This window comes from Bos mutus, chromosome 28 (genome assembly GCF_027580195.1).
Source record: "Bos mutus isolate GX-2022 chromosome 28, NWIPB_WYAK_1.1, whole genome shotgun sequence".
Classification (NCBI taxonomy): Eukaryota; Metazoa; Chordata; class Mammalia; order Artiodactyla; family Bovidae; genus Bos; species Bos mutus.
The window spans coordinates 36483974-36754861 of NC_091644.1; the positions used below are offsets into that span (position 1 = coordinate 36483974).

A 270888-nucleotide genomic window follows, 5' to 3' on the forward strand; every position below is an offset into this window, starting at 1 on the left:
ACTTCGTCCAGTCTGGATCCGCCAAACATTGACTCTAACTTGGACTTCAGTCCCTGCGGCTTCTCCACCAATTTTGTGTGTTGCCGTTTTCTTAGTTTTATCAGGACTTCCCTGAGAAAAATGTCAGCGGTACAGAGCCCAGTTGTAGGTGTTCACAAATAACCAGCTTTCCTGTCCAGGGCCCATACTGACTGCCAGTTTGACCTACTGGCTGTAAAAAAACGTCAGCGACAAGTACAAAGTTACGTAAGCTACCTTGAACACCTGGTCCACTTTGTTTTCTGATAGGGATCATGAAGTTATTATCTTCCTACTTGTCTCTGCTTGACTTTTATCCACGTTTCCTTTGAAAGGCAGGTTTTGCTGTCCCTGCCCTGGACCTTCTCCCCTCGGTATCCTTGGGCTTTATTATTTTTTATTTAAATTGAGGAATTCATTACACACTTCATACCATCGAACTCACATTCTGATTCCCTATTACATTTCTCTCCTCCTATTCATTTTCCAAGTTTGCTTCACTCTTCAGGATTCAACTTCAGTAGCTGAATTTAACCTTTAAGATACACTACCTGGAATTTGTACTTAGCCTTGTTCGATCTATTCAACACGGATTTAAATGAGAAGAGGAAAATGTCCTGTATATTCCCCAATGCCTAATGTAATAATGCTTTGCATGAAGTTGACACTCTAAATGTTAGGTTAAAATGACAGGTTATTGATAAAGTGAGGAGCAATTGAATGTCTTCACAACTTTGCCTGGGTTGATTACCTTTCTCCACAAAGTTGAAATAAATATACATCAATGCTCTATTTCTTTGGTAAATGGAATTTAGGTATAAATGGGACTGTGTAAATGGGCTTCCCCAGTGGCTTTGGCCATCTGTCGCAAAGAGCTGGCTCACTGGAAAAGACCCTAATGCTGGGAAAGATTGAGGGCAGGAGGAGAAGGGGACCACAGAGGATGAGATGGTTGGATGGCATCAATCACTCAATGGACATGAGTTTGAGCAAACTCCTGGAGATGGTGAAGGACAGGGAAGCCTGGCTGCTGTCGTCCATGGGGTCTCAAAGAGTCGGACACGACTGAGCGACTAAATAACAGTGGCTTAGCAGCAGTGAAAAAACATCTGCCCACAGTGCAGGAGACTCGGGTTTGATCCCTGGGTGGGGAAGATCTAGGAGGGCATGGCAACCCACTGCAGTATTCTTGCCTGAAAAATCCCGTGGACAGAGGAGCCTAGTAGGCTCTGGGGTCTCCAAGAGTCCAACATGACTGAAGCATGACACAGGACTGTGAAAGGGCCAGAAATCCTGGGTTGGTGCAGTAATGTTGTACTAAAAGGTGTGCAAATCCAAAAAATTTATTCTTAAAAAAACTTTGGTCCCTGTTTTGTTCAGTGAGCTCAGTATGTTTTTTATATCTTTAAAAATCAACAAATATATACTCAGTGCCCACCATGACAAGGCACAGTGGTGAGGAACACAAGTAGACAAAGAGCTTTGTAGTATTTGCCTTCAGGGCCCTTCTAAACGCAGAGAAGAGATATAATATATGGAAGTCCCACCTCTTTTCCTTGGATTATTACAATAGCTTCTTCATTGATTTCCCTGCTTTTGCCCTTCCCCCCTGCAGTCTGTTCTCAACACAACAGCCAGAGAGATCATGACAACACACGATCCAAACAATGTTACTCCTCTCTCAAACCTTCCACTGCTGCTGCTGCTGCTGCTGCTGCTAAGTCACTTCAGTTGTGTCCGACTCTGTGTGACCCCATAGACGGCAGCCTACCAGGCTCCCCCGTCTACTTTTTGCTTATTCTTTGAGTGCAAGTCCGTTACACTTCATGTTGTGGCCCCACCCCTGTGCGCTCTGACTTTTCACTTCCTACCATGCTCCTCCTCCCTTTTTCTGTCCTGACCACACTGGCCTTTGTGGTGTTGCAATGGCACCCCACTCCAGTACTCTTGCCTGGAAAATCCTATGGACGGAGGAGCCTGGTAGGCTGCGATCCATGGGGTCGCTAGGAGTCGGACATGACTGAGCAACTTCACTTTCACTTTTCACTTTCATGCATTGGAAAAGGCCATGGCAACCCACTCCAGTGTTCTTGCCTGGAGAATCCCAGGGACGGGGGAGCCTGGTGGGCTGCCGTCTATGGGGTCACACAGAGTCGGACACGACTGAAGTGACTTAGCAGCAGCAGCACCACACCTGTGTGCTAAAAGTCTACTCAGTGTCAATTCTCAGTGAGGCCCTTCCTGACCACTGTATTTAAAATTGTATACACCCTCCCAAAACACACACACACAATCCCCTATCACTCTTTCTTGCTTTATTACTCTCTAGCATTTACCATATTCTATCTAATATGCTGTATTATTTACTTTTTTATTTTACTTCATCCACCAGACTACAAGCTCCATGAGGACAGGAGCAGTTTTGACTTCTCTTGTTTATGGCAAGTAGTAATTTTTTTTTTTCTTTTAGACCTCATTGTGCAGCATGGGGACATTAGTTTCCCAACCAGGGATCGAACCACATGCCCCCTGCATTGGGAGCACGTAGTCTAACCCCTGAGCCACCGGTCTTTACCCTGACTGTTCTTGTTTCAGTGGCTCTGCATTCCAGTGGGGGACACAGGGAGTGAGGCATTTTGGGGAAGATTAAGATGATGTAATTGGGAGCATTTGGGTGACTACTTTAGTTGCCTGCCTGGGAAAGTCTCTCCAAAAAGGTGACGTTTAAGCTACTGGTAAATCAAAGAAAGGAGATAGCTAAACAAAACGAAATGACAACTTATGGACTGGGAGAAAGTATTTGCAAGCTTGTGGCTGACAAGGGCTTAAAGTCCAAGATATATTAACAGCTCATGCAGCTCAATACTAAAAAAAACAGCCCAATAGTAAATTGGCAGAAGACCTTAATAGACATTTCTCTAAAGAAGATACACAGATAGCTGACAGGCACGTGGAAAGATGCTCAGTGTTCCTAATTATTAGAGAAATGCAAATAAAATCAAATGCAATCAAAATAAATGCAAATCAAATCAAGATATAATATGCTATCATCTCTCACTGGTCAGAATGGCCATCATCAAAAAGTCTACAAATAATAAGTGCTGGAGAGGGTGTGGATAAAAGGGAACCCTCATACACCGTTGGTGGGAATGTGAGTTGGTGCAGTCACTGTGGAAAACAGAATGGAGAGTCCTTTAAAAACTAAAAATAGACTTGCCATGTGACCCACCAATCCCACCCCTGGGCTTATATCCACAAAAGACAAAAACTAATTTGAAAAGAAACATGCACCCCAATGTTCACAGCAGCAGTATTTACAATAGCCAACACGTGGGAGCGACCTAAGTGTCTACTGACACATGATGAGTGGATAAAGAAGGTGTAGTGTATATATACACATACACACACATGTACAACAGAACATTAACTCAGCCGTAAAAAAGAATGAAATAATGCCGTTTGCAGCATTGCATGGACCTAGAGATTATTGTACTAAGGGACTAATGTCAGAGGAAAACAAATATCTATGATATCCCTTCTCTGTGAAATCTAAAAAAAAAAATGATACAAATGGTCTGATTTACAAAACAGAAATAGACTCAGACACAGAAAACAAAGTTTTGGTTCCCAAAAAGGAAAAGGAGAGGAGGGATAAATTAGGAGTTTCAGGTTAACAGATATACAGCAATGTGTATAAAATGGATAAAGTTTCTACTGTATAGCACAGGAAATTATATTCAATAACCTATGATGGAAAATAATCTCTATATATATTATACACACACACACACATATATATACACAGCACTACTTATTTGTAGACTTTTTGATGATGGCCATTCTGACCAGTGAGAGATGATAGCATATTGTAGTTTTGATTTGCATTTCTCTAATAATTAGGTACGTTGAGCATCTTTCCATGTGCCTGTCAGCCATCTGTATAATCTTCTTTAGAGAAATGTCTGTTTAGGTCGTCTGCCAATTTTTTATTGGGTTTTTCTTTAATATTGAGCTGCATGAGCTGTTTATATATATATATATACACACACACAGACTTCCTTGGTGGCTCAGTGGTAAAGAATTCACTTGCAAGGCAGGAGACAAAGAAGATGTGGGTTCAATCCCTGGGTCAGAGACCCAGGAGATTGGAGAAGGGAATGGCAACCTACTCCAGTATTCTTGCCTGGAGAATCCCATGGACAGAGACGGGCTACACAGGGTTGAAAAGAGTCAGACACAACTGAAGCAACTTAGCACATATATATGTATTATATATATATATATCACTTCGCTGTATACCTGAAACACAACATTGTAAATCAACTATATTTCAAATTTAAAAAAAAAAAGAGTAAAGCAACTATACTCCAATAAAAATTTTAAAAAATAAAAAAGTAAGAAAGATGGGAGGCAGTCACATGAAGATCTTAGGGAAGAGCACTGTTGACTGAAGGAATAGATAATGCAGTCTTTTGGGCTCTTGGGAACACATTGAAGGCTTTCAGGCACAGAGACCACCAGCACGGCTAAGCAGAGTAAATGGGGGAGAAATGATAAGTGATGAAGTCATGGACTTTGATGAGGTGACATGGGAGAGCAGATAGATGGAGAAGTTGACCTGGACAGAGCCCTAGGGAGAAAAAAAGAAGAAAAAACAATAAAAGAGACTTGAGAAGGGGTGGCCGTGGAGACCTGCTGCAAATGTGTCATAGCAGCCAAAGGAAGGAAGTGTTTTAAGAGAGTTAAACAACCAGTTGTGCTGTTAAGAGGTCAAGGAACATAGAAGTGACCAATGAATTTAGCAACATAGAGGTCACTGGTGACTGACTCTGAAGTAGATTGAGGCATGTGAGGTGGTGGAAACAATGACTATAAATATCTTAAGAAGTTTTGCTGTGAAGAGGAACAAAAAGTGCTAAGGCTAAGGAAGCAGTGAGGTAAAGGGAATATTTTTATTTTCTTATTGTGTTTCTATTTTTGTTTTTTAAGCAGAAGATACTACAGTGGCGCCTTTTATCAAGTAAGCCACAATAAGAAATACATTTACTTTGTGACTTGTTACATGCCTATTTAAAAGCATGTAAACAAAAAGTTCACAGAAGCCTACTCTCATTTTTCATTTTAAAATACTGCTTATAACTCTCTAAAATGTTCACAAGACCAAATGTTACAAATTGTAGACAATTGCCTTGGACTTCCAAAGATGAGGGATCATTTCTGGTTGGATCAATTTTTTTTTCAGTCTATCTTTATTGACGTCTTTCCTTACTCAAGAAGCCACATTCATAAAGTACGAATTTAAAAATAGTGTGATATAAAAATACTAAATACACACAATACTATATATAAAATAAACAAGGACCAAGGACCTACTGTATAGCACAGGGAACTATATTCAATATCCTAATAATGGAAAAGTATTTGAAAAAGAATATATATTGGGTTGACCAGAAAGTTTTTCAGGTTTTACCATGAGATGTTACAGAAAAACCCATATGAACTTTTTGGCTAACCCAATCCTATATATATACATCTCCTATATGTATGTGTGTATATATCTATATGTATATATCACATACAGCACTGAATGGCTGAGTGCCAGAGATGCCTTTAAATTGTGGTGCTGAAGAAGACTCTTGAGAGCCCCTTGGACTGGAAGGAGATAAAACCATTCAATCCTAAAAAGAAAATCAACCCTGAATATTCATTGGAAGGACTGATGCTGAAGCTGAAGCTCCAATACTTTAGCCACCTGATGCAAAGAGCTGACTCATTAGAAAAGACCCTTATGCTGGGAAAGATCAAAGGCAAAAGGAAAAGCAGGCAGCAGAGGATGAGATCGTTAGATAGCATCACTGACTCAATGGACATGAATTTGAGCAAACTCTGGGAGATAGTGGAGGACAAGGAAGCCTCGCATGCTACAGTCCACGGTATCGCGGAGTTAGACACGACTTAGTGACTGAGCAACAATATATGGCACTGAATCACTTTGATATAAACCTGAAACTAATGTTAACATTGTAAATCAACTATACTTAAAGAATTAAAATATGAAGTAATGTATGTTGCCCCAATTTAAAAAAAATCACATGATTTTAGACTTATGAATTTAAACTGTATATACCATTCACAGGATTAATTGACTAAACAAACACCTGTCATATTTTGTCAATGATGTGAACTATGTTGTTTCAAGCCAGGAAACATTTCTGGTAGTGATTTTGCTTATTATTGTGCTGCTGTGTTATCTTTGTTATTATAATAATTTTTTGAAATGTTAACCCTCCAAACATTCATTAAATGGTGGTGCCACTGCTGGGAAAATATGCTCCCATATCAATAATTATGGAATACAAGTTACGTGTGATAAAACATTATAAAGAAATCTAAATAATTACTTTTTTTTTCCACCATGAATTTAGGAGCCAGAACTCTAGAACCTTTAGCAATAATAATGATAAATAAAAGCAGTATTAAAAAGTTGCCACAATACGTATAGATTTATGAACTCTGAGAACACATACCCTGGTTTCCATTTATTCTTGTGAGAAAATTAGTCTTGAATTTTGCAGGCTTTAAATTATGCAGTCTTTAGGAATGCATTCTTCACACTATCATAGCACTCATATTTCTTATATGAGTGTCTTATATGAGTGTCTCCTTTCCAAGGAAATTTTTATGGTTGGTGTCATCTACTTCTTCTGACTCTCCCCACCCCCATTCTACATGGACTCATGTCCTCTTTGAATCCTCTAGCTTGAACTAATGTCTCCCACACCCCAATACTGGTACCACGCATAGAACTCAAAGTCTTTTCTCACCCCCTAGACCCCCTGTGTTGATTGATTAGGCTTACCTCTTATGTTCTACAGGATCATGTCCCAAATCTAGTCTTTTCAGGTCTGAGAAACAAGCTTCTAGAACTATGGCTTTGTCATAAGATAAAAGAACCTTGGAGACAGGAGAGCTCTTCAGAGGAGTGTGGATTAATTTATCCCAGTGGCTCCAAGAATGAGATGCTGTCCCATATTCAAAATAGTTTTCTTGAATGCCTTGGCAGGCTATGGTATGTTAACTAGAACATGTTATACTGTTATTTGATATAAGAATATATCTGAAATTATTTAAAAGTCAAAACAAAATAGAACCCTTTAAAAATTTACGTATACACACACACATTTATATAAATTTAACAAAATGCTACACACTAGAGATACAGTGGAATATAGCTTTCCCAGGGACTTCCCTGGGAAAAAAAATATAGCTTTCCCAGGGACTTCCCTGGAGGTCCAATGGCCCAGTGGCTAAGACTCTGCATTTCCAATGCCAGGGGCAAGGTTCAATCCCAAGTTGGGGAAATAAGGAAATAAGATCCTACATGTTGCACAGTGTGGCCAAAAAAAAAAAAAAAAAATATATATATATATATATATGTATGTATGGATGTATGTTTGTGTGTGTGTGTGTGTGTGCGCACGCGTGTGTCCTCAGTCGCTCAGTCTTTGCGACCCCATGAACCGTAGCCTGCCAGGCTCCTCTGTCCATGGAATTTTCCAAGCAAGAATACTGGAGTGGGTTGCATTTCCTTCTCCAGGGTGTCTCCTACATTGGCAGATGGATTCTTTACCACTGCGCAACCTGGGAAGATGAAATGAAGTGAAAGTCACTCAGTTGTGTCCAACTCTTTGCAACTCCATGGACTATACAGTCCATGGCAGTCTTCAGGCCAGAATACTGGAATGGGTAGCCTTTTCCTTCTCCAGAGGATCTTCCCAACCCAGGGATCAAACCCAGGTCTCCCACACTGCAGGCAGATTCTTTACCATCTGAGCCACAAGGAAAGCCCAATCTTTCCTTAAATCTAGTGGGAGTTAGACATTCAGTAATCACATATATGAATTTTTTAAAAGTGCAAAAGAGTGATATTAGTAACTGTTAATCTTCATTGTGATCTTTGTTCCTTCATAGTTGCTGCAATACATAAAATCGTTAAAAGGCCTCCCTCAGTCTCCCTCTCTCAATAGTTAACCAACCCCTCCTGCACACAGCTAATCTCCTTCCAGCTTATATTTACACAGCTCATTATAAAATAAAGTGACAAGCAAAAGCTCAAGGGAAGAATTTTTGTGACAGGTTGGAGCAAGTAAGAAATCCAGGTGGTTTTTCCAAATAGAAAAATGTTATTGAGTCCAAATACTTACAAAATAAAAAAAAATTCGTTTGAAAATTTCAAAACATACACATAAGAGGGAGTGGGATGAATTCACACCCACTCACAGTCTAGGTCCAGCATGGACATATCTTATCAGCGAGTCCTATCTTGTTTCATCTGCTCCTAACCCACTCTCTCCCCACCCCCAGATCACTTTGAAGCGAATCTCAGACTCCATTAATCTGAAAAAACTTCAAAACTCCTTGTTAGACTTTCATGTTAATCAGATCAGGTTCAGTTTCTTGCCCAGATGACTTCATAGTGGAATGTATTTCCAATTACAAGTCAGCAGAAGAAGCTTCAAGTCTGGTTGTTCTTCTCTTCTTTTTAAATATTTATTTATTTAGTTGACTGCACCAGGTCTTAGCTGTGGCACCAGGATCTCTGATCTTAGTTGCTGCAGGCAGGATCTTTAGCTATGGCATGCTAACTCTTGGTTGTGGCTTTCAGGATCTAGTTCCCTGACCAGGGATTGAACCCAGGCCCCTGCACTGGGAACACGGAGTCTCAGCCACTGAACCACTGGGGAAGTCCCCTGGTTGCTTTCCTATTAGCAATAACCACACCTCAGGGAAACCTCCGGAGAAGGCAATGGCAACCCACTCCAGTACTCTTGCTTGGAAAACCCCAGGGACAGAGGAGCCTGGTAGGCTGCAGTCCATGGGGCCACTGAGTCAGACATGACTGAGCGACTTCACTTTCATGCATTGGAGAAGGAAATGGCAACCCACTCCAGTGTGCTTGCCTGGAGAATCCCAGGGATGGTAGAGCCTTGTAGGCTGGCGTCTACAGGGTAACACAGAGTTGGACATGACTGAAGCGACTTAGCAGCAGCAGCAGCAGCAGCAGCAAGGAAACCTCATTGGCTGTGCAACACTGGTGGTTTTTCTATGTATGATATCGAGACTGGTCAGTGGTTTGAGATGTTCTCAGCCTGATCCATTGATCTAGTACAGAGTTCCCATCAGTTATTTTTCTCCCCACCACTGCCTGGATCCGTTATTTCATGAAAAACTGAAAAGTGATATATCAGTGATAACATTCCTCCTGCATTTATAAGCTGGATTTCATCTATAAGGAAATATTGTTTCCTATTTGGTAACCCCAAGCTGAAGTTTATGCCAGAAAGGCAGGTCATTTGCTTGATTCCTTCCCTTTACTTAGTTTTCTTAATAAGTTGGTTTCCTAGCCTCCACAAAAGGTAACCAATGAGTTAGTTTTCTAAAATATCATTATGAATAGTAATATATTTGATATGTTTCTATTTTTCCTGATACATAAGGTATCCCATCTTTAACCAACCCTTGGAGTTGGCTTCTGACTTCTTTTTACTCAACATAGTGATCTTAGCTTCCTTGCTCTCTGGTATGACAAGATGTCCCAAGCTACCATTTTCATTTCCTGCCAAACTTAGATTTAGCAGTTTCTCCAAGGAAACTTGTAGTGGGAAATGGCATATAGGGACTACAGTTTTGATGAGGGATACTCATGGCATCTGGGTTGGTTTCTAGACTGCCTAGTGAATAGAGCTAGAAGAAGAGTTTTATTTTTTAAATATCTGAGTTTATACTGATTTCTTTCACTTTAGTATTACAATGTTTTCACTGAGCTTTTTTTATATTTATACCTCACTTTTCTTGTAAAAAAGTTTCTAACAAAATCAGTATAATTACTTATTTGCTTTATCTTATATAAAGTTTCAGGGTAAAAGGATAAATATTATCATAACCATATGATTACAAAACCAAACCAAAGTTTATTTGCAATCTTTTTCTATCCTTAGGCTATATCTCATAAGATACGGATAGATATATATATACACACACACACACACACACATATTAATAATTACATTTCTGTGTTTTAAAGTAATTTGATAATACTACCCAAAGTGATCTATAAGTTCACTGCAAGCACTATCAAAATCCCAACAATGTTTTTGCAGAACAAAAAAAAATCCAAAAATTTATATGGAATCTCAAGGGACCCTGAAAAACCAAAACAGTCTTGAAGAACAAAAAGTTGAAGTTCTCACACTTCCTGATTTCAGAAAGTAAGTGAGTAGGCAAAATAGTGTGCTGCTGGCATAAAGACAGACACCTAGACCAACGTAACAGAACAGAGAACCTTGCAATGAACCCTCGTGTGTGTGGTCAAATGATCTTTAGCAAGGGTGCCAAGACCACTCAGTGGGGGAACAACAGTCCCTTCAATGAATGATACTGGGAAAACTGCATATCCACATGCCAAAGAATGAATTTGGATGCTTATCTTACACTCTCTATAAAAATTAACTCAAAATGGATTAAAGAACTAAACACAAAAGCTGAAACCATAAAATTCCTTGAAGAAAACTTCATAACATTGGATTTTAGCAATGATTTCTTAAATATAACACCAAAAGCACAGATAATAAATTTAAAAATACACAAATAGGACATCAAACCTAAAGATTCTGTGTATAAAGGACTCAACCTACAGGATGTAAAGGCAACCCGTGGAATGGCAGAAGGTGTTTGTAAACTACATCTGACAAGGGGTTAATATCCAGAATATATAAAGAACTCCTACAACTCAACAGCAAAAAGACAAATAATCCAGTTCAAAAATGTGCATAGGACTTTAAAAGACATTTCTCCAAAGATAATATACAAATGACCAACAAACATAAGAAAAGGTGCTCAACATCATTAGCAGTTAGATAAATGCACATCAAAACCACAGTGAGATACCACCTCACACTCATTAGGATGGCTATAACAAAATAATAATAATAATGTGTTGGCAAGGATATGGAAAATCAGAATTCTTTTGCACTGTTGGGAGTACCAAGTTGTGCAACCCCTACGGAAACCAGGATGGAAGTTCCTAAAAAAATTAAAAATAGAATTACCATATGATCCAGCAATCCCACTTCTGGGTATATATCCAGAAGAACTAAGAACAGGCTCTTAAAGAGATATTTGCATACCCATGTTCATAGCAGCATGATTTGCAATAGCCCAGAGGTGGAAGCAACCCAAATGCCCACTGACAGATGAAGGGTAAACCAAACGTCACATATTCATATGATACAGTATTACTCAGCCTTAAAAAAGGAAGGAAACTTGGTCACATGCTACAACACAGATGAGCCTTGAGGACATTATGCAAAGTGAAATAACCCAGTCACAAGAAGACAAATACTGTGTGATTCTGTTTATAGGAGGCATTTAAAGTCGTCAAATTCATAGATAGTAAAATGGTAGTTGCCATTGGCTGGGGGAAGAGGAAATGGGAAGTTGTTTAATGGGTAGAGAGTTTCAATTTTGAAAGATGAAAAAGTTCTGGAGATTGGTTGTGCAACAGTGTGAATGTACTTAACACCACTGAACTGTACACTTAGAATGGTTCAGTTCAGTTCAGATCAGTTCAGTCGCTCAGTCGTGTGCACGCAGCACGCCAGGCCTCCCTGTCCATCACCAACTCCCAGAGTCTGCTCAGACTCACGTCCATCGAGTCAGTGATGCCATCCAGCCATCTCATCCTCTGTCGTCCCCTTCTCCTCCTGCCCCCAATCCCTCCCAGCATCAGAGTCTTTTCCAATGAGTCAACTCTTCGCATGAGGTGGCCAAAGTACTGGAGTTTCAGCTTTAGCATCATTCCTTCCAAAGAAATCCCAGGGCTGATCTCCTTCAGAATGGACTGGTTGGATCTCCTTGCAGTCCAGGGGACTCTTAAGAATCTTCTCCAACACCACAGTTCAAAAGCATCAATTGCTAAATTTTATGTTATGTGTTAAACACAATTTTTTTTTAAGTAATTGAAATAATGTATCTCTGTGAGTAAGCCACCACCGTAATATACTATTTACACTCATTTGTTTCATTGTGCTTTCAATTCTTGGGGCTTGCTTTGTATTTATTTAACTTTGGTTTAATTCTGGTTTATAATTTTGTGATGTATTTACATGAATTCAAAGCCAAATTTACAAGATACATTCAAGGAATTCTAACTTCTCCCCCTGTGCTCTCCATCCTAGTTCCTCCCTCTTTCTACAGGTAACATTTGTGGATGGTTACCTCTACCTATTCATATTCTCATCTTGGACAAAAAGTAGCATGCCATGAATAGTTGTGTACTTTCCTCTTTTTACTTCACATATAGCTTGAAGATCACTCCACAGTAGTACACAAAGACACTCCTCATTTCATTTCTATAGCTCCACATTACTCCATTGTGTCAACATTCCATAGTTTACTTAACCTGTGGATACCTGGGTTGTTTCTCATCTGTCATAAGTAATGCTTCAGTGATAACTTTGGGTACGTGTCTTTGAATATAGCCACACTATCTCTTTGGGATTGATTCCTAGAAGTGGCACATTTAATATTATCAAGATGTCAGTTCTTCCCTAATTGATTGATAGACTCAATGTAATCGAAATCGAATATAATCCAAGTATTTGATGGATATCAACAAACTAATTATAAAGTTTATACGGAGAGGTACAAGACCTAGAACAGCCCACACACTATTGAAAGAACGAAACAGAAGCACTGACACTCCCTAGCCTCAAGACTTGCTGTAGAGGTACAGTAATCAAGAATCCCATAGTATTCTCGAAAGAATAAACAAACAGATCAACAGAACCGAGAGCCCAGAAGCAAAGCCACATAAAAAGAAGCAACTGGTCTTTGACAAAGGAGCAAAGGGAATAAAATGGAGTAAAGATATCCTTTTCAGCATGTGGTTCCGGATCAGACATCTACATTCAAAAAAATGAATCTAGATACAGACCTTACATCCTTCACAAAAATTAGCTCCAAATGGGTCTTACACCTAACAGTTAAATAGAAAACTATAAAACTCCTAGAAGGTAATACAGGAGAAAACCTAGATGACCTTGGGTACAGTGATGACTTTTTCGATACAACACCAAAGACAGGGTTCATGAAATAATTAACTGATAATCTGAACTTCGGTAAAATTAAAGACTTCTGCTAGCAAAAGACAGTATCAAGAGAATGAGAGGAGAAGCCCCAGATTGGGACAGCATGCTGGCAAAGAACACCTCTATTAAAGGACTTACACAGAATATATCAAGAACTCTTAAAGCTAAACAAAAACAACAAAAGACACCCAACTTAAAAATGGATCAAAGACCTTAACAAACACCAAAATACTTTTACCGTGTGTTCCAGCAATTGCACTCCCTGGTATTTGCTCAAATAAGCACAAAACTTTCTGTCTACACAAAAAACTGCACATAGATGTTTACATAGCATATAACGTAACTATAACTGCCAAAACTTGGAAGCAACCAAGATCTCCTTCAGTAAGGTGAGTGATAAACTGTGTTATAATCAAATAATTAGTGCTAAAAACATGAGCTACCATCTGCGTTCCCACTGACCTCTCCCTCGACTTGCTCCTTTAGACCTAAAGATTCCTACATCTGTTAGTTCCTCCTTGGGTTCCTTTCACTCCTGTGACTAGTTCCTTTATTAAATTGTCCTGATGGAACTTACCATTTGTTCCCCCATAAAAATACTGACTGAATTCGAAATTCTAGCTATCAAAGATAAACTTTGGCTTCCTAACATAACAGATGCCTGTTTTCTTGCCTGTCTTCATTCCTGGATTTGTCGGTCCCTTGAGGGTCGGGGTCTATTGTATTCTCAGAACTCAGTTGAGGGCTTGCCCATAGTAAATGCTCGGTAAATGTTTGCTGACTGACTTACTGTGATTTCCCCTATTAGTTTCTATTTAAAACTAGAAACAGAAATCATCTAAAAGAGTTATAAGCAGCTCTTCCAAATCTGTCACTCCAGAAGAATAATCCTTTTTTGATCTGGCTTTTTTTCAGAGACATACACATAGAGAAAGAACCAATTCTTGCCATTTATTTCTCTTTGTTTCCCTTTTCCGGTCAGTTCTCCCATGTTGCTACTTTATTGAGTCCACAGCAAACATGATGATTTTCTGTATCCTGGACAAATCCAACTGCTACTGCCCTGATTGCTTGGCTGTCTTGGTGTTTTGGTGTGTGTCTTCCTGGGAGAGAGGCTGAGGGGCCTGCAGGTGAAGAGGTGGGATAGATGGTGATATTTGGAACAGGGTTCTTCGCTCCACAGCCCTGTGAGAAGCAGGATCTTCAGCTCTGCAGAGGACAGCAGGGGTCCAGAGCGCTTTCAGCATCCTGGCTGTCAGGGAGACAGAAGGCACCCTGCTTGGTTGGACGCACAGAGCAATCTTCACTGGCTTCAAGTCCAGCCTCCTCCTCACTTTCCCCTCCGCCTTTGCCTGGCTTCCCTCAGCTGCTCAGAGCTGCTGTTTTTGCTTCACTCTCCCCTGTGGGGACAGCTTTATTCTTTAGGTTTGTTTTTTTTTCCTATTGGGATACAATTCACATAACATAAACTTCACCATGTGAAAAAGCACTCTAAAGCCCACAATTCAGAGGCTTTGTAGTAGGTTCACAACTCTGTGAAAGATTGATTGCCATCTAATTCCAGAAGATTTTTGCTTTAATCTTTGAAGCAGAAAATGAATGGAAGGGGATGAACCTCATTAAAATAAAAGTGTCCTGTGTCCCAGAGGCATTCACGGTTTGGTATGTAAAACCCCTCATTTGGGGTATTTTCTATTTATAACATTTTTCCTCCTCAAGAACCATGATACTGTTTAAAATATTTTTTTAAGCTTTCACTTTATTTAAAGTATTACTTTCTTAGTTCCATTTCATTTCTTCAGCATATTTCAAATCACTCCAGGCCAGTTAGTGCTAATGATAATAGTGAACCACAAACAAGGCCCCATCTGTGGTTTGCAGCCCAGCGGGCTTGACACCAGTTATCAGGTTATTACGGTGATGAGTGCTGTGGGGTAAATATAACAGGAAGACAACCAAGTCTGGGAGGCAGGGGCACTTTCCTGGTAATAGCGGTGTTAGAGGCAAGACATGGGGCCTGAAGAGGCTGGGCTAGGGAAGGGCGGCGGGACCAGGTCTGAGTGTAGCTGCAGTGTGGGGAGCTGAGGACCTCAATCTAGTGCGGCTAAAGCTTCAGGTGCTGTGGGAGAGTGGACACGATGACAAGCCACACACGCAAGTCACGGGGCCTTAGAGGCCATGCTGCAAATTTGGGATTTTATCTTCAGTGGGAGCCCATCAAAGGAGTTAATGTGGGGGTGGCAGGATTCGTCCAGCGGTTGGAGACCACTTGGGAGGCTCTTGCAGGATGAGAAAGGGTGGCTGCCTGGCTTAGGACGGTTGTGAGGATGGAGTAGAGGGAAGAGATTTAGGAGACATTTGGGAGGGGGTCTACCAGCAAGGTAGATGGTCAGATAGGGAACTCTGGTGAAGAGGAAATGTGGACAGGTGAGCCATGGGTTCTCTTCAGGACGGGTTGGATTTGAGGTACCTGGGAAGCAGCTGCATGGAGATGTCAAGCTGATAGTTGGGGCGTCTGGCAGCTCAGTAGACCAGCCTGGGCCAGAGAGAGAAAGTTAGGAGAGGCAGAAGGTGACTGTGAAAACACTCTTCACATGCAGGTATTACAACATCCAAAACACTTCATCAGACTACTTATTCACCCGAGTTTCCTCCTACCTCGGCGATTCTCACTTTGTTCTGCCCGTTTCTGGGTGTGTGTGGCACCCTCTCCAGGAATGTCTCTCGTCATGTACAATGACTCTCCCTCATCTAAAACTCCCGGAGGGTAGGAAGGTGTTGCTTATCTTTGCATCCCTGGGACGTATTGTAGAAAGTCACTAGGTTTCTGACTGATGACTGACCAAGAGAACAAAGGAATCAACGACTGTGTTAGAATCTGCATAAAAGCACCAATTAGAGTTATGGTGGACACCCATTTAATTTTGTAGCACCCATTATGATAGTTTAATCTCTATTTATAAAGGAACATATAAAATCATGCAAGACATCAAAATGAAGGCATCTTCAAAAGTACAGCATGAAGACATATAAAGGATCACAAAAATTCAGTCATATAAAAGCATTGCTGAAGAAGTCCTCCATGGAGCTTTCGAGGGTACGTCTCAAAGGAAAATGGTCATTGGAGGTCACATCAAGCAGAAGAGCTCAGCTCAGCTCGGGGACCATGAGAAGCTATAATCTTTACATTTCCAAAAGGGTTGATAAACTCAATCATTTCATTTCGAGTTGCGCTGTTGACTGCTTTGATCTCTTCAACTGTGGAGTTGATTTCAGGGGTGTCCTTGGCTAAGATGGCCATGGGGACAAAGGGAACAGCCTCCCCTCCTCTGCTCTGGGTCTTCCTCTAGGCAATGGGACCCCACTTGCCCGGCACTTGGTTCAGCATCACGGCCGCAACCCTCCAAACAAATGGGAAGCAAGATTTGCCCTTGTCCATTTATACACAAGTGCACACATTTCAGAAGGTGGAGCTGGAACTCCCAGGCAAGAAATCACAGAATCAGGAGGGAGACTGTTTCTCAGTCACTTCCTCTACACGCAGTTGCAGATGTTTTGGTTACAAGGGTAGAAAACAGTTTCAATGTTCTTAGGTCCAAAGTGTCATTAAATATGAAAGACAATCCTCTATATGTATAAGCAAAAAAAAGGAAGTTAATGTTAGCAGGTCACCAGGATTAAGAAGGCCACAGGCATATAGAAGAAATCTGATTCAAAGACTAAGAACTGGCCCTAAAACAAGCAATACAGAGAGCAGAAACATGACCCCAGAGGAGAGGAAGATTCTAGAACAGGGAGGACAGAAGTGGGAAAATGTTATTAATATAAGGAGGATAGTCTTGCCTCAAAACTAAATGAAATATATTCACTCATCTGAAAGAGAAAGAAAATTTGCTAGATCTTAGTTATTAGGATTGTATTTAAAATACTGTGTTTCTTTTATGTATCACAGAGGAAGACACAGCTAGCACTCTGCCTTGAAGTCTGCTGTAATTGAGGGAGATCAATCCCTTTGCCTTTTTACACAGAAGCCACTATTCTTGTGATGTTCAAGACGAAGCATCATTAAACTGAAAGCAAGAGAGACCACAGACAGCTAACCTTAAAGTTCCACAGAGGAAAAGTCCTACTGAGTGTTTAGGGAGAATTCCCAGAGTGAAGAACTAGGGTTGACTGTTCCACATTTCATCTGAGTGATGGATGTTGTCATGTTGGGGATACCTTCAGGGGACAGGAACCCTTATCTCAATTATGCCAGCCTCATTCCATTAATATTTGTCAGTCTGTAAAATGATTGCACTCTTCCGATTTTTTAGTGGGCTACTTCTAAGGGTTCTAACATACAACCAATAATCAATAGAAGGTTGGTTCTAGGCTGGTCTTGGGGTTAGGTGGTCCCCGGTGGCTCAGAAGGCAAAGAATCTGCCTGCCAGTGCAGGAGACGCAAGAGACAGGGGTTTGATCCCTGGGTCAGGAAGACCCCTGGAGAAGGGAATGGTTACCCACTCTAGTATTCTTGCCATGGAGAATTCCATGGACAGAGGAGCCGGAGCCTGGTGGGCCACAGTCCATGGAATCACAGCTTAGCGACTGACACACACACAGGCTGGTCTTAACCAAGCCTGTAAGAATGCAAATAGATTTCATTCTCCAGCAGAGGGCAGCACCACATAAAAATTACCCTACAGGGTAACAGGCGCAGCATCTTTGTCTATGACCATGCATTTTCTATGTTATTATTTTATGGCCATGTAGCTTGTGGGATCTTAGTTTCCCAACCAGGAGTTGAACCTGGGTCCCCTGCAGTGGGAGCACAGAGTCTGACCACTGGATCGCCAGGGAAGTCCCTCTATATTATTGAATATTTATTATTTAGTGTCACAAAAATGGAGGACTTGTTCATACAAGTCATCTTGAATACTGATGGGCGATCCAGGCAAACAATTTAAGCCCTACTTAAAATCTTATGATTTTAAGATTAAGTCATTTAAATTTAACTTAATTTAAATTAAGTTATTTAATAATTTAAATAACTCTGTGCTTTATTTGTCACTCAGTCGTGTCCGACTCTTTGCGACCCCATGGACGGTAGCCTACCAGGCTCCGCGGTCCACGGGATTTTCCAGGCGAGCTTACTGGAGTGGCTGCCATTTCTTCCTTCCACGTGAGTCTTCCTCTGTGTGCATATGTCCTGGGTGTGTGTGTGATGTCTACTTTGCTTTCCATTCCCTTGCAAGTAGTAATTTTCTATTGCAACCAACTAAAATGCATATTGCCATACATAACACCATGACATTTCAGGTGAGAGTTTTGTTTAAAAGAGTGTACCTTGGAACTTAGCTAAAAAGAATTCATCCTTCTAATAGTGAAAGGACCTCATCAAAAGCAGATTAGTTCATAGTATGGTCAATTCAACATGGATTCCTACAGAACAAAGCTTTTAAGTATTAATGAATACAGTTTAACAATTATTTGATCAATCAGGCATAAAGTAATTCTCTTCCTTTCCACTTTGACCTTTGTAAAGTATCAGCATAGTCAGGCTAATACAGTATTTATCTACTAAAAATAAACTTTAAAGAAAATTATTTGGGATTATTACAGAATTGTGTTATAGTTCTATTTCAGTTGAGATTTACTTTTGCTGTTTCTGTATGTAACACAGATGAAAGTCATCCTTCATTTGGTCAAAGTCTAGAATCTGAATGAACTTTAATTAAAAACAATTTTTGGTTAAATCTCTCTCTGCTAATATCATACTGTTAATAATTACAACTTTTCCTAAGGTAAATGCCAATGAATGTAGATGTCGATGTGTGCAAATAATGATAGAGTGAAATTAAAACAACATACTTATATCAACTCCTATTTTTTTTTAATCCCTTCTACCCTGGCACTTCCGCTATGCAATTATAAAAGACACTTAAGCTTTTATAGCCAGTGATGGACATTATTAGCCATCAGGGCTTTGGAAGTAATGCTGCCAAATGGAGAGATGAGTGGGTGGTGCTCTGTGGTCTCGTGGTTTCTCTGTAATTCCTGAACATAAAGATAAAGGAGCATTCTTAGCTCTGCCCATAGCTGAACCATCTGCACTCTTGTGTCTTAACATTTCTGATCCAACTCAAAGGTAGTTTCAGCTGACATTTATGAACCATAGCCACATTCAGGTATCTATGAGGGTAAGTTCTGTCTAAGCTTGGGGGGAATTCCCTGGTGGTCCAGTGGTTGAGACTTCGCCTTCCAATGCAGGGAGTACGGGTTCAATCCCTGATCAGGGAACTAAGATCCCACACACTGCTTGGCCAAGAAACCAAAATATAAAACAGAACAATATCATAACAAATTCAATAAAAACAAATTTTAAATTCAAAATGCTTTAAAAATGGTCCACATTAAAAAAAAAACCTTGAAAAAATGTCAGCTTTGACATTGAAATCTGCAGTTTGGAAATTTGGAAACATGTCCCACGGGACATTTGTCATGCTGGGACCCCCTCCTTCTATCACGAAGGGGTGTCAGGATCCAAGGAGAGATGACCCTCTGACTTGAGGGTCTGGAACCACAAAACACTAAATAAGCACACCCTTTTGGTTCCATTTCCCTAAATGTCCATAATAAATGTGAAAGGCTCATCTGCACTTTCCCATAGTACATTTTGGGCTAACGTATGAGAACACGTCACACGCAGCCTAACGAAAACACCGTGTGTACATGCTTGTGCACGCTCAGTTGTGTCTGACTCCTTGTCACACTATGGACTGTAGCCCACCAGGCTCCTCTGTCCATGGGATTCTCCAGGCAAGAATACTGGAGAGGGCTGCCATTTCGTACTCCAGGGGATCTTCCCAACACAGGGATAGAACCAGAGTTCTTGCGTCTCCTGCACTGGTAGGCAGATCCTTTACCATCGCTCCACCTGGGATCCCGAACATGGTGCAAAATCAAATGTTCTGTACGGTGCCGAGAACACAGCAGACAATCAACATGTAACAACCGCCCCATTGGACATCAAGTTGCAAAAGAACCCAGTTTTTAAAACTTACCTTTTATCTCTGACTGCTGCTTTGGGTACATCTTTTGATAAACGTGGCATTTATCTGCTAAATCTGGCGAGCTAGATGTGACTAACACTGACTAAATCAGAAGAGATCAGTAGGTCTCTACAGTAATTTTGCAAGTTTAGAGATAACATTTGATGACTACATACCAGCAACCTCTGTAACTGCTGTAAACAGTGGGGAAAAAATGTCAGCGGTTTAGAAAATAACTTTTTGAATTAATCCTAATCTTTCTTGAACTCCTATCAATGTTAGTCATCATTTTTGCTTCTTTTAGTCAGGGATTTATACAGAATCCTCTCAAACTAGATGAAGTACCTTAATTTTCTAAACCTACAGCCAAAACCAAATAGCACTTTTATGAAACTGTCAAGTAAACCAAGGCTCCCATCCTCCACACCTTCCACAGTAAACCATCAAACAAGAATTCTGGATATTCTTTGGATCTAATCTTTCATTTGGTTTTAAATCCTCTAAAATTTGGATTTTAAAGCACAGTTCCCCTTACAATATCGTCATTAAATATTTCTCTTTCTTGGCTAATGTGCTGGGTAATACTGAGGCTCTGTCTTAAGCTGAGATAGTAGGTTTTAGAGGGGGTTGCCTTTCACCCATGGGCTGAATTGTGATGTACAATATCTGAATTGTACAATATTGAGATGGATTTTGCCATACATCAATATGAACTGGCCACAGGCATACATGTGTCCCCTCTATCCTGAACCCCTCCCCCCTCCTCCCTCCCCAGATTTTTATTTCTCAACTGAGCTTTCTCTCTGGGACAAAACACTTGACCCGATAGAAAAGACGTAAATATTAAATTAACTTTTGAAAAGTCAAGGATACTGGAAGGGCCAACTCTTTGTCAATACCTTTCCCGTGGTGGTCCTTATTACCCTGCTAACTCCTGACTTTGTCTTCCCAATAACCAATTGTTTTTATAAACATTTCTTTCGAAAACACTCGAGCAAAGACCCCTTTGACAGCGCCCAGATTATGCAAGTGTTTGAATAAGAAAGACGGCACCTGTGTCCTAGAGTGTATCACAACATAATGCCAGTAACCTGTAAATTCACTTGAGCACTTTATAACAAAAAGAGTAATAGACTAAAGGGTGACTGCTCTCTGTGGGTTTCTTCTAAGCTGTGGGACTGTCATTACTCATCAGGGATCTTGTGGATGACTTTTGGGGGCCATCAACCATCTTAGTTCCAATCTCAATCTTCAGTATTTAAAGGAGGGGAGCTTTTATTTTCATCATGGCATGAATCCATTCTGATTATAGATTTGGCCCTGGTCCCCGTAGGAGCTTACAACGCATTTTCCCCAATTCCAGATTCAAATATTAAATTAAAACAGATGTGCAAAACTAAAGGAAATTCCACCACCAAAAACATACCCAACCCCTCCACAAAACTGCCAGCTCTAGGGAAAACCAGTGTCCATGATTCTGGGCCCTTCTCCTAAACCTGAAAAAGAACAGAGTCAGGACTTTCCCAGAGGTCCAGTGGTTAAGACTCCACGTTCCCAGTGCAGGCTCCATGGGTTCGATCCCTGGTTAGGGAACTAAAATCCTGCGTGCAGCACAATGTGGGGAAAGAGAAAAAAAAGAACAGATTCACATTGCTCCTTAACTTGCGCTTGTTTCAATGTCCGAGAGGCCAATGAGAAGGAGCAGAGGTCTAGAAGTTCCTGCGGTGCTCTCCACGCCCCCGCTTGGGCCACTCCTCGTCCACCCACCTGCGCAGCACCTTCTCCACGTCGGCGCGGTGGTACAGCCGGCAGAGCTCCATCAGCTGGCCCACCGTCCTCTGACTGTTCCGGAGCAAGAACTCCAGGGTGGGGCTCTGCGGTCGCTGCTCCAGGAAGCACAGCTCGTCGTAGGGCATGCCCCACTTGCTTGCAAAATTCCTCCAGTTTTTGACTGTTGGGTGACAGGGATCCAGCTTTATCCTGATCACATCTAGTAAGTCCTGGTCATTGAGCAAGTCGCTGATGATGGGGACTTGGAGCGAACAGGAGGGACAGGAACAGGTCTCCGTGCAGGACGCGTCCTTGCTCACATCTGCAGGGTAAACCACAGGGTGCATATGTCAGCAAGAGGCCCCAGACACGTGCTTATCTCTGGTCCTTTATTCTCCTACTGAATTGCTCATAGCATCAGGGTAAGCACAGCACCTATTTCAGGATACTCACTTCTACATATTCACCAATAACCCCCTGTTCTTTGCGGTCACGAAGAGCTGCTCTGTTGGAAGCGTGGCAAGACTTTATAAAGCCAGTGTTCCTTTCTGAGACTCTCTGTCCCCCAGGCTGCGCATTTGTGAGCCTGCTGGCCAGATGAGGGCTCCAAAGAGCAGAGCTCTCTCCATGGGCAGATAGCCAGTGGAGGGGGGGTGGTCAGCCATCCCAGGAGAAACCAGCCCATTCTCACCTGCTCCTCAACCCTCTCGCCCCTTCCATATTACAAGTCAGCCTTGTCAGCTTTTTAAAGTCAAGCATAGAATGTCAGAGTGTAAAGTATTACACAATTCTTCAAAAGGTCTTTATTAAAAAAAAAAAAAATACATGCAAAACCCAAAACTGGAATATCCACTCCAAACACATATTTGAAAATAAGTGATAACTGATAATGCCAGACTTTTCAGATTTATGGCCACCTTATCATGGCTTTGCCTTTATTTATGTGTGTTTTTTTTGTTTTTTTTTTTTAACACATAGGGCTGCCTTTGAAGTGGAGCCAATACCCTGAGGAGTGTGCAGTGGGCTGGGTGAGTGGGTGGCTTTGAGCTCAGCCTCCCCAAGAAGGGGGCTTCCTTGGTGGCTCAGATGATAAAGAATCTGCCTGCAATCCTGGAGACCCAGGTTCGATCCCTGGGTTGGGAAGATCCCCTGGAGAAGGGAATGGCTACCCACTCTAGTATTCTTGCCTGGAGAATTCCATGGACAGAGGAGCCTGGCAGGCTGCAGTCTATGGGGTCACAAAGGGTCAGACATGACTGAGCGACTAACACTTTTGCTTTCACCAAGAAGAGCTGCCCCAGCACAGAGGAAGGGCCACCTTCCCATCCATCATCTCTGGCCTCCCTGCAGTATCTGCCAGCATGTTAGCAGAGGATGAAGCTAGTAGGTAAGCAGTAAATAGGTTAGAGGGAAGAGGTTAGTAGGCAAGAGACAACTCAGAGTACAGGTGTAAGTGGGTGAAGCAACCCAAGTGAATTAAAACTCTGCAACTGCACCGAATTTCCTAGCCCCTCTCACCGGGGATATTTAACCACCAAAGGCAACACTAAAGATCACTGGCTTGGAAAATTCTGGGAGGTTATGATGCCTTTTTCTACACTGAACTGTGTGGACTGCCCAACTTAGGAAAGTAAAAAATTTGGAGAAAAAAAAAAAAGGAGTCACTCTGGTTATTATAAAATTGAGAACTAGAAAATTTGAGGCAAATACAAAGTAAAAGATAACAAAAGCCATGAAAATTATGCTCATACTCTGACCTACTAATATAACTTCTGAGAATCCAGCCAAAGGAGATCATCTAAAATATGTATGTACTTAAACATTTTTTATTATAGTCTTATTATACATTAAAAAAAACCTTAAAATCAAAGGGGACTAGTGAAATAAATTATTGTTACTATTTGAAAGAATATTATTTAACAAATTATGAAGACTATATAGCAACCTAGAAAATGTGTGTGCTGTCATGTTAAGTGAAAAATGCAGTCAGAATGGCTGTGATCCAAAAGTCTACAAGCAATAAATGCTGGAGAGGGTGTGGAGAAAAGGGAACCCTCTTACACTGTTGGTGGGAATGCAAACTAGTACAGCCACTATGGAGAAGTGTGGAGATTCCTTAAAAAACTGGAAATAGAACTGCCTTATGATCCAGCAATCCCACTGCTGGGCATACACACTGAGGAAACCAGAAGGGAAAGAGACACATGTACCCCAATGTTCATCGCAGCACTGTTTATAATAGCCAGGACATGGAAGCAACCTAGATGTCCATCAGCAGATGAATGGATAAGAAAGCTGTGGTACATATACACAATGGAGTATTACTCAGCCATTAAAAAGAATACATTTGAATCAGTTCTAATGAGATGGATGAAACTGGAGCCTATTATACAGAGTGAAGTAAGCCAGAAAGAAAAACACCAATACAGTATACTAACGCATATATATGGAATTTAGAAAGATGCTAACAATAACCCTGTATGCGAGACAGCAAAAGAGACACTGATGTATAGAACAGTCTTATGGACTCTGTTGCAGAGGGAGAGGGTGGGAAGATTTGGGAGAATGGCATTGAAACATGTATAATATCATGTATGAAATGAGTTGCCAGTCCAGGTTCGATGCACGATACTGGATGCTTGGGGCTGGTGCACTGGGACGACCCAGAGGGATGGTATGGGGAGGGAGGAGGGTTCAGGATGGGGAACACATGTATACCTGTGGCGGATTAATTTTGATATTTGGCAAAACTAATATAATTTGTAAAGTTTAAAAATAAAGTAAAATTAAAAAAAAAAAAGAAAAATACAAGAAGTAAGGAATTTATGTACTCTGATTAAAACTATGGGAAAAGTCTCTGTTAATATTACCATGGAAGGAAATGTACAAAAATAATCATAGCTTCTGTGGTTAATGTAGGATTATGTTTTTATTTTCCAAACTTTCTCAGTGTGCATGTTGGGGTGTGCTCAGGTGTGAGCTGTGTGCAGTCGTGTCCGACTCTTTGTGACCCCATGGACGGTAGCCCACCAGGCTCCTCTGTCCATGGGATTCTCCAGGTAAGAATACTGGAGTGTGTTACCATGCCCTCCTCCAGGGGATCTTCCTGATCCAGGGATCGAACTTGTGTCCTTGCATTGGCAGGCAGAGTCTTTACCACTGCACCACCTGGGATTATGCTTCTATTTTCCAAACTTTCTCTAGTGGTGTTTATATTTCTACGATAATGAAAACCATGTATTACATTAACAAACATATTGTTCAGCACTGAGCCGACATATCAATGCAGCATCCCTCCTCTTTGCCAAGCTTCACTTACCCCTTTGAGGCTACCTCTTCCCACCTTCCCCATGATCTGTTTCATCAAATACCTCCTTTCTTTCCCCTCACCTCCAGACACTATCTCTACTGATTCTCTTTCCTTTATCCACAGATAGGTACATAGCTCCTCTATCATAAAAAATAAGAACCTCAAACTGCCACTCTCTGGTTTATAATTCACTGAAGGCCTTTCTTACTCTTCATTTCCTTACTGTTTTAAAAATACTTGTTATTATTTTTGGGGCTACACTACATGGCATGTGGGATCTTAGTTCCCCAACCAGGATGGAACCCATACAACCTGCAGTAAAAGCTCAGAGTCTTAACCACTGGACTGCTGGGCAAGTCCCAATTTACTATTAAACTTCTAAAAGGAGAAATCAAAACCTGTTGCCTACAATGCCTCACCATGTTATTAACCTTCACCTTCTTTGGCGAGCAGCATCTGACCAGCCCCATTCTTACCAGCCCTGTAGAGACCAGACCCAGTTCCCCATGCCCCACCTGCGGACCAGAGTCCAGTTCTGATGGGGTACATAAATCCAGACAAGCAGATCCCCACCTGGCTTGGAGGATCACCTGGACCCCCTGCTGCTGCTAATGCCCCCATCACATCACTCCCCTTGGGCCTGCCTGCCTCTAGAACTGAGCCCAAGACTCTTGTGCTCCTTTGAACACTGTCTATTGCACTGAAGACTCTTTTCCCAGAACTCAAGCCCCTTATCTCCAGGCACATCCTACCTTGTCCCGGCCACATCCCTTTTCTTGTCTGCCTGAGACACTGTGATCCCAGCCTGTCTCATGCCAAGTCCCTGGGAGTTACAAGGAGGTGCTCTAGTCCTGTTCTTAGCCCAAAGCTTTCCTCTTCTGCACTGCGTCCCTTTGGTCTTCTCCGCTCCCAACAGCCTCTACAAAGATCTCCCACTAGAATGGAAGACCCTTTCTTTTTGCATCTGCAGGATCTAATACAGCCCTTGACACACAGCAAACACTTAACCAATGTGGATTGAGTGAATAAATGAATGGCCAACCCTGCCAGCTCACCTGGGCCCCAGAACTGACTACGAGAAAGCATCTCTCGATGTTCAGATGACATCTCCAACTCAAAGGGCCCAATACAGTACTTATATATTTCTTATATACTGTGCACACAAAGCACTTCAAGTCCCCTAATGGCACCTGCAATTCTTCAGCATCCTTACAGACTTTTTTTCTCTATCCAACCAGTTACCAGGGTCCCAATCTCCCCTGGAAGCTCTCCATACCTCTCTTCCCATCTTATTTCCCATGACTTCCTTGAATATAATCTGGGCTCCAGAGAAGGGGGACTACTCACTTCCTGAATAGACAACCTGTATTTTCTTTGTTTCAAAGTTTAATAAAATGAAAAGGAAAAAATATAAGCCCAGGGTAGAACATTAAATTTATATTCAGTTATGAATTTTGTGTAAACTTGAACATCCAGGGTTTCCCCATAGTTGCATGACTATGAGTAACAATTTGATGCAGACCCTTACATCTAAATTTTTGGCCACCTCTTTAATTATCTCTCCAGTAATGGGACTATTAGGCTGAAAAGTATGACCATTTTAAGGCTATCAGTGCATATACCCTAAATTGCTTTCCAGAAAAATATTGTGCCAATTTACACTCCAAACAGAGAATAGTGATGGTGCATATCTCAGTTGACCTTTGTTAGCAATGGCACCCCACTCCAGTACTTTTGCCTGGAAAATCCCATGGACGGAGGAGCCTGGAAGGCTGCAGTCCATGGGGTCGCTGAGGGTCGGACACGACTGAGCGACTTCACTTTCACTTTTCACTTTCATGCGTTAGAGAAGGAAATGGCAACCCACTCCAGTGTTCTTGCCTGGAGAATCCCAGGGACGGGGGAGTCTGGTGGGCTGACATCTATGGGGTCACACAGAGTCGGACACGACTGAAGCGACTTAGCAGCAGCAGCACCAAGTAACACTTTTAAAAAGATCTTTGTCAATTGCATAGGTGGAAAATAAAGATTTCCTCCATGACTTTTCTGATGTTTTCTCTCTGATCAGTCATCTCTCTTCTTTCTCTCTCCCTCTCACTGAACTCCTCTCATTGAAATTCCCCTCAGCTACTGAACTTATCTATCCTATGAAACCCACCTCAGAAACACCCCTTCATGAAATCCCCCTGCTCTGCCTGCAATGCCATCTCACCCACAGTCTCATCATTGTGTTTGCATCTCCTGACTTTGCCTTGCAGTGAGATATTCCGTATGATCTTTGTTGTTGCACCTTCAGGGCCCTGAGAAAAGATCCATATCTTCCTGCAATGTGTACACATCTTAGAGTTCTAAAATGTTGAATTACATTTCTGTGTAATATAGTGAGAGTTATTCTTCTGCTCCATTAATAATGGTGTGGTGTATATGGAAGTAAGACTTTAGCTCCATGATGGGACAGAAATTTAATTATAAAGAGCTTTCTAACATTGAAGGTGGCTTTTGCAGTACAAGGGGGAAACTGTGCAATTTTCTTTGCCCTTATTTAAAAGTAGAGTCAAAATCCAGGGAACTCAAATCGGGGCTCTGTAAAAACCTAGAGAGGTGGGGTGGGGCTGGGAAGTGGGACAGAGGTGCAAGAGGGAGGGGACATATGTACACCTATGGCTGATTCATGTTGATGTAGGGCAGAAACCAACATTAATACTGTAAAGCAATTATCCTTCAATTAAAAATAAATAAATTAAAAAAATAAAGGTGGGTATACGGAAAAAAAGTAGAGTCAAAATAAAAATCTGTCACGTAGGAAAACAAGCAGTTTACCAAAGGGTATGTGTAATTCAGTTTTTGTAAAAACAAAATAATATAGTCATTTTTATCCACATAAAGCATATATTATACACACATTCATGGGCATAGGAAAAATCTAGAAGTATGCATAAAAACATTAACAATGGATGGTCCTAATTTTCTATAGTTACAATGTTTATTTGGATACTTAAAATATATTTTTTAAATGTCACAAAAAAATAAACGATTTATATCTCTAAGTCCAGAATGAAATGTATTGCTTTCTGAAGGTCTGCCCTGTATTACCTCCGTAAGACTCAGGGTTTTAGCGATGTTTTCTCCTTTAGTGTCAAGAAGAATGAAAATCGTTAAGGTTTCTGTGAAGCTCCTCTAAGCCTTCTAGTGTATGAGAAACTTCTATTTCTTTGAACATCACCACCATCCATTTATCAGTTTGTTTTAAAACATATGATGTGTCAAAAGTCTATTGTTTCCTTTTTTATTTTCAATAACACACACACTAAGCCATTTTCCCAACTGGAATCTATACAAACTGCCAACAGTCATGAATTTAAAGTTGCCTTTTGAATCATAAACTATAATTAGTTCTCTGAGGACTTAAGCAGACAAACTTTTTTTTCCCCTATGAAATATATTTTGTCCTGCCCTCCTGTAAACACCTATCATGTATTCGTGTGCATGCAAGGAAAGGATGGCTGAAGCTTTGGGGTAAGAAAAATCATGAGAAGAGAAACATTTAGAACCAAAGACGTTTTCCTAAGAAATGGGGGGAAAATGGGATTATTATTGGATGCTACTCAGTGGCAAGCTCAGGGTATCTATACAGGAGAAACTCAAAAACTGTTTACTAAATGAATGAATGAGAATTGTTCTTTCTCCTCTGGAGACAAGGTAGGTTTCTTATTACTGTGTGATGCATTTTAGGATGTGAAGAGATAATTACTAGCAAAGGAAAGAGAAATTTACTGGTGTCTGTTGGCTGTTAACAGAAAAATACAAAAAACAGATTGATTCTAGATTTGGGGCAAGGAAAGGAGAGTGTTATTGAGGAGAGAGAAGTCAGTTATGTACAAAAATTCACTTAGATTCTCTAACAAGTAGGGTCCTTGCTTGTCATATTTTGACACTTGACTTGCATATTTTCCACTGATGAAAAACAAGAACAGATTGCACCATTAATTCATAATAACTTCTTAGAGGCCAAAACTCTGGAAGGATTTGCCTTCTATAAGTTTAGTCTGAGTCCTGGCTTGAACTAAGGAAGAATTTATCAGTGGAAGAAGGGCCAAATTTCTCAGTGGTTTTTATCATCACAGTAACTGTCATTTATCAAACGCTTAATATATAACTGGCCCTGCACTGTGCCCTTTTATATCGGGAGTCCCAAATTCTGGGATCTAATGCCTGATGATCTGAGGTGGAGCTGATGGAATAATAATAGAAATAAAGCGCACAATAAATGTAACACACTTGAAACATCCTGATACCATCCCCCACTCCCACCCCCAGATGGTGGAAAAACTCTTTCACAAAACCAGTCCCTGGTGCCAAAAAGGTTGGGGACAGCTGCTTCACATGCATAATCCTGAATCAGCTGCATCAGATGCGGCTCCTCAAACCCTGGTGCCCCAGCTTTCCAGGGCTTGACTGCTAAATGGCATTTAACATCCCTGGACTTCAGAGTCCTCATCTATCAAGTGGAGATGATAATATAATAATTCCTATATCTCATGAATTAAATGAGGTGAATGGTGTGAAAGCATTTTTGTCAAGTCTTATGTAAATGTTATTTAAGGGTGTTAGGTTTTACAACTTTTTTTAAGTAGAATGCAGCGGGGGGGGCGGGGAGAGTGTGTCATTGTGTCATCTGGCCTCTGCTGACACCTCCCAGCTCATTGCCTTTCCAAGTACCCTTCACTGCCCACCCTTGTCCCTAGAACATATACTCAACCCTGCCTCAGGACTTTTGCACCAGCTGGGTCTTCCCTCTGAAGTCCTCCTTTCTCAGATCTCCACATGGCTGGCTCCTTTGCTCCTTAGATCTTGGTGCACCTTCGTAGCTAACACAGCATCCTTTCCTTGCAGGCAAACCCCACTGTACACTCACTTATTTTCCTCAAGGCACCTACCACCACATGTAACTACTTGTGTTTACTGTCTGTCACTCCCAACCAGTATATAAGGTCCAAGAGGAAAGGGACTTAGATGTCTAATGTCTCCACTTAATTCCAGGCACACAGTAGGCACTCACTAATGTCTGCTGAGTAAATCTATTTAATGAAGAACATGACACAGAGAAATAATCAAATCAGAAACTTCTGAGCAGCATATGAAGAGTTATCTAGAAAGTTTCAGACAAACCGAAAGGTTTCTTGTGCTGAGTATATACAAGGCAGAAGAAGGATGACTGGTTGCTATGGAGAAGGAGTACACCATGTACCACAGAGAGAGCCACATGAGCTTTAGAGGCATGCTGACCAACTATCGATACAAGCTGACATTGTGCAGGTATGCAGCTTGGACGAGTTACTCCTGTACTCCTGTACAGCCATGTCCTCCCTCTCTGAACAATTGAGAGGACTGACTTTCATAAAGGTGTGGAGAGGATTAAGTGAGACCATCCCTTAAAGCCTTATCCTAGTGCATGGTAGTTGGAGAAGGCAATGGCACCCCACTCCAGTACTCTTGCCTGGAAAATCCCATGGACAGAGGAGCCTGGTAGGCTGCAGTCCATGGGGTCTCGAAGAGTCAGACAGGACTGAGCAACTTCACTTTGACTTTTCACTTTCATGCATTGGAGAAGGAAATGGCAACCCACTCCAGTGTTCTTGCCTGGAGGATCCCAGGGACGGGGGAGGCTGGTGGGCTGCTGTCTATGGGGTCACACAGAGTTGGACATGATTGAAGCGACTTAGCAGCAGCAGCAGTGCATGGAATGTATGCAACAAAGCATTAGTAGCTGTGGGTAAGGAACCACAACAGCAGTAGTTCTCAGGACTTTCCTGGTGGTTCAGTGGTTAAGATTCTGAGTTTTCAATGCAGGGGGTACGAGTTTGATCTCTGGTTGAAGAACTAAGACCCCATGCATGACAGGCATGAATGAATAAATAAAGCAGTAGTTCTCAAACCTTGGCTAAAAATGGAACTCTCTACCCCCTCCCCACCCCACTCTCCCCTGGGGAGATTACAAAATCCTGATGTCTGGTTCCACCACCAATATCCTTATTTAATTGGTCTGGGGTACAGGCCAGACACGGGAAGTTTTCTAAGCTCTCTTGGAAATTCTCATGTGCAGCAGGGTTGAAAACCATTGCCTTAAACCATATCTACTGAGGAAGTTCTCAATCAGATGGGCCAGCAAAAGTAGGTTTTGGAATGCCAGCTACTTCTCTTTGAAGAATACAGTGTGCGCTTGGTGATTGGGAGTTTGTGGATAATATTTCCGCGCTCACAAACAGAAGAATGGGTTTTCTAGGGTTTTTTTCCCCCCTCCTTCCACTATTCTTCATCTCACACACCTTTTACATCATACCTTAAAGAAGAGTTCAGAGATCAAGCGTGCTCAGTGACAAGGTATGTGCATGTCATTTCAAACACAGTAAGAAACAGCTCACGTCCAAAGACGCAGTGCCTAACTCTCCAGCTGGCGGCTGGCAGACCATGAAATGCTGGTCAATTAACAGTTAATTGTGAATTGGAACAAGATGCAGAGCCCACAAGGGTCATGACTGGCTGAGCCTGGAAAATAGCTCCAGTCAGGGTGCTGGCAGTGCATCACAGATTGATTTAATGTGTCTCCCTGCAGGGGAGGTGCCGTTTTATCTTGTACACCCTGGCTTTTCGGGAGCTATTACTACACGGGTATTTCCCTCCACAGTGCTCAGTGCCACTGTGAGCTCTCAAATCATTTACAATAATGTTCCCCGTGATAACCAGGTCTTCAGTTGGCACGAACAATTAAATAGTAAACATTTTATATTGGCAGCTTCGCAAATAGCAAAACATGTTCTATTCTAAAATAACTAAAATAACTCCTCAGTTGGGATTTCTTTGGAAGGAATGATGCTAAAGCTGAAACTCCAGTACTTTGGCCACCTCATGCGAAGAATTGACTCATTGGAAAAAATAACTCCTAGGTGTCTATAAATTATGAGATTTGGAAAATACCAGCAAGTGTCAAAGTACTGTCAAATACTTCCACAGCTGTGTTTGTTAATGGTGTAAATTCACGCTTTTTTCTGCGTGTGGTTTCTAACATGGCTGGAAATAAATATATTTAAAATGCCAGTTTATGGCTTTGAGAGATCAGTGGGGTGTGTGCATACCACATGACTCATCAGAGGTAGTTATTTGCTCTGAGCTCAAAAATGGTGAAGAATTATTTTTATCTACTAAGAAACTGACCTCAGGGCTTTCGGTGGGTGTTTGATCTCTTAACCAAAGGGAAAAACAATATGATTTCATTTTCCCTCTCTGAAACACCCTTTTAAGAAGACATCAAGTTGGCAGCAGCACTAGGAAATCTAACTGACAAATTGGATGGATCTTGGCAAGTAAATCACACTGGGCCACTCTGTCATCTCACCAAACTGAGGCATAGAAGGTATGTTTAAAAACAAAACAAAACACACATATAAGAAAGGACCGAGGTTAAAGTTTAGCAGAGAGTTTTACGTGAGCTTGCATTCTGAATTACGTGACACCACGTATTACTGAGTCACCGTATAGACCTCAGTTGAAAAAAAAGAAAATCTTTTTGCACATTCACTTCTACAGGGAAATTAGGTTTGGAAGAGGCAAGTGCTGAATTATGCAAGGTGGTCAGAAAGTCAAGTCTTGCAAAGCTGGCAACTGTGAAGAGGTAGGGAGGGAGTCATGGTCCAAGTGATAAACAGCGCCACCAGAGGCAAGAACAAGAGGTTATTATTTGTTTTTTTAGTTTTTAAAATTATTTATTTGTTTTAATTTCTGTAGTTTACAGAATTGACGTATCTTTTTTATATCACCTGCCCCTTGCAGCACGTGGGATCTTCGTTCTCCAATCAAGAATCGAACCTGCGCCCCTTGCGTTAGGAGTGCAGAGTCTTAACCACTAGATTGCTAGGTAAGTCCCTAGAAAAGGTTTCTAACTTTCCAATTTGTGAGGAGTTTTTTGTTTGTCTGGTTTTTATAACTGAGTCATACTCTTTTAATGCCCAAATGTTTTCATTTTGAAAAACTGCATGAAAACACTGTAAAACTTTTATGACTCCTGGGGGCTGGTTTCTGCATTCAATGGTTCCACGAGGGGGCTTTATTTTTCTGGTAGTAGCTGATTCTGAATTGTATTCTTATTCTTCCCTTGATTACAAACTGTCAGCTGTCATTTCTCACTCTGGTTGAATCCCTCCTTTTATCTTAGAGCCCTCCATCCTGCGTACATTGCTTTCTTTTACCAGATATAAACTGGATGGCAGATAACTAAGGTTTTATTTAAGAATTAAATAAAAGCCAGGCTCTGCGTTAAGTAAGGCTAGACCAAGGGCCTGATTATGGGAAAGTAGCAAGCATCTGCAAAAAGTGTTTCAGTGGCTCAAAGACTGACTCGGGGGAAGCGGGTGGACTTTGGCTTTGTTCCAGCCTGAGACTCTGAGCTGGAAGTCTGACCTTCACCCCCTGGGTATGACACTCAAGCATCTGACATGTGTGCTTCACAGGCGATGGGTTTGACCAATAGGGAGACAGCGTGGGGTGGTGCTGGTGGTGGCGGTGGGGTGGGCAGTCAGGCCAGGCCTGGGGCTTGAATCCCACTCAGGATCTATGCGATGGAGTACCAGTCACATGACCAGTGCCAGTCATGTGACCCAGTGCTACTTCTGTTGTATACACCTGGTGAATAACTGAACCCACAGAGTTGTCATTAACACTTTTTTCTAAAGGCATCTCTAAAAAGAGCAGAGTCATTGGAAAAGACCTTGATGCTGGAAAAGATTGAGGGCAAGAGTAGAAGCGGCAACAGAGGATGAGATGGATGGATGGCATTACGGACTCAATGGACAAGAGTTTGAGCAAACTCCGGGAGACGGTGAAGGACAGGGAAACCTGGCTGCTGAAGTCCATGGGGTCGCAAAGAGTCAGACATGAATTAGCGACTGAACAACAAAAGTACTTGAACGAGACCTGGTTCATGGCAAACGCTAAATTTGTGCAAGTGGAACAGTAAGTAAACCTTACTTAGGTGGCTGCTCTCATTCAAAGGGGAAATACGGCAGGACTCACCTGGTGGTCCAGTGGTTAAGACTCCCAACGCTGGGGTCCTGGGTTCGATCAAGGAACTAGATTCCATATGCCACAACAAAGAGTTTGCATGCCACAACTAAGTATCCCCGTGTGCTGCAACTAAGACCCGGTGGGGCCAAATAAATAGATATTTAGGAAAAAAAAAAAAGAGGAAATAATGGGGATTTGCTTTTGCCCCATCTTCCAAGAGCAAAGCCCTGAAGTCAATGTCTCTCATTTGCTTATTTATGGGGGAAAAAAAAACACCCAACCAAACACCTGAACATTCCTCTGGGCAAAGCATCATGCTGGGTGGCAAAGATGTTGACTTCGGCAGGATGGGTTCTGCTCTAGGTAATGTTACCTGCTATCACTGTGAAAAGTTTGTTCTCTCTGAAAATCTTTCATTTCATTTTGACACAGGTAAAGACATTTAGAGACAAACTGTAATTTGATTAATCTAGTAATGACCTGACCTCGTAAGAGTCTTGGAAGGGTTTACAGATATTACTAACCAACTTACTTGATTCATATTCATTTTAGCTGACGTTTCACATTGGTAGGCAAGATGTTAGTCTTTAAAAAGTTTAATTATGGATTTTTTTTAATTAGAAAAGAAATATGTACTTGTCACAGAAAATCTAAAAACTCAGATGATTATAGGAAAAAAAATTTTCACATTCTCACCACTCAGGCTCATCACAGTTCACCTTTTAGGTTATTTTACTACTCATTATATGTATGTGCCTACACCAGATCATTGGTTATATATATGTTTGAATATACAGATGAAAGTTTTGGGGGTAGGTTTTTCTGATACTCATACTAGAAATTTTTTAAATACAGGGGAGTGAAAAGAAAATTAAAACTGCCTCTGCTTGTATGAAAAGATACTTTCCGTTCCTCCACCTCACTCAGCGAGGTGCTTCTAATGTGAGCCTGTGTCCACTGGAGCATTTGTGGAAGAGGATAATTCTTAGCCGAGGCCTTAGCCTCCAGCAGGGGCGGACTGTGGTCCAAGGAAGACAAGTTCCATGGGCTCCTGGTTGGGACCCCAGATGTTGGGCCTGTGCCATGAAAGCTGGTGGGTAGGTGCCACCGGACGTTCTCCTGGCCCAATTTCTCCCTGATTTCTCCCATCACAGTAGGACAGTGGTGAGCAGGATAGTGGCTGAACAGGAACCAGCGTCCCAACTTGGGTCTTTCAGAACTGTACCTCTGCCACCTGGCTTCCTCAGAGCCTGGCACACAGTGGGTCTTTAAGAAGTGAAAATCGGTTGAATGAAAAAACAAACAAAAAAACCCACCTGGAATCTCACCACCCAGAGATAAAACTGCTCCTAACATCATGTATCAAAAGTTGATTATGCATCGCAAGTTCCGATTTTCAGCATGGTTACCTGGGCACAGCTTGGGATTGATGGTAGAATATATCTAAGACTTTTATGAGTATCCCCATCCTTCTTTAAAAAAGAAATGAACAAACCCCTGATGATTTGGATCATTCAATATGTGTTTTAAAAAATATTTTAAAATGTTGGTGAGGTTTTTTTTTCCCCTTTATTTTGGTAGCTTATTTTAATGCTCACTCCATATTTTCCCCATGATTAATTAATGAGAAATCTAAATATTGCCAATTTTTTTTGTTTTTGTTTTTTCATTTTTTTGGCCATGCCACATGGCACATGGGGATCTAAATTCTCTGACCAGGGATCAAACCAGCAACCCTGCACTAAAGTGCGAAGTGCCAATCCCTGGACCACCAAGGAAGGCCCTTAACCCTGCCAGAGTTTCTGTCTTACAATGAAGAAACAAAAAAGGTGGTGGGGGACGAGGCAGTGGAGACGAATTAAATGTTTCTTGTATATTAATGCATATATGTGGAATCTAGAAAAACGGTATAGATGATCTTATTTGCAGAAATAGAGACAGAGACATAGAAAACACATGTGTGGACATCAAGGAGGGGAAGGGGAGAGGTGGGAGGAATTGGGAGATTGGGGTTGATTTACATACATTATTGATACTACATATAAAATAGATAACTAATGAGAACCTACTGTATGCTCAGGGAACTCTACTCAGTGCTCGGGGACAACCTACATATACATATGTATATGTATATACCTATACATGTGTATATATATACATGTATATGATTCACTTTGTTGTGCAGTAGAAACTAATGCAACATTGTAAAGCAACTATACTCTAATAAAAATTAATTTTAAAATGTTTTTTGGTGAAACACATTAGAAGCAGAAAACGGTGGGAACCAGCACGTAGCCTGGCTCCCTAAGGTGCGGAGACAGAAGGGAGGCAGTGGGTGTCTGAGCGGCCCTTCTTACCGTGACTGGGTTTGCCTACCTCCCATCATTTGCTTCCTCCTGGCAAAGTTCTCTACCAACACTGTGGCCCCTGGAACTTGGAGGGAGGGTCGGTTCTGACCCTCATCAGATCCTAAAGCCATCCACTTAAAACCCCTGCTGTGCCTTGCACAAGCAAAGGAGGGTTAACATGAGAAAATACTCCTTGTAGGCTTTTGTGAAATCCTGCAAGATTTCTTTGCAGTTCACCATGGCGTGTGGTTGGAAAGTTTCTCTAGTCGGTAATACAGATTTTGAAAGTTAATGATAAACACCTTCTCAAATGATCTTGAATTTAGCCATGCTAGCTAGCACTGATGCCCAGATACCTTTAAAGTCAATCATTTACCTGAAAGGGGGTCTCCAGTACTGTCTCGAAAGCCATTTTCTTCTCCCTTAAAAAACAAAAATGCAATCTTCATTAAAACCATACCCATATGTGATTAGAGATGTTATCAATTTTCCAATTTAGTTATATTTCCACCAGAGCCTGGGAGGGGGGTATGGATCTTAAGAATGTACTTTACTGAGTAGTAAGTCAGACAGAGAAAGACAAATATCATATGATATTGCTTGTATGTGGTATAAAAAAAAGGTACAAATGAACTTATTTACAAAATAGAGAGTCGGAGACATAGAAAACAAACTTACAGTTACTGGGGGGAAAGAGAGAAGGGACAAATTAGGAGATTGGAATTGACACGTTTACACTACTAAATATAAAATGGATAACTGATAAGGACCTACTGTATAGCACAGGGAACTCTACTCAATACTTGGTAATGATTTATATGGGAAAAGAATTTTAAAAAGAGTGGATATATGTATATGTGTCACTTCACTTTGCTGTACAGTAGAAACTAACATAATGTTGTAAATCAACTATCCTCCAATTAAAATAAAAATGGGTAGTGAATGATGTGTCTCTCCCTAGAATATAAACTCCCAGAGGGCAGGAACCCTTGTCTATTTCTTCTCCGTGCTGGGTCCTCAGCGGTCAGAACAATGCCCAGCACACAGCAGACACTCCACAGATGTTTGTTAAATTACTGTCATTTTTTTAAAGTATAAATGCATACAAGATGCCATTTCTTTTTTGTTTTTAATTTTACACTATGGACTATTGCTCTTATTTTATTCTCTATCTGCTTTTTGTCGGGCTTGTTGTTTGTCAGTCCAAGTTATAATTCTTGCCTGCATCTACTATACTTTTTTTTATTGTTGTTGTTCAGTTGCTAAGTCACAGAAGCAAAGAAAAACTGTTAAAAACAGTGACTAATTCCCTTTAGAAGCAATGTGTTTCTGCCCATCTACTTGAGGTTCTATTTTTACCAAGGCTGTGCTACCTGGAGCGAGTTACCTGATCTCCTCGTAGGGTATGTGTCGGTGTGTGTTTTCAGTGGAGTCAGCAGAGAAGAATGACCCCACTGTATATCTGTTCATGTTATCTCTATGTTATTTTTTAAATTTTTATTTATTTATTTATTTTGGCTGTGCTATGCAGCATGTGGTACCTTAGTTCCCTGATCAGGGATCGAACCTGCATCCCCTGCAGTGGAAGGGCAGAGTCTTAACTACTGAACCCCCAGGGAAAGCCCACATTAACTCTATCTACATACAACTAAATCTCTCTCAGCAGCTAACGGTACCCCTTCCATCCACAGTACTTCAGAAGAAGCACTAAGAGTTGGGTCAAGGCCCCGGGTGTGAGTCCACCTGCGTTCATAACCACGGGGACCTCACTCACCTGGAGTCAGAGCCCTGGCCTCTGATTTCTCATTTGCATGCTGAGGGGGCTGATAGATGACCTTATCCCTAAGAGGCTCTACATTCTCAGGTCTCTGAGAGTTTCACTTAAAGATGTGCTAGCTCCCTAGTGTCAAACATTTTAAACAGTCTTTTCCTCTTAATCCCCTAAGAATCCTTTCTCCTTGCTCTTGAGTTCATAAATTCCCATGTTCCAGGGTTTTCCTGGTGGTCCAGCAGTTAAGACTCCTAGCTTCTACTGCAAGGGTCACGGGTTCAATCTCTGGTCTGGGAACTAAGATCCCGCATGCCACAGGGTGTGGCCACAAACAAATTTTATCCAAAAATAAATGCCCATGTTTCTACAGAATACAGAGAGTGGTCTAATTACAAGCCTAATATTTTTTTTTTTACACAAGAAGCATCCCTATGTCTTACCAACTAGATTTTGTCCCCTAACTCATCTATTTCTTGCTTTATTTGAATCCTACTCTTTCTCACTGTCCTCACTAGAACAAAAAGCAACCTGTTCACCATACCGTACATACAGTTTATAAGAGTTAGGGGCAGTCTTTAAAAGAACAAAAATTCCTCTCTCTGCAACTTTTTACTTCTGCAAGACAAAACCCAGGAGCTCCACAACGTTAAGGCCACTATTCACTGTTCACCGGGTCGTGTGGGGACCTGCCTTTTCCCATCTGTGCAGCTCCAGCAGGACCGGGCAGGCTCGCCCTCCCACTGGCACAGTCACAGTTATGCTCACTGAATTGGAAACTTTCGTGGGGGAAGCAGAAACCGGACCTTCAGGTAGTATCAAGAGACACAAACATTAGCACTGGACAGATTTTTGTGGTACTGCCGAGTCCTGCTAAAGCATGGGCTGTTCTTTAAGTAAAGATGATGTTACGTGGCATAGCTGATTTGATTTCTCATCATCTGGAGAAAATGTTACCAAAATCAGTGTCCGGCTAGCCTCACCCCATTGATGTAGATGAGGGACAAGACTCGGAATTACTTGTGACAGTCGATGGGGACACAATTTAGATTTTTGTTCTTGGTCTTGATTAATATGTTGTGCTACTTTTAAAGATGGTTTCCTAAGAGTGAAGTCAGAAGAGACTTATATTTGGTGGTTTCCAGGGTCTTACTGAAACCTCATTCGGCACCTCTTTTCTGACTAACTAATAGGTACCAGCTCCTGTGGGGGAACCCATCTACAAAGGTAAAGGGACCTGAACCCTGACCGCAAGGCTCAGAGATGCTGGGGAAATAGAGACACACCAGACTAACTAAAACTAAGGCGGAAGATGGTGTGTTCTGATAGGGAGGAAAAGATCAAGTCAGAGGGGAGAGGTTTCTTCAAACCAAAACACATTCGATTCTTCAAATCAGAGATGTCAGAGATAAGCCTTTTTGAGGGCCTGGAGAGGAGGAAAGGGCATTGAGCTAGAGGTCCATGGGAGCCCAAAAGGAAGTGAAAACACACGGGGCTCCTGCAGGGCATTTTGTCTGAAGCAAAGGCTTGAGGGTGTGATGGAGGGAGATGAGATGGGAAAATGGGCTGAGGTCTGAGACCTGGTTTCAGGCAATGGGAGCCACTAAGAGGCTGTCATCAGAACCTGGGCATCCTTGGAGCTGTCAAGGATCAGAGCGGAAACACCTACCCGACTGTAGGAGGTTGGGACACACAGGTGGCCAGGGAGAATGGGGCAGCCAGGCAATCTGATGAGGGGAAGCATGACTGGCTCAAAGGCAAGGATTAGGAAGTCTCCATACCACTGCTTTGGGAGAGGAAGGGATAAAGCTAGAGCCATGGTGAGGATACAGCCAGCATGGGGGCGGGTGAGCGGAAGTGAGACGAAGAGTGAGTCCAGAAGATGACGGATGAGACCACAGAGCTTGGCGGAAACCGAAGACAGTGCTGGTCCTCGGGAGAGGCTGGGTTACGAGACTAAGACACGGACGCTGGGAGAAAAGTCGGGCAGTGGAGGGCATGTGGTCAAGTCTCAACTTCGAGGAACGCCCAGGGCCTACATTTCAGTAGCAAGGGAGGGAATGAGAAAGGAGGGAAGTCGGAGGGGAGGAGAGAAAAGGTCAAGGGCCACATGAAGACGTGGTCTGGCAAGGAGAGGAGCAGGTTCTGAGAGCAGCTCTAGTAGCTTCTGCCAGGCGGGCGGTGAGGATGTGGGGAATCCTCTCCCCCGCCCCTCCTTGCTACTTCGCTTTCTCTTCCCTTTAAGGCCTCAGCTTAGGCATCACCAGCTCTGGGAAGCTGTCCAAGCTCACATTCAGGGTGATGTGCCCTGGGTGCTCGTACAGCCTTCTGGACCTGAATGACACTTGGTGACATGTAAGGTCAGTACCAATAATCCTCAGGGGGAAGCCTGGTGGTGGGAACCTAACCAAAGTGCAGCTCTGGGGACAGGAGTCCAGGGCTGAGGAGCTGTGACTCGGGCACGGAGGCCAGCCCTGCAGCGTCCTGGGGGCGCTGAATCCAGGTCGGAGGGTATGAGTGCGATTGAGCACTTGCTGCTCCATTAAAACTGATCCAGGAACAGAGGACAGAGTTGTGGGTCAGAGCAGCAGTGGGCTTAGCTGTGAGCCACACAGGATGGCAGGGGACATGACACAAAGGCTAATCCTCTCCTTTTCATGTCTGTCCCTTCCCCTCCAAGGGATCCTACCCCTGGGTCTTTTCTGAGCCAACTCCCAAAACCAGTTCCTCCATCCTGCTCCTTCCTCCTTCCGAACTTCTCTATGGCTGACTTTTGCTGAGTACATACTATGTCCCAGGCAGATGACACTTTTTTTTTGGGGGGGGTGGGGGCATGAGGTATGCGGGACTGTAGTTCCCTGACCAGGGATCGAACTCATGCTGTCTGCATTCAGACTGTGGAGTCTTAACCACTGCACCACCAGGGAAGTCATCCCCAGGCCGATAATCTTGATTGGGTTAGCTCATTTCCTCCTCGAGATGCCGAGGAGCTGAGAACCACCACACACAAATGATGAAACACTGCAGATTTCTGTTGGGAGGACTTGTTTTAAATCTGAGTGAAGTTCAAGTGCAATGCATTGGTTTTGTGGAAGATAGTTTCTGGATACCACTGGGTCTGTGTGCCAAAGGGAAATGGTCTAGATAAGAAAAAAGGTAGAAATGACCTAAATGTCCATTGACAGATGACTGGATTAACAAAATGCGGAATATTATTCAGCCTTAAAAAGGAAGGGAATTCTGACATGCTAGAATAAAGATGAACCTTTACTGCATGCTAAGTGAAATAAGCCAGTCACAGGTGGACAATACTATATGGTTCCATTTATATGGGTCACCTAGAGGAGTTAAATTCAAAGAGACAGACAGTAAAATATTGATTACCAGAGAGTGGAGCAAGGGCGAATGGAGAGTTAGTGTTTAACGGGTATAGAGTTTCAGTTTGGCAAGATGAAAAAGCTCCTAAGATGGGTGGTGGTGATGGCTGCACAATAGTGTCATTGTACTTAATGCCTTTGAACCATACACCTAAAACTGGTCAAGATGGTAAACATCGTATGTGTATTTTACCACTTAAAAATTTTAAAATATCTCCTTAGGAAATCTGAAGGTAACCACAAAACTGAACACCAGTGTTGTATAAATTCAAGCCGGCTAAAGAAAACACCCATTTTGCAAACCCTTTCCATTGTGAATATGTGGAAATTACCTTATATTTGGGCAAATGTGTTAACTGCTGCCAAGAATTCTTTGAGTAGAAAGAAAGTTGGCTAGGTGACATCAATTTTGCACTTGGGTGAGTTTATAACCTAGTCATTGGGTCCCATGTCTGCTTAGGGAGCTGCAGGAATCAGGTAATGAACAAGAGTCTGCCCTGGGGACTTACACGTGGTGACTTCACACCAGGCTCCAGGCAGCAGCAACCCCGGGGCCAAGAAGACACTAGGGGGAAGGAGAGATGAACACATGATCCATGTGCCATCCACACATGGAGATGGACAGATGGGCTGAAGATGCTGACAGATTGATGAGGAAGATACAAACCAGCACCCAGGAGCTAGGTGCCAGTTTTCAGGGAAACACGATCTGTTGGACTCTTTCGTCCATCTTTCTTCCTTTCCTTTCTTTCCTTTCCTTCCTTATTTCCTTCCACAGCACTGCACAGCATGTGGAATCTTAGTTCCCAGGCCAAGGATTCAACCCGAGCCCCCTGCACTGGAAGCAAGGAGTCTAAACCACTTGACTGTCTGGGAAATCCCAGTTTGGCCCATCTTTATGTGTCTATGCTTAGCTCACTAATAAAGAGTCCCATCTTTATGACTTGTAAAACTAAGGAGAAGATAACTGAGTGGGAAAGCCCTTAACAGGTTGGTTAATCCAGTTGTAGCCTAAGTCTGATTGGAAACCACCATAAAGACCAAAGTAGTCATTGTCTACCTGTTGGCAGCAACCTACACTACAGGCAAAGAACCTAAGAAATGCCTCCTTTGAATTAACTAACTTCTTTGGGAGAACAACCAATGCTAAAGCTTGATGTCTCTGCTTCATGAAAGTATTTTAGTAAATGGCTTTGAAAATGTGATTTTAAATGCCTGAGTGTGCCAGTGAAATAGGGCTTATATAGCATGGGTTTAGACTGTTCTAAATTTTCTCTCATCACTTGCCACTGCAAGCAAGCGCCTTTTGGTGCTATGAATTCCCAAGACAGACCTGTGTTCTGTGTAACTCTTCTGAATGCATTTACTGATTATTCACCTCTAAACATTAGGACTAGACTATCAGTCTCCTGTTGGGTTTTTCTAAAGCAGTTTATACTCAATTCTTTTTCTGCAAACTAATTACAATTGTAATAACTGTTTAGATTTATTTTTATTTCTTACTGAAGTATAATAAACATACGGAAAGCTGGACATATCTATTTGAAAGTATACAAGCATAGTCTGAAGATATTGCAGGTTTAGTTCTAGGACACCACAATACATTGAATAACTCAATAAGGTGGTTGTTATCGTTTAGTCACTAAGTCCTGCCTGACTCTTGGCAATCCCATGGACTGTAGCCCACCAAGCTCCTCTGTTCATAGGATTTCCCAGGCAAGGTTACTGGAGTGGTTGCCATTTCCTTCTCTAGGGGATCTTCTAGACCCAGGGATCAAACCCACATCTCCTGCACTGGCAGGCGGATTCTTTACAACTAAAAGCCACCAAGGACACTCCCTCAATAAGGTAAGTCACATGAATTTTTTGGTTTCCCAGTGCATATAAAAGTTATGTCTATACCATCCTGTAGTCTATTAAATAGGCATTCTATCTAAAAAACAATCTACATACCTTAATTCAAAAATACTTTATTGCTAGGGAATTCCCTGGTCCAGTGGTTAAGACTCTGCACTTCCAAATGCAGGAGGTGTGGGTTCGACCCCTGGTTGGGGAACAAGATCCCATGTGCCTCATGGTGTGCCAGAATGTAAAAATAAAAATTTTGTAAATACTTTATTGCTAAAACATACTAAACGTTATCGGAGCCTTCAGCAAGTCATATTCTTTTTGCACCAGTGGCATCAAAGATCGCTGCTCCCAGATCATCGTAACACATATAATAAAAATGGAAAAGTTTGAAATATTGCAAGAATTACAGAACATGACACAGAAACATGAAGTGAGTAAATGCAGTAGGGAAAATGGTAGCAACAGACTTCCTGGACACATGGTTGCCCCAATTTGTAAAAAATGCAATCTCTGCAAAGGCAAAGAGGCAATAAAGGCAAAGCACAATAAAACGATGTTCGCCTGTATTTCAGAACCGGCTTTTAGAAATGGGTTTCAGTCGATATGTTCATCAAGCACCTACTCAGTGCTGGAAACAAATCCCTGATGCTGCTGGTTACGATCCAGTAATGGGACCAAGACACACATAAACATCCAAACCACAAGGAAAAAGGTGTGAAAAATGTACATGCAGAGCGAGTGCCAAGGGAACACAAAGGTGGGCAGGAACTCAAGTGAGACCTCCAGGAACAGGGCAAGTTTCGCAAAGGATGAAAGAACTGAATCTGGAAGAAAGGGATTTTGAAATGAATGGTACAGCGCTTCGCTAGGATGAGAGCAAATCTGTGGGTGTGTGCACATTTAATTTAGTTCTTTCTTCTCTTCAAGGAGATCTTTACTGAATGACAAGGAAGACCTGCTACTTGTGGAGTTGAAGTGAAGGTCAGAGACTGCAGCGGCTCTTTCCACGACTTCAAGGCGGGGATACTCAGGTGTAATTTCATACCTCGGCTCTGGTTTCAGAGATAAAGAGGAAGGGGTTTTCCCTTTGTGTGTAAAGCATTAGATGATTACTGTTGAGAAATATCATGAAGTATTTTACAGGAGATTATGGCTTGCATGTGCAAATGCCAGCAGACAATGAAGATATGGATAACACTTCGAGGCAGGGAGGTTCTGCCTGTGTTTCTTTCATTCACAAATCCTGGGTTGGAGGATACAAGCGATGCTGGAGCACAGACCAGTTGAAGGTTTGAGAGGAGGAAGTGCATTTGAGAACTCCTCATTTCAGTCTCTGATTTTCCTCTCCTGCATAATTACATTGCTAGCTGAAGAAAGACCGCTTGGCTTCATATGCAGGGCCAAATATGAAAAGGCTACTGAACCAAAATACCATCTAAATGTGTATATGATATAACCCATCACTTTTCTTTGAAGAAAATTCCAAAAACACGAATAACAAGTGTTCAAAACTATACTATTTTTCAAAACAGCAATAAGTGAAACGAAAATTTTTTGTTCCCTAATCTCTCATCCCAACTCCTTGCCCAGAGACCATTAGTTACAATCTGGAGTGCCTCCTTCCTCATTCCTTATTGATAGCCACACTCAAAACCTACCTAGAGATGTTGTTTAGCCCAAAACCATATTAGTCTACAATTTCATTTATTTAACATTATATTGTGAATATCTTTGAAGGTCAGTAGCCTCTCCTCTTTCCAATGGCTTAATATTACTCTGTGTCAAAGTACCGTCATTCATCAACCACCTCCTTCCTATGTGCATGTACACTACCAGCAACTCTTCTCTGCTTCAAACACACTCTGCAAAGATGTCTCCAGTATCAAGTCCTTAAAGGGGGATCACTGGATCAATGAGTAACAGACGCTGCCAAATAATTTCCTGAAAATTCTATCAGTTTACACTCTCAACTGTGTATGAGGGCAGCCACCACACCAACGGGAAGTTTAAGTGAAATTTAGCACACTTGTGAGATTTAAAGTCATTATAGTTCACAGAGCACTGAATGATAATGAGAATAGAAGCCACTAAGTCAATTAGAGCAGATAAAGTAAAGAACTAGGGACTTCCCTGGTGGTTGAGTGGTTAAGATGCCATGTTCCCAATGCAGGGGGCACAAGTTCCTAAGATCCTACATGCTGTGTAGCTCGGCCAAAAGATAAAAATAAATAAAAAATAAATTAAGAAAAGTAAAAGGCTGTACAATTTTAATGGTTAGGAAACTCTTTATGCTGCTTTCAGGATAATAACTATGAAGCTAGAAAGTAGGCATGTTTGCTCTTTAGCATGTACCTGTCTTATCACAAATATTTTCTTTTTGACTTGGTACCAAAGTATATATAAATCAAAGACACAGACATTCATAGGTTCTATCAAATTAGAGTACTCTGATTTTTCTTTTAAAATGTCATATCTGGAATATTCACTAGAGACAAAAGGACTCAAGGTTCTGAGATGATGACTGCGGTTGAGTGGCATGGATTTGTGGTGGGAGGAATAGTTCACATTTCATCACTTTCCAGGAATCAAAGACAGAGAGAGGAGGTGGTCCTGGTTCAGCCAACCTAGGACTGGGCCAGACAGGTTCCACCCCAAATTAGCAAGAGCATCACCAAAATGCCTGATGAGTTGAGACTGTTGCCAGCCAAGTTGATGGCTAGAAGCAGCAAGGGGGAGGTAAAAAGAAAAAGAGACCAGGCTGGGTCAGAGATGTGGGAGGGATTATCCTCGGGGATAATCCACCACAGATGCAATGGTTCCCATGGATGGCCGAGCACAGTGAGGAGGCAAGCAGGTCACCATCCAGGATAAATAAATTACTGGTTCAAGAAAGTGCAATCTGTTTGGACTGGGAGATGGTGATTGTAAAGCTAAAGGGAGTCCCTCTCATGAGAGTTAAAAACACCAAGTGTAAGGGTCCTCCCGGGCAGTCCAGTGGTCGCAACCCCATGCTTCTACTGCCAAGGGCCCAGGTTCAATCCCTGGTCGGGGAAATAAGACCCTGAAAGCTGAGCAGCACAGCCAAAAATAAAACAAAGGAACTGGAAAAAAAAAAAAGAAAGAAAATCCAGATCAATAATGCAAAATTCACAGTGTTTGAGATCCAATAAAAAAGTTAGTAAACAAACAGGGGCCTTCTCTGGTAGTCCAGTGGTTAGGACTTCCCTTTCAATGCAGGGGGGTGCAGGTTTGATCTCTGGTCCGGGAGTAAGATCTCATATGCCTCCAGGCCAACAAATCAACACATAAAACAAACAACATTGTAATAAATTCAATAAAGACTTTAAAAATGGTCTACATTAAAAAAAATCTTTAAAAGAATTTAAAAATCATACAAAGAAGTAGGAAAATCTGATTAATAACCAGGAGACAATATCAGACAATTAAAAAAAAAAAACCTGAAAAATGCCAAATGTAGGTTCTGGGCAAAGTTCTCTAGTTTTTTCTGGTTCCACATCTCTAAACTTCACATCAGGGTGAAGTAAGGAACTACTGAATATTTTCTAAATGCAGAATGATCTGATTTTCCCCTAAAGAACAAACAAAAGGACTCGCCAATCGATCAAACAGATCTTGTTGGAGCTTGAAAGGATTGCTGCGTATCAAGGAGGGCAGGTAGGGGCCTGCTGGGCTGACTCACAGAAGACACCATCCAGGGCAAGTGCTGGTGGGCCCGTTCCCTGTTATTAAAACACATGTAATTGCTTCAGGTTTGCAGATGGTCTGATGGGCTGCTACCTCTGCCAAGGCAGTGAGGCTGCTGGATGGGATTCTGCCAGCCACCTCTCAGCCTAATTTCAAGAAAAGGGCAACTCCTCCATTTACCAATTTTGTTCCCGAAGTTTTTCACTAGTGGTCTGCCAGACTGACAGCACTGAGAACTGCGGAAAAGCCTAAAATCTCCCCTGGTTTAAGCCAGGAAAGACGCCCAGTCACAACTGATAACACCAACTGCTGCTGCTGAGAAATGCTAGGCGTAGGGGCCCTGATGAGGAAGGCTCCCGGTCCCAACTCTGCCACTCAGCCGCTGGCTCAAGTGCCCTCTGCGAAACAATGTGATTTCTATGCCCCCCCACCCCAAGCTCTAACGATGCCAAGTTGTCAATTTGGGCATCTAAGTCCAAACCCGCTATCTAAATGGTCAGGATTAACAAGGCCAAGCCTTCTCTCTGATTTAGTATCAGGTGGCAAAAAGCTCAGGACATAAGGTACAACACAGACAGGACTCCAGCCTCTGTCACAGTGGAGGGTGTGTGGAAGGCCTGGGAGGAAGCGGGGAGTCCAGAGGGTATTATGAGGGGTCAAGGCTATGGGGTGGGGGGAGAGTCCTGCCTAAGATAACAAAGCATGTGTCCTTAGAAATAAAAGACTTCTGTTTGCTTGGTAAATTAATAAGATACAAAATTAATCATCATCTCTAGGGGTTGCTACTCTAGCATCAATCAATAACTGAGAGTTTTTAGGCTTCAGTGTCTGGGCCATCGTATTATACTCTGTGTAACACTATCAGCGGGCTAGCATGCTTGGAGTTTCTGTGCTTTAAAACTGGGTGGATGTTCCCTGTGCCCCCACCCCCTCCACTGACTCTGAGGAACATAACGAGGAACATTAACTTTGAAAGGCTTGTTTAATTTTGAAGAAATCAGTTAGCTGTTGTTAGGCTTTCCATAGAGAAGACAGCATGTTTTTAAAAATTTGGTGGTATTTACGACTAAAAATAGACTTCGAGCCCTTATAGCTTGCTCAGTGAAAGAACTGGCAGTGTGGTCTATTAGGTCTAACCTAACAGAGATATGTAAATGGAGCCTAAGGAAATATATAGCCTTCAAGATGGGGACTGACACATGGACATCCACCACAGCAGTACTGAGAAGAGTAAAACAACCTCAAAGTACCATAATCAGGAAACTCAAGTAGCTCTATGGCATGGAATGTAACAGGATGGAGGATGGGAAGCACCTCCCACAGAGAGGTGCCTGGTTAATCCCGAAGGACCAGCCTTCAGCTGATAGAAGAGGGAGAGATTTCTTTGAAGGAATCAGTAGAAGAACTGAGAGCTGGGGCTGCTTTTCTTCCTCTATGTGTACGGCTCTCTGTCCCACCCCCAAGCCAAGTGAAGGGGGCCTCAAGATCACCGCTTGTCAGAGGTGCTTGCCAAAAGGAGGAGATGTTCTCTCACTCTTAGCCTGATGCCTGTCGATCGGTAGATGCTCACAGTCCCAACCGCTCTGCCACTGGGACACCTGCCCTGTGTGGGACCTTGCCCAAGGTAAGAGGTGCAGAACATACTCCTGAGACAGAAGGACCTGGGGTGAGCTGTTGGAGGCATGTGTGAACATTCAGCTGGGGATGGTTTGCCCAAATCAGGTAACTGCAGGGTTGAGTTCCCACTTGCTGCAGAAGGGGAGGAGAACCAAGGCCACTTGCCCTCTTTGGGGACCTCAACATTTCAAATCAGGCTTGAGTTGGAAGTGAAGAGAAAAGGTTTGAATTGGATGAGAGATTTAACTACTGTATGGAGTTCACTTCATTTAAATATACTAACCAGAGATTTAAATATACTAACCAGACTATTAGATGCTGCTGCTGCTGCTGCAGGATGCTGCTGCTGCTGCAGGATGCAGACTACTGGATGCTAGGAGACATATTACTATACTCATTTTTCAGAGGTGGAAACTAACAGAGAGGTGAACTAACTGTTAGAGGTTAGAGGTGAACTAACTGTTCAAAGTGATATAGCTCAGTGGCAGAGTTAGGGACCTGGTAGGTCTGTCTAGCTCCAAAGACCATGGTAAGGCTGGTTACAGTTCCAAATATGGATTCTAGAGTCAGACTCAGAGAAGGTAATGGCACCCCACTCCAGTACTCTTGCCTGGAAAATCCCATGGACGGAGGAGCCTGGTGGGCTGCCGTCTATGGGGTCGCACAAAGTCGGACACGACTGAAGCAACTTAGCAGCAGCAGCAGCAGCAGAGTCACCTATGGCTCTACTATGCAATAGCTGTGTGATTTTAAACAAATGATTTAACCTCTCTGTGCCACAGTAAAATGGGCAGAATAACAGTGTATCCCACATAGGGTCATTTTGAAAATGAAAGTTCACACTGCTGTATTTAACATGGATAACCAACAAGCTCCTATGTATAGTGCAGAGAACTCTGCTCAACGTTATGTGGCAGCCTGGACGGGAGGAGCATTTGGGGGAGAATGGATACTCGTATACACATGGCTGAGTCCCTTAGTTGTACATGTGAAACCATCACAATGTTGCTAATCAGCTGTACTCCACAATAAAAAGTTAAAAAAGAGATATTCCCCTCTCCAGCTGTTAGAATTTTTTTTTAATTATTACTATAAAAAAAGAAAAAGAGTTCATGCAGGTGACTGCTTGGAACAACACTTGACCTTAAAAATGTTAATGGTGATGCTTCTTTAAGGCTAAGAATGCTGAAGATGGCGTCACCCACCAGAAGCTAAGGGAGACAGCTGGGACAGATTCTGTCTTTCAGCCTAGAAGGAGCCAATCCTGATGACACGTGGACTTCTGCCTCCAGGCTGACAGGCCACACATTTCTGTTTAAGCCACTCAGTCTGCAGGATTTTGTTACGACAGCCCTAGGAAACTAATACACATGTGATATGTTCATTGCTTCTGAAATGGAAAAAAACAACTTTTGGAACCTCTGTTTTCTGATAGCAGCAAACTGAGAAATGGATCCCAGATACAGCGTCTTCCATCTCTGTCAGGAACATCTGCATAATCTCTCCATCAGAAATACATATATTTAGGTGAAGAATACATCTAAAATAACCTAAACTCTTATTCATAAATACAGCACATCAGCATTTCCAATGTGTGTTTCTTGGATTATTGGGCCTAAGAGTTGGAGAACAGGTTTAAACAGTCAAAGAACCCTCTTCCTCATGCTCTCCACATGCAGTGAGCTGTCCCCTTCAGCTGCGCTGACCAACCACTGTGACCAACCACCAACACTGACCGACTCAAGGATCAGCACCACCCCCCACCCCCTCAGGCTGCCCCAATTCTATCTCAGCTAACCAGCCACACCTGCTAGCAGGAAGGAGCAGTCTGCATCTGTGCCAAATGCAGAGGTGATGCTGAAGACGTGTCTGGGTTGTTTTACCCTGTGGACACACGGTCTACCCCAGCCCTTCTCACCCCAGTTACACAAAGTCCTGGAACACTGAGAAATATCAGAGGTTGGAGCCCACTCCAGACCACTTCAGCAAGATTCTGCAAGATAAGAGCCAGCCATCGATATTCTGTAAAAGTTCTCCAAGTGATTCTGATGTGCAGTCAGGGTCCAGGACCTTTGTCTATGCAGATCACAGGTGGGCACTAATAAGTTTTGGGCTTCCTAGGTGGTGCTAGTGGTAAAGAACCCACCTGCCAATGCAGGAGACACAGGAGATGCAGGTTTGATCCCTGGGTCAGAAAGATCGCCTGGAGGAGGCCATGGAAATCCTCTCCAGTATTCTTGCCTGGAGAATCCCATGCACAGAGGAGCCTGGTGGGCTACAGTCCATAGGGTCACAAAGTGCCAGACGTGACTGAAGCGACAGCATGCACGCTATAGATAGCTTTTAGTGAGAAAAGTAAATTTAAATCTGTTTTTTGTGGGAGCTTTCTTCCAAGTTTTTTGTTTGTTTGTTTGAATTTTTTGGCCTTGCAGCATGTGGGATCTTAGTTTCCCAACAAAGAATCAAACCCATGCCCCCTGCATTGGAAACAGCCCCACTCCCGGCCCCCACCCCCAGTGTGAACCACTTGGCCGCCAGGGAAGTCCCTCTTCTAAGTTTTGAAATCTGTCCTCAAATTTGCTGCCTATAGTGCTGGATCAAATAGCAGCCAATGGACGGTATAAGACCCTGCCCCTTTCCAGAGCCAATGTTTGAAGTACTTTCTATGTGCAAAGTGATGTGTCATGCTCATGTGAAGTCGCTCAGTCATGTCCAACTCTTTGTGACCCTATGGACTGTAGCCTACTAGGTTCCTCTGTCCCTGAGATTTTCCAGGCAAGAGTACTGGAGTGGGTTGCCATTTCCTTCTCCACGGGATCTTCCTGACCCAGGGATCGAACCTGGGTCTCCTGCATTGCCGCCAGACGGTTTACCATCTAAGCCACCAGGGAAGCTCCATGCCATGCTCATAGGTTACCCACAAATGGCCAAGAAGGGTAGGGTGGTGAGAGAATAAACCAAATGAAGGATAAGAGGGTCATTTGAGACTAATCTCATGATAACTGCAACTACAGATTTGTGTTATGTAAATTAAAATTATTCAGACATCAACCTAGTTGTGCAATAGGTGAGCTTAACCCATGGCCAGACACTTTCTCCCTTCCATTCAATGATTTCATTTGGATGGAGGCAGTTGGCACATCAGAATCACCTATGAGGCTTGTAGAAACTAATTCTGGGTTTGGGAAGGTTCTGCTTTTCCTTGTGCTGTTTTGGAAGCTCAGAGCTCCTGCAACACGGCCCAGTTCCCTTCCTTCCCTCACCTGCCTCTCTATTTCATGATGGCTGGCAGGATGGTCTTGCTGCTGCTGCTAAGTCGCTTCAGTTGTGTCCGACTCTGTGACCCCATAGATGGCAGCCCACCAGGCTCCTCTGTCCCTGGGATTCTCCAGGCAAGAACACTGGAGTGGGTTGCCATGTCCTTCTCCAATGCATGAAAGTGAAAAGTGAAAGTGAAGTCGCTCAGTTGTGTTCAACTCTTCTCAACCCCATGGACTGCAGCCTACCAGGCTGCTCTGTCCATGGGATTTTCCGGGCAAGAGTACTGGAATGGGGTGCCATTGCCTTCTCCTGATGGTCTTGCTAATGCCCCCAAAATAACAGGACTGATTTTGTACAGAAGAGAGTCCTGGGAACCCCCAACAGCCTAGATGCCCGTGGGCATGTCCAGCCCGCTCAGCCCCTATGTGGTTTCTGGAGGGAGGAACCTTGCTGGAGAGTCCTCTGTAGATCACACGGATACACCGTGGCCTCTGGGGCTGTGGAGGAGGGCAGGCCATGAATCTGGACTAGCACATGCTCTCCGTCCCTGGGGACTTCACATCTACAGCCTTTCATGCTGCTTCCTGTAACACTTCTCAAAAATTCACCATGTGCTCTGGCACCCTGAACACAACATAGCTTGTTTCTGATTCCCTGTTATAAATGGCAACTCCCACCCAATCTGGACACTCCCCTTCCAGTGATTTTCTTTCCCTATGTGATTTTTTTCTTGGCCACACCATTATCAGTAGAAAGGTTCTGTATTGTATAGATTCATTCACAGTAAATCTTATTTATTTGTTACATACCCATAAAGCATTTATGATGTGCTTGATGGCATCTTTTAAAGATTTTTTTAAAAGTCTTTATTGAATTTGTTACAACATTGTTTCTGTTTTAAGTTTTGGCTTTTTGGCTGCAAGGCAAGTGGGATCTTCGCTCTGGACCAGGGATAGAACGCATACCCCGGGCATTGGAGGTGAAGTCTTAACCACTGGACTGCCAGGGAAGTCCCTTGGGGATATTTTAAGAGCTTAAAAAAATACAAATTCACTTTTTTTCCTAGTTCCCAGAGAAGCTGTTTTCTTAGTTTTCAACAGTGGCCCTACTAGACACTGCTCACCTGCTGGGAATCTCTGAAGCAGATCTATAATCCTTTCCTCCTCTGCAGTCTCAAGTCCTATCAGACACTGAACCCCTGACATCTCCAAAATGTATTATTTTGTTCTTTCTTCCCCCAAGGATTCTTAGAGGTTGAATGATGTCCCTTAAAAGATATAGAGTGGAGTCCGAACTCCAGCACCTCAGAGTGTGATTGTATTTGGAGACAACTCTTCATAGAGGTAATTAAGTCAAACGAGGTCATGAAAGTAAGTGCTAAATCAGTATGACTGGTGTCTTTACCAAATGGGGAAATGTGAAAGGAGAGAGCCACACCCAGGGGGAAGACAGGGAACAGACACTGGCTACAAACCCAGGAGACAGACTTGGCACATCCTCATGGCTCTCAGAAGGAACCAACCCTGCCCACAGCTTGATTTCAGACTTACAGGTTTCACACGGTGAAACATTTCTGCTGTTACTGCCACCCTCTCTGTGGTGCTTCATGACAGCAGCCCCAGCAAGCGAACACGGATGTCTTGGAATTACACTCCCCACTCTTCCCTCCACAACCACACCCAGGCCCTTAGGCAAATGATCTTCCTGGGTGACTGCAATAGCCCCTTGGTGTCTCCTGGCCTCAGTCTTTCTTCCTACCCACCGCTTGGACAAGCCACTTATGAGAATAACGTTTCTAAGAGTCTATTTCCATCCCATCATTTCACAGGAAGACTCTTCCGGGACCTTCCAAGTGCCTGGGAGATCTGGGTCCTCCAGACCTCCTCTGGAGCAGCACCTCCTATGGTAGCAGTTAGAGAAAACATGGACCGTGAGAGACAGGTATGCTGAAGTGGGAGAAACAAGTCTGTCCCTCTTGAACAGGTAAGAAGCTTGCTTACCTATTGAACGAGTTCAATCAGTGTCTTCTCTCTGTTCTTTTCTCTCTATAGTCCTGTGCTGAGATGCTCTGAGAATCTAAGGGAGAGGCTCTTACCTTAAACATTCTGATTCAGCTTTCCATGTGGGAGATTTAAAAACGCTCAATTTCACTGAAAGCTCTAAGTGTGCATCACTGTACATCCCTAGCACTTAACAGTAGTGGTGATACATTCTTGGACTCAAATACTGGATGGATGGGTGGATGGATGGATGGGTGGGTGGGTGGATGGATGGATGGATGGGTGGGTGGATGGATGGATGGATGGGTGGGTGGGTGGATGGATGGGTGGGTGGGTGGGTGGATGGATGGATGGATGGATGGGTGGGTGGATGGATGGATGGATGGGTGGGTGGATGGATGGATGGATGGGTGGGTGGGTGGATGGATGGGTGGGTGGGTGGGTGGGTGGATGGATGGGTGGGTGGATGGATGGATGGATGGATGGATGGGTGGGTGGATGGATGGGTGGGTGGCTGGCTGGGTGGATGGGTGGGTGGGTGGGTGGCTGGCTGGCTGGATGGGTGGGTGGGTGGATGGATGGATGGAAGTGTCATCATCTACCCTCTTGCAATCTATTTCCCATTTATCAAACACTGTCACACCACTACCAAGTTCAAGAAGGCCTATGGCCTCAGTGCTATATGAATGGAACAAACTCTTTAGAACCTGATATCTTTGCTGGATTTCCTTTCTTCCTGCTCCATCCACATGTCATCATTCAAGGCACAACTCAAATTTGACATTGACTAAAAGCAGAGGAACCAGAGATCAAATTGCCAACATCCGTTGGATCATCGAAAAAGCAAGAGAGTTCCAGAAAAACATCTATTTCTGCTTTATTGACTATGCCAAAGCCTTTGACTGTATGGATCACAATAAACTGTGGAAAATTCTGAAAGAGATGGGAATACCAGACCACCTGACCTGCCTCTTGAGAAACCTACATGCAGGTCAGGAAGCAACAGTTAGAACTGGACATGGAACAACAGACTGGTTCCAAATAGGAAAAGGAGTACGTCAAGACTGTATATTGTTACCCTGCTTATTTAACTTCTATGCAGAGTACATCATGAGAAATGCTGGGCTGGAAGAAGCACAAGCTGGAATCAAGATTGCCGGGAGAAATATCAATAACCTCAGATATGCAGATGACACCTCCCTTATGGCAGAAAGTGAAGAGGAACTAAAAAGCCTCTTGATGAAAGTGAAAGAGGAGAGTCAAAAAGTTGGCTTAAAGCTCAACATTCAGAAAACGAAGATCATGGCATCTGGTCCCATCACTTCATGTCAAATAGATGGGGAAACAGTGGAAACAGTGGCTGACTTTATTTTTGGGGGCTCCAAAATCACTGCAGATGGTGACTGCAGCCATGAAATAAAAGATGTTTACTCCTTGGAAGAAAAGTTATGACCAACCTAGACAGCATACTGAAAAGCAGAGACATTGCTTTGCCAACAAAGGTCCGTCTAGTCAAGGCTATGGTTTTTCCTGTGGTCATGTACGGATGTGAGAGTTGGACTGTGAAGAAGGCTGAGCGCCGAAGAATTGATGCTTTTGAACTGTGGTGTTGGAGAAGACTCTTGAGAGTCCCTTGGACTGCAAGGAGATCCAACCAGTCCATTCTAAAGGAGATCAGTCCTGGGTGTTCTTTGGAAGGAATGATGCTGATGCTGAAACTCCAATACTTTGGCCACCTCATGCGAAGAGTTGACTCATTGGAAAAGACTCTGATGCTGGGAGGGATTGGGGGCATGAGGGGACGACAGAGGATGAGATGGCTGGGTGGCATCACCGATTCGATGGATGTGAATTTGAGTGAACTCCGGGAGATGGTGATGGACAGGGAGGCCTGGCGTGCTGCAATTCATGGGGTCGCAAAGAGTCGGACACGACTGAGTGACAGAACTGAACTGAACTGAACTCAACTCAACTACTTGCCTTTACATCTAAAAAAGAATTTTCTATCTTTCTCCCATCTAATCCTTCTTTTCATCTTACCTCTGAAAAAGAGTTGAAGTTCTTACTTTTAAAATACAACTCCTCTCTCTGTGTTTTTGGTATCTTTATTTATCTAACATAGGTGTACATATATCTCATTTGCCAGATTACAAATTCCTTTAGGGAAATCAATGTGCTGTGTCTTCTCCAATAGAAAATGCTAAGGACTTATTGGTAGATAGTTGCTAAGAAAATTAATCCTCTCTGCCTTCCCAGGGAAAACAAATCCCATTAATTATTCCACTTCTCTCTCTTTTCCCTCTTAACATTTAATCTCTACACTCCTGGTGACACCATATCCTTTAAAATCTGTTGTTTCCCATCCTTAGAAAAAGAAACTTTTGCCATATTTTCCAACAGCTTTAAATAAAAGCTTACTACTTTTCCTTGCTACCTTAGTAAATCTGACACTTTATCACCCACTCACTCAAGCCTTTTGTAATTATGTTTTTGTCCCTATAACTGAGTTCCTTCCTAAAAGGTCCTTCCTGAAAGTAAGGACAAATGCAAATGTGTCTTTGTAGGGCCTGCCCTTGACTACAAGATGCTGCTGACACTACTTTCCTTGGCATTGAAGCAACATCCAACCCTGACCTTTTTCTGTCTTTATTCAACGTACATATATTGAGACTTACTATGTGCTAGGCATTGAGGATACACTTATGAGCCAAAAGACATAGGAGTCCCTGGCTTGTGGGGAGAGACAATGAGACCATCAGCAAACATTTGAGCATAAACCAGGAAAGTGTTGCAAAGTACAGATGCCTCTACCAAAGACAGCGTTTTTCTCTGGCCACTCCTCTTTCTGCCTCTCAGCTCCTTTTCTTCCTCTGGACTCCAGATGGAAGTGTTCCTCAAGGCTCCATCCTTGGCACCTCTCTTTGCTTTTCAACAAGGACTCTCTCCTTGACAGTCCCATCCTCCTCTCGGGCTTCAACTGCAACCTCCTGAAGCAGGCATCTTAAACCAATCACTTCCTGCCACACATCTCAACTCTACAGACTTCAATCTCCTTTTTCTGCAGTCCATAAACAGACAACTCTCAATCCTGAAAAGTGTAAGTCGCTCAGTCATTTCCAACTCTTTGCGACCTCATGCACTGTAGCCGGCCAGGCTTCTCTGTAGATGGGATTCTCCAGGCAAGGATACTGGAGTGGGTAGTCATTCCCTTCTCCAAGGGATCCTGATTCTGAGATCAAACCCAGGTCTCCTGCATTGCAGGCAGATTCTTTACCATCTGACCCATCTCCCACTCTCAATCCTAACAACACACAAATCTTATCTTCCCCCTTAATCCTCTACTGAAATTGTTAGTAGCACCCTCTCTGCTCACAGGCCGAGTCTCATCTCTCTCCAGTTCCCGAGGGTCCCAGATTTGGTCACATAACCATCCCTGAAAGCCACCAATACTTCCATCTGCCTCCTTCTGGCATTTAAGGTTCTAGGGTCCTGGATCCAAATGATCTTCCAGCCTCACTGCCTCAATCTGCCAATACTTCAGCACCAGGCAAAGTTAGTTGTCGCTGACTCTCCTCAGAGCATTCCTTCTATGAGGCCTGCTCTCACCCTGCCCCTAGGCACACATCCTCAAGTCTATTTCTGTGATCAGTAAATATCAGAGGTGACAGTATCATGCAGCCATTGATGGACGGTAAGGCCGTGCAGCAAACTGGATGAAATGAGATCCAGTTTTCAAACTGGATGAAATGAGATCCAGTTTTCAAACTGGATGAAAACTTGTGAGATCATATTATACAACAAAAGCAAGATGCAAAATTGTCTGCGAACAGGTTTTTTTAAAAATAATTATCCAGATAAAAATATATAAGGAATACATCAAAATGACAAAAATAATTATATTAGAGTGGTGGAATGTTGGATGAGTTTATTCATTTTTCTAGATTCCAAATTCTATTTAGTTTGGTTTTTAAAATATGTGTATGTTTCAGGACTTCCCTGGAGGTCCAGTGGTTAAGATTCTGTACTTCCCCTGCAAGGGGTGGGGTTTCCATCCCTCATCAGGGGAATAAGATACCACATGCTGTGCAGCACAGCCAAAAAAGAAAAATAAATTAAAAAAAATATTATATGTGTGTGTGTATGTATGTTTCAAAATAATTTTAGATTTACAGAAAATTTGAGAAGATAATATAGAGCATTCCTATATACCTTACGGTGGTTTTCCTTATTAGCAACATCGTATATTAGTATCACACTAATAATACCATATCAATATGGTATGGTATCAATATAATATCAATAATACCCTACCAATATCAATAATTTAATGTGGTTTTTAAAACTTAAAAAAATTACAGTTTGGTAAAACCAAATAACCAGCATAAACAGAGGAAAAAGTAATTTTTTCATAACCTCTAACTCCAACTTAGCATCCTCATAGTTACTATTTTTCTTATTATCTTGGTCTCCTCTTGGCATGGATTCTTAACTAAAAACTGAAACAAATTTTGCTCTGCTATCATTTGCCACACATGTGTGCATGTAGTTAAAATTTTATTATTTGATTTAAAGGTTCTGGGAAATATTTTCTATAAACATAAAGAACCATGAAATTTTTTTTAAACAGCTGAACCACAGCCACATCTAGAATCTAAGCTGTGTACACTGCTGTTCAACGAGTCTAGAAGCTCTGCTTGGGTCTGGTCTCCTCCTTATTCCCCCCATTGCCTCAACCCCCACCCTGAGTATTACACATCTAAGAACACCCAAGCTCAGGACACAGACTTGGTAAGTACCAACTGTAACAAACTGGACAAGTAGGATAATTCTAATTGCTGGGGTATTGATTTCAATTTACTAAAAGAAAAGGATTCTTTATGAAATTTTATGAGATGTCAGTTTTCCATTTTTGATAAACAGGACATCATAATGTCTTCCCTTGACATCATTCAAAAAACCTGGTTAAAATTTAGATCTTACATAGAAATGGATTTTAGTTTATAAATTAGAAAAATCAAAGAAACAGCAAATGATAAATATTCTAAAGAATGTATTTTCAACTTGCTTTTAAAGTCTGAGCTACAGAAAATGAAGTGTTGTGTTGTTGTTGTTTTTTTTTTAACATTTCTCCCCTAGTGAGTTTTCTTTGTTCTAACTGCCAAGTTGGTTTCAAAGATTCTTTCTGGATACCTAGCGGTTAGAACAAGTCCTACAGATTATTCAAAGAAATAACCAACTGAAGTAGTACTTTCTATAGGAAATAAAAAGTGCTACTGTTTTATAGGAATATATGACATCCTGTTTTAAAACAGAACTTAAATAAAAATCTCAAATAAGTCCCCCTATTTGGGGTGGGGGACCTTCCCATGTGGTTCAGTGGGTAGAGAATTTGCCTGCAATCCAGGAGACGCAGGCAGATATGAGTTTGATCCTCAGGTCAGGAAGATCCCCTGAAGGAGTGCATGGCAACCCACTCCAGTATTCTTGCCTGGAAAATCCCATGGAGAGAGGAGCCTGGTGGGCTACAGTCCACAGGGTTGCAAAGAATCAGACACGACTGAAGTGACTGAGCACGCACCCTGCTTTTTCAGTTGAAAAATCTTTTTTCCATCTTTGAAGATAGTCTATACTTGATCAAACCAGAACTATAATACTAAAATTAGAAAATATACTGAATAGTGTCCTAAAACATATTCTGTATCTAATCTTATATGATTTTGGAAAATCCCTAACGCTAAACAAACAACATAACATTCTCGTATCTTGTCGCAAAAAAATGTGAGGAGCAAAACTTTGTTAAACAAATTAAGGATTGTAAGAAAGGAAAAACTTATACTAAGTTTTCAGTGAACCTGCTGCTAAGTCGCTTCAGTCGTGTCCGACTCTGTACGACCCCATAGACGGCAGCCCACCAGGCTCCCCCGTCCCTGGAATTCTCAAGGCAAGAACACTGGAGTGGGTTGCCGTTTAAGTTCACTAAAATAGTTGAAATTCAGTCACTGTCGAAGTCCAGCATCAGGTTATAATTCCAAGGAAAATGCTGAGTATCAGGATTAATAAATAAGAAAATGGTATTTCCAATTGGTGACTAAAGACTGCCAAGTTAAAGTTAGAAGTAGCACCACTGACAATTTTCAAGAGAACTGTGTTTATGGTTAAAATTGCTTATCTTATCAACTACTGTATAAGTCTATGACAAAAGTGACTTGATTATCTAAGAATATCAGTATTATTGATTTATTACTGGCTGATGCTTTAACAGCAAGACTAAAAAAAAAAGTTAATCACTCAGTCGTGTTCGACTCTTTGCAACCCCATGGACCACAGCCTGCCAGGCTCCTCTGTCCATAGGATTCTCCAGGCAAGGCAAGCTTCAAATCAGTCTTGTTAGCAATTAACTTGGTATTACAGACAGAGCAGGACCCAGCCAGTCTGTCTTGAGGCAAGACATCCTTTTTGAGACTTTTAATGTCCTAACTATAGTTATAGTGAGGAATTGTGTAGTTTTGCCAATGAGCTTTGAATGAGTAAACAGAGATAGACTGGAAAGTATCAGAAGCAACTGAAGCACACGGTGACCCAAAGACGCTTCTGGAAGGATGTACAGTAAGTCCCCTACATACAAACCTTCAAGTTGAGAACTTTCAAAGATGTGAATGTGCGTTCACATGTCCAATCACATAAATTAGTTCACGTGTCTGATGTACATGGTCATGTGTGTGCATCTTCTACAAGGGGCTGTGCTTTTGTGTGCTTTACTGTACGGGACTGTATGCAGTCAGGAGTACAGTACCTTTATTTCAAGCGCATGATGTCGGAAGCAAACGTAAAAGCAGCAGTGATACAGCTGGTAGTGCTAAGAAGCGCCAGCTGTTGTACTATATACTGCAGTACTTTTCAAAGTACTATATTGTAAGGTTGCTGCTGCTAAGTCGCTTCAGTCGAGTCCAACTCTGTGCGACCCCATAGACGGCAGCCCACCAGGCTCCCCTGTCCCTGGGATTCTCCAGGAAAGAACACTGGAGTGGGTTGCCATTTCCTTCTCCAATGCATGAAAGTGGAAAGTGAAAGTGAAGTCGCTCAGTCGTGTCCGACTCTTAGCGACCCCATGGACTGCAGCCTGCCAGGCTCCTCTGTCCATGGGGTTTTCCAGGCAAGAGTACTGGAGTGGGGTGCCATTGCCTTCTCCATACTGTAAGGTTAAAAATGTTTTATTTTTCGTGTTTGCTTTGTTATATATTATTTGCATGAAAAGTATTATAAAACTATTACAGTACAGTACTATACAGCCGATTATGTTATTTGGGTACCTAGGCTAACTTTGCTGGACTTATGAACAAATCAGACTTACAAACCGCTCTCAGAACAGATCTCATTCCTATGTAGGGGACTTACTGTCCTTCGCAAGGTGAATAGTAGAAGGTGCCAAGTGATTCTCAACATTTTGGTACATTTTTGTCTGATCTGAAGTTTCAAAAAACAAGCACTCTTCTAAAAGCAGAAAACAACAGCTGTATTTTGTAAAAGGACAATTAAATAATATGTTAAAACTTGGTATCTGAATGAAGTAAAAGTTTTATAAAACATTACAAAAATGTCTTGAAACTACCCAGTTTTGTTGAGGCTTTAAGAAAAAGTTCCCATCCACTGCATACCAACAACAGGCAAAAGAAAGCAACTTTCCTTTCTAACTCAATAACACTGATGGTCTGTTGTTGGCATATGGATAATATTTATTTCAAAGAGTAGAGTAAAGCTACCCAGTTACTAAAAGTCACAGAAGCTATATAGACACACCACATTACTGGGATGCTTGAAGATCATTTCCACACTTATTATCCAAAGATCCTGTTCTTTATTTTTAAAGCTCTAGAAGATAATTACTAAATAAATTCTAGTTGGATTACCATGTGCCTAGGGGTAAAAATATAACTGGCATTATTCTTACCTGGTGCTGCACATCGGAATTTGCTGGGCAGTTCAAAGTAATTGGATCACACTCCTCTTCTATGTATTAAAAAAAAAAAAAAAAGATGCTCAGCTTGATGAAGAAAGCACATGCTCTGTAGTATAAGGCCTAAAATGAAGACTTAATATTACATTCTGTTTACATCTGGTAAAACCAGGAGGACCTTGAGCGGCCCAGTTACAAGTTCCCCTCCTCGCTCTGCTCCTGTGGACAAGACCCCAGCTAAACAATTCTCCTTCTCAAGGGGATCAGGCACAACCCTTGCTTATTCCTGAGCTGTGGGTTTCGGTTCCCTGCCAGACCACTGAGTTATTCAGACAATTACATCCTTCCCCAGGAGCCCTGGGGCACACACCCGTTTACAGGACAGCCTTGTCACCCGCAGCCCCTGGTTGCTCACTCTGTTCCCAAGCGCAGCCCCTGTATGACCCTGCATGGCGTGCAGCATCGTCCTCCCCCAGGCCACGAGGCTCCGTGACTCATAAGCTGCTGTCAGTCTCACCTGCCAGATGTCCTGTGCGTGGCCATCCTCATAACCCCATGGCAGGATCCCTCCCTGGCCAACGTAGTGAACAGGAGGTGATTCAAACTTTCCCCTCTGATCATTTTACATCAGGTTCCACGGTGTTGGCTGTTTGACTGACAGTTTACTAAGCCTTCAGAGATCAGGGAGTGGGATAATACTTATCTTGATAGCTCAGCCTCCTAAAAGTCAAACTGAAACCATTTCAGTTCTAAAGTGGGGATTGCCAGTGAAAGTCAAAGGAACATGATAGACATGTGAAACATCTAATACTTCTCATAATTAATTGTGAGGAAGGAAATTCCATTCTTACGCTGTCTTACGTATGTGGTAACTTCACAGCTCCCCAATTTGTGGTGAAGACAAATACATTAAAAGCTGATCTGGGGGACTTCCCTGGTCGTTCAGTGGTTAAGATTCTGCACTTTCACTACAGGGGGAACAGGTTCCTTCCCTGGTCGGGGAACTAAGATCCCACATGTCATGTGGTATGGCAAAAAAAAAAAAAAAAGCTGAATTTTTCCATTAGATTTTACTCTTTAACCATAGAATTCAGTATCATATTAACCTTGAAAGCTGACAGAAATACAGTATACTATGAAGTTTAGTGGCATGTAAAATTTTAGAGTTATAAAGCCTTACACAGAGAATCACTTAACTCAAGGTTCAAAAGTTAGGACTGAATGACAGATTGATTGATTCATCCATTACTTATTTTCACATTCTGTAACATGCATTGACCTACTACAGACTGAGCTGATAGATTTGTTCATGTAAGGGGCTATATTTATTGCTGCCTACATGATTCTGACTCAAAGGTCATTTTTCCTTAATATTATTATCTGTGAAATTTAAACTAAAAGCACGGTCTTTTACTAAGATTCCATATGGTATATTTTTCTTTTTTAAATTTATTTGGCTGCACTGGTTCTTAGTTGCAGTATGCAGGATCTTTGGTTGCAGCATGAGAGATTTAGTTCCCTGATCAGGCATAGTACTCGGCCCCTGTGCGTTGGGAGGGCAGGGTCTTAGCCACTGGGCCACCAGGGAAATCCCTACACCATATCTTTCTAAGCTGGAGCAATGGAGATCTCACCTAGGCTTGTGTTCCTCATGATACAGTTCCAGTTCTCTTGCATAAGAATCACTTGACTGTCTGTTAACAATACAGATTCCTGGGCTCTACCTCCAGACTTTCTGGTTTGGAACTTCGGGGAGTCCAGAAATCGGACACCTAACAAGCACCCCATAGAATTCAGATGCATCCTACTAAAGTGATTTTTCACAGTGACAGACATTTGATTTCAGTCATATTAATTCTTGCAATGGCCGTGCATGCTGGGCATGCTCAGTTGCTTCAGTCATGTCCAACTCTACGTGACCCTATGCACTGTAGCCTGCCAGGTCCATGGGATTCTCCAGGCAAGAATACTGGAGTGGATTGCTATGCCCTTCTCCAGGAGATCTTCCCAACCCAGTGATCAAACCCAGGTCTCTTATATCTCCTGCATTGGCAGGTGGGTTCTCTACCACTAGCGCCACCTGGGAAGCCCCTCACAACGGCCAGTGTCATCACTGTTACCCGAGCACTTTTGAAAAGGCAGGGCTTTTTATTTCCCAACACAATGTTAACTTGAAATTAAAAGGCAACTTTTCTTACATGGCCTCCCAAACACTCCTGTGGTCATATCCTTCTCACTCCCATCCACCCTCCAGTAAAGAAGTTTCTAGAATGGTCACCTTTGTACTGGGGGAGGGGATTATAATTTGGGGGAGGGGCTTTAACTGTTGGTTTGCTGTAACAGGAGACTGTCAAGAGTCTGGGTCAAGGTTGGGTGGGAGGCAGTGAGCTGGTGGGATGAGTGGGACCAGGTAACATCATATCACGCAGACGAGAGAGGTTTTTAGTTTCATTTTAAAACAAACTTAATAGCAAAATACCATCAATTAATCGGCAAAATGAGAAATCATAAAATACAATACATTGGCTTGCTGGTTTCAGGGCAGACATTTTTATTGGGTTGGCCATAAAGTTCGTTTGGGTTTTTTTTGTTACAGGCTATGGACAAACCCGAACAAACTTACTGGCCAACCCAACACTTCCGAATTATTTTAATGATTTCCTCAGTACTTGTTTATTTTCTCCTAACTTTTCCAAACTGAACTACTACATTTCGTTAACAAAAATTTCCAAATATCACCCATGTAGAAGTTCAAATTACACAAAATTATTAACAATAAAATCAGTCTATTTCTCTTTCACTTTACATTCGCTATATAATTTTTTTTGAACAATGAAACTCAGAGAAAAATGAAGGTGATAAAATTTTGATTAAATCAAATATATTTTTGTGCAATTTCCCCTCACTAGGAATAGCCGCTGAAATATCAGAATTTTTTTTCAAAAGACATTTTTCTTTCAAAATGTGAAGAGCCACATTCCTTCTAGAATTCTCAAGCCAGTAGTTTCTATAAGATATAGGAATTCATGAAATAAACTGAACCCCAATCTTAAATGAGTCCTGAATTTAGTGCCTAAAGAGTCTCATGCTGCTAAGTCACTTCAGTCATGTCCGACTCTGTGCGACCCCATAGACGGCAGCCCACCAGGCTCCCCCGTTCCTGGGATTCTCCAGGCAAGAACACTGGAGTGGGTTGCCATTTCCTTCTCCAATGCATGAAAGTGAAAAGTGAAAGTGAAGTCGCTCAGTCATGTCCTACTTGTAGCGACCCCATGGACTGAAGCCCACCAGGCTCCTCCGTCCATAGGATTTTCCAGGCAAGAGTACTGGAAGTGGGGTGCCATTGCCTTCTCCAAAGACTCTCACAGAGAACCTATAGCAGACACTTGACATAATGAACCGCCTGAAATCTCTAAAATCAGGGGAGGCAGAAGCTACACATTTGTTCCCAAGAAAACAAGTATTATCACATGTTTTACCTCAAAAATATGCTGATCACTGAAATTACACTGGATGCCTACAGTTGACTTACAGTAAAAAGAACAAAATTCAGACCCATTTTTGTTTGGACCATGTTGAGGAACAGTGTTATATTGTCCATAGGGAAACTAGGAATATACTAGAATTAGGATGAAGATTTTGTGAAACATGCTTCTTTTCTTAAGAAAATATATTTTGAGGACTTTTTAATCATACGGAAATGGTTCAAGCTAATTACAAATGACTCCTCTATTAAATATAGTTCAGTTCAGTTGCTCAGTCGTGTCCGACTCTTTGTGACCCAATGAATCTCAGCACGCCAGGCCTCCCTGTCTTTCACCAACTCCCGGAATTCACTCAAACTCATGTGCATCGAGTCCGTGATGCCATCCAGCCATCTCATCCTCTGTCGTCCCCTTCTCCTTCTGCCCCCAATCCCTCCCAGCATCAGAGTCTTTTCCAATGAGTCAACTCTTCGCATGAGGTGGCCAAAGTATTGGAATTTCAGCTTTAGCATCAGTCCTTCCAATGAACACCCAGGACTGATTTCCTTTAGAATGAACTGGTTGGATCTCTTTAAATATAGTAGCCCCCTAGAATTCACTTATGTGTCAGAATCTGAATCTGTACTTAATATAATTCGATTACATTTACTTTTAATCTATAAATTAGCCTCTTCACTAATTTATGTGGGCTTTGTGTTCCTAAAAACAACAAGAACATTACCATAATCATTTAACACTGATATTGGCTCCATTATCTTTAACAAAATACTGCAGACATTAAATTGTTGTATTATCAAATGCAAATGTTGGAGTAAGTTATCAAACTTCCAGACATGGTTCATTACATTTAAGATCATGTATTTCTTGGAGAAAAATTATGTGCTTAATAATGCTCTTCGACCCCATGAATAAAGACAGAGGAAAGGTCTAGAGCATGGTTTTTATAGTCATGTTACTTGTCAACTCACCATTGTTTTAATTGAGGTTTTGTAAAACTTAAATTATTGAAGAAACAGTTATAGTACAGTTACTGTATTATCAGGCTGCTAAGCAACAATCTTTTTCTCTTAAAACAGGAAATCACACTCAAGATGATAAAAACAAAAAAAAAAGATTTCAGATGGATCAAACCATGGCACTGCATTCCCAGAGTCACTGTGGCTCGGTTTGTGCTTAAAACAGTGGTTCCACTCTCACCTCTGCTCTGAGAGCTTTCCACAGTCCTCAACCCTGATTGATCACAGTCCTCTTGCCAGACTTCCCTCCACCCTGTCTGAAGCTCCTGGGTGCCAGGCGCTATTCTTGTGTTTGATTCTCACGAGCACCCTGGGAGGTGGGATCTATCATATCCTAAGCTGTGAAGTCACCTGCTAAGTCCTCTCAGAGCTGGCGAGTTTTACCAGCCCGTTCTCTCCTACACGTCTCATTGGAGGGTACACCACATTCTTGAAGCTTCTTAGGCAGGCTCTCAAAGGGAGGTCTGAGACCCACTCACTCAGGTATGCATTAAAACACAGGTTTTAACCCTAATCTCCCACGTGTCTCACCCTCCCCTACCCCACACCCATGTGTAAAATAGCTAGCTAGTGGGGAAGCTGCAGTATAGCATAGGGAAGACAGCTCAGTGCTTTGTGATGGCCTAGATGGGTGGGATTGGGGTGGTTTGGGAGGGAGGTTCAAGAGGGAGAGGATATATGTATACATATAGCTGATTTGATCCGTTGTACAGCAGAAACTAATCCAACATTGTAAAGCAATTATCTTCCAATTAAAAAAACAACAAACACGTGAAAAACAAAAAAAAACCCCTACAGATTTCTGGGCCTGATCCTAGACCCACCACACGATGATTTTGGAGAAGCAGGGCTCAGAATCTGCCTTTTAAACTAGTTCCCCAGATAATTCTTCACTGCACCCTCCCTGAAGTCCAATGAATACTTACTGCCCAGGACAGTTTCCTATCTATGCTGGTGTCTTGGCCTGAACCTCTCACTTTCTTGCTGAACTAGACAGTCACAGGGTGGGGAACTCAGGATGCTGAGAAGTCATTCAGGGAGAAGAGGAAGGGAAAGGAAACAGGCAGGGAGCCAGCCTCCCCTAGAACAACCAGGAATTGGGCTCAAAGGTGGCCTTCAGGCTCTTTTCCTTACACCACTGCCATTCCTGGCTGAAATTGTGTTGATGTCATTTCAGGAAGCAGGGGGACGAGTCTGGTGAGTAGAGAATGAGAGAAGGGGACTCAGCAGAACCACAGACTTGACCACAGATGGGCCCTGGCAGGGAACTCCCTTCCGACCTGCAATCTGGCAGTCTTGTGATACCCATCACCGCAAGGAGGCTGCGGAAACCCACAGCAGGCTGTGCTGGGAAGTCCTCTCTCTCCAGGAAGCTGGGGAGGCCCTGCCAACTCTGACGCTGGTCAGATCTGCTTGCTCCCCACCCCACCCCTTCACCCTGGGTTGTCAGCAGAACATAAGGTAAGTGCTCCAGTGTGATGGCCACCAGCTCGTTCTCCTTACTGGATACAGCCTTGCAGACTATAGCCTTGGACAGGCTCAGGCGCCTTTCAGATGCGTCTGCACCACACCTGAGATGTTAATCTGTGGATCATGAAAGAAAGCTCTTTTTGCTTTGGGACCTGACAAGCATTCCCTTCCCCTTGTCTGGCAATGGAACCTGTGGTTTGAGTAGAACTGTCTCCATGCCCTCCACACCCACCATCTCACCTCAAGGCTCAGACCTGGTCAGCCCTCCATCCTCCTGGACCACAATCAATATGATCGCCACATGACGAAGCTGCTCCTGTCTCAACTGCCCCTAAAACTGAGCCATGTGTGCCGGGGGAAAGGCCCCCTCTTGTTCCACTGTCGTAAGCAGCACCAGCTGAAGCTGGAGGTGGCAGAGACCATCTTTCCCACCACGTGGGGAAAACTGGCCCGAGAATTGAGTCAACACAGAAGACTGAGCCATGAGAGTCAGAGAGAGGGGTGGGGAGAGAAAGAAGAAGAAGCAGGAGATGAGGAAAAGAAAAAGAGAGAGAGCCTGAGATACCATTTTAAATGTTTGGATTTAACAGACTCAAAGACACTAAACCACCAAATCCTTCCTCTCCCCTTTTTCGTTTTTATTGGTTTGGGGCCGCACCATGCAGCATGCAGAACCTTAGTTCCCCAACCAGGGATCAAACCTGTGTCCCCTGCATTGGAAGTTCAGGGTCTTAACCACCAGGGAAGTCCCTGCTCCGCCACCTTTTTAAACTAATTTGAGTTATATTTCTGTCACTTGCAACCCACAGTCCTGGTTGTCTTCATTTTAAGCATGCTAAAAACACCATAGGAACTTGAGGTATCATTTGATCTAAAATCACTTCTAGATTTTAATTAAAAAATCCATACTACAGATGATCAAATCAGGCACTAAATTATCCATATGTTTCTGTTCCACAATTTTAACAAATGAAAACTTAACTCTGACTAGTGCTTTGTTCAGGAAAGGAGAATAATCACAAGCACAAGTTGTTGCATTCACTGTACATACCTTTAGGGAGTCCTGTGTCTTGAATGGGATACTTGTCTGACTGTAGAAAACCAACAAAAGGGGAAAGTTATTTTTTTTAAACACCATAGTCAATTATAAGATCAAAGTGAAAAGAAAGCTTTGTCTTGGGAAAATCATGATTTTCATTTAAAACCTTGCAAGTTTTTAGCCTTGAATTTATCCATATCCATATCAAGCCTGACCCATGGCTTGTTTTGATTCTCAATTTTATAGAGATGAAATCAAATTTGATGAGATGTCAATGGTAGAACATGAAACAGAACAAGCCTTCAGCTCTGACCACTAAACCACACTTCCTCTCTTGTCTGCAGTGTTATTTTACTTCCTGCAGCTCAAAATTGAGGGACTGTCATATCTTTTCTCACCATTTGTGTGACATGCATTTGGGTCAACAAGCATGTATTCTGGGCAGCTCTCACAGCTGGAGAGCTCTGTCCTGGGTTGACAGGATCGAAAAGGTAAGTGTCCCGTAAGTTGCATGAAGATCAGTCACCTATTATGCACAATTATGCACAGTTCCTCAATGCTTTCGTTGACGGCAGTACTGTCACAGGGAATTCAAAAGAGCAAATGCTCTTGCAATCACGTATGTCTTTGTTGGTACTGATAAATATGCAGGTATCTAAGCTTCTGGAAACTTCTACTTCAGATTACACAATATAGTTGTTTTCTGTAGATTTCTATGAGAGAAGCTTGAATGTACCCAATTTCCCTAGCCTGCCTCTGACCCTGCCTCAGTTCCACCATCATCTCCTCTGGGCCTTTGGGTCCACGGCTCTCCAGCTTAAACAAAGCTGCACCTCCCAACTCTCCTGTAGGTCTCACCACTGTCTTCCTTGGACAGAGGAAGAAGAGAAATGCAGAACCAGGGATTATTTTTTTAATGGAAAAAAACAAACAAACAAACTGAGTTTATTAACATTATTAAGCTTTAAAATTAACATGACTTCCTTAACATAGTCCAATATTCTATGGATGTTCGAGTTTACATGGTTGTCATCTATGTATTTAATTTTGCTTATTGATCAGGAGTTAAAACAAGGCTGACATACAGTCGTCACTCAGTATCCTTGAGGGGCTGATTCTAAGACCTTCCATGAATACCAAACTTTGGATGCCCGAGTGGGATTTTAGTTCCCCGACCAGGGATGGAACCTGTGCCCCTTGTATTGGGATCGTGTAGTCTTAACCATGGAGAAGGCAATGGCACCCCACTCCAGTACTCTTGCCTGGAAAATCCCATGGATGGAGGAGCCTGGAAGGCTGCAGTCTATAGGGTCGCTAAGAGTCGGATACGACTGAGCGACTTCACTTTCACTTTTCACTTTCATGCATTGGAGAAGGAAATGGCAACCCACTCCAGTGTTCTTTCCTGGAGAATCCCAGGGACGGGGGAGCCTGGTGGGCTGCCATCTCTGGGGTTGCACAGAGTCGGACACGACTGAAGTGACTTAGCAGCAGCAGTCTTAACCACTGGACCGCCAGAAAAGTCCTATTCCATTTTATGGAAGGGACTTGGGCATCCAGAGACTCTGTTTTAAATGCCTTTCTTTGGAGTTTCTTTGGAGCAGAAGCCTCCAACGTCTTTCCACAAAAGAAATTAATCTTTATGTTATCAATTCAACCTTTGAAGGGCCTGGGGTTTAAGGTCAGACACACTGGTGGTCCAGCATGTCTATACAACTGAGCCCCAAGAACACTTTGGACACCAAAGGCAGGATAAGCTTCCCTGGCTGTCAGTACTCTGTGTGTATCATCACACACCCTTACTGAGACCTGTAAACACTGTCCACACAGCTGAGAGGGGAACTGAAAGCCACCTGCTTACAACTCTCCTGGGCCCTGACCTATGCTCCTCCTCCTTTGGCTGACTTTAATCTGAATCCTTTTGCTATAATACACCACAATCTTGAGTGGAGAAAAAATAAACATCAGTCAGAAAGAACTTAAAAGACTAAATCCTTCCCCGTACTCTGCCCCCTACAACGTGGAAAACACACCTATACTGTAGTACTTCTCAGACTCTTTTCAAAGTATCTGTCTCAGACTGTGAGTGTTTCAAGAGAACGGACCATCCCAAGGTTTTGACTAAGTTCAGTCTACAAGAACAAACAAGTGTGGGTTCCCCAGACAGACTGACAGTTGAGCGGTCCTAGAGGGTGCTCAGGACTCAGCATGGCCATTGCAGATGGTTGACATAGAGGATCAAGGCCAGGTGGTTGGAAGACTGGTCAGCCTGCAGCAGAGACGAGGCTGGGGGTGGAAAAGGAAGACACAGGTGGATATGAAATAATGGAGCTGGTTTCCATGGAAGACCCTGGAAGTGAGGTGAAGGGACTGAGGTGCCATTCTAGGATCTCAGGAAGCTTGACTCACCAAACACTGCTGCCTGCTTGGTGCCCACCTCTGCATACAAGAACATGGTTGGCACAGCCTTGCAGAAAGCCAGGCAAGCAAATCATCCCCACACAATAGCATAAAAAAATAGAGAAGACAATAGGTGAATGCCCCAGGATAAGGCAGAGAAGGCTTTCCAGGTAAGGAATGCTTAAGTTGAGTAGCAGGGTGCATAGGAGCTCACTACATGAGGAAGCAGGCAAGGGCCAGCATTAGGGGTATCCCAGGATGGCAAGAGGACGTGGGGCATCTGAGGAGCAGCAAATAGCTGCACACGACTGGGATGCTGAGACAAGAGGACCTCATGTGCCATGTCAAGGACTATAAATTTAATCCTGAAAGCAGCAGGAATGTTATGGCTGAAATCTGTGCACACCCCGTATATGTCGAAGTCCTAACCCCTAGTCCCTCAGACTGTGACCTTATTGGAAACAGAGTCAGTGTAGACAGAATTAGTTAAGATGAGGTCACACTGGTGTAGGGTGGGCCCTTCATCTAACAGGACAGACATTCTTGTAAGAAGAGAAGAGACACAGACACACAGGGAGAAGATGGCCACGTGCCACTGAAGGAAGAGAGAGGAGGGGAGCATCTACAAGCCCAGGGACACCACGAACTTCTGACAACCGCCAGAAGCCAGAGACACAAGGCAGGATTCTTCCCTGCAGCTTTCAGAGGGAGCACAGCCCTTGATTTTTAGTCCATTTGCAGGACCTTGTCAGGCAGCCCCAACAAACGAATACAGGGAAGCTGCAGTAAAGGTAATTTGTCCTGGAGTCAAAGAGGAGTGAGGAGAGGCAGCCAGGACTCAAGGTGAGCCATAAGGAGGGGGCCCCCAAGGAAGGCAGACCCTGGTGTCAGGGGATCGAGTGGACAGCAAGACAACCGCAGGTCAGGCACTGTGAAGGGTGGATTAAGTAACCCTTTGGCAGGGGTCCCCAACCTCTGGGATCTGATGCCTGATGATCTGAAGTGGAGCTGATGTAATAATAACAGAAATAAAGTGCACAACAAATATAATGCACTTGAATCATCCCCACACCACCCATCCCCACCTGGTCTGTGGAAAATTTGTCTGCAATGAAACCGATCCCTGGTGCCAAAAAAGTTGGGGACCACTGCTCTATAGAACCCATGGCTTTAGTAACAGGCTACGCCTGAGAGGATCATAAGACCTGGCCACAGGGTCATTGTGTACTCTGCTTTTACAGGAGTTCATAATTGCAGTATCTCAAAGTTTGATTCCCTACGCTGTCCACACTTATTAAACTGGGCTGTAGTTATAATATAAGGCCATGAAGACAAACATTTCAGGTCTCTAAGGCATTAAGGTGCCTTGTGAATCACCCCTTTTTTTTGGCTGTGCTGGGTCTTAGCAGAGGAGTGCAGGATCTAGTTCCCTGATCAAGGCTTGAACCCAGGCCCCGTGCATTGGGAGCACAGAGTCTTAGCCACTGCACCACCAGGGAAGTCTCCACCAAAGACTTAAAGACACTGAACTGAAATATCTTGAGAGCATTTTATGCCATTCTAACTAAATTAATACAAATTCTTCATGACTCAACAGATCGCATCCTCCGGATACTTTGAAAAACAGGAATGTATCTCACACTGCATGCACAGTAACACACGTGATGCTGTCAAAGGCATTTATTTGGTCATAAGTAGGAGGCAATATCGAGTAGGGGAGCAGGGCTTCTTCAGTCTGGCTGACTTTCTACAAATCAGCTAATTGCCATATCCTCATCTCCAGTAGAATAATAAAATCTTTTATCACAGCAGACACACCACAGAGTGGTTACGGGATGGTGGGGCAGGGATCCGAAGCCAGCTGACGGGTTCGAATCCCACCTGGCCTGCTTCCAAGTTTGGCAACTGCCTCACCCCTTGAGTCTCAGTTTTTCATCTACGAAGCAGGCAATGCTTACCTTTCAGGACTGTTTCAGGGGTAAAAGAGGTAATTGACTATGTATGCCCACCTACATATGGGCAGCTCTCCATTACTGTAAGGTGTTCATATTTTTTCTTTCAATCTCAAGCTATATATTTTGATTTCTGAAGAAGGGGGTCATTAAAAATAGTATTAAAATTAGACAAGCAGAGACTTCTCTGGTGGTCCAGTGGTTAAGAACTCGCCTTCCATTGCAGGGGACACAGGTTCCATCCCTGGTGGGGGAACTAAGATTCCACATGCCACATGGTGTGGCCAAAAAAAAAATTATAAATTTAAAATAAATAAAAATACATATTTAAAAAGACAAGTAGATAAAGACCTCACATAATCTAAGAAGAACATTCCTGACATGTGCAAAACAAGAACAGAGTCTAACACCAATAACAAAGCGGGTGGGGGCGGGGATCAAAGTCATCACCATTAATGTAAAATGCGTAACCTACCGTATTAAGGGATGTAGTGCTAGGGTCCGTGTCTTCCACTGGTTCCTTTGCCAAATGATCTGTAAACAAAACACAATGAGAGAATTTTCTATAACTTATAAAGCACAAATGTATCCTTTGATAACTGTCTTCATATAAATGCAAGCTACCCCCCCGTCAGTTTGGAGAGAAACTTACTTTCGATCATTAGTAGAGACAAAATAAGAAAGAATGGGTTCAGTCTGCATCAAGAAAGTGATTAAGACAAACTACATTAAAAAAAAAATTTGGATTTCGCTGGTGGTCCAGTGGTGAAGAGTCCATCTGCCAATGCAGAGAACACAGGTTTGATCGCTGGTCCTGGAAGATCTCACATGCCGCAGGGCACCTAAGCTTGTGAGCCACAACTGCTGAGCCCACGTGCCCTAGAGCCTGCGCTCTAGAACAAGAGAGGCCACTGCAATGAGAAGCCCGGACACTGCAACTAGAGAGTATCCACTGCTTGCCACAATCCACTGTATCCACTGAAAGCCCACCAGCAGCAGTGAAGATCCAGCACAGCCAAAAATAAATAATAGTAAAAAAAACATATTTTGTAACAGTTTACTTACAGATGTCTACAAACACTCAGAGGTACAAATAACTACAAATGATGCACACATGATATTAATTAATGACTCTTTTACACTTTGGATTTTGAGACAGGCTGGGACCTAGGACTCTTTACTGCAGTGCTCACACCTGACAAATATCTCCTTGAGCAACAAATACAAAGAAACTATAAGGGACTGAAAATAACTGTGTGTATGTGTAGTTGGGGCAAATTATGAACAGCATACAATAAGGAACACAAAAAGGGCAGAAACCAACGGCCATTTCTGAGGCACTGGGAACAAGGCAGGGAACTGCATACGATCCCTGCACACAGCACCACCACGGGGATGGGCAGATCACTGAAGCCAGCCCTCTGGTCCATCCCCACCCTCGCCCCACTTAAGGAACTAGCCTGCCCTCTGTAGAGAGCAAGGGCACCTGTTTTCTTGTTTTCACTCCAAGTAAAGAAAGCCTTGCCTGAATTCCTCATCTGGTCTCTTACCAGTTTCTATTGATTAAAAGACAAGGAAGCCTTGCGCTGCAGTCCACGTGGTCCCAGAGACTCCAGACACGACTGAGTGGCTGAATAACAACAACTGATTAGAGTCCAAGGACCCAGGTCAGCAACGATTTGATTATAACTTTGAGAAAGAAAATTAGAGAGAGAAAAGCTCCCCCTTTACTAGACACTTTAGGAAGCATCTGCCTGGAAACTGTCTTGCTCAATAACCATATCTGAGTGGGATACTCAGTATTGGTGCAGTCAGCACACAAGCTGCAAAACCCTAAGCGGCACCCTTAGACCAGTCCAGATTCAACTTTCATTTTTCTCCCAAATCATCATGAAGTACATAATGTGGCCCAGGTCCTAGGTCCTGGGAACGCCTTGGGGCATCCAAACAGGACTGGACAACCTGTAGAGGTTTGCTCCTTCTCCCTAGATGTCTTTCATTGAGAATGTGTCTGTACTTTTCACATTCTTCTCCCTGTGGGTGTTGACAATGCCCAAAGGAAAAGTCATGTGAAGGGAACATCTCTTTACCTGTTTTATGATAGGCTACAGTCAATGAAGAGATTAAAGGAGGTGGCCCAGAGGAGTGGGTGCAGACGGAGAGAGCTTTTGCCAGTGTCCCCCCATGGAGCAGGGGACAGACCCCTGCAACTCCACAAGTAGGGACCGTGCCCTTGTCCCTGGCAAGATCACATCACAGAATGCACAGAGGGGGCTAGCCCCTGGGTCCCAGGGCTTCCAGCCCCAGCAAAGAAATCCCGTGATGTGGGTCTGGCACAGAAACAGAGGGCTCCTAGATCTCAGAGTCTTCTCAGGCTTGGACTCTGATGCACAAAAAATTCAAGGCCCCTCCTTTTCCAAGCGCCATATCATCCTCTTAGAGTCCTGTGTTACACTAAGGAAGGAGCCCAGTTCAGACTGAAATGGAATTTCCTGCCAGCCCAGCAGACAGACTCAGACTTGTGTTTAAATGGATATAAAGACAGTAAGAAGAAACTGTGTTGCTAACTCCGTCTGAGTTTACAGGACTCCTGCTGCCCAAACAACAGACAGTTATAACACAGAGCACATGGTGTGAAGACAGTAGAAATGCAGAAGGACATGGAAACACGTGGGAGGAACACAAGCCTGACCTGGGGTGCCCGGTGGAGAGAGAAGAGCCTGCACAGGAAGTGATTCCAGAGTCTGGAAGGTTGAGTTGAAGCTAGCCAGGAGAAAGAGTCAGGGAGGGGAAAGCATTCTTGTCTAGAGGGCGAAGCATAGGCGAAGGCTTAGAGATGAAACAGAACATGACACATTAGTGCACTTCAACTAGGTCTAGCCAGACACTTGGATTTGCTTTTCCAGTTTTGTTTTTCCATCCTTCTCATGTTCTGGCTCTTGGATAGGGAGTGGGTAGCAGAAGACACACTGAGGAGCCTCAAGTCCCTTCTTCCCTCCTCCAATCACAGCCTAGTCTCAACCATTTCATTTTCCCTAAAGTGTATCTGAATGACAATACCTTTTTTTTTTTTTTTTGGCTGAGTGGCTTGTGGGATCTTAGTTCCCTGATCAGAGATCAAATCTGTGCCCCCTGCAGTGGGAGCACAGAGTCTCAACCACTGGATGGCCAGGGAAGTCCTTGGATGATAATACTTTAAATGATTATCTCCGCCACGAGTGTGGAATTTTAGCAGGTATCCTGTGCAGGTATCCTATGACACGTAGGGTTTCTTTCCTATAGAGACATTAATGTGAGAGGAAGTAAAAGGAAAAAAATAAAGAAGAAAATGGAGGAGACAGCTGGGAAAAGGCAGAAATACCCACAAAGCAGCAGTGAGGATGCAAGTGAAACAGTTAAAGGGAAGGCGCACAGAGCTCTGGGAGAAGGCGTGGGTCTCGCCACCACACCACTGAGACCTAGTAGTCTGAGTAACACGGTGACCCTGCATGACTCGCATAATTGTTCTCAGCCTCAGGCTCTTCCCCTGTAACACGAGGGGGTCCAGGTGGCTGGTTTCCACACCCAGCTGATCAGTGTTACTCTGGTCCAGGTTTGGGAATGATTCCCCTTGAGAATCTGCGCCTCAGAGGGTGATGGGGTGAACAGGAAAATATGGATTGCCAACAACAAGTGTTTGGAAGCCCAAAGGCTCTTGCTTTGGTCTGAAATCTCTGAGAATAAATGAAATTTAAGATGAGAAGGGCAAGGAGAATTTAATTTTTGTCATTGTTGTTTTCGGAAGGACAACAGCAGAGCGAGAGGGCAATCCAGCAAGGCAATGGGTTTCAGTTCAGTTCAGTTCACTCGCTCGGTCATGTCTGACTCTTTGCAACTCTATGAACCGCTGCACGCCAGGCCTCCCTGTCCATCACCAACTCCCAGAGTCCACCCAGACCCATGTCCATTGTGTTGGTGATACCATCCAACCATCTCATCCTCTGTTGTCCCCTTCTCTTGCCCTCAATCTTTCCCAGCATCAGAGTCTTTTCCAATGAGTCAGCTCTTCCCATCAGGTGGCCAAAGTATTGGAGTTTCAGCTTCAATATCAGTCCTTCCAATGAACACCCAGGACTGATCTCCTTTAAGATGGACCGGTTGCATCTCCTTGCTGTCCAACAGACTCTCAAGAGTCTTCTCCAACTCCACAGTTCAAAAGCATCAATTCTTCAGTGCTCACCTTTCTTTACAGGAGTTGGCGATGGACAGGGAGGCCTGGCGTGCTGTGATTCATGGGGTCGCAAAGAGTTGGACACGACTGAGCGACTGAAATGAACTGAACTCTCACATCCATACATGACTACTGGAAAAACCATAGCCTTGACTAGATGGACCTTTGTTGGCAAAGTAATGTCTCTGCTTTTCAATATGCTGTCTAGGTTGGTCATAACTTTGCTTCCAAGGAACAAGCATCTTTTAATTTCATGGCTGCAGTCACCATCTGCAGTGATTTTGGAGCCCCAAAATATAAAGTCAGCCACTGTTTTCACTGTTTCCCCATCTATTTCCCATGAAGTGATGGGACTGGATGCCGTGATCTTAGTTTTCTGAATGTTGAGCTTCAAGCCAACTTTTTCACTCTCCTCTTTCACTTTCATCAAGAGGCTTTTTAGTTCCTCTTCACTTTCTGCCATAAGGGTGGTGTCATCTGCATATCTGAGGTTATTGATATTTCTCCCGGCAATCTTGATTCCAGCTTGTGCTTCCTCCAGCCCAGCATTTCTTAAGATGTACTCTGCATATAAGTTAAATAAGCAGGGTGACAATGTACAGCTTTGACGTACTCCTGTTCCTATTTGGAACCAGTCTGTTGTTCCATGTCCAGTTCTAACTGTTGCTTCTTGACCTGCATACAGATTTCTCAAGAGGCAGGTCAGGTGGTCTGGTATTCTCTTCTCTTTCAGAATTTTCCACAGTTTACTGTGATCCACACAGTCAAAGGCTTTGGCTTAGTCAATAAAGCAGAAATAGATGTTTTTCTGGAACTCTCTTGCTTTTTCGATGATCCAGCAGATGTTGGCTATTTGATCTCTAGTTCCTCTGCCTTTTCTAACATCAGCTTGAACACCTGGAAGTTCACGGTTCACGTATTACTGAAGCTTGGCTTGGAGAATTTTGAGCATTACTTTGCTAGTGTCTGAGATGGGTGCAAATGTGCAGTAGTTTGAGCATTCTTTGGCATTGCCTTTCTTTGGGATTGGAATGAAAACTGACTTTTCCAGTCAGGTGGTGAATGCTGAGTTTTCCAAATTTGCTGGCATATTGAGTGCAGCACTTTCACAGCATCATCTTTCAGGATTTGAAATAGCTCACCTGGAATTCCATCACCTCCACTAGCATTGTTCATAGTGATGCTTCCTAAGGCCCACTTGACTTCACATTCCAGGATGTTTGGCTGTAGGTGAGTGATCACACCATCATGATTTTTTGGATCATGAAGATCTTTTTTGTGTAGTTCTCCTGTGTATTCTTGCCACCTCTTCTTAATATCTTCTGCTTCTGTTAGGTCCATACCATTTCTGTCCTTTATTGAGCCCATCTGTGCAAGAAATGTTCCCTTAATATCTCTAATAGTCTTGAAGAGATCTCTAGTCTTTCATATTCTATTATTTTCCTCTATTTCTTTGCACTGATCACTGAGGAAGGCTTTCTTATCTCTCTTTGCTATTCTTTAGAACTCTGCATTCAAATGGGTATATCTTTCCTTTTCTTCTTTGCTTTTCGCTTCTCTTCTTTTCACAGCTATTTGTAAGGCCTCCCCAGACAGCCATTTTGCTTTTTCGCATTTCTTTTTCTTGGGGATGGTCTTGCTCCTTGTCTCCTGTACAATGTCACGAACCTCCATCCATAGTTCATCAAGAACTCTATCAGATCTAGGCCCTTAAATCTATCTCTCACTTCCACTGTATAATCATAAGGGATTTGATTTAGGTCATACCTGAATGGTCTAGTGGTTTTTCCCACTTTCTTCAATTTAAGTCTGAATTTGGCAATAAAAAGTTCATGATCTGAGCCACAGTCAGCTTCTGGTCTTGTTTTTGCTGACTCTATAGAGCTTCTCCATCTTTGGCTGCAAATAATATAATCAATCTGATTTTGGTGTTGACCATCTGGTGATGTCCATGTGTAGAGTCTTCTCTTGCGTTGTTAGAAGAAAGTGTTTGCTCTGACCAGTGCGTTCTCTTGGCAAAACTCTATTAGCCTTTGCCCTGCTTCATTCCGTACTCCAAGGCCAAATTTGCCTGTTACTCCAGGTGTTTCTTGACTTCCTACTTTTGCATTCCAGTCCCCTATAATGAAAAGGACATCTTTTTCGGGTGTTAGTTCTAAAAGGTCTTGCAGGCGTTCATAGAATCATTCAACTTCAGCTTCTTCAGCATTACTGGTTGGGGCATAGACTTGGATTACTGTGATATTGAATGGTTTGCCTTGGAAACAAACAGAGATCATTCTGTTGTTTTTGAGATTGCACCCAAGTACTGCATTTTGGACTCTTTTGTTCACTGTGATGGCTACTCTATTTCTTCTAAGGGATTCCTGCCCACAGTAGTAGATGTCATCTGAGTTAAAGTCACCCATTCCAGTCCATTTTAGTTCTCTGAATGTCGACATTCACTCTCGCCATCTCCTGTTTGACCACTTCCAATTTGCCTTGAATCATGGACCTAACATTCCAGGTTCCTTTGCAATATTGCTCTTTACAGCATCGGACCTTGCTTCTATCAGCAGTCACATCCACAACGGGTTTAGAACTAGTCTTTGAAGCCCTTTGAGGTCTTTTATTATTATTATTATTTTAATTTATTTATTTGGCTGCATCAGGTCTTAGTTGTGGCACACGGGACCTTTCACTGTGGGGTGGGGGTTCTCCAGTTGCAGTACATGGGCTCAATAGTTACTGCAAGTGGGCTTAAGTGCCTCTTGGCATGTGGGATCTTAGTTCCCCAGCCAGGGATCAAAATTGCACCCCCTACATTGGAAAGCAGATTCTTAACCACTGGACCACCAGGGAAGTTCCATTCTTGTTTCTGTTTTTTATTATTTTCACTCAAATGGTGGTAACTATACCAGCCTCTGACTTGGACCAGGCTGGGTCCAAGTTCTTCCTAAAGTGTTAGTGTCAAATCTGCCCACAGACCCAGAACCCGGCCCGAGGGGGCCCGCTTTGTGCTTGTTCTCCCAGGCCCATGTTGTGTGCCCAAAGATTATCTGGAGGAGGACTGATCCTGGTTATTTGAGACCAGTCTAGCAGTAAGCGTTTGTCCTCAAGTATTTTCTTAGAGCTCTTGGACCCACATGTTGACAATATTATTAAGTATAAAATAAAATAGTTTACTTTGAAGCTTTAAAATGTTTATTTTTACAGGCCCCAGGTAACAGCAGGCTGGGCCCCCAGACACGGTTCTGATATCAGACAAGACAAGAGCACAAAGGAGCTGACACAAAAAGAAGGACCACATGAGCTCCAAGGTGCAAGGCCAGCAGGTCAGTAGGGGCTGGTGGGACCTTTCTACTGCTCCTGGCTGTCACTATACTCTCCCAAAGTTGCCTCCACTCTCCTGGATCGGTGACTCTACATGAGGCAGTGCATGCTAAGTCGCTTCAGTCATGTCCAATTCTTTGCAACCCTTATGGACCATAGCCCATGAGGCTCCTCTGTCAGTGGGATTCTTCAGGCAAGAATACTGCAGTGGGTTGCCATTTCCTCCTCCAGGGGATCTCCCCAACCTAAGGATCGAACCCCATCTCTTACATCTCCTGCAGGCAGGTTCTTTACCACTAGCACCCCACACAAAGCAGAGATCACCGCAAATGCGCTGGTAACTGACCAAAGTGGATTTCACTGCTGGCAGTGAGAAGATGTTTCATTCATATGAGCATCTCCTGGGGAGATCCTCAAAAGGTATGAGTGAAACCCAATGGTGAACTGATGTCACTGGGCAGCTGGAGGGACACCCAGCCTGGCTCCCAGAGCCCCAGGTGAGAGCAAGTGAGGCTGTCACTTACTTCTCTGAGCCTCAAAATCCCAATCTTCACTATTCAGGGGTGAACAGAGAGCCTCCACATGCTCTTCCAGCCTTCTGAGTCCATGAGTGGGGACCTCCCTGGTGGCCCAGGGGTTAAGACTCCACATTCCCAATGTAGGGGGCATGGGTTCGATCTCTAGTTGGGGGACTAGGATCCTGCACGCTAATAAATAAATATTCTACATATATGTATATAATTTTTTTTAAGTCCATGAGTAGTGAGAAGTACAGGCCCCACAGGAAAAGGAGCATCTTCAGGTGACGGTCACAGGAAGCCCAGTTACAATTACAGCTCCCTGTTATACAGTGCCCCCCGGGGCTGCCTGGTTTACACAGAGTCCCAGTTCATTCTCAGAGCCACTCTGAGAAAGGACCATGCCTCTCCTTTATCCATACTCAGTGCCCAAAGTCACAGGGCAAAGGAAAAGCCAGAATTTGGATCTGGGACTTTCTGACTTCAAAATCTGCCTGTTTTCCACTACCTTCAGGGTGCCAGAAGTGGTCCATGCACTGACCACCTGATGACACGCTTTCCTGGGGGGAGGGAGAGGGGGATCTCTGTGCCCAGAATTTCCCTTCTTATAAGGGTACCAGTCACATTCCATGAGAGCCCACTCTAATGACTTCATTTTGACTGCTTCTGTAAAGACTCTATTCCCAAATAAAGTCACATTCTGAGTTATTGGGGGTTTGGATGCCAACAAAATTTGCGGGGTGCAGGGAAGAGTTCAACCTGTAACGATTCACTCTCGGGCCCTCAAATTCATGTCCTTCCCATGTGCAAAATACACTCACCCAACATTCCCCAAAGCGGTCATCATTCCAGCATCAACTCTAAATGCAAAATCCCATCTACCCATCATCCACTCAAAGACCCAGCTCTCATCAGCTTCCAGATGAGAATTCCCAGGAGCCCTGGAGCCTGTGGACTGCAGCTGGCAGCCTCTCCACCAGGAATGATGGAGGAGAGCTGCCCAACACAGAAACACAGACACGGGTGAGTTGCCCAAGAGCAGCCCGGTCATGTCCAGACATCTCCCCTTATGAATAACATTAGATAAGGGCCAAAAGTTCCTCGAGACAGATTTTCAGAGGAAGTTCAAAGATCTCCTCTAAAGATGTTCTTTCAGGGAAACAAAGAGGAAAGCGTGTCACAGCTTACTGGCTTTCTCAATTCTCAGGAGCCAAGACAGTGGGGCCTCTTACACTTCTTAGGGAAGAATTAAAGGCAATTCTTTGAACCTGTGATATCAGAGTTAATTTATTTTTCCTTTGTTATTATTTTCGTACCTAAGCTTTTCTTTTGACCTACAGCTGTTTTCACTCCTGAGTCTAAAGGAGCCCTAGAGCCCTAACCGTATTCGGGATTACAGAAGCTCTCAGGGTAGGAGAGCTGTGTAATCTTCTTCCCCGTCTTAGGCAGCCCTGCTCTGTCATCCTTGGGCCTCAGAGCAGGGGCTGAACAAGCTGAGAAAGAGCCAGGGATCAAGAAGGTGTGCCTCTGGATGGTGGCCAAGCTGAGGGGGTCCAATCGAAGAGGGTGAGGGAAGCGAGAGGAGAGGAAGAGATGAACCAAGGGACGGAAAGGAGACACAGACGAGGGGAAAACACTTGGGTAGAGAGAAGAAAACTTAGAGGCATGGTGAGAAAGGGAAAGAAATGAAGTGGGCATTGGAAAAACCCATAGGAAGGGGAAGGAAAAAAGAAGAAGGAAGGAAAATTGCAGCCTGTCACCACTTTCTGGTGGATGTGGAGGAACCGACTGGCCTAGCTTTGATAACAAGGATGCTCCCACTTTAGCCCTGGTTTAGTGCTACTGGTGTTTGCCAGAAGGACAGGGTGCCACCTCAGACCCATCCAAGCCAGGAAGGCTCAGAGGGGTGCAAGAGAGGTGAGAGGCCACCTACGGGGCTGTGCTGAGCCAGTCTCTAGGGCCAGGGCTCCCAGAGAGCAGCTCCACTGTGCAGTGCAAACAAGATCCAGAGAACGAGCAAAGGTAGAACGTACCCTGGTGTGCTGTGGCCCAGGGCACTTAACTCACTGCAACGAAGCAATGAACTCTTCTACCTCCCCAACTCCCTTGACTTTCAAAGCCTCCTTCTTTCTCTCCTTAATATCTGTATGAACGCAAACCAGATTTTATTCACATTCGGCAGGCAATTCTGACTCATTCCACGTTGGATGGTTCATTAGTGGTAGAGATAGAGACTGACTACACTGTAACCAGCATGACTATTTTCCTTCCAATGTAAATTTTTTTAGTGTAAAGAGTTGTTTTTTAAATTAAGATCATACAGTATAATACTATTCACCTTTGTTATATGCATGTGGATATACAAAGATTTTTATTCTTTTTCAACTTTACAAGGTGACCCAGTTAATATATCTAACTCGATGAATCAGTTTCTAAGATGCCAACATGGGAAGAGCTTTTGCTACCCACAGTTTGAGGCATTGTGCAGTTGCTAAGTTGTGCATGATTCTTTGAAACCCTACAGATTGTATCACGCCAGGCTTCCCTGTCCTTCAACATCTTCCAGAGTTTGCTCAAACTCATGTCCATTGAGTCGGTGATGCCATCTATCCATCTCATCCTCTGTCATCCCCTTATCCTCCTGCCTTCAATCTTTCCCAGCATTGGGGTCTTTTCCAATGAGTCGGCTCTTCGCATGAGGTAGCCCAAGTATTGGAGCTTCAGCTTCAGCATCAATCCTTCCAGTGAATATTCAGGGTTGATTTTCTTTAGAATTGACTGGTTTGATCTCCCTGCAGTCCAAGGGACTCTCAAGAGTCTTCTCCAACACTACAGTTCAAATGCATCAATTCTTCAGCGCTCAGCCTTCTTTACGGTCCAACTCTCACATCCATACATGACTACTGGAAAAACCATAACTTTGACTATAGGGACCTTTGTTGGCAAAGTAACGTCTCTGCTTTTTAATATGCTAAGTTTGTCACTGTTTGAGGCATAGGTAGTTACATTTTATATTTTCCACTCATTTGCCTACAAAGGTCCGTATAGCCAAAGCTATGGTTTTTCCAGTAGTCATGTATGGATGTTAAAAACTGTACAATAAAAAAGGTTGAGCACCAAAGAATTGATCCCCACAAACTGTGGTTCGGGAGAAGACTCCTGAGAGTCCCTTGAACTGCAGGGAGATCAAACCAGTCAATCCTAAAGAAAATCAACCCTGAATATTCACTGGAAGGACTGATGCTGAAGCTGAAGCTCCAATACTTTCACCACTTGATGGAAAGAACCAAATCATTGGAAAAGACCCTGATGCTGGGAAAGATTGAAGGCAGGAGGAGAAGGAGATGACAGAAGATGAGATGGTGAGATGGTAGGATGGCATCACCAACTCAATGCACACGAGTGTGATCAAACTCTGGGAGACGTTGAAGGACAGGGAAGCCTGGTGTGCTGCAGTTCATGGGGTTGCAGAGTCGGACATGACTGAGCGACTGAACAACAATTCATTTACTGAGATGATAAGTGTTTAGCCAAGGCTTACTATGTGCTGTGTATGGGCCCGGGTGTTGGAGATAAACTGTCGAGCCTTCTGTCTAAGAACTCATAGTTTAATGGGGGAGAAAGACAATGGTGAAATTTCACGGCTAGAAATGGTGACAAGCGCTGGAAGGGTGCACCAAGAGTGTGTAACATGGAGCCAGATCTATATCCATTTTGATCTGAAATCTGAATGGTAAGCAGGAGATAACTGGAGTGGGGTGATGAGCGGACAGGAGAAGGAAATGGCAACCCACTCCAGTATTCTTGCCTGGAGAATCCCATGGACGGAGGAGCTTTGTGGGCTACAGTACACCGATCGCAAAGAGTCGGACACGACTGAGCGACTTCACTTTCACTTTCACTTCTATGTGCAAAGGCCAGGAGGCAGGTGGTCCAGGGCTCTCGAGGAAACAGAGGAGGTGGCATGGCTGCAACGCAGAGAGACAGAGCAGGCTCACCAACTGAAGTGAGACCTAGAGGTCCATGTACAGAGTACACTTTAAAGGACTGAGATAGACGGGAAAGTCAGCTCAGGTTTCTAAGTAGAGGAAGGACAGGTCTGAGTTGATATTAAAGCGTCACTCTAGCCACTTTCAGGTGATCAGGTTGATGGAAAGCAAGAGTGGGTGTGGAAACACAAGTTGGGAGGTCAGTGCAGGAAATTAGGTGAGAGAGCATGGTAACTGGGTTTGGGGTAGAGACGGGAAAATTCCATTTAACAAGTTCCACATTATCACCACTTGTGGCTTCACTACAGAAATGAAAGGGGCAAGTGGGTGTGTCCTGGTGGTTATAGAAATGAAATGAGATGTCAGAAAGAAGTCATTTTTTAATCTTTCTTTTTAATGGAAGAACTCTATCTAATTGGTAGAATTCCAGAGTGGGAATGGACATGAAGGTATATTCAGATGCCTGAAGATGTTCTCAAGCATCTCTGCAAGTGACAGAGACATCTCTACTTAGGAGGGCTCCCCATCCTTTGTAGGAAGCCAAAAAGAGTCCACTATAAGTTTAGGTTCTACCTTTTAAAAGAGACAGGCTCATACCAAACGACATCCTTGGCTCTCTCGTCCTACCACGTGTGCTGGGATTTCCAAGCCCCTTTGTTTCCGGTTGTATGCTTCCATCTTGGCTGGGCCACACAGACTAAGTACCATGACTGAAACTCTAGATCCTGCGATGCTATTGCTGCCATCTAAGATCCCACTAGTTGCCCCGGTGGCCTCATCATACTTTTGACTCACTGACGCTTTTATACGTGATGCTGTGTCCCAGCCCCCACCTTCTCCGGTGCCACTGACTGGGGGGGAGTGGGGGGCCCAAGCAGACTTCCTATATATCTCCATTCATCGGGTTCCTATAAAGATATTTTTGAATCTCCCTCACCATCATCATTTAATAAGATCTGAAACCACCATTCATAAAATCTAGCTTAACATCTCTTATACCTAGTCAGGTTTTCAGAAGAGGAGGTGGATGTGGAGGCGAGAGCTGGGGGACAAGGGCAGAATTTCTCCCTTAATTTCCTCTTGTTTTTTCAAACAATGAAAATGAGGGAGGAGAAGGATATCCAAACATTTATTTTCCATTTCTTATGGATAAAATGTTTACCATTCCCCACTTGAAGAAGAATTTAGATCTTCCTTCAAGATCTCCAGGAAGCCCTCCCAGATCTAGCACATCACAATGCCAATTTAGTGATCTTCTGACTCACCTCCAGGTACTGTCTGTCTCCTCCTAACTGCTCAAGCCCCAAGTGAACAATGAAACAGTCAAGCGCCCATGCTGCCCAAGAAATAAAACAGGAAACACGTCTTTAAGCAGTTCCATATACCTGGGTTTCTCTCTAACCTTTCCTGCCTCAAGGAGACTAGAAACAGCCCCAGTGTGCTCTGGGGAATACATCATTCATTCATTTGGGTGTTCAACAAACATTCATTGAGGATTAGCCAAGGTTATGGGAGAGGAAGGTCAGAGAATTCTCGAAGGTGAAGTCTGAGAAAGATTCTAAATTCAAGTGAGATTAACAGCTAGATCCTGACCTCAGGTACAACACAGTGTTTTACGGTTCTTAACTTCAAGTCAGATGGAAGAAAAGGATGGATTCTGGCTTCAGGTACAAACAATGTTTAACGATAAGGACAGAACTAGCGGCAGTTCTAATCCAAGGCCTCTACAGGTGGGATCCCACAGGTGGGAGCCACCTCTTGGTTTTGCGGTTTACGAAATAGCTCCAAGAGCCAAAATTTAGAACCCAAAGCATTTAATAAAAGTGAAACGAGGAGAGAGGAAGAGAAATGAAAAAGCACGTGAGTGGGGAGAAAGAACGAGCTCGGGAGGAAGAAAAGCACCCCCACCCACCCCTTGCGCTCTCCTCTGCCTGAGAGGTTTGAGAGGCTTGTTTCAACCTGGCACCCTGGGTCCAGAACAAAGCGGCTGGAGCCACAGAGTGGGAAGAGGAAAGGGGAGTCTCAGGCATCCGAGGGATTGACGGGGGCTGCGGGGGGCGCAGGAGGCGGGTGCCACCAGCAGCCGCTCCCTCGGGGCCCGGGCGCCTCCGGCGTCTCCTGATCCGACCTGAACGACCCTGGGTGGGGCGCCGCGGTCCAGGGTGGTCCCAGGTCGCCCCTCAGGGCTCGCAGGGAGCTCGGCCCCGACAACCCTGCCGCAGCCGCTGGCACCTCCAGATCTCGCGACCCGCGGTCCCCGCTCCAGGTGAGGGCGCGGCGCGATGTCACCTTACCTGCGCGCAGAGGGTCGTCCGGAGAAGCCATGGGGGCGGGGTGGGGCCGACGGGCGCCCGAGGGGCCTGGGCGGCCTCCGGGACTGGGGAGGAGAGCCGGGTGCTGAGCCAGGGAGCCCTGCAGTCCCGACGCGCGGGGAGCAAATCTCAGTGACTCCGCGCGCCCCTCCTCCTCCAGCGCCTCCTGCGTCTCCTCCTCCCTCTCTCCGCAGCTCTTCCCCGCGCTCACTTCCTGCTTGGCAATTAGCAAAGCCCCTGCCCGCGCGTCCCGATCCCCCCCGCAACCCTCCGGAGGCGCGGGCGGGAACCCGGGTCCCACAGGCCGGGCGTGGGGAGGAGTCCCCGGCTGCCCGGGACTCCCAACGCCCGCCACGGGCTCCCTTCCAGTCCCGCGTCCAGGTCCCCCCGGCAGGTCCCGCCGCGGAGCTCGCGTGTCTGCTGCCCGGCACCGGCGGCGAAGCAATTATTAATTAGCCTTAAAACCTGGCTGCAGTCACAGGTAGCCCTACGGGCTCCTCATCTCGCCCTGAATCGGGACGCAACTTTCCTCCGCGCACAGGCCTGGGCTGAGATGCCTGGCGGCGATCTGATATTTAAACCATTTCCTGATCTTTAGGCAGAGAACGCCGCTGCATGATGGCACACGCTAATAATTTCTGTTTTGATTTTTCTTTGGCATTGGTTATTGCGTGACCTCCAGGTTAAGTGCAACACAAAAGGAGTGGAAAGAAGAAGCCTGATACACGGTCGCACAGCCTCGCTAGAAAAATAGCTTAGCACTCCCTTAGAAATGCCGAATCGGTTCTTTAGTAAACGAAAGTCTAAATACAACTTCTGAACTTAAATGCTATTTCCACCCCCCCCCTCGCCCCCGACCGGCAGCTCTTAAATCTACATTTCAGTATATCCCCCCAGAAGTGAATTTCACGTTTTTGTCTCAAAACTGGCGGTAGCACATGGTATCCCAAAGGCCGAGAGTGGCCTTTGTGTTTGGAAGATTGTGTATGGGTATTTTTGTATTAAAAAATATTTAAAAGCAAAAAAAAAAGGTCTTTTAAAATTTTAATTTTCATTTCATTTTATTCCAGTTACGTGCGCACGACTGGAATCGCTTACTCAGAATATATATGATGGTTATATTTTAACTAAATTTAGCATCAATCATAAATCTTTTATTATACAGTGGTTACAGGTAATTTAAAAGGAATCTCTTAAGGGTTTAAAATAATCTCTGTCTTTCTTCACAGGTAAGAATTGAAAGGTAGAAATTAACTGGAAAGAGATAACTAATAGCTTTTAGTCAATTTATCAGAAAGGAGTAGCATCTAGCTAAAACCCAGCTCTAAAAATGTGGGAAAGCAGAAAGTATCTATCATACATACCCTCTTGGCGACCAGAGGCCTGCTTAGTGCCTCTCCCCATCTGTTTAGTGGTCCTGAGGCCCATGGCACTCTCCAGATCGTTGCCTTATTCTCTAGAATATGCCATGGGAGGAACTAGAGGCTCAGAGAAGAGGGTCACGCTGAATGTGGACCTTCTGATGGAGAGCTTGCTGGGGAATTTGTGGGTGGGAGGATGAACTTCCTTTTGGTCTGCCTTCTGATAGGAAGGGAAATTTTTTTAAAGGGTGTTTTAGCATCCATTCTGAGGTTTGGTTTGTGGTTCTTTACTTCTCATGAAGGTGGAATTATTTCTGAGGTTGGTTGTCAACAACCACATATCAAGTCAGGAACACAACCTCAAGCGTTGCTCTAAAGCTGGTTTGCTTTTCAAAACTCTGAATTCATTGTTTTATTACTCCCAGTCTTATTATATCAAATAGAAGGCGGGTCGCAGAAACACACTTTAAGGTTAATTTTTTAAAAGAAAATGCACTATATGTAATAAAGGTTATTATTCCCTTTCATTCTATTTCCTTGTACCTGATCTTATGAATTGCAACCATAACCCCTCATTACCTTATTTTTCCCATGTGTTTTGTGAACTCTAAAGGCTAATGCAAATGGAACTATTTTTTTTAATTTACAAAAAACTAACTAAAGAATAACTATCATCCACCAGAGTTCCCAAAGTGCTCCCATACAATCTATTTGTTGTCACACTGTCCTGCTTTGGCTTCTACTGATGCCTGCAGAGTGTTTTAAAACATTCTTTAAAATAGACATTTTTTACTTTTCTTAATAGCATCTAAATTAACTCATGAATCTCAGAATCACAATAAATCACGAAGAGTCAGACATGCTGGGTTTGACTCATGGGTCTCTCACCAGGAGTTTGTGTTACTTTAGCAAGTAATCGAAACTCCAAATCTGTAAGAATGTGTAGGCTTGTGAAAGTGAAATGAAATCATGTATATATAAAAATCCCCTCCATGGATCACAGCCTTGTCATGGTGAAAGGGCTTTTGTAACTCAGATCAGATCAGATCAGATCAGTCGCTCAGTCATGTCCTACTCTTTGCGACCCCATGAATCGTAGCATGCCAGCCCTCCCCGTCCATCACCAACTCCCGGAGTTCACTCAGACTCAGTCCATCGAGTCAGTGATGCCATCCAGCCATCTCATCCTCTGTCATCCCCTTCTCCTTCTGCCCCCAATCCCTCCCAGCATCAGAGTCTTTTCCAATGAGTCAACTCTTCACATGAGGTGGCCAAAGTACTGGAGTTTCAGCTTTAGCATCATTCCTTCCAAAGAAATCCCAGGGCTGATCTCCTTCAGAATGGACTGGTTGGATCTCCTTGCAGTCCAAGGGACTCTCAAGAGTCTTCTCCAACACCGCAGTTCAAAAGCATTAATTCTTCGGCGCTCAGCCTTCTTCACAGTCCAACTCTCACATCCATACATGACCACAGGAAAAACCATAGCCTTGACTAGATGAACCTTTGTTGGCAAAGTAATGCCTCTGCTTTTGAATATGCTATCTAGGTTGGTCATAACTTTCCTTCCAAGGAGTAAGCGTCTTTTAATTTCATGGCTTGTAATTATAATTTGTAACTCAGTGAAGTTATAAATCCACCCAAGATGGACTATGAAGAAGGCTGAGTACCAAAGAATTGATGCCTTCAAACTGTGGTGCTGGAGAAGACTCTTGGGAGTCCCTTAGAGTGCAAAGAGATCAAACCAGTCAATTCTAAAGGAAATCAACCTTGGATATTCATTGGAAGGACTGTTGCTGAAGCTCCAATACTTTGGCCACTTGATTCGAAGAGCCAACTCATTGGAAAAGACCCTGAAGGGAAAAGGAGAAGGGGGTGGCAGAGTATAAGATAATTAGACAGCATCACCAACTCAATGGACAGAATTTGAGCAAACTCCAGGAGATGGTGGAGGACAGAGGAGCCTGGCGTGCTGCAGTTCATGGAGTTGCCAAGAGTCAGACACAACTTAGCAACTGAACAAGAATAACAAACAAATATATAAAAATACCTAAAAGTGCCTTGCTTATAGTAGGTACAAATAAACCAGCTACCTTCCCGCCTTCATTCTTTCCTTGGAATTTAACTTTACTGTGAGAAGCTCCTATTCCCTTTGTTACAAGAAATGAACCAATATTTGTTATAGTGTTCACACATAACATGGATCAATGGATTGATTGATAGCTCTGTATGCACCAAAGAAAATGCCAAGCCCTGGGAAACCAAAGTAAGAAAGCTCTGAAATTTTAGGAGTCAGATTTGCAAATACTCATCCACATTAGAACTGAGATGATGAAAGTTTAAAACAGGAAATGACATGTGTATAAAAAAAAGGGACTGAAGACATATGTAAGCCCAAGTGGCTTGGTGGTTACCACCCTCAGACTGACAGTTTGCCATGGAAGCTTTCAGGCAAATTTTGAGACTTTCATTTATAAAGCTTTGAGTGGAGGGAAAACTGCTGGTCTTGTGTCTTTGCACAGACAATGACAGTGATCAGAAATGTTATCTTCAAAAGGGGAAAACAGCAATTCAAAATATAGCTTATTTGATTCATCACTGAAATATGTTGCTTTTTCTCATTTTACATTATTTTGGATGTTATTAAATTTATGCAACCTGAGATAAAAAGTTATACTTCCTTATTTCAAAAGGTATGCATATTGTGAACAAATGAACCCAGTAAACTGGTTAGACCTGCAATGACAGCATGTGGATTTAGGACCATAGGAGACTCCTTACATTCCAGAATGGGACAATCCCTCAGTTGAATTGATTTGATATTTGTATGTGTGGTGGAAGAGGCCCAAATGAGTGTTAGTAAGTTCATTTGAACAGGTATTTGCTGGTGTTTGACTAGAGTATGTTAAGGCAGTGGTAATGGGTCTCTGTTGTTTTTGCTATAAAACTTCTCATAGGAATGTCAGTTTTCTCCTGGAGAACCATCATTCCACAGTCAATCCATGTGATCAGGCAATGGCACCATCAGCCCTGCCTCCTGACTCTAAGGGTTGGCACATGACCCAGGAATAGCCTTTCTAAGCATTGCTGAATGAGCCAACAAGCCTGGAAGATGCATGGGGCCCTCAGTGGGACAGCTGGGAGATGGGTTTTGTTTTTTTTTGGCCACACAGCATGTGGAACCTTAGTTCTCAGACGAGGAATCAAACCCCAGCCCCGTTCACTGGAAGTACAGAGTCTTCACCACTGGACCTCCATGGAATTCTCAAGATGGGTCTTTACATACCCCAAGATCACAGAGCCTGTATGCAGTGGAAGAAATAAGCAGGAGTGAAATGTTTGGGAGGGAGAGAGCCTTGAATGCCAGACAAAAGCACCTGAAACTATTTTTCAGCAACAGGAAGCCAGGAAGCTAGTTTTTGAAAAGTTGCATGTGAAAATTGGTGTTTTTAGAGGATTAGTCTGGCAGCTGTGTGGAGGATAGGATGGGATGAGGAGAGAATGCAGGCCAAGAACCATTTCATCTTTACAATACACTGTAATTTACTACAGAGGTGAATTTACATCCTTGTCCAAATGTGAGTGAAATTTACATTTGAACTTTTAAAATGGCCCTTTATTTTTGATGACCTTTTTAAACATTCATTGTCTCACACCATTTGATTCCCTTGTAGGTTTGCATATATGCATAAAAATGATGTATTCCAAAATGTTAACAGAGGGACTGAAAAACTTAAATAAGGACAATATTATCATTTTTGCTGATGTGAATACTGTTTGACAGGGACACAATGTCCTGCTGCATATGTTAAAGCAGAAATAGTTCTTTTTTATTGGAATACAGTTATGTACAATGTTGTGTTAACTTCTGCTGTACAGCAAAGTGATTCAGTTATACACATATATACTCTTTTTTATATTCTCTTCCATTATGGTTTATCTCAGGATACTAAATATAGTTCCCTGTGCTATACAGTGTAGGTGTGTGTTAGTCCCTCAGTTGTATCTGACTCTTTGCAACCCTATGAACCATAGCCAGGCTCCTCTGTCCATGGAATTCTCCAGGCAAGAACGCTGTAGTCGGTAGCCATTCCCTTCTCCAGGCAATCTTCCCAATCCAGGGATCGAACCCGGGTCTCCTACATTGCAGGCAGCTTCTTTGCTGTCTGAACCATCAGGGAAGCCCGTGCTATTCAGCAGGACTTTGTTTATCCATTCTGTATGTAATAGTTTGTATCTACCAACGCCAAGCTCCTAGTCCATCCCTCCCCTAAACCCTCCCTCTTGGCGACCACAGGTCTGTTCTATTGTCTATGAGTCAGTTTCTGTTTCATAGTTAGATTCATTTGTGTCATATTTTAGATTCTACACATAAGTGATACCATGTGGTATTTACCTTTCTTTTTCTGACTTATTTCACTTAGTATAATAATCTCTGGTGCATCCATGTTGCTGCAAATGGCATTTTCTTCTTTTTATGGCTGAGTAGTTAGTATGCCATTGTATATATGTGCCACCTCTGCTTTATCCATTCCTCTGTCAATGGACATTTAGGTTGTTTCCATATCTTGGCTATTGTGAATAATGCTGCTATTAACATACAGCTGCGTGTATCTTTTTGAATTATGTTGTTGTTGTTCAGTCACTAAGTTGTGTCCAACTCATTTTGACTCTATGGACTGCAGCACACCAGGCTCCCCTGTCCTTCACCATCTCCTTGAGTTTGCTCAAATTCCTGTCTGTCCATTGAGTTAGTAATGCTATCTAACCATCTCATCCTCTGCCACCCTCTTCTTTTGCCTTCAATCTCTCCCAGCCTCAAGGTCTTTTCCAAGGAGTTGGCTCTTCGCATCAGGTGCGTCAAAGTATTGAAGCTTCAGCATTAGTCCTTCCAATGAATATCCAGGGTTGATTTCCTTTAGGATTGAATGATTTGATCTCCTTGCAGTCCCAAGGGACTCTCAAGAGTCTTCTCCAGCACCACAATTCAAAAGCATCAATTCTTTGGAGTTCAACATTCTTTATGGTCCAACTCTCACATCCATACATGACTAATGGAAAAACCATAGGTTTGACTATGTGGACCTTTGTTGGCAAAGTGATGTCTCTGCTTTTTAATACGCTGTCTAGGTTAGTCATAGTTTTCCTTCCAAGGAGAAAGCGTCTTTTAATTTCATGGCTGCAGTCACTGTCAGCAATGATTTTGGAGCCCAAGGAAATAAAGTCTGTCATTGCTTCTACTTTTTCCCCTTTTATTTTCCATGAAGTGACGGGACCAGATGCCATGATCTTCATCTTTTGAATGTTGAGTTTTAAGCCAGCTTTTTCACTCTCCTCTTTTACCTTCATCAAGAGGCTCTTTAGCCCCTCTTAGCTTCCTGCCAATCATAATATCATCTGCGTATCTGAGGTTGTTAATATTTCTCCCAGAAATCTTAATTCCAGCTTGTGCGTCATCCAGCCCAGCATCTCATATGATGTACTCTCCATAGAAGTTAAATAATCAGGGTGAAAATATACCAGTTTGTTGTAGTCCTTTCCCAATTTTGAAACAGTCTGTTGTTCTATGTCAGGTTCTAACTGTTGCTTCTTGACCTGCATACAGGTTCCTCAGCAGACAGGTGAGGTGGTCTGGTATTCCCATCTCTAAGAATTTTCCACAGTTTGTTGTGATCCACATAATCAAAGGCTTTAGTGTAGTCAGTGAAGCAGAAGTAGATGTTTTGCTGGAATTCCCTTTGAATTATAGTTTTGTCCAGATATATGCCCAGGAGTGGGATTGCTGGATCCTATATTTCTATTTTTAATTTTTTAAGGAACCTATCTACTGTTCTCCATAGTGACTGTACCAGCTTACATCCCCACCAACAGTATAAGGAGGTTCCATTTTCTCCACACCCTCTCCAGCATTTCTTGTCTGTAGACTTTTTAATGATGACCATTCTGACCAATGTGAGGTGCTACCTCACTGTAGCTTTGATTTATGCATGAATCATTTTTAAAGGTTCTTCTACTTTTCCCTTATGCAATGCCTGCCCTTCTACATACACAAGATTAAATCTCTCTTATCTACACCTATAAGCTTACTTTGAATTATCTATACATCAAGATGCTTGAGCTAGAAAACCACAGTTTTTGTGCTGTGTTTGGTTTCCCCAAAAGGGAACAACACAGTGTGGGTGATTCTTAGTATGGTATTTAGCTAAAACATTTAGAATGCCATGGGTGGGGTATGAGAGATGGGAAGAGAAAAAGAGGGACAAGGAGAAAAGCTGAGACTGGGCAGCGAGCACTAAAATTTGTTCTAGAAATCCTTACTCACCACACACATGTGTCATGGTGCCTTGACATGGTATGATTTCCAGCTGGTTTCTTATCTTTATATATAACAATGTATTTCATGCTCCAGATTTTGAGAGAAAGTCTATACAAAGAGATGAACAGATATGTTAAAACCTCAAACCCAACTAACAAAAATCAGCTAGAGGAGATTTTGTTTTGTTTTTGCTGTGAGAAGGGCAAATGAGCATTATCAGAGATCAACTAAAAATTGCACAGTCAGCACCTGAGTGCATAATTTCCTGTGTTTTGTGCCCTGAGAATATAGAACACAGGCTCAAATTGGTGACTCTGGAATCTACAAAATCACCAATCATTTTAAAAATTAATTTAACAACTTGTACTTTAGAATTTATTCTAAGCTAAAGCACAAAGGTGGATCCAAGTGAGTCCGTTGAGAACTTTCAGAACGAATAAGTCAATCTAGGTCAGAGGAGAGAGAAAGTTCCACAGATGGAACACCAACAGCTCTCTTGTACACCAGTGATAACCAGCCGGGCAGGAATGATCTCACTTACAGCAGAAAAGAAAGCTATAGAATAACTAGGAACAAATTCATGACTGAAGGGATTTAGCATGCCTGCAAGGAATCTAAAGGTTCTATATAAACTGAATCACACTAACAAGACCTTTTCCTGGAACATGAACCTGATTGCAAATTCATATGGAAAGGTAAAGTCAAGATCACATTGAAAAAGAATAGCAAAGAGAGGGAATGTCCTTCAAAGATGGCAAGATCTTATACATCAATAGTAACAGTGGATTAATGAAACCTGCTATATGATAGAGACAGTTAAATGGTGAAAAGATGGACAGTTCAAGAAACAGTATTAGGAGGATATTTTGCTATTTATAGGGACAATACAATTTGTATTCCTGCCTCACTGTATATACAAAAGTAAAATTCAAATAGATTAAATATCTCACTTTAAAACATTTTTAAAATTATTAAGACAGAATATGTGAGAATCTCTGAATAACTTTTGTAACAGAAAAAGCTTTCTTTAAGGAGAAAAATCATAAGACATAAAATTCTGATAAACCTGAACACATAAAATTCAAATTCTGTGCCATTAAGACAATAGAAAATCATAAAACAGGGTATAAACTCAGAGAAGCTAATTCTATAAATAATGTTCTATTTTAAAATTATAAGATACAAAATAAAATGTAATTATAAAATATCTTATTTGTAATTATAAAATAGAATATTATATAATATATAATGTCATATATATAATAAGATTATTATCTAAAATTTTAAGAATTTATTCAAACAAGTTACAATACAATACAATAAAATAAAATACAATGTAAGGTTAAGCAAAGACTAAATAGAAAATTCCTAGAAGAAACAAAAATGGTCAGTAAAACTATGAAAAGGGACTCAACTTTCTAAAAATAAGAGAAATACAAAAGAAAACAATAATGAACTAGCAGGTTGGCTTAAACTTAAAAGGCTGCTAATATAAATTATTGGTAAGACTGTAGAGAAACAAGTCTTCATACACTGTAGGAATGTAAATTCATATGATCACATTGGAGAGCAATTTGACCTCTGTACATTCCCTAAAGGCACTCTTACACATGATGCAAGGAGACATGCATGAGATTGCTGGTTGCAGCATTGTTTGTAATAGCAAAGATCAGAAACAACCTAAATGTCCATCAACAGGAGAATGGATAAATACGATATAATCGTGCAATGAATATTTTACAGAAGTTACCAAAAATAAGCTTAATTTTTTTAAAAAATGAAAACAACAACTTGCAGAATGATGAGGGGTAGACACAAAGCAATCTTGTTTTCTATAACAACAGATAAAAATTTTTAAACGGATACACACCACCTTTGCCTTACAGCCAAGATAGAGTAAGAGGATGCTGATTTACCTTCTTGTCTGAAGCAACAACAACAGCAACAAAACAGACAAAATATATGAAATGACAGGTTTTTAAGGTACTGCACATCAGACAAAGAAGGAAAGTGATCCACAAGAGCTGGCATATAAACATGGTGATTCCTAAGACTGCCACAGCTTACTGCCTTGAGAGGATTTCCAGGTTGCTGTGCAGAGAAAGGGAACCCAGGCAGAGCCCAGTGGACTCCCTGATTTGAAGAGATGCAGCTAGAAGTCTGAGGAGACCAAGGCTGTCCTGTCTAACTCACAGAACAGAGTTCTATAGAGACTGCACAGAAAGATGCTGGGAGATCATGGCATGTCCCCCTTGTCTCCCTTAACATTGACTGATGGTAGGTACAATCGTGTTGGAAGTGACCCCAAACTCAGGAAAGGACCGTTAGAGGGAATATGTGAGAGGATTAGAGGGAGCAGTACCTGGTGCTCACCCAGGGCCAGTAATAGTGCTGTTCATACCAGTGAGACTGAGAAAAAACCTTACATTTCATGGGCGTTTGGTAGAGTGCACAGATGTTTTGCTTCAGTAGCAGGGCAAAACCTAGTCCCTAGACTAAGCAAACACGGTCTCAGTTCAGCTAACAGAGCTTAAAAGTAAGACCCAATAGGATAAAACTTAAAAAAAAAATTTAATTGAAGGATAATTTCTTTACAGAATTTTGTGGCTTTCTGTCATACATCAATAAGAATCAGCCATAGGTACACCCATGTCCCCTCCCTCCAAAACCTCCCTCCCATCTCCCCCACATCCCACCCTTCAGCCTGTCACAGAGCCCCTGTTTGAGTTCCCTGAGTCACACAGCAAATTCCCATTGGCTATGTCTTTTACATATGGTATTGTAAATTTCTATGTTACTCTCTCCATACATCTCCCCTTCTGCCTCCTCTCCTGCCACCGTGTCCATAGGTGTGTTCTCTATGTCTGTTTCTCCATTGCTGCCCTGAAAATAAATTCATCAGTGCCCTCTCTTCAGATTCCGTATTATATGTGTCAGCATACAACATTCATTTTTCTCTTTTAGACTTACTTCACTCTGTAAAATAGGCTCTAGTTTCATCTACCTCATTAGAACAGATTCAAATGTGTTCCTTTTTATGGCTGAGTAGTATTCCATTCTGTATATGTACCACAGCTTCTTATCCATTCATCTGTCAATGGACATCTAGGTTGCTTCCATGTTCTAGCTATTGTAAATAGTGCTCAGTGAACATTGAGGTACATGTGTCTTTTTCAGTTTTGATTTCCTCAGGGTATATGCCTAGGAGTGGGATTGCTGGGTTATGTGGTGGTTTTATAGCCATGAAGGGTTTTATACCCAGACAGGTATGTGCATGATATCTGGAATACACAGATGGCCAGGTTTGCAAGAAGAAGGAAAATACAGGCTCATACCCAGAAGAAAAATTAGTCAATTGCAACAGAACCAAAATTGACACAGATGTTAGAATTCACAGAGAAGGACATTAGTACTTTTATCATAACTGTATTCTACAGGTTCAACAAGCTAATCAGATGTGGTGGTGCACAGAAAATATTAAAAACCCAAAATAGAACTTTCAGAGATTAAAGCTGTAATACCTAAAATGAAGTATACACTGACTGGGATTAACAGCAGATAAGACATTGCAAAAGAAAGATTAGTGACTTATGTATGTGCTCAGTCAATGATTTGTGTCTGACTCCTTGCAATCTCATGGACTGTACCCTGCCAGGCTCCTCTGTCCATGGGATTTTTCAGGCAACAATACCAGAGTAGGTTGCCATTTCCTCCTCCAAGGTATATTCCTGACCCAGATGTCAAATCTGTGTCTCCTGCATTGACAAGCGGGTTCTTTACCACTGAGCTACCTGGGAAGCCCTTAGTGACTTGAAAACATAGCAACTGAAAATACTGAAAATGAAACTCAGAGAGAAAAAATAATTCTTTTAAAAAGTGAAAATTAACTATGGGACAGCTTCAAGTCACCTAGTAAATATGTAACTGAAACACCTGAAATGGAAAGAAGGAGGGGGACCAAAAATGTTTAAGAAATAATGGCTGAATGTTTCCCAAATCTGATGAAAATCTTAAACTAAATCTCAGGGAATCCCAAGCCCCAGAAATATAAACATGACTTCACCAAGGCACAGCATAATCAACTTACTCAAAGCCCCTGACAAAGATAAAAATCTTAAAGCAGACACAGGAAAACAGTATGCATTACAGAGAGATAAAAATAAGGATAACAACGTATTTCTCATCCATGCAACCCAGGAGACAGTGGAACATCTTTAAATAACTGAAAGAAAAAATTGCCAATAGAAGTTTATACCCAGTAGAAATGCTTTTCAAAAATGAAGACAAACTTTTTCAGACATACAAAAGTTAAGTTAGTTTATCTCTGGCAGACCTGCATTACAGAAATTGTTAAAGAAAATCCCTCAGGCAGACAGAATGGCACTAGATGGGAATTTGGATCTATGCAAAGAGTGACGAGCACCAGACGTGATGAATATATGGTTAATAAGAGAAGGAATTTTCATCTTATTAAGAGTATTTAAAGGTTTATAGATTTTTAAAGCAAAAAAGTAACAATGTATGTGGAATTTATACCATGTGTAGAGGTAAAATTAATATCAACAATGGCTCAAAAACCTGGAAGAAATAAGTAGAAGTATATTCTTCTAAGGTTCTTAGAATTGTTATGTCATTTAAAGATATACTGTGACATGTTAAAGATGTGTACAATAAACTCTAAAGCAACCACCAAAATAACACAGATAAGATTTATGGCTAATAAAGCCAATAAAGGAGGTAAAATGAAGTTCAGATATAATATAGTTTCGCAGTTTCCTAAAAATTAAATGTACATCTACCATATGATCCACTACTATATGATCCAGTTATTCCACCTTTAGTTATTCACCTAATTAAAGCATATTTAAAAGAGGTGTTCATAAATATAAAAGCTAACTGTAAAATGTCTAGAAGAAAGCAGAAGAAATTTTTGTGGCTTTGGGTTAAGCAAAGATTTCTTAAGTACAATACCAAAAATACAACATCGATTAAAAAACTGAATTATTGAGCTCCATCCAATTTCAGAACTTTTTGCTCTTCTATAGAAAGTTAGAATAATGCAAAGACCAGCAACTTCTGGGAGAAAATATTTTCAAGAACGTATTTGACAAAGGGCTTTTATTCAAAAATAAAAAGAACCCTCAACACATAAGGAAACATACAATCCCAAAACAACAAAAGAGACTGGACAAGACATATAAAGAAATACTTCACCAAAGAAGATGGCAAGTAAGTACATGAATAGATGGTCACATCACTAGTCTTTTGAGAAATTCTAATTAAATGCATAATGAGATACGACTTAACCCTTGCTAGAATGGCTAAAATTTAAAAGACTGACGATATCATGTGGTGGCAAGGATGGGGAGAAACTGGAACCATCCTTCCCTAATGGCTGCCATGTTAAGGGGTACGATCTCTTCAGAAAACCATCTGGCAGTTTCTTAAAATTTTACATATACACCTACCACATGATCTTGCTGTTCCATGTATGATATTTACCCAAGTTTTTAAGAAGCACATGTCTAGACAACAACTTGAATACAAATGTTTACTGCAGCTTTATTTGTAATAGCTCTAAACTGGAAACAACTCAAAGGTTCATTAACAAGTGAATGGGTAAAAATATTGAGGCTTATCTTTATAATGAAATATGTATGTGCATGCTCAATTCTTTGTGATCCCATGGACTGTAGCCCACTTGGCTCCTCTGTCCATTGAATTTTCCAGGCAAGAATACTGGAGTGGGTTGCCATTTCATACTCCGGGATCTTCCCGACCCAGGACTGAACCCAAATCTCTGGCGTCTCCTGCATTGGCAGGGGGATTCTTTACCACTGTTGCTGCTGCTAAGTCACTTCAGTTGTGTCCGACTCTGTGTGATCTCATAGACGGCAGCCCACCAGGCTCCCCTGTCCCTGGGATTCTCCAGGTGCCACCATAATGAAATACTGTTCAGCAATAAAAGGAATGGACTCTTGATACACATAACAACATGGATGCACCTTCAAATGGTCATGCTCAGTGAGAGAGGCCAGGAAAAAAAAAGAAAAGAGTATATGCTATATGACTCCATTTATATAAACCTATTGAAATTCAATCTATCTATAGTGACAGAAAGCTGACCAATGGATTACTGGGCCTAAGGATGGGAAGGAAGAATAGATTATAAAGGAAAATGAGTTGACTTTGGGCATGATGGATATGCTTGCATCATGGTATTTGTGGTGATGGTTTCATAGGTATATGCATATGTCAAAACTTATAAAATTGTATATTTTAAATTTGTACACTTGATTATCAGGCAATTATTCCTCAGTAAAGCTGGTTTTTATTTAAAAAATGGATATGTGTCAAACTCATAACAATGGCTGATAATGACTATATCTGGGCAACAGGAAAATGACCAGGAATGAGAAAAAGTAATAATTAAAAGGAGATTTTAGCTTTGCCTGTAATGTTCTAATTTTATAGTATAAATATTAATTTATATATACCTCATTTAATTAAAAATTTTAAATAGAAAATTTGGAAATGATTTTCATAAAGGTACCTGCTTAACAAAATCAATTTTGATCCAAGGGAATGTTCAGTTACTTCAGTCGTTTCTGACTCTTTGCGATCTTATGGGCTGTAGCCCACCAGGCTCCTCTGTCCATGGGATTCTCCAGGCAAGGATACTGGAGTGGGCTGCCATGCCCTCCTCTAGGGGATCTTCCCAACCCAGGGAAACCTGGGCTTCCTCAAACGCACATCTCTTACTTCTCCTGCATTGGCAGGCAGGTTGCTTACTACTAGCACCACCTGGAAAGCCCCCTGATACTCTTGCCCCTCCACACACTGTTCCACAGGCTGATCTATTTGCTAAGCTTCAGTCACCTGAAAGGTTCTCATTCTTCTCATTTTCCAGACTATGAAATGTTCAAATAAATAAGTAGTAGTTGATTTTTTTAATCCATTTTACAGAATAAGTGATGGTTAGCATATTTGATGGAGAAGGAAATGGCAACCCACTCCAGTGTTCTTGCCTGGAGAATCCCAGGGACAGGGGCGCCTGGTGGGCTGCCGTCTATGGGGTCGCACAGAGTCGGACACGACTGAAGCGACTTAGCAGCAGCAGCAGCAGCATATTCGACTTTAGAGTCTTCCTTCCTTCAGTTACACCATTGGCATTTTGTTCCTTTGTGTTATATTATTTTTATCCCTTTTCAAAGGCAAACAGTTTTATGCTGTTACCGATTAGTTTTATCCAACCAGGTTTTTCTCTGGGGATAATGGGAACATTGTGAAAGGAGGAAAAACTGAAGAGGAGTCAGGAGATGGAAGTTCATAGAGAGGGAAGGCAGGGGGCGCCAGAGGCAAACACAAGTGCAGAGGACCTCTGTGTAAATTACCAGAACCAACGCCGGGACATAGCAGTCTCAGTGGAAAAAACCAGTACTTCCTCATCAGTAAATGACACTGGGCACCATCAGCATGAAGAGAGGTTTAAATCGGTTAAAACAGAAGGGGAAGTTTAGGTTGAACACTACAGAATAGAATTTCTCATAGGTTAATAGAAATGGATGGACCTTGCTTGCATCTTGGAGATGCCCATCACCAGTAATTTAATAAAAGCTCTCTCAGTTTCACACCTTCTCATTTTTTTTTTTTTTTTTTTTTGTAGAGAGAGGGGATTGTACCATTAGTTGTTTCAACAGGCAACTTCTTGTGATGTTCAGAGATTTTTCATCTTAATTCGTGCAACTGCCAAAAGAGACCAGTACCCATCTCTCTCCACGCCGCCCCCCACCCCCACCCCGGATCCAATCGATTATGAATACTTTAGTCATTTTAAAAAAATAGAGTTTGGGATTGAGGATTATGGATGTGAATTTTGAATCTAAGAAGAAAACTATACAAAAAAGTAATTTTCAGTGCAGGAAGATAATCACTTCAGCTGAAGTATAAAAAAGAGATAAAGGAAAATGCTGCTGCTGCTAAGTCGCTTCAGTTGTGTCCGACTCTGTGCGACCCCAGAGACGGCAGCCCACGAGGCCCCCCCACACACCCCCTCCCCCCTCCCCCCTCCCCCTCCCCCCCTCTCCCCTCCCCCCCTCTCCCCGCCCGAGGCCCCACCCCCACCCCACCCCACCCCCTCCACCCCGTCCCTGGGATTCTCCAGGCATAGCACCTAAATGTTCAATGATAAGAGAGTGGTTGAATTATGATCCATCAATGATGACCACAAAAGTAGGTCAATACAACAATAAAATAGTTATTTTGCTTTCAGTTATGTAAAACTTTATAATGGCGAGCATGTAAAGAACTTGGAAGTCACCACTCTTTCCTAACAGAGAGTGCAACAAACTGAAACATCAACAATTATCCTTTAATTGATAAAAGGAGTGATGTCACGGAGAAACTGGAGAGACCAATGGGTCAATACAGAGAATCACAATTTACCAGAACAGAAGCACATAAGCAGACACCTCCATAAGCCAGTACCAGGACAGGAAAACCTGAACCGCAACTGACAAAAATCCTGAAGGTCTCAGTGTAGACCAGTCTGAGAGATAAAAACTCTGGGGAGGTGGTCAGGGGGCACATTTATGAGTTTTACCTCCAAGATTTTTTTTTTCTTTTTGCTGCACTTCACAGATTGCAAGAACTTAGTTCCCCATTCAGGGGTTGAAACCAGATCCTCAGCAGTGAGGGTACCGAGTCCTAACCACCGGACCACCAGGGAATTACCCTACCTTCAGGATTTTGGCCAGGTTCTTACAATGAATATAAGCAGGGGAAGCAGGAAAAGGAATGATTTGAGATACCCAGAGCGAGTGAGTAAAAGTCACTCGGTTGTGTCTGACTCTTTGTGACCTCGTGGACTATACCATCCATGGAATTCTCCAGGCCAGAATACTGGAGTGGGTAGCCGTTCCCTTCTCCAGAGGATCTTTCCAACCCAGGGATCAAACGTAGGTCTCCTGAATTGCAGGCAGATTCTTTACCAGCTGAGCCACCAGGGAAGCCCTGAACATTCTGTTTTTAGCAAGACCTGCCCTCCAGAGAAACTATTTAGAAAGCCTAAACTACTGGGGTTTTATGAGAGCCTCACCAGCCTGGGAGAAGAAATGCCTAAGTCAGGCTGCCTCTAACCTTCCACATGAGGGAAAGGAAATACCCAACTCCAAACTATCAACAAAATCCACCAGAGCTGCTTCTTGCTATCAAAATCTTAATGATGGAAGGCCATATGAACTAAGCATGATGATGATGACAATGCCTAAGAAATTAATTAGCAAATCTTTTTGTTTATAAAATGAGTGATAATTTTAAATTTAAATATCATTTCATTAAAGAGGCATATCCCTTACCTCAAAAAACTTACATATTCTTGGGAAGATATGTACAGATGGTGAAATGAAAAATATATAAAGCTGGATAATGGATTGTCAAATGATTGATACAGACAGTAAGTGCTATAAAAAGTTTAGAGAAAATAGAAATATGACAGGAAGAGATCCTTTTGAGTTGTAAAGTTCACAAAACTAACAAAAGTATTGTTAGCCCTTAAATGAATGGGAGCTGGGGTGAGGAGAGGTGGGAGCAAATATACAGACGAGAATACAGTGTGGATCATCATATAGTGAGAAATCAAACAATGAGGGCAGATGCCTATTAAAGTAAAGGTTCTTGGGACTTCCCTGCTGGTTCAGTGGCTAAGATTCTGCACTCCCAATGTGGGGGGCCGGGGTTTGATGCCTGGTCAAGGAACTAGATTCCACATGTCACAACCAAAGAGTTTCCATGCCGTACTTAAGAGGTCCCACATGCCACCATAAAGATCAAAGATCCTGCCTGCTGCAACTAGAACCTAGCAGAGACAAGCAAATAAATGCTTGTAAAAATTAATAACAAGTACAGATTTTTATAGGAGGTAAGGTTGGAAAGGAGTGGAAGAGTCCGAGAAGACTTTAAATGTCAGCTGGAGACTTGTTTGTCTTTTTGAAGATGGTAAATATTATGGGTTATATGATAAAGTTTTAATGTGACAGAAATTAATTTTGTTTGGATTATGAATGCTTTATAATTAAAATTCTATGTCCGGGAAAATATCTTTCAAAAATGAAAATGAAATAAAGACATTTTCAGTCGTACAAAAAGTTGAAAGAAATCAGTAGCAAGAGACCCATACTCTAAGGAATGTTAAAAGAAATCCTTTACATAGAAGGAAAGCAACTATGGTTGGAAATTTAGATCTATACAAAGAATGAAAATCAGTGGAAATGACAACTACATGGGTAAATATATAAAACCTTTTCCTTATGATTTAAATCCTTTAAAAATATAATTGGCTGTTAAATAAAACTTACAACAAAGTATTGTGATAATGGTGGCACAGCAGTAAAGAACCCACTTGACAATGCAGGAGACACAGGAGGTGTGGGTTCGGTCCTCAGGTTGGGGAGTTCCCCTGGAGAAGGAAATGGCAACCCACTCTTGCCCGGGAAATCCTGTGGACAAAGGAGCCTGGCAGCTACAGTCCACGGGGCTGCAAAAGAGTCAGACGTAACCGAGCACATTATGATAATACAATGTACAAATATGGATAAGTAAAATAAATGACAACGATGTCTCTTGTCATGTAGGCCAGGAGGAAAGTGGAAATATATTACTGTAAAATATACTGTGCATAAAATGATGTATCACTTGAAGGAAGACTGTGGTAAGTTAAAGCAAGCAGAATATCAGCAACAATCCTGTAGACTGGAACAGCCCTACTCACCATCTTGACCTAACTGACATTTATAGAACACTCCACTTCCTGACAGCAGAACACACGTTCCTCTCAAATCCACACAGAATATTTTCCCAAGTGGATCACATTGTGTCCCATAAAATAAATTTTAAAAGATTCAAGTCATATGAAGCAGATGCTTTGACAACAATTAGATTAAGTTACAAATCAAAACGAAAAACATCAGGCTTACCTGGTGGCTCAGTAGTAAAGAATCTGCCTGCCTATGCAGCAGGGAGACTCAGGTGTAATCCCTGGGTCAGGAAGATTCCCTGGAGAAGGAAATGGCAACCCACTCCAGTATTCTTGCCTGGAAAATCCCATGGACAAAGGAGCCTGGCAGGCTACAATCCATAGGGTCGCAAAAGAGTCAGACATGACTAAAAAACAACAAAGACATCACTGGAAAGTCGCCAAATACTTAGACATTAAAGAACATACTCCTAAATAACCTAAGGTACAAAACAGACATCAAAAGGGGAAAATTAAAACATTTTGAACTAAGTTAAATTGAAAATGTAACGTATCAAAATTTATGGGATGCCATTAAAGCAGTTGTTAGGGAGAGTTTTATATTACTAACACCTAAATCAGAAAAGAAAAATGTCTCAAATCTATGACTTTAAAAACCAGAAAAAAGGAACAAATAAAATAAATAAGCAGAAAAAGGAAATAATAAAGATTGGAATGGAAATTAATGAAATAGAAAAAAAAAAAAAACAGCAGAGAAAATCAGTGAAACCAAAAGCTGGTTCTTTGACAAGATCAATAAAATTGACAAACCTGTAGGCTGAATAACTAGGAAAAATTATCTTCTCTCTGAAGATATAAATTGCCAGTATCAGGAATGACAGAAGTGACATCATTACAGATTCCACATATAGTAAAAGGAAAATGTGAATAATTTTATGCCAATAAGTTCAACAGTTTAAATGGCTCAGAGCCATTTATTAACTCATTTTTAAAAATGAAAAATAAATTCCTGCGTGTTAACATAAATGATATACATTTTGCAAAAAACAACTACTTTTTTCTAAAACAAAAGAAGTCGTAGAAGTGTAGCAATGTTTTAAATGTTTACAAATCTCCTTGTGCCTGGCTTAAGACAGCAGAATTCTTGTATTTGCCCGTGTATTTAATCTCTTGTGATATGTTTCAATGTAAATTTATGAGGAAAACCCAGCCTCACATAGATATATGGTAGCAAAATGAAGGGTTATTTTAATTGTATTCTAAAACAGTTTTGAATACTCTTTTTTGATACCAGATCAGAACTTGTAAAAAGAAGCCTATGTTCAGTAATTAATGTTACAGTATCTTATTTTAGTTGGGAATGACCTAGCTATTTAATAAACTTCTACCATTTAGCTTAATTTCAGTTCAGTTCAGTTCAGTTGCTCGGTCGTGTCCGACTCTGCGACCCCATGAACTGCAGCACGCCAGGCCTCCCTGTCCATCACCAACTCCCGGAGTTCACTCAAACTCACGTCCATCGAGTCAGTGATGCCATCCAGCCATCTCATCCTCTGTCATCCCCTTCTCCTGCCCCCAATCCCTCCCAGCATCAGAGTCTTTTCCAATGAGTCAACTCTTCACATGAGGTGGCCAAAGTACTGGAGTTTCAGCTTTAGCATCATTCCTTCCAAAGAACACCCAGGACAGATCTCCTTTAGAATTTAGTGAACTCTAAAGTTTCAAGCTATCAAAATCTGGAGAGATGATTTTTTAATTTTTATTTTTGGCCATGTGGCTTGTGGGATTATAGTTCCCTGACTAGGAATTGAACACCAGGCCCTGGCAATGAGAGCACTGAGTCCTAATCTCTGGACCCCACAGAATTCCCTGGAGAGACTATTTTTAAGTAGATATTCCTAAAACATAATTATTCCCAACCAGTTTACCTAAAAGCTTTTATGTCATTTATATTAATTTACTTATAAAAATTTCATTATACCAATTTTTTTCTTTGTTTAAGACCAATCATTTTTTTTTATTGTAGTAAACTACAAGTAACATTAAATTTTACCATTATAACCATTTATAAGTGTACAGTTCAATGGTACATTCATATTGATGGGTAGTCACCACTACCATTCATTTACAGAAGCCTTTTCATCTTGCAAAATTGAAATTCTATGCTCATTAAACAATAACTGTTTATTCTGTCCTCCCTCCAGCCCCTGGCAACCACCATATTGATACTTTATGCCTCGTGATCTTGACTGTAAGTGACTCTATAAGTTTCTCACGTAAGTAGAATCATACAAGTGTCTTTTTTGTAACTAGCTTATTTCACTTAGTATAAAGTCCTCAAGGTTTACCCAAGTTGTAATATATGTCATAATTTCATTCCTTTTAAGGGGTGAATAATATTCCATTGTATGTATACACATATTTTGTGCTTCCATTCACCTATATAAGTTATTTTTCTTCCTGACAAATTTTGCAACAGATATAATAAGATCTTATTTGGCTTCTAGAACCTAAAAGTATTATGCTTAATGTCTGTAATAATTAAAGCAACAAACTTAAACTAACTTTAATACTAAACATGGCCCCCCCATCAGAACAAGACCCAGTTTCCCCCTCAGTCAGTCTCTCCCATCAGAAAGCTTCCATAAGACTCTTATCCTTCTCCATCAGAGGGCAGCCAGAATGAAAACTACAATCACAGAAAACTAACCAAACTGATCACGTGGACCACAGCCTTGTCTAGCTCAACAAAACTATGAGCCATGCCATATAGGGCCGCCCAAGATGGACAGGTCATGGCAGAAGGTTCTGACAAAATGTGGTCCACTGGAGAAGGGAATGGCAAACCGCTACAGTATTATTGCCTTGAGAACCCCATGAACAGTATGAAAGGCAAAAAGAAAAGACACTGAAAGATGAACTCCCCAGATCGGTAGGTGCCCAATATGCTACTGGAGAAGAATAGAGAAATAACTACAGAAAAAATGAAGAGACAGAGCTGAAGCAAAAACAACACCCAGTTGTGGATGTGACTGGTGATGGAAGTAAAGTCTGATGCTGTAAAGAGCAATATTGCAAAGGAACCTCAAATGTTAGGTCGATGAATCAATGTAAATTGGAAGTGGTCAAACAGGAGATGGCAAGAGTAAGCATCGACATTTTAGGAATCAGTGAACTAAAATGGACTGGAATGGGTGAATTTAACTCAGATGACCATTTTATCTACTACTGTGGGCAAGAATTCCTTAGAAGAAATGGAGTAGCCTTCAGAGTCAACAAAAGAGTCTGAAATGCAGTACTTGGGCGCAATCTCAAAAACGGCAGTATGATCTCTGTTTGTTTCCAAGGCAAACCATTCAATATCACGGTGATCCAAATCTATGCCCTGATCAGTAATGCTGAAGAAGCTGAAGTTGAACAGTTCTATGAAGACCTGCAAGACCTTCTGGAAATAACAACCAAAAAAGATGTCTTCTTCATCATAGGGGACAGGAATGCAAAAGTAGGAAGTCAAGAGATACCTGGAGTAACAGGAAAATTTGACCTTGGTGTACAAAATGAAGCAGACAAAGGCTAAAACAGAGTTTTGCCAAGAGAAGGCACTGGTCATAGCAAACACCCTCTTTCAACAACACAAGAGAAGACTCTACACAAGGACATCACCAAACGATCAATACCGAAATCAGATTGATTGTATTCTTTGCAGCCAAAGATGGAGAAGCTCTATTAGTCAGCAAAAATGAGACTGGGAGTTGAGTGTGGCTCAGGTCATCAACTCCTTATTGCCAAATTCAGACTTAAACTGAAGAAAGTAGGGAAAAGCACTAGACCATTCAGGTATGACCTAAATCAAATCCCTTATGATTATGCAGTGGAAGTGACAAATAGATTCAAGGGATTAGATCTGATAGAGTGCCTGAAGAACTATGAATGGAGGTTGGTGACATTGTTCAGGAGGCAGTGATCAAGACCATCCCCAAGAAAAAGAAATGCAAAAAGGCAAAATGGTTGTCTGAGGAGGCCTCACAAATAGCTGAGAAAAGAAGAGAAGTGAAAGGCAAAGGAGGAAAGGAAAGGAATACCCTTTTGAATCAGAGTTCCAAAGAATAGCACAGAGAAATAAGGAAGACTTCCTCAGTGATCAATGCAAACAAATAGAGGAAAACAATATAATGGGAAAGACCAGAGATCGCTTCAAGAAAATTAGAGATACCAAGGGAAAATTTCATGCAAAGATAGGAACAATAAAGGACAGAAAGGGTATGGACCTAACAGAAGCAGAAGATATTAAGAAAAGGGGGCAAGAATACACAGAATTATACAAAAAAGATCTTCATGATCCAGATAATCACGATGATGTGATCACTCACCTAGAGCCAGACATCCTGGAATGCGAAGTCAAGTGTGCCTTAGGAAGCATCACTACGAACAAAGCTGGTGGAGGTGATGGAATTGCAGCTGAGCTATTTTAAATCCTAAAAGATGATGCTGTGAATCATCCAGAAATCATCCATCAATATGCCAGCAAATCTGGAAAACTCAGCAGTGTCCACAAGACTGGAAAAGATCAGTTTTCCATCCAATCTGAAAGAAAGGCAATACCAAAGAATGCTCAAATTACTGCACAATTGCATTCATCTCACACACTAGCAAAGTAATGCTCAAAATTCTCCAAGCCAGACTTCAACAGTACGTGAATCGTGAAGCTCCAGATGTTCAACCTGGATTTGGAAAAGGCAGAGGGACCAGGGATTAAATTGCCAACATCAGCTGGATCATAGAAAAAGCAAGAGAGTTCCAGAAAAACATCTACTTCTGTTTTATTGACTATGCCAATGCCTTTAACTGTGTGGATCACAACAAACTATGGAAAATTCTGAAAGAAATGAGAATACCAGACCACCTTACCTGCCTCCTGAGAAAACTATATGCCAGTCAAGAAGCAACAGTTTGAATTGGAACATGGAACAACAGACTGGTTCCAAGTCAGGAAAGGAGTACGTCAAGGCTGTATATTATCACCCTGCTTATTTAACTTCTACGCAGAGTACATCATGCAAAATGCCAGGCTGGATGAAGCATAATCCAGAATAAAGATTGCTGGGAGAAATATCAATAACCTCAGATACGCACCCTTATGACACCACCCTTATGGCAGAAAGGGAAGAAGAACTGAAGAGCCTCTTTTGAAAGTGAAAGAGGAGAGTGAAAAAGTTGGCTTAAAACTGAACATTCAGAAAACTAAGATCATGGCATCCAGTCCCATCACTTCATGACAAACTGATGTGGAAACAATGGAAACAGTGAGAGACTTTATTTTGGGGGGCTCCAAAATCATTGATGACAATGACTGCAGCCATGAAATTAAAAGACACTTACTCCTTGGAAGAAAAACTATGACCAACCTAGACAGCATATTAAAAAGCAGAGACATAACTTTACTACCAAAGTTCCATCTAGTCAAAGCTATGGTTTTTCCAATAGTCATGTATGGATGTGAGAGTTGGACTATAAAGAAAGGTGAGCACCAATTGCACCAACGAATTGATGCTTTTGAACTGTGGTGTTGAAGAAGACGCTTGAGAGTCCCTTAGACTGCAAGGAGATCAAACCAGTCCATCCTAAAGGAGATCAGTCCTGAATATTCATTGGAAGGACTGATGCTGAAGCTGATACTTTGGCCACCTGGTGTGAAGAACTGACTCATTGGAAAAGGTACTGATGCTGGGAAAGATTGAAGTCAGGAGGAGAAGGGAATGACAGAGGATGAGATGGTTGGATGGCATTACCAACTCAGTGGACATGAGTTTGGGTAAACTCTGAGAGTTGGTGATGGACAGGGAAGCCTGGCATGCTGCAGTCCATGGAGTTGCAAAGAGTCAGACACGACTGAGCGACTGAACTGAACTGAACTTTAATATCAAATATTAATTTAATGTTGAATATTTCCCAGTTTATGTGAACCTGAAATGTATTGGGGTTAATTTCTTTTATATTTCTGAGAATTTATATATTCCTTTACATTAATTAAATCATGTTCATTTATAAATAAATTTTGGTAATACCATTCATAGGTAAATATATATCAGGCCTATAATGTACACATAGACATATAGACAGACACAATCAGAGATCTCATTAGCTTCATTTCTAAAACTGTCATGAATCAGGTATTACAATATAAAACTCACTAGTTTATAACAGTTGGAATAAGTTCAGTTTACTCATTTGAGTTCCAAAAGGAATTCTTTTTCCTTTTTTTTTTTTCCCCAGTCTCAGGAATTAGAGATGGTCTAGACAGGATAAAAATTCCTGAGAACCCTAGTAGAACATTTACATCTCAAGGCATAGAAAGAAAAATGCAAGCTCCACTAAAAGGACTTGTTCTCTTAGGGTCAGAGTTCTGAAAAAATGTTATAACAAGCTGGCTTTCTAATTCTAACTGCATATACAAAAAACTGGTATTGGAATGTCAAAAGATTCCTATTTTAGCCACTTTCAGAGCAAGATTTTCTTTAACTCCTAATTAAGTACTTGTAAGTATAAGTTTCCCTTGTACATGAACCTGGCAGGGGTGTTAGTTGGAGACTGGCTTTCTGATGTCCCAAAGCTCAACATTCAGAAAACTAAGATCGTGGCATCTGGTCCCATCACTTCATGGCAAATAGATGGGGAAACAGTGGCTGACTTTATTTTTGGGGGCTCCAAAATCACTGCAGATGGTGATTGCAGCCATGAAATTAAAAGACGCTTCCCAACCTAGACAGCATATTAAAAAGCAGAAACATTACTTTGCCAACAAAGGTCCATCTAGTCAAGGCTATGGTTTTTCCAGTGGTCATGTATGGATGTGAGAGTTGGACTATAAAGAAAGCTGAGCACTGAAGAATTGATGCTTTTGAACTGTGGTGTTGGAGAAGACTCTTGAGAGTCCCTTGGACTACAAGGAGATCCAACCAGTCCATCCTAAAGGAGATCAGTCCTGGGTGTTCATTGGAAGGACTGATGTTGAAGCTGACACTCCAATACTTTGGCCACCTGATGTGAAGAGCTGACTCATTGAAAAGACCCTGATGCTGGGAAATATTGAGGGTATGAGGAGAAGGGGACGACGGAGGATGAGATGGTTGGATGGCATTACCGACTCAATGGACATGGGTTTGGGTAGACTCCGAGAGTTGGTGATGGACAGGGAGGCCTGGCGTGCTGTGGTTCATGGAGTCGCAAAGAGTCAGACACAACTGAGAGACTGAACTGAACTGAACTGTTTATGAAAGATATTAGGCCAGCCTCCCACCTAATCACCCCAGTCCAGACCTCTCATTGTGTTTCAGTTGAGCAAATCCCAGAGTATTCCAACCAGGTTCCCTCAGTATTTTTTTCAACTGGGAGGCATTTTTCCCTAGTGTCTTTCAACTGGGTTCTCCCAGTATCTTTCAACTGGGGAGTCAAGTACTTATGTTACATCACCAAATAAGATCATGAACAATAGTTGGGAGATTGGAGAACCAGGGAAGACTCATCCAAGTTCATCTGGACTTGCCAAGGAGTCAGATGGGCGAAAGAGCCTACTGGTACCTTGTAGAGTTCAGGCAAAGGAGAGAAGTCTGCTCTAGGTCCCTTCACAGTTGCTGAAACTTGTCAACTGAAATAAAAATGCACAACATGAAGCTGCGAGTTTCAGTTTCATTGAGGAACTTACTGAGGGATATAGCCCAGGATACAGCCTCTCAGATAGGTTTCAGGCACTGCTCCGAAGAGGTAAGGGGAGAGGTCAGTAAATTCGTGATTTTGGAGAAGGGGTATATGCAATTAAACACATGTCTCAGTAGACGCTACTGCTAGTCATGGGGCACAAAGATCTCAGTTAATGATTTTAGTGCTTTCTAAGTATGGGAATATAAAAAAAAAAAAATTGGGTTCGTAACATTTTCTCTTGAAAATATCTGACTATCTGTAGCCTTTTCTGATACTTTTCCCAGTGCACAAGAGAGCCTCATTCCCCATCCAGGGGTGTTGAAGGTCAGTGACTAATGACCTGGTCCTTATAGAGCTGAATGGTGAGTGACAGTCTCCAATTGGCAATGTATTACACTAAATGTATATTGCATTGTTCTTCACTTGGTCCTTAAAAAAAAACTGTATAATTTATTATAATTTTATAGATGGGGAACTTGGGCTTAAAGGGGTTAATTAATTTGTCCAAGGTCACACACCCAACAAGTGATAATGCTGGGGTTTGGCCCTAAGTATGGCTTCCAACATTCTAGCCTTCTCTCTTACTCTGACATTTTCAACTAAAAATCCCTGGGTTTCTCATGACACTTTAATGTGTGTGAGTCATTTGTGCACAATCCAGGATGTGTTTCCTGGGTAGCAAATGCAAAACCTACTTGGCATTTGAGGTCAGTACATTGTAGGAATAAATTGTGCTTGTGTCTAGGCTTTTAAGTATCTAAATGACTGAGAGTTTGTCTTCAAAGGGGAAAAATAACAGCCTTGTAAAACAGGATTATCAGTGCAGAGCTTAGTGTCTTAGAATCTTTAAGCCTCAGAACACAGAGAGCAGAAGAGAAAAAATGTTTCTAACTAATGAGCTCCAAAGGAAAGAGCCTGTCCTTTTGCTTAGCAACACCAAAAGCTGATTATTTAGTGCTTTCTCTCTGGGCAAAAGGCAGAAAAACCAAGTGATGAAAAGATACCACCTCATTTAACAGGCACTTAAAGCTTAATCACACATGCTACTTTACCTAAAATAGTCTCCATTTTAAACACTAATCTTAGTTGAACATCAAGTGTCTCATGCATGCTGGGTGCTCAACAGACCCACAGTCTCAGAATAATTTTTATCACCACCTAACATAGCTGTGTACAAATACAGATGAGAAAGCAAGGCCAAGAGATGAACAACTGGCCCAAGGTCACGCAGTTCTTTTCAGCAGAGCTGAAACAGCCTAGGTCTGTGGTAGGTAACAACCCTGGACTCCGAAGTCAGACTGCCTCAATCAATTGAGGCAAATTTAAGAGCTGAGGGTTCAGCTCTTACATTTAGTGATAGTTACCCAGGCCAGTGTACTTGATCATGCCTGACATATAGAGTTATAGTGAAGGGTCCTGTGATAATACAAAGGCAAGACTAGCCACGTGGTACATGAGCTCTCTGTAAATTCACTACCCTTAATGCCATTATTACTGACCAGATTTTCTGAGCACCCTCTGCCACACAGCTTGACAGCTCCACACAGCTTGACAGCTCTTTCTTTTTTTACAGATTTTTTTTTTGTTTTATGTGGATGATTTTTAAAGTCTTTACTGAATTTGTTACAATATTGCTTCTGGTTTTTTTTTTTTTTTAAGCTCTGGTTTTTTAGCTTCAAGGCGTGTGGGATCTTAGCTCCCCGACTCAGGATTGAACCTGCAGCCCTTGCATTGGAAGGTGAGGCCTTTACCACCGGACCACCGGGGAAGTCCCATGACAGCTCTTTCAATAATGTCTTGAAGGCTACCAGACTAGCCACTCCAAAGTATGACTATTTGGCACATGGATTATTTTGAACTACAGGGGGCTTCCCTCACAGCTCAGGTGGTAAAGAATCCGCCTGCAATGCAGGAGACCCTGATTCAATTCCTGGGTCAGGAAGATCCACTGAAGAAGGGATAGGCTACCCACTCTAGTATTCTTGGGCTGCCCTTGTGGCTCAGCTTGTAAAGAATCCACCTGCAATGCGGGAGACCTGGGTTCAATCCCTGGGTTGGGAAGATCCCCTGGAGAAGGGAACGGCTACCCACTCCAGTATTCTGGCCTGAAGAATTCCATGAACTGTATAGTCCATCGGGTCACAAAGTGTCGGACACGAGAAACTTTCACAGGGATTTAAGAGCCAACAGATGTAGGAAAAGTTCCTTACCTCCCCTTAACTGACTAAAATAGAGTATACATTTCCTCATAAAGGAAATTTCTGGGACTTCTTTTCAGTCCAGTGCTTAAGACTCTACAATTCAAATGCAGGGCAAAAGTGTTCCATCCCTGGTTAGGGAACTAAGATCCCACATGCCACGTGGTGGGGCAAAAAAATAAAAAGAAAAGAGAAAAATGCATATATATGGAATTTAGAAAGATGGTAATGACGACTCTATATGCAAGACAGCAAAAGAGATACAGATATAAATAATAGACTTTTGGACTCTGTGGGAGAAGGTGATGGTGGGATGATTTGAGAGAATAGCACTGAAACGTGTATATTACCATATGTGAAATAGATGACCAGTCCAAGTTCAATGCGTGAGACAGGACGCTCAAAGCCAGTGCACTGGGACAATCCAGAAGGATGGGATGGGGAGGAAGATGGGAGAGGGGTTCAGGATGGGGGACCCATGTTAACCCATGGCTGATTCACGTCAATGTATGGAAAACCCACCACAATACTGTAAAGTAATTAGCCTACAATTAAAATTAATTAATTAATTAATTAAAAAATAAAAGAGGAAATTTCCATTTGTAAAGTTGCTTCAGTGTCAGGAAGATGTCCACCCCCAGACACAACTCTGATCATCTGAGACCTTTAACTGCACAATATATTTTCTCCCTTCAACTTCTCCTAGTTTGCCTTTACTCTCCCAGAAGTGCTGAACTTTTTCCTAACTTTAGTCTAAAACAGTATTTAAGCCTCAATCACTTGGCCATGGCTGAAGCGACTTAGCAGCAGCAGCAACAACACTTGGCCACAATTTCGAGTATATTTTCCTTGTGAAACTCAAACACATCTTAATTCCTACAAGTCTTTTGTCAGTTTAATTCCCAAGGCCCTTCTCAGGTGGCACAGAGGTAAAGAATTCACCTGCCAATGCAGGAGACCCAAAAGTCATAGGTTTGATCCCTGGGCTGGGAAAATCCCCTGGAATAGGAAATGGCAACCCACTCCAGTACTCTTGCCTGGAGAATCCTGTGGACAGAGGAGCCTGGCAGGCTATAGTCCATAGGGTCACAAAGAGGTGGACATGACTGAGCAACTTAACACACACACACACACACACACAGCTGGAGAACCTAGCTGGGTAGAAGAAAAAGGTTTTGCCTCCTGTATGGTCTGCTTGAAATAAAGTATTTGTTGGGCTCACCTATTAAGGAGAAAATTCTGGGTTCTTTTTAAATACTCCTGCCAAACTTGTAACCTAGCAGGACCCTGTGGGACCCTCCTGGAAGAGGACCGCCCACTCCCCCATGTCCTCTGCCTACTTCTTATCTGTAGAGAAACTTTAGCTTCCTAGGCCTTCCCTAAGTTTCAAAGAGTGAATTTAATCAGAGAAGTGAGAAAATACAGAAAAAGGAAAACAGTCAAACAAGACAAAATAATAATAGTTTAGCCATTAAATAAAGTCAAGGTCAAGGGCTACAGATACTATCCTGAGCCATACACTTTATTTTGCGGATACTGAAATCCTTACCAGGTAGAAGTTAACCATATGCTGCCAACAAGCACATAGACCCCAGACTGGTTGGAACCAGAAGGCTGATGACGGTAACTCCCAGTTTCCTCACTATCAACCAATCAGAAGAATGTACAGGAGCCAATCACAAACCCCACAACCCCTCTCCCTCACCCAGTCTTTAAAAACCTTTGGCCAAAAGCCTGCAGGGAGTTTGGGTCTTTTAAGCACTAGAGGTCCCCGACTCCTTCCTAATCAGATCAGATCAGATAAGTCGCTCAGTCGTGTCCGACTCTCTGCGAGCCCATGAATCGCAGCACGCCAGGCCTCCCTGTCCATCATCAACTCCCGGAGTTCACTCAGACTCAAGTCCATCGAGTCGGTGATGCCATCCAGCCATCTCATCCTCTGTCGTCCCCTTCTCCTCCTGCCCCCAATCCCTCCCAGCATCAGAGTCTTTTCCAATGAGTCAACTCTTCACATGAGGTGGCCAAAGTACTGAAGTTTCAGCTTTAGCATCATTCCTTCCAAAGAAATCACAGGGCTGATCTCCTTCAGAATGGACTGGTTGGATCTCCTTGCAGTCCAAGGGACTCTCAAGAGTCTTCTCCAATACCACAGTTCAAAAGCATCCATTCTTCGGCGCTCAGCCTTCTTCACAGTCCAACTCTCACATCCTTCCTAATAAGCACCTTATATAAACACTGCACTTTCCTTCATCACCACTAGGTGTCAGTAGATTGACTTTACTGCTAAGCTCCTGCAGGCTAGGGGACCAAGTTTGGCGCCTTAACAAAATCAGTAGAAAGTTGTCAGCAACCAGAACTTGAAATTGGAATACTTTGTCACAACCTAAACTTGAACTCGGTTCATTCAAGGATGTTATCAAGTGAAAGACTACAGAACGGGGCAGACAGCTTCCTTACAGGAGGTTCACGTGTGGCAGTTAGATCCGGCAGTCGTGTGAGCCAGGCAACTTGTAAGTAGGTCTTGGTCCTTGGGCTTGCAAATATGGACTACGCAGGTGCCCGGTTTCTGAAAGCAGCCTCTGTTTACAGTAAGACAAAGGACCGGAGGACAATCCTATTTTCCAAAAGATCAGGCCAAATCCTGGGCCCTCAGGGCTGTGCAAGTTCAGGGCAGAAGTACAGTATTTAGAGCTTCTAAAGGGACTCTTTACCATCTGAACCACAAGGGAAGCCCAAGCTAAACAGTAGGTTCTCATTAGTTATCTATTTTATCCTGTTCATGTTAGTCACTCAGTCATGTCCAACTCTTTGCAACCCCATGGACTGTATCGCTCCAGGCTCCTCTGTCCATGGAATTTTCCAGGCAAGAATACTGGAGTGGATTGGCACACCCTTCTCCAGAGGATCTTCCCAAACCAGGGACTGAACCCAGGTCGCCTGCATTGCATTGCATTTACCGTCTGAGCCATGAGGAAAGACCTATTTTATGCATAGTATCATTAGTATCTCCTGGAGCTTGCTCAAACTCATGTCCATTGAGTTGGTGATGCCATCCAACCATCTCATCTTCTGTCATCCCCTTCTCATCCTGCCTTCAGTCTTTCCCAGCGTCAGGGTCTTTTCCAATGAGTCAGTTCTTCACATCAGGTGGCCAAAACATTGGAGCCTCAGCTTCAGCAACAGTCCTTCCAATGAATATTCAGGTTTGGCTGGTTTGATTTCCTTGCTGTCCAAGGGACTGTTTGAAGGCATCAAAACTACAGTGTGAAGGCATCAATTCTTCAGTACTCAGCCTTTTTTATTGTCTAGATCTCACATCTGTACATGACTCCTGGAAAAATCATAGCTTTGACTAGATGGACCTTTGTTGGCAAAGTAATGTCTCTGCTTTTTAATATGCTGTCTAGGTTTGTCATAGCTTTTCTTCCAAGGAGCAAGCGTCTTTTAATTTTATGGATGTAGTCACTGTCCTTAGTGATTTTGGAGTCCAAGAAAATAAAGTCTGTCACTGTTTCCATTGTTTCCTCATCTATTTGCCATGAAGTGATGGGACTGGATGCCATGATCTTAGTTTTTAAATGTTAAAAACATAATCTTAGTTTTTTAAATGTTGAGCTTTAAACCAGATCACTCTCCTCTTTCACCTTCATCGAGGGGCTCTTTAATTCCTCTTCCCTTTCTGCCATTAGGGTGGTGTCATTTGCATATCTGAGGTCATTGATATTTCTCTGGGCAATCTTGATTCCAGCTTGTGCTTCATCCAGTCGAGCATTTTGCATAATGTGCTCTTTTCTGAATATTATTTTAGAAAAGCCTAAATTTAGGATTTCATCCTAGCAATTTGTTAGCACACTTCCTAGAGTGGGGATGAAAGAAAGCACAGATGGTGATAAGAACTCCTCATTCCCGAACAGATCATGTTCTAAGGAGCAGAGCTTGGTAATATAGCCCACCACACACTCCCTCACCTACAAGCTTCCTCATCTCTCTAGCTCACAGATATCAAGCAGAAACCCTGATTTTAGATTTTATTGCATTTTTATTTTACAGATTATATGGCCACATTTAACAGAAGTCTTAAAAAGGTAAACGTTGCCCTAACATTCTGCAAACAAATTAAACTCTTGTTTGAGGTAATTGGCGTTTTCTTTCTAGATTCCACATTCATATTATATGATTTATGTAGTTTTACTTGTAGTTGAATTTGAGAACTGTCCACTAACTTATGCTCTCTTTCTAAAATTTTTGTTGTCAATCTAAGAGTAGAAAATCAAAAGTATATTGCTTTGCAGGTGAAACTTCTCTTGAAATTATTCTATTTAAACTAATTACTGAGAAGTTGTTCATTAATGTAAAATTAATGGGGCCTCCCTGGTGGCTCAGAGGTTAAAGCGTCTGCCTGCAATGAGGGAGACCTGGGTTCGATCCCTGGGTTGGGAAGATTCCCTGGAGAAGGAAATGGCAACCCACTCCAATATTCTTGCCTGGAGAATCCCATGGACAGAGGAGCCTGGTGGACTATAGTCCATGGGGTCACAAAGAGTCAGACAGGACTAAGCTACTTCACTTTCACTTTCTTTCAATGAACAATGAGAGAAGAGAAAATGCCATCAAATTTCCCATTCAGAAGGAATTTCTTTGAGGTTAGATTATTCTGATGTGAGAGAGAGAGGAGAGAGAATAAATGACCAACTTAGAATAAGTTCAAACTTATGTTGGAAAATCAAAAGCCCTTTCTAAATGCCTCTTATAAATAATTATATTAAAATAGCAAAACCAATAGAGTACAGATTTATTTGTTCCCAAATGAATACCCTTGAACTTTTGTTATCATATAGAAAATTATCCACTTGCCATTGGTTGGAATTTTGAAAGGAAGCTAGTGTATAGAATAGGATGGTTTTTGGCATTGAGTGAGGGCGAGGAAACGGGTTCCTTAATACTGCCTGCAGAGTGTAGCAGCAACCTTCTGAGGTCACATTCTGATTCTGGATGGCCATCCTTTCCCTCAAGGAGATCCAAGACTCTGGAGGTGTGCCTATCTCATTCAGTAGTGAATGAGACTTACCTTTGCACGATAGACTCTAGTTAAAATCCGCCACCAGCTATTTACAAATTATTACAGGCACTGGACCTTCAGAGACCTTTGAAACCAGGTACAGTCCTGGCTGTTAAGAACACAGAACAGGGTATTATGTAGCATACATTATGTGAAAAAATGACATTAGAATTCGCTCAGTGGTTTCAGTAAGTTGTTGTCCACTAGATTGTAGGGGTGAGAAACATCTGGAAGGTTCTCAGGAAGTAATGGTTTAGGGGGAAAGAAGATGAGAGTAGGATTACCAGATTTAGGAGGTAATGAATAAAACACGAGAGGTAGGCTTGGAATCATGAACTTTTGCTGTTGTCTTGGCAGGAGTTGAGGTATAAGAGTGTCCTGGGGCTGCATTAAAGTGAGTTGACCATGGGGAGATGGTGAAGTAACTACACAGGGGAATCACCATTTGGGTTTGGTATCAAGAAACAATCAAAGAAGAAAAGTAAAAAGAAACAAAAGAAACTTCCCTGGGCTGCCCAGTGGTTAACACTTTGAGTTTCCAATGCAGGGGGTGCAGATTCGATCCTTGTGAGGGAACTGAAGTCCCACTGGCTGTGAGGAAAGGCCTAAAAGATTAAAGAGAAAAAAGAGAAAAGAAAACATCAAAGTAATTTAGCCAGAGAATCCCATTTGCAGGGTGTGTCTATGTGTTAACTCTTCATAGCTGAGGGTGCTGTGTTGGATGGTTACAGATTCCACTTCCAACCTTCCTCATGTCTGGACTTTGTTCTGCTCTCAACCAAACGTGAGACCTCAGGCGATTCCTCGACCCCTGATTCTATCACAATATGATAAGGTCCTGTGTCCCAAGCCCCAGGGTCCATTTTATCTGTAACCCAATGCAGTCCTTTGGTCCCTAATCTGTTAACTGGACTGACCATCTCTGTGCAGAAGGTGCGGGTGAGAAGAAATGGTTCACTTCCCCTTGAGGAGAGTGGACAAGCTCAAAGAGAGGTCAGACCACAAGGGGAAATCCAGCCAGCTCCTGGGGGCACAGGGAAGGGTGTGCTGACAATAAACACAGGAAGGAGGGCAGGAAGGAACACCACTGGTTCCACTGCAGTCACAGAACGGGGGTTGGGGGCAGAACGGGGAGGAGTGAGGTGATGGAACAGCATCAGGCATGCAGAATGACTTAGCTGAGTAATTAGAAGGGAAATGTCTTTTTATCATTTTTGATTTTATGAGTATGAATATGTGTGTGTGAGCGAGAGGAGAATGTGTTACGTTTTAAACAAGAAAGATAGGTGATATTTACTTTTGTTTCTGGTAAGATCTTTTCTGTGATAATAAGAAATTCATATGACTGTAAGTGGAGTGCTGGTGCTGGACCTCATTCACAGTTTCAGAGTTGGAAGAGGGACATCTGGGGAGTCATTCTCTTCTTTAAAAATTTTAGTTTTGTTTTATTTTGATTTTTATTTTTAATACAGCATGTGGGATCATAGTTCCCTGCTGCCACTGCTGCTGCTGCCAAGTCGTATCAGTCGTGTCCGACTCTGTGCGACCCCATAGACGGCAGCCCACCAGACTCCCCCATCCCTGGGATTCTCCAGGCAAGAACACTGGAGTGGGTTGCCATTTCCTTCTCCAATGCATGAAAGTGAAAAGTGAAAGTGAAGTCGTTCAGTCGTGTCCGACTCTTTGCGATCCCATGGACTGCAGCCTACCAGGCTCCTCTGTCCATGGGATTTTCCAGGCAAGAGCTCTGGAGTGGGGGGCCATTGCCTTCTTTGCTTTTCCCTCATAGGTTATTACAAAATATTGGAGTTCCCCATGCTTTACAGTAGGTCCCTGTTGTTTACCTAATTTATATATATATAGAGAGAGCCATTCTCTCAATAAGAGAGGTAAACGCTAGTCACAGTAAGATCAGAGGTCCTACATGACTGATGTCATCTGGACCTTGTTACACAGGTCTGGCTGTTTCTAATCTAAGCATATCATTCTTCATTGTGTTAAGTATAACGGACCTTGCTGCAGTGGAGTGAGGGAACCAGGGGCAGCTGTGCCACAGAGACCTTTGTGGAAAATACTTTATAATACAAACAGCAGCATTATCAGTTTTGGAGGTACTCTCCTCTTTTCCTTTTGCACTGCCTTTCTTTGGGATTGGAATGAAAAGTGAACTTTTCAGTCCTATGGCCATTGCTGAGTTTTCCAAATTTGCTGGCATATTGAGTGCAGCACTTTCACAGCATCATCTTTCAGGATTTGAAATAGCTCAGCTGGAATTCCATCACCTCCACTAGCTTTGTTTGTTGTGATGCTTCCTGAGGCCCACTTGACTTCACACTCCAAGATGTCTGACTCTAGGTAAGTGATCACACCATCGTGGTTTCTGGGCTTTTGAGATCTTTTTTGTATAGTTCTTTTGTGTATTCTTGCCACCTCTTCTTAATATCTTCTGCTTCTGTTAGGTCCATAACCATTTCTGTCCTTTATTGTGCCCATCTTTGCATGAAATGTTCCCTTGGTATCTCTAATTTTCTTGAAGAGATCTCTAGTCTTTCCCATTCTATTGTTTTCCTCTGTTTCTTTGCATTGATCACTGAGGAAGGCTTTCTTATCTCTCCTTTCTATTCTTTGGAACTGTACATTCAGGTGGATATATTTTTCCTTCTCCTTTGCCTTTCACTTCTCTTCTTTTCTTAGCTATCTGAAAGGGCTACTCAGACAATCATTTTGCCTTGGTGCATTTCTTCTTCTTGGGGATGATTTTGATCATCACCTCTGTTTATAGTTCTTTAGGCACTCTATCAGATCTAATCCCTTGAATCTATTTGTAACTTCCATTGTATAATCCCTGGTGGCTCAAACGGTAAAGAATCCGCCTGCAATGGTGGCGACCTGGGTTTGATACCTGGGTTGGGAAGATCCCCTGAAGAAGGGCATGGCAACACACTCCAGTATTCTTGCCTGGAGAATCCCCATAGACAGGGGAGCCTGGTGGGCAATAGTCCATGGGGTCTCAAAGTGTCGGACACACTGAGCAACTAAGCACAGCACTGTATAATCATAAGGGATTTGATTTAAGTCATACCTGAATGGTCTAGTGGTTTTCCCTACTTTCTTCAACTTAAGTCTGAATTTTATAATAAGGAGTTCATGATATGAGCCCCAGTCAGCTCCTGATCTTGTTTTTGCTGACTGTATAGAGCTTCTCTATCTTCAGCTGCAAAGAATATAATCAATCTGATTTCGGTATTGACCATCTGGTGATGTCCATGTGTCAAGTCATCTCTTGTGTTGTTGGAAGAGGATGTTTTCTATGACCTAAAGGAAATCAACCCTGAATATTCATTGGAAGAACTGATGATGAAGCTGAAGCTCCAATACTTTGGCCACCTGATCTGAAGAGACTGACTCATTAGAAAAGACCCTGATGCTGGGAAAGATTGAAGGCAGGAGGAGAAGGGGATGACAGAGGATGAGATGGTTGGATGGCGTCATGGACTCAATGGACATGAGTTTGAGCAAGCTCCAGGAGATGGTGAAGGACAGGGAAGCCCGGCATGCTGCAGCACATGGTTCGCAAGGAGTCAGACACGACTGAGTGACTGAACAACGACAACAAGTCCTCTTTTCCAGGCACTGTGCTATCACCTGGGTTTATAGAGGTGAAATAAAAGCGGAAATAAAAATAGATGTGGGCTCTGCTCCCAGTGAAGCTGAAACCCATCTGTTTTTTTATTTTTATTTTTTACTGTCCATTCTTTCCTGGTCTTCTGTGGGCACTGTGTAGCCCCACTAAGCACTTACAGGGGTGAAGTGCCTGATTCTGCAAAAGGATTTCACTGTCCCGAGTGTGTTCACAAGGATGGCTCTGCCTTGGTTCTTTTTTTTTTTTTTCTGACTGCACCCTGAGGCATGCAGGATCATAGTTCGCCAATCAGGGATTGAACCTGTGCCCCCCTGTATTGGAAGTATGGAATCTTAACCACTGGACTGCCAGGGAAGTCCCAGGATGGCTCTGCCTTTGAGCCATTGGAGAAGATGTGGGGCATTTCTTCCTCATGTTTGTTAGTGATTTTATCATCTGGTGGTGGTTTCTGGTTGCTGCAAGATGGGGACATTATCTGGTGTGGTCACGTTTTTAAGTGCAAGATAAGAGTGTTGGAAGATAGATATTGTGGAAGAAGAGCAGTCCCTGAGGGGTCCCTTGCACTCACGGGAGAGAAGTAGATTCCAGGAACTTGATCAGTGACCTGAGGATGGCAGGTGTGCTATGTGGAGTGGGTGGGAGATAAGAGACAGCACTAACAGCCCGGTTCTATGACCTGATTTTCTGAGTGCATTTACGGGAAGCGCCTTGTGCTAGCAGAAGACAGTGTGTGGGACAGAGGGGCAGCTTTAGAAAGGAAGTTTTACCAGTCATTGAATTTATTGCATCTTTCCATCCTGGGCTCAGCGCTCATTAATCTCTAGTCCAGTCAATCTGTTGGTTATAAAAATAAGCTTTCTTCTAACTGGTATTTATCATTTGTAACCTCTTTGAGCAGTGTGAATCATTCTAGCTTTATCTCCAAATATCTAATACTGTCTAGTAAAGAAAACTTGAGAGTTTTATAACTCCATAAACATTTAAGAAAAACAATAGATTCATTCTAGTTACTTTTTAATCCTGTTGATATGCCAAAGAAAGGAGATAGTAAGTATCAAAAGTCTTATTACAAAGCACAAATTGCAATTTATACTTGTCAAGACGTCATCAGTAAATAAATATTCTGCCTTTTTCGAAGGCTTTGACCCACCTTCTAGTATCTCTATTATGCCATATAAATAAAAGCCGTTACCAGTATCCAGCTGTCATTAACCACAACTCAGCTTTCTCCCAGAAGTACAAATAAACTGTTCATTATGTTTTTATCCCATCACTTTGCCACTGTTGTGGAATTGTTCATTAGCTGAGTCCTAAAATCAGGAACCACAAAATTTTAATAGAACAGCAATATCCTTGATGGTATCATGGAGATGTAAGTGCCCAGTGTAATTTCCTTAATTCATAAAATTACATTAAAATTACAGCCAAAGCCATTGTCAAACTTCCATCAAGAAGGGTCATTAATTTGAGAAATATCCCCTTGTTTTTTAGGGTGACAGCCTCTGAATTATGCCATTAGTTGGCACACACGTTTGACAGTCGTGTGGACTTTTTGACAACTGAACAGCATATCTGTGTTTAAAGCATTCTGATCCGTTTTCTTAATACAAAAATGCCAGTTTTTTTTTTTTCACCTTTTATGTTACTATCCTCATCAGCAAAGTTCTTGCCTCAGAAGGTTGGACCAGGTCTCCAAGGGAATTTTCAGGAGAACTACCTCCAAAGTGATCCCCTGAAATATCTCTAAGATAAAGCTGAAATTCTAAACATCTATAACTTTATTAATATCGCTAAGGAAAGGATTTTCCCCTTAATACCATAACACTACATATGTGTATATATGGAAAGATTTTAAAAAAACAGAGCATCTTGATTAATGGAAGAAAGAATAAACACAAAAATTCAGAGGAATGACACACTGATATATGAACTCCATGACAGCAGGATTTTTGCCCAATTTTTTTACACTACTGTGTCACCAGCACCTAGAACAGTGCCTGACGAGTAGCCACTGAAACTTAGATTGTTTTGAATAATTCTCTTTGTCCTTTGATAGTGAGATTGTTCGTATCCCCCCAAGGGGTGGGATTTGGGGTGGGTCAGAGTACATTTCAAACGTGAGTCATAATGATTATGGTCTGTTCACATGTTGATTATTTTCTTTCTTTTAAGATTTTCTTTTTTGATGTGGGTCATTTTTAAAGTCTTCTAACATTTGTTACAATATTGTTTCTGTCTTTATGTTTTGGTTTTTTGGCTGCAAGCCATGTGGGTTCTTAGCTCCCCGACCAGAGATGGTACGTTAGAAGGTGAAATCTTAACCACTGGGCTGCCAGGGAAGTCTTGATCACTATCCTTTGAAAATGTGAGGCACACAGATGTTGTCCACATTGAATTCTCTTTGTTCATATACAGAATCACAAAACAAGTCGTTCTGACTGCCCTCAACCCACACACTCCAGGATTATACATATCTCTCCCCATGTCTTTCTGGGAAATTGGATCTTGAGGATTCAAATCAAAGATGAAAAAGGATTGATGCTCTCTTATTCCGATGGCCCATTCATTTTTGCTTTCTTGGTTTTGGGGTCTACCATAGTTCCTCACTTTCTGAAGACAAGGACCACTTGACTGAGAATGATGTTCACAGAGTCCCTCTTCAGTGGCCCATGTAGGTCAAGGGCAGGGAGCATAATGGATCTCTGGAAATTTTTAAAAGGTGCCTTTGTCCCTGTTGTAAAGGGCTATTCAAGACAGAAGTTTCAGGTAGAGTAGAGGATGATTATAAAAGGTGAAGTTACAACTGCTCACTGATTTTGTGGTTGATGGAGGGACAGAACTATACCCAGCTACAGGGCTGGGGTGTAGAGGTGCAGTGAGGTATGGGAAGGGAGAGACATAAATCATCTTTGTCTTTCAGAACAGCCCCTGAGATCTTCCTCACAATGGAAAATGCTGCAGTGAGGTTCTTATAAATTCTGGCAGATGCCTTGAATTGAACTGACTCCTGGGTCTGCCATCCCTGGCCAGATAGCCCAGACCATGATTTGATTACCATCCTTTTTTTTTTTAAATTATGCCTCACTGCTTTAATTTCTATTTGCAGAGACATTTTGGGATGGTCCCGTAAAACAAGTGAGAAAATATAGTATGTGAAGTATCCCACTCTCATTTTAAAATGCAAGTGGTCATCTTCATGATGATTTACTATAGCTATTAGATGCATTTTATCACAATGGCTTAGACTGAATTCAATTCAGCAGACATCTGAAAAGATTCATCAAGTATTGCTGCTGCTAAGTCGCTTCAGTCGTGTCCAGCTCTGTGCGACCCCATAGACGGCAGCCCACCAGGCTCCACTGTCCCTGGGATTCTCCAGGCAAGAACACTGGAGTGGGTTGCCATTTCCTTCTCCAGTGCATGAAAGTGAAAAGTGAAAGGGAAGTTGCTCAGTCATATCTGACTCTTAGCAACCCCATGGACTGCAGCCCACCAGGCTCCTCCATCCATGGGATTTTCCAGGCAAGAGTACTGGAGTGGGGTGCCATTGCCTTCTCCTCATCAAGTATTACTATATTACTAAATACATCAAGTATTACCTGAAAATATGAAACAAAAGACATACAAAGTTAATGATGAATTCCATATAAATAATTGTAACATTAAGAAGTGAACTGTTACTAAAAAAATTTGTTTAAGGTCATACCCAAAGCAATAATTCATTATAGGGATAAATTTTGAATACATGTAATGAATAGTTTTTGAACTGTTTCCTGCATGCACAGTCATGTCTGACTCTTTGTGACTCTATGCACTGTATCCCACCAGGCTCCTCTGTCCATGGGATTTACCAGGCAAGAATAGTGGAGTAGGTTGCCATTTCCTCCTTTAGGGCATCTTCCTGACCCAAGAATCAGACCCGTGTCTAGTGTGTCTTCTGCATCGCAGGCTGATTCTTTACTGCTTGAACCATTGGGGAAGCCTTGCATTTTTTGATAACCCAATTAGGAAAGAGTGAATCTAGACCTAGAGATAGACATCTGGCTGCCATTGGGGAAGGAGGCTGAGAGAAGGCTGGATTGGGAGTTTGGGATTAGCAGATGCAAACTATTATATATGGAAGAATGCCATCCTCTTAACCCGATGGAGGAGACCACCAGAAACAGCAGGGAATGCCCTCAGCTTCTGCATCTCCCATGCAACCCAGCTGTCAACACCTGTGGACATGTTGCCCGCCCCACCCCCATTCCTATGGACATTGCTCATTCTATGAGGTGCACAAATGCTCTGACTGGTGGGGTGGATGAACTGGGCAAGCTGGGCTTGCACCAAAGCAAGGACGAGACTCATTACTGAAGCTGAACTAGGAACTCTAGGGCTCACCAGCCTGCCAGGAAATCCCGTGGGAGGCACTTAACCTGTGCTCTTCCACTGACACGGGTCACACTGGGGGTTTCCAACAATTGTTGACAACACTCATTCTGTTGCCACCATGTGGGCCTTCCTGGGCCACACTTCTTGTGTAGAAGCCAAGCATTGATTTACCTCCTTTCAAAAACCATACAGCCTAAGAGACCCTCAAGGATTTAAGGAAACACCATTAGGAGGTCATGTAGTCCTAAGGTGACTGCAGAGATCTCCCCCAAATGAAGCTCAGGGAAACCTTCCAGAGGATTAACTGACTCATTAATTATACTCACATTGCAGATGGTTTTCCCTACAGTGAGTATCAGCCAGTTAGAAAAGTTGATTAGAAAAGATTTGTCCTGACTTTGATGAAGTGATCACTAGTTTGGCCCAAGGAGGTCATCAGGTCAGCCTCTACTCACTGGCCAGGGTTACAGTGGGTGTCAGGATTTCCCTAGACTTTTTCCTTGTGGGCCAAGGCAGAGACTGTGGACTCACTATTAATATGCTGCACTCAGGGGGAATGCCTTGCACCACGTAGAAAGGTCAATACAGACCCTTAATGACAATGATGCCTTATGAGATTTGTTCAGCTGGTTGGATCCAGGAACCTGAGGGTACATGGTTAAGGTCAATATTATGGGTTGGTCTCATCCTGCTGCTTGGGTCCTGTTGATCATAACTTTAAATGTTCTATGAGACAAAATGAATGGATTTGATCCCCGTCTCTACTGGTCAGAGTCATCACAATGTCTCATTCATCAGAAAATTCCTCAGAAGCCAAGAGAATGTAGAAATAAGGAGTGGATATTGTTGGGAGACAATTTTCCATGGATCTCTCTATTTCTGCACATCTTGTGGGCAGAGGCACTGAAAGCCCTTGTTCCAGACTGCTTTTCAAAGTTGTTTATGTAGTGAACATCCTTGAGATATAGAAGGAATGTCTCTTTGAAGAGCAGAAGGCAGGTTTGCTTACTGTCCAGTAAGACAAAGTTAATGTCTCTGTCTAGGGAAAGGTCAGCCAGATTTAAAATCCATTATAAAAGATTTGGGGTCCCTATGTTCAGGGCTCCTCAACTGTAATGCAAACCTACTGAGTGCCCAGCATCTGCCTGGCTGCTCCATGTTACCCCCGAGGCACCTGAGGATTGAAGGTTGGAACCAACATGAACATGAATCTCATGCCCCTTGCTGTGCCTGAGTAATCAAATCCTTTGTTATTTTGACCTAAATATTGAGAAAGCTTATTCTTTGCTAGGTTGATAAGGAGTCCAGGGCCCTCAGGGAGGAAGGGATCCAGGGCCCTTGAGGAGGAGAAAGGGACAAACATTTTTTTCTACATTGCTTTGTCTTAGTCACAGAAGACTGACTTTCTTCAAGTCCAGAGCTAATGATTACACAACAAAACAACTCCTCTTGCTCAAGGGTATGTTTTTCCTTAAGCTCTGTACTAATTATTAGATAGCAACAATGTATATTGCTCAAGGACATGTTTCTCCTTCTTAACAAGAACCTTCTGGCTAACCTTGTTAATTTAAGATATATTTTGTGGGAGTGGGTCTGGTAAAAGTATACAAGGCCTTGATAAGACTAGTGAGTGGGGCACTCTCCATCTCCCTTCTAATATCTATGTCAGAAGCTTTCTCTGCTCTTTTTCACTGTAATAAAACTTCTGCCATACAGAAGCTCTGAGTGATCAAGCCTGGTCCCTTGGCTGGTCCTGAAGCTAAATCTTCTTCAGAGATCATGGATCTGACATCTTTCACTGTAAGCTGTCAATGTATTGTGTGTTCTGACAACATCCATGAAACTGTCCGGCTAGTTTCCAGGTAGGGTAAAATTTCAGACGCTTGCAGTTCTTGGTAAAAAGTCAAGGAGGCAGTTGAATGTGCAAGCGTGGAGTTCACAGGAATAGTGTGGAAGGTGTAAGTCCTGGAACATCTCTAATTTGTGGACGAAGAGCCTGACCATAGAGATGGATAGCTTATCCCTAGTTATGGCAAGATTACAGCAGAGCTGAAACTAGAGTCGTGTCTATGTGCAGTTAAACCTGACTGTAAAGTCCAGCTGTCTCCAATCTTGGTTCTTTTGCCACTTCTTATTCTCTGACCCTGTTTTGTAACTTAGGAAATAAGGGTAATAACAGTACTTGCCTTAAAGGGTTATTCTCTCTCTCTTTTTTTTCCTTCTTTGGTTGTGCTGCCCAGCATGTGGGATCTTAGTTCCCTGACCAGGGATGGAACCCAGGCCCCCTGCACTGGAAGGACAGAATCTTAACCACTGAACCAGCAAGGAGGTCCCTAAAGAGTTATTCTAGTTTTTTATGTTTCAGTCCTTGTCAGACATTTGCTGCAGGGCTTAGCACACGTGTGGAAAGTGCTTGGCCCTCAAAAAACTGTTTTCCAATATTGAGACTACTTATCAGTGCACTTTGTACCCACTGCCAATTGGCTTTTCTGCCAAGAACTGATTAAGCAGAATTGTCATGTGAGAAACTTCCAAGCCAAACAGTGAAGGCTGTGAGAACACGGCATCTGGGAGGTTTTGTGCTGGCCGTGTACCCATGGTTAGAAGGTGGCAGAACAGGCCCCAGAAACACAGATCACCCCTTCAGGAGCCAGTCAGTCAGGGACTTTCTAAGACTGTGAAAGCCTCAAGTTGCAAAGACCACCAGCAACAAGGCTGTTGTCTGTTAAAATCAGATGTATTGACTTAATACAGTGAGAGGAGGGAATTCCCTGGTGGTCCGGTGGCTAAGACTCCATGCTACAAATGAGGGGTTCTGGATCGGATCCCTGGCCAGGAAACTGGATCCCACATGCCACAGCTAAGAGTTCTCATGCTGAACTAAGATCTAGTGCAGTCAAACAAATTAATTTAAAAAAATACAGTGAGGGGGCTTCCCTGGTGATGTTGTTGTTGTCCAGTTGCTCAGTCATGTCCACCTCTTTGTGAACCCGTGGACTGCAGCACACCAGGTTGTCTGTCATTCACTATCTCCCAGAGTTTGCTCAAACTTGTGCATTGAGGCAAAGACGTACTCTTCCCAATTTTGATCCAGCCTGTTGTTTCATGTCTGGTTCTAACTTGCTTCTTGACCTGCATACAAGTCTCTCAGCAGGCAAGTAAAGTGGTCTGGTATTCCCATCTGTTTGAGAATTTTCCAGTTTGTTGTGATCCACATAGTCAAAGGCTTTAGCATAGTCAATGAAGCAGAAATAGATTTTTTTTTTTTAATTCTCTTGCTTTTTCTGTGATCCAAGGATGTTGGCAATTTGATCTCTGGTTCCTCTGCCTTTTCTAAATCCAGGTTTTACATCTTGAAGTTCTCCATTTATATACTGTTGAAGCATAGCTTGAAGGATTTTGAGCATTATCTTGCTAGCATGTGAAATGAGTGCAATTGTTCAGTAGTTTGAACATTCTTTGGCATTGCCTTACTTTGGGATTGGAATGAAAATTAACTTTTTCCAGTCTCATGGCCACTGCTGAGTTTTCCAAACTTGCTGGCATATTTTATGCAGCACTTTAACAGTATCATCTTTTAGGATTTGAAATAGCTTAGCTGGAATTCCATCAGCTCCACTAGCTTTGTTCATAGTAGTAATTCCTAAGGCCCACTTGACTTCGGACTCCAGGATGTCTGGCTCTAGGTGAGTGATCACACCATTGTGATTATCTGGATCATTAAGACCTTTTTTGTACAGTTCTGTGTATTCTTGCCACTTCTTCTTAATCTCTTCTGTTTCTGTTAGATCATTACCATTTCTGTCCTTTATTGAGCCCATCTTTGCCTGGAATGTTCCCTTGGTATCTTTAATTTTCTTGAAGAAATCTCTAGTCTTTCCCATTCTATTGTTTTCCTCTACTGCTTTTCATTGTTCACTTAATTGTTAATTATTCACAATTGTTCATTGTTTCTTATCTCTCCTTGCTATTCTTTGGAACTCTGCATTCACATGGGTCTATCTTTCCCTTTCTCCTTTGCCTTTCGCTTCTCTTCTTTTCTCAGCTATTTTATGGCCTTCCTTAGACAACCATTTTGCCTTGTAGCGTTTATTTTTCTTGGGGGTGGTTTTGGTCACCAACTACTCTACAATGTTACAAATCTCCGTCCATATAGTTCTTCAGGCACTTTGTCTATCAGATCTAATCCATTGAATCTATTTGTCACTTCCACTGTATAATCGTAGGGATTTGATTTAGGTCATACCTGAATGGCCTAGTGGTTTTCCCTACTTTCATCAACTTAAGTCTGAATTTTGCTTCCCTGGTGGCTCAGTGGTAAAGAATTTGCCTTCCAATGCAGGATACACGGGATTGATCCCTGGTCCAGGAAGGTCCCACATGCCTCATAGTAACTAATCCCATGTGGCACAACTACTCAGTCTGTGCTCTTAGAGCCCAGGAGCCACAACAACTTAAGCCCATGTACCCAAGAGCCCGTGCTCTGCAGCAGGAGAAACCACTGCAATGATACATCCGTGCACTGCAACTAGAGAATAACCCCCTGCTCAATGAAACTATAGGGCAAAAAAGCTCATGCAGCGACAAAGACCAAGCACAGCCAAAATAAATAAATAAATGGTAACACGCAGTGAAAGAAGCCATTTCTCAGGATGCTGCTGGCCAAGAGGATAGAGGAAAGCATCTTTTGGAAGGTCTGAGCTCCCTCTGAAGGAGTCTGCAGCACATCTAAGGAAGTGGTTCTGTACTGGTTGCTCTTTCTGGGGTGGAATTAGTAGGAGAGGGATTAGTCAGGACTTGGGTGCTGTCTTAATTCAGGCTTCCGTCGACCACAGATTGGCACTTGTCATGAGCACTTGTCATCTACTTGTACAAGGATCAAAACAAATCATGTGCTGTTGAAGCTGCTGACCTCCAACAACCCCCTGAAAGAATTCAGGGTGGAGAGCAGAAGTGAGGCACTCTGTGCTCTGGGGAAACTGGCAGGACAGGTCTTCAGAGAGTCAGATATTCTCAGGAGCAGATTTTATGAGCCCAATTCTTGTATCTCCTCATATCTTGAAAAGCACTACAATCCTTCATGGTGCCGATTGTTTCTCGTGACTAGCAGAAGCTTCATGAGATCAGAAATTTTCTACAAAAAATATGTGATTGATTGCATGTACCCCCCCCACCCCTTTACCAAAATCACATATATACTATCCTACACACACCCGCCACCAAACCTCTTTGGAGCAGTTTCACAGAGCTATCTGTGGGGCTGTCTTCTGGGCTGCAGTCCTCACATTGCCCCAAACACTTAATTTGCAACTCTCACATTGTGCACTTTTTCTTTTTTCAGTCGACACTACTATAACAAGTAACCTTACACTGGGCGGCTTTAAACAACAAACCTTTATTACTCGTGGTTCTGGAGACTACGAAGTTCAAGATCAAAGTGCTGGCAGATCAGATCTGATGTCTGGTGAGGACCCGAATCCTGGTTTGCAGACACCCATCTTCTCATGCTGTCTTCACAGTGTGCACAGCAGAGAGAACAAGCTTGCACGTCTTTTCTTACAAGGACAATTATTCCATTCATGAGGGCTCCATCCCCATGACTTAACCACCCCAAAGACCATGCCTCCTACTCGCATCACTTTGGGGGTTAGGGTTTCAACACATGAATTTGGGGGAGCATAACCATTCAGTGTCTAACAAGTACTGCCATGAGAACAGGGTGGTTTAGCAACTGGGTATCCCCAGTGATTTGTTAATTATGTTGGTTCTTTAAAAAAATTTTAAAAAAACAACTCTTAGTTTTGTTAATTTTCCTTATTTTTTTTCTATTCTCTATTTACATCAGCTATAGTTTCCATTGTTTCCTTCCCTCTGCTAGTATTGGATGAGTTTCCCACCCCCCCTAGTTTTTTAAGATGTAAAGTTAGATTGTCGATTTGAGATCCCTCTTCTTTTTTAATATAAGGACCTATAGCTCTAAAATTTTCTCTTAGCACTGCTCTCAGTGCATCACATAAGTTCTGTCATTAATGTTTTTAATTTTCATTTGTCTCAAGATATTTTCCAATTTTCTTTGTGATTTCTCCTTTGGACTGTTGGTTAAGCGTTGTTTAATTTCCACATATTTGAATTTTCCTATGTCCTTCTGCTATTGACTTCTAGTTTCATTCTATTTTAATCAAAAAAGGTGCTTTGTATGATTTCAATAACTTTTTTTAAGACTTGTAGCTTAATAGATGGTTTGTCCTGGAGAATATTCCATGCCACTTGAGAAGAATGTGTATTCTGCTTCTGTTGGGTGGATGTTCTCTATATGTCTGTTCAAGTGTTCTAATTTCTTATGGACCTCATGTCTAGTTGTTCTATACATTATTGAAAGGGGAGTATTGAAGTGCCTTAGTATTATTGTATAGCTCTCTATTTCTCCCTTCAATTTTATCAGTGTTTGTTTTCTATATTGAGGAGCTCTAATTGGTACTTTATTTTATATATATTTTACTTTATAATTGGTACATATATGTTATAATTGTTATGTCTTTTTGGTGAATTGACCTTTCTATCACTATATAATGTCCTTTGTCTCTTGTGATGCTTTTTTGTCTAAATCCTACTTTTTATATTGGTATAGCCACCTCTGTTCTCTTCTGGTTGCTATTTGTATAGAACCAATCATCCACTCTGTCCTCATTTGACAAGTCAACCAAAAGGCAGGCATGGTAGAATGACAATTTATTTGCTGGTGTCATGGAAATGCGAATATTAAGTGCAACTTAATTCACCCAATCATTACAGTAATCTAACAAGGAGCTCTGAGGACTTTGTTGTTAAAAAAAATCCTTAGCCATTTGAAGTAGTGCTTCAGAGAAAACTTTGAGCTGACAGGATTCTGTGCGTTGGTACCAACATGTAGGATAATCAATCAATGTCTCTCTGGGGTCCTTTATTTAAAGGAAGCTGTAACTCTTTTGTTAATGAAAGATCACTTTCCATCTTACTGCCTTTTCAAGAAATGTCATATTAAGCCACCTAAAAGAAATATTCAAGATATTGGAAAACCAAGATTCACATTTTACTGTTAAAAGTCATAAAATGTATTTTTCTGCAAATGACCTGAGAAAGAATGTTAGGAAGAATGTCTTAGTGTTTCCTACCTAAAAAGTAAATTTATGCTAAATATATACTGGTGAAATTGTAGAACAAAGGTATAAGGTCAAATGGAAAACTAATCATCCCACTGATGGTGTATAGGTTAAAGATTGGGTGAGTAAATTAAACTTCTACAACAAAGAAATCTAAAAGTTATATTTCCCAATAGTAATCACATAATAAATATAGTGAAAGTGAAAATGTTAGTCACTCAGTTGTGTCCGAGTCTTTATGACCCCATGGACTGTAGCCTGCCAGGCTCCTCTGTCTGTGGAATTCTCCAGGCAAGAATACTGGAATGGGCAGCCTTTCCCTTCTCCAGGAGATCTTCCCAACCAGGTCTCCTGCATTGCATGCAGATTCTTTACCATCTGAGCCACTGCTGCTAAGTCGCTTCAGTCGTGTCCAGCTCTGTGCGACCCCATAGACGGCAGCCCACCAGGCTCCCCCGTCCCTGGGATTCTCCAGGAAAGAACACTGGAGTGGGTTGCCATTTCCTCCTCCAATGCATGAAAGTGAAAAGTGAAAGTGAAGGCGCTCAGTCATGTCCAACTCTTAGCGACCCCATGGACTGCAGCCCACCAGGCTCCTCCGTCCATGGGATTTTTCCAGGTAAGAGTACTGGAGTGGGGTGCCATTGCCTTCTCCATCTGAGCCACTAGGTAAGCCCAAAATAAACACAGTATCTTACAACAAATATGTAAGTCTAGATTCAAAGATTAAATTCCATAAGAGACCAAAATTTTACACTTAAAAATAGATTATTACAGGAGGATGTTTTCCTTTTCATTTAAAAAAAAAAAAAAAAACTGTTAGAAGCCCAACTTCGTAATGCTAAAATTAAAAGAGTCAGAACATGTTCAGTCCATTAGCCTCTTGTGTCATTATGGTGACTGATAATATTTTTCAGCCTTCTCCTTTTTCTCTGTCCAAGAGTAATGACAAGTTCAGTGTTGCTTTCTCAACAGCGCTTGCATCATTGATTTTATCCTTTTAAGGAAATGTTATTCTGATTTTTTTTTCTTTTTTGCTGATGGCATCAAATTTAGTAAGAGCTAAATCAAAATATTTAGGGTTTATAATTTTCTCTTTCCACAAGGGGCACCAACTCTAGGATGGTCATTTGGGATATCCTTTGAGATCAAAAGGAAAATTCAGGGACTTTTCTGGCGGTCCAGAGATTAAGACTCTGCACTCCCAATGCAGAGGTCATGGATTTGGTCCATGGTCGGGAAACTACCCACACACATGCTGCTTGGCACAGTCAAGAAAAAGACAAAAGAAAATTCAAACAATGCAGTGATTCAGTCAACAAATGTTTATGGGCAACTGTGTATGGGTACTGTGATTAATAATCAGAGAGCTATTACATAAGTAAGGAATTCTCCAAGGACATTACAATCTGGGAATTCCCTGGTGATGCACTGGTTAAGTCTCTGAACGTTCAAGGCAGCAGCTGTGGGTTCAATCCCTGGTAGGGGAACTAAGATTCCACATGCCTAGTTCACTTCAGCTCAGTTCAGTTTCTTGTGTCTGACTCTGTGACCCCATGGACTGAGGCACTCCAGGTTTCCCTGGACCTTGCTCAAACTAATATCCATTGAGTCAGTGATGCCATCATACCATCTCATCCTCTGTCGTCCCCTTCTCCTGCCTTCAATCTTTCCCAGCATCAGGATCTTTTCAAATGAGTCAGCTCTTTGCATCAGGTAGCCAAAGTATTGGAGCTTCAGCTTCACCATCAGTCTTTCAATAGTCAATGAATATTCAGGACTGATCTCCTTCAGAATGGACTGGTTGGATCTCCTTGCAGTCCAAGGGACTCTCAAGAGTCTTCTCCAACAGCACAGTTCAAAAGCATCAATTCTTTAGCACTCAGTTTTCTTTATGGTCCAACTCTCACAGCTATCCATGGCTACTGGAAAAATCGTAACTCTGATGAGATGGACCTTTGTCAGCAAAGTAATGTCTCTGCTTTTTAATATGCTGTCTAGGTTGGTCATAGTTTTCTTCCAAGGAGCAAACATCGTTTAATTTTATGGCTGCAGTCACCATCTACAGTGATTTTGGAGCCCCCCAAAATAAAGTCTGTCACTGTTTCCATTGTTTCCCCATCTATTTGCCATGAAGTGATGGGACCGGATGCCATGATCTTAGTTTTTTGAATGTTGAGTTTTAAGCCAACTTTTTCACTCTCCTCTTTCACTTTAATCAAGAGGCTCTTCAGTTCCTCTTTGCTTTCTGCCATAAGGGTGGTGTCAACTGCACATCTGAGGTTATTGATATTTCTCCCAGCAATTTTGATCCAGCTTCTGCTTCATCCAGACCAGCATTTTGCATGATGTACTCTGCATAGAAGTTAAATAAGCAGTGTGACAATATAGACAATATATAACCTTGACGTACTCCTTTCCCAATTTGAAAGCAGTCCATTGTTCCATGTCTGGTTCTAACTACTTCTTCTAGACCTGCATACAGATTTCCCAGGAGGCAGGTAAGGTGGTCTGGTATTTCCATCTCTTGAAGAATTTTCCAGTTTGTTGTGATCCACACAGTCAAAGGCATTGGCATAATCAATAAAGCAGAAGTGGATGTTTTTCTGGAACTCACTTGCTTTTTCTATGATCCAACATGTGTTGGCAATTTGATCTCTGGTTCCTCTGCCTTTTCTTAATCCATCTTGAACATCTAGAAGTTAGTTCATGTACATTTGAAGCCTGGCTTGGAGAATTTTGAGCATTACTTTGCTAGTATGTGAGATGAGCTGCAGTTGTGTGGTAGTTTGAACAGTCTTTGGAATTGCTGCCTTTCTTTGGGACTGGAATGAAAAGTGACTTTTACCAGTCCTGTGGCCACTGCTGAGTTTTCCAAATTTGCTGGCATATTGAGTGAAGCACTTTCACAGCATCATCTTTTAGGATTTGAAATAGCTCAGCTGCAATTCCATCACCTCCACTAGCTTTGTTCATAGTAACGCTTCCAGGATGTCTGGCTCTAGGTGAGTGATCACACCATTGTGGTTATCTTGATCATTAAGATCTTTTTTGTATATTTCTGTGTAGTCTTGCCATCTTTTCTTAAAGTTTTCTGCTTCTGTTAGGTCCCTACCATTTCTGTCCTTTACTGTGCCCATCTTTGCATGAAATGTTCCCTTGGTATCTCTAATTTTCTTGAAGAGATCTCTAGTCTTTCCCAGTCTATTGTTTTCCTCTCTTTGCACTGATCATTGAGGAAGGCTTTCTTATCTCTCTGTGCTATTCTTTGGAATTCTGCTTTCACATGGGTATATCTTTTCTTTTCTCCTTTGCCTTTCACTTCTCTTCTTTTCTCAGCTATTTGTAAGGCCTCCTCAGACAACCATTTTGCCTTTTTGCATTCGTTTTTCTCGGAGATGGTCTTGATCACTGGCTCCTGTAAAGTGTCACAAACCTCTGTCCATAGTTCATCAGGCACTCTGTCTATCAAATCTAATCCCTTGAATCTATTTGTCACTTCCACTGTATAATCGTAAGGGATTTGATTTAGGTCATACCTGAATGGTCTTCCCTGGTGGCTCAGATGGTAAAGTGTCTGCCTGCAATGCAGGAGACCCGGGTTTGATCCCTGGATTGGGAAGATCTCCTGGAGAAGGAAATGGCAACCCACTCCAGTACTCTTGCCTGGAGAATCCCACGGATAGAGGAGCCTGGAAGGCTACAGTCCATGGGGTGGCAAAGAGTTGGACACGACTGAGTGACTTCACTTTCACTTTGAATGGTCTAGTGGTTTTCCACACTTTCTTCAATTTAAGTCTGAATTTGGCAATAAGGAGTTCACTACCTGAGCCACAGTCAACCCCCGATCTTGTTTTTGCTGACTATATAGAGCTTCTCCATCTTTGGCTGTGAAGAATATCATCAATCTGATTTTGGTATTGACCATCTGGTGATATCCATGTGTAGAGTCGTCTCTTGTGCTGTTGGAAGAGGGTGTTTGCTATGACCAGTGCATTCCCTTGGCAAAACTCTATTAGCCTTTGCCCTGCTTCATTCTGTACTCCAAGGCCAAACTTGCCTGTTACTCCAGGTATCTCTTGATTTCCTACTTTTGCATTCCAATCCCCTATGATGAAAAGGATACCTTTTTTTTTGGTGTTAGTTCTAGAAGCTCTTGTAGGTCATCATAGAACCTTGCAACTTCAGCTTCTTCTGCATTACTGGCCAGGGCATTAACTTGGATTACTGTGATATTGAATGGTTTGCCTTGGAAACAAGCAGAGATCATTCTGTTCTTTTTTGAGACTGCACCCAAGTACTGCATTTCGGACTCTTTTTTTGACTCTGAGGGCTACTCCTTTTCTTCTAAGGGAGTCTTGCCCACAGTGGTAGATATAATGGTCATCTGAGTTAAATTCACCCACTCCAGTCCATTTTAGTTCACTGATTTCTAGAATGTCGACATTCACTCTTGCCATCTCCTGTTTGACCACTTCCAATTTGCCTTGATTCATGGACTTAACATTCCAGGTTCCTATGCAATATTGTTCTTAACAGCATCAAACTTCACTTCCATCATCAGTCACATCCACAACTGGATGTGGTTTTCGCTTTGGCTCTGTCTCCTCATTCTTTCTGGAGTTATTTTTCTACTCTTCTCCAGTAGCATATGGGGCACCTACTGACCTGGCAAGTTCATCTTTCAATGTCATATCTTTTTGCCTTTTCATACTGCCCACACCTGGTAGTGTGACAAAAACATCAAACAAACAGTGTTACAGTGTGAGTAAGCTAGGAAGCCCACCAAACTCCTCTGCCAGAGGGATTTTTCAGGCAAGAATACCGGAGTGGTTTGCCATTTCCTGCTCCAGCGAATCTTCCCAACCCAGGGATGGAATCTGGGTCTCCTTTGTCTTCCTGCATTGAAGGTGGATTCTTTACTGGCTGAGCCACTGGGGAAGCTGTTGGATCAAAGGAGAGAGGATTATTTTGACCTGCAGTTGTGAGGTTGGCTGCACCTCAGGCTAAAGATGGCTTTGGAGCAACTAGAGGAGTTAAAGGATGAGTATAGGATGGAGAGAAGGGAACAGCTAATACTGAATTGGGAGAAGGGGAGATTCTTCCAGAGCAAACTGAAAGGATCTGCCATGAATTGAAGTGTGCTTTAGTAGGTTGGAAATTAATATGTTTCTAATATATTGATCTGTGCATATTTTCACACTATCCCTTTGGAAAGGTGGAACATTTATCTCTGCCTCTGTTGGCCCCACACAGAGGACTCTGCCAAGGCCATGATGAAATCACCCTATGATGAAATTGAGCCTTCCCCCACTCTTAATCTCTTTCATGTCCTAGACGTTCAAGCCAAGCCCCTCTTCCATATCCAATACTTTGCTTCAATGTGTATTAGGATTTATAATCTTACCATCATCAGGTCTCACAGAAAATTCCCAGCCTTTGTCTATGTAACAATCTTTTAAATTGTGGCACTGCTCAGAATTCCATCTCCTAACAGGACCTGGATCAATGGTCATTTTCACTTCAAAAAATTTCATTAACAGCTTCTCATTAAAGATTTGAGTTTCAAACTTGAGCCATGATTTTATTAGTCAGGGTCAGAACAAAGAGTGAGTGGGGCTCCAGAAATGAAATAATCAAAGAATTCAGGGGAAAATTCCACTAATGTCTGCCTGTACACAGACACCCCACCCTGGAGGTCCATTATAGGGGGCTCAAGAGAAAGATCATAACTCTCACCACCCCCCGCCCCCCACTTTGTAAGCCAGACATTTGCCTTCCTCACTAGGGAAAGCAGTGATCCCCAACTGACTGTTGCCAGTAATTTGTGATGCAAACTTCTTTAACTTGCTGGTATCTTAGTATTAACCTCATGGGTTGTTGAGAGAATTGAATAATAACTTCTAAAGTGAAAAGAGCACTAGTGAGTGGCAGCAGCAGTAACCAGTAGAAGCAGCTGCTCACCGTATAATCCAGTTTCAACCTCAATATAGCCTTGGTATGATAGATAGGGGGCTTGCCAGGTGGCACCAGTGGTAAAGAACCTGCCTGCCAATGCAGGAGATGCAGGAGACTTGGGTTTGATCCCTGGGTCAGGAAAATCCACTGGAGGAAGGGATGGAAACCCACTCCGGTATTCTTGCCTGGAGAATCCCATGGGCAGAAGAGGCTGGTGGGCTACAGTTCATGGGTTCACCAAGAGTGGGACATGACTGAAGTGACTCAGCATGCACACACATGATGGATAGGAATGGTACAGAATAGGAAGATGGAACAAAGAAACCATGAGAATTCACTGCTTCATTTCTCAAAAATTGGTGGAATATCTGTGGAGCTTGACTTTTGAAGATGGTTGATGAGGAGAATGATAATTCTTTTAGATTAACAGGGTGTTTTTTTTTTTAATAGTTATTTATTTTATTTATTTGGCTGTGCCAGGTCTTAGTGGCAGCATGTGGGATCTAGTTCCCCAACTGGGGATTAAACCCAGCCCCCCTGCATTGGGAGCACAGAGTCTCAGCCACTGGACCACCAGGGAAGTCCCAATCGGATCCATCATTTTGAACCCAGATGAATGTATTCCTGTTGGTATAATCACCACAGTCTTCATTCAGTATGTTCACCCTATTAACTGATCACATTTCAACAGTTTCCTGGGTTTGCTACTGCAAGATTGGACCTAATGGTGCATGTGTTAAATTGTATACATAGGTAAGAAAACTATGCCATGTTGGAGCAGTGGTTCTTAGGCAATTTGGCCGACATTTTTGACTGTCACAACTGGAAGGGTCCTCCGAGCTTCTAGTGGGTAGACCAGAGATGCTGCTAAACATCCTACAATGAGCAAGACACCACCCCACCCCCCCCCACCGACCTCTGCAAAAAGAATTATCTGGCCCAAAATGACTAACTTGCCAAAACTGAGAAACCTGATGTAGAGGAAGAAATACCAAGACTTAGAGTGATGGGGATGCTGGTTTTGAGCCACATGAGTGTTCCTCTCATTTATGCCCTCACTATGGCTCCAAAGGGCCAGAAAATATACTTCTATCCCATTGCAGATGAAATTTTTAGTTAGGAAACAAGACAACCTGTTTCCCTTGCCAGCCCAGTGTAATCATGAATCTATCATCCCTAGTGGCTGGACTTCAAGTTATGTGAAAGCTCAGTAAGATAGACTTTCAGTCACCAAAGCTGCCACTGTGCAGTACCTAATTTGTGGGCCACCACCATTCACAATGAACCCTCTATCTGGCACCCTGATCTGAGATGACCAGCCAGCTGCCTAGTGGTAGGCCAATAACTTTGGACTCTTTCTTCTCAGAAAGGACAGCAACTTTTCCTCGACTGGGACAGAATCCAGACTTATGTTTCTACCTGTCCTCTCCCAACGTCATTTTCTGTGAATTCACTTTTGCAACAGGAAATGATCAAGAATGAAGAAATGGGAGGACAAGGCAGTTTGAACTATATACACAGTGGGAACGCATTAGAAAGAATAACCAGAAGATTTTTTTAAGATCCTTAATCTGCTATAAATCATTTTATGATGGCTCAAACTTGATTTCTTAGGAAAAAGAAATAATATTAAGGCCAAGTGTTCAATTAGTCATTGAAATGTTAAGTAACAAAAAATGTTCTATCTTTCCTTTGGATAATTTGGAAAAAACAGAGTTCTGCTTTAAGCAGTATGCTTTTAAAATAAATTAGAAGTGAGTGGCAGGAACACAGGGATGTAAATCTAATAACCTTTGTTAAATATTTAAACAACATCATAGTAAAGATTGCAGACTACCTTCCCTCAAGATCACAAGATAGCTGCTATTAGCTTGTAGGACAAGATATTTCTTCACTTTCTAAATCCCAGTTGTAGAATGAAAGCTCTTCCCATACACCTGACTAGACCAGCTTTGGTCAGATCCCTATCCCTAAGCCAATAATCACTGCCTGATGTTGTCACGTGTTGGCTGCTTCCAACTTGGGTTTCTGATTCTCTTATTGTGAGGCAAATGGAATCACTGTATTTGAATAGACTAGTCAGGACCCCTCTCTGTGGCTGGGAATGGGATTTTTATCTCTGAAGTCCCATGAGTCATAAGGGGAATAAATGGATGATGGATGGAAATTGGGGTTCTGATGCAAAGGAGGAAGAGAGAAATAGATGCTAAGGGAAGGGTGTCCATAGGAGTAGAACTCTCTTCTCTTGTAGAGAGAGTCAGGGTCACAGTCCCTCCAACACTTACACCTTCCTCTCATCTGTTTTACTGATTGTGCAAAAAAGCCAAACACAGCCAAGTGGTGGTGTCAACTTCTGTTTCAGCGACAGACTTACTATGTCTTGAGGATGGAGTGGGAGGGACAGAGAACATGTCGGTAAAATCTCAGATCAATAGAATCAAGACACCGGGGAAAGAAAGGCAGTTCATTAGCTGTAATGGCATAAAGAATCCTCTTGTCCATCTCTCAATTCTACTCTTGGGTTCCTATATCTGTGCATTTTGCCATGAGAAATATAATATATGCCAATAATTCACAGCATATGTTGCATCTGAAAGGTGGCAGACAATCCCCCATTGTGTCGCTTTTGATAGCACAGATAAAGCTAACCACAGAGAAGGGCAGAGCAAAGAGAAGACATGAGAAATTAAGCAGGACCTTTGATCAAAATGTGCCTGAAACCCATTCTACCTTCTGACTTCATGTTCTTGAGAATATAGAGTTCATTGGTTTTGATTCAGTTTTCTAAAATTTTATATTTTGTTGAAGTATAGTTGATTTACAATGCTGTGTTAATTTCTGCTGTACAATAAACGTGATTCAGTTGTACATATATATATATGTACATTCACTTTCTTTTTTAAAATATTCTTTTCCATTATTTAGGATATGGAATATATCCTAGGTTTATAGGATATAGATTTAACATAGGATATTGAATATAGTTCTCTGTGCTATACAGTACAAACTTGTTTCTTCGTGCTAATCCAATGAATCAAAGTTTACATATGCTAACCCCAGCCTCCCACTCCATCCCTCCCCTAAGCCTTTCCTTCTCAGCTACCAGTCTGTTCTCTATGTCTGTGACTCTGTTTCTCTTTCATGCATAGGTTCATTTATGTTCTATTTTAGATTCCACATATAAGTGATATCATATGATGACTTACTTCAGTTAGTGTGTTAATCTCTAGGTCTATCCATTTTGCTGCAAATGGCATTATTTTGTTCTCTTTTATGGCTAAGTAATATTTCATTGTGTATGTGTACTGCATCTTCTTTATGCATTCATCTGTCAATGGATATTTGGTTGTTTCCATGTCTTACCTATTGTACTATGAACATAGGAGTGCATTTATCTTTTGGGATTAGAGTTTTGTTCAGATACATGCCAAGGAGTGGGACTGCTGGATCATATGACAACTCTATTTTTAGTTTTTTAAGGAACTGCCATACTAGTCTCCATAGTGGCTGCACCAATTTACATTCTCACCAACAGTGTTAGAGCCTTACCTTTTCTCCATACCCTCTCCAGCATTTGTTAATTGTAGACTTTTTAATGATGACCATTCTGACAGGTGTGAGGTGGTACCTCTCTATGGTTTTGACTTGCATTTTCTAATAATTAGCAATATTGAGTGGTTTTGATTCAGTTTTAAATGAAATTTCTGTTATTTATTTTCCTCCCCAAAGATCCAAATAAATATACTGATACAGGGGAGGCCATGAAGAGAGTTGTGAGAATCTGAGGTTCACTCTGGGCTCTTCCTTAATTACTATTTCTGATGGCAAATGTACATGAAGACTGGTCTCCCCCTCACTGGCAGAAGGACTGTGGAATATGGTGATGTTGAAATAGAAGTGTTTTTTATTCCCATCATTTAGAGACCAGTCTTCACCTACTCCACATGGCACTTAATATCTTAATCCAGTTTCTTTAAGATCAAATGGGAAGATGGAATTAAATGTGCAAGAAATTTATTGGGGAAATGCTTATCAGAGAAAATGAGGGAGGAGGATGGAGATGGTGGGAGGGTAGTGAGACTTGGATACAGGTCTGATTAAAGAAGAGACAGAAGATAGGAAGGAGGTGGAGGAGCATGGGCTTTGTGCTAACCTAGAGATGGCCCTCAGAGCACAGCATCAGGGCCCTGTGGTTGGAGATCTGAGAGGCGCCTTCCCTTTGGCTGCACGATCAGTAATAGAAGGGAACTTGCTAGACTATGCATGCCCACCACCAGGGCAGTGAGACTGGGTTGGGTCAATGATATACCCTTTCAGGAATTTTCATTTCCAAAAAGAAAACCCATACAGAACTTAAGGTGTCAGAAGCAGAGTGACACAATAGCAGGACCCACTTCTGCTGAGGACTTTGGTACTGGCTTGATTGCGTTTCAAGATTTTATGGTTCAACATTTTCTTTGATTATGTGGATATTTCAATATAAGTGCAATACATCTCTTTGTTTTGAAGGACTTCAGAGTTATTTTCTATTGCTTATAAACATCAGAGACCTTTGGCTGAGGTAGGAGAAGGGTTAGTTTTTAAATTAAATAAATGCTTTTAGAGAAATAAAAGCAGGTATTAGTACTGTTTAAATTTTTTTTAATTACACACATGATTTCATATTGCACGTGCTCTGGAAAGTTGCTTTTTTGTTTAGAATTATGTTTAAAGTTTCATTCATGTCTATAGTTCAGAATGAGATTTTCTATTAAATGGATATGTATATTTCATTGAAAGATTACAATATTTTGTAATTACAAAGGTGAATGTATGTTTATGTGTCAACTGTGCAACTGTGCAAGCATTTCTTGGACTTCCCAGGTGTCTCTAGTGGTAATTAACCCACTTGCCAATTCAGGAGATGTAAGAGATAAAGGTTCAATCCTTGGGTCTAGAAGATCCCCTGGAGGAGGGCATGGCAACCCACTCCAGTATTCTGGCCTGGAGAATCCCATGGGCAGAGGAGCCTGGCGGACTACAGTTCATAGTGTCTCAAAGAGTTGGACATGGCTGAAGTGACTTAGCATGCACATGCATGCACGCAAGCATTTCTACAGAATACATACCTAAGAGAGTGATTGCTGTGTCCTGAGGTAAACACTTTTTAACTGTGATCACATTGCCAATTGCTCTTCATAGTGGTTGTAACAATTTATTCCCCAGTCAGGAATACAGAAATCTCCCATTGTTTCACATCACTGAAATACTTAGTATCTTTAGATTCTTAAATGTTGGGTATTCAAAAATTGTAATCTTATCTGGCAGTAAAAAATGAAGTATTGATACTTACATGGATGAACCTTCAAAATATTACGCTAAGGGAAAGAAATGAGTCCCCAAGGACCACACATTTTGTATAATTTCATTTATATAAAATGAAGAAGAAGCAAAGCTACAGGACAGAAAACATATTAGTGATTGCCAGGGGCTGAGTGGAGGGAAACATGCAAAGAGTTACTTTGGAGAGCAACAGAAATACTGTAAAATTTATTGTGGTGATGGCTTCACAGTTTCATAATTTTATTTATTGATTGATTTTTTGGTTGTGCTGGGTCTTTGTTGCTGCGCAGGTGTTCTCTAGTCATGGCGAGTGAGGGCTACTCTCTAGTTGAGCTGTGGTGGCTTCTCCTGTTGCCAAGTGCCAGCCCTTGGGCCCAGGGGCTACCATAGGCTACCATAGGTGCAGCACATAGGCTCAGTACTTGCAATTCCTGGTCTCCTGAGCACAGGCTCAGTAGTTGTGACGCTCGAGCTTATTTGCTCTGCGGCATGTGGGACCCTCCCAGATCAGGAATCGAATCCGTGTCTCCTCCATTGGCACGTGGATTCTTTACCAATGAGCCACCAGGGAAGCCCCACAGTTTCGCTAATATGCTAAAGCCATGAATTATACACTTTTAGATGGGTGAATTAGATGATATGTAAATTATGCATCAATAAAACTGTTACAAAAAAAACGTGTTTGGAGGATGCTGGTCTAAACTGGGTATTGTTAACTATGTGTTGTGTGCTTAGTTGTGTCTGACTCTTTGCAACCCCATGGACTGTAGTCCGCCATGCTCCTCTGTCCATGACATTTTCCAGGCAAGAATTCTGGATTGGGTTGCCATTTCCTACTCCAGAGGATATTCCTGAGCCAGGGATAGAACCCACGCTTCCTGCATTGGCAGGGGGTTCTTTACCTCTGCATCACCTGGAAAGCAGAGATTTAACTATAGCAATATAGTTAACAAAGCGGCTGATGGAGAAACATGGAAAAAGAAAGCCACAATTTTTTTCAAACAATTAGGCCTTTATTGGTGCACGTAAGTGGAAGTCCAGACTTTTTTATTGTTTTATTTTTTAAACTTTTTATTTGTGTTGCAACAGTTTCAGGTGAACAGTGAAGGGACTCAACCATACATATACACGTATCCATTCAAGCCACAATTTTTGATTGGTTATTGGAGATAGAGTAAGATTAGGGGTGACAGATTGCAACCCAGGTAGATGTGCAGACATGTGTTATGAATTGAGATCACACCAACATAGAGAAAGCAGAGATAGCACCATGTGTCTTCAAAGGCTGTGATATCAGCGTCTGTCAAAGCCTAGTGATGTTGCATGGCAGAGAGCTTCGTGTGCTGCTTTTCTTTCTGATGTGCTGTGATTAGAGTATTATGTGGAAATTAAAGTTAACAAAGACCACAGGTTGTTTTATAAATATTTAAAAGGACAGAAAGTAATTTTAATTGTGTCAATATGGTACAGCAAGGACTAGGATTGCACACATAAGACTTCAAAATACCGTGCATACTTCTTGTTCTTTCTGGATAACACAATTGCTTGTCAGCAAAACTTTCTTGTTCCCGGTGGAAAAATGATAAATACTCCTTATATGATACAGTACATGCCCAAAGTGATACTAAACATAACAAAAATCTGTAATTACTGATCAGTCTCAATTTTGGCTTTGATGATACTATCTTTGTTCATATATACTAATAGCTAAATGGACTTTCATTATAGATGGAACTATAGTTTTAGATTTTCCAGAGACTTTGCTTTAGCATGGTATAAGTATTGTCAAGAATGAGTTGTGAAGTAGATCTAAAAATAATCCAGAGTAGGACATTTTTTTAGAAAGTATCAAATCTGTAAAACAACAACAACAAATTCAGGCCACATATTCCAATTTGGAGGACTGAAAAACTTCTCATAAAGAATTATCATGAAGAAAATTCTCTCTATGAAGGATTGTCTTATTCAGTTATGTATCTTCTATTTCAGGGATTTTCAATAGTCCCTTCATAAGTTGGCTATACCTGATCCTCATTACAGCTTTCTGCAGGCAAGACCTTTGGAGCATATTATCTGTATAATTCTGGCACTTCATCTGTGAAATGAAATGCAATTCCCTGAAGTCTTAATGTATATATTTTATGCTCTGAAGACTATTTATCATCAAGTAAGTCCTGCCAAAAGGCCATTTGATAAAATGGATTTTCTGCATACCTGAAATCCTCATTATTAACACCATTCCCTTAATGGCTTTGAAGGAGATGTTTGTATTTTAGCAAGGCTAAGGGATTTTTTTTTTTCAAACCTGGATATAGCCCCTAATTGAGTAAATGAAGTAAACAGACCACCCAGAAAAAGTATTAGACATTTGGTGAAAGGGGCTGATGTCAGGGAAAAGGGATAAGAGGCTAGAATAGGCATGGTCACTTTGGTTGCTATTAGGAGTCCAGGAGGTCTGAACATTAGTGAAACGAGCTGCTGGGGGTGGAAATTGTGTTCACGTCTGTTCCGATGACCGCAGCATCTGTTAGGCTCCAGTTGATGGCTGATTGTGGCACTGTTATCAGACCTTCAGATTTTTCAGTAGACCAACAACTTGGATATAACTGTGAACGCATCCATGCAGCCTGCATTGGAAGCATCAAATGTTAAAATGTTAACCACTGGACCGCCAGGGAAGTCCCCGAATTCTTCTTATTGCCAAATGTGGACAACTAATAACATTAAAAATAAAATCTGTAGATCAACAATTTCCGAGCCAAACAGGTTAGTTCTGTGGGCTATGTGAAGCCACAGGCCACCAGTTTGAAATTCTCACAGTAGAACATTTTCCAAAGGAAGCTGAAAAATAATGGGGACGAACGTTGGCCTATTCTCTGTTGAACCTATAGCTGGCACCATAGGGAAGCTCACCTCTGCTTTTTGCAAGTGTCTCTATGAGCTAGGCCAACTCCCTCCCTAAAGATGGAGTTCAAAGACAGTTTTCCACTCTCAACATGTTTAGAACAAGCAGAGGCCCTGTCCTGTCCCAGAAGTCACAAGTCAGTCTTCTGAGTTGAATAGAATTATGGGAGATATTGTTGCTACTTCTACCAGGGATTTAAGAGCATAAAAGTTCTTAGATATTTACCTTGCTCTTCATTCCTCCCACATACTGGTTAGTACTTGGTTTCTTCAGTGGCAAATCAGTGGGAGCTGGGAGTATGAAAGTCTAACCAGGGACTCCCCTGGTGGTCCAGTGGCTAAGACTCCAAGCTCCCAATGCAGGGGGCCTGGATTCAATCCCTGGTCAGGGAACTAGATCCTACATACAACAACTAAAAGATCCTATGCATCACAATTAAGACCTGGTGCAGCCAAATACATAAATAAAGTCAATTAATTAATTTTAAAAAGTCTAACCAGGGGAGCTGGGAGTTGGTGTTCCACATATGACTAAAGGGTAGGACACGACCGAGTGAACTGAACTGAAGCCAATCAAGTTTCTGCTATGGTTAACAGCATGAGTCTGATTCATGATAATGTTTGGCAGAAACCAACACAATGCTATAAAGCAATTATCCTTAAATGAAAAATAAATTTTTTTAAAAAGAGTGTGAATTTGGAGCCAATTGCCTGGTCAAATTCTGACTCCACCACTAACTTGGTAACTGCACTTAAACCATCTGTAAAATGGGGAAAACAGAATACCTATATATGAGGCTGTTGTGAGGATGAAATATATTGACATCCAGTGCTCTAACAATTTGATCTTATAGGAAAAAAATTATTTTGGAAATTTGAGAAAACCAAGGCTCCAAAAAGCTAATTTACTTGCCCAAGTCACACTACTTGAAAAAAAAAAAAAAGAAAGCAGATGTCAGAATTTGAACTCCAGAAGGAAATGGCAACCCATTTGGCAAAAACCCAGTATTTTTGCCTGGAAATCCCGTGAGTAGAGGAGCCTGGTGGACTATAGTCCATGGGGTCAAAAAGAGTCAGACACGACTCAGTGACTGAACACACACACTCTTGAGTTCCAAGTACAGTATTCTGGTCTAATTAGTGCACCCCAGATTTTCTCAGAATTATGTCAGGTTTATCTGAGTGCTTAATAGAAGTGATTTGTACAAAACCAGGTTTTGCTGCAAATCCTGGTTGCATTGGTATGTAGTATATTACAGAAATCATTGGTGGTATTTCTAAGCAAATCGCCATCTAAATGATTAAGTTTGAGTTCCTCAAAGACGAAAACAGGTAACGGCAACAAGGGAAGATTCACAAGGCAAAGCTGGTCCCACAACCAGAGGGCAAGGGAGAAAAGAAACCTCTCTGTAAATAGAGGTATGTGTGTACTCCGTCATGTCTGATTCTTTGCAACCCACGGACTTTAGCCTGCCAGACTCCTCTGTCCATGGGATTTCCCAGGCAAGAATACTGGAGTAGGTTGCCATTTCCTCCTCCAGGGGATCTTCCCAACCCAGAGATCGAACCCAAGTCTCCTGCATTTCAGGAAGATTCTTTACTGCTGATCCAGCAGAGAAGCCCAGATATAGTGGACTCCAGATTAAAAGATTTGTCCAAAAGAAGAGAAAACCAATGTTTATCTTTTGGTGCTTGTTTGGGGATGGAGTTGGTCAATTCAAGGTTGAGTAGAAACCTAGGCAGTAAAACCCAGTGATCAAAAGAGGCCTCCTGAACTAAGTGGCTTTGCAAAATTCATGGACATGAAAAAGTACGTTTCAAAACATTTTTATTCATTAAACATCTATCCACTAAAAACTTCTAAATATCAAGTGCTCAAATAACAGTCTTAAAACTTCAGCTCATAGGCAGCTTGATCACTGGCAGGGAAGGAAAACAAGGCCAGACTTATGAATGACTTACACAAGGTCACGTGGGAATCTGTGGCAGAAGGAAAACTAGACTCCAGGAATATGTACATCAGTGGTTGGGGCTATGACCCCGGACTCAGATCACACACGGACCGCTTTATTTTATTTTAAGTATTTTTAAAATTAAATAATGAACTAGGCTCCATTGGGTGTTAGTTGTGGCATGTGAGAGCTTTAGTTGTGGCATGTAGGATCTAGTTCCCCAATCAGGGATTGAACCTGAGCCCTCTGCACTGGGAGTGCAGAATCTTAACCACTGGTCCACCAGGGAACTCCCTGGAGTGTTTTACTGAGCTGAGATAGAAAGGTACCTCCAGGCATTTTCATCACTACCTCAGCTCACAGCAGCAAAAGTCCTGGGCAGTTCATACCTGCTAGGTTTTATCAGGCCTACGATGAGGCTTCCCAGAAACCAGGCTCACTTAGGGATCCTGAATCCATCAAAAAGGGGTGGTGAAGAGGGTTTCCACGGGGTAGTCAGACTCTGTGGACAGGTGCATTACATTTCTTTTTAAGACTGAAAAAAATTCCATTGAATATATGTACCACATTTAGTTAATCCATTCATCTATTGATGGCCCCTTGCCTGGAAAATCCCATGGATGGAGGAGCCTGGTGGGCTGCCTTCTATGGGGTCACACAGAGTCGGACACGACTGAGCAACTTAACTTTCACTTTTCACTTTCATGCATTGGAGAAGGAAATGGCAACCCACTCCAGTGTTCTTGCCTGGAGAATCCCAGGGACGGGGGAGCCTCGTGGGCGGCCGTCTGTGGGGTCGCACAGAGTCGGACACGACTGAAGCGACTTAGCAGCAGCAGGGTTTTGAAACAACTAGATATTTCATTTCCAAGATCTTTAAAAGTTTGAAAAATATACAATAACCTTTCACATATGTAGTCTCTTTTTTAAAAAATGTTTGTTTTTTTAATATAAATTTATTTATTTTAATTGGAAGCTAATTACTTTACATTATTGTATTGGTTTTGCCGTACATCAACATGAATCCACCACGGGTGTACACATGTTCCCCATCCTGAACCCCCCTCCCACCTCCCTCCCCGTACCATCTCTCTGGGTCATCCCAGTGCACCAGCCCCAGGCATCCTGTATCATGCATCAAACCTGGACTGGTGATTCGTTTCATACATGATATTATACATGGTTCAATGCCATTCTCCCAAACCATCCCACCCTCTCCCTCTCCCACAGAGTCCAAAAGACTGTTCTATACATCTGTGTCTCTTTTGCTATCTCACATACAGGGTTATCATTACCATCTTTCTAAATCCCATATATATGCATTAGTATACTGTATTGGTGTTTTCTTTCTGGCTTACTTCACTCTGTATAATAGGCTCCAGTTTCATCTGTCTCATTAGAACTGATTCAAATGCATTCTTTTTAAGGGCTGAATAATACTCCATTGTGTATATGTACCACAGCTTTCTTATCCATTCGTCTGCTGATGGACATCTAGGTTGCTTCCATGTCCTGGCTATTATAAACAGTGCTGCGATGAACATTGGGGTACATGTGACTCTTTCAATTTTGGTTTCCTTAGTGTGTATGCCCAGCAGTGGGATTGCTGGGTCATATGGCAGTTCTGTTTCCAGTTTTTTAAGGAATCTCCACACTGTTCTCCATAGTGGCTGTACTAGTTTGCATTCCCACCAACAGTGTAAGAGGGTTCCCTTTTCTCCACACCCTCTCCAGCATTTATTGCTTGTAGACTTTTGGATCGCAGCCATTCTGTCTGGCATGAAATGGTACCTCATTGTGGTTTTGATTTGCATTTCTCGGATAATGAGTGATGTTGAGCATCTTTTCATGTGTTTGTTAGCCATCTGTATGTCTTCTTTGGAGAAATGTCTGTTTAGTTCTTTGGCCCATTTTTTGGTTGGGTCGTTTGTTTTTCTGGAATTGAGCTGCAGGAGTTGCTTGTATATTTTTGAGATTAGTTCTTTGTCAGTTGCTTCATTTGCTATTATTTTATCCCATTCTGAAGGCTGTCTTTTCACCTTGCTTAGAGTTTCCTTTGTTGTGCAAAAGCTTTTAATTTTAATTAGGTCCCATTTGTTTATTTTTGCTTTTATTTCCAGTATTCTGGGAGGTGGGTCATAGAGGATCCTGCTGTGGTTTATGTCAGAGAGTGTTTTGCCTATGTTTTCCTCTAGGAGTTTTATAGTTTCTGGTCTTATGTTTAGATCTTTAATCCATTTTGAGTTTATTTTTGTGTATGGTGTTAGAAAGTGCTCTAGTTTCATTCTTTTACAAGTGGTCAACTGGTTTTCCCAGCACCACTTGTTAAAGAGATTGTCTTTTCTCCATTGTATATTCTTGCCTCCTTTGTCCAAGATAAGGTGTCCATAGGTGTGTGGATTTATCTCTGGGCTTTCTGTTTTCTTCCATTGATCTGTATTTCTGTCTTTGTGCCAGTACCATACTGTCTTGATGACTATGGCTTTGTAGTAGAGCCTGAAGTCAGGCAGGTTGATTCCTCCAGTCCCTCTTTCTCAAGATTGCTTTGGCTATTCGAGGTTTTTTGTATTTCCATACAAATTGTGAAATTATTTGTTCTAGCTCTATGAAAAATACTGTTGGTAGTTTGATAGGGATTGCATTGAATCTATAGATTGCTTTGGGTAGTATACTCATTTTCACTATGTTGATTCTTCCAATCCATGAACATGGTATATTTCTCCATCTGTTAGTGTCCTCTTTGATTTCTTTCACCAGTGTTTTATAGTTTTCTATATACAGGTCTTTAGTTTCTTTAGGTAGATATATTCCTAAGTATTTTATTCTTTTTGTTGCAATGGTGAATGGAATTGTTTCCTTAATTTCTCTTTCTATTTTCTCATTATTAGTGTATAGGAATGCAAGGGATTTCTGTGTGTTGATTTTATATCCTGCCACTTTACTATATTCATTGATTAGCTCTAGTAATTTTCTGGTGGAGTCTTTAGGGTTTTCTATGTAGAGGACCATGTCATCTGCAAACAGTGAGAGTTTTACTTCTTCTTTTCCAATCTGGATTCCTTTTATTTCCTTTCCTGCTCTGATTGCTGTGGCCAAAACTATGTTGAATAGTAATGGTGAAAGTGGGCACCCTTGTCTTGTTCCTGACTTTAGAGGAAATGCTTTCAATATTTCACCACTGAGGACAATGTTTGCTGTGGGTTTGTCATATATAGCTTTTATTATGTTGAAGTATGTTCCTTCTGTTCATGCTTTCTGGAGAGTTTTTATCATAAATGGATGTTGAATTTTGTCAAAGGCTTTCTCTGCATCTATTGAGATAATCATATGGTTTTTATTTTTCAATTTGTTGATGTGGTGTATTACATTGATTGATTTGCAGATATTGAAGAATCCTTGCATCCCTGGGATAAAGCCCACTTGGTCATGGTGTATGATCTTTTTAATGTATTGCTGGATTCGGATTGCTAGAATTTTGTCAAGGATTTTTGCATCCATGTTCATCAGTGATATTGGCCTGTAGTTTTCTTTTTTTGTGGCATCTTTGTCAGGTTTTGGTATTAGGGTGATGGTGGCCTCATAGAATGAGTTTGGAAGTTTACCTTCCTCTGCAATTTTCTGGAAGAGTTTGAGTAGGATAGGTGTTAGCTCTTCGCTAAATTTTTGGTAGAATTCAGCTGTGAAGCCATCTGATCCTGGGCTTTTGTTTGCTGGAAGATTTCTGATTACAGTTTCAATTTCCATGCTTGTGATGGATCTGTTAAGATTTTCTATTTCTTCCTGGTTCAGTTTTGGAAAGTTGTACTTTTCTGAGAATTTGTCCATTTTTTCCAAGTTGTCCATTTTATTGGCATATAATTGCTGATAGTAGTCTCTTATGATCCTTTGTACTTCTGTGTTGTCTGTTGTGATCTCTCCATTTTCATTTCTAATTTTATTGATTTGATTTTTCTCCCTTTGTTTCTTGATGAGTCTGGCTAATAATGGTTTGTCAATTTTATTTATCCTCTCAAAGAACCAGCTTTTGGCTTTGTTGATTTTTGCTATGGTCTCTTATGTTTCTTTTGCATTTATTTGTGCCCTGATTTTTAAGATTTCTTTCCTTCTACTAACCCTGGGGTTCTTCATTTCTTCCTTTTCTAGTTGCTTTAGGTGTAGAGTTAGGGTATTTATTTGACTTTTTTCTTGTTTCTTGAGGTATGCCTGTATTGCTATGAACCTTCCCCTTAGCACTGCTTTTACAGTGTCCCACAGGTTTTGGGTTGTTGTGTTTTCATTTTCATTCATTTCTATGCATATTTTGATTTCTTTTTGATTTCTTCTGTGATTTGTTGGTTATTCAGCAGCGTGTGTTCAGCCTCCATATGTTGGAATTTTTAATAGCTTTTCTCCCGTAATTGAGATCTAATCTTACTGCATTGTGGTCAGAAAAGATGCTTGGAATGATTTCAATTTTTTTGAATTTACCAAGGCTAGATTTATGGCCCAGGATGTGATCTATCCTGGAGAAGGTTCCGTGTGTGCTTGAGAAAAAGGTGAAATTCATTGTTTTGGGGTGAAATGTCCTATAGATATCAATTAGGTCTAACTGTTCTATTGTATCATTTAAAGTTTGTGTTTCCTTGTTAATTTTCTGTTTAGTTGATCTATCCATAGGTGTGAGTGGGGTATTAAAGTCTCCCACTATTATTGTGTTATTGTTAATTTCCCCTTTCATACTTGTTAGCATTTGTCTTACATATTGCGGTGCTCCTATGTTGGGTGCATATATATTTATAATTGTTATATCTTCTTCTTGGATTGATCCTTTGATCATTATGTAGTGTCCTTCTTTGTCTCTTTTCATAGCCTTTGTTTTAAAGTCTATTTTATCTGATATGAGTATTACTACTCCTGCTTTCTTTCGGTCTCTATTTGCATGGAATATCATTTTCTAGCCCTTCACTTTCAGTCAGCATGTGTCCCCTGTTTTGAGGTGGGTCTCTTGTAGACAACATATATAGGGGTCTTGTTTTTGTATCCATTCAGCCAGTCTTTGTCTTTTGGTTGGGGCATTCAACCCATTTATGTTTAAGGTAATTATTGATAAGTATGATCCCGTTGCCATTTACTTTATTGTTTTGGGTTCGAGTTTATACACTCTTTTTGTGTTTCCTGTCTAGAGAAGATCCTTTAGCATTTGTTGGAGAACTGGTTTGGTGGTGCTGAATTCTCTCAGCTTTTGCTTGTCTGTAAAGCTTTTGATTTCTCCTTCATATTTGAATGAGATCCTTGCTGGGTACAGTAATCTGGGCTGTAGGTTATTTTCTTTCATCACTTTAAGTATGTCCTGCCATTCCCTCCTGGCCTGAAGAGTTTCTATTGAAAGATCAGCTGTTATCCTTATGGGAATCCCCTTATGTGTTATTTGTTGTTTTTCCCTTGTTGCTTTTAATATTTGTTCTTTGTGTTTGATCTTTGTTAATTTGATTAATATATGTCTTGGGGTGTTTCACCGTTGGTTTATCCTGTTTGGGACTCTCTGGGTTTCTTGGACTTGGGTGATTATATCCTTCCCCATTTTAGGGAAGTTTTCAACTATTATCTCTTCAAGTATTTTCTCATGGTCTTTCTTTTTGTCTTCTTCTTCTTCTGGGACTCCTATGATTCGAATGTTGGAGCACTTAACATTGTCCCAGAGGTCTCTGAGATTGTCCTCATTTCTTTTAATTCGTTTTTCTTTTTTCCTCTCTGATTCATTTATTTCTACCATTCTATCTTCTACTTCACTAATCCTATCTTCTGCCTCTGTTATTCTACTATTTGTTCCCTCCAGAGTGTTTTTGAGCTCATTTATTGCATTATTCATTATATGTTGACTCTTTTTTACTTCTTCTAGGTCCTTGTTAAACCTTTCTTTCATCTTCTCAATCCTTGTCTCCAGGCTATTTATCCGTGATTCATTTTGTTTTCAAGATTTTGGATCATTTTCACTATCATTATTTGGAATTCTTTATCAGGTAGATTCCCTATCTCTTCCTCTTTTGTTTGGTTTGGTGGGCATTTATCCTGTTCCTTTACCTGCTGGGTATTCCTCTGTCTCTTCATCTTGTTTATATTGCTGTGTTTGGGGTGGCCTTTCTGTATTCTGGCAGTTTGTGGAGTTCTTTTTATTGTGGAGTTTCCTCTCTGTGGGTGGGGTTACACAGGTGGCTTGTCAAGGTTTCCTGGTTAGGGAAGCTTGTGTCAGTGTTCTGGTGGGTGGAGCTGGATTTCTTCTCTCTGGAGTGCAATGAAGTGTCCAGTAATGAGTTATGAGATGTCAGTGGGTTTGGAGTGACTTTGGGCAGCCTGTATATTGAAGCTCAGGGCTATGTTCCTGTGTTGCTGGAGAATTTGCGTGGTATGTCTTGCTCTGGAACTTGTTGGCCCTTGGGTGGTGCTTGGTCTCAGTGTAGGTATGGAGGCGTTTGATGAGCTCCTGTCGATTAATGTTCCCTGGAGTCAGGAGTTCTCTGGTGTTCTCAGGATTTGGACTTAAGCCTCCTGCTTCTGGTTTTCAGTCTTATTTTTACAGTAGCCTCAAGACTTCTCCATCTATACAGCACCATTGATAAAACATCTAGGTTAAAGATGAAAAGTTTCTCCACAGTGAGGGATACCCAGAGAGGTTCACAGAGTTACATGGAGAAAAGAAGAGGGAGGAGGGAGTTAGGGGTGACCCGAATGAGGTGAGGTGGAATCAAAAGAGGAGAGAGCAAGCTAGCCAGTAATCCCTTCCCTATGTGCGCTCCACAGTCTGGACCGCTCAGAGATGTTCACAGAGTTATACAGAGAAGAGAAGAGAGATGAGGGAGACAGAGGTGGCCAGGAGGATAAAGGGGGGAATCGAGAGGAGAGAGACAGATCCAGCCAGTAATCAGTTGCCTAAGTGTTCTCCAACATCTGGAACACACAGAGATTCATAGAGTTGGCAAAAGAAGAGAATGGGGAGGGAGGAGATAGAGGCGACCTGGTGGAGAAAAAGGAGAGTCCAAAGGGTGAGAGAGCAGTCAAGCCAGTAATCTCGCTCCCAAGTAAAAATGGGTAGTGAAGATTGGGTTCTTAAAGGTACAAAATTGATACCAAGTACCAAAAAGCAAAGATTAAAAATCTAGAGTAGAGGTTGGATTTTCAAAAATACAATATTAAAGAAAAGAAAAAAACAAAGTCACAAAAATTATAAAAATATATATATATTTGAAGTTTGCTTTAAAATATAGGGTCTCTCTCTTTTTTTTTTTTTTTTTTGCAAAGTAATAGTAGGTTATAAAAATGAAAATTAAAGGATTAATAGAGGACTTAAAATTAAAAAAATAAAGAATGATAGTAGAAATAGTAAAAATATATCTAGGACTTTTTCTGGTGGTGTTGTGGGCAGTGTGGGGTCAGTTCATTTTCAGATAGTTCCTTGGTCTGGCTTATATTTCTCAAGATCTATAGGCCCCTTCCTATGTAGTCGGTACTAACTACAGGGTTTTAATCTATTGTACCTGTCACTTCCAAGGCGATTCCCCAACCGTCCAAGGCTGGCCCTGGGCTGCATGCACCTCCCAGGTCTAAGCCGCTCAAGTTCAGGCACTTGGGTAGTCCTCAGAGGCGCAGACTTGGTTGGGCCTGCGTTTGGTACCCTTCCCAGGTCCGAGCAGCTCAGGTGATCAGGTGTTTGGCAAGCGTGGTAGCTGTGACTTATTGCCTCCCCCGTCCCTGCCACTCGGTTTTCTGGGTGTACAACCGGCTCCCCTTCTCAGGTGGATGTTGACCATCCATAATCCCAAGAAGTCTTAGCAAAGAAGCCTGCTTGCAGTTTGGTAGATAATGCCTCTCTGGAGCACAATTGCCCGCTTCCAGCTCTGGCTGCTTGTCACTGGAGGGGGATGGTCTGCAGCCGGCTAGCTCTGTTCAGTCCTTTGTTCTGTGAGTGGGCCTGGTGGTGTCTTAGGTTAGGGCTTTTCACGTGGTAGCTATCCCAGTCTGGTTTGCTAGCCCAAGTTAGTTCCCTCAGATTGCCCTTGGGGCATTGAGGCCCGGTCCTCATTTTAAGCAATGCAGCCCGCGCCTCCCTGCCCAGCCCCGCTTGCTAGTGCGGATGCTGGCATCTGTGCTGCTTCTCAGCTGAGGGAGTTACCATTGGGCACGTAATCTGTGGGTTTTAATTGTTTATTTATTTTTCCTCCCAGTTATGTTGCCCTCTGTGCTTCCAAGGTTCGCCACAGACTCGGCAGTGAGAGTGTTTCCTGGTGTTTGGAAACTTCTCCCTTTTTAAGACTCCCTTCCTGGGACAGAGCTCTGTCCCTACCTCTTTTGTCTCTCTTTTTGTCTTTTATATTTTTTCCTACCTCCTTTTGAAGACAATGGGCTGCTTTTCTGGGTGCCTGATGTCCTCTGCAGGCATTCAGAAGTTGTTTTGTGGAATTTACTCAGCATTTAAATGTTCTTTTGATGAATTTGTGGGGGAAAAAGTGATCTCCCAGTCCTATTCCTCTGCCATCTTGAATTCTTTATTCTAAAATGTTTGAAGATATTAATTATAATTTCAAAATATCCCCACACTGTTGGCTCTGTTACCTTCGTGTTTGGGCTGACATGCTGCAACTCCTTTTGGAGCTGAAGGGAGGAAACCCAGCCTGGAGGACTAGTGTTCAGCCTGTATCTTCCCCTTGATTTACACGCCCCTTGACTTCCTCCCTTTTTTGCCCCCAGGTCATGGGCCCCTCTTCTACTTCTCTCACTGCAAATCTCCTATTCTGCTGGGAACCTGGAGACCGTAAGAGAAGACTCCACTGTCCCAGTGCAACTGGCTGAGAAGGAAGGGCGAGGCCAGGGCCCTGTGGAGGATAATAGGATAAAAGTCCAGTGAAACCTGGACTTTTCAGGTTTTACCTAGGGTTTCTAGAAGCTGCAAGGAGACTTTTATGCCCTTTTTAAATGATCAAATCACTGATTCTGCAGTCTCTCATCTTCTGAGACTTATGCTCTGGAAGCAGAATAGTCTGGGCCATGGTGGCCAAGAGGTTCCTGGTGGTGGTGGGCTCCTTGGGGCACTCCTCTGAGGCACCCACCAGGAAGCACACGTGGGCGCAGGTGTTGGCCAGGGTGCAAGGCCAGGTGCCCAGAACAACCAGTGCAGCCAGGCTGAGGCTGATGAGGTGGGTGGGGATGGGATGGGCCCTTTGTGTGATTTCTCTGCTAGAGACGTTGATGAGGAATGATGACATCATATAAAATATATGTGGGCCAGTATTGGAACTTTTAAATGTATCTCCCATGCCTCTTAACTTTGGGTGAAATTCTTCATCAGCTGCTAGTCTTATTCACCTATGTTACCCAAAGTGCCTCTCTTTTTAATTGTGGTAAAATTTATACAACATCACCTTTTAACCATTTTTACCCTTTTAACCACTTTTAACCATTTTTAAATGGTTAAAACAACCATTTAAAACAACCTCTTCCAACAACACAAGGGAAGACTCTACACATGGACAACACCAGATGGTCAACACCGAAATCAGATTGATTATATTCTTTGCAGCCAAAAATGGAGAAGCTCTATACAGTCAACAAAAACAAGACCAGGAGCTGACTGTGGCTCAGATCATGAACTCCTTATTGCCAAATTCAGACTTAAATTGAAGAAAGTAGGGAAAACCACTAGACCATTCAGGTATGACCTAAATCAAATCCCTTATGATAATACAGTAGAAGTGAGAAATAGATTTAAGGGACTAGATCTGATAGATAGAGTGCCTGATGAACTATGGACTGAGGTTCGTGACATTGTACAGGAGACAGGCATCAAGACCATCCCCATGGAAAAGAAATGCAAAAAAGCAAAATGGCTGTCTGAGAAGGCCTTACAAATAGCTGTGAAAAGAAGAGAAGTGAAAAGCAAAGGAGAAAAGGAAAGATATACACATCTGAATGCAGAGTTCCAAAGAATAGCAAGAAGAGATAAGAAAGCCTTTCTCAGTGATCAATGCAAAGAAATAGAGGAAAACAACAGAATGGGAAAGACTAGAGATCTCTTCAAGAAAATTAGAGATACCAAGGGACCATTTCATGCAAAGATGGGCTTGATAAAGGACAGAAATGGTATGGACCTAACAGAAGCAGAATATACTAAGAAGAGGTGGCAAGAATACACAGAACTGTACAAAAAGAACTTCACGACCAAGATAATCACGATGATGTGATCACTCACCTAGAGCCAGACATCCTGGAATGTGAAGTCAAGTGGGCCTTAGAAAGCATCACTACGAACAAAGCTAGTGGAGGTGATGGAATTCCAGTTGAGCTATTTCAAATCCTGAAAGATGATGCTGTGAAAGTGCTGCACTCAATATGCCAGCAAATTTGGAAAACTCAGCAGTGGCCACAGGACTGGAAAAGGTCAGTTTTCATTCCAATCCCAAAGAAAGGCAATGCCAAAGAATGCTCAAACTAATGCACAATTGCACTCATCTCACATGCTGCTAAAGTAATGCTCAAAATTCTCCAAGCCAGGCTTCAACAGTTCGTGAACCGTGAACTTCCAGATGTTCAAGCTGGGTATAGAAAAGGCAGAGGAACCAAAGATCAAATTGCCAACATCCGCTGGATCATCGAAAAAGCAAGAGAGTTCCAGAAAAACATCTATTTCTGCTTTATTGACTGTGCCAAAGCCTTTGACTGTGTGGATCACAATAAACTGTGGAAAATTCTGAAAGAGATGGGAATACCAGACCACCTGACCTGCCTCTTGAGAAATTTGTATGCAGGTCAGGAAGCAACAGTTAGAACTGGACATGGAACAACAGACTGGTTCCAAATAGGAAAAGGAGTTCGTCAAGGCTGTATATTGTCACCCTGCTTATTTAACTTATATGCAGAGTACATCATGAGAAACGCTGGGCTGGAAGAAGCACAAGCTGGAATCAGGATTTCTGGGAGAAATATCAATAACCTCACATATGTAGATGACACCACCCTTATGGCAGAAAATGAAGAGGAACTAAAAAGCCTCTTGATGAAAGTGAAAGAGGAGAGTGAAAAAGTTGGCTTAAAGCTCAACATTCAGAAAATGAAGATCATGGCATGTGGTCCCATCACTTCATGGGAACTAGATGGGGAAACAGTGGAAACAGTGTCAGACTTTATTTTTCTGGGCTCCAAAATCACTGCAGATGGTGACTGCAGCCATGAAATTAAAAGGCACTTACTCCTTGGAATGAAAGTTATGACCAACCTAGATAGCATATTCAAAAGCAGAGACATTACTTTGCCAGCAAAGGTTCGTCTAGTCAAGGCTATGGTTTTTCCAGTGGTCATGTATGGATGTGAGAGTTGGACTGTGAAGCAAGCTGAGTGCTGAAGAATTGATGCTTTTGAACTGTGGTGTTGGAGAAGACTCTTGAGAGTCCCTTGGACTGCAAGGAGATCCAACCAGTCCATTCTGAAGGAGATCAGCCCTGGGATTTCTCTGGAAGGAATGATGCTAAAGCTGAAACTCCAGTACTTTGGCCACCTCATGTGAAGAGTTGACTCATTGGAAAAGACTCTGATGCTGGGAGGCATTGGGGGCAGGAGGAGAAGGGGACGACAGAGGATGAGATGGCTGGATGGCATCACTGACTGGATGGACATGAGTTTGAGTGAACTCCGGGAGTTGGTGATGGACAGGGAGGCCTGGCGTGCTGTGATTCATGGGGTCATAAAGAGTCGGACACGACTGAGTAACTAAACTGAACCATTTTTAAGTGAACAATTCAGTGGCATTAAGTACATTCCTAATTTGTATAACCATTATCACTTTTTTCATCATCCCAAACAGAAGCCACACCCATTAAACAGTAACTCCCCATCTTCGGCTGCCCCAGCCCCTGGGAATTTCTGCTATACTTTCTAAAGTCTCTATGTAATTGCATATTCTAGGTGCCTCATACAAGAGGGGTCATAAAGCGTTTATCTTTTCATGTCTGGCTTACTTCACTTTAGCATAGTGTTCTCAAGTTCAACCAAATTGTAGCCTGTGTCAGAATTTCATTCCTTTTTAAGACTGAAAAAAATTCCATTACCACATTTAGTAATCCATTCATCTGTTGATAGCCCCAAGGGATTTTGAAACAACTAGACATTTCATTTCCAAGATCTCTAATATTTAAAATGTATATAATAACCTTTCATGTATGAGACCTCATTTTAATGTTTGAAGACATTAATATATTCCTGCCCTGTTGTCTCTGCTATCTTTGTGTTCTCCCAAGTCAATAAATCCCTTTCTTTTCTCTCTCCCATAGTGTCAGCTTGCCCCAGGTAAGTGGTCATTCTAGATCATGGACTTATCTTCCCAGAAGAGACTCTCTGTAGAATGTCTGTTGCCTTCATTTGTACATCCTCTTGGGAGAGGGGGAGTGAGAATCCAAGGGAGCATCACTGAATTATATCTTGGCCAATTCCTGGTGGGAACGAGGGAGACACAGGATGTGATACCCACACTCACAACTCCAACCAAGAGACAGATGCCCTCCCCTCTTAATGCCCCAGGCCATAAGAGAGATGGGAGGGCCCTGGGCACTGGCAACCTTTGCTTCAACTTTGCTCCCAACTAATCAGCTTAGCAGTTGTCCCAAGTTCTCCTTCTGTGATTGTTTCTCCCACCTCCATTTCCACATCTATAAAATGGGCATAAAATAGAATGATTCTAGTTAACATTATTATTTTTTTCTTCTTTTCTTCAGTATTTCCATTAGAGAGAATTTTTTTCTGGCAATATCAAGGATGAATACTTAACTCTTTTTTAAAAAGTATTGTACGTTGTACCTATGGGTATGTGATTCTGTGTGTGTGACTTTAAGTAATGCCATGTAAAAAGGAGCTGTGATTTTTAAAATTTATTTATTTTTAATTGGAGGATAATTGCTTTACAATATTGTGTTGGTTTCTGCCATACATCAGAACTGCTATTTTTAAGTTATGTTTTCAAAGTGAAAACAGTGGAAGCAAATGTTTCAGGAGGAGGCATTAAAATATTTCCTTAGTGCTAGGAACTGGGGGAGTCATACTGTAAATTAAACTAACAATAAAATGATGATCTATTCTTCTTAGGTAAAAATAATTTTCTTCAAGCTGTATAAAGAAGTTAACATCTGATACTTAAAAATATATAGAGAACATTGATTCAATATAATTATCAAATTAGTTCTTATCTGGTACAATAACTATAATTTAAACATGGAACCAATGTCTTTAGTAGAGAATTAATGTGTGTGTGTGTGTGTGTATAAAGATTTAATTCTATGCAAGAAAAGACCGGCAGAAAAGACAAATACAAAATTTCTAAACCTCATATATGGTCTTATGAAAAATAAGAGTAAATGATGATGAAGTAGAATGCTTCAAAGTAACAAGTTTTTAATTCAGTATTCCTATTTTAAGTTATCATAATTTGGGGATGAATAAAATGATGCAAGCCATTACAAAGTGCCAGTAGTTTATAAACCTGCCCTCAAGAAAGGAGACATTCCTCAGTTCCCAGGCTTTCTGGCCAGGCTCAGCTCAGTACAACCAATGCCAGGATCAGGTTTTGCTCAAATTATAAAAAGTAATCTTTCTTTTTCCTCTTTCCTATTTTCCCTCTTTCTTTTCAGGTGAAAGAAACATTTGGTCCAAGGATCCTAAGTGTATTTGTCTGGCTCCTAAGATAGAGACAGGGCTTTTGAGATATTATTTATTTATTTGGCTGCACTGCGTCTTAGTTGGGACCTGGACACTCTTAGTTGTGGCATGCAAGATCTAGTTCCCTGAGCAGGGATGGAACCCAGGCCCCCTGGACCACCAGAGAGGTCCTGAGACAGGATTTTTAACAAAATGACCTGAGGGGGAAAAAAAACTTACGTCATTATGTGCTCAGTAGCTTGAGTCATAGCCAACTCTTCACGACCATATGGACTGTAGCCGCCAGACTCCTCTGTCCAGGGGACTCTCCAGGCAAGAATACTAGAGTGGGTTGCCATTTCCTACCCCCAGGGATCTTCCTGACCCAGAGATCGAATCTGCGTCTATTATGTCTCCTGCATTGGCAGGGGGGGTTTTACTACTAGTACTACCTGGAAAGCCCACGTAAGGAGGCACATTCAACCCATCCTTTATGATACAACTACGTAACCTGGTAAAAAGAAGAGTTACTAGAACCAAAACTGAATGAACCATGAATAACAATCAATTCAGAAAACACTCTAGCTTGCACCAAACTACTGTCTACTACCTTCCTAATAGGGTTTGAAGAGCCAGTGATTCCCTTAACTCTGTAGGACATATCAAGTAATACATTGCTATTCTGTCTCATTTCTAACCGCATTCCTCATATCTGCAGTTATACAATGTGTAGGGTTCAAAGTCAAACACAAAACACCGCTTAAGCAAACAAGTAGAGTGCCATTAGTATATATTTTGCAAATTCCTCCCTCTTTGGTTGCCTTGCGTATAGGTAGAACATTGAGCACTGCACTCAGATCCTACATATGGGCAACTTTCTCAGTCGGCTTCTCCAACACATAATCACATAATCAGGGCTATTCTTCAAGGCCATTGAGTGCCTGGCTTTTAAGTGCTTCTTGGCCTGGGGCTGAGCACTCAATTAAGATCAACACAGATCCCTGTTCCTGCCTTCATGAAGGTTAAAGTTTGGTGTCATTTGGAAAGTTTTGGCATTCTTACTTTGCAAGTCTTATAATCTAAAATATGGTTTTAGTTCTAGTCCTTGTCTTAAGAAGTTGGAACCTCCAATGAATCTTCATTGAAATGAAAGGAAAAGTACCTGAAGATATAGCAAGGAGTTAGTACCAACAAATCTTACGTGTTATTTCATTTTACTCTTGCAGCAGCCTTATCAGACTTAAAGTAGGCAGGTATTATTGCCCTCACTTTACAAATGAGCTTTTATAAAGGGAGGTTGTAGACAACTTGCTCATGGTCATAAAAGCTACCAGTGGGTAGAAAAAGGGACCTTAACTTTGGTTTCCTGCCAAACAGCCTGCCAGTGAGTGACATTGTTGTTCTTTGTCCCTTTTGTGTAAAATTGACTTTGTACTTCCTCCAAAGTGTCCAGCTTTGCCTGAAAAAAAAAAAATTTAAGTGCGTCACATCCCAGTGAAAATTATGTGTGATCAAAATTAGTGTTCCTTGGGCTTCCCTGGTGGCTGAGACAGTAATGAATTTGCCTGCAATGAGAGAGACCCAGGTTTGATCCCTGGGTGGGGAAGATCCTCTGGAGAAGGGAATGGCTACTCACTCCAGTATTCTCGCCTAGAGAATTCCACAGACAGAGGAGCCTGGTAGGCTACAGTCTATGGGGTCCCAAAGAGTCGGACACAACTGAGTGACTACCACCTTCACTTTCAAGGACCCTTGATGAGTCAGTTGTCTCATCAAATTCCCACTTTAAGACATCCTTTCCAGAGACATTACAAGTTCTGACACTCTGAATTTAGGGCTATTCCTAGAACTAGTAGTAAACCTTCAGCAACAGAAAAGGTCATATAGATATCTATCTAGAAGTTTCCCTAGGTTTGAAAGATCATTTTCTTCAGAAAAAGATTTGTTCAGACCTACCTGCCTGCCCCCATCTGATCTCCCTCTTTCACCAGTAGATCTTTAGTGTTATCACTAACTTTGATACCTTTACTTATTTATTTCATATATAAGGTAAATGCTAATCCATGTTAACATGCATTTAACTACAAAATTTACCTATATTCTTACAAGCATATCAAATTGCTTTTGTTTGTCTCTATTTTCTGTTCAGATCTGATTTATATGCAAACAAATGCCATATATAGTTTTTAATCATGACACAATCTCATATTGGTCTGTATTTATAGCACATTAAAAATAGGGGGCTAATGTTAACCTGACTTGACAACAAATAACAGAATAATAGCTCCTAATATAATAATAAACTCAGAATTTCTAGGTAACAGTACTATTAGTCCAACAGGCTGGAGACGACTATTCACAATTTCAAATTTTTCTCTAATTTGTATATTTGCCTGGTGGTTTGTTTTCAGTTTTGGTTGAGCAAGTGACACGGATGGCTTATTCCCAAGAGTAGAAGTCTGAACACTTCTGCCCACTGTGTCTTGATGTGGGAGTTGCCAAAAAAAACAAAACACAGTGAAAGCACTGGCTGGAACAACACTTTACTCGCATGGAGACAGAGCGAGGGGGGCTTCAGCGGTGAGTATTGGCCACCAGGTGCCTCCTGGCTGCCCATTCAGGGCAGCTGTCTCGCACGCACCCCTCTTGATCTGTACCAGAAGGACCCCACACCCTCACCGTAAGGGACAGTAGAGCAGTGGTGTTGGCCAGGCGCCATATGACCCACATGCTGAAGCAGAACGAAGGAGTACAGGTTGAGTCTGAGCTAGGGAAAAGTGTTTCTGCACAGGATGGGAAGTCCAGCACAGCCTGTAAGGACTCTTTATCTCTTCAGAAGAAAGTGTTCCAGGCTTACTGGGGCAGAGTGGGAGTTGAAAAACTGCACACACGAGACTCCTTTCCCTACAGTTTTAATTTTAGTATCCCCCACCTCACATTCAGTTTGCATAAAGCCATTTCATGTAACAGTTACCTAAACAGAGAAGGTTCACAAACTGAGATCAGTCCCATTTTCCCCCACTACGTTGGCCTGGGGGTATTATTCCTGCTTCTCTTGAATGCAGCCAAGAACCACAGCCTTTGAAGATACTTTTTAGGTGATCAGATAATGCCATTAATAACTGCCTGAGTACCTACTGTGAGCCTTACAGTGGCACTAACAAGTGAATTACATCACACGTATCATTCCTAGATCAAGTGTTACGTTTTGGTTTTGATCTTTCTTCCACTGAGTGGCCAAGCTAGAACAGTACACACTGTTCCTTGGTATCATGAAGTGTCTTTGTAGAATTTCCAGTGAACAGGATCCCAGGGCTTCTGGGCTGTTGCTAATAAACTGGACCCACGGTGGCCTAGCTGTGGACCCACGATGGCCTAGCTATGGACCCACAATGGCCTAGCTAGGGACCCACAATGGCCTAGCTATGGACCCACGATGGCCTAGCTGTGGACCCACGATGGCCTAGCTATGGACCCACGATGGCCTAGCTGTGGACCCACGATGGCCTAGCTAGGGACCCACAATGGCCTAGCTGTGGACCCACGATGGCCTAGCTGTGGACCCACGATGGCCTAGCTGTGGACCCACGATGGCCTAGCTGTGGACCCACGATGGCCTAGCTGTGGACCCACGATGGCCTAGCTATGTAGTACTGAACCGTTGCCCTTAGCACATGTCCTCAGGAAAACTAGAAACAAACTGACTAGGTAGTGTTTACATTTAGATGTAGCAAATCTTGGGAGACTGGAGGTTACTCTTACTTTTCATACTCTATAAGGACTCTGTGGATAACATGTGTATTGTGATGTACTGCGACTTTGTTGGTGGTATACTTCATTGAACAGAAATCATTACTTTTGTTGTAATAAATGTATCAGTTAGGTTTGTGTTTTGAAGTTGTGTTTAATAATTCCTTTTTTTTCCCTTAATCGGGGTATGGTTGCTTTACAGTATCACACAACAAAGTGAATTGGCTATATATATTTACATATATCCCTGCCTCTTTTGGACTTCCCTGACACTCCCCCCATCTCACCCCTCTAGGTTACTACGGAGCACTGAACTGAGCTCCCTACACTGTGCAGAAGGTTCCCGCTTTCTGTCTACTTTATACATGGTAGTGCACTCATGGGAGCGCTCTTGCACCGTTGGGGAGAATGTAAATTGATACAGCCATGATGGAAAACAGGATGGAAGTTCCTTAAAAAACTGAAAAATAGGACCAGCATATGACCCGGCAAGCTGGTACTGGACATATACCCTGAGAAAACCAAAATTCAAAAGGACACGTGCACCCCCATGTCCACTGCAGCACTATTTACAGTAATTCCTTCTCCAAGGATGTTCCAAAGGGGTTCTCCTGTATCACTTTCTATTCACTTCATAATTTTGCCTCTCAAATTTAGATATTTAATCTTCCCAGAGCCCTTTTGTATGGTATCATGTAGAAATAATTTAATTTTCTTCATACAGTAAACTGGTTATACCAATGGCCTATAGTAAATAATCTGTCCCTTTCCCTTTGATTTGTGGTACTATTTTTACGGTATACTTGGTTCTCATCTATACACAAATCTAACTCAAATCTCTCTCTTCTGTTCCCAGGGGATATTTATCTGTTCTTTGACCACTGTCACCATTTAAAAATTTATTTTAAGCTATATCTTTGAGGTATGTCTTAATACCTGAAAGGGAAAGTTTTCCCTCTTTCTTTTTAAAGATTGACTTAATTATTTATGGACCTCTATTAGGTAAAGCTTAAAACTTCCCTAGTAGCTCAGACGGTAAAGAATCTGCCTGCAAAGCAGGAGACCCAGGTTTGATCCCTGAGATGGGAATATCCCCTGGAGAAGGAAACGGCAACCCACTCTAGTGTTCTGGCCTGGAGAGTTCCATGGACAGAGGAGCCTGGTGGGCTACAGTCCATGTGATCACAAAGAGTTGGACACGACTGAGTGACTAACACACACCCAGTGATATTGTGTATCACTTGTCTTGAAGCTATCTTAAAGATTTTCCATTAAGTACAATGGTTGTAGTATTTTTGGAATATAAACCTTACTGAATAAAGGATGTTCTCTTCTATTATTAATTTGTTAAGAGTTTTCCCCCTTAATCATAGCTATTGAGTTTAATACTTTCTGCATCCTTTGATGATTATATAGATTTTCTTCTTCTGGTCTTTGACACATTGGATTGTGTTAATTGATTGTTTTTAATGTTATTGCACTCTAACATTCCTGGCATATACTCAACTTTGTCATCTTCTTCATATGCTGCTAGATTCAGCTTGCTAATATTTGATTTGAGATTTTTGACATCTTATTCATGAATGACACTTCCTGTCATTTTCCTTTCCCAAACTGTCTTTGTTTAATTTCACTTTTAAGTTTACACTAGTCTAACAGAATGAATTGGAGACTATCCCCTTTGGAGACTTCCCTAGTGGCTCAGATGGTAAAGCGTCTGCCTACAATGCAGGAGACCCAGGTTCGATCGATCCCTGGGTCAGGAAGATCCTCTGGAGAAGGAAATGGCACCCCACTCCAGTACTCTTGCCTGGAAAACCCCATGGACGGAGGAGCGTCATATGCTACAGTCCACGAGGTCACAAAGAGTTGGACACGACTGAGCAATTTCACTTCATTTCGCTTCACTTCCCTTTGTCTTTATTTTCCAGAGGAGGTTTTGTAAGTTTGAAACAATCTATTCCTTTCAAATTTGGTAGAATTTGCTTTTAAACTGGCCAGATACAGACTTTCTTTTTCTAAAAAAAAATATTTTATATATATGAAAATATATATGTATATACATATGTGTGTGATCCTACTTTAACTATGTTTTACACAGTTATTCTATATTCAGAATCTGATCATTCCTATACAGTTATACCTAATTTTATTGTGCTTTGCAGATATTGTATTTTTCACAAATTGAAGATTTGTCATTGTTGTTATTGTTCAGTTGCTAAGTTGTGTCTGACTCTTTATGACCCTATGGACTGCAGCACACCAGACTTCTCAGTCCTCCACTATCTCCCAGAGTTTGCTCAAATTCATGTCCACTGAGTCTGTGATGCCATCCAACCATTTCATCCTCTGTCACCCTCTTCTTCTCCTGCCTTCAATCTTTCTCAGCATCAGGGTCTTTTCCAATGAGCCGTCTCTTCGCATCAGGTGGCCAGAGTATTGGAGCTTCAGCTTCAGCCTCAGTCCTTCCAATGAATACTCAGGGTTGATTTCCTTTAGGATTGACTGGTTTGATCTCCTTGCAGTCCAAAGGACTCTAAAGAGTCTTCTCCAGCACTGCAATTCAAAAGCATCAATTCTTCAGTGCTCAGCTTTCTTTATGGTCCAACTCTCAGATCTGTCCATGTGAAGGTTTGTAGCAACCCCGCATCCAGCGAGTCTGTCAGTGCCATTTTTCCCAACATTAATTGCTCATTAATTGCTTTATGTTTCTATGTCAAATTTTGGTAATTCTTGCAACACTTCAAACTTGTTATGCTGATCTCTGATCAATAGTCTTTGATGTCACTACTAGGACTTGCTCAGATGGCTAGCATTTTTTAGCAATATGATATTTTAAAACTAAGTTTTATACATTGTTGTCTTTTAGATATAAAGCTTTGAACACTTAGGAGACTACAGTATAGTGTAAACATACTCTTTTATGCCCTGGGAAACCAAAAAAATTGTGTGACTTTGTTTATTGCAATATTCATCTTATTGTGATCTTCTGGAAATATATAATGTCTCCGGGGTATGCCTACAGTTTGACTCCTCAGAAGTCTAAATCTGTTATTTACTGTTTCTGCTGACTTTTACTGAACTGGTGATTCCTGTGTGCCTGGTGATTTTTTTTTTTCAAAATTGTGAATTTACATTTGACTGTGGTTAACCTGTGGGAATTCATAATGCCTAAACTGGACTTTCTCCCCTCCAATAGCGGATTTTGGCTTTGTTTCTACAAGGAGCAGACAATCAATAGTATCAGCATGAGATCACTTTAGCCTGACTTGAGGGTCTTGGCTACATGGGGAACCTTAAACTGGACTATTTCATCATGCCAAGGGTTATAGGCTTAATCTAATAATCATAGTAACACTGTCTGCAGTTGCCTTGCAGAAAGAACAAGTTTCCTTTGTTTTCTGTTCATCAATCAGCTTTCAACTCACTAGTCCTTTTAATATATTCATATTCCTTGGTTCCTAGACTATTTGTTGAAATAACTTCTTTACAGTATAAAGCATAGAACTGCTTCCCCTTCCTCACGGGATAGGACCTTGTTTTGTTTTGATCATATCCAAGCTCTCCAACCTTGGATTAAGAGAGGCTACTTATTGTTTCCTCTGGAGAAGGGAGGAGGACTCACAAGGTAATGGAGCACCGAGGAAAGATTAATCCAGGCCCTGAAAGTAGATGCATGGAATAAGGTACATGGATAGAAAAATAAGGTACACGGTATCAAAGAGAAATTGATACCAATCAGGGTTCTCGGCCTCCTTAATCAATAGAAATTGATAAGAGACCAGACAAGAAATTCAGGCAAGGCTTTACTGAGGCTCTTGCTGCAGTGGTGGGGAATAAAAACAAGTAACAGATTCCCTTACTCATTCCCCCATGGGAGTGCGCTGGTTCCTTTTACACAGTGAGGGAAAGGGTGTGTTCAGGGGTTGGGCTGGATGGGTGGTTTAGGTGGTTTGCTCACCCCTTTGGTGGTGTTGTGTGTGCAGGAGAGCATGTGCAGTACCCTTTTTCTTCCAGCTCCTTAGACGTGGCAGTGGGGTTTTAGGTATCTTTGTATCTTCTTATCCATAATTTGCCCCACTGTACAGGCACAGTTTTTAGTCCCTTATAGTTTCTTTTATGTTTTGTTCTTGAGGAGATGTTTGGCCAGGTACAAGCACTGCAGCAAAGGACCCCAGGTCCCAGCCCGCTTCAAAACCTCAAAGTGGAACACTGGTACAATTTGTTGTTGTTGTTCAGTCACTAAGTCACGTCTGACTTTTTGCAACCCCATGGACTGCAGCACCCCAGGCTTCCATGTCCCTCACTATCTCCCAGAGTTTGCTCAAACTCATATCTATTGAATCAGTGATGCCATCCAACCATCTCATCCTCTGTCACTCCCTTCTCCTGCCTTCAATCTTTCCCAGCATCAGGGTCTTTTCCCAATGAGTCTGCTCTTCACATCAGTTGGCCAGAGTACTGGACTTTCAGCATCAGTTCTTCCAGAGAGTATTCAGGGTTGATTTCCTTTCGGATTAACTAGTTCGATCTTGCTGTCCCAAGTACTGGTATAATTACTCCACTGATTATGACTGAATTTCTGGTAAACCTCTTTATAAGCCAAAAAAGAAGGTTTGAGAGAAAGATGTAGTGGAGAAGCATTTACATTGCCCATTCCTGGGAGGAGCTCCTGTCCTCCATAAAGTAAAACCACAGTAGGTTGTTTTTGGTTACTGTTTTTTGTTTGTTTGTTTTGTTTTTTGCCATGCCATATGACTTGCAGTATCTTAGTTCCCCTACCAGGGATTGAACGCACGCCACCCAGGCCACAGTAGTGGAAGCAGTGAGTCTTAACCACTGGACCACCAGGGAATTTCTGTGTTGATATTTCTGTTGATGTGCCAAACATGAGAGGAAAATTAAGCCAAGGAGAATCACTAATGATATTTGATCTTTTGTTTCAGATGTTTGTTTATTGTGAAAAGCATGCATATAAGAATCAAATGAAAATTCTATCCCAGACTACAAACACAGCTTGAAAGAATTCAGAGGGATTGACACCCTAGCCATCTCTGGAGATAGACTCAATGGACATAAGAGACAGATATTTGACAAGCCTATTTAAGGACTGTTGAAATATACTGGGGCTTATATAATACAGTTACTCTTCAGCTATTTATTTATTCTGTTGCAATGATTCCTACTAATGTCAAATCCTCCTAGGTGTTGTCAGTTGCTACCAACACAACATGTTTTAGTTCTATAAAGTCAGAAAAACTAAAATATCTGTGCCACTTAATGTTTTTATTGAGGAACTTGGTTATCCTTTCTCTCTTATAACTCTTTCCCCCCATCCATGTCAACAGTGTTGGAGAGTTTTGTTGAATCCTGTTTATAACAGTAACAGCAGACATTAACACAGTCCTTTCCCAGGCTTAATAGGATGAATGGGGATTCAGCAATGATCAAGCCAAGCATGATCCTTCCTTATTTTCATTGATCTTAAAGTTGTCTCTTCTTTTTTGAAAATCCCACTCTCTTTCTTATTTAACCTCTTTTGTGGTGCTCAAAGTAAAAATGATTGCCCCAATCTTACCATAAAACACTCACTGCCTTTGAGAAATCAGACTGAACTTTAACTAAGGAGTGGCAAAACTCCCTTTGCTTCCTTTGCAACTGTTATTTTTCTGCCTTCACGTATCTGTATGTCCACCAGATGAATCCCTACTCTGAGAAAACCCAAAGAAGTACAGTAGGGAGTCACTAATCATTTGTTGGATAACAAATTATACAACTTTGGGTTACTGATACTGTGATTCTACATTTTGCCTCTTGAGTCTGAACCAGCAATAGTATAGAGAACTTTCCCTCAATATCTTCTGGTACCTAGAGAACCAGAAAAATCATTCATGGGTTACTTTCACTATTTGTCTTGGTACACTGATTTAGTTACACTAAAGAGAAACCTAGACAAACTAGCTATGACAAGCCTAAAACAGCGTATGAAAAAGCATTTGCCAACAAAGTCATGTCTCTGTGACTTAAGTGCCATATAGTCAAAGCTATAGCTTTTCCAGTAGTCATGTATGGATGTGAGAGTTGGACCATAAAGAAGGCTGAGCGCTGAAGAATTGGTAACTTTCAAATAGTGTTGCTGGAGAAGACTCTTGAGAGTCCCTTAGACAGCAGGGAGATCAAACCAGTCAATCCTAAAGGAAATCAACCCTGAATATTCAATGGAAGGACTGATGCTGAAACTGAAACTCCAATATGTTGGCCACCAAAGAACTGACTCATTGGAAAAGACCCTGATGTTGGGGAAGATTGAGTGTAGGAGAAGAAAGGGATGACAGAGGATGTCAATGAACATGAATCTGAGCAAACTCCAGGAGTTGTGAAGGACAGGGAAGCCAGGAGTGCTGCAGTCCATGGGGTCCCTGTGGTCGCAAAGAGACACTACTTGGCTAGTGACTGAACAACAACAAAACAGAAAACATGATCTTATCCTTAGCCAGGGCAATTGTATCAATATTACCCTAACTGCTCACAAGGTTACTTTTGTTAACTGAGAATTGTAGGATTTCTAACTGCATCCTGGATTAGAAAGTATTTGACCACAAGTTTAAACTGTTATTCATTCATTCAACAAATGGTTATTGAGTGACTAATCTGGCTGTAGAAGATATAACAGAGGACAAATTAAACAAATATTCCTACTCCTATGGAACTTATATTCTATCTGAAAAGAAAGGAAAGAAGCAAGATAAGTAAAATACTATTTTAAAGTAATGTTAAGGAGAAAATAAAACAGAGGAAGGAGAGAAACACCAGGAAAAGGGGGATTACAATTCTTGATATAAAAAGTTCACCAAGGAGTTGTATTTTGAGTGTAGACCTGGAGAAGGTGAAGGAGTAAGCTATGTAACTATTTGGAGGGGAATATGCCAGGCAGAGAAGAGTAGGTGCAAAGGCCCTTGGTGGAAGCTTGCTTACTATGTCTTAAGAATAGCAAGGAGGCAAATCTGGCTGAAGATGAATGAGCTAAGGGGAAAGTAAATAGAGGTAAAGTTAGAGAAAAATGGGGGAGATTACACAGGGCCTCATAAGTCACTGTGAAAACTTGGGCTTTTATGAGAAGTGAAAACAGAGCCACTAACGGTTATAAGGAGAAATGACATGATTGATGTATGCTTTATCATGAGTGCTACTGTTGTTTTGTTGAACTAAAAATTAAAGAGGGGCAAGGAGGGACTTCCCTGGTGGCCCAGTGGCTAAGACTGCACACTCTGAATGCAGGGGGCATGAGTTCAATCCCTGGTCAGCGACCTAGATTCCACATGCCTCAACTAAGAGTTTGATTGCCAACTAATGATCCCAAATGCAAAAAAAAAAAAAAAGAACCCATGTGCTGCAGCTAAGATCCAGAAGAGTCAAATAAATAATTTTTTTTTTTAAAGAGGAGCAAGGAAAGAAGTAGGAAGAGCTGAGGAAGATATTGCAGTATTCCATATGAGAAATGATGGTGACTTGAACTTGAGTGGTAGTAGTGGAAATGGTACCAAGTGATTGAATTCTGGATGTATTTTGAAGAGAGAGCCAGTAAGATTTACTTGTTGGATCAGATTGGGGTGAGAGAGTAAGGGAAGACAATATAGCACCGAGGATTTTGGCCTGAGTAACAGGAAGAAAGGAGTCGCCATTTACTGAGATAAGGACAATGGCAAGAGGAGCATCCTAGAGCAGGGATGCTTGTCAGGCATCAAAGCAAATGTGCCGAGTAGGCAGGGGAATGTGAGTCTGGAGCTGAATGCAGAGGTCTGGGCTGGAGATTGAAATTTGGGAGTCATTGTCATATGATGGCATTTAAAGTGACTAGAGGAGAGACTTCCCTGGTGGTGGCTAAGATTCCTTGCTCCCAATGTAAAAGGTCCAGGTCCAATTCCTGATCAGGGAACTAGCTCCTGATGCCGCTAATAAAGGTCCTACGTGCTGCTATTAAGACCCGGTGCAGCTAAATAAATAAACAAAGTTACTTAATTAATTTTAAAAAGTCTAACCAGGGAGCTGGGAGTTGGTGTTCTATATATGACTAAAGAGTCAGACACAACTGAGTGACTGAACTGAACTGAAGCCAGTCAAGTTTCCGCAAGGTTCTGAAGGTTCAAGATTCTGTGCTGCACAGAAGATGAATGATCCTGCATGCTGTGATTAAGACCCAGAACAGCCAAATAAATAAATACATATTTTTTAAAATTTTAAAAATAAATTTATTAAAAAATAAAGTGACTGGAGGAAACCTCCAAGGAAGTGAAAATAAATAAAAGAGCGTACTCAGAGGTCACAGAGATGAGGAAGAACCAGCAAAGGAGACAGGGGACAAAAACCAGCAGTGTGGTATTCTGGAAGTGAAGAACGTGTTTCTAGGGGAGAGTGATCAACTGAGCCAAACGCTGCTTTAGGTCACGGAAATGAGAACTGAGACGTGACTTCTGGATACAGCAATCTAGAGGCCTGCGGCGAGCTCTGATAAGAGCAGTTGGTGGAAGAGTGAGGACAAGAACTCAATGGGTTTGGGTCGATGAGGGAACAGGATGAGCAGAATTGGACACAGGCGAATATAGAGAATTAGTTCATGGAGTGTTCTGTAAAAAGAAAGGCCTGGCAGAAACAGGGTAAAGAAACGGTTCTTAAAGGATGGGTGTTAAAAAAAAAAAAGGATGGTGCAATTATGATACTTTGTTTTGGATTTTTTTTTTTAACTGTACCTCTCAGCATGTGGGGTCTTAGTTGCCTGGCCAGGGATCAAACCCTTGCCCTCTGCAGTGGAAGCATGGAATCTTAACTGCTGGATGACCAAGGTAGTCCCTGACAACATGTCTTTATACATTGATGAATAAGTCTATAGAGTGGCAGGTTGATACACAGGAAAGAGAAGAGAGAATTGTTAGAGCAATGCTTTTACATTGACACAAGGAATAGGGCTAGTGTGTAAGGGGAGGGGTGGGCAAGGAAGAACGGCAGATGCAGGCTGGGTAGATGTGGCTGGAGACATGACTATCCTTTGGCTTCTATACACTTTTTACAAAAGAAGTAAAACTTTTGGTTAATGTACTTATACATAATGATAGTGATGGCTGACATACTCACTTTGGGATGACCAGATTATCTTTGTTTTTTTTTTAAGATTTTTTTTGATGTAGGCCATTTTTAAAGTCTTTATTGAATTTGTTACAGCATTGCTTCTGTTTTATGTTTTAGTTTTTTTGCTGGAGAAGCATGTGTGATCTTAGCTTCCCGACTAGGGATTGAACATACATGGCACCCCCTTGCTCTTGGAAAGTGAAGTCTTAACCACTGGACCACCAGGGAAGCCCCAAGAAGATTATCTTTAAAATTTGAAAAGTATACATGTTGCTAATGCTGTTGCCGTCAACACTGGGAGGAATGTTACAGTAACATTCCAAGACAGTCTGGTGACCTTCCTCCCAAATTGTTCTTCCTGGATATGCCTCTCTGGTTGTTTTAAAGTGTTTCCTTAATAATCAACTCTACTGAAATAACCCCACAATAATTAGCTCCCTTCATCTAAACACCAGCTATTTTTTAGTTTGGATCTTTGAGTCACAAATTTTTTTTTTTTTTTTTTTTTTTTTCTCAGAGTAGCCTACATTCTTGTTTCCTGAGCTTGATTATAGGTAGTCTATTCCATTTCAAAAATTGGTCAAATACAGCTGCTGACTGCCCCATTCAGTTAATTTTCAATTTCTAGCTACTTTCCAGTTCAAGTGATTAAAGGTAGGAACATGAGATAATGGGTCATTTACTGAGTTGTTGATACAGATGGTCATACTGAAAATGGGAAGGGATCATTCTAGAATGCTTAAAATATGTTAGAAGAAGACTTTTTGTTGGTTGATAAAAGGCTTGGCATAGCTCTCTGTTTTTTTGGTGAAATCACGAAAGTCAGGATTGCAAACCTCTAAAGGATCACCTGGCCCAATCATTCATTTGATGCTTCAGCTCCTCTGTAACATTTCTGCTAAGTATGTCCACACTTTCCTTAGCTCTAATGCCAGGAAGGTGACTACTTTACTCCTCTACATCATAGAAATTAACATACAAGGACACATCTGGAGGTTTCTATTTAAAATGACGATGAATTGTATGAAAGTCAAGAGATTTTTCAGTTGCTACACAAAGGATTATAAATCAGAATTCTGGTTTTACAGAGATGCAAATGGGGACATGCAGGTGGAAATGCAGGCGTAAGTACCTTGTACAGCAGGCTGAGATGCTGAGAGTCCCAAGCTAATTCAGGTCTGAAGCACTAGTCACTTCACAGTTGAGGGCAGAGGATGATGTGGGAAGTCTGAGCTGTAGGCTGCTCTCCCAAAGCTATCCTGTGTCTGAATTTTCTTCCCTAAACTTGACAGCATGGCTGACAGCTTTCTTGTCTTTGATTTAGCTCAAGGTACCTGGTTTGCTGCAAGATTTAAAATCCCCCCTTCCTGGGTCATCATTTTGGTCAGAAGATTTAGTTCATAATCAATTAATGTTTGATAAGATAACTGGACAAAACTATGCATCCTTTTTCCTCTTAAATACACATAATACAGACAGGGTGAAATCATTTCAGGTTAATGAAGTTGATGTTTTATTTTTGCTTTAATCGATGTGGTTAGCATTAATTCCAGCTGAAATAATGTTTTCCATTTTTTATATAAACCTCAGGATAGTAAGTTTACTAAAAAATTATTTCACTTGGGAGAGAGGGATGAATAGGTGGAGCACAGGGAATTTTAAGAGCAATGGGACTCTTCTGTGTGTGTGTGCTCAGTTACTTCAGCTGTGTCCAGCTCTCTGAGTCCCTATGGACTGGAGCTCACCAGGCTCCTCTATCCATGGGATTCTCCAGGCAAGAATACTGGGGTGGATTGCCATGCCCTCCTCCAGGGGATCCTCCTGACCCAGGTATTGAACCTGAGTCACCTGCATCGCAGGCAGATTCTTTACCACTGAGCCACCAGGGAAGCCCCGGAACACTTCTGTATGATACCCTAAGGATGTCAATATACACTTATCAAAACTACATTCTATATGTAGAACACAAAGAATAAACCCTAATATAAACTATGGATTTTGGGCAATAATAATGTGTCTGTATTGATTCATTGATTGTAACACAGGTACCTCTGTGTTGGGGGATGTTGACAGAAAGGGAGCCTGTCCTTGTACAGGGCAGGGGTGTAAGTTAAGGGGTATTTTCTGCTCAGTTTTGCTGTAAACTTAAAACAACTCTAAAAATAAAGTCTATCAAAAAATGTTGGAGTCATTTTAAAAAAACTGTTACCAATGGCAATTAAAAACTATAGTGAAGGCATTTACTTCTTTGTTAAATTATTTTGTACAGTGAAGAATCACTCAAATTTAGTTGTATGACAAACTTAGGGATGTCTGAGAAAAGCCCCATAGATGAGGAGTATTAGATTTTCAGACTTTTTTTTTAAGGCAGAACCTGAAAACTGGGCAGAAAGATTCTCTCAAGTAATTGCAAAGTAATCTCTATTTTCTCTGGGTCTTCTGATGGTTTTATAACCTGGTGGCAACTTCAGACTAGTGAAAATAGGTAGTATTTTCTAAGAAATAGCCAGTTGATTTTATTGTACAGCATGATGGAAAGTCATGGAAGAAAGGAGAGGCATAAATGACCTGTTTCATTCTTGGGGGCTGGGAGAACCCCTGGAATGCAGTTTAGTATGATGGCTCATCCTGCCTCTGTGGGTGTCTAAGACAATTGTCACAAAAAATAAGAATCCCACTGGGATTCCAATCCTAACAGGTATTGGGTGAGGGGTACTTAGAGTGCCTTGTAGAGTACGTGTTATTCTCATCTTTTTCCCAGAAAAGTGTATGGAGCTTTTGTTTAATTAAAAAAGAAAAAAAATTTTTTTTTAATTTTTTGGCTGCCTTGGGTCTTTGTTGCTGTGCCTGGGCTTTCTCTAGTTGCAGCAAGCAGGAACCACTCTCTGGTTGCAGTGCTTGGGCTTCTTGTTGTGGTGGCTTCTCTTGTTGCGGAGCACGTGCTTAGTTGCCCAGCTGCCCCACAGCATGTGGAATCTTCCAGAAGCAGGGATGGAACTCATCCCCAGCATTGGCAAGTGGACTTCAACTACTGAACCACCAGGAAGTCTTTTTTTTTTAGGCACCAAAATTTTTATTAACCCACTTTCTTGCTCAATTTTATCATTATAAACCACATGAATCTCTTTTTGACCCAGAGTTGTGAAGGGAATTATCAAGTTACAATGTGCTTTTAAGTGTCTCTGGCTCCTCTGAACCTCTGGCTGTCACTTTTCTTGTCCTCTTCTCGCTTAACAGTGTATTCCAACCCCTGTAAAATAGGGACTAAAAGTACCAGTGTCTTTGCTCTGAGGTTGAAGAGAATGCCAAGCACTAAGCTAGGCTCTCAGGAGCCTCAAACTCCAACAGTTCCTCCCCACCCTTTGACAAATCCCCTTCTTCCTTATCATGGGCTGAGGAACCAATGAACTTGTCATCAAGAACATGGGTATAAAGTCCACAGGCAAAGCGAGGGCCTGGATAGTAAAGTGCATGGGCTTTGTGCCTACCACTGCCAACTTCCAGCCTAAGGAAGGACTGACTGAGTGAGCAGTTCAAAAACCCCTGGGCTCAAGGCTCTTTTCCTGTGGGTAACTCCTATGTACCTCCATCATGACCAGGGCTTGAGGGACGACTTTTCAATTCCTACCGCCACACTTGGGACAGCATGAGGAATGAAGCAGAGGCCAAAGACTGAGTGACTAGCCCCAGGGAGTCGACGGGGGACATTATCAAACCAATTTCAAAGGTGGTGATATTTTTGCTCTTGGGGAAGAGAGGTGGGGGCTTCCCAGGTGGCTCAGTGGTAAAGACTCCATCTGCCAATGCAGGAGATGCCAGAGATGTGGGTTCCATCTCTGGGTCGGGAAGATCCCTTGGAAGAGGAAATGGCCATCCACTCCAGTATTCTTGCCTGGAAAATCCTATGGAGAGAAGAGTCTGGAAGGCTACAGTCCATGGGGTCGCCAAGAGTCAGATGGGACTGAGAGACTGAGCGTGCTTGCAGGAGAGGTGGGACCCAGGTAAGGACAGCAACTGGCAGGCAAAGGGCAGGCTTGGTTCTTAGTGGTCAGGCTGGAAGGGGCCATCACAGGACATGCCCAGGTACGGGCCTGCTTCTCAGTCAGCTTGGTCAGCTTCACATTCAGCTTGCCCAGGGGGGCTTCAGCCACTGCATTATCCAGGTTCTTGGGCAGGAAGTAGACCTTCACAGGGTGCTTATCTGGGTGGGTCTGTAGCTCAATCTTCGCCAGCACCTGGTTGGTGAAGGAGTCGCTTATCATGAAGCTGGGATGGCCCATGGTGCAGTCCCGGTGGACCAGCTGGCCCTTGGCCAGCCCTATGATCAGTGCCCATTATTCAACAAGTACAGTCCACCTGGGGCTTGATGTTTGCCTTCTCCACAGTACTCTCATTCAGGCGCTTGATATCAATCTCCACGTTAAAGCATCTGATTTACACACAGTGACATCATCTTTCATCTGTTCAAAGCGTGGGTTGACGGATGAGCTTGGTACAGCCAATGGTGGTGACAAAATGCTGCCTTCCTGATGGGTCTCATCCATGATGGTCACCTCACACCCCTCCATGGCAGCCTAAAGCGCATTGATGGAGTTCATCTCTCCTATGATGAATTGGGCCCCGAAATCCCTTAGGGCCTGGGCACAGCCATTGCCCTTGTTGCCACAGCCCACTACCACCGCCATCTTGCCCGCATTCATCATGTCAGGAGTCGTTGACACTGACAGCAGGCACCTTCAGGATCCATTGATCATCCTTTTATACAGGTTGTGGACCCACACTGTGGTCTCTTCAGAGATGCCTCAGATGTCAGACTGGAGCTGCGGGTACTCGGTGCAGATGCTGTTGGTGAGGTTAGCACCATTGCCCAGCATCATGTTGAAGGGCACATCCCTGAAGCACAGTGTCTGCTGGATGCACCACAATTACTCCTCATCCGTGTCACTCTTCTGGGCATGGAATGCCAGCCTTGGCAATGGCAGCTGTTGCGTGGTCCTGGGCAGAGAAGATATTGCAGCTGGACCACTGCACCTCACCACCCAGGCCGATGTGGGTCTCACTGAGGACAGCTGTCTCCATGGTAACGTGCAGGCAGATAGCAACATGGCGCCCTTCAGTGACTTGGAGGCGGAGTACATCTCCTGCATGCGCATCAGGCCTGGCATCTTATTCTCTGCGAGGTCCAGGGCTTTGCGTCCCCAGGCAGCCAGGCTGAAGTCAGTGGCTTTGTAAAGCAGCTTGTTGGACATGCTGGTAGCGTTTCTGTTTCTGCAAGGAGTGGTGAATGCGGGCAAAGGGGATTGGGCCTCAGGCTGGGAACAGGAGCTGGCAGGGCAGCATGGTGCAGGGTGAGAACAGAATATTTTAGGTAACATTCTAAATGTTGGTCGTCTTGCTCAAGTGGAAGGGAATACTGAATGTGTATATATGAGAGAATATAAAAAATAAACAAGCTACAAGGATATATTGTACAGCACAGGGGATATAGCCAATGTCTTATAATAACTTTAAATGGAGTATCAGTTCAGTTCAGTTCAGTCACTCAGTCATGTCCGACTCTTTGCGACCCCATGAATCGCAGCACGCCAGGCCTGCCTGTCCATCACCAACTCCCGGAGTTTAAAATGGAGTATAATTTATTTTTAAAATAGAATCACTATATTTTACACCCAAAACCAATAAAATATTGTAAATCAACTATACATCATTAACAAACAAAAACTAAAGAGTTCCCTGGCAGTTCAGTGGTTAGGGCTCCGAGTTCACACTGCAAGGGCATAGGCTCAATCCCTGGTTGAGGAACTAAGATCCCATATGCGATGCATGGCATGACAAAGAAAGCAAACAAATAAACAGAAACGTTCCTACATAGAACAAAGGAAATAATACACAAGAAACCAGCAACTATGTGATTCTGTTAAGGCCAAATGGGATCTAAATCTGAGTCAAGGTGTTGGCCAATAGGTGAGAATGATGGAGTTCAGATTCCTGCCCAACTGAGACTGGACAATCAAAACCAGACTCTACTGGGGGAAGGGGTTGTGGAAGGGAGACAGTAGGTCAGGAGGGATGGTGAGAGGAAGTGGGAATATGACCACTGGAGAAGCAGCAGCACAAAGATGAAGCAGCTGACTGAACTCCATATATAATATATGCTTGATTGGACTCAGGTAAAAGCACTGAATTTGAAGAAACTAAACTTCTTGAGGTTCCTAATGACTGGTGGCACAGATCGACAGGAGGAAAGAACTCAGTCACTGCCGATGTAGAAACACCTCCAGCTGGCACTGAATGACCACCTGGAACCGTCTCTGCCATTCCCTGTCTGCAGTCACCGTCTCTGACCTTGGTATCCCATTCTATTCCCTGGGGTGTTCATTTTTACGTTATGCAAACATTCTTTCACGGTCGTGTGCCCTGGACCCTTTGCGAAGTGGACTGGAATAGGAGAGTGGATAGAAGACACAGTGTGCAGGAAGTGACAAAGGACTTTGTGATTATACAGTCTTTTGCATTCTAGAAATTAGAGTGGGGGGGGGTGAAATCAGCAGAATTATAACTCTAGTTTTCCCAGTTATTTACATTTAATCCCTGATCGCATAATATATGAACTTCTAGCATAATACCATAATGTTCGTTATATAAAAGAAAGTTTTATCCAAACTACATATATCACTATGTAAACTCCTTTAGAAATGGAAATAATTCTGACTCAAGTTTATCAGCGTTCAAGCTGTTAAGTGAAAATACTTAAGTGTCACAGCTGAATAAATATTCAAGAAAAACAATGAATGCTTTAGGTAAGCCATGGGCAGCCAAGTTCTTTTATTTTAGTACTTTTCATCTCTATTGTGAATTGAAAAGGGGAGGAAATGCCCTCAGTAAAATTTAGAAATCCTATCATCAAGCAAAAATTCTCTTTATAGCTAAATTACAGGTAGAAATTCACTTTAAAAAATGCTATGGCCAGTTGTTAACACAGCATTACCATTTACAAATACAGTTCTTTAAACACAACAGATTGTCATTACTCAGCAGGTTCATTAATCACAATTCAGCTTGCTATCAGGAGTGAAAATTACTGGTGTTATTAAATTTCCACCCCATTACCTTGACTTTTATTTAGAAACATTCATCAACAATCTCCTCCTTCATTAGAAGTCACAAGTTAACCAAGCCAAAAAAACAAAGTCATCAAAGAAGCACAATTTGATGATATCTTGGAAATGCAAATACTTAGTGCAATTTGGTTAATTCACAAAGTCTCTTAAGCATTACAGTAATCTACTCCAGACAATTCTCAAGCCTTTGCTTCAACGGTTAGCTATGGACATTTCAAAGTACTTGAGAAAAAAACAGAACTTGACAGTAGATTTCTGGTAATTGTCTCAAGCAGTCCTCTGACAATTACTCCTTCAGTTGCCTTTGTTTTTTTGTTAGTCCCCCAATACCCTCTGTTAAAAGAAGTGTAATTCATTGCCTTAAAGAAAAGCTGCAGGTTTCATCTTAGTGCCTTCACCAGAAATGTTCTGGTCTAAGGAAGCCACTTCCCATCTGTCCACAGGAAAAGTTCTGGGTACCATACCCAGAACTGGTTCTCAGATAGATGTCCTCCAAGATAAATTAAGATCCTAACTGATATTAACCAATCAACAAATGTTTATCAATTACTGTTCATAGGAACTGAGATAGCCATTAAAGAGAACAGAGTATAAGAAGATCAAGTCCTCTACAGCTTTACCCTCTAGATGTCTATAATATATGTATTCACAGGAGCAGCTAATACAGAGCAGCAGATTGTTGGTGCTAAAATTAATGTGCTAGGTAGGAACTATCAGAATGAATGTTTGAATGTCTTACTCCTGACTACAGAGATGAGAAAATTCGGTCATCCTCTCAGAGCAGAAGTGAGATATGCTGTGAAAAGTAGGGGGAGAGGGAAAAAAAGGGTCCAGAGAGATGTATTTGAAAGCAAAGCAAAATCTGCAATAAATACTGGGTTGGCCCAAAATTTCATTTGGGTTTTCCCATAAGATGTTATGGAAAAACTTGAACTAATAGTTTGGTCAACCCAATATAAACATATTTTTGTATATGGTGTAAATGTGACAACATTTCAAGTATAAATATTTATCTTGACTTCGCATGTTTTGACAGTATTCATTCAAAAAGCTGAAGCACACTCAGGTCATCCATGGCTGATTGTTTGGTTCCATGAAGAACCATGGGAAACATAGTCATGACGACCCTAGTAGGATCACAGTCTACACGAAGATTGTACCTCCAGGTTGTTGCTGCTGCTGCTAAGTCGCTTCAGTCGTGTCTGACTGTGCTACCACATGGACTGCAGCCTACCAGGCTCCTCTGTCCATGGGATTTCCCAGGCAAGGGTACTGGAGTGGGTTGCCATTGCCTTATCCTGTAACTGCCTGCAATAATCTGTCCCAGCCAAATCAACTGTAAATTGCCATTATTTGCAATGAGAGAGTAGTACTGACTGACACTTCTCAGATTAATAGATCTGGGAGGTCTGGAAATATTTTCATTTGAGAAATGTGGTCAATTTTTCTACACCTTCAGTTCAGTTCAGTTCAGTCGCTCAGTCGTGTCAGACTCTTTGCAACCCCATGAACCACAGCACGCCAGGCCTCCTTGTCCATCACCAAATCTCGGAGTCTACTCAAACCCATGTCCATTGAGTCGGTGATGCCATCCAGCCATCTCATCCTCTGTCATTCCCTTCTCTTCCTGCCCTCAATCTTTCCCAGCATCAAGGTCTTTTCAAATGAGTCAGTTCTTCACATCAGGTGGCCAAAGTATTGAAGTTTCAGCTTCAACATCAGTCCTTCCAATGAACACCCAGGATGATGGACTGGTTGGATCTCCCTGCAATCCAAGGGACTCTCAAGGGTCTTCTCTAACACCACAATTCAAAAGCATCAATTCTTCGGTGCTCAGCCCTCTTTATAGTCCAACTCTCACATCCATACATGGAGAAGGAGATGGCAACCCACTCCAGTATTCTTGCCTGGAGAATCCCAGGGACGGGGGAGCCTGGTGGGCTGCCGTCTATGGGGTCACACAGAGTCGGACACGACTGAAGCGACTTAGCAGCAGCAGCAGCAGCACATTCATACATGACTACTGGAAAAACCATAGCCTTGACTAGACGGACCTTCGTTGACAAAGTAATGTCTCTGCTTTTGAATATGCTGTCTAGGTTGTTCATAACTTTCCTTCTAAGGAGTAAGCGTGTTTTAATTTCATGGCTGCAATCACCATCTGCAGTGACCTTGGAGCCCCCAGAAAACAGTCAGCCACTGTTTCCACTGTCTCTCCATCTATTTGCCATGAAGTGATGGGACCAGATGTGATGATCTTAGGTTTCTAAATGTTGAGCTTTAAGCCAATTTTTTCACTCTCCTCTTTCACTTTCATCAAGAGGCTCTTCAGTTCTTCTTCACTTTCGCTCCAGGTAATTAAGGTCATCTAATCCAGATGATGTTAATAGATAAAATATTACAGAAAGTACAGAAGGCATTTGTTGTTATTGTTGGTGTTCAGTCACTAAGTCCTGTCTGACTCTTTGTGACAGAAGGCGTATTGTTGCTATTTCAGGGCTACCAGTGTCCTGAGGTGGTTTTTTTTGGTGTTCTAAGCTCAGGATGTCTGGAATAATTTAATGAATGTGTGAATACATGCTGAGGTTAAAAAAAAAAAAAAGTATGTGCAAAGGGAGTACCTGAATAAATCCATGACTTCCTGAAAGGGACAACTGTCAGTTTTGTCTGACCAGCATCTTTTTTCCCGTCCATTAATGACTGAAGGCAGTAACAGTCAATCTTCATCTGTGTTATCACCTTGTGCACATCCCACTTAGTACTGTGCAGTTATCAATCAAATAGCTTGCTCCCTCTCCCCAAGGTAAACTCCAGAAAAAATTTGAATTTTGATAGGCAGGACAAAGACTAAAATGACTGGAGTTGCTCAATCCAATGTCAGTGTCCTAGAAAAGACTCTACTTGGAGTCCCTGAATGCTATCCTGATGGACTTTCCTTTCCTGAGGTATGAGCAGCAAAATCTTCCTGCGTACTAAAAACTATTCCACACTTTTAAAATTTGCTGAACTTTAATTTTTTTTTTTTTAAGCTAGAGCTGATTTTTGTGGCTTACAACCAAAGGGAATTAGTGCATTCAGTTTACCTCTGTTACAACTTCCAAGCATATCAAGTAAAAATTATTTTTGCTTTTAAGCCAGGGATGAACTAAACATGTTTGGAGGCAGGAGAAAAAGGTGTTGAAGAAGAAAAGGACAGCAAGGCTGACTTCTGGGCATGTGACCTGTGTGTTAATGTTCTGCTGCTGTTGTCTTGAAATTCTTACTATTTTTTTGAGCCAGGACCTTGCATTTTCATTTTGCACGAGGCCCAGCCAATTATGAAAGTGCTTCATATGATATAAAGCACTATATGAAGGCTGATTAATGCCCCCCCCTCAAAGATGCTCACACCCTAGTTCCCAGGTCCTGTTAAGTATGTTACCCTATGTGGCAAAAAGGACTTTGCAAATGTGATTATGTTAAGGATTTTGAGTTGGGAAGATTATTTGGACTATCTGGTGGGCCCAAAGTAATTGCAAGGGTCCTTTAAAAGACAGAGGCACAGAATTAGAGTTAGAAAGAGAAAGCATGTGACAACAGAAGCAGAGGGAGTGAAATCTGACTGCGTGATGCCTGGTTATGAGCGAAGGAATGTAGGTGGCCTCTTTGTTGTTGCTCAGTCACTCAGTCGTGTCCGACTCCTTGAGACCTGTGGGCTTCAGCAAGCCAGGCTTCCCTGTCCTTCACTGTTTCTCAGAGTTTGCTCACTCATGTCCATTGAGTCAATACCATCCAACCATCTCATCCTGTCTCCCCCTTCTCCTCCTGCCCTTAATCTTTTCCAGTATCAGAGTCTTTTCCAATGAGCTGGCTCTTCGAAAAAGGTGGCCAAAGATTGGAACTTCAGCTTCAGCATCAGTCCTTCCAATGAAAAGTCAAGGAAACGTATTTTTCCCCTAGAGAAAGCCTCTAGAAAGAATGTAGCCCTGCTTATCCTAATTGAACTCATCTCCAGAACTGTAAGATGATAAATTTGTTGTAAGTCACTAAATCTGTGGTAATTTGTTATAAAAGCGACAGGAAACCTACACATTACAAGGTTACTATAAGGTCACCTTAAGGTGATGCCTTACTGCTGTTGCTGCAACGCTTCAGTCGTGTCCGGTGTCCGACTCTGTGCAACCCCAGAGACGGCAGCCCACCAGGCTCCCCCGTCCCTGGGATGCCTTACTAGTTTACCAGAAATCAAGACTATTAATAAAACTAATAGCAGCTATTTATTGAACATTTCTTTTGTTCTAGGACCATACTAAGCCCTTTATGTATGAAATCTTATGCAATCCTAGAACAATGTTTGAAGTGGGTATGCTTGTATTTACTTTAGAGACAGACAAACGGAGGTTCAGAGAGGTTAAGCAACTTGTCTAAAGTCACATAACCAACTAGAATGTTTTAGAGGTGGGAGCTGAACCCAGTTATCACTCCCAGTTCAACCCCATTGCCAGACTTTATATAAACCTGGGTTTGTTCCCATCCTTTAACGTTCATTATGTTTGTATGGGTCAACACAGGAGTCAAAGCTTGACCAGGGAGTCAGAGCCTGACCAGCCAGAGGACGACATCCACATCTGGGGCGTGTAAGATGGAGGAGCCCAAGCCAACTCCACAAGTCTCAGATGGCTCATCTAGGCACAGGCGATAGATGGGAGGCTACAGAAAAGTGGATGAGCCAAAGAAAGCGCCAGACATTGAAAGTTGAAGAGCCCTTGTTTTTCGTTTGCCTAGATCGTGGGCGAATCCTGAAGCCTCGTGGCGGTGCGGGTGTCAGGGGACAACGACAGAGGGAGGGGGCCCCCGCCGGGTTTCCATGAGCAACTGCCAGGCGAGGGGGCGCGGCCGGCGGTCCGCGGGAAGGGCGGGCGTTCCTCTCCACCCGCCAGCACCGCCTCTTGTTTTGAAGGCCCGCGTGGTCTCGCGTCATTGGCCGCCGTGGAGCTCCGGGGAGGCGGGGCGGTCTCCGCGGCTGTAGCTCTCCAGTTACCCCCTCCGCCGGCCCCGCCTTCCGGCCGCCGGCGCCCACCGGGCCAACTGGACCACAACTCCCACAAGGCCTCGCGCTCGGAGGGGGGGCGTGGCCGGGCGCAGGGGAAGCCGGGGGCGGGGCCGCCTAGGGGATGAAGTGGGGGCGCTCGATTCCTCAACCTCACTCACAGCTGCCGGGCGGCTGGGAGAGCGTCCTCCGCCACTGGACTGGCGTGCAGACCTCTGACCCTGGAGTCTCTCGGCCGCCGGGAACCGTCCTCTTGGGTCGTCGCCCGGGCTGCCCGCCGTTTCCCGGCCCCGAGGGGCCCGGCCGGCCGCGGCGGGGGGAGAGGTCAGCATGAGCCCGGGGGTCCGGCGGGCCGGCGCAGGGCAGGGGGCGGCGGCCGCGGTGCAGCTTCTCGTCACCCTGAGCTTCCTCCCGAGCGTCGTCGAGGCCCAGGTAAGCCGGAGTGATGGCGGTGCGGGGACCCCCGGCCGAACGCCGGCGGTGGAGGCGGCGACCGGGCCGCGACTGAGGCGCGGGCGGGCAGGGGAGGGAGCCCCGGGAGGTTTCTGACGAGCGGAAAAGCCGGGGGGCTGAAGCCCCGATCATCAAGTCCAGGAAACGCCTGCGAGCCGCTTGCGGTGTGAGGGGTGGTGATACGGGGTGATGGCAGGAAAAAGAGGAAGATGGTGACGGTCCCCTGAGGTGTTTTCGTTTTTATCTTTCCGATGTTTAAGCGGTTCCGAGTGTGGCGGGAGATGGGACGGGGATGAAAACCTCTGCGGCTGTTCTGGGATGAGAGCACGCAGAGAAAAGGGGAAGCCCTCCTCGCGGGGAACTCAGGGGATGGGTGGGGGGCAGGTGGGGAGTAGGTGACAGACCCAGCGGCCCTGCAGAAGCCAAGTCGATCGCGAGGGGGACAAGTCTGAACTTCCTTGACTTCTGGACTAGAGAGTCCCTCGCCTCTCTCAGGACCGTTGTATTTTTACCCAGCTTGTACTCCGTCTGCTGAGTGGCGTCGCCAGGTGAGCTCAAGTACCAGAGGGGGGCCCGTGTCTGACCTTGTGGCTCCCTCAGCAGTGAGTGATGGCCGATAAATTAGAGTTTGGGGGTTCTTTGTGAGGCGTAGCTTACAGAAGGGTTCTCAATACGCTGGTTCTCAATAGCTTCCCAGGGTCTTTTGCCTTAATAAAGGCTTCTTTTTTTTATACAGTAGAATTTGAATAGGCTTCTGCCAGGTGCTGTCTAGTCTGCACCTGCTGCAGAGTGGCAAAACTACTAAGAGCTAAAAAAAACCCAAAAAAACAACAAAAGGTGTCTCATGTGGCCAGATGATGAGGGGAGACATGGTTTGAAGCAATTAGTGCTGATGGTTAAGTCAAATTGAAGGTAACTCTTGCCTGGAAAATCCCATGGGCAGAGCAGCCTGCTAGTTTGCAGTCCATGGGGTCGCTAAGAGTCGGACACGACTGAGCGACTTCCCTTTTCACTTTTCACTTTCATGCATTGGAGAAGGAAACGACAACCCACTCCAGTGTTCTTACCTGGAGAATCCCAGGGACGGGGGAGCCTGGTAGGCTGCCGTCTACGGGGTCGCACAGAGTCGGACACGACTGAAGCGACTTAGCAGCAGCAGCAGCAGCAGCACATGCTAGTAAAGTAATGCTCAAAATTCTCCAAGCCAGGCTTCAGCAATACATGAACCGTGAACTTCCAGATGTTCGAGCTGGTTTTAGAAAAGGCAGAGGAACCAGAGATCAAATTGCCAACATCCGTTGGATCATCGAAAAAGCAAGAGAGTTCCAGAAAAACACTATTTCTGCTTCATTGACTATGCCAAAGCCTTTGACTGCGTGGATCACAATAAACTGTGGAAAATTCTGAAAGAGATGGGGATACCAGACCACCTGACCTGCCTCTTGAGAAACCTGTATGCAGGTCGGGAAGCAACAGTGAGAACCAGACACAGAACAATGGACTGGTTCCAGATAGGAAAAGGAGTTCGTCAAGGCTGTATATTGTCACCCTGCTTATTTAACTTATATACAGAGTACATCATGAGGAAACGCTGGGCTGGAAGAAGCACAAGCTGGAATCAAGACTGCCGGGAGAAATAGCAATAACCTCAGATATGCAGATGACACTACCCTTATGGCAGAAAGTGAAGAGGAACTAAAAAGCCTCTTCGTGAAAGTGAAAGAGGAGATTGAAAAAAATTGGCTTAAAGCTCAACATTCAGAAAACTAAGATCATGGCATCTGGTCCCATAACTTCATGGGAACTAGATGGGAAACAGTGGAAACAGTGTCAGACTTTATTTTTGGGGGCTCCAAAATCACTGCAGATGGTGACTGCAACCATGAAATTAAAAGATGCTTACTCCTTGGAATGAAAGTTATGACCAACCTAGATAGCATATTCAAAAGCAGAGCTATTATTTTGCCAACAAAGGTCCGTCTAGTCAAGGCTATGGTTTTTCCAGTGGTCATGTATGGATGTGAGAGTTGGACTGTGAAGAAAGCTGAGCGCCGAAGAATTGATGCTTTTGAACTGTGGTGTTGGAGGGAGATCCAACCAGTCCATTCTAAAGGAGATCAGTCCTGGGTGTTCATTGGAAGGACTGATGCTAAAGCTGAAACTCCAACACTTTGGCCACCTGATGCGAAGAGTTGATTCATTGGAAAAGACCCTGATGCTGGGAGGCATTAGGGGCAGGAGGAGAAGGGGATGACAGAGGATGAGATGGCTAGATGGCATCACTGACGCGATGGATGTGAGTTTGAGTGAACTCCGGGAGTTGGTGATGGACAGGGAGGCCTAGCATGCTGCGATTCATGGGGTCGCAAAGAGTTGGACATGACTGAGTGACTGAACTGAACTGAACTGATGACGGTAACAGTGCAAACATGTTTTTCTGACTTTATTCAGACACTTTTTTTCATGACCCTAAGGTGTTCTGAACTCCAGAATGCCTGAATACTCAGTTTCTCTCCCTGTGTGAATATTTTCTAAATGAATAATAAAAATAAAAGGGGAGGACTTTTAGTTTGGAAGGGTGGGATGTTAAAAATGCACATTCTCTGGACCCACTACCAACTGTTCTGATTTAATGGATCTGGATGTGATCCAGGAATCAGTAATTTAAACCAGGTTTGCAAGTAACTAATGTAGTTATCGTTTTAGCTATCTTACAACACCACTTGGAAACACTTGAAATAGATAGTGGCAATCTACCAGACTTATAAAAAGTATATTTTCTAAATTGTCTTTGATAAAGTTATTTTCTAGTTATTAGTGGGCTATTTCTTTTTGAGTAGAGTTTACATTTAGATATTTTTCTAAAGTTTATTTTTTCTCATTTTCTCTTTCTTTTTAGATAGTATATTTTAATTGTATACTTTCTCACCAATTTAGAAGCTTCATTTTAGGTTTCTGTCACAAATTAATGTGTATTAATGTTTTATAATTGCATGTGTACTCTAAATGTTATTATATCCAAATGAATATATATGATTTAAATTTCATTATGTCCAAATGAATATATGTAGTTCAACAGTTAAGGATTTGTGCATATTCAAGGTAGCGTGTGCCAAAGAGTCCTCAAAATTGAATACATATGGTTTTTGTTTCCAGTGATACTTTCTCATATAGTGTTCAATCATACTTTAATCTGTAACATGTTTAAAAATACATTGTCTCATTTCATTTAACACATCTTTCACACAGTGAGGTAACTGACATTTAAAGAGCTTACATGATTAATATCACAGTTAAGTAAGTGAAGGAGAGTATCTTTCTGGTCTATACAGTTGCATCTCAGTATGCTTGCTTCTTTATGGTATAGAAATAAAGTAGAGGGAGACCCAGGAAAATAAAAAGGTGGAACTAAGCCAGTTCTTTCTCTTCTCTTTCATTCACTAACTTGGAAGAAAATCAGTAAAGAATAAAGGGAAGAATTAATTTTTTGAAGGATATTTCTGTTCACAAGTACGCATTTGTGCAACACATACCCCATGTTCTTGTAAATGAAATGCAAGTGTGCTTTGTATTGGGTTGGCCAAAAAGTTTATTTGAATGAACTTTTTGGCCAACCTTGAGTATGATAAAACACTAGAAACTTAAATTGTAGTGGATACAAATGAGGTAACAAGTTAATCTTCCCATAAAGAAGTAACTTCAGATTTTAAATTTTTTCTAAGTGCATTTCTGAGCTGGCAAGAAATCAAGGAATATATAAAGCCTCCTCCACCCCCCAAAATGGAAAGCCAGAACTTTGAGACTCAGTGCTGCTTCAGTGCCATTACCCTGACCACTTCCTCTGAACTCTGAAGACCTTGAGCTTCTGCTCTGACAACTGCATGGAGTGGCATAAACAAGAAATAAAACCCACATCTGCCCAAATAGAGGGAAGTAAAAGGGGCCCTCACCATAAGCTTGGGCTCCAAAGAGCTACATCTTAAATATAAGGAGAAATGAAATCCACCACAAGTAAGGGGAGAATGAACAAACATGCTAGGGGAAGGCAGGGGGAAAACTGCCTTGAGAATTTCTATGAGCTGTCCTTATACAGGGCAAATTCATGCTACCTGTGAAGGGAAAATCTTCAAGTGGAAAATTTAATTTGTAGCAATCTCAGGTTGGTGTGCTCTGAGTTTACAGGTAAAAACAAATATCCATCCCCTCTGGAGGGCTTCTCTGGTGGCTCAGTGGTAAAGAATCTGCCTGCCGATACAGGAGATGTAGGAGACATGGGTTCATCCCTGGGACAGGAAGATCCCCTGGAGAAGGAAATGGCCACACTCCAGTAGTCTGACTTGGGAAATTCCATGACCCAGGAACCTGGCGGTCTACAGTCCATGGGGTTGCAAAAGAGTCAGACTTGACTTAGTGATTAAACTACCACCATTACCATCCCCTCTGGAGGAATTCATTGTCTACACAGGCCCTAAAGAATTTTTGAAGATGAAGTGTCAAGAAAAATAAGCTAATAGTCAAAAACCACAGAACACACAAAGGCAACGTGAATGCGATATTTAGAAATATAGATTATAGAATTAGGTCTGTAATAAGTGTAGATTTTTTTCAAATAATCAGGTATTATTTAAAATCACCATGTTTAAATGGGGCTTCCCTGGTGTGTCAGACAGTAAAGAATCTGCCTGCAATGAGGGAGACCTGGGTTCAATCCCTAGGTCAGGAAGATCCCCTGGAGAAGGGAACAGCTATCCACTCAAGTATTTTTTCCTAGAGAATTCCATGGACAGAGGAGTCTGGTGGGCTTAAGTCTAGTTCAGTTCAGTCACTCAGTTGTGTCTGACTCTTTGCGACCCCATGGACTGCAGCACACCAGGCTTCCCTGTCCATCACCAACTTCCAGAGTGTGCTCACACTCACGTCCTTCGAATTGGTGATGCCATCCAACCTTCTCATCTTCTGTCGTCCCCTTCTCCTATTGCCTTCAATGTTTCCCAGCATCAGGGTCTTTTCCAATGAGTCAGTTCTTCGCATCAGGTGGCCAAAGTATTGGAGTTTCAGCTTCAGCATCAGTCCTTCCAATGAACATTCAGGACTGATTTCCTTTAAGATTGACTGGTTGGATCTCCTTGCAGCCCAAGGAACTCTCAAGGATCTTCTCCAACACCACAGTTGAATAGCATCAATTCTTCAGCACTCAGCTTTCTTTTATGGTCCAACTGCCACATCCGTACATGACTACTGGAAAAAACCATAGCTTTGACTAGATTTACTTTTGTCAGCAAAGTAATGTGTCTCTTTTTAATATGCTATCTACTTTGGTCATAGCTTTGCTTTTCTTTGAAGGAGTAAGTGTCTTTTAATTTCATGGCTGCAGTCACCATCTGCAGTGATTTTGGAGCTCAGAAAAATAAAGTCTGTCCCTGTTTGCATTGGTTCTCCATCTATTTGCCATGAAGTGATGGGACCGGATGCCATGATCTTAGTTTTCTGAATGTTGAGTTTTAAGCCAACTTTTTCACTCTTCTCTTTCACTTTCAACAAGAGGTTCTTTAGTTCTTCTTCACTTTCTGTCATAAAGGTGGTGTCATCTGCATATCTGAAGTTATTGATATTTCTCCTGGCAGTCATAATTCCAGCTTGTGCTTCATCCAGCCCAGCATTCCATGGGGTCACAAAGAGTCAGACTAACTATCTATCTAACTCAGGAGTGAGCAACTAACACTTTCACATGTTTAAATATAAAGACTTAAAAGTATGAAAAAGAACAAGAAATTTTAAAGAATGGCCCCAAAGTTCAAAACATAATGAAATAGAAGTTTTAGAAATCAAATTAACAACTTGATGGATGAAGTGGTTGATTATATCCAGCAGAAAAAAATGATAATTGAATTGAAAAACCATTTTATGTCCTTTTTTTCCTTTAATCTCCCAATACCTTCTTTTGATCCTAACTCTTAGCTTTATATTTTACTAAATTGGAATAATCAGAATAATCCACATCTGTCCACCTACTAGTCTCTGACCCACATATTTTGACTTCTGTAGATTATCATAAACTGTTAGTACTCTTATCAGAGACCAATCCCTCCACTTGCATTTTGGTCCCATTCCTTCTTTCCAGTTCAAGGACATGGCTCCAGCAAATTTTCCCTTTCTCTTCTGGTTCATTGATTTTTTTTTTCCCCTTCTCTAATGGACTGTTGTTGTTGCTAAGTCATGTCTTGACTCTTTTTGTGATCCCATGGGCTATATAGCCCACCAGGCTCCTCTGTTCATGGGATTTCTCAGGCAAGAATACTGGAGTGGATTGACATTTCCTTTTCCAGGGGATCTTCCCAATTCAGTTATCAAACCTGAGTCTCCTGTATTGGCAGGCGGATTCTTTACCACTGAGCCTGTTACTGTCATCATAAAACATGCTGTTAATTCTACGATTTTAAAGTTCTCTCTTGACCCACTCATCTCTTATGACTCTGCTTAGTTTTTCTCTTTTCTATAGAGAAACCCCTCAAAAGAGTTATCTTTATCTTTCCTATTCTGATCATTCAGCCCATTTCAGTCTGACTTTTGCCTCTACTACTTCTCCAAAATGGCTCTTGTCAAAATCACTAATGTCTTTCTTGCTGCTAAAGCGATTTTTTTGCTAAACCTAAGATTTAAAAACTATTTTGCAGACTTTTTTCATAGCTCATCACTCACTGTCTTTGACATACTTTTGTTTTTTCTTTTTTTTTTTTTTACTTCCAAGATAGTATATTTTTCTGATTTCTTTCCTTTCTGCAGGCCAGTCTTTATTAGAATCCCTTGCTTGTTCCTAATTGTTTGAACCTCAAGGTTCAAATCTTACACTCTCTCTTCTCTCCACCTTGGCCATCTTTTAGTCTCTTGGCTTTAAATACCTGGAATTCAGGAGACCCGGGTTCAATCCCTGGGTTGGGAAGACCCCTGGAGAAGGAAATGGCAACCCACTCCAGTACTCTTGCCTGGAGAATTCCATGGAGGTTGGTGGGCTACAGTCCATGGGGTTGCAAAGAGTCGGACAGGACTTCACTTTCACTTTCACTTTCTTATGGTATTTAGTATCTATATCTCAGAATCTCTAGTCTAGGATTCTCAGCTCTAGATCCATATATCTAACTACTTTTTCAGTGTTTCCACTTAGATAGTTAATAGGTATCACAAATTTGATGTATTAAGAACTAAATTCCTGACTTTATCCCCCTCAAATCTGTTCTTCTCACTGTCTCCTCCCCCTTAAACATATACTGTAGCCACACTGACCTCCTTGCTATCCCTCAAAGATGGCAAATATCCTCTTGCTTTGAGTCCCTTGGACCTGCAGTTTCCTCTACATAGCTAACACACTTCTCATGTATTCATATGGTTCGCTCGCTCACTTTCTTAGGTTTCTGCTTAAGTGTCATGTTACCTGCCGTGTTCACTTACCTAAATTGTCACCTTCCATGATCATACAATATAAAAGAGAAACCCTTCATCCTCACCTTGTACTACTCCATATTCCTTTCAGTTCAGTTCAGTTCAGTCACTCAGTCGTGTCCGACTCTTTGCGACCCCATGAATCGCAGCACGCCAGGCTTCCCTGTCCATTACCAATTCCCGGAGTTCACTCAGACTCACGTCCATCGAGTCAGTGATGCCATTCAGCCATCTCATCCTCTGTCGTCCCCTTCTCCTCCCACCCCCAATCCCTTCCAGCATCAGAGTCTTTTCCATTGGGTCAACTCTTCGCATGAGGTGGCCAAAGTACTGGAGTTTCAGCTTTAGTATTCCTTCCAAAGAAATCCCAGGGCTGATCTCCTTCAGAATGGACTAGTTGGATCTCCTTGCGGTCCAAGGAACTCTCAAGAGTCTTCTCCAACACCACAGTTCAAAAGCATCAATTCTTCGGCGCTCAGCTTTCTTCACAGTCCAACTCTCGCATCCATACATGACCACAGGAAAAACCATAGCCTTGACTAGATGGACCTTTGTTGGCAAAGTAATGTCTCTGCTTTTCAATATGCTATCTAGGTTGTTCATAACTTTCCTTCCAAGGAGTAAGCGTCTTTTAATTTCATGGCTGCAGTCACCATCTGCAGTGATTTTGGAGCCCCCAAAAAATAAAGTCTGACACTGTTTCCATTGTTTCCCCATCTGTTTCCCATGAAGTCATGGAACCAGATGCCATGATCTTAGTTTTCTGAATGTTGAGCTTCAAGCCAACTTTTTCACTCTCCACTTTCACTTTCATCAAGAGGCTTTTCAGTTCCTCTCCACTTTCTGCCATAAGGGTGGTGTCATCTGCATATCTGAGGTTATTGATATTTCTCCCAGCAATCTTGATTCCAGCTTGTGCTTCTTCCAGCCCAGCATTTCTCATTATGTACTCTGCGTAGAAGTTAAATAAGCAGGGTGACAATATACAGCCTTGACATACTCCTTTTCCTATTTGGAATCAGTCTGTTGTTCCATGTCCAGTTCTAACTGTTGCTTCCTGACCTGCATATAGGTTTCTCAAGCCTCTGCTTTAAAATTTTTCAGTGGTTTCCTGTGTAACTCAATGTGGTATAATACAAAAACATGCTTGCTGTTTGTCCCCTGTTGTTGGCACAGCGTTCCTAAAACCTTGGAATTTACTGAGAAATAGGAATGCTCCTTTCAGTCATACCTGAGTTTATGCTGTTGAGGTGACTTAGGTGGGAACCTCTAGAGAGCTTAAGGATGATGATCCTGGTCCAAAAAGGCCAGGTGCTTAGAAGATTAGAACTTTTGTCCCTTCCCACTGACCTCTAGGTTTGGGAGAGGGGTAAAGTAGTTTGAGCTCTGTAAAAACTCTTAAGAGAGTTTTTGATGGGTTTTGATGAGCTCCCAAATTGGTGAACACATAGACTTTCTGGGAGGGTAGCTCAGAGGCATGGAAGTTCTGCACGTGCACCCCCAATACCTGTCCTGTGCATTTCCTCTTTTTGTCTGTTTTTGAGTTGGACCCTTTGCAGTAAACATAAGTAAAGTGTTTTCCTGAGTTCTGTAAGTCATTCTAGCAAATTATCAAACCTGAGAAGGAAGTTGTGGGAATCCCTGTTTATAGCCAGTCAGTACAGGTGATCCAGGGCTTGGACCGGTGTCTGAAGTGGGAGCAGTCCTATGTGACTGAACCCTTAATCTGTGGGTTCTGCTCCAATTCCAGATAATATTAGAATTGAATTGGGCACCCAGTTGATGCTGGAGAGTTGGAGAGTTGGCTGGTGTGAGAAAATATTTGACTCAGAAAAGCCAATATTTTAATAATAGGCCCCTAATTCTCCTTTTGTTATTGTTTAGTTGCTAAGTTGTGTCCGACTCTTTGCAACTCCATGGACTTCCCAACACAGATATTGAACCTGTGTCTCCTGCTGGGAAGGTGAATTCTTTACCAACGAGCCACCTGGGAAGACCCAGTTCTCCTTTTCCCTGCTAGATAATCTTCCTTGTTGTTTCCTGTTGTTCTGGGGCGGCATTGGGCCTTACTGCATCAGGGCCTTTGCATTTAGTATTCTCAGTGCCTGGAATTCTTTTCACCCTCCCCCTTCAAAAAAAAAAGCTTGATTTGCTCCTTCCCCACTTTAACTTTGGCTGAAACTTCAGTGAGACCTTTCGTACCTATCTCTCTTTAAAAATGAGCAGTCCCAGTTTTGTAACACCTGTCTCAATTTTCTAGTTTTCCTCCATATTGCTTTATTATCATCTAACAGACTCTATACTTCGCTCATGCATTTTTTTTCTCTCCTATGAAAATGTTAACACCTGAAGGGAAGAGATTTTTGTCTTTTTTTTCTTTTCTTTCTTCTAAGGACAGTGCAGGGCTTATGTTAGGCCCTCAATAAATATGTTGGATAAATGAATAAATGAATGGAAAAAAGTGCAAATAAATTATTCAGAATGAAGCTCAGAAAGGTAACAGAATAGTAAATGTTATAGAGAGCTTAAGATACATGAAGAATAAAATAAGACGGTCTAGTATGGTGCGTTCCAGAGGTTAAAATAGAATAGGGAAAAAGCAATATTGATTACTACATTGAAAAAGACAACCCAGTAGAAAAATGAACAAAAGATATGAACAGAAATTTTACACAAGCAGAAAGACAAGTGTTTTATAAAACATTAGAATTTTGTACCTAATGGCACCCCACTCCAGTACTCTTGCCTGGAAAATCCCATGGACGAAGGAGCCTGGTAGGCTCCAGTCCATGGGGTCGCTAAGAGTCGGGCATGACTGAGTGACTTCACTTTCACTTTTCACTTTCATGCATTGGAAAAGGAAATGGCAACCCACTCCGGTGTTCTTGCCTGGAGAATCCCAGGGACAGAGGAGCCTAGCGGGCTGCCGTCTATGGGGTCGCACAGAGTTGGACACGACTGAAGCGACTTAGCAGCAGCAGCAGTGCAAAAAAAAAAAAAAAAAAAAATCAAATATCCTTTACAATTTGTTCTCTGTATTCATGAACTTGGATTTGTTGTCGTTTTCTGTTCAGACTATACATGAAAGTGAGATCATACGGTTTTTATCTTTCTCTGAGTTATTTCACTTAGCACAGTGTCCTCAAGTTCCATCCATGTGGCAAATGGCCAGTTTTTTGTTTTTTTTTCCATTACTAGGTGTATTGTGTATATATCCCACATCTTCTTTGTTCATCCTTCAGTTGATTCTTAGGTCACTTCCATAGTTGGTTATTGTAAATAATACTGCAGTGAACATGGGGCTACATGTATCTTTAAGTTAGTGTATTTGTTTTCTTCAGGTGAATACCAAAAAGTGAAATTGCTGGATTTTGTGGTAGTTCTATTTTAAAGTTTTTCTGTAACCTCCATACTCTTCTCCATAGTGGATGCACCAGTTTATAGTCCAGCAACAGTGCACAAGGGTTTTCTTTTCTCTACATCCTCACCAACACCTGTTACTATGGTCTTTTTGATAATAACCATTCTAACAGGTGTGACATGATATCTCATTATAGTTTTGATTTTCATTTCCTTGATGTTGGTGATATTGAGCACCTTTTTGTGTACTTGGTGGCCATTCATATGTCTTCTTTGGAAAAATATTTAGATCTTTAAATAAAAATATTTTCCCGTTTAAAAATACTTTTATTTATTCATTTATTTTTGGCTTTGCTGGGTCTTCATTGCTGCTCAGGCTTTTCTCTAGTTGCAGTGCCTGGGCTTCTCATCACAGTGACTTTTCTTGTTGAAGGGCATGGGCCCTAGGGTTTTCGGTTTCGTTCCGTAGTTGTGGTGCACGGGCCTCGTTGCTCCTTGGCATGTGGGGTCTTCCCGGAGTGGGGTTGAACCAGTGCCTCCTGCATTGGCAGGTGGATTCTTTACCACTGAGTCACCAGGGAAGCCTCCTCTGCTCATTTTTTAATCAGATTGTTTTTTTGCTATTGAGTTGTGTGAGTTCTTTATATATTTTGGATATTAACCCCTTATTAGATATGATTTGCAAATATTTTCTTCAATTCCATAGGTTGTCTTCATTTTGTTAGTGGTTTTGCTTTGCTTTATAGAAGCTTTTTAGTTTGACATAGTCCTACTTGTTTATTTTTACTTTTGTTACCTTTTAATTATGATATCAAATCCAAAAAGTCATCACCAAGACTGATGTCAAGGAGCTTAAAATCTGTATTTTCTTCCAGTAGTTTTATGGTATCAGGTCTTATTATGTTCAAGTCTTTGATCCATTTGAGTTCATTTCAAATGTGTATGCTGTAAGGTAGTGGTACAATTTCATTCTTTTGCATGTGGCTGTCTGTTTGGTTTCCTCAACATTGTTTGTTGAAAAGACTGTCCTCTCCCCATTATATATTCTTGGCTCTGTTGTCATATGTTAATTGACCATATAGTCATGGGCTTCTTTCTGGGCTTTTTATTCTGTTTTGTTCTTCTGTGTATGTTTTTCTGCCAGTATCATACTGTTTTGATGACTATAGGTTTGTAATCTAGTTTGAAATTGGGGCACATGATGCCTCCATCTTTGTTCTTTTTCATGATTGCTTTGATTATTCTAGGTCTTTTATGGTTCCATACAAATCTTTAGGACTGTTCTATTCCGTAAAAATGATGTTGGAATTTTGACAGGGATGTATTGAGTCTTTATCCTGCTTAGAGTACTAAGGACATTTTAACAATATTTTTCTAATCCATGAGAATGGAATAGCCTTCCATTTATTCAATATTTTCCATCAATATATTATGGTTTATATGCATTTCACCACTTGGTTTATTTTTTCCCTAGGTATTATCTTATTCTTTTTGATGTAATTGATTGTAAATGAATTATTTCTTAATTTCTTTGATAGTTTGTTATTAGTGTATGGCAACACTGTACACTATTTTCAAATATTGATTTTGTGTCCTAGAACTTGCTGAATTTATTAGTTCTGTTTCAGTGAATGAAGTCTTTAGGATTTTCTGTATATATCATCTGCAAATAGAATTTTCTTCTTCCTTTCTACTCTGGATGCCTTTTTTTCCTTTTTCCTATCTAATTTCTATTTTTAAAAACTTGGTTATACACAAAGTTTTTGTTTAGTAGTTTAGTAGTCCTTGCTGCTGCTGCTAAGTCACTCCAGTCGTGTCCGACTCTGTGTGACCCCATAGACGGCAGCCCACCAGGCTCCACTGTCCCTGGGATTCTCCAGGCAAGAACAATGGAGTGGGTTGCCATTTCCTTCTCCAATGCATGAAAGTGAAAAGTGAAAGTGAGGTTGCTCAGTCGTGTCCGACTCTTCAAGACCCCATGGACTGCAGCCTACCAGGCTCTTCCATCCATGGGATTTTCCAGGCAAGAGTACTGGAGTGGGGTGCCATTGCCTTCTCCGTAGTAGTCCTTAAGAGTTAGAAATAAGTACATGGTAATTTTGTATACCTTACTCCAACCCCTACCACAAATAATATGTTTGTAAATGCTGCAGTTTACTAACTAAAAGTCAACAATTTAAGAAAAATTTGTAAGAACGAGCACTCACTCATTCTTACTGGGTAAAGTATTTTTAAAGCCTAAAAAGCTTTTTGGTGTGTATTTTGTTTCCTTTTTTCCCCTATTATTATTTAGGGGCCTAGAGTGTGAATGGGACACATTTACAAACTCCCAGGGAAAAAGCATGAGACAGAAACAACTAGAAAATTTCCATTTTTAAAATCATTGTTTGCATATATTATGCCTGTGGACCACATGAATAACTTTTAACAGGCTGAATTCCATTTTTGTTTTTAAATTTTAGTTTTAATTGCGATAATTGTTTGTTCCATGAAATCGTGAGAGTTCAGTTCAGTCACTCAGTTGTGTCTGACTCTTTGCAACCCCATGAATCACAGCACGCCAGGCCTCCCTGTCCATCACCAACTCCCGGAGTTCACTCAGACTCACGTCCATCGAGTCAGTGATGCCATTCAGCCATCTCATCCTCTGTCGTCCCCTTCTCCTCTTGCCCTCAATCCCTCCCAGCATCAGAGTCTTTTCCAATGAGTCAACTCTTTGCACGAGGTGGCCAAAGTACTGGAGTTTCAGCTTTAGCATCATTCCTTCCAAAGAACACCCAGGGCTGATCTCCTTCAGAATGGACTGGTTGGATCTCCTTGCAGTCCAAGGGACTCTCAAGAGTCTTCTCCAACACCACAATTCAAAAGCATCAATTCTTTGGTGCTCAGCTTTCTTCACAGTCCAACTCTCACATCCATACATGACCACTGGAAAAACCATAGCCTTGACTAGATGGACCTTTCTTGACAAAGTAATGTCTCTGCTTTTGAATATGCTATCTAGGTTGGTCATAACTTTCCTTCCAAGGAGTAAGTGTCTTTTAATTTCATGGCTGCAATCACCATCTGCAGTGATTTTGGAGCCCCCAAAAATAAAGTCTGACACTGTTTCCACTGTTTCCCCATCTATTTGCCATGAAGTGATGGGGCCGGATGCCATGATCTTAGTTTTCTGAATGAAATAATACATAAAAATGTCATTTACCTTTTATCCAGTTTTTCCCTGGTGGTAACATTTTGTAAGGGCTTCCCAGGTGGCACAGTGGTAAAGAATCTGCCTGCTGATGCAAGAGATGCAAGATATGTGGGTTTGATCCCTGCGTCAGGAAGATCCCCTGGAGTAGAAAATGGCACCCTACTCTAGTATTCTTGCCTAGGAAATCCCAAGATGAAATCACCAGAGGAGCCTGGTGGGCTATAATCCATGGGGTCACAAAAAGTCAGACATGACTGAGCACATACACACATTTTGTAAGCATATAGTGTAATATTATAAATAGAGCACTGACAATTGATGTAATCATGTATGTTCATTTCACTTGTTTCATTTGTGTATCTGTGGATTAGTTCTATACATTTATATCACATGGTATGAGTTTGTATGTCCACCACTGCAGTCAGGATACTGAAAAATGTCATCACTGAAAGAATCCTTTCTGTCCCTTTATAGCCACACCTACTTCCTTGCTTCCCCACTCCAACTCCCATCCCCTACTCCAGTCCCTAAGCACTGGCAACCAGTAGTCTGTTTTCCATTTCTAAACTTTGTTATTTCAAAAATGTTATATAAATGAAATCTTGTAGTATCTCATCTTTTGGGTTTGACTTTTTTTTTACTTAGCATAATTCCATAAAGATTCATCCTAGTTGTGCATGTTAATGAGTACCATTTTTAAATTTAGCCACAGAATGTTTTGTGGAATTTTTCGACTGTGAATTCACTTTGTAAATATCAATTTCTCCTTTTTGATTACCTTGAGTAGTTGATAAGATAATTTAATTTAAAATACAGTAGAGTTGGGACTAAGTTTTATGTCTACTTTGGAAAAAATTATTTTAACGTTGCTAAGCCTTAATTTCCTTTTATGTAAAGTGAGAAGAATAGTGCCATTTCATAAGGTATTTAAAGGGTAAATGTGTTAACATATGTAGTGCTCTTAGCATCATGTCTGTCGTGAAAGGGTTCCATAAATGAGAGTCTAAAAGAAAGGTAGAGTTGCTGCAGCAGTATTATTACAGCCTGTGATTTCTAGGTTAATCTTGGAAGTAGTTGCCTTCGTATTCCAGTGACTGTTTGGATTCTGTGTATGCTTAGACAAGGGTGAGAGTATTCAATACCTTTCTTTTTGACCACTGAACAAGAATGTTTATTTCTTTAGAATGGGTATATATAATCCTTCTGTTTCTTTTTATTTAACTGACCATTGTAAAAATTGACAGCTTTAAATGTTATGTATCTTAATCAGCAAATACTGGCTAAGTTGAAGGCATAATTTATCTTATTACATAATAGTACAGATTTGCTAAGGTTGGAACATTAATTTACATCTTTTCTATTATATATGTATTTTTTTTCCCTAGGTCACCGGAGTCTTGGATGACTGCTTGTGTGACATAGATAGCATCGATAACTTCAACACCTTCAAAATCTTCCCCAAAATAAAAAAGCTGCAAGAACGAGACTATTTTCGTTATTACAAGGTATGGTATAACTTTTGATTCCATCGGTACTGAAGATTTTTCTATAGCTGTCTATAGATGTGACTTTTACAACTCTTTGGAAAATCCTTTTCTGTTCTTTTCAGCACTCTGTGTATATCCTTTATCACTGGACTGTATTAACTCTTGTAGTGAAAGCCTGCTAGTCTTTTTGAACATTACGAATCTGAACTCCCTTCCTATGTTTGGGGAATTTCTCATTGGTCAGTTTGGGTTTCAGACGCAAGACTCATTCCTCTATAGACGTTGAAAATACCTGGGACCTATTTTGTCAGCCTCCCTTGTGAGTTAGGTTTTGTCATCTAGACACACTTACCCAGGCTTTAAGTTGTGCAGTTGGCAGTGCTGTGTGCTATCAGTGTGAGGTACAAAGTCCCAACAAATGTATTTGTTGGGTAGCTCACTGGAGGAGTGATAGAGCAGCCTGAGGACATAAGCAGAACAGCACTGCAGTAAGACTGCAGCACTGGTTCTTAAGTCTGATAGCCCACTCTAGACCTTCACAGAATAGCCAGTGGTAGTTTAAAGGCAGTGGCAATAACACAGATTCAAAGAACAATGGTTTAAAAGCCGCTGTTATACATTTTTGCCTCTACTCTTGCTCTCAGTATTCAATTGGTTTATAATTTCTTTGATTTTCATTTTTAGTTTATTTTTAAAATTGAGCATGATTTTTTTAATCCTTTTTATGTATAGGTTATCTTAGTCTTTTAAATAGCTTTGAGGGTTAAAGAATATACTATCTGTGAAGTTTTAAGTTGTATAGAAGGATACCAAAGTAGAGACCTAAAGATTTGGGAACCCATCCCCTTTTCCCATCAGCACCAAGAATATACAAAAAAGTGGATATATTTCCTCAATACAAAACCCTTTAGAGATGCAGATCCCATAAACTTATTTCAAAAAGAAATGTATGCCTAAGCAAACTATTCTAATATTTTAGACATTTTTCATACAAATCACACAGGTTAAAATACCTTCTTCTAATTCCTAGTCCTAAATTTATGTCTGTCTGCATTTGTAACTGCTTTCTCTTGCTTCCTTTCTGTTACTAGGCTTACCCATATGAAATTGTTGCTTTTAGAAGTTGGAAAGTTTGACTATTGCCTATTTTGTATGGTTCAGTCTAATACAGTGAAGGAAGTGTTCCTTCTATCAAAGATCATCCCTTCACAGAATGGCCAGATCACACCTCCATTCACAGTGTCGTGGCCTCATTCTTCCACTCCTCCCTTTTTGAAATTGTTTTTTCTGTTTCTGTATCCTCACCCATCTGGTCAATAATAAGCACTCAAATATTCGAATACATGGATGAATATCTCATTTAATCGTTTGTTACACTGAAATCCTATTAGGTCAACATCATCCACATTTTCCAAAAAAGAAACAATGGTTTACGTATCCTAAGGTAGGGTACTTTTGTTGGCTTACAAACAAAACAGAAGTTTTATTGAGAAATGTGAGGCAGCTCACAAAATTGAAAGATAAGCTAAAGAAGCATATTTCAGGTGAGACAGAGATTATAGCAGGGATTAATGGCCATTCTCTTTGTGATACCAAAATTTTGAATTAAATTAACCATTTCCCCATATTTTTATATTATACAAGAGTCAGATTTCTGGGAGGAAAGGTCTAAATTGGTCTTGGTAGGGTTATGTAGCCCTACCCCTTGACCAAAAGACAATTTGGTTAGTAGTTCTATTTGTATTTGCATATTTGCAAATTGTTTCTCAAAGGAAAATTAGGGGATGTTACAGAAGGAAGAAAAATGAAAGTCAAATAGGCAGAAATAACAGTGTGCTTGCTAGCCAACATACAGTTCATCCTTATGCATGTGATTTAAAAAATGTTCCAACCAACATATTGAAATTACTCTAAATGTAACCACAATGTATTCATACCCTCTCCCAGAGGAGAGTAATGTAATGATCTAGTTAATCAGTTAGTTTCAAGTCTAAGATGTTTGGGTGCTATCTACTCTTCGAAGATCATGCCATCTGGTCCCATCACTTCATGGGAAATAGGTGGGGAAACAGTGGAAACAGTGTCAGACTTTATTTTTTTGGGCTTCAAAATCACTGCAGATGGTGACTGCAGCCATGAAATTAAAAGACGCTTACTCCTTGGAAGGAAAGTTATGACCAACCTAGATAGCATATTCAAAAGCAGAGACATTACTTTGCCAACAAAGGTCCATCTAGTCAAGGCTATGGTTTTTCCAGTGGTCATGTATGGATGTGAGAGTTGGACTGTGAAGAAGGCTGAGTGCTGAAGAATTGATGCTTTTGAATTGTGGTGTTGGAGAAGACTCTTGAGAGTCCCTTGGACTGCAAGGAGATCCAACCAGTCCATTCTGAAGGAGATCAGCCCTGGGATTTCTTTGGAGGGAATGATGGTGAAGCTGAAACTCCAGTACTTTGGCCACCTCATGCGAAGAGTTGACTCATTGGAAAAGACTCTGATGTTGGGAGGGATTGGGGGCAGGAGGAGAAGGGGACGACAGAGGATGAGATGGCTGAATAGCATCACTGACTCGATGGACGTGAGTCTGAGTGAACTCCGGGAGTTGGTGATGGACAGGGAGGCCTGGCGTGCTGTGATTCATGGAGTTGCAAAGAGTCGGACATGACTGAGTGACTGAACTGAACTGAACTGACTCTTCGAATTCTGTCAACATATGAATTAAAAAAAAAAAACAAAAACAGGAAAGCTAAGAGAAGAGGTTAATTTTAAACACACATATATAGTTTTGATTCATCTAGCAAGGAAATACAAGTAGAAAAAAGAGCCTAACCTCTGAGAGCTGATCAGTTGGCTGCTGTAGCTGGTATTTATATTTTCTGTCTTCTACTATCCATTCCATTCTTTTATTTACCAAATATTTATCAAATTAATTTGTAGCAGAGTGTATTCTAGGTGCTGTGGATACAATAGTGAATAAAACAAAACCTCCAAACTTATGTAACTTTTTATTATGATTAGAAAGACAAACCTTGAACAAGTAAAAAATAAAATATAATTTCCTGTGAAAACGTAAATGTTATGGAGAAAAATAAAGCAAAGTAAGAGAAGTAATAGAGGTGGGGAAGGTAGATAGCCCTGTTTTACAGAAGGTGGTCAGGAAAGGAAGACATTTTTGGCTGCACCATTTGAGCAAAGACCTACCTAAGGTGAAACAGTAAACCATGACAAGATCTGGAGAAAGAACATTTTGGGGAAGGGGAGTAGAACTACAGGTATAGAGGCATAGGGTGTTTGAAAACCAGTATAGCTGGACAAAAGTGAATGAGAGGGAAAATAGGAGAGGTAGTTAGGGGCCTGATTTATTTATTTATTTTAATTAATTAATTTTACTTTACAATATTGTACTGGTTTTGCCATACATTGACTTGAATCTGCCACGAGTGTACATGTGTTCCCCATCCCGAACCCCCCTCCCACCTCCCTCCCCATCCCATTCCTCTGGGTCATCCCTGTGCACCAGCCCCAAGCACCTGTATCATGCATCAAACCTGGACTGGCAATTCGTTTCACATATGTTATTTACATGCATATGTTATTTACATGCATATGTTATTTTACATGTTTCTCCCATATCATCCCGCCCTTGCCCTCTCTCACAGAGTCCAAAAGACTATTCAATATATCTGTGTCTCTTTTGCTGTCTCACATACAGGGTTATTGTTACCTTCTTTCTAAATTCCATATATATGCGTTAGTATACTCTATTGGTGTTTTTCTTTCTGGATTACTTCACTCTGTATAATAGGCTGCAGTTTCATCCACCTCATTAGAACGGATTCAAATGTTTTCTTTTTAATGGCTGAGTAATATTCCATTGTGTATATGTACCACAGCTTTCTTATCTATCCATCTGCTGATGGACATCTAGGTTGCTTCCATGTCCTGGCTATTATAAACAGTGCTGCGATGAACATTGGGGCACATGTGTCTCTTTCAATTCTGGTTGAAAGTGTGTATGCCCAGCAGTGGGATTGCTGGGTCATATGGCAGTTCTGTTTCCAGTTTTTTAAGGAATCTCCACACTGTTCTCCATAGTGGCTGTACTAGTTTGCATTCCCACCAACAGTGTAAGAGGGTTCCCTTTTCTCCACACCCTCTCCAGCATTTATTGCTTGTAGACCTTTGGATCGCAGCCATTCTGACTGGAGTGAAATGATACCTCATAGTGGTTTTGATTTGCATTTCTCTGATAATGAGTGATGTTGAGCATCTTTTCATGTGTTTGTTAGCCATCTGTATGTCTTCTTTGGAGAAATGTCTGTTTAATTCTTTGGCCCACTTTTTGATTGGGTCTTTTATTTTTCTGGAATTGAGCTACAGGAGTTGCTTGTATATTTTTGAGATTAATTCTTTGTCCATTGCTTCATTTGCTATTATTTTCTCCCATTCTGAAGGCTGTCTTTTCACCTTTCTTATAGTTTCCTTTGTTGTGCAGAAGCTTTTAATTTTAATTAGGTCCCATTTGTTTATTTTTGCTTTTATTTCCAATATTCTGGGAGGTGGGTCATAGAGGATCCTGCTGTGGTTTATGTCGGAGAGTGTTTTGCCTATGTTTTCCTCTAGGAGTTTTATAGTTTCTAGTCTTATGTTTAGATTTTTAATCCATTGTGAGTTTATTTTTGTGTATGGTGTTAGAAAGTGTTCTAGTTTCATTCTTTTACAAGTGGTTGACCAGTTTTCCCAGCACCACTTGTTAAAGAGATTGTCTTTTCTCCATTGTATATTCTTGCCTCCTTTGTCAAAGAAAAGGTGTCCATAGGTGTGTGATTTATCTCTGGGCTTTCTACTTTGTTCCATTAATCTATATTTCTGTCTTTGTGCCAGTACCATACTGTCTTGATAACTGTGGCTTTGTAGTAGGGCCTGAAGTCAGGCAGGTTGATTCCTCCAGTTCCATTCTTATTTCTCAAGATTGCTTTGGCTATTCGAGGTTTTTTGTATTTCCATACAAATTGTGAAATTATTTGTTCTAGCTCTGTGAAAAATACTGTTGGTAGCTTGATAGGGATTGCATTGAATCTATAGATTGCTTTGGGTAGTATACTCATTTTCACTATATTGATTCTTCTGATTCATGAACATGGTATATTTCTCCATCTATTTGTGTCCTCTTTGATTTCTTTCACCAGTGTTTTATAGTTTTCTATATATAGGTCTTTTGTTTCTTTAGGTAGATATATTCCTAAGTATTTTATTCTTTTTGTTGCAATGGTGAATGGAATTGTTTCCTTAATTTCTCTTTTTGTTTTCTCATTGTTAGTGTATAGGAATGCAAGGGATTTCTGTGTGTTAATTTTATATCCTGCAACTTTATTCATTGATTAGCTCTAGTGGGACACTGTAAAAGCAGTACTAAGGGGAAGGTTCATAGCCATACAGGCTTACCTCAAGAAACAAGAAAAAAGTCAAATAAATAACCTAACTCTACACCTAAAGCAACTTGAAAAGGAAGAAATTATGAACCCTAGGGTTAGTAGAAGGAAAGAAATCTTAAAAATTAGTGCAGAAATAAATGCAAAAGAAACAAAAGAGACCATAGCAAAAATCAACAAAACCAAAAGTTGGTTCTTTGAGAAGATAAATAAAATTGACAAACCATTAGCCAGACTCATCAAGAAACAAAGGGAGAAAAATCAAATCAACAAAATTAGAAATGAAAATGGAGAGATCACAACAGACAACACAGAAATACAAAGGATCATAAGAGACTATTATCAGCAACTATATGCAAATAAAATGGACAACTTGGAAGAAATGGACAAATTCTTAAAAAAGTACAACTTTCCAAAATTGAATCAGGAAGAAACAGAAAATTTTAACAGACCCCTCACAAGCACGAAATTGAAACTGTAATCAGAAATCTTCCAACAAACAAAAGCCCAGGATCAGATGGCTTCACAGCTGAATTCTACCAAAAATTTAGGGAAGAACTAACACCTATCCTACTCAAAACCTTCCAGAAAATTGCAGAGGAAGGTAAACTTCCAAACTCATTCTATGAGGCCACCATCACCCTAATACCAAAACCTGACAAAGATGCCACAAAAAAGAGAAAACTACAGGCCAATATCACTGATGAACATAGATGCAAAAATCTTTAACAAAATTCTAGCAAACAGAATCCAACAACATATTAAAAAGATCATACATCATGACCAAGTGGGCTTTATCCCAGGGATGCTAGGATTCTTCAATATCTGCAAATCAATCAATGTAATACACCACATTAACAAATTGAAAAATAAAAACCATATAATTATCTCAATAGATGCAGAGAAAGCCTTTGACAAAATTCAACATCCATTTATGATAAAAACCCTCCAGAAAGCAGGAATAGAAGGAACAAACCTAAACAAAATAAAAGCTACATATGACAAACCCACAGCAAACATTATCCTCAATGGTGAAAAATTGAAAGCATTTCCCCTAAAGTCAGGGGCCTGATTTAAAAAGAAAAAAAGTTAGGAAATTCCCTTGGTGGTGCAGTAGTTGGGATTCCCTGCTCTCACTGCCAAGGGCATGGGTTTAATCCCTCGTCAGGAACTAAGATCCTGCATGCTGCACAGTGTGGCCAAAAAATAAAAATAAAATAAAACTGTGCTTTCATCTAAGCATTTAAATCAAAATTTGAGAATTAAACAATTACTTTAAAAAAAACTGGAGGGCCATATTGTCACATAAAGTGTGATAAGAAGCTATTAGAGGAATTTGTGCAAAAGAGACAATAAGGGTGGGAGACAGGAAATGGAGAAACGATTTCTGAGGCTGTTGCAGTAGTTCAAATGAAAGGTGATGTGGATGTAGAATAAGATGATAGAGTTGGAAGAGGTGAAAAATGATCCACTTGGTGTCATATGTAAAAGGTAACACAGCAGACTTTTTTGATGGATTGAATGTAAGGTGTGACAGTAACAGTGAAATCAAATATTGATTTCATGCCTAAGTTTTGAGTGTGTTACCAAAAAAATATATCATGACCAAGTAGATTTTATTCCAGGAATGTAAAGATGAGACTTTTAGGTCTTCAACAAGATTCAGTACACATACTGATTTTTAAAAATGGTGATAAGGAAGTATCCATAATTCTTCCTGGAGAAGGAAATGGCAACCCACTCCAGTACTCTTGCCTGGAGGATTCCATGGACAGAGGAGCCTGGAGGGCTACAGTCCATGGAATTGCAAAGAGTTGGACACGACTGTGTGACTGACTTTCACTTTCACTTTTCATAATTCTTTACCATGATAATTTCAATCAGCATTGCCAGCATCTTACTTGTGGGGAAACACTAGAAGAATTCTCCCTTAAATCAGGAACCATGCTGAGAGGAAACCTCTTGTTTCCTTTAATACTGGACCCTTAGATGAAATAGTGTGTGTGTGTGTGTGTGTTGTGCTTAGTCACTCAGTCATGTCCAACTGTTTGTGACCCCATGGACTGTAGCCTGCCAGGCTCCTCTGTCCATGGGATTCTCCAGGCAAGAATACTGGAGCAGGTTGCCATGCCCTAATCCAGTAGATGTTGAAATAGCACCTACTGTGTCATTTAATATTGGATCATATTGGCCAATAGAGTTGAACAAGAAAAAGCAACTACAGGCATAAAATTCTTAAAAGAATAAATAAAGCTATCTCCATGTATAAATGACAAAAGTAGACCTAGAAAACTCTAAATAATAAATTGCACACAAATAATAAAAAATGCATTAAGATAGCAGGTTATAAATTTAATATTGAAAAATCAATATGTTCATAAATACGAACAATGTTATAAGATATAATGGAGAAGAGATCCCCATTTACATTAGCAAAAAAGATAAAATATACAGGAATAAATCTATCAAAAAATAGTTATTATTTCTAAAAGAAGAAAGCTTCAAAACACTTCTTCAAGACACAAAAGTAGGCTCAAACAAATGGGCAGATGTCTTTTGTAGCATAATGATGTTACCTCTCTCCCAAGTTGTGGTTCAGTCCTTAAATTGTGTCTGACTTTTTGCAACCCCATGAACTGTAACCCACCAGGCTTCTCTGTCTCTGAAATTCTCCAGATAACAATACTGGGGTGGATTGCCATTTCCTTCTCCAGGGGATCTTCCTGACCCAGGGATCAACCCTGTGTCTCTTGCATTGGTAGGCAGATTTCCTACCACTGAGCCACCTGGGAAGCCCCAGAGTTAATATATAAATTTAATGTGATCCCCCCAAATAGCAGTAATTTATTTTTCTGGAGCTGGACAAGTTGTCACAGGTTAAGTTCCTGGGAAGCTGACTCTGAGACTGTGTTTAGTGTCCAAGAGGTTAATTAGGGGCAGCTCTTGAGAAGGAAAAGGAAGGGAGACATCAGGACTGGGCAAAGGGGGAAATAAAGCTGTGACCTCAGGTGACACTTTTGGGGAGTTCTTAATTTTTTGAATTTATTTATTTCATTTTGGCTGTGTTGGGTCTTCATTGCTGTGAGGGCTTTTCTCTAGTTGCAGTGAATGGGGGCTGCTCTCCAGTTGCAGTGCTCAGGTTTCTCCTTGTGGTGGCTTCTCTTGGTGCTCTTCTCTGGAGCTTGGGCTTCAGTAGTTGTGGCTGTGGACTCAGCAGTTTCAGCTCCCGAGCTCTAGCACTCAAGCTTAATAGTTGTGGCGCACCAGCTTAGCTGCTCTGAGGCATGTGGGATCTTCCTAGACCAGGGATTGAACCTGTGTCTCCTGTATTATCAGGTGCGTCCTTTACCACTGAGTCACCAGGGAAGCCCCTAGTGGGGAGTTCTTAAGATAGTACAACCAGAGCTGTCCCCACTTCAGGGGGATGTCTAGCCCTTTATTTCCTTACACCAGTCATTGGATGTAGTAACACTGAGCAAAGTGGCTCTCATTAGCCAAGGTTGGCTGCCTGCAGCGTTTCCAGGGCTGGGGTAGAGGCCCTTTCTTCCTGAAGAGTAACTTGAGCAGCCTGTTGCAGTGTGTGCACAGCCTACTCCTTGCATTTTGTATTAATTATCTATCACTGTGTAACAGATTAGCCTAAAACGTAGCAACTTAAAACAGCAAACTGAGAAGGTGCCATTGGAGGAACCCTCAAGGGAATGAGAAAGCAAGCCTTGTGGCTAGCTAAAGAACAAGGGTCAAGGCTCAGGGACCATCGTGTGCTTCATGTATTTGAGGAACAGCAGGAGGAGGCCCGTGAACAAGGGTCAGGAAACTAGGGAATCAGCCCATGGGAGGGGCTCTCAGCCATTGAATTGGACTTGTATTTTGAACTGACCTGATTTTCAGAGATATCTTTGTGGGGTGAGAGAAAGTTAGGGTGATCCAGGATTTTGGCCTGAAGAACTAGAATAATGGAGTTGGTATTTACTGAGATGGCAAGAATTACTACAGGGAAGAGCACAGTTTAGGGTGTCTTAGTACATTTGAGATGTCTGTGCCTGTCCTGTGGAGGTGTCAGGGAGGAGCTAGATTTGCAAGCCAGGAGCTCAGGGGCACTTGCAGTTTCCAAGGGTGCCAGGTGATTTTAAGCTTCTTTACCTTCAGACATCCTGATGCCTCTGCCTAGAAATCTCTTTCTCTAGGAAACTTCTAGTCATAGCCATTTTACCTGTTACCTTGGAGGCCCTCCTGACATCCCATAGGCAGAGTTGACCACTTTCTCTTCGTGTTGCCAGTTTCTACCTGTTTTTGCCTCTTCCTCTGTAAATTTGGGTATGGCTTACCTCACCTCACGTTTATTTTATTGAGGTGTCTATTATGTATTGTAGATACTGGGGTGAAATAATGAACCAGGCAAAATCCCCATCCTTACAGTGAGGGGTCAGACAATAAGTAGATAATATTCAGGTAGTGATAAATGCTATCATGATACAGCGTGTAGGGTGCTTACTGGGCATTACTTTAGAGAGTCTGGTCAGAAAGGTCTCTGCTGAGGTGATCTTTGAGAGAACCAGAGTCAGACATGACTGAGTGACTGAACTAAACTGAAAGACCTGAGGGGATTGAGCCATAAAAGATCTGGAGGAGCCACTGAAAAGGCCCTGAGACAGGAAGGAACTTGGTGTGTTCCCAGCCAGAAGGCCATTGTGCCTGGAGGTCTGTGGGAGGAGACAGGTCAGAGAGGTGGTAGGAAGCCAGGCGATGAAGGGCCTGTGGATTTAAGGTGATGGGAAGCTGTGGGACGGTTTTGAGCAGGGCTTGGTATGCTCTGAATTGTGTTTTAAAGAGCTGATTGTAGCTACTGTGTTAGAGACTAGATAGCAGTAGACGCCGGAAGACTTGCAGTAGTTGGGGCAGGAGTAGGTGGTGACAGAAGAGATGGTGAGAAGTGAACGATGAATTGTTTGCAGGGGATAAAGGAAAGGGAGGAAGTAAAAATAAAGCTTTGATTTTTGGCTTGGGCAATCCATGTGGAGGTACTATTGAATTAATGCCTTCCTGTTAGGTTTAGAATATGAAAACCAGAGTTTGTCCCTGCTGAAATGTCCTGCATGGTCTTGCCTATCTCTCCCTCATTCCCTGCCACTCCCTGCTGCTGCTGCTGCTGCTAAGTCGCTTCAGTCGTGTCCGACTCTGTGCGACCCCAGAGATGGCAGCCCACCAGGCTCCCCCATCCCTGGCGTTCTCCAGGCAAGAACACTGGAGTGGGTTGCCATTTCCTTCTCCAGCAACTCCCTGCCTTCCCCTCTAAAAGTCAGTGAAACTAAGTCAGCTTCTCAATTCCCAGAACCATCCCAGTCCTGTTACCTTTCCATACACACATTTCTACCAACTAAAACACCACCTCCTCCTCAGATGCTTCCAGCCACAGCTCTGATATTTTCCATCACAGAACTCTGGATTTTCCTTTGTAGCACCTACCAGAATTTGTAATTAAGTAAGCACTCAAATAGATGATTCCTGGTTCCCCCAGGAGACTATACGCTGCAGGGAGGGTGTGCTTTTTCTGCCTCTGGAGCCTACACAGTGCCTGGTGCAGAATGGGTGCTCAGTGCACTTCTGTTAAGGGAGTGGGTGCCTGGGAGAACCTGGTCAGTGGGTGATGGTAAGGAGATGGGAGACATTATACAGTGGTCCTGTAATGCTTTCCAGGTTCTTCAGATGAGCAGTGTGCTTGGACTTTATTCCTTTTTGAAGTGTCAGAGGACTAATAGCATTTATTTTTAAAAATTTATATTAGACCTTGGATGTCTGAAAAACTTGAGTGGTTTTAACTTCTGAGCTGTACAAATGCCACAGGGTAGGATGCTTTTCTTTCACCACCAGGTCGCTGGTGCCCAGCACAGTGATACTTAGCCCTGTAAGACTGTGACACATGTTGACTAATGCTCATTCATTCTTTCTCTCAAGGTTAACCTGAAGCGACCGTGTCCTTTCTGGGCAGAAGATGGCCATTGTTCAATAAAAGACTGTCATGTGGAGCCTTGTCCAGAGGTAAAATAAATTTTTTAAAAATCAAGAAAAGAAATGCTTTCTCTTGGGCTTTTAGATAAGCATGAACTCTACATTTTAGGCTTATGTCAGAGCATTTGGACTTGGCATCAGATTCATATGCCCTCAACTTTCTTCTTTTTAACCAGGTTATAGAAGATTTAGTCTGTACTTGCCACCAAAATGTGTTTGAAGACACTCATGTATCCAGTGATGTTGGTGACTGGATGTAGAACTAGAGTCTGATTCTAAAATGGAGCCCTATTCTAGGACAGGATCTACAGTTAGCTGTTATTTCATGCTTTATTGAATCTGCATCTTGTTTCGTGGGCAAAGAAAATGCTACTAGACCTTAAATCTCAAACTTAGAGTGGGAATTAGAGTGAAAAAAGTTGGGAAATTCAAAGCTTGGAATTAGATCTTCACTTGGTCTCGTTACATTGGGAAGGGAAAGGGCTGTACTTATTAGTAGGGGAATGCTACATTTCAGACTTTATTTTTTGACATCTAGCATTATTAATTATAGTCCTCTTTGACAGTTTCTTGCCGGGAAAATCCCATGAATGGAGGAGCCTGGCAGGCTACAGTCCATATGGGTCGCAAAGAGTCGGACATGACTGAGCGACTTCTCTTTCACTTTTGACAGTAATTAGTTATAAGCTGTATTTTCATTTTACTTTTTTTGTTCTATTACGTAAAATCAGTCTAGTTTTTGCCTTACAAACAGAAAAAACATCTGAACCAATGTCCTTTCTAAAGGGAAAATTAAAAAAAAATTATTTACATTTTCCTTTAAGAATAAAATGTTTTAACTTTTCAGTTTGAAATAATTTCAGACCTACAGAAAAGTTGCAAGAATAGTACAAACAATTCCCATATACTTTTTATCCATATTTTCCCAAATGTTAAATGTTGATCAAGTTTGCTTTCTTCTTCCATTTATAATGTATATATTAATATTATTATTTTTTGAACCATTTAGATATGTTACTGACATGATCTTTTATCCTTAAATACTTCAGTGTATATTTCTTTAAAAACAAGATTATTAACCATAGTGTAATTAACAAAATCAGGAAATTAATATTTATATAATATTAATGTCTATAGACTTTAATCACAGATCACCAGCTGACTTACTAATGTGCTTTTACAGAAATAGCAACAACAACAACTAAGTTTCTGACCCAGAATCATACCTTGCATTTGGATGTCGTATCTCTTTAGTCTTCTTTAATCTGGAATAGTCCTTCAGTGTTCTTTTCTCTTTTGTTGTCTCTTTAACAAACCCCTTCCCTTCCTCCTTTCCTTTTTCTCTTCCTCCTTTCCTTAAAATACACCAGTTATTTTGAGACTACCTCTTATTTTGGGTTTTTCTGGCCGTTTCTAATGATTGCATTCAGGTCATGCACTTTGGACAGTACACCATAGAAGGTATGTTGTGTCCTTCTCAGTGTCCTGTTGGGAGGCAAATTACGTCATCATGATTACATGATTAGGCTTGTATGGGCCATATTTCTTCTTGGAATAAGAAGAAATAAACTGGGAAACATTTTTTGAAACTATGAAAACATCCAGTTTTTTATCGTATTTTTACCATTGTGGTTTTAGCATCCACTCATGATTCTTGCCTGAATTATTTATATGATGATTGTCCAATTGTGATTTTTCTGATTCCATTTCTTCTACATTAGTTGACATTCTACTGCATAAAGAGCTTTTCCTTTATTTATTGTATGTTTATGTCAATATGGACTTGAATTATTATTTTAATTTAATATCATTACTATCATTATGATTTTTAATAACAGCTTTATTCAGACATAATTGCCCTACCATAAAATTAACTCATTCTAAAGTCACAATTCAGTGAATTATAGTATATTACAGAATTGCACAACAGTCATCACTATCTAGGTGTGATACATTTCACTGCCCCAGAAAGAAACCCCTACCTATGAGTTTCCCTGTTTCCTACTCTCTCCTGCTGGAAACCACTAATCCGTTCTGTCTCTATGAATTTGCCTAGTATGGACACTTCATGTAAATAAAATCATACAGTATGTGATCATCTGTGACTGGTTTCTTTCGCGTAGCATAATGTTTTGAAGGTCCATCCATGCTATAGTGTGTATCAGTACTTCATCCCATTGCCGAGTAGTATTCCATTGTATGGGTATGCCTCATCTTGTTTATTTATCAGTTGATGGACATTTGGAGTGTTTCCACTTTTTGGCTACTATGAATAATGAATAAATATCCAGGCACAGATATTTGTGTGTACAAATGGTTTTCAATTCTCTTAAGTATGCTTTGGAGTGAAATTGCTAGATCATATAGTAACTTTAACTCTTGAGGAATTGCCAAACTGTTAACCATTGTGGCTGCATCATTTTACATGGACTCTAGCAATGCATGATGGTTCCAGTTTCTCTACATACTTGTGAAAACTTGTTGCTGTCTTATCCTTGTTTTGTTTTGGTGTGGGCTTTCTCTAGTTGCGGCAGGTGGGGTCTATTCTTCATTGTGGTGCACGGGCTTAGAAGCCATGACTTCTCTTGTTGTGGAGCACAGGCTCTAGGTGTGCGGGCTTCAGTGGTTGCAGCACACAGGCTCAGTAGTTGTGGCCTATGGGCTTAGTTGCTCTGCAGCATGTGGAGGCATGTGGAATCTTCCTGGACCAGGAATTGAACCCATGTCTGCCTCATTGGCAGGCAGATTGCTATCCACTGTGCCACCAGGGAAGTCCTCTGTATTATGTTTTATTTTAGCCGTCCTTACAAATGGCATCTCATTTTGCTTTTGATTTGCATTTCCCTGATATCAGGTATCTTTTCAGGTGCTTATTAGCCATTTGTATGTATTCATCAAAAGCATGTCTGTTCAAATACTTGGCCCATTTTTAAATTGAGTTGCCGTTTTACTGCTGAGCTGTAAGAGTTACTTTGCACAGTATATGTTTTTATGTTAAAATATCAGTTTCTTATTGTCTACAGTGGATTATCCTCTGTAGTCTTAAATTTTTTTTTTAACCTTTTATTTTTTACTGGGGTAAACCCAATTAACAATGGTGTGATAGTTGCAGGTGAACAGTGAAGAGACTCAGCCATACATATACATGTATCTATTCTCTTCCAAACACCCCTCCCATCCAGGCTGCCACATAACATTGAACAGAGTTCCATGTGCTGTACAGTAGGTCCTCGTTGGTTATCCATTTTAAATATAGCAGTGTGTACATGTCCAGCCCAAACTCCCTGACTATCTCTTCCCTCCACCCTATCCCCCATAAGTTCGTTCTCTTAAGTCTGTGAGTCTTTCTGTTTTGTAAGTTCATTTGTATCATTTCTTTTTAGATTCCACATATAAGGGATGTCATACAGTATTTCTCCTTCTCTGTCTTGTAGTCTTAAATTTCTAACAAAATAAGTGAAAGTGTTCATTTGCATGTAAATCCCCAACGTAAGAAATCTAATACAGGTATTTAAAAATTTGTCTCTTCCCTTCCCAATGCCATCTTCTTTCATTTCTTTCTGGAGATAAAAACTATCCCATTATATTGGTTCTTTTAATTAATGTGAGGATATTTGTATTTCTCTCTCTTTGGGGGAGAATTTAGTAGGCATTTCATATTGAACCCAAACTTGTCATGGTACGGAGTTACAATTTGCATTCTATAATTTGAAGTCTAATTTAATCGTGAGGCTCACTTAATTTTGTAATTTGCAGACTGCTTCATATTGTTAGTGGCAATGGCCAGGTTTATTTCATGTTTGATTTTAGTTATTAGCTTTACATTTGTCATTGCTTTTAATAATTCTCTTTTGTGATTTTTATGTTATACATGAGTATCATCTGTGGTGCCTATCCCAATATATCTCAGTAGCCTGTATTAAGATTCGCTTAAGTCACAAGTTACTGCATCTAGCATCAAACCTTTTAAAAAGCTGCAAGTACACTTTTATTTTACCGTATTATGTGAGTTAGAAGACAACAGTGAGAGGGCACTTTTAATAAGTATTTCGTACTTTAAATTCAGGGTCTTATAACTGTAACTGTTACATTTGGCTTAAGTTTTATAGTTTTCTCTCTTCTGCCCTCTGTTTGTGGTGCTAGAAAACATTGAAATTATAAAATATTGGCAGCAAGTAATGTTTTAACTACATGATCTCTTTGTTCATTGGGGAAAAATTTCTTATCATTATTGTTACTTACATTCTTCAGCCTGACAGAAAAATATTTATTCTGAAAATTTCATTAAGTTTTATCTATGAAACATGAAAAAGTTTTAATAGGTAATTTGCTATTAATTTGATAATCCATAGATTCAGATGTTGGAAATCAGTCCCCTGGTATGATCTGAGGATCAACCCGAGACTGTCTGCTTTCAGATATGATTTTTATTTAAGATTGTGTTTGATAAACCAGTTGTAATAATTCATAGATTTATTTATGCTTGAGATAAATTATTGGTTTTACAGAAAAGATAGACCTATATACAGTTCTTACTGTATATAGTAAGAACTGATGCAGTTCTTACATTGGTAAACCTTAGGTTAATCATGAACCAAAGAGCTTACTCTTTAAAAAAAATTATTGAAGTGTGGTTGATTTTGTTGTTTAGACATTACGTCATGTCCACAATGTTGATAATTTCTGCTGTATAGCAAAGTTACTCAGTTATAATACTTTTTTATATTTTTTCCCATTTTTTTTTTTCACAGGATGCTGAATTTAGTTCCCTGTGCTGTACAGTAGGGCCTTGTTGTTTACGCATCCTACATACAGTAGTTTGTATCTCCTAACCCCAAACTCCCAGTCCTTCCCTCTCCCACACCCTCCCCCTTGCCAACCACAGTTCTGTCAAAGAACTTGCTTTTTAGTATTAATTCAAAATTATCTAAACTTTAAATGTCAACTTTGAGCAAAACTTTTAATTGAACATAATAAATTTCAAATAATTTTGAATTTTTAAAAAGTTGTTTCTGTGGAAAGAAAGTTTATGGAAAAAGTGATTTTGCTAGGGTCTTTTTGAACCTAAAAATTATATAAACTATTATTTACTGCATTGAGAGTTATTAGAGCTGATTATGACAACCTTTGTCTTTCAGTTTTCTGTACTGTGATTTACAAGCCTGTACATTGGGGTAGTTCTTTACCTTTCATCTCAAGAGGTAGTGTGAAAATAAAATTTGAATGAATGTATATTTTCTCCTCGTGGACTAAAACAGTCTTTGAATTAGGATAATGTCATTAATAATTTGTGAAAAAAATCTCAAGAAATATAAAGATCATTTTCTAAATTTTTATTGTTGTTCTTTTAAGAGTAAAATTCCAGTTGGAATTAAAGCTGGGAATTCTAATAAGGTAAGTCACTTTTCTTCATTAAATATTTCTGCTTTACGTAGTGAAACTTGCCCCTTACTGCTTGATGTGGTTGCAAAAGAGAACCATAATATGGTTAGCTGAGAATGGACACGTTTTTGCCTGAAAATCCCAAATCCCTAATTTTGTAGCAAGTCATGAGGTATAATATATTCTTACAATTAAATTATATAGCTTCTTTTGAAATACTTTAGTTCTGTTTTTAGAACTTCTAGAAGAACTATAAAACATAACTACAGTGTCAGTTTCCCTAATCAGCAGGTGTTTTATCAGGCATGCGATTTTACTCTTCTTTTTCAACAAGATAATCATACCCTGTCTCTCTGCTTCCTAATGCATTTGCTCTCCATTTTGTTCTTATACTCTCTACTGTTTGCAGTCTTTTGTACTCACCCTTTTTTATGTATTTTTGTTTCAGATCTAAAATAAATAGTATAAAGATAATTGAAATTCCTTCTGAACTCTGTCCCAGTCCCATTATATAATAATATTTCCTGCCTCCTTAGAGCTAGCCACTTTGCTGAAGTTGTCGTGTATCCTTCTGTGATACTTTTTATGTTGTATTATACATGTATCTACAAGTAATATATAGAACTTTTACTTGAAATTTTTAAAACTTTAAAATAAATTTATATTTTGTGTTTCTTCAAGTTAAAAACATTTTTTGCTTAATAGTTTTACTCAGTATTGGCTTTTAACATTTTGTCTCTGCTGATATATGTAGATTTTGTTAATTTTAATAGCTGTAAAATACTCAGTTGTATAGATATTTGTATAATTGTGTGACTAGCCATTCCTCTGTTGATAGACATTTCAATTGTTTTCAGGTTTTTGCTATTACAAACAATGACGCACTGGCATCTTTGTCTTTCGTCGAATTGTGCACATATGTAAGAGTTTCTTTAGGTCTATATTTAGAAGTAAGATTGCTGGGCCAAAGGGTATGCCTATCTCAACATTATGAGAGAGTACCAAATAACTTTCTAGAGTGATTCTTGTTTTTAAACGTTGCTCTGGATATAGATTCAGCAGTAGGACTGCTGGCTCAAGGATTTATTCATATTTGCAGCTCTATGTAAATATTCAGTTACTTTTGCAAGAGAGTCTTCTCAGTTCACATCATCACCAACATACCAATGCAAATTGCTACATTTTTAATGTCTTTGCTTACTTATTAGGTGGAAATTTGTGACATATTTTCATTTGTATTTTCTTCTCTGTGTTAGGGATTTTGATGATAGGATGTATCTATATTTAGTATATATTATCATTGACAAATTGACTCTTCTGCCAATGGAAAATGAAATAAAGGTAATAATTATCACTAAACTTACTTATGAACTTCCTTTCAGTACTCGAAAGTGGCAAATAATACCAAAGAATTAGAAGACTGTGAGCAAGCTAGTAAACTGGGAGCAATTAACAGCACATTAAGGTAAATTTTATGTTAGTAGTGTTAAGAAAATATTCTCTTGTTTAATTTATTTGCATTAGAAATCTTCGATTTTTCTTGTGATTTTGATTAAACAGTAGTTTCAACTAATTTTTGAAAGGAAGAAGTCCTTTATCCTAAATTCCATGATAGCTTTCCTTCTTGTCTAATTTGTTCTTAAATTTCTGTCATCAGTAATGACTATTAAAAAGGAAAAATTCAGGCAGTTTCTCAGCTAACAGGGTTTATGGGTCATTCTTTCTGATTATTATAGAAAAAGAAACTTGAATCTCTAAGTTTTTTTTTAAATAGTAATTCATTGCGGGAAGGAGAGGGTGAGATGATTTAAGAGAGTAGCACTGAAACATATATATTACCATATGTAAAATAGATAGACAGTGGGAATTTGCTATATTCCTAAAGCCAGTGCTCTGTGACAACCTGGAGTGGTGGGATGGGGATGGAGGTCTAAGAGGGAGGGGATATACGTATACCTGTGACTGTGACTGATTCATGTTGATGTATGGCAGAAATCATCACAATATTATAATTATCCTCCAATTAAAAATAAAAATGGTAATTCAATCTATATGTTGCATTTTGACTATTAAAGGTTTCTATTAACATAACTGTTACAATGCATACATTTTTTTTTTCTGTTGACTTTTCTTTATTTGCTCTAAGTACAAACCTGCTTTTGAAGGCCAACATAAATAATTTGTAAATGGTCTCGGATAATGCAGTATAAAATGAGTGAGCAGAAGGCAGTATAATAGAAGTTCTTTTTATTTTTCTTGTTTAGATATGTAGTTGTGTACTATAAATGTTAAAGACTTAATAAAGTTAGCAGTTTTATGTATCTGATTTACTCATGAAAATTCTAATGTAGAAAATTAGAAATAATGGTATAATAAACACCCATATATCCACTACTCCAAATGAATAAGTGTTAACATTATCTACCATGTTTTTGAGAAAAATGTCAAAGACAAATTTGAAATTCCACATGTTTCTTTCTCAGTCCCTGTTTTCTTCCCTTTTTTCTTAGAAGTAAATTTGGTGTATATCTAGTCCATATTTTTATTTTTAGTTTATAATATAAACTATATGTAGATACATAGATGTAGTTTGTGTAGAAGATTTTATTTTTCCTTTATGTAAATTATATATGTTAAATAACATTCTGAAACGCTGCACATTTTGCTTTCTAGATATATCCATGTTAAAACTCAGAGATTTGCCTCGTTCTTTTAGCTGATGAATGGTTTTCATCATATAAAGTGAAAGTGAAAGTCGCTTAGTCATGTCCAACTCTTTGGGACCACAGGGACTATCTACAGTCCATAGAATTCTCTAGGCCAGGGTACTGGAGTGGATAGCCTATCCCTTCTCCAGGGGATCTTCCTGACCCAGGAATCGAACTGGGGTCCCCTGCATTGCAGGTGGATTCTTTACCAACTGAACTGTCAGGGAAGCCCAGTGTTCATCAATGGGAAATAGACAAGTAAAATATGGTATTCCCCTACTGATGACCAGGAGTGAAATTGTTGAATCTGAGGACTGCTGTCTTACAGCTGCTCTTTTTTTTTTTTTTAATGTTTATTTGCATATAGTTGCTTAGCTGTTCTTCATATTGCCTAATGGCTTTCTAAAATACTTGTGTGGCTGTGTGTTGCCTCCAACACCAAGAACTTGTTTTGTTGTCCACATCTTTGACAAAAATTGATAATGTTTAACTGTGAAATAGTATCTCATTTTTGTTTATATTTTATTGATTACCAGTGAGTTTGGGCATTTTTTCCTTCTGTTTATTGGGCATTCGGGTTTCTTATTCATTCAACAAATGACTGCCAGGCACTATCCTAGGGATATAGCAGTGTTCATGAGAAACAGATTCCTCCCCATGTGCAGCTTAAAACAAGTAAAGTCAATGAGAAGTAAGTCAAATGATGATGAGTGCCAGGGAAAAAAATAATGCAGGGAAGACTGAGAGAGAGGCCTTGGAGTAAAGGTGCTTGCACTGCTTTAAATTGGTGGTCCAGTGGTTAAGACTCTGCCTTCCAATACAGGGAGCCCACTTTTGATCCCTGGTCAGAGCCTGGTGGGCTGCCGTCTATGGGGTCGCACAGAGTCGGATACTACTGAAGCAACTTAGCAGCAGCAGCAGCAGCAGCAGGGAACTAAGATCCCACATGCGTGGAGGTGCAGCAACAGATAAATAAATAAATAGTCCAAGAAGACTAGAGTGATAACAGGCAAAGTGCTCTTGAAGGCAGGAGTCATGATACTATGACTGCAGGGGAGGGAGTGGTGGTGTTGGGGTTGGTGGGTGGTGGGGATGAGTACTCCAGGCATGCATAATGGTTAGTAAAAGGCCCTGAGGTTGGAGTGTGCCTTGACTTCTTGAGGAATCACATGGCCAGTGTGGCTAGAGAAAAGTGAACAAGAACAAAATAGTAGGAGATAAGATCAAAAGGTGCTGGGGGAGGAGTGGCCAAGGGAAGTGTAGGGTGGAGATCTCATAGAGTCTTGAAGACCCTTAACTATGAATATTGATTTCAAACTGAGTGGAATGAAAAATTACTGGAGGATTTTGAGAGAGTGGGTTTGGCGGAGCCAGGTCTGTGGAAGCCTGGTTGTATGGTTATAGTAGTATCCTTCTAAGACATGATGGTGATTCAGTTTAGACTGGAGTGATAGCAGTAGAACCCCCAGGAAATTTGACTTTGGAGAGCAGTGGGATTTGATTCAGTTCAGTCAGTTCAGTCGCTCAGTCGTGTCTGACTCTTTGCGACCCCATAGACTGCAGCACGCCGAGCCTCCCTATCCATCACCAACTCCCAGAGTTTACTCAAACTCATGTCCATTGAGCTGGTCATGCTATCCAACCATCTCATCTTCTGTCATCCCCTTCTCCCACCTTCAGTCTTTCCCAGAATCAGGATCTTTTCAAATGAGATAGTTTTTCACATCAGGTGGCCAAAGTATTGGAGTTTCAGCTTCAAATTCAGTCCTTCCAATGAATATTCAGGACTGATTTCCTTTAGGATGGACTGGTTGGATCTCCCTGCTGTCCAAGGAACTCTCAAGAGTCTTCTCCAACACCACAGCTCAAAAACATTAATTCTTCAGCACTCAGCTTTCTTTATAGTCCAACTCTCATGTCCATACATGACCACTGGAAAAACCATAGCCTTAACTAGACGGACCTTTGTTGGCAAAGTAATGTCTCTGCTTTTCAATATGCTGTCTAGGTTTGTCATAACTTTTCTTCCAAGGACTAAGTGTCTTTTAATTTCATGGCTACAGTCACCATCTGCAGTGATTTTGGAGCCCAGAAAAATAAAGTCTGCCACTTTTTCCATTGTTTCCCCATCTATTTGCCATGAAGTGATGGGACCAGATGCCATGATCTTAGTCTTCTGAATGTTGAGCTTTAAGCCAACTTTTTCACTCTCCTCTTTCACTTTCATCAAGAGGCTCTTTATTTCTTCTTTGCTTTCTGCCATAAGGGTGGTGTCATCTGCATATTTGAGGTTATTGATATTTCTCCCGGCAATCTTGATTCCAGCTTGTGCTTCATCCAGTCCAGCGTTTCTCATGATGTACTCTGCATATAAGTTAAATAAGCAGGGTGACAGTATACAGCCTTGGTGTACTCCTTTTCCTATTTGAAACCAGTCTGTTGTTCCATGTCCAATTCTAACTGTTGCTTCCTGACCTGCATACAGATTTCTCAGGAGGAAGGTAAGGTGGTCTGGTATTCCCATCTCTTTCAGAATTTTCCACAGTTTGTTGTGATCCACACAGTCAAAGGCTTTGGCATCGTCAATAAAGCATAATTAGATGTTTTCCTGGAACTCTGTTGCTTTTTTGATCATCCAGCGGATGTTGGCAAGTTGATCTCTGGTTCTTCTGCTTGAACATCTGGAAGTTCACGGTTCACGAACTGTTGAAGCCTGGCTTGGAGAATTTTGAGTATTACTTTACTAGCATGTGAGATGCGTACAATTGAGCAGTAGTTTGAGCATTCTTTGGCATTGCCTTTCTTAGGGATTGGAATGAAAACTGACCTTTTCCAGTCCTGTGGCTCCTGCTGAGTTTTCCAAATTTGCTGGCATATTGAGTGTAGCAAAGGGATTTGATTACAGAACTTTATACAGGACTGGGGAAACAGACTCTTGGAGGTCACAGACAAAACCTTATGTGCACCTGACCCAGGAGGAAGGAGCAGTGGCCCCACAAGAGACTGACCCAGACTTGCCTATGAGTGTCCAGGAGTCTCTGGTGGAGGTGTGGGTTGGCAGTAGCCTGCTACAGGGTCAGGGGCACTGAGTGTGGCACTGCATGCCTGGGACCACATGCACGGGACCTTTTGAAGGAGGTCGCCATTATCTTCATTACCTCCACCATAGTTTGCTCTCAGGTCAAACAACAGGGAGGGAACACAGCCCCACCCATCAACAGAAAATTGGATTAAAGATTTACTGAGCATGACCCATCAGCAGGAAAAGACCCAGTTTACCCCACAGTCAGTCTCTCCCATCAGGAAGCTTCCATAAGCCTCTTCTCTTTATCCATCAGAGGGCAAACAGAAGGAAAACCACAATCACAGAAAACTAATCAAACTGATCACATGGACCACAACCTGTCTAACTCAGTGAAACTATGAGCCATGCTGTGTGGGCCACCCAACAGATGGGTCATCATGGAGAGTTCTGACAAAACATGGTCCACTGGAGAAGGCAGTGGCAAACCACTTCAGTATTCTTGCCTTGAGAACCCCATGAACAATATGAAAAGGCAAAAAGATATGACACTGAAAGATGAACTACCCAGGTTGGTAGGTGCCCAATATACTACTGGAGAAGAGTGGAGAAATAATACCAGAAAGAATGAAGAGATGGAGCCAAAGCGAAAACAACGCCCAGTTGTGGATGTGACAGGTGATGGAAGTAAAGTCCGATGCTGTAAAGAACAGTACTGCACAGGAACCTGGAATGTTAGGTACACGAATCAAGGTAAATTGGAAGTGGTCAAACAGGAGATGGCAAGAGTGAACATCAACATTTTAGGAATCAGTGAAGTAAAATGGACTGGAATGGGTGAATTTAACTCAGATGACCATTATACCTACTACTGTGGGCAAGAGTCCCTTAGAAGAAATGGAGTAGCCATCATAGTCAACAGAAGAGTCCAAAGTGCAGTACTTGTGTCCAGTCTCAAAAATTACAGAATGATCTCTGTTTGTTTCCAAGGCAAGCCATTCAATATCACAGTAATCCAAGTCTCTGCCCCAACCACTAATGCCGAAGAAGCTGAAGTTGAACGGTTCTGTAAAGACTTACAAGACCTTCTAGAACTAACACCCAAAAAAGATGTCCTTTTAGTTATAGGGGACTGGAGTGCAAAAGCAGGAAAACAAGAAATACCTGGAGTAACAGGCAAGTTTGACCTTGAAGTACAAAATGAAGCAGGGCAAAGGCTAACAGAGTTTTGCCAAGAGAACGCACTGGTCATAGCAAACACCCTCTTCCAACAGCACAAGAGAAGACTACACATGGACATCACCAGATGGTCAACACCGAAATCAGATTGATTATATTCTTCGCAGCCAAAGATGGAGAAGCTCTATATAGTCAGCAAAAACGAGACCAGGAGTTGACTGTGGCTCAGATCATGAACTCCTTATTGCCAAATTCAGACTTAAGTTGAAGAAAGTGGAGAAAACTACTAGACCATTCAGGTATGACCTAAATCAGATCCCTTCCAATTATACAGTGGAAGTGACAAATAGATTCAAGGGATTAGATCTGATAGAAAGAGTGCCTGAAGAACTATGGACAGAGGTTCATGACACTATATCGGAAGCAGGGATCAAGACCATCCCCAAGAAAAAGAAATGCAAAAAGGCAAAATGGTTGTCTGAGGAGGCCTTACAAATAGCTGAGAAAAGAGAAGCGAAATGCAAAGGAGGAAAGAAAAGATATACCCATGTGAAAGCAGAATTCCAAAGAATAGCATGGAGAGATAAGAAAGCCTTCCTCAATGATCAATGCAAAGAGATAGAGGAAAACAATAGAATGGGAAAGACTAGAGATCTCTTCAAGAAAATTAGTGATACCAAGGGAACATTTCATGCAAAGATGGGCACAATAAAGGACAGAAATGATATGGACCTAACAGAAGCAGAAGATATTAAGAAGAGGTGGCAAGAATACACAGAAGAACTATTCAAAAAAGATCTTCATGACCCAGATAACCACAGTGGTGTGATCACTCACCTGGAGCCAGACATCCTGAAATGTGAAGTCAAGTGGGCCTCAGGAAGCATCATTACGAACAAAGCTAGTGGAAGTGATGGAATTCCAGTTGAGCTGTTTCAAATCCTAAAAGATGATGCTGTGAAAGTGCTGCACTCAATATGCCAGCAAATTTGAAAAACTCGACAGTGGCCACAGGACTGGAAAAGGTCAGTTTTCATTCTAATTCCAAAGGAAAGGCAATGCCAAAGAATGCTCAAACTGCAACAAACTGCATTCATCTCACACACTAGCAAAGTAATACTCAAGATTCTCCAAGTGAAGCTTCAACAATACATGAACTGAGAACTTCCTTATGTTCAAGCTGGGTTTAGAAAAGGCAGAGGAACCAGAGATCAACCTGCCAACATCCGTTGGATCATCGAAAAAGCAAGAGAGTTCCAGAACATATTTATGTTTTATTGACTACACCAAAGCCTTTGACTGTGTGGATCACAACAAACTCTGGAGAATTCTGAAAGAGATGGGAATACCAGACCACCTTACCTTCCTCCTGAGAAATCTGTATGCAGGTCAGGAAGCAACAGTTAGAACTGGACATGGAACAGTAGAGTGATTTCAAGTAGGAAAAGGAGTACGTCAAGGTTGTATATTGTCACCCTGCTTATTTAACTTATATGCAGAGTATATCATGCCAGGCTTGATGAAGCACACCTGGAATCTGATTGCCATGAGAAATATCAATAACTTCAGATAAGCAGATGATACCACCCTTAATGGCAGAAAGCAAAGAAGAGCCTCTTGAGGAAAGTGAAAGAGGAAAGTGAAAAAGTTGGCTTAAAGCTCAACATTCAGAAAAGATCATGGCATCTGGTCCCATCACTTCATGGCAAATAGATGGGGAAACAGTGGAAACAGTGACAGACTTTATTTTTCCTGGCTCCAAAATCACTGTAGATGGTGACAGCAGCCATGAAATTAAAAGACGCTTGCTCCTTGGGAAGAAAGTTATGACCAACCTAGGCAGCATATTAAAAAGCAGAGACATTATTTTGCCAACAAAGGTCCATCTAGTCAAAGCTATGGTTTTTCCAGTAGTTGTGTATAGATGTGAGAGTTGGCCTATGGATAGTCCATGAAATTAAAAGACACTTGCTCCTTGGAGGAAATGCTATTACAAACCTAGACAGCATATTTAAAAGTAGGGGCATTACGAAAGTCATTAAGAAAGGCCAATGAAAGTCTGTATAGTCAAAGTGATGGCTTTTCCAATAGTCAATGTATGGATGTGAGAGTTGGACTATAAAGAAAGCTGAGCACCGAAGAATTGATGCTTTGAAACTGTGATGTTGGAGAAGACTCTTGAGTCCCTTGGACTGCAAAGAGTTCCAACCAGTCCATCCTAAAGGAAATCAGTCATTAATATTCATTGGAAGGACTGATGCTGAAGCTGAAGCTTCAATACTCTAGCCACGTAATGCGAAGAACTGACTCCTTGGAAAAGACCCTGATGCTGGGAAAGATTGAAGGTGGGAGGAGAAGGGGACGACAGAGGATGAGATGGTTGGATGGCATGACTGACTCTGTGGTCATGAGTTTGAGAAGCTCTGGGATTTGGTGACAGACAGGAAGCCTGGCATGCTGCAATCCATGGGGTGCAAATAGTCTGACACAACTGAGCAACTGAACTGAACTGATAGCAGTGGAAACATTGAGAAGTGGTCATATTCAGAATAGATTTTGAAGGTAGCTGCTGCTGCTAAGTTGGTTCAGTCGTGTCCGACTCTGTGCGACCCCAGAGATGGCAGCCCACCAGGCTCCCCCATCCCTGGGATTCTCTAGGCAAGAACACTGGAGTGGCTTGCCATTTCCTTCTCCAATCCATGAAGGTAGAGCTGATAGTTTTTGCTGAAGGATTGAATATGAAGGATTGTGTATGAAAACAGATAGGAGCTGTGAATAAGTACAAGATTTGGAACTAAGAAAATGAAGCTGCCACTTGCTACACTGGGGACATCCACAAGAGGAGCAGATTTGATGGGAAATTTTAGTTCAACCTTGTACTTGTTAAGTTTGAACTGCCTATGGAGATGTCAAACAGGCAGATATACAAGTCTCAGTTTCAGGGGAGAGGTCCAGACTGGAAAGAAAATGTGGGAGTCATTCAATGAATATGTGATATTTAAAAACCATAAACCTGAGTGAGATTACCAAGGAGAAAATATAAATAGAGACGTGATCCAGGGACTGGGCCTTAAGTAATCATAACATTTTTGAGGTAAATGGCCTGTTCATATTCTTTGCTATTCTCTCCTTTGGGGAAAGGGTACATTTCTAAATTAATTTGTAGGCACTCTTCATATAATCTGATAATATTTCTTTGTTGGTTATATGGGATGTTAGGGCTTGTCTTTTGATTTCACTTATAAATTTCTGTTGTTGAGCCATAGTTATTAATTTTTTTAACTTTTAAGTTTAACACACATATAATAAAGTATACAAGTCTAAGTATAAAAGTCAATTTAATTTTACAGAGTGAACCAACTCCATTAGCCACCATCCAGAATAAGGTACTTGCACCCAGGAGATCACCTTAGGTGCTTCCCTAACCATTATCACTTTGCAGAGTTAACCATGATTTTGAGTTATATTAGAAAGATTAGTTTTGCCAGCTTATATAAGTGGAATAATACAGTGTGTCTTCTTTTGTATCTGGCTTATTTTATGCAGCATTATGTTGAATAATATGGTGGATTGGCCATATGGGCCAATGGGTTTTGGCCATTTCACAGAACATTTAGGTGGCTATTTGGTGGTACGTTTGTATGCGTTTCTGTGGAGAAGTATACCTACAGGGGGAATTGTTTAGTCACCAAGTTGTGTCCAATCCTTTTGTGACCCCACGGACTACAGCCTGTCAGGGTCCTCTGTCCATGGCATTTCCCAGGCAAGAATACTGGAGTAGGTTGCCATTTCCTTCCACAGAGGCATCTTTGAACCCACACTGCCTGCATTGGCAGGCAGATTTTTTTCTTTTTTTTTTAACCACTGAGCCACCAGGGAATTAAGAACTGCCAAATGGTTTTCCAAAATGACTGTACCAAAATACATTGCTGCTAGTAGTACTGTACAGGAATTCATCATCCCACAACTTCTCTGACAACCAGTAGTGCTTTATAGAAGTGTACTTGACATTCAATACACTATACCTATTCAAAATGTACAGTGTGATGTTTTGACAAGTGTACACTCACAAAACTCAGCACAATCAAGATAATTATATATACACTCCCCAAAGTTTTCTCATGCCCCTGTGTAATCCCTCCATCCCATCTCTTCCTGCCCATTTCCCACTTTAAAGATGACTACTTTAACTCACAGCAGCATCTTGATAGGAAGCCCTAGGTTAAGCCCAAGAAATTCTTCTCTAAGTACTGCGGCATCAATCTTCAAACTGACTTTTTAGAAAAGCTGGGCTAGATGATCTCTAAGTTTCCTTCCAACTCATTTTTAAACCAAACTGGGCCAGCTCTATTAGCATTAGATTAGCATTCTATCAAAGAAGGCAATGGCAACCCACTCCAGTACTCTTGCCTGGAAAATCCCATGGACGGAGGAGCCTGGTAGGCTGCAGTCCATGGGGTTGCTGAGGGTCGGACACGACTGAGCGACTTCACTTTCACTTTTCACTTTCATGCACTGGAGAAGGAAATGGCAACCCACTCCAGTGTTCTTGCCTGGAGAATCCCAGGGACGGGGGAGCCTGGTGGGCTGCCGTCTATGGGGTCGCACAGAGTCGGACACGACTGACACAACTTAGCAGCAACAGCAGCAGCAGATGAAACAATTAGAAAACCTCATCAAATAAATGTACTAAACGTTCCTCTAAGTTAGTCATATTGCTAATAAGAAAATAGCTGTTTATGTCAAAATTGCTTTGTTCCTTACTATTTTCAGGAGAAGACTTATCTGATTAAACATGACTATAGTTATCATTTTAGTTGTAACTAGAACTTAGGCATTCTTGTTTTATTGCATCATATATGTCAACTGAGTCACTTATGGTATAAATTTTTTATTAACTTTAATTATATATTCTCATAGAAAATTCTGTGGTAAATTGGAGATTTTTATTGGTAAGGTGGTTGTAGTGCAGACAGCCTTATATACTTCATGCAGTGGTTATGCTATGCAGCAGCTTCTCAAATGCAAAATAAATTATTGGCTATGACAGTACCACGTTTAGGAATACCTGATTTATACTTAGTACATAATTTTTTGCCTTGTTTTTTTCTTTTTGTGTAGTGAGTAAAGAAGGGTGATAATACTTCTCTCATATACACTGCCGCTGTGTGTTTAAGATAGAGAAGGTCTGAGTATAGGTTAAAGGAAATATAGGTCAGGGTTTAGTTTGAGTGTAGTTGTTTCTTTATCAGTTCTCCTGGCCAGAAATCTTGTCATAGATTTTGTTAAATGTGAGGTTATGTGCAAAATGAATAATACAGTGTGATAAAAGTGACATTGATGTTACTAAGGGATGTTGGATGGAAGATCCTAGAAATGCATTTTTTTTTTTTTTTAGTATTTTCGAGTGTAATATAAATATAGAAGCAATTTAAATTAAAAGAATCTTGAAAGTAAATTTAATTCCTACTTAGGAAAAAATAATACATATTTACTTTGTTTCTGCTGCTACTGCTTAGTCACTTCAGTCATGTCCAACTCTGTGCGACCCCATAGACGGCAGCCCACCAGGCCTAAGTCAACTGAAAAGACCAGCTTGAGTTTTGTGTTTAATTGCATCTTATACGTATTTGTAAATTAGTTTTCTGGTCTAAGTAATTATCATTGAACTAGGCCTAAAGTAGTTTTAATGTAGTTAAATGAAAATCACTCGTGGAAATTAATATCTCTTTCATATCACTTGTTTTAATCATTGTTTCATGTGACCACTAAGTGAATTTGTAATGCCATCTAATTAATGAAGATGTGATCTCAGATTATCTATTTTTAATACACTAGAATACAGTGTCAAACTTTTCAACTCCAAATTTAATCCTTTTTCTCTTTTATTCCTCCTTCCCCTAGTAATCAAAGCAAAGAAGCTTTCATTGACTGGGCAAGATATGATGATTCACAGGATCACTTTTGTGAACTTGATGGTAATAAACTATTGTAATTACATTATTTTAACTTTAACCCTTTTAAGATACTTAAATCAGCGAAAATACAGTCAAAGTTACAGCTTTAATACACAGGGTGTTGTATGTGGATCTTATTATTCATAATAGTATTTAAGAACTGGTGTTCCAGGCCTTGTACTAAGTGCCTGAAGTTCATCATTTCTTAGCTTTACAACCACACTAATGCTGCTGCTAAGTCGCTTCAGTCGTGTCCGACTCTGTGCGACCCCACAGACGGCAGCCCACCAGGCTCCCCCGTCCCGGGGATTCTCCAGGCAAGAACACTGAGTGGGTTGCCATTTCCTTCTCCAGTGCATGAAAGTGAAAAGTGAAAGTGAAGTCACTCAGTCGTGTCGGACTCTTAGCGACCCCATGGACTCCAGCCTACCAGGCTCCTCTGCCGTGGGATTTTCCAGGCAAAAGTACTAGAGTGGGTTGAGGTGTGTATTATTTTATATCTGAGGAAACTGAGTCTCAAAAAGACTAAAAGCTTGCCCAAGATCACAGAGTAGCAAGAGGCTGAGACAGGATTCAATCCTAGATCTTATTCCCACACACGTCTTCTTTCCATTGTGACACCCCCATCTCCTATGGACCTCTAATTCAAGCCACTTAGTTATAGGTCTGTGACCATATTATAGAAATGTTCACAACGAAATTAGTTGGAGGTCTCAACAAACTAACATAAAGACACCTTCCAATATTCCAAGGACTCTAACTTGATCCCGACAGCCCTGTTTGGAATAGAATAAAGCCAGGCCACAGTTCAATAGTAACTACCATTTCTTTCAGCAGAAGATAATTGACGTGTCTCCAGATCTTTTGTCTCAGAATACTCCCAATAATTGTGCTGCATAGGCTTAGGACAATTCATTCAGCCTCTCTTTACCTTTTACCTTGGTATTATTATATTTTTTGAGGTGGAAAAGGATTTGAGGTTCAAGCACACATAATTAACAGGCAGCAGAAGTTCTTCTGAATTTTTAAAGCATCTAAAGTGGTCTGCTTTCTAAAAATTTTTTAAAGATTCGTATGTAGAATTGTGCTGTTAATACAGTCTGTAATGGGATACTTACAGGGCACTTCTCCAATATTATGGTAAATTGAGGAGACACTGGGAGAGGGAGTGTTATTACCATGGTTTATATGGTTTCAGCAAGGAAATTGTTAAGAAATCTGAACAAAGTTTTTTTTTAATATAGTGATAGGCAAATTCATAAAATATCCCTGTTATGATATTTAGAATTGGCAAAGGTTTCATCAAAGCAAGTCACTATTCCTGGGTAAGCACTCACATGGCTACCTACATAAAATCATTTTAGGATTACATAATTTAAATAACTGGTAGTTTTTATAGTTTGTGTAGGTCTTAAACATGTGAAACCATGCTACTAGTTGGATTACCACTTCTTCTGGGTAGTAATGTTCATGTGTGTCCCAAAGATTTTTTCACCTACAGTTAAAAAAAATACCATCAGAGTAGCTTTGGTGTCATTGTTATTTCAATAATCTAAATCATTAGATTAAAGCAAAAAATCTAAAGAATGTTCACCCCAGTGTATTGGAATATAGCCAAACACCCTGTTATCTGCTGATTTGTTTTTGGCTTTGTTCTTATTTGAAAGGAAGACAATCCTTATAGATCAAATAATAGGTTTTTAAATAATTTAGTGGTTTGAGGTAGGCTGCTCTCCTTACCCCTCTCTATTTATTTATTTTTTTGTTATTGTTTTTTATGCATGGCTTGCTGCTTCCTTTGCCTCAGGTTTCTGCTCAAATGTCACCTCATTAGAGAACCTGCTGTCATAAAATAGCAACCACTTTCCCTCTGTCTCTGTGCACCGCTGCCTGCTCTCAGAGCACTAAGAACTATGTGTGAGACATTATTTAACTTTATTGTCTGTCTTCAGCTAGACTATGAGCTACTTGAGGCCAAGGACTTTGTCTTTTTGTTCATAACTATGTCCCTAGTGCCTAGAACACTGCCTGGCCATGGTTCATTCCCAATAAATATCTGTTGATTGAAGTAGTTGGTTCATGTGGTAGTATTAGTTGCTCAGTCACGTCCGACTCTTTGTGAACCCACACGCTGTAGCTCACCAGGCTCCTCTGTCCATGGGATTCTCCAGGCAAGAATACTGGAGTGGATTGCCATTCCCTTCTCTAGAGGATCTTCCCAACCCAGGGATCAAACCCAGATCTCCTGCATTGCAGGCAGATTCCTTACCTTTTGAGCCACAGGGAAGTGCTAGTTGTTTCATAAATAATGTGATAGATTTTTACTTTTTTATTTTTCCCCTTTCAACAGGTTCATTGATACGTTAAAAATACTGCTTGAAATAGGAGTTTCTAAATCTGGCTGTGTATCAAAATTACTTGGGTGCTTTATAAACTATAGTTTCTCCTTGACTGAGGAAATTATGTTTTAATAGTAAATTGCAGTTTGGGGTAGCTTCAGAGATAGAAGATTGTGGGCTTAGTCCTGAGTCTATAACCTAATATTTCTGATCTGTGTCCATAAGCAAAAAGCCTGCATATTAAGTTGGCCTGTGCAACCATTACATTTTAAGAGATACATGGGTCAGGAGGGCTAGAGAATGCAATGTGGCCTCAAAACACTAATACTAAATTAGAGCAGTGAAAGGAAAATTCAATCGGATAAAAGGGGTACTTGAGGAGGAAGAAGAAATATTAGTTCAAGTTGACAAATTTACAGAATTAGGTATTTAGACTCAATAGAAATTCTTTGAATCCTTAGGTAATTGTTAGAATAGTCAGAAGGAATATCTTTGGAGTAGGTTTGTAGAGGGAGGAAGAAGAGAAAACTTTTTGAGGGGAGGATTTATTAGGGATCCAAGAGAACTATCTGAATGAACGATACAGGTGTACAAATGAAAAGAAATTATAGTTTAGGAACAAATTAGTTAACATCATGTCACAGGTGACCCCAGGAGTAAGAATGGGTGTGTTTTGTAGGGGACCTCAACCTGTGTATGCTTTTTCCCTCATATGTTCTTCATTCTGGATGTCATGAAATTCTTGTCAGCATAAGTCAGGAGTTGACAAACTTTTTCTTTTGTAAATGGGCAGATAGTAAATATTTTAGATAGACCACAAGTATTATATATATTAGATAGACCGTAGTTGACATGGTCTCAGTTGTAATTGCTCAAGTCTGCCATAACAGAGTGAAAGCAGCACACAGGCAAATGAACAAGCCTTGAGTTCCCATGACACTTTCTTTACAAAACACATAGCAGACCAGGCTTGTCTCGTGGGCCATAGTTTGCTAACACTTTCTGTAGGTTAACAAAACCCACCTTTTTCATGATTTGAAAAAATATTACATTTTGTAAAACAATTTTTGGTTGAATTAAAGGAATACATATTAAGAACGTGAAGAATGTAAGTTTTACTTAATTTTAAAACCTGTATAATTGATTTTGCTCATGTGACTTTCTACTCCCTTGAAGTATACTTTAAATCCATATACTTTAATATCTGAATCCAAGGATTTTTTTCTTTACTGTTTAGTTGGTTTAATTGGGTGAAGAGGGTGATACTAATTCAATCTGCACATTCATAGATGACTCTATTTAAGTGTAGGCTTATGTGTGTACACACATGTACTTTATACATATGGATGTACTTTATACATATGGACATTATGTATATGAGTATATATTTATGATATTAATTTAGTATTTAAGTTCATATAGATAACTCAGTTTTGTAAAGTGAACTAAGAATGGCTCAAAGAAATTTAAAATAATAAACAGAAATTAGTCATTATAAAGCTTTTAAAATTTTACTGTAAAAATAAAATTCATTAACTTATTTAAATTTTAATTTGTTAATTAAAAATTTTTAAATTAACTAGTCTTAAGTCTTGATTAAGAAATGTCTTTAGACAGTTTCTGTTCTTCCATTTACAAATAAACTGTTTCTATGCCTTAATTTACATAGTGGAGTATCTGTATAATGTTAGTGCTAAAAATAGAGCCAGTATTCTTTAAAATCATGTTTCCATTATCTTGAGATACCACTTGTTTACTAATGGGAAGTTGAAATTAGCTTTGTACTCTTCCTGCATCACTAAAGTACCAGGTAGTTCTCAGAAGACATGTGTCAGGATGCTCTTTTTTCCTTTTAGGATTGTGGATAATCTTAATCTATGGTCATTGAATGGCCAGTGAATATTTTTGACTGACAGGTAATGAAACTAAGAGGGACTATATTTTAATGACCATATTTGGTCTTGTTTCAAGTCAGGTGACTATATATTAATATCATTGATCAATACCATGACACCAAAAAGTAGGAAGCATATAAATAAAAGAATACATCTGTGCCAACATACATAGCACTTCAGCCTATGAGTATTATTAGATTTGTGAAGCATAGTCATTATAATTTTTGTGTAGGTAAGAAAACCTGTACTTCCCTTTTCTACCCAAAATATGAACCTCAGTAATTAAGATGATTTTTCCTTTTATCTTTTGTATCCCCCAGAGATCTCTCTCAAAATATTGTCCAAATAGTAGAGATCTAGGAAATACTTATTTGGGTTTCAACATGGAAAGTCATTATTTAATTTCAAATGTGCTAATAAGTTCTTGAAGTTGTGCCTACTAACCAATATGTTAACCAGTTAATATGTTAAATAATATATTAACATTGGTAAAAATAAATTTATAACTTTTTTTTTTTACTAGAACATGGTGTAACTCTGAATGATCAATTTTGAATCTCAAAGTTATTGTACCGTTTACTTCCTAAGTCCAAGCAGAGAGTAACAGAGAGAGCTTTTTTCATATAATATGTACTAACATGTCTCAAGTATGTGTTTAGGTAGCTATATACATGGAGGGGGCAAACACATGAAATATTAAAACAGGTTATGATTTGGTTAGGTCTTTTCAGTCTTGGTGGTTTAAACTTGAGAAGTAATTAATGCCTCTAATTAAGGTAAGGGATGTTATGTTACTTAAAAGAGCACTGAGCATCCAAAAGAAAGGGAGAAGTTATTTTTCCTTTCTTAAGTTCAAGTTGTTATAAATCCTGGGTCAAGGACAATCACAAGTATGCTAACCACTCTACCTTTTAACTTGGAGATGGCTTGAAAGTGCAGTATTTCTCTAACTTTTGTGTAGCCCTGTTTGCTTTGTGATGGTAAATTTTGCATAGATGGTGACATGTAGATGGTTTTATGAATTGTTTCTTCTTCAGATGAGAGATCTCCAGCTGCTCAGTATGTAGACCTGCTGTTGAATCCCGAGCGTTACACCGGCTATAAAGGGTCCTCTGCGTGGAGAGTGTGGAACAGCATCTATGAAGAGAACTGTTTCAAGTAACTGGAGGGGGTAGGGGAAGGAGGAGGATTGACTAGCGGGAAGGTGGAAGGAAGGGAATATTTGTTTCCTTTGGAAAAAATTACGTCAAAATGTCAAACCATTTACGTCTGAATTTTGTACTTTTCTTTCTCAGGCCTCGATCTGTTTATCGTCCTTTAAATCCTCTGGCACCCAGCCGAGGTGGGTGTCTCATACATTTTCATGCTTTTGGATATTATTTACAAGATACTTTTGTAACTATGTATTGAGAAATTTTTCAGCTATTTTGTATATTTGCTAATTTGAATGATTAAAAGAATAAGCTTAGTTCTTAGTTGTATCAAGATTTCCACATGTTTTTATAATTACTGTCCTTTATTGACTGCTTGATATGTGCCAGGTCCTAAACTAGGAGCTTTATATAAAATAAATTAGAAATATGAGTAATCCATATATATTAGAGGTTCTGGGGAACTCCCGAAAATCTGGATGTCCAGGCCTTATCCCATACCAGTTGTCAGAATCTTTGGAATTAGGATCTAGGTATTGGTGATTTTAAAGCTTTCTAGATGATTCTAGTATGCAGCCAAGTTTGAGAACCAGTGGCTCCTCCTGTGCTTTTCAGACTTCAGTGTGCATACAGATCACCTGGGAGCCTTGTTAAATACCAGGTTCTGATTCTGTAGGTCTTGGGTGAGGCTCCCAGGTGATGCCCAAGTGCTGATCTGTGCACAACACTCTGAGTCAGAAGGATGCAGAGAAATACCAGAAAGTTAGGTTGCTACTTGCCACATCAAGCTGTTGAGCACAGAAAATGTGGCTTGTGTGAAAGAAACACATAAAGTTCCCATTTTATGTAATTTTAGTTCATTTAAATTAAAAAACTAAAGCAGTATAAAATATTTTTGCCCTTAAACAGAATCTTATTGTTTTGGTAGAACCACTTTAACTCTTGCATCACAAAGCAAATTGTTGATGTACTGTAATGCATGTATACCATACTTTTCAAAGTGTGGATATGAGAAAACATTACATGTTTATTAGAAAAAAATTTGAATCACATACATGGCTGGTATTATAGTTCTATGTGACAGCATTATTGTACACAGTTGGAGGTTATTCAGTATAAAATTATTAGGCATATCTTCAATCTGTTCTCAACAAGGACCCAAACCCTGGGAGAAGCCCTGTGATTGACATCCTAATGCTTTCTTTAGACCAGGATTGATTTAGGAACTTGAATTTCCTGGTCTAGATTCATCTTTTTAGGCATTTCTCAAAACCAGAGAGATTTGGGAAGGTGGAATGAATGGACTGCTCTCAGATGTGCGCTCTGTAACAGTGTGGCATATAGTCTTCCCAGATTCATTCTGAAACTGCCTGACAAGGTAATTGGAGTATGAAGACGATGTGGATGGCTTCCTACCCTTTTTCTCTCTTTTTACTACTTTTACCTCATAGCTTTTCTATTTTCAACTTAAATGTTTTATTATATAAGATTTTATGAAAATTTAAACAATACAAAATAAAGAGGACACTCCCCCACCCCGCCCCATTCCTACCTGCCTCCATACTTTTTCTCTTCCATAGTACAGTTTGGAAGGTATCCTTCCAGACCTTTTCTATGATAACTTACTCTTTTAAAAAAAAAATTAATTATTTTATTTTTGTCTGTGCATCGTTTTCATTGCTGTGCAGGGTTTTCATTGCTGTGCAGGCTTTTCTGTAGTTGCAGCAAGGAGGGGCTACTCTCTAGCTGTGGTGCTTGGGTTTCTCTTGTTGCAGAGCACAGGCTCTAGAGTGCTCAGGCTTCATTAGTTGTGTTTTGAGGGCTTAGTAGCTTTGGCTCCCGGCCTTTAGAGCACAGGCTCAGCAGTTGTGGCGCACAGGCTTAGTTGCTCCATGGTATGTGGAATCTTCCCAGATCAGGGGTCAAACCCATGTCTCCTGCACTGGCAGGCAGATTTTTTACCACTGAGCCACCAAGGAAGACCATATGATCACTTGTAAAGCAGAAAGTACAGTTGTTCATTTAATAAAAGCATCAAATCCTAAGAAACACTTCGCTTCCATATTATGATAAACTAAGACTTGAAACTGTAGGAGAGATGAGGAGAGGAAGGAAAGTGCTCAGAGAAAAAGATAGAGGGAGGAAAGAGGAGTAGAAAAGAGAAAACAAGTGTAGAAGAGGGAGACAAAAGACTGGGTAAGGGAGAGAATGGGTCCCAGGTGATGGTGGTACCCTAGGAAGTAATGGAATAGCTCTTGCTAATGCTGTTGATGAGCTTTCTTCACTCAAACTGTGAATTGTTGATGAACAGCTGTTTAATATTCTTAACTATGTGTCTTCCACGCTATTCCTGAGCTGTAACAGCTGGGCTTCTACAACTAGTTTTTGAACAGTTTTTGTGCAACAGAACTTTTTTTTCAAAAATGAAAGCTTATGTAGAATTCCACATGTAAAGCCAATAAGGCAGGGCTGCTGTGGAGCCTGAGAATCCAGCCTTGCGGCCTCTTCCCCATGTCTGGGCAGTCCCGCAGCACCTGCAAGGATGCTTTCATTGACGACAGTTTGGGAAGGGTTTTTATTCAGGTGAGTGTGTGCTGAGGAGCAGTAATTTAAGAAAGAAAAGTGCTCCAGTCTGAAAACACATGTTCAGAAAGAGTTGTGTGCATAACAATTAAAGGAGTAACTTTGTGTATTTGTTAATTATTGAAACTAGTGGTTTTTATGATTACTTGCTCTCTGATACTATTTATTGCATAAAACATATATGAAAATCTTGTGCTGTTTGGCTTTTATTCTTATTAAGAAGTCTTATTTGTAGGATAACTACAAGCCAACCAATGTTAATGGTATGATTAATAGTTTAACACACAGTAAGTTTTAATCGCATATTAAAATAAATAGGATTGGAATCTGAACTGTAAAAGACATTTTCTGATATCCTATCTATTTATTTTATCTTTCAGGAGAAGATGATGGTGAGTTAAAACTCTCATTTTATGTTGCTTCAAGTGTAGAAGAAATGTCTTTAATGATCAAAATTTGATTTTTTCCTGTTTTTAATTCAAAAGTATTTATCCTATTTTTTTCAGAAAATAACTAGCAATCAATAGCAACCCAAAAAATGAGAGGTTTTTTTAATGTATATAATTCAAAGTTACCCTATGTTAAAAACAGTGTAACAACCATTCTACTTACATGTTTAGTATAGAAACAGGATCACATTCCAAGTTCCCCTATTTTTTGGTTATTGTGATCTACTTGAGTATGTTCTAAAGAAATGGAAGGAAATTAAAATAGTTTTATCAGATATTTGTCTTGTGATTTCTTTATTTTCTTATTGATTTTGTAATTTATAACCTCAGTCATCATTATTACACTTAATCTGATGAATGATAATTTGTCAACAGTAGGTTATTCCAGATTTCTAAATGAATGTCAGTTATAACATGCCCCCAAACAGCCAAAATAATTATTTCAAATGAATATTTACTTAGCTGTGTAGAGGGGCACCATGATGAGCATTGTACACATTGTACAGGATGGAAAGATGTATAAAACATATCTTTTTATAAAGATAGAGGAACTATCTTTCCTCTAGGAGCTAAAAATATGTACAGTAGGAATGATAAGCACTGTTCATAAGAGACAATAAAGAATTATTACATACACAGCACAGACAGTGAGTGGTGTAGGAGTTTGTTCAGAGGTGGAATAGATCCTGTCTCACTTGGAATATTACTGGGAAAGGTGGCATTTGAGATGCACAAATAATGGACCGACTTAAGCCAGTAGAATTGGATAGTATGTGCTACTTGAATGACAGCATGGACCAAGGAGTTGAAAAAGGAAAAAACAAGGCATGTTTTGGGAGACCCTGTTAGCAGTTAGAAAGACTTCACATGGGGTAGTTTAAATTAGAAAGATGAGTAGAGGACAGATTGTTGAGGACCTTGGAAGCTAGACTTTTGCTATTAACTGTTGGGGCTTTCTGAATAAATGAGTGAGATAATGAATGATCCTTTGTAAAAGTATCATCTAAGTAAGAGCATGTTGAATGAATGAATCTCTAGGAAGGTATTTGTGTTGTTGCAAAGGGTGAAGACTCAGGAGACAAATTCCCCACCATCTTAATTTATCCCCTGTACTCCTTGCTCAGCCATTTGTGTGTTGAGTTTTCATCCTCATGCTTTGCTTTTCACAATTAAAATAAGGATGGGTAACTTAGGAAGTATATTAACTATTTTCACCCTTACTGACTGCCATTTTCCTTTTCACTCAGAACAGTAGTGGGCTAGGATTTGTTCTTTTAGCATGGTACACATAGTAAGGCCCCTTCATATTCTGGTCATTAACTTTTCTGAAGAATTATCTTGAAAACTAGAGAACTTTTTTAAATTATCCCTTGAAACTTAGTATTTTTAGATAATTAAGGAAGTATATGTAGCTTTACTGGTTCAGGAAAAATAGGATAATTAGTAATTTGATTTTTGTATTAATTATAATTCAGTTTTTTTCTGGAAGTTTTGAACAGTGCTTTGGTTGTTATCATCAAAGGCAAACTTAAGATTGTTTCTCTTCAACCTTATGGATATTTAAGGCTTTAAGTAAATATGTTTATATAATTTTTATTGTTTTTGCTTTGTTTTTTAGGAGAATCATTCTACACATGGCTAGAAGGTAACCTAATGTCTGCATTTTAAATGTATTGGCATCTTACAAAAAGATTTGTTTAATATATATTTGTAAGTTTTAGGATTCATTACCTAGACAACTAATCTTGACAGTGTATGAAAGAAAATAACAGGTTTTATGTTATTGTAGTTTAGGATGAAATTATTTGAAAATGTTGAGGATATTGGTCAGCTAAAAACCAGTGTTACGGAAATACACAGGGCAGATATGGTCATCACATTTTCATAACTGGTTCCCAGTCTTATTTCCATTTTGTATGTAATACTCATCCAAACTGCTTTTCTAGGAAGCATTATGCAAGTCTGGTTTGTTAAGTAGAGACATTCTTTTTGAAAGAAAGTAGGTTTTTTTGTATATGAAATTAAGGGAAGATGAATTTGAATTCAGAAGATTTTAAACATGTTTAAACATACAGTCTAAACTAACTAAAGAATAAAGTAATATAGATCCCAATATACTAGATTCTTAGGTTTGTTAGTAATGTTATATTATGAATGGGATTTCTCTGTTTTTTTAATTAATTATTTTCGATGTGCAAATACTGCTAGGAATTACACTGACAAATGGCCAACGTGGGAAAAGATGCTTAGCTTTGTTTAATTAGCTTTATTCTAAAAATGCAAGTTACAAAAATAGTATTTAGTTTAAAAGAGGTGGGGAAAGACTCTGCATATTGGTAATGGAGGATAAGAATGAAATTTATGGGCAATGTCAAATTCTAGGATATATACTGTATACCTCAGAATCTCCTAGTATCCTGTTGATGGGAGTCCACTGATACATGGTTCAGTGAGCACTCCCTTTTATAGGCAACTGACTCAGTTTCTCTGAGATTCAGGTTGCTGATCTGGGGCACGAGAGTGGCAGTAGCCATCCAACTTACCTACGCTGTGAGTGTAGATGATGCCTGTGAAAATTGCTTTGAGAATCACTAAACAATGTACAAATGCCAAATAATAGTATTGCAGTAAATCTAGCCCTTTTGTGAGAAAAAAATTATATATTGTTGTCCTGTAGTTTGGTTGGTGAAAATGAATTTGAATGAAATTAAATCCAGAAGAGAAAGAGGAGAACCATTTTCTAAAGTCAGCAGTTGGATTTGCTAGGCATTGGCCTGGCAGCAGACTGCAGGCAGGGGTCAGCTCTCCAGCACTTTCCTGCTAAGAGTATTGTATGTCTTCTTGGTGCATTCACTTGGCACATCTTTTATTGTTAAGATTTTTCTTGAAGTTGCCTAATTTTCAGTTTATGGAAGTATAGATTTTTCTTCCTTCCTTCCCACTTACCACCCATCCCCGTTTTAGGTAAGCTTTGTGGACTTTGCAAATTTGAATTGCCTCTCTCATTTTTAGGCATATGAATTTTCATGAGCTTTGCTTAGCTTATTTTCCATTCTCTTATCTTTAGATATTTTACTGCTTAGGTTTAAAGGAAGAAAAAGTGAACCTCAAATCTGATCATTTTGCTACTTGATAACAGATTTGATTAGAAGTTTTACTACAGGAGAATTTAGTACCTAATGTTTTATCAAAGTTATTCATATTGTTTATATCCCTTGTTACCATAAACTTGGCCACATGCTTTTTTTTTTAAGAGGTAAATGCTGCATTTAATTTTTATTTATTATGAGGAAACCACAAAATAGAATTTAATTTCTACCTTTATCCATGGGGCTTCCCAGGTGGTGCTAGTGGTAAAGAATTGCATGCTATCGCAGGAGACGTAAGAGACGTGGGTTCAATCCCTAGGTCAGGAAGATCCCCTGGAGGAGGGCATGGCAACCCACTCCAGTATTCTTAGCTGGAGAATCCCATGGACAGAGGAGCCTCATGGGTTACAGTCCATAGGGTTGCAAAGAGTTGGACACAACTGAAGCGACTTAGCATGCACACACACTCTATCCATGAGATGAGATGAGAATATTCTAGGAAGAATTCTGAATTAGGGAATGAGATCTCAAAATAATTATTTTTTCCTATTAGAAGCTACTTGCTTCAGAGCCATCTGTTGTAGAACACAAAGGGAAAGTAAGTTGAAGATCTAAAAGGTCCTAAGAAGATGCAAAGTAAGCCACATATATACTCTTAATGTCTTAAAAAGCCTTCAGCATATAAATGAGATTATTTCTTAGTTTCCACTGTTGGAGCCCATTTTTCCCCATGGGGAAAGTGAAAAAAAAAAAAAAAAGGCAAAAAAAGACATAACTCTGTTGAGTGGTAGAAAAGGGAAAAAGCTCATTGTTCTGGATCTGGTGTATTCTTAAAGACTTAAGTTTTGCAGTTTTATTTTTAAAATTTTCTATAAAGAATATTTTCTAAAAATACTGTTCCTTTTTTATTATGGAAAATACAGTATAAAATTTAGTTTCTTGGGCATTTCAAATTTTACTTAATAGCATTAAGTACATTCACAATATGTATTACTCTTGTAATAAGAGAAAATATTTTTAAATGGAGGCAGGGGTAGGATAGGATGATGAAATTATCTTGACTCTGTTTTGAGCAAAAGCCTATGGGACTTAAGAAGGCTACATAAGATAAACTTCCATCACAGTCCTAAACTCCATCTTGATGTGGTTTTACTCACATGTAAATAGCACACATTTTTCTATTGGCTGGATGTCTGTCTTCTAGGTCTGGGCTCCTGAGAAGCAGAACATGTAGTTAAGTAGAGAAATTCAGGACAAAGGATTAATAAGACACAGTAAAGAATCTAGAAGAAGGGGAATTCCCTGGTGGTCCATTGGTTAGGATTCCCCGCTTTCACTGCTGAGGGCCTGGCTTCAAAAATAAATAATAATAATCTAGAAGAAGAAGAGAATTCAGTTTCAGTCTCTTCTTCCTCCACCATCAAGTAGGTTCAAATAGGACATCTGTAGGGAAGGGAAAAGGAGAAACAGCTATTGTTAAGCAAAAGCAGTGACTCTAAGTCTGCTTTAGTTTAGCCTAAACCACAAAGTATCTGTGCTATTGCCTTCTGGGTAACATGTGGACTTAACTAAGTACATCTGCTCGAGTGTTTGGACCTTCAGAAGTCCAGACATTTGTATCTTATTCTGCATTAAGTTATCATATTCAGTTACCTCCATGCTGAAGTCAAAATCTTATTTTATCTGCTAGTGAGAGGATCTCAAACTAATTATTTTATATTGTTCCTTGATTTATTTTTAATGTCCTTGAATCTTAACTTTAAAAATAAGCCTGCATACCTAATCCTCTTGATTCAGTATTTCTGTTATCTAAATGAACGTAATTTCTTTTTCAATATTTTTCTGACTAGGTTTGTGTCTGGAGAAACGAGTCTTCTATAAGCTTATATCAGGACTTCATGCTAGTATTAATTTACATCTGTGTGCAAATTATCTCTTGGAAGGTAATCACATTTTTTTCTATTAGTATAAAAATTGTTGGGGAAAAGAATATATTCTCTAGAGAAAAAAAAATCCTATTTATTAAAAGTACATAATATATTTCTTTTATAGAAACCTGGGGTAAACCTAGCTGGGGACCTAACATGAAAGAATTTAAACGCCGATTCGACCCTGTGGAGACCAAGGGAGAAGGCCCAAGAAGGCTAAAGAATCTGTACTTCCTATATTTAATTGAGCTTCGAGCTTTATCAAAAGTGGCCCCATACTTTGAGCGCTCAATTGTCGACCTTTACACTGGAAATGTGCAAGAAGATGCTGACACAAAAACCCTTCTACTGAATATCTTTCAAGATACAAAGTAAGACTTGAATTATCAGTGATCTGAAATTTTCCACTCTGTAATTGGATGACGTAGTTCTTGAAATACAACAAAAACTGACTCCTGAAAGCTGGTTAGGAAAAGGGAGAATTAGAACTGAGAAGGACAGTTCATTGGATGGCAGTGTTTTAAAATTTTTTTCTAAAAATGTTGACCGAAAAGTTTTATTGCATAAACTTTCACACTCGAGAATAGGCTGTATTTTTAAATATAACTTTAAATTTTATGTAGTGCCAAAATTTAATGTTATTTTAGTATTCTTTCTACCAATTTTGTTTTCTTCCAGTTGCTATTTAAATTCATGGTAATATGTGTTAGCATAAGGATAGATTACCTAAGAGAACATTAGCTTTACATTCTACAGTTTAACCTTAAAAAAAATATCCTGGGTCTATGCTAAAATGAGTATGGAGGAAAGTTGGGTTAAGAAATGCTTAAGGTAAATTGTGCATTACATTTTTTGAAATGCTAACAGAATGTTTTACATTTTTCACATAAATTGTTATTAATTTTTTAGGTTATTTCTGTCATATAATTTCTTCAAAACCTTACAGTCTTACAAATTATAAAGCTCTCTTTTACCAAATAGTTATATGCAAACTGTTGCCACCTTCTCATGTTACCAAACCTTACACACGAGTAAATTATGAATTTTAAATATTTGTAGGGATAGAAAATTCTACCAGAACTTGAATTTGTCATCTGTAACTTATAATATTTTCATTTCATCAGGTCCTTTCCCATGCACTTTGATGAGAAATCCATGTTTGCAGGTGACAAAAAGGGGGCCAAGTCATTAAAGGTAAAGAGTTCTTGATTGGTGGGAAGAGTGGAGAGCAGCTGACTGGTTGTGTTTTAATTTTTTTCCTCTAAACTTCCTTTCCCAGTTCTCAATCTGGGTGGTCTGATTGGATTTTACTGTAAATGATACAAAAAACTCCTCTCAATTCCTTTTTTCTCTCTAGTTTGCCCCCCTGCTTAGTGAATCTTCAGTTGTAGCTCTAATGACACCTTTGTAATTGTCCTTTTAAAAGACGTTATTTTGAGAGGAAGTTTTCTTTCTTTTCTTTTTGTTGTTTTGATGCATCTTAAAAGCAATCATGCACTGTTAGCCACTTAGAAGATAGTAATAGCATATTTTCAAAAGTGTATTTTATGAACTATTACAGTTTTTCAAACGATTATGTTTTTGTACTTACGGACTAACATATAAGGCAAAAATTATCTGTTGACTTGGGATATCAGAAAGAGACTATATTTTAGGAACATTATGAAACTTCACATTAGGAGCACTTCATTTTCATTTGCTTCCAGCAGAGGGCCCCAGTCTCCTGGATCTAATGCTTGATGATCTGAGGTGGAACTGATGAAATAAAGTGCACAATGTTTGAATCATCCTGAAGCCATCCCCCCTCCCTGTTCATGGAAAAATTATCTTCCATTAAACCGGTCCCTAGTGCCTAAAAGGTTGGGGACCGCTGGCTTATAGTAATTAAGGAATACATTATACCTTTACAGTTTGATAAAAGTATTTGAAATTGGCAAATAGTCTTCTACAACAGCTGTATAATTTTTTATATGCAATTCTGAAATCCAAAAGCTCCAACCACTGAAACATTTTTCTTATGTTTGGTGCAAATTAATTTATTAGCAAAACCTAACGTGAACTGATGTAAAGATAGTTATAGAAAGTGAAAGTGAAGTCGCTCAGTCGTGTCCAACTCTTTGCCACCCTATGGACTGTAGCCTACCAAGTTCCTCCATCCATGGGGTTTTCCAGGCAAGAATACTGGAGTGGGTTGCCATTTCCTTCTGCAGGAGACCTTCCCGACCTAGGGATTGAATCTAGGTCTCCCTCATTGTAGGCAGACGCTTTACCGTCTGAGCCACCAAGGAAGTCTAACCTGAACTGATGTAAAGATAGTTACAGTGTTTTTTTAAAAAATTCTGCTTTGTATGACTATTATTACATTTTGCTACAAAAACAATCATATATTTGATTATAAGGTGTTGCCATATACTCCAGTGGGGTGTTTCATAATAAACAGTGTTATGTAATTTATTTCTAAAATCTGACAAATAAAAAAAAAATAAAATAAAATCTGACAAATTATGAATTCTGAAACCTATTTGGCCCCAGCATATTTTAGATATAGACATGCTACAAGAATGAATAAATTAGTCAGAGTTGCTTAGTATTTCTGAAATGAAGTAGTTTAGCCACACTGTATTTTAGTTTTGGAAGGCTGTTTTGATTTATGGTTGTTTTAGAGGTATATTAGTATTATGGTATTTAACATAATGTTAATTCATTTTTTTAATGCTTCCTACTTTATAAATGTTTATATAAATTTTATACTTTTGATCAAGACAACTATAATTATGTATCTTTTTTTATAGATGAGGAAGGTAAGATTGAGACCAGACTAAAGTTTCACAACTAGCTTTAAAGTGTAAAATGCTGGAAATTTGGTTTGCTACTTTTCAAAGGTATATAAAGGAGAATTTAAATCCATTTTTCCATCTGCTCCAAAGCATGTGAATTCTGAGAATGGAGCACAAAGGAGTTTTTGGAATGTTTCTGTTGTCTTTCTTTTGGCCAAGCTACAGATTCCTCCAAACACTTTGGGCAGCAGGGCTGGGCTTTTGATGGGCCAGAGTTTTCAGGTGACTCACTCCAGCTCTTTGCAATGAAACATTTACCTCAGTACAATAAAATGATGTTTATTTTCTGCATTTGCCCAATGAAAAGGATGAGGAAACTTTCTCTTAGTTAGTGTTGTTCTCAGAAAAGCTGAGGCTGACCTTAGTGTTACAGAAACCTGTGCACAGATCACAGGCAGAAGAGTTACCAAATTGTGTGGGGAGCTAATACAGCACCATTCAAGGATCCAGTGAGTGAGTGTCCCTGAAGAAGCAGCCTTAGCGAACGTGGGGGACTGCGAGACCACACACTGTGGTCATCCATGCTGACAGAGCACGTGTACAGATATGGGGTAGTCCTAAGGAGAGACATGGGAATTGATCATTGCTCCAGGACTAGCTGTCTGATTTACACTTACACAAAGCAGTGCATCCAAAATAAATAAAACATAATGTAGATGTATTTGCCACTGGTTGTATGCAGATATCAAATAGAAGCAGCAGTTAAGCTCCTTCAAAGTAAAAACCGTGCATGATTTACTCTTGTGTCCCCCACAGTGAACATGTTGGTGCTTTGCATGGAGTAGCCTCTCATTAAAAAATTGGTTGAATTAATATGTGGAGTGAATTTTATAAAATGCTATTAATGTTAGCTATTTCATATGCATGCTATGCTGTACAAATCCAGATGATTTTCATCATTGTTGAAAAACACAATTCATTCATTAATAAGCTTAAAAATGTTTTTAGAATTCAGATAAATGCAGTTTAATTTTTAATGTCTAGTTAGAATGAAAATATTTTCTGCACATTAGGAGGAATTCCGGTTACATTTCAAGAATATCTCCCGTATAATGGACTGCGTGGGATGTGACAAATGCAGATTATGGGGGAAGTTACAGGTTTGTGTGTTGTTTTCTGTTCTGAAACTATTACTAACCTTAAATTTCTGCACTGAGAAGTTGAAAGTTTTTGTTAAAATGTCCTCATTGTTCATTGAAATAGAGATCCATGGGGAGCACATGTATACCTGTGATGGATTCATTTTGATATTTGGCAAAACTAATACAATTATGTAAAGTTTAAAAATAAAATAAAATTAAAAAAAAAATAGAGATCCAAAGTGTGGTTTTGCTATTTCATTTATGAAAAAAATTAGTGTGTATTAATGTATGTGTGTTAGGTTGTTTTTTCTGTTATTCTAGGTTAATGATTTTGGTTTTATTATATCTGTTTCTGTTGGTACAATATCAGATTTCTGAAGTTGGATGATTATAAATAGATTGTATTGGTATTTTACATACCTATTTAGAAGATAAAATGTAATCATATAAAAAACTTAATTATCAAATTATAATCACTGACTTGGCATCAGTGATCAGAAGAAGGAGGTCCCCTAGTCACAAAATAGGAAAGTCTGCACAGCAGGCCCATTTCCCTATATATTTCAATGTAAAAAGGCTTGTGTGATATTTTCTGTCATCTTTTTACAAAGATGATAGTAAGTCATAGAAAGTCAGGAGATGGAATATTTTTTAATGGTGACTACACTGAAATCAGATTTTTCTTTTTCTCTAGTGCTAATAATTGAGAAATTATTAAGTGTAGGTATCACTAAGAACTTATAATGATTTCTAAGTTTTGAATTGCTAGGGACTAGAAAGAATGCTTTCAAGGTTACATATTGAACACTTTTAATCCTAATGTGATATTTTCTTGGTTAAAAAAATGGCATTTTAGTAATTTTGAATAGTATGATGTGTATCCAAAAGGGTTAAACTTTTCAGGTTTCCTTAACAGCTTCAATAAATTTATCATATGCATAATCTGTGAGAAGTAGAAACTATATTTTGCATAGTTGAATATTTTGGTGAAAAGTTCAGTTCATTTGAATTTCCTGCCTTCTCATCACAATGACTGAATGTTTCTTTAAACTTTTATAGCAATTATTATGTGAATTTAACTGCAAGTTTATCACTATTTTCTTTAGACTCAGGGTTTAGGAACTGCCCTGAAGATATTATTCTCTGAAAAAGAAATCCAAAAGCTTCCAGAGAACAGCCCATCTAAAGGCTTCCAACTCACTCGACAGGAAATAGTTGCTCTTTTAAATGCTTTTGGAAGGTGAGAACTCTTCTCATGGGCTTCCCTGGTGGCTCAAATGGTAAAGAATCCTCCTGCAATGCAGGAAACCTGCATTGGATGCCTGGGTCAGAGAATTCCCTGGAGAAGGAAATGGCAATCCACTCCAGTATTCTTGCTTGGAAAATTCCATGGACAGAGTAGCCTGGCGGGCTACAGTCCGTGGGTTGCAAGAGACAGACATGACTTAGTGACTAAACAACAACACACAACAACAACTGCGTTTATAGTTATTATAAAATGTTGGCTGTATTCCTGTGTTGTACAGTGTATCCTTGTAGTTTATTTTATATATAATAGTTTGTACCTTTAACTTGTTACCCCTATATTGTCCCTTTCCCTTTCCTCTCTATCACTGGTCACCACTAGTTCTCTGTAGCTGTGAATCTGCTTCTTTAAATATATTTAAATCTAAATAAAATTAAATTGAGAAAGAACCAGATATCAACTTCCTCAGAATTTCTCTCAGTCTCATAAGGAATATTCACAAATGCAGCCCTTCCAGCTTCAGTTCTCTAGCTCAGTTCAGTTCAGTTGCTCAGTCATGTCTGACTCTTTGGACCCCATGGACTGCAGCAGCCAGGCTTACCTGTCCATCACCAACTCCCAGAGCTTACTCAGACTCATGTTCATTGAGTCGGTGATGCCAGCCAACCATCTCATCCTCTGTCATCCCCTTCTCCTCTAGCCTTCAATCTTTCCCAGCATCAGGATCTTTTCCAGTGAGTCAGTTCTTCACATCAGGTGGCCAATGTATTGGAGCTTCAGCTTCGGTATCAGTCCTTCCAATGAATATTCAGGATTGATCTCCTTTAGAATTGACTGGTTTGACCTCCTTGCTGTCCAAGGGACTCTCAAGAGTCTTCTCCAGCACCACAGTTCAAAAGCATCAGTTCTTTGGTGCTCAGCTTTCTTTATAATCCAACTCTCACATCCATACATGACTACTGGAAAAGCCATAGCTTTGACTAGAAGGACCTTTGTCGGGAAAGTAATGTCTTTGCTTTTTGATATGCTGTCTAGGTTGGTCATAGCTTTTCTTCCAAGGAGCAAGCATCTTTTATTTCATGGCTGCAGTCACCATCTGCAGTGATTTTGGAGCCCCGCAAAATAAAGTGTGTCACTGTTTCCATTGTTTCCCCATCTATTTACCATGAAGTGATGGGACTGGATGCCATGATCTTCGTTTTCTGAATGTTGAGTTTTAAGCCAGCTTTTTCACTCTCCTCTTCTCTTTCATCAAGAGGCTCTTTAGTTCTTTTTCACTTTCTGCCATAAGGGTGGTGTCATCTGAGTGTCTGAGGTTATTGATATTTCTCCCTGCAATCTTGATTCCAGCCTGTGCTTCATCCAGCCTGGCATTTCTCATGATGTATTCTGCATATAAGTTAAATAAGCAGGGTGACAATATACAGCCTTGATGTACTCCTTTCTCGATTTGGAACCAGCCTGTTGTTCCATGTCCAGTTCTAACTGCTGCTTCTTGACCTGCATACAGGTTTCTCAGGAGGCAGGTCAGGTGGTCTGGTATTCCCATCTCTTTCAGAATTTTCCACAGAGGCTGTTTTACCTTTTATTGCTCTCTAGAGAGTACTGGACTCAGTCAGATATTAGCATTCTGGAATCCTGGCGCTGCCATTTACTGGCAGCATGAGCTCAGGTACATCATTCCTTTCTTCCAGTTTGTTTCCTTTCTCTGTACCATGAAGATAAGTAAAAATCTTTCCCAAGAAGTTAACATGAAGATAAAATAAGGTTCCATGTGACACTTTTAAAATTACAAGATGCTCTCTCAAGTCCATGGCAATAGGGGTGGTAGTGATGGTAATTTACAGACACCGCTGGGAGTTTAGTGCTCTAATATGTTCAGCACTTACAAATCTGTCTCATTTTTTTATGACTAGTCTAGATGTGAGAAACCTTTCTTTTCTTAAGGGTTATGATACTCAGGGTGGGATGGTTACACAAATAAGGAACAGCCTAGTTTAATCACCCTTATCCTCCCAGGGAAAACAAATAACAGCCATCTGCTTTTAAAGCTCTTTTAAAATATTCATCTTTCTCTCCCCTTAATTATTAAAGTAATTCATGGTCATTATAGAAAATTTAGAAAACCATGTGAAAGTATAATTTAGTAAATAAATGTAAAAATCATCCATATGCCTACCACTTAGAACTATTTCAACATTTGTTGTATTTTTAATGTGTATTTTCTCACTACTTACACATTTTGTATCCTTTCTTATCCTTCTTTACTTGGCATTATGTTGTAATCATTTCCCAATATTATTTTTTCATAAGCATTCTTTTTTTCCTTAGTGTGTACTTGATATATACAGCATTATATTAGTTTCAGGTGTGTAACATAATGATTCGGTATTGGTATATGTTGCAAAATGATCACCACAATAAGCCTACTTAACATCCATCACCATACATAATTACAGAATATTTTCTTATGATAAGAACTTCTGAGATTTACTCTTTTAGCAATTTTCAAATATATAAACACTGTTTTTAATATAGGCCAATATTCTGTTACATGGACATACCAAAATTTAGCCATTCTTTTTTCTCTTCATCAAGTTTTATTGTTTCCTTCATATGTATTCTATACATTTCTTATTTTTTTCCTTTAAAAATATTACAGTTACTCTTAATAATTGTTAATCAGATCTGTTCATTGTATCTTCCACCTGATTATCAGTTCATTTATATAGTAAATGATTTTGGTTGCACTAACCACACAATTATTGTGTTATACTTTGGGGAGTTTGTGCACTCGTTCTTATGTGAACTGGGAGTTTTCTTGGTCTAACAACCTATATAATACAGTCCTACCTCAGCTAGGGCACCCAGCGCAGCATTGCTGTGTCCATAATGCTAGTGGGCAGAGACATACATGAGCGCTGTTTTTGGTTCTGGCCACAGAATGCTGGGAAATGTGCTTTCTTTATTTTGAATACTCTGCAAATGTCTTTCCTACACTAGCAGCCAATTTTTGACAGTTTCAGCATTTCTATCAAGTGGTTTATTTTCCTGGGTACAAATAGATAGGGGATTAGTGACCTGTTGAGTCTTACAGCGTATTTTAGTGTCCCTCTGAAAGTACCAGTGAAGCAGTAGATGGATGCAGCCATGCTGTGTCTGTCTGAGAATAGTAACAGGGAGTGTGGGCACTCCCTCCTGTGTCATAACGTGTGAGCTCTTGGATGCATCTTCACACAGACAGGTCCCACACCGTGCTGCTGAGTCTGTACTCTCCTGGTAAAATGTTAGCTTGTATAAAACCTTGAGTTTTCTGATACTCCCCAGTTTTGTATCTAAATCAGACTTTGAGCATACTTTTTTCAACTGCTGCTCTTTACTGAGCTCTCTTTTCTTTAGTTAAGGGCCTTGGTCTCTACCGTATCTTCATATGATAGTTTTTGTTTTTGTTTTTTTAATGGGTACTTTGAGGTGCAGAAAATTATTTTACACATTTATTTTGCTTAATAATCATATTTTCTCCTAATAAACATTTTCACTTCTCTAATATTCTGAGGATTTGAGTAAGAATTCATTTTCTGTTCATCTACAGCTTGTAAGAGTATAAAGAAAATATTTTTGAGACCATAGAGAACATAGATTTTTTTTTGAGAGGCCGTATGGTCCTGGGATCTGATGAGCTGGTTAGAATCCTACCCACTACCTGAGTGACCCTGAGAAAATTACTTGATTTATTTAAGCCTCAGTATTCCTAAATGGGCGTCCCAGGTAGCAGTAGTGGTAAAGAACCTGCCTGCCAATGCAGGAGACCTAAGAGATATGGGTTTGAGCCCTGGGTCGGGAAGATCCCCTGAAGGAGGGCATGGCAACTCACTCCAGTGTTCTTGCCTGGAGAATGCCTTGGACAGAAGAGCTTGGTGGTCCATAGGGTCGCAAAGAATCCGACACAATGGAAGCAACTTAGCATGCACCGTATTCTTAAAATATAAAATCAGGATTAATTTTATCTACTTTGTAGAGTTTTTTGTTTTGTTTACAATTAATGAGATTACATGTGTGATGGGCTCAGAACATTGCCTACCATACCTTAAGCTCTCAATATAAGAAAAGTTATTACTTATTATGTACTTAAAGGCTCAAAAAAAAAAAACAAAAAACAAAAATAAAGGCTCAGTACTGTATTCTATATCATCTTAAGTTACAGAAAGAAAAATGTTAGATTTTTATTGTATAAACCTGAATTGTACATAAGGATAATTGAGCTTATAGGATTTCTTTTTTAATGATTCCCATTTCAGAGTTTTACTTCTGAGTTTGGGCTCAGAAGTATTTTATTCATTCATTCAGTCAGCCAGTAATTATTTATTGAACACTATAAACATGGGTCCCGGGAGAAGGAAATGGCAACCCACTCCAGTGTTCTTTGCCTGGGAAATTCCATGGACAGAGGAGCCTGGTGGGCTACAGTCTACAGGATCAAAAAGTTGGACACGAATAAGTGACTAACAGCAACAAATAAATACAGGTGGCTGGAGGGCACAGGGATTCAACAGTAGACAGATAAATAGAATCTGCACCTTTGTGTTAAAACAGATCAGTGTTTGTGTTGAAACAAATCCATGTTTGGGGAGCAATAAGAAAGAATTGGACATTTACAGAGGAGAGTGCAAAATGAATTTTTAAGGCCAAATGTAAATGATTTGAGATTCTTTATTGTAATTCCATCATTGATCTAGAATTTGTTGCTAATAGGAAGTAACTTTGCCCCTTCTAAATCAAAAGTAACAAACTACAGCTCTGTTTTGCCAGTCTTTAATAATTATAGCATATGCTTTAAAAAATGGAAGCTTCATTGTTCAGTGAAACATTATTTTATTTTCAATTTGCTTTCAAATTATAGTCCATATGACAGCATCAATAATATGAAATGTGTACACATCCTATTAGCTGTACTAATATGCTTTTTTTTTCTCTTGTAGGCTTTCTACAAGTATAAGAGAGTTACAGAATTTCAAAGTTTTATTACAACACAGTAGGTAATAGAGGCTTTTATATGTCTAATTAGAGACATAAAGTGACTGTGTGAAGCCTTTTTAGTCTTGGACATTTCAGCAAAAGGAGACTAATCAGACTTCAAGAATTCTGAGCTCTTAAAGAGAAAATTCAAATGTTCACTTGAATATTTATGCTTCTTAATAGATTATCAACTAGAGATATTTATAAATGAAGTATATACTTTTAAAACATGTAAGTTATACTAATTCTGTGTTTAATTCCATGTGTTACCATCTGTTGAATATATTCTGAACAGCAATTCACAAAGAATTGGCTTTGTGTTTATTCTGTTCTTTATTTCCAGTAGTCAAACTTAAAAATGTCTATGTCTCCATCCGAGTAACACTGTTAACAGTCTGTTATGGAAAAGGAGAGCTAGAGAGCAAATGATGCTTAGGGCCAGTATCAGTAACAAAAATTTGTCAATGATTTTTAAATGTATTTAGCCTTGCCTAGCTCTGTGTGTCACCATCTATCATAGGGAAGTGTCTGCGTGACGAATGACCCTTTCAGTGTATAATGACAGTAGTTACCTAAGAATCCCCAAGGCTTCAATTTGTTTTAAGATTTTTACTTGCTGTTGTTGTTGCTGTTCTGTTTTGGTCTAAAGGCGAATAAATACCTTCAGCAAAGGTGAATCAGTACTGTCCCCTGTGCTACCCATCCAGATCTCCTGTGCCTGCAGTGGGCTGGCTCAAGGGGATTCTTTACTGAGAACCTAGAAAACAGTTTCTGTTGGTTTTGTGTCTCTTTGCCCCTACTCCAACTTTAGGAATTTTTGTTAAGAAAACAAAAATGGCATAAATACTTAACAGTTTCCATATTGATAAAATTTGAATGGGATTATATGGATTTATAACACCAGTTGGAGACATTATATACACAAAACTTACTATTTTAAAGTAAGCATTTTTAAAGGATTTTATTTTTGACTATAGTCTATGCAATCCTCTCTCAACTTGATCTTCTTTGGTATTTAAATAGTTAGTTCATACTTCTGTAAGCTTCCTTTTTCCCTACCTTTTCTTTTTTAGTTCTTTGTATATAAATGAACTTGCAACTTGTACCAACAGATGACTTTATAAGTCCTAAATTGTCATTTTCTAAGCCTTGGATTTAAATATCTTTAATATTTAAAATATTGATTATTGTTAAAGGTGTTAGTGTATATATAATGTGATTAATTTGGAAGGTTGCAACTGTGTAGAAGTAATGCGGGTATCAGTCTTTTATGAAGTAAATAAGTGCTCTTAAATCCACATCTTATCCTGCCAAAGTCTGAAATGTCTTCATTGATGGTTTAGTGGCATACTTGTGCTTAGTTGGTTCATCCCCCCTTTAAACATATGTAGCTATCCCTTGGAGGGATATAATTGGGGGGGAGTAAGAGCTCACTAGATACTTTCTTACCCAATTTCTAACCCTTGTAGACCTGGAGTTTTCATGTTGTTGATGGTGGTGGTGGTATATTTTTGTTGAATAAAACAGACTGATTTGGTTGGAGCCTCCTCCACTTTTTCTTTTCATTTTTAGGGATACAAGTACTGTCTGGTGGGAAAGGGGGACCTTAAGGTAAATTTGTCTAAAAAGTTGAATATCTAGGTAATCTTGCTAGTAAATTAATAAGAATTATTCTTAGTGTTTTTCAAAGTCTAAGAAAATGTGAATGTTTTGCACTTTGTCTATTATTACTGTAAGTTTAAAAATCTTTTTGGTAGTGTTACTTCACCATTCTCCCAGTTAAAGATAAAAGCTGTTGTTTAAGTTCTATTTCCTGGAAAAAATCTTTGGTCATTTCCATTTGTTTTCTTTACTGTGATTTGTTTCAAGCTTAGTTAAAATTGTGTCTTAGAGTGAGTTCTAGGACTTAAAAAGTCTAGTTAGGGTAAAAAATTCTTTTAAAGGTTTTAACAGATCTTTCACTATCAAGAAAATAAACAAATGAAGTAGTCTTAAGCTGAAATCTATTTGATTAACTTTACCATAAACGAGATTGTGGGGGGGAACCTACATTTTTGTGTATGTGTGTATTTCTTAAATGAATGTGATAGAAATCTCTGTTTTGTGAGCCTGGTGATGTTTTATGATCCCTGTGATATAAACTTTTTTCCAACTCCTACTTTTTATTGTGAAGTGATATTACAGTACCGACTGCATTGTGACAATGCTTGGATGGCAATACCTCTTGGCATTTTGTCTTTATCTCATCACCTAATTTAAAAATCCAGCACTTGATAATATAACTTGACAGAAATGATTGTACCAGCTGACAAAGTAATGAAAATGAAGAGAAGGAACATATTCCTTCCTTTAGTAGCGTGAGTTTTTTTTTTTCCCCCTTAAGTGACATCTGTGTAAATTAGAAATTCTCTGTATTAAAACTGATAAACTTAAATGTTTCTCTTGTGTTGATTCTTAGATTACAAGGAGGATGAGACAGACTATTAGAATGGTTTTTTACAGTTTTGAAATTTGATAAGTCAAGTGTTTTATTTTGACACTTTAACGTTGTGAGTTGTTCAACACTTGTAATCTCTGTATGTCTGTGAAACACTGTGCCATATTCTCCAACTTTACCTAGGTGCCACTGTATATAAGCAAGGACAGCTATTTTGATCTCCATCAGCATTGCCTTCACCTGGAAATTTGGGAACAGTTCACAGTAAGCCTCCCAGCAGTTTTGCAAACTGAAGTACCTGCAGAAACCATAGCTATTCACCAAAATACACAGACTGGGTGCATGGTATCATGGAAATTATTTGGGAAAACAAAAACAACACAGACACATACCAGGTTTATGTGTATTCTATTTGAAGTAACATCTACAGGTGCAGCTTTGATTTTGAACAGAATTCCAAATGATTTGCTGTTGTACCCACAAGATTACAGAAAATGTGAATTAAAGTAAATGTTTCTGCAATCTTCCTATCCTGTTTTTTTTTAAACCCCTTTTAAATGTTTCCTTTTATGAGATGAAAATTTGGTTATAATTGGTAGAGAAGAGAGAAAATAAGTACTCTGTGGTTGTTTCCTTTTTAAAATCATAATTGCAAGCATTGGCAGCCACTGTTGAAGGGCTTTGCATGGGTTATTTATCTTCTCAGGAGCCCTAGCAGGTAGGTACAATTAACTTCTCTATTTTTAAATCAGAAAACTGAGGAGAAGAGAGGCTAAGTAATTTGTCCACATTCATATTCTAGGTTGTGGGACTAGAACTTGAAACTGCTCAGAATGTGGTACATTTGTGTTATTTCAGAAACTGGCTTATTACCAATCAACTAAAACTTGGGGAGCTTTTAGTATCTTTTGACTTGTACTGAATCTCATAAAGGTTTTAAAATATACTTTATTTAATTTTTTAAATAACTAATACATTCACATAGTTCAAAAACCAAAAAATATAAAAAGCTATACAGTGGAATGTCTTCTTTCTGACTTTGGCCTGACTTTCCATACTGCACATCCTTCCCCCGCCCTTACCACAAATAACCTCTGTTCTTGGTTTCTTATATTTCCATCTATACATTTTTAAGGCATATACAAACAAATACAAATGGAAAGTCTCATTTTATCCCTCACTTTTACCCAAAGAGTGGTGGTATATACATACTGTTTGCTTTTTTTCACTTAGTTTTTCTTGGCAGTCTTCCCATGTCAATGGATAACTTAATCACTCTTCTTTTTTTAAGATAACTGCTTATTATTCCATTATATGAATGTACAGGGCTTCCCTCATAGCTCAGTTGGTAAAGAATCCGCCTGCAATGCAGGAGACCCTGGTTTGATTCCTGGGTCAGGAAGATCTGCTGGAGAAGGGATGGGCTACCCACTCCAATATTCTTGGGCTTCCCTTGTGGCTCAGCTGGTAAAGAATCCGTCTGCAATGCGGGAGACCTGGGTTTGATCCCTGGGTTGGGAAGATCCCCTGAAGAAGGAAAAGGCTACCCACTCCAGCATTCTGGCCTGGAGAACTCCATGGACTATATGGTCCATAGGGTTGCAAGGAGTTGGACACGACTGAGCGACATTCACACTTCACACTTCACATTTGAATGTACAATTGTTTAGTTAGCCAGTCTTCTATTAATGGGCATTTGGATTGTTTCCAGACATTCTATATGTCATTTTACACATATGTAAATATGTACTTATAGTCTAAATTCTTGCAGATGGAATTTTTAGGTCAAAGACCATGTGCATTTGTAATTGTGAAAAATATTAGTATATGCCCTCCACAGGAGATGGTTACCAGATGACACTTGTGTGCAATTTAAAACAATGCCTGCTTGCCCACAACCTGACCAACATGAGTATTATTAAAATGTTGGATTTTTGCTATCCTGATAAGCTGCAAAATGATATATCAGTGTGTTTTAGTTTTTTCCTTATCACAGGTAAGGCTTACTACCTTTCATTTGTTTAAGGTTTATTGTTTATCTGTATAATTTCCTTTTGTGTTTGTATCTTTTTCCCATTTTTCTACTGCACTATTGATCTTATCAATTTCTAAAAGTGTTTTATTTGTCAGGGATATAAATCCTCTGGGGGCTTCCCAAGTGGCTCAGTGGTAAAGAATCCACTTGCCAATGCAAGGAGATGTGAGTTTAATCCCTGGGTTAGGAAGATCCCCCGGAGGGAAATGGCAACCCATTTCTTGCCTGGGAAATCTCATAGACAGAGGAGTCTGGTGGACTACAGTCCATGGGGTCACAAAGAGTTGAACACTACTGAGCATGCACACCCCTGTTAATCCTCTGTCTATAAGAAGCTGTACACTTTTCCCCCCCAATTTGTTGTCTGTCTTCTGACTTTGCTTATGGTGGTTTTGTCATGGATTTTTAAAAAAATTTTTCTGCAGTCTAATTTATTGATTTTTTTAGTGACTTCTGGACTTTGATAGTTAAGAATGCCTTGTTCACAGCAATAGTTCATCTGTATGTTCTTCTAGAACATTGATGGTTTTATTTTTTTAGATCTATATTTTGATTCCTTGGAGTGTATCCCAGTATAAAGTGCAAATTAAGTATCCAACCTATTTTTCCCCCAGGTGATTACCCAGTTATTCCAGCACCATGCATCTTTTCCTCACTAGTTTGAGATGCTATGTGTAATCATATCTAAAATTCTAGGTTCTCTATTCCATTGGTCTGTTACTCCTGTACCTGTTTCACATTGTTTTAATTACTCAGGGCCTAGGTTTTAATAGCTATTACAGTGGTCCCCTCAGTCTTTCCCCACACCCCTTTAAAATAACTTTTTAAAGCTGTTCTTATTTGTTCCATTAACGCTTCAAAGAAAAAAAAAATCCTTTAACATATGAATGATGCTAAAACTCTGACCACCTCAAGTGTTTGGAGGGTTGCACTTTTAACCACAATATGTCACTGTCCTTTTTATACTTCACTTGAGAAAATATCTACTTTTTACTACCTGCTGTGGTAATCACATCAGTATTCTATTTGCCAGTGCCCAAACAGGTAAGGACAAAGAGACAGAACATGCAGTTGAGACTCAGCTTCTAAGAATGATTTCAGAATGATCTTGCTATACAATCCTTACTTTCTTTTTTATTCCATTATGGATTCTTTGTACAAAAGTTAGATATCTGTCAAAGATTCATGAAAAAACAGGGAGGGGCCCTTAAATGAGTATTAAACTTATAAAATCTATATGCAGTGGATAAAAATGCAAGTGTAAAAAGTCACCTTAAAAAACCCCAATAACTTGTCAGAATAACAGGATCTGAGTATTTGCTCGCTCTTGTAGGAGCTGGACATATAGCAGTGAACAAAACAAATATCCCTGCCTTCAGGTAACTTAAGAATTCCGTAACCTCACTGGGTTATATCTAGTTTATCATAAGAATACACCCAGAGAAAGAATACAGTTGACCCCTGAACAACATGGGTTGGAACTGCATGAGTCCACTTGGAAACACGGGTTTTCTTCAATATATACATAGGGGCTACAGCACTGCCTAATGTGCGGTTGGCTGAATCTACAGATTTGGAACTACAGCTAGAGAGAGCTGATTATAAAGTTATACATGGATTTGACTCCCTGGGCCTCAGCCCCCACTAACCTTCATAATGTTCAGTAATCAACTGTATTTTAATAGAAGAGGAATAGGTAACATAGAAACTTGTCTAGTGCAGAAGGTACCCTCCATGCCAAAATCACTGCAGACAGTGACTGCAGCCATGAAATTAAAAGACACTGGCTCCTTGGAAGAAAAGCTATGACAAACTTAGCATATTAAAAAGCAGAGACATCACTTTGCTGACACAGGCTTGTACAGACAAAGCGGTGGTTCTTCCAGTAGTCATATATGGATGTGAGAGTTGGACCATAAATATGGCTGAGTACTGAAGAATTGATGCTTTCTAATTGTGCTAGAGAAGACTCTGGAGAACCCCTTGGACAGCAAGGAGATCAAACCACTGGAAGGACTGATGCTGAAGCTGAAGTTCCAATACTTTGGCCACCTGATGCGAAGAGCCGACTCATGAGAAAAGACCCTGATGCTGGGAAAGATTGAGGGCAGGTGGAGAAGGGGGCAGAGGATGAGATGGTTGGATGGCATTACCAACTCAATGGACATGAATCTGAGCAAACTTCGGGAGATAGTGAAGGACAGGGAAGCCTGGTGTGCTGCAGTCCATGGGGTCACAAAGAGTCAGACATGACTGAGTGACTGAAGAACTGTGAATGAATCTTAGTGTCTGCTTGAAAGTGCCATCAATTTGTCACAGATCGATTAAAATCAATTAAAACAATTCTACCTACCACCCCTTGGTCAGGGCAGAGTCAGCATTCACCACACATCATTCTATTATTTAAGTTACCCATGCTGATTTCCTTCACAGACCGTATCTCCAAATGGGTAGGTGTTCTTTCTGTTCTTTTTGACAGGTTTTCAGTCTGCAGGCCTGAAGCCCAGACTCTGGGCTAGTGAATGCACCAAGGGATATACAGTGGCATCAACTGAAAGGTGCTGGTAAAGCTGCATCTGTTTATGCTAAATGTACCCCGTTTATACTTCAGTTAATCCTTTAAGGGTACTTATGACTGCAAAGAGACAGGACGGACTGTTGTAGCTTAGCAAGGTTCATGGGAAATAGAGGGTCAGAGTCAAGAAGGATCAGAGTGACAGGAATCAGTGGAGAAAGAGACAGATTTTGGAGGTCATACAGGCTAAAAAGAAACAGGTCACAGACCTAGCTGAAGAGATCAGCCCACTCATCTCAAGTTTGGAGTGGGCTTTTAAAGTTCAGAGGGAGAATCTGTTCTACAGATGAAGAGTCTGATATTCTACATGGCAGGGCAGCCTCTGACCTGTCAACAGAACAGATCAGACTTGGAGGCTAAAGAAGGAATGCTGGCAGGGAAAACAGAGGAGAGATCCAGCCCCAGGTCGAGGGACAGAGGGAAGGAACCCAGCTTTGGAGAAACTAGGCAGATACCATTAGGAGCTCTTGAGTCAATGGGCTTGCACCTGAGGACTCTGGCTGCCAGGTCATCAAGTAGGGGTTTTAGTCTCAGAACCCCACTCGGAATGAGCACACATCAGTGCCCAGGCCCAGAGGACCTGGGTGACAGGAATGGGGAATGCACACAGTTACCTAGGTTGGGAGCACATGGATGACATTAGCTGATGTTCAGGTATTTTGACCCTTTCATGCAAGGGCTCTTCATACATGCCTGCTTAGGCCCAAGAGCAGGGTTAATGTAAGGACTGTGCTGACTGGACCCACAAATACCAAGCCCAGGGTTTAGCACATAGTAAGTGATGGACAGGGAGGCCAGGCGTGCTGCAATTCATGGGGTCACAGAGAGTCAGACACGACTGAGTGACTGAACTGAACTGAAGTGTTGAATAAACACTTAATTCCACTTCCTTACCCTCACTGTCCCTTAAAAAAATGTTAAATGTGTCCTCACTTTAATCAGTTTGTAGTCTGAGAATTCCACTATTTAGCTTGATCATTTCCAAAAGCTCCTCCATCTGCACTATGAAAAGTCTTAATATTACGCACAGTTAACAATGCTTTTAATTAACAAAATTCTCACCTATATGGGATAAAAATTAGAAATACATATTAGATGTGTCTTTGATCAGCCTTATGCTAATCTATATTTTATCATGCAGTAATCTAAAGCAAAGCAAGTTTTTTGTTTTTTTTTAAAGTTTCTTGGAAATCTTGACAGCTTCAAATATTTAGACCCATTTAGTTCTAATACAAGTTCATCTTTATTGTCAAAGTAAAAGCAATATTCTTGTAATAACTATGTAAATGCAAATGAGAACCTTCTCAGAGTACTTCTCACGCTCTAGGATTTACTAATTCTTCCTCCTTTCCTCTTAAATAGGGTTAATTGTTCAAGGCCAACAAAGAGCAGTTCTTTTGGATTTTGATAAAGAGAAAATTTGGGGATACATTAGCAAGTGTGCCTGATGTAAGCAGCTAAACACAATAGCCAGCATAGTCATTAACACTGCCTGACATATTCAAGAAAGAACTGGCATAGCTAAATGTGATTGATGTGTGTTTATTGTCAGAATCAAAACTTCTTAGAGTCCACGGTTGTGTGTGAACACACTGGATGTTTTCATCATCAGCTCAATTAAATGGGTTCACTGTAGAAAGGGAAAAAAGCCAATGAAAGATATCTACAGGCAGACCTCATTTTACTGTGCTTCACGTTAACTGCACTGCAGATACCGCATTTTCTATAAACTGAAGGTCTGAGGCAAGCCTATGTGCTCAAGTCTTCCGATGCCATTTTCCCAACCGCATTGGTGTCTCTGTGTCACATTTTGGTAATTCTCACAATATTTCAAATGTTTTTCATTATTATTGTCATGGTAATATGTGATCAGTGATCTTTGTTACTACTATGACTTGCTGAAGATTCAGATCATGGTTAACGTTTTTTAGCAGTAAAATATTTTTTAATTAAGGTATGTGCATTGTTTTTTATATAATGCTACTGTACACTTAAAAGTATAAACGTAATTTTTTTTAAAGTGTAGACCATTGTTATTTATTGAATTTGTTACAATATCACTTCAGTTTTTTATGTTTTGGTTTTTTGGCTACTCGGCATGTGGAGTCTTAGCTCCCCGACCAGGGAATGAACCCTCACCCACTGCAGTGGCAAAGCCCTAACCACTGGACCTACAAGGAAAATCCGTTTTATGCACTGGGAAACCAAATTTGTGATTCACATTTGTGCAGTATTTTGCTTTACTGCAGTGGTTTGGAACCATACCTGCAATCTCCAAGGTCTGCCTGTATACAAACCAGTTGGCATTCTTTAGACAGTTAACACCATAATTAATCCTATTGTGTATATTTCCAGTGGATGCACAAGAAATATGCAGCCTTTTAGTGTTCAATCAGACTTAGCTAAATGACGGTACAAAATTTTTGGTGATATGGCCTCTACCCCATTCTTAAACTTTCACATTATGGGTGGGGAGGGGGTAATTTCATCATGTTGCCTTAAAACAAGAGGATGTTTGGGTATTTTGGAACCAATAATCTCCATTTCTTGTCTTCTCGTGACCTTTAGTATTTCACCTAGGAGTAGGGCTGTTAGTGTACTTGGCAGCACAAGTAAATAGAAATTTAAGGGAAACTTAATTTTCCTTTCCATACCATACGTGCAACATTTCAGAGTAAAAGTGATCATTTACTATGAGAGAGAGTTTGTTACAATCACAGTTTTTTTATATTCTAGATGTGTTTACAATTGTACTTTAGCATTACTTTTAAAAGGGAAGAGAAAAACAGGCACTTAGGACATTTTTATCTTTTCCAATAAAAATAATAGTTCAAATAGTACTAGCAGCTTAATCATAAAAACAGACTATCAGTTAATGCTGAGTATTTCAATCTTCCTGGCAACAACAACAGAATAATAAAATATTTGTATGTCATAGGATAAGTATAGGACTTGTATGATTTTAGTAATGTTTTAAAATATATATCTACCCTTCAATGACCTCATACTGAAGAACTGCAGTACTTCCTGAAAGCATGACTTAGAGGATTTTTAAGCATTTTCTGAGTCTGCCTTTAAATTCTAAGTATCATTAACGAAAATAGTATGAGAAGTAGGGTGTTCTTAAAGCTATTTAGAATAACAGCTTATAATATTTTAAGGCAACCTGAATTATCAGTGCAAATTTTGCTTGACTGTAGAGTTTTCCCTGGCAGTAACTATTTTAAATATGTAACCCAAATTCTTCCACATATTGGAAAGCAAAGAAGTTGTTGTGTGATTATGCAGGGTGAAGGTATCCCATACACAAGAAAAACCCTATTGTGACCCCCTGAA

The 270888-nt window shown here is 40.9% G+C and overlaps 2 protein-coding genes and 1 pseudogene across 3 annotated transcripts; 1 reads left to right on the forward strand and 2 right to left on the reverse strand.

The window, feature by feature from the left end:
* Nucleotides 1–21525: 21525 nt before the first annotated feature.
* On the reverse strand, nucleotides 21526–161831 carry EDARADD (EDAR associated via death domain). Its single transcript, XM_070364718.1, has 7 exons — nucleotides 161555–161831; nucleotides 87904–88341; nucleotides 74056–74114; nucleotides 69241–69280; nucleotides 62213–62271; nucleotides 37062–37107; nucleotides 21526–22292 (listed from the first exon to the last, which is right to left on the reverse strand). The coding sequence occupies exons 1-7, from the start codon at nucleotides 161829–161831 to the stop codon at nucleotides 21910–21912; spliced, it is 1302 nt and encodes a 433-aa protein (XP_070220819.1). The 3' UTR covers nucleotides 21526–21909.
* Nucleotides 161832–183159: 21328 nt separating this feature from the next.
* Nucleotides 183160–184367, reverse strand: LOC102273012 (adenosylhomocysteinase pseudogene; annotated as a pseudogene).
* A 7015-nt stretch (nucleotides 184368–191382) lies between these two features.
* Nucleotides 191383–263750, forward strand: ERO1B (endoplasmic reticulum oxidoreductase 1 beta). Of its 2 annotated transcripts, XM_070364754.1 has the most exons (18): nucleotides 191383–191700; nucleotides 207100–207219; nucleotides 218589–218672; nucleotides 223995–224036; nucleotides 225407–225489; nucleotides 236838–236911; nucleotides 242162–242282; nucleotides 242420–242466; nucleotides 245239–245250; nucleotides 246926–246952; nucleotides 250247–250339; nucleotides 250449–250695; nucleotides 251449–251518; nucleotides 254175–254261; nucleotides 255350–255483; nucleotides 260469–260525; nucleotides 262078–262116; nucleotides 263126–263750. In XM_070364754.1, exons 1-18 carry the CDS (start codon nucleotides 191599–191601, stop codon nucleotides 263139–263141), a joined length of 1455 nt encoding a protein of 484 aa, XP_070220855.1. In that variant the 5' UTR covers nucleotides 191383–191598; the 3' UTR covers nucleotides 263142–263750. The 2 variants fall into 2 exon arrangements, with proteins under 2 accessions (XP_070220855.1, XP_070220856.1); XM_070364755.1 differs by lacking the exon at nucleotides 262078–262116.
* Nucleotides 263751–270888: the final 7138 nt, after the last annotated feature.

Excerpts from the sequence above, each read along its gene's own strand:
- EDARADD (XM_070364718.1), bottom strand. The coding sequence starts at position 161,831 with ATGTCATCATTCCTCATCAACGTCTCTAGCAGAGAAATCACACAAAGG. Across the intron at positions 62,272-69,240 it reads AGACACAGGACTCCCTAAAG|AAGAGGAGTGTGATCCAATT; the intron begins GTATGTACAGTG and ends TTTAATACATAG. Across the intron at positions 37,108-62,212 it reads ATTCCGATGTGCAGCACCAG|GGAGAAGAAAATGGCTTTCG; the intron begins GTAAGAATAATG and ends TTGTTTTTTAAG.
- ERO1B (XM_070364754.1), top strand. The coding sequence starts at position 191,599 with ATGAGCCCGGGGGTCCGGCGGGCCGGCGCAGGGCAGGGGGCGGCGGCC. Across the intron at positions 242,283-242,419 it reads TATGAAGAGAACTGTTTCAA|GCCTCGATCTGTTTATCGTC; the intron begins GTAACTGGAGGG and ends TTTCTTTCTCAG. Across the intron at positions 250,340-250,448 it reads TGCAAATTATCTCTTGGAAG|AAACCTGGGGTAAACCTAGC; the intron begins GTAATCACATTT and ends TTTCTTTTATAG.